This window comes from Scyliorhinus torazame, chromosome 5 (assembly GCF_047496885.1).
Source record: "Scyliorhinus torazame isolate Kashiwa2021f chromosome 5, sScyTor2.1, whole genome shotgun sequence".
NCBI lineage: Eukaryota > Metazoa > Chordata > Chondrichthyes > Carcharhiniformes > Scyliorhinidae > Scyliorhinus > Scyliorhinus torazame.
The window spans coordinates 141771288-142015080 of record NC_092711.1 but is presented as its reverse complement, the minus strand read 5'-3'; the positions used below and the strand labels follow the sequence as shown (position 1 = coordinate 142015080).

General features: G+C 46.1%; 6 protein-coding genes, 1 long non-coding RNA gene, 39 other non-coding genes and 1 pseudogene across 48 annotated transcripts in view; 40 read left to right on the top strand and 7 right to left on the bottom strand.

Moving 5' to 3' along the window:
* Positions 1 to 427: 427 nt before the first annotated feature.
* Positions 428 to 74237, top strand: LOC140417946 (uncharacterized; the record flags this gene model as incomplete). Its single annotated transcript, XM_072501379.1, has 5 exons — positions 428 to 1291; positions 20579 to 21178; positions 49126 to 50094; positions 51812 to 51898; positions 72390 to 74237. Coding segments are annotated over 5 exons (3603 nt in total), but the record flags the coding sequence as incomplete, so codon positions are not given.
* On the bottom strand, positions 29709 to 32411 carry LOC140419884 (uncharacterized). 2 transcript variants are annotated; one of them, XM_072503928.1, is made up of 2 exons: positions 32317 to 32411; positions 29709 to 31719 (listed from the first exon to the last, which is right to left on the bottom strand). In XM_072503928.1, the coding sequence occupies exon 2, from the start codon at positions 31362 to 31364 to the stop codon at positions 30447 to 30449; it is 918 nt and encodes a 305-aa protein (XP_072360029.1). In that variant the 5' UTR covers positions 31365 to 31719; positions 32317 to 32411; the 3' UTR covers positions 29709 to 30446. The 2 variants fall into 2 exon arrangements, with proteins under 2 accessions (XP_072360029.1, XP_072360030.1); XM_072503929.1 differs by lacking the exon at positions 32317 to 32411 and adding an exon at positions 31870 to 32236.
* A 2608-nt stretch (positions 74238 to 76845) lies between the features above and the next one.
* Positions 76846 to 76917, top strand: trnae-uuc (transfer RNA glutamic acid (anticodon UUC)). The gene has a single exon. It is a non-coding gene; the product is annotated as a tRNA-Glu (tRNA).
* A 1192-nt stretch (positions 76918 to 78109) lies between these two features.
* trnae-cuc (transfer RNA glutamic acid (anticodon CUC)) lies at positions 78110 to 78181 on the top strand. Its single transcript has one exon. It is a non-coding gene; the product is annotated as a tRNA-Glu (tRNA).
* Positions 78182 to 80646: 2465 nt separating this feature from the next.
* trnae-cuc (transfer RNA glutamic acid (anticodon CUC)) lies at positions 80647 to 80718 on the top strand. Its single transcript has one exon. It is a non-coding gene; the product is annotated as a tRNA-Glu (tRNA).
* Positions 80719 to 81675: 957 nt separating this feature from the next.
* trnae-uuc (transfer RNA glutamic acid (anticodon UUC)) lies at positions 81676 to 81747 on the top strand. The gene has a single exon. It is a non-coding gene; the product is annotated as a tRNA-Glu (tRNA).
* Positions 81748 to 83978: 2231 nt separating this feature from the next.
* trnae-uuc (transfer RNA glutamic acid (anticodon UUC)) lies at positions 83979 to 84050 on the top strand. Its single transcript has one exon. It is a non-coding gene; the product is annotated as a tRNA-Glu (tRNA).
* Positions 84051 to 85255: 1205 nt separating this feature from the next.
* On the top strand, positions 85256 to 85327 carry trnae-cuc (transfer RNA glutamic acid (anticodon CUC)). The gene has a single exon. It is a non-coding gene; the product is annotated as a tRNA-Glu (tRNA).
* A 967-nt stretch (positions 85328 to 86294) lies between these two features.
* trnae-uuc (transfer RNA glutamic acid (anticodon UUC)) lies at positions 86295 to 86366 on the top strand. Its single transcript has one exon. It is a non-coding gene; the product is annotated as a tRNA-Glu (tRNA).
* Positions 86367 to 87556: 1190 nt separating this feature from the next.
* On the top strand, positions 87557 to 87628 carry trnae-cuc (transfer RNA glutamic acid (anticodon CUC)). Its single transcript has one exon. It is a non-coding gene; the product is annotated as a tRNA-Glu (tRNA).
* Positions 87629 to 88595: 967 nt separating this feature from the next.
* Positions 88596 to 88667, top strand: trnae-uuc (transfer RNA glutamic acid (anticodon UUC)). Its single transcript has one exon. It is a non-coding gene; the product is annotated as a tRNA-Glu (tRNA).
* A 1195-nt stretch (positions 88668 to 89862) lies between these two features.
* On the top strand, positions 89863 to 89934 carry trnae-cuc (transfer RNA glutamic acid (anticodon CUC)). The gene has a single exon. It is a non-coding gene; the product is annotated as a tRNA-Glu (tRNA).
* A 967-nt stretch (positions 89935 to 90901) lies between these two features.
* On the top strand, positions 90902 to 90973 carry trnae-uuc (transfer RNA glutamic acid (anticodon UUC)). Its single transcript has one exon. It is a non-coding gene; the product is annotated as a tRNA-Glu (tRNA).
* Positions 90974 to 92171: 1198 nt separating this feature from the next.
* On the top strand, positions 92172 to 92243 carry trnae-cuc (transfer RNA glutamic acid (anticodon CUC)). Its single transcript has one exon. It is a non-coding gene; the product is annotated as a tRNA-Glu (tRNA).
* Positions 92244 to 93210: 967 nt separating this feature from the next.
* Positions 93211 to 93282, top strand: trnae-uuc (transfer RNA glutamic acid (anticodon UUC)). The gene has a single exon. It is a non-coding gene; the product is annotated as a tRNA-Glu (tRNA).
* A 1197-nt stretch (positions 93283 to 94479) lies between these two features.
* Positions 94480 to 94551, top strand: trnae-cuc (transfer RNA glutamic acid (anticodon CUC)). Its single transcript has one exon. It is a non-coding gene; the product is annotated as a tRNA-Glu (tRNA).
* A 967-nt stretch (positions 94552 to 95518) lies between these two features.
* On the top strand, positions 95519 to 95590 carry trnae-uuc (transfer RNA glutamic acid (anticodon UUC)). The gene has a single exon. It is a non-coding gene; the product is annotated as a tRNA-Glu (tRNA).
* A 1190-nt stretch (positions 95591 to 96780) lies between these two features.
* On the top strand, positions 96781 to 96852 carry trnae-cuc (transfer RNA glutamic acid (anticodon CUC)). The gene has a single exon. It is a non-coding gene; the product is annotated as a tRNA-Glu (tRNA).
* A 967-nt stretch (positions 96853 to 97819) lies between these two features.
* On the top strand, positions 97820 to 97891 carry trnae-uuc (transfer RNA glutamic acid (anticodon UUC)). Its single transcript has one exon. It is a non-coding gene; the product is annotated as a tRNA-Glu (tRNA).
* Positions 97892 to 99094: 1203 nt separating this feature from the next.
* On the top strand, positions 99095 to 99166 carry trnae-cuc (transfer RNA glutamic acid (anticodon CUC)). Its single transcript has one exon. It is a non-coding gene; the product is annotated as a tRNA-Glu (tRNA).
* A 967-nt stretch (positions 99167 to 100133) lies between these two features.
* trnae-uuc (transfer RNA glutamic acid (anticodon UUC)) lies at positions 100134 to 100205 on the top strand. Its single transcript has one exon. It is a non-coding gene; the product is annotated as a tRNA-Glu (tRNA).
* Positions 100206 to 101412: 1207 nt separating this feature from the next.
* Positions 101413 to 101484, top strand: trnae-cuc (transfer RNA glutamic acid (anticodon CUC)). The gene has a single exon. It is a non-coding gene; the product is annotated as a tRNA-Glu (tRNA).
* A 967-nt stretch (positions 101485 to 102451) lies between these two features.
* trnae-uuc (transfer RNA glutamic acid (anticodon UUC)) lies at positions 102452 to 102523 on the top strand. The gene has a single exon. It is a non-coding gene; the product is annotated as a tRNA-Glu (tRNA).
* Positions 102524 to 103728: 1205 nt separating this feature from the next.
* Positions 103729 to 103800, top strand: trnae-cuc (transfer RNA glutamic acid (anticodon CUC)). Its single transcript has one exon. It is a non-coding gene; the product is annotated as a tRNA-Glu (tRNA).
* Positions 103801 to 104767: 967 nt separating this feature from the next.
* trnae-uuc (transfer RNA glutamic acid (anticodon UUC)) lies at positions 104768 to 104839 on the top strand. The gene has a single exon. It is a non-coding gene; the product is annotated as a tRNA-Glu (tRNA).
* Positions 104840 to 106040: 1201 nt separating this feature from the next.
* On the top strand, positions 106041 to 106112 carry trnae-cuc (transfer RNA glutamic acid (anticodon CUC)). The gene has a single exon. It is a non-coding gene; the product is annotated as a tRNA-Glu (tRNA).
* Positions 106113 to 107079: 967 nt separating this feature from the next.
* Positions 107080 to 107151, top strand: trnae-uuc (transfer RNA glutamic acid (anticodon UUC)). The gene has a single exon. It is a non-coding gene; the product is annotated as a tRNA-Glu (tRNA).
* A 1197-nt stretch (positions 107152 to 108348) lies between these two features.
* Positions 108349 to 108420, top strand: trnae-cuc (transfer RNA glutamic acid (anticodon CUC)). Its single transcript has one exon. It is a non-coding gene; the product is annotated as a tRNA-Glu (tRNA).
* Positions 108421 to 109387: 967 nt separating this feature from the next.
* On the top strand, positions 109388 to 109459 carry trnae-uuc (transfer RNA glutamic acid (anticodon UUC)). The gene has a single exon. It is a non-coding gene; the product is annotated as a tRNA-Glu (tRNA).
* Positions 109460 to 110663: 1204 nt separating this feature from the next.
* trnae-cuc (transfer RNA glutamic acid (anticodon CUC)) lies at positions 110664 to 110735 on the top strand. Its single transcript has one exon. It is a non-coding gene; the product is annotated as a tRNA-Glu (tRNA).
* A 967-nt stretch (positions 110736 to 111702) lies between these two features.
* On the top strand, positions 111703 to 111774 carry trnae-uuc (transfer RNA glutamic acid (anticodon UUC)). Its single transcript has one exon. It is a non-coding gene; the product is annotated as a tRNA-Glu (tRNA).
* A 1202-nt stretch (positions 111775 to 112976) lies between these two features.
* On the top strand, positions 112977 to 113048 carry trnae-cuc (transfer RNA glutamic acid (anticodon CUC)). Its single transcript has one exon. It is a non-coding gene; the product is annotated as a tRNA-Glu (tRNA).
* Positions 113049 to 114014: 966 nt separating this feature from the next.
* On the top strand, positions 114015 to 114086 carry trnae-uuc (transfer RNA glutamic acid (anticodon UUC)). Its single transcript has one exon. It is a non-coding gene; the product is annotated as a tRNA-Glu (tRNA).
* Positions 114087 to 115274: 1188 nt separating this feature from the next.
* trnae-cuc (transfer RNA glutamic acid (anticodon CUC)) lies at positions 115275 to 115346 on the top strand. Its single transcript has one exon. It is a non-coding gene; the product is annotated as a tRNA-Glu (tRNA).
* A 1202-nt stretch (positions 115347 to 116548) lies between these two features.
* trnae-cuc (transfer RNA glutamic acid (anticodon CUC)) lies at positions 116549 to 116620 on the top strand. The gene has a single exon. It is a non-coding gene; the product is annotated as a tRNA-Glu (tRNA).
* A 37096-nt stretch (positions 116621 to 153716) lies between these two features.
* On the bottom strand, positions 153717 to 154437 carry LOC140422701 (josephin-2 pseudogene; annotated as a pseudogene).
* A 10148-nt stretch (positions 154438 to 164585) lies between these two features.
* On the top strand, positions 164586 to 169116 carry LOC140419876 (uncharacterized). The gene is made up of 2 exons (XM_072503918.1): positions 164586 to 164832; positions 167486 to 169116. The coding sequence occupies exon 2, from the start codon at positions 167844 to 167846 to the stop codon at positions 168864 to 168866; it is 1023 nt and encodes a 340-aa protein (XP_072360019.1). The 5' UTR covers positions 164586 to 164832; positions 167486 to 167843; the 3' UTR covers positions 168867 to 169116.
* Positions 169117 to 173255: 4139 nt separating this feature from the next.
* On the top strand, positions 173256 to 176343 carry LOC140419875 (uncharacterized). The gene has a single exon (XM_072503917.1). It carries the CDS (start codon positions 173412 to 173414, stop codon positions 175245 to 175247), a length of 1836 nt encoding a protein of 611 aa, XP_072360018.1. The 5' UTR covers positions 173256 to 173411; the 3' UTR covers positions 175248 to 176343.
* A 12059-nt stretch (positions 176344 to 188402) lies between these two features.
* trnae-uuc (transfer RNA glutamic acid (anticodon UUC)) lies at positions 188403 to 188474 on the bottom strand. The gene has a single exon. It is a non-coding gene; the product is annotated as a tRNA-Glu (tRNA).
* A 152-nt stretch (positions 188475 to 188626) lies between these two features.
* On the bottom strand, positions 188627 to 188698 carry trnae-uuc (transfer RNA glutamic acid (anticodon UUC)). The gene has a single exon. It is a non-coding gene; the product is annotated as a tRNA-Glu (tRNA).
* Positions 188699 to 190349: 1651 nt separating this feature from the next.
* trnae-cuc (transfer RNA glutamic acid (anticodon CUC)) lies at positions 190350 to 190421 on the top strand. Its single transcript has one exon. It is a non-coding gene; the product is annotated as a tRNA-Glu (tRNA).
* Positions 190422 to 191681: 1260 nt separating this feature from the next.
* Positions 191682 to 191753, top strand: trnae-uuc (transfer RNA glutamic acid (anticodon UUC)). Its single transcript has one exon. It is a non-coding gene; the product is annotated as a tRNA-Glu (tRNA).
* A 1228-nt stretch (positions 191754 to 192981) lies between these two features.
* trnae-cuc (transfer RNA glutamic acid (anticodon CUC)) lies at positions 192982 to 193053 on the top strand. The gene has a single exon. It is a non-coding gene; the product is annotated as a tRNA-Glu (tRNA).
* A 1188-nt stretch (positions 193054 to 194241) lies between these two features.
* Positions 194242 to 194313, top strand: trnae-uuc (transfer RNA glutamic acid (anticodon UUC)). Its single transcript has one exon. It is a non-coding gene; the product is annotated as a tRNA-Glu (tRNA).
* Positions 194314 to 199129: 4816 nt separating this feature from the next.
* On the bottom strand, positions 199130 to 204532 carry LOC140419877 (uncharacterized). Its single transcript, XM_072503919.1, has 2 exons — positions 200978 to 204532; positions 199130 to 199521 (listed from the first exon to the last, which is right to left on the bottom strand). Exon 1 carries the CDS (start codon positions 203697 to 203699, stop codon positions 202776 to 202778), a length of 924 nt encoding a protein of 307 aa, XP_072360020.1. The 5' UTR covers positions 203700 to 204532; the 3' UTR covers positions 199130 to 199521; positions 200978 to 202775.
* Positions 204533 to 211429: 6897 nt separating this feature from the next.
* LOC140419874 (uncharacterized) lies at positions 211430 to 220671 on the bottom strand. The gene is made up of 2 exons (XM_072503915.1): positions 220490 to 220671; positions 211430 to 218664 (listed from the first exon to the last, which is right to left on the bottom strand). Exon 2 carries the CDS (start codon positions 218309 to 218311, stop codon positions 216548 to 216550), a length of 1764 nt encoding a protein of 587 aa, XP_072360016.1. The 5' UTR covers positions 218312 to 218664; positions 220490 to 220671; the 3' UTR covers positions 211430 to 216547.
* A 15677-nt stretch (positions 220672 to 236348) lies between these two features.
* LOC140419873 (uncharacterized) overlaps positions 236349 to 243793 on the bottom strand; it is a 25558-nt gene continuing 18113 nt past the window's right edge. The window contains exon 4 of one of the 2 annotated variants that reach the window (XR_011946061.1): positions 236349 to 242338. This is a non-coding gene — a long non-coding RNA (uncharacterized lncRNA). The remainder of the gene's footprint in view (positions 242339 to 243793) is intronic. The other variant, XR_011946060.1, reaches the window with a different exon arrangement.

Genomic DNA, 243793 nt, shown 5'->3' with positions numbered 1-243793 from the left:
ATAAGACTGAGGACCCGAAGGATTAACCCCACGGCCAGACTGTCGTTACCCTCAGGATACCTTCTCCAAAATGAGGAGAAGAAAAGTAACTTTTGTAAATTGTTTTTACAGGATATTAGAAGAGGAGGAATTGCAGACCGAAATCTCAAACGTCACGTCTCAATCTGACTGAGTCTCTCAATTCCTTGTAACTGAATATCACCGGACGTTGAATCTAGAAGGAGAAATGTTTGTCTTTTCTGTCTGCTTCAAAAGATCAGTGTGACTGGAAAAGCCCCGAGACACACACACATACCCGAGTGAGAGTGTTCCAAAGCACTGACTGTGGAAAGAGTTTGAACCAGTTACACTGACTGAAACGAAATCACACCATTCACAGCGGGGAAAGACCGTACACGTGTTCTGTGGACGAGGCTTCAATTGATTGTCCGACCGGGAGAGACACGAGGACACCCCCACCCTGGAGAAACGGTGGAAATGTGGGGACTGTGGGAAGGGATTTTGGGCTCCATCTCAGCTGGAAGCCCATCGACGCAGTCACACTGGGGAGAGGCCGTTCACCTGCTCTGTGTGTGGAAAGGGATTCATTCAGTTATCCGCCCTGCAGAGACATCAGCGAGTTCACACTGGAGAGAGGCCGTTCACCTGCTCTCAGTGTGAGAAGGGATTCACTCAATCATCCAACCTGCGGACACATCAGCGAGTTCACACTGGGGAGAGGCCGTTCATCTGCTCTCAGTGTGGGAAGGGATTCATTCAATCATCCGAGCTGCGGACACACCAGCGAGTTCACACTGGGGAGAGACCGTTCATCTGCTCTCAGTGTGGGAAGGGATTCATTCAATCATCCGACCTGCGGACACACCAGAAAGTTCACACTGGGGAGAGGCCGTTCATCTGCTCCGAGTGTGAGAAGGGATTCCCTACTTTAAGGAGACTGCGGAGACACCAGCGACTTCATACTGGGGAGAGGCCGTTCATCTGCTCTCAGTGTGAGAAGGGATTCATAGAATCATCTGATCTGTTGAAACACCAGCGAGTTCACAGTGCGGAGAAGCCATTCACCTGCTCTCAATGTGAGAAAGGATTCACTACTTCATCGAGCCTGCGGACACACCAGCGAGTTCACACTGGGGAGAGGCCGTTCATCTGCTCTCAGTGTGAGAAGGGATTCACTCAGTTATTCAACCTGCAGAGACACCAGCGAGTTCACACTGGGGAGAGGCCGTTCACCTGCTTTCAGTGTGGGAAGGGATTCACTCAATTATCCCACCTGCAGACACACCAGCGAGTTCACACTGGGGAGAGGCCGTTAACCTGCTCTTAGTGAGAGAAGGGATTCAGATATCCATACACCCTGCGGGAACACTAGCGAGTTCACACCTGGAAGAGGCCATTCACCTGCTCTGAGCAGAAGAGACATTCAGTGATCCGTCCCAACTACGGAGACACTAGCGAGTTAATTCTGGGGAGAGACCATTCATCTGCTCTCAATGTGGGGAGGGGTTTTGTGATTCATCACACCTGTTGTTACTCCAACAAGTTCACAAATTACAGATGTTGGCTCCGTTGTTATTGTTTCTGCTCTCACTGACATCCAGGACTGCATTTTGTTCATTCTGACATCTGGTGAATGGTGATGATTGGAGGGTTTCTTTCTGCTGGACTGGCCGGTCTAACACCTCTGCCTCCGGTGGGCTGACCGTTTTTGAGCCTCGTTGCGATTACCTGGTTCCAAGTTTGACGAGGGGCACAGAATGAAAAGGTGTTTGCACGTTGGAAGATATTTCGTTCCCAAAGCAGCCATGTTGCCATGAAGATGGGCTATGGTGGTTACAGGGTTCTTTTGTCTAATTTATCTGGGTGTTTCTCGCATCTTTGTACCATTGGAACATAGGAGCAGGAGTTGGCCATTCAGCCCGTTGAGCCTGCTCCACCATTCAATACGATCATGGCTGATCATCCACTTCAATGGCTTTTTCCACACACTATCCCCATATCCCTTTGTGTTATTGGTATTTAGAAATCTGTCAGTCTCTGCTTTAAACACACTCAATGAAGGAGCTCCCACAGCCCTCTGGGGTAGAGAATTCCAAAGATTCACAACTTGTAGATTTCTATTGATCAAATGATTACCCCGTTCTATTCCCGTACGTACCCCTGTCGGTTTATTTCCCTCAAAAGCCCAACCAATTTCCTTTGGAAATATTCCATCATCTCCGCTTCTTCCCCCCTCGTAGGAAGTGGATTTCAGATATTTCCCAAATACTGCCAAACTCTGGTTCAATGCTAAGATTTTCTTCAAATGTAAACGAGAATCAAAGGGATAAGAAGGAGGCCATTAGGCCCACCATTCCCATGCTAGCTCTTTGAATGAACAATCTAATTGGTCCCATCACCCTGCAAGTTTATTTTCCTGCACCCTGCACAATCTATCCAGTTCTCTTTTGAAAGTTACAGGAGAATTTACTTCCTGCACCATAATGGGGCTGGTTTAGCACACTGGGTTAAATAGTTGGCTTTTAAAGCAGACCAAGGCAGGCCAGCAGCACGGTTCAATTCCTGTACCAGCCTCCCTGAAAAGGCGCCGGAATGTGGCGACTTGGGGCTTTTCACAGTAACTTTATTTGAAGCCTACTTGTGACAATAAGCGATTTTTATTTCATTTTAATTTCATTGTCAGGCAGTGAATCTCAAATCACAACAAGTCATTCTGTTTTAAATCAAATACCTTCATGAGATACTGTGTTTGGATTTTCACAGGGTATTTGAAATGAAGTGAAAGACATGGTTGTTACATAAAATCAAGTCTCAGTCTTTATGAGTGATCTTCATGAGTGGACCGAGTGTGATATATCCAAGTTTGGGAACTAGTTCTAAAAATAAATTACATTTATTATAGTGGCACAATGGCATAGTAGTTAGCACTGTTGCCTCACGCCACCAGGGGCCCATGTTCCATTCTGACCTTGGTCACTGTCTGCGTGTGGATTGTACATTCTCCCCGTGTCTGTGTGGGTTTCCTCCCACAGTCCTAAGATATATGGGTTAGGGGGATTGGCCCTGATAAATTGCCCCCCCCCCCCCCCCCAGTGTCCAGGGGTATGCAGCTTAGGTTATGGGTGAGTGGATATGGGGTGAGTTGAAGGGTTGGTGCCGACTCGATGGGCTGAACGACCTCCTTCTGCACGCAAGGGATTCTATATCTATTTCTATAACATCTTTCGTGACCACACAATCTCCTAAAACTTTTTACAGCCTTTGAAATACTTTTGAAGTGCACCCACTGTTGTAATGTCGGTAATTCTGCGTATGCCTCATTAATAATATTTCTTTTTAAAAATCAATCACTCGTCCAACTTCACTGTTATAAGTAACAAGGTTAAGGAAGCCATGTTAAACTCTGAAACGTGACTGGACCTTTATTTTAAAAATTCATTCTATATAAACCAAACTGTTTCTCGAAACTGATGAATGAGGCAAAATTGTTTAAAACAACAAATTGTTCCAGAATTTTGTAAAGCTACAGGGTATCATATCCTGCCAAAGTTTGGCTCAAGTCTAAGACTCATTGTTCAATCCAATCAAAGTTAGTAAGAAAGAAAGTGATTGTCTTCCATAAAACAGTCTTTTTCAACCACTGGATATTGTATTAACCAAATGTATTAATTAACGATTACTGTATTAATTAGCTACCAGTTAGTATCAGATGACTGATTAAGTAATGAGCCTTAATTGAGTGACAATTAAATAATCAAAAATGAATCAGTAGTTACAGTAAGAGACTGAGGTTTATTTGCTGTAAAAATGCAAAAGCTTAATTGCTGTGTATGTAAGATATGTGCAATCATGATAAATGTTCGGGCAAGAGAGACCTTCAAACTCTGATTAGCTTCAACATTTGAAACTGTCTGAATAAGGGATTGTATCGAATCAGATAAAGCGACAGTATGAAACAGTTCTATTGTATTCCTGTCTGAGATAATGAGAGAAGGTGGAGTCAGTAATTGGGGATCCAATTAAATTAATCCAGTGACCAAATTGACCAATGGCCATGTTACAACAGGCCCAACTCTGACAAGAGGTAATGGTCACTTTGGGGATAAAAGTAGAGATTCTGAAGGTCTTCCTTGCTGGCCAAGTACTGAAGATTTCCAAGGCCGAGTTCCAAAGAAATTACTGTCAAAAGAAGGAGCCAGACTCCCGAGGCTGAATTCCACAAGAATTACTGTCAAAGAAGGAGCTAGAGAGCGTTACGCTTCTACAGACCGATCACCCACATTGAGTTGTAAAAGTCAATGTCTTAAAGTTTCTTTGAATAAACTTTTAAATTTAATATCAAGCAATTTCTATCTTTGTCTTAATTGCCTTGTCTGAACCAAAGTGAATTTATTAAATGGTAGGTTGGGTGTGGCTGAAATCAATAAAGTTCCAAATAACAAGATCAGACAACAGAAATCTTAAATTTAACAACTTGCATTTCTATAGCATCTTTCACAACCACAGGACGTCACAAAGTGCTTTCCAGCCAATGAAGTACCTTTGAAGTGAAGTCACTGTTGCAATGTAGGAAACACAGCAGCCAATTTACACACAGCAAGATCCCACACACAGCAATGTGATAATGAGCAGATTATCTGTTTTTAGTGATGTTGATTGAGGGATAAATATTGACCAAGACACCGGGGATAACTCCCCTGCTCTTCTTCCAAATAGTGGCTGTGGGAACTTTTACACCCACCTGAGAGGGGCAGACAGGGCCTCAGTTTAACATCTTATTTGAAAGAAGGCTGTGCAGACTCCTTCAGTGCTGGGACCAGGAATGTTGGATGTGATTCTTGCCCTCGGGTCCCTGGACTGGGATTTGAACCAACAACCTTCTGACTCAGAGGTGAGAGAGCTGCCCACTGAGCCACGGCTGACATTATCGACATTGCAAAGTTAGAAAGGGAAAGTTACCTGTTAAAACTCCCACCCTTTGTCTCCCCTCTCACCCACTTTCCCTAAAGTACATCAATGTGACATGAAAAGGGGTGGCACGGTAATAATAGAAACCCCAGTATAAATAACAGGGATTTGATTGACAAATGTTGAAGTCTTGGTTCAGAGCCACAAATTTTGACTTCCCATTTGAGCCTCGGGCACCTTTCTGTGTCTATTGCTCGTGTCAATGACAGGCAGGAGACAGAGCTGGGGGCTGAATTTAGCTGAGAATAACAGGGCCTGTGCCCCAGTTGGGAAACTGCCATGGACGTCGCACTAATAGAGAGACAGGAAGGTGCTGGAGGACTGACTGGGAAATGGGCCTCCAACCAATTGGTATATCGGTCACTCGGAGCTAAAGATAAACCCATCTCTTTAAATACATATACGGGGAAGAGGATGCAATGAAATCTGTCCCTTTTAACCTGCACAAAAGCAGGAGGCTCAGATTCACAGGCTGCAGGAGGAGACCATTTGGCCCATCATGCCCCTGCTATCTCTTTGGAAGGACTGACTGATTCATCCAACTGCTCTGCTCTTTCCCCACAGCCCTGCAAATTCTTATCTTTCAAGTATTTAGCCTTTGGAAAGATACTACTGAATCAGCGTTCAGGCAGATCAGAACAGCTCGCTGTGTCAAAAAATAAAATCTCATCTACCCACTGGCTCCTTTGTCAATTACCTTGGAGCAGTCACTTTCAAATCGAGCGGCACGACTTGAGGGTGGGTCCTGGGCGGGTATTGGGAAGGTCGTGCCGCGGGCGTCCCAGATCACGGAAATTGGTGCTAAACGGCGCAACCGCTTTTAGAATGCCGGCTCTTCCCCGCATGCGTGCCCCTAAGCAGTGTGCAGGCCTGGAGCCCAGCGGGGTAGAACACGGCCTCCTGATGTCAGTGCGCTGACCCAGGGGCAGAATTTTTAAAAAATAGCTGGAGTCTTCTGCCTGGAGTAGTGGCAGACAGCAGGCCACACTGACATCACGTGCTCTGGGCACGCGAGAGTGATTCCTCCATTTTGAGTTCCAGGGCCTCTGGTGAACAACCCATGAAGAAGAAGCTGTGAACAGGAACAAAGCAGCATAAAGACGATTACTTGGGGGATGCGTTATTCATTGTACCACTGGAAATCAGGATTCAAAGTGTGTAAAATGCAGGGAAGCACTGGGAAATGAAAGTTTAAAACCCTCAAAACTTCAAAGACATTTGACGACGAAACATGGCGAGTTTGAGGATAAATGTCTTTATTTTTTTCAATGGATGCAGTGAGATCTTAAATCATCAGCTGAAGTCATTGTCAGGAACGTAACATTGAATAACAAAGCAAGTGAGATTGTGAGGAGCAAGCAGACTCACCTGTCACATTAAAGGTCAGTGAAAATGGTGGGTCACGAAGGTTGGCCAGTGAGGGTCACATAGGTCAGCCGATGTGGCTCGCAAAGATTGGCTGACGTGGGTCGCGAAGGTCGACCGGTTGGCAAAAATGGGTACTCAGTAAAAACGTTTGAAAAACACTGCCTTAGAGTGGCTCACTTTCTGTTAAAGAGTCTGTCACTCCCTCTTACCCGCTATCCTTAATGTGCATCAGTCTAATCAAGAAAAGTCAACAAAAATCAAATATGTTTTCTGATAAAAGTTTATTAATGAAACTGAACATGGTTATAAAAAGCAGAAAATGAGTTGAGGCTCAAAGACAGCCAGAGTAAAAGGATATTTACAATGTTCTGGACCCAAATGGTTTCTCTTTGGCTCCCCAAATGGGTTCTCTCTGGCTCCTCTGTTAGCTGTTCCTGTGACTCCCCACTTTTGGCACCAGGGCACATTCAGCCTGTTTGGGGGTCGATGAGTCTGGAAGCTCTACGTGTTTAGGTTTGGTGATGTCAGTACATTGTAGTCACTAAAAAGAGTGGTGATTCCATGGAGAATAGTTGGAGTCAGCCACTTTATCATAATTGGCTGTTAGACTTCACCTCATTATAACACATTTTTGTAATTAATAATTTGTACTGTACATATGCTCAGTGATTAAATATATTCAATAGCATCTCCCTTTAAGTGTCAGATACTCTAATGTAGCTTTAGACTTGTATAACAGCTTTCAGGGCCACTGGATTTCTCAATGCACTTTCCAGCTAATGATGTACTTTCTGAGGTGTAGTCACTATTGTGTAGGAAACGTGGCAGCAAATTTAGGCAAAACAAGATAAGAACACAGGAACAGGAGAATGCCCTTCAGCTCTTTGAACCTGCTGCCCAATTCTATAAGATTATTGCTACTCTGGCTGAGACTTTCCTGTCTCACCCCCATAACCCTTGTCTCCTCTGTCAATAATCTGTCAAACTCTGCCTTGACTATATTCAATGACCCAGCCCCACTGCTCTCTGATGAAGAGAATTCCAGACTAAACACCCTCTGTGAGAAAAACATTTTCCTCAATCTCCATCTGAATGGTGGATCTCATATTGATAAACTGTATCCCCTAGTTCTAGTCTCTCTCATATTTGGAAACATCTTCCTAATTTCCACCCTATTAAATCACCTCAGGATTGTAAAAGTTTCTATAAGTGACTAAGGACCTAACATGTTCCACCTTTCTGCATAAGAGAAGCCCTTCATCCTGAGAATGAGTCGAGTGAGCCTTCTCTGAACTGCTGCGAACACAATTATATCTTTGTGTTTCAAACAAAGTGAAGAATTAGTGCACAATATTCCAGATGTGGTCTCACCAAGGCCCTGCACAGCTGTAACTTTCATTCCCCTTGTGGGAAACATTAATATTCCAGTTGTTTTCCTAATCACTTAATGTACCTTCATGTTAACATTTTGTGATTCCTGTACCAGGACACCCAGATCCCTCTGTAACACTGAGTATTGAAATCGCTCTCCATTTAAATAGAATTGTGTTTCTCTATTCTTCTTGCCAAAGTGAACACAGTCAAGCTTCCCCACATTATATTCCATCCTGCAAATTGTTGCCCACTCACTTAACCTGTTTGTATCTGTTTGTAGTCTCCCTACAACCTATTGACAGTTAACAAACAGCAATAGGATAATAATGATCTGTTTTAGTGATGTTTATTGAGGGATATATATTGACCAGGACACCTGGGATAACTCCCCTGCTCTTCTTCAAAAAGAATGATGTGGGATATTTTATATTCACCAAAGGAGGAAAATGGGACCACAGTTTCACACATCATTTGAAAGATGGCACCTCCAAAAGAGCAGCACTCCCTCAGCACTGCACTAGAGGACAGCCGTGGTTTTGTTCTCCAGTCCTGATTGAGAAATGAACCCAGAACCTTTGGAACTGAGAGGCAGGAGTGTTATCCGCTGAGCCCTGACTGACGGTGAAGGTGAAGAAGACTGGGAGGAAACATATGTGGAGCATCAAAACCATCACAGACCAGGTGGACCTTATGGCATGTTTATTTGATGTCCATTCTATGTCATTTCAATCAGATTGGAATTGTTGATTTCACACCAATGGATTTGTTTGGGGGCGATGCTGAAAGTGAACTGTTTTATTGTAAAATAATTTCAGCTGAGAGTCCCTGAATGAATGTGGAGAGATCACAAACAGCAGTTCTTAAAAAGACACTGATCACCCAGCAATCAGCAGACCCAACTGAACTACAGGAAGGACATGACACAGGGTGTGCAATTCAAATTTGGTTCATTTGTCCTAAATCCAGAATTTTAAACTCCATCTCAGTTACAGGCGTCTCTAACATCAGCAAAAATAAGCCCCAACCTTCAGCATCAATAAGATTTGGTACAGCAACAACAGCAGAATCACTCTTTGTCTCAAACAATAAATCTGTGTCCCCAATCTCTACCTCCTCCCTACTGGTTGTAACACTACTTCATCCCACTATCCTCCTCCTGCTTTTCCCCCAATTCTCCTCCCCTGAAGGTGCTGACTCTCGGGTTCAGTTTCATTCACACCTATTCCCTCCCCAATATGTCACCCAGGTGACTAAATCTTTACACCTGAAGTTAACAAACTGTTCTGCAAAGGGAGACGTCACAAACAAATCCAGTGACTGTGTGTCAGGGTTGGGTCACTGCTCCCTCCCGCTGCCCCACTCTTGAACCCAGTCCCAGGAGTTTGGAGACTGGGCTCCACATGAGTAATTGCGGCCGCGGCTCCCACAATTCCCCGCACTGGAGAAAGGCTCTATCCGCCGCGTGGGTAGACGGCCCGGGACTGCGCATGTGCAAGAGTGAGGGGCAGCTGCGCATGTGCGGAGAAGAGTCAACACCCTGATCTTCCTGCTGAGGTGTTGACCAATGGGAAAAATTGGAGGACCGGAAGGACTCTGGTTCTCCAGTCAATCAGTGCGCCGGATTTGTATGAATGAAAATTGAGCTTCACAGACGGAAACTGTCTCCTGTCTCCAAACATCTGTGAGTAACACACTTTATTTTCTCTCCCTTTTCATTTCTTTTCTCATTCTGACCTTTACTTGGTAACTTGCAGCAACTGAAGGGAAAGGAAGTGAATCCAGGGAGGGTGCAGACTCTGGAAAGCTTGGCCCAGGTCTCTCTCTCTCTCTCTCTCTCTTAAAGACATTGACATCCTTTGCTCCCTCAGCTTGATACATTTATTTGTCTGGTTAAAAGGATGGTCTCTTTCCCAATGTTCACAATTAAAGGGCTGGTTTCCCCAGGAGATGGCTGACATTTAAAGGGTCAGTAAATTAATATCGGACAGAGATATGCCTAGTGTGAAATAATACAGATTCGATATATTGATGGTTCTGTAATAAAGTCAGAATCCAGTCGATTTCGGTGGCGTGAGAGCAGCTGGTTAGTCAGTTTCAGCGGGAGCATTGCGGAAGGAGGGTGCTGGGAGGTAAGTCAACCTTTAAAAGCACTTCTCTTTGCAGGGGCAGGCCAGTCGATTTCGGCGGCGTGAGAGCAGCTGGTTAGTCAGTTTCAGCGGGAGCATTGCGGAAGGAGGGTGCTGGGAGGTAAGTCAACCTTTAAAAGCACTTCTCTTTGCAGGGGCAGGCCAGTCGATTTCGGTGGCGTGAGAGCAGCTGGTTAGTCAGTTTCAGCGGGAGCATTGCGGAAGGAGGGTGCTGGGAGGTAAGTCAACCTTTAAAAGCACTTCTCTTTGCAGGGGCAGGCCAGTCGATTTCGGCGGCGTGAGAGCAGCTGGTTAGTCAGTTTCAGCGGGAGCATTGCGGAAGGAGGGTGCTGGGAGGTAAGTCAACCTTTAAAAGCACTTCTCTTTGCAGGGGCAGGCCAGTCGATTTCGGTGGCGTGAGAGCAGCTGGTTAGTCAGTTTCAGCGGGAGCATTGCGGAAGGAGGGTGCTGGGAGGTAAGTCAACCTTTAAAAGCACTTCTCTTTGCAGGGGCAGGCCAGTCGATTTCGGCGGCGTGAGAGCAGCTGGTTAGTCAGTTTCAGCGGGAGCATTGCGGAAGGAGGGTGCTGGGAGGTAAGTCAACCTTTAAAAGCACTTCTCTTTGCAGGGGCAGGCCAGTCGATTTCGGCGGCGTGAGAGCAGCTGGTTAGTCAGTTTCAGCGGGAGCATTGCGGAAGGAGGGTGCTGGGAGGTAAGTCAACCTTTAAAAGCACTTCTCTTTGCAGGGGCAGGCCAGTCGATTTCGGTGGCGTGAGAGCAGCTGGTTAGTCAGTTTCAGCGGGAGCATTGCGGAAGGAGGGTGCTGGGAGGTAAGTCAACCTTTAAAAGCACTTCTCTTTGCAGGGGCAGGCCAGTCGATTTCGGTGGCGTGAGAGCAGCTGGTTAGTCAGTTTCAGCGGGAGCATTGCGGAAGGAGGGTGCTGGGAGGTAAGTCAACCTTTAAAAGCACTTCTCTTTGCAGGGGCAGGCCAGTCGATTTCGGCGGCGTGAGAGCAGCTGGTTAGTCAGTTTCAGCGGGAGCATTGCGGAAGGAGGGTGCTGGGAGGTAAGTCAACCTTTAAAAGCACTTCTCTTTGCAGGGGCAGGCCAGTCGATTTCGGTGGCGTGAGAGCAGCTGGTTAGTCAGTTTCAGCGGGAGCATTGCGGAAGGAGGGTGCTGGGAGGTAAGTCAACCTTTAAAAGCACTTCTCTTTGCAGGGGCAGGCCAGTCGATTTCGGCGGCGTGAGAGCAGCTGGTTAGTCAGTTTCAGCGGGAGCATTGCGGAAGGAGGGTGCTGGGAGGTAAGTCAACCTTTAAAAGCACTTCTCTTTGCAGGGGCAGGCCAGTCGATTTCGGTGGCGTGAGAGCAGCTGGTTAGTCAGTTTCAGCGGGAGCATTGCGGAAGGAGGGTGCTGGGAGGTAAGTCAACCTTTAAAAGCACTTCTCTTTGCAGGGGCAGGCCAGTCGATTTCGGCGGCGTGAGAGCAGCTGGTTAGTCAGTTTCAGCGGGAGCATTGCGGAAGGAGGGTGCTGGGAGGTAAGTCAACCTTTAAAAGCACTTCTCTTTGCAGGGGCAGGCCAGTCGATTTCGGTGGCGTGAGAGCAGCTGGTTAGTCAGTTTCAGCGGGAGCATTGCGGAAGGAGGGTGCTGGGAGGTAAGTCAACCTTTAAAAGCACTTCTCTTTGCAGGGGCAGGCCAGTCGATTTCGGTGGGTGAGAGCAGCTGGTTAGTCAGTTTCAGCGGGAGCATTGCGGAAGGAGGGTGCTGGGAGGTAAGTCAACCTTTAAAAGCACTTCTCTTTGCAGGGGCAGGCCAGTCGATTTCGGTGGCGTGAGAGCAGCTGGTTAGTCAGTTTCAGCGGGAGCATTGCGGAAGGAGGGTGCTGGGAGGTAAGTCAACCTTTAAAAGCACTTCTCTTTGCAGGGGCAGGCCAGTCGATTTCGGCGGCGTGAGAGCAGCTGGTTAGTCAGTTTCAGCGGGAGCATTGCGGAAGGAGGGTGCTGGGAGGTAAGTCAACCTTTAAAAGCACTTCTCTTTGCAGGGGCAGGCCAGTCGATTTCGGTGGCGTGAGAGCAGCTGGTTAGTCAGTTTCAGCGGGAGCATTGCGGAAGGAGGGTGCTGGGAGGTAAGTCAACCTTTAAAAGCACTTCTCTTTGCAGGGGCAGGCCAGTCGATTTCGGCGGCGTGAGAGCAGCTGGTTAGTCAGTTTCAGCGGGAGCATTGCGGAAGGAGGGTGCTGGGAGGTAAGTCAACCTTTAAAAGCACTTCTCTTTGCAGGGGCAGGCCAGTCGATTTCGGTGGCGTGAGAGCAGCTGGTTAGTCAGTTTCAGCGGGAGCATTGCGGAAGGAGGGTGCTGGGAGGTAAGTCAACCTTTAAAAGCACTTCTCTTTGCAGGGGCAGGCCAGTCGATTTCGGTGGGTGAGAGCAGCTGGTTAGTCAGTTTCAGCGGGAGCATTGCGGAAGGAGGGTGCTGGGAGGTAAGTCAACCTTTAAAAGCACTTCTCTTTGCAGGGGCAGGCCAGTCGATTTCGGCGGCGTGAGAGCAGCTGGTTAGTCAGTTTCAGCGGGAGCATTGCGGAAGGAGGGTGCTGGGAGGTAAGTCAACCTTTAAAAGCACTTCTCTTTGCAGGGGCAGGCCAGTCGATTTCGGTGGCGTGAGAGCAGCTGGTTAGTCAGTTTCAGCGGGAGCATTGCGGAAGGAGGGTGCTGGGAGGTAAGTCAACCTTTAAAAGCACTTCTCTTTGCAGGGGCAGGCCAGTCGATTTCGGTGGCGTGAGAGCAGCTGGTTAGTCAGTTTCAGCGGGAGCATTGCGGAAGGAGGGTGCTGGGAGGTAAGTCAACCTTTAAAAGCACTTCTCTTTGCAGGGGCAGGCCAGTCGATTTCGGCGGCGTGAGAGCAGCTGGTTAGTCAGTTTCAGCGGGAGCATTGCGGAAGGAGGGTGCTGGGAGGTAAGTCAACCTTTAAAAGCACTTCTCTTTGCAGGGGCAGGCCAGTCGATTTCGGTGGGTGAGAGCAGCTGGTTAGTCAGTTTCAGCGGGAGCATTGCGGAAGGAGGGTGCTGGGAGGTAAGTCAACCTTTAAAAGCACTTCTCTTTGCAGGGGCAGGCCAGTCGATTTCGGTGGCGTGAGAGCAGCTGGTTAGTCAGTTTCAGCGGGAGCATTGCGGAAGGAGGGTGCTGGGAGGTAAGTCAACCTTTAAAAGCACTTCTCTTTGCAGGGGCAGGCCAGTCGATTTCGGTGGCGTGAGAGCAGCTGGTTAGTCAGTTTCAGCGGGAGCATTGCGGAAGGAGGGTGCTGGGAGGTAAGTCAACCTTTAAAAGCACTTCTCTTTGCAGGGGCAGGCCAGTCGATTTCGGCGGCGTGAGAGCAGCTGGTTAGTCAGTTTCAGCGGGAGCATTGCGGAAGGAGGGTGCTGGGAGGTAAGTCAACCTTTAAAAGCACTTCTCTTTGCAGGGGCAGGCCAGTCGATTTCGGTGGGTGAGAGCAGCTGGTTAGTCAGTTTCAGCGGGAGCATTGCGGAAGGAGGGTGCTGGGAGGTAAGTCAACCTTTAAAAGCACTTCTCTTTGCAGGGGCAGGCCAGTCGATTTCGGCGGCGTGAGAGCAGCTGGTTAGTCAGTTTCAGCGGGAGCATTGCGGAAGGAGGGTGCTGGGAGGTAAGTCAACCTTTAAAAGCACTTCTCTTTGCAGGGGCAGGCCAGTCGATTTCGGTGGCGTGAGAGCAGCTGGTTAGTCAGTTTCAGCGGGAGCATTGCGGAAGGAGGGTGCTGGGAGGTAAGTCAACCTTTAAAAGCACTTCTCTTTGCAGGGGCAGGCCAGTCGATTTCGGTGGCGTGAGAGCAGCTGGTTAGTCAGTTTCAGCGGGAGCATTGCGGAAGGAGGGTGCTGGGAGGTAAGTCAACCTTTAAAAGCACTTCTCTTTGCAGGGGCAGGCCAGTCGATTTCGGTGGGTGAGAGCAGCTGGTTAGTCAGTTTCAGCGGGAGCATTGCGGAAGGAGGGTGCTGGGAGGTAAGTCAACCTTTAAAAGCACTTCTCTTTGCAGGGGCAGGCCAGTCGATTTCGGCGGCGTGAGAGCAGCTGGTGAGTCAGTTTCAGCAGGAGCTGAGACTTTTTCTCTTTTCTTTAAATTAGTTTTTTAGGCGGGATCAGGAAGTCGACCCGCGGACGTCTGGGAAGACCCTCACCAATAAATTCTGGTGGAGAGGAAACCCGAGACACTACACGTGTAGTGTCTCCCACCCGCCCTCCTCCTCTAACCTAATAATAAAACCCATTGGTCTGAGGTAAGTACCATATTTTTATTATATTATTATTATTTTTTATAAAAATTTAATTTAGTTGTTAGCTAGATCTTGGTAGAAAGTTAGAGGAATGGCAGGGAAGGGAGTACAATGTTCCTCCTGCAGGATGTTTGAGGTGAGGGATGCAGTTAGTGTCCCTGCTGATTTTACCTGCAGGAAGTGCTGCCATCTCCAGCTCCTCCAAGACCGAGTTAGGGAACTGGAGCTGGAGTTGGAAGAACTTCGGATCATTCGGGAGGCAGAAGGGGTCATAGATAGCAGCTTCAGGGAATTAGTTACACCAAAGATTGGAGATAGGTGGGTAACTGTAAGAGGGACTGGGAAAAAACAGTCAGTGCAGGGATCCCCTGCGGTCGTTCCCCTGAGAAACAAGTATACCGCTTTGGATACTTGTGGGGGGGACGACTTACCAGGGGTAAGCCATGGGGTACGGGCCTCTGGCACGGAGTCTGTCCCTGTTGCTCAGAAGGGAAGGGGGGAGAGGAGCAGAGCATTAGTAATTGGGGACTCTATAGTCAGGGGCACAGATAGGAGATTTTGTGGGAGCGTGAGAGACTCACGTTTGGTATGTTGCCTCCCAGGTGCAAGGGTACGTGATGTCTCGGATCGTGTTTTCCGGGTCCTTAGGGGGGAGGGGGAGCAGCCCCAAGTCGTGGTCCACATTGGCACCAACGACATAGGTAGGAAAGGGGACAAGGATGTCAGGCAGGCTTTCAGGGAGCTAGGATGGAAGCTCAGAACTAGAACAAACAGAGTTGTTATCTCTGGGTTGTTGCCCGTGCCACGTGATAGTGAGATGAGGAATAGGGAGAGAGAGCATTTAAACACGTGGCTACAGGGATGGTGCAGGCGGGAGGGTTTCAGATTTTTGGATAACTGGGGCTCTTTCTGGGGAAGGTGGGACCTCTACAGACAGGATGGTCTACATCTGAACCTGAGGGGCACAAATATCCTGGGGGGGAGATTTGTTAGTGCTCTTTGGGGGGGTTTAAACTAATGCAGCAGGGGCATGGGAACCTGGATTGTAGTTTTAGGGTAAGGGAGAATGAGAGTATAGAGGTCAGGAGCACAGATTTGACGTCGCAGGAGGGGGCCAGCGTTCAGGTAGGTGGTTTGAAGTGTGTCTACTTCAATGCCAGGAGTATACGAAACAAGGTAGGGGAACTGGCAGCGTGGGTTGGTACCTGGGACTTCGATGTTGTGGCCATTTCGGAGACATGGATAGAGCAGGGACAGGAATGGATGTTGCAGGTTCCGGGGTTTAGGTGTTTTAGTAAGCTCAGAGAAGGAGGCAAAAGAGGGGGAGGTGTGGCGCTGCTAGTCAAGAGCAGTATTACGGTGGCGGAGAGGATGCTAGATGGGGACTCTTCTTCCGAGGTAGTATTGGCTGAAGTTAGAAACAGGAAAGGAGAGGTCACCCTGTTGGGAGTTTTTTATAGGCCTCCTAATAGTTCTAGGGATGTAGAGGAAAGGATGGCGAAGATGATTCTGGATATGAGCGAAAGTAACAGGGTAGTTATTATGGGAGACTTTAACTTTCCAAATATTGACTGGAAAAGATATAGTTCGAGTACAATAGATGGGTCGTTTTTTGTACAGTGTGTGCAGGAGGGTTTCCTGAAACAATATGTTGACAGGCCAACAAGAGGCGAGGCCACGTTGGATTTGGTTTTGGGTAATGAACCAGGCCAGGTGTTGGATTTGGAGGTAGGAGAGCACTTTGGGGACAGTGACCACAATTCGGTGACGTTTACGTTAATGATGGAAAGGGATAAGTATACACCGCAGGGCAAGATTTATAGCTGGGGGAAGGGCAATTATGATGCCATTAGACGTGACTTGGGGGGCATAAGGTGGAGAAGTAGGCTGCAAGTGTTGGGCACACTGGATAAGTGGGGCTTGTTCAAGGATCAGCTACTGCGTGTTCTTGATAAGTATGTACCGGTCAGACAGGGAGGAAGGCGTCGAGTGAGGGAACCGTGGTTTACCAGGGAAGTGGAATCTCTTGTTAAGAGGAAGAAGGAGGCCTATGTGAAGATGAAGTGTGAAGTTTCGGTTGGGGCGATGGATAGTTACAAGGTAGCGAGGAAGGATCTAAAGAGAGAGCTAAGACGAGCAAGGAGGGGACATGAGAAGTATTTGGCAGGAAGGATCAAGGAAAACCCAAAAGCTTTCTATAGGTATGTCAGGAATAAGCGAATGACTAGGGAAAGAGTAGGACCAGTCAAGGACAGGGATGGGAAATTGTGTGTGGAGTCTGAAGAGATAGGCGAGATACTAAATGAATATTTTTCGTCAGTATTCACTCAGGAAAAAGATAATGTTGTGGAGGAGAATGCTGAGCCCCAGGCTAATAGAATAGATGGCATTGAGGTACGTAGGGAAGAGGTGTTGGCAATTCTGGACAGGCTGAAAATAGATAAGTCCCCGGGACCTGATGGGATTTATCCTAGGATTCTATGGGAGGCCAGGGAAGAGATTGCTGGACCTTTGGCTTTGATTTTTATGTCATCATTGGCTACAGGAATAGTACCAGAGGACTGGAGGACAGCAAATGTGGTCCCTTTGTTCAAAAAGGGGAGCAGAGACAACCCCGGCAACTATAGACCGGTGAGCCTCACGTCTGTAGTGGGTAAAGTCTTGGAGGGGATTATAAGGGACAAGATTTATAATCATCTAGATAGGAATGATATGATCAGGGATAGTCAGCATGGCTTTGTGAAGGGTAGGTCATGCCTCACAAACCTTATTGAGTTCTTTGAGAAGGTGACTGAACAGGTAGACGAGGGTAGAGCAGTTGATGTGGTGTATATGGATTTCAGCAAAGCGTTTGATAAGGTTCCCCACGGTAGGCTATTGCAAAAAATACGGAGGCTGGGGATTAAGGGTGATTTAGAGATGTGGATCAGAAATTGGCTAGCTGAAAGAAGACAGAGGGTGGTGGTTGATGGGAAATGTTCAGAATGGAGTACAGTCACAAGTGGAGTACCACAAGGATCTGTTCTGGGGCCGTTGCTGTTTGTCATTTTTATCAATGACCTAGAGGAAGGCACAGAAGGGTGGGTGAGTAAATTTGCAGATGATACTAAAGTCGGTGGTGTTGTCGATAGTGTGGAAGGATGTAGCAGGTTACAGAGGGATATAGATAAGCTGCAGAGCTGGGCTGAGAGGTGGCAAATGGAGTTTAATGTAGAGAAGTGTGAGGTGATTCACTTTGGAAGGAATAACAGGAATGCGGAATATTTGGCTAATGGTAAAGTTCTTGAAAGTGTGGCTGAGCAGAGGGATCTAGGTGTCCATGTACATAGATCCCTGAAAGTTGCCACCCAGGTTGATAGGGTTGTGAAGAAGGCCTATGGAGTGTTGGCCTTTATTGGTAGAGGGATTGAGTTCCGGAGTCGGGAGGTCATGTTGCAGCTGTACAGAACTCTGGTCCGGCCGCATTTGGAGTATTGCGTACAGTTCTGGTCACCGCATTATAGGAAGGACGTGGAGGCTTTGGAGCGGGTGCAGAGGAGATTTACCAGGATGTTGCCTGGTATGGAGGGAAAATCTTATGAGGAAAGGCTGATGGACTTGAGGTTGTTTTCGTTGGAGAGAAGAAGGTTAAGAGGAGACTTAATAGAGGCATACAAAATGATCAGGGGGTTGGATAGGGTGGACAGTGAGAGCCTTCTCCCGCGGATGGATATGGCTGGCACGAGGGGACATAACTTTAAACTGAGGGGTAATAGATATAGGACAGAGGTCAGAGGTAGGTTCTTTACACAAAGAGTAGTGAGGCCGTGGAATGCCCTACCTGCTACAGTAGTGAACTCGCCAACATTGAGGGCATTTAAAAGTTTATTGGATAAACATATGGATGATAATGGCATAGTGTAGGTTAGATGGCTTTTGTTTCGGTGCAACATCGTGGGCCGAAGGGCCTGTACTGCGCTGTATTGTTCTATGTTCTATGTTCTATGTTCTAAAGTACATTTAATATTATTTCTAGTTGTGTAATATTGTACTGTAGAGGGCAGCATGGTGGTGCAGTGGTTAGCATTGGGGACCCTGGTTCGGTCCCAGCCCCGGGTCACTTTCCATGTGGAGTTTGCACATTCTCCCGCATCTGCGTGGGTCTCACCCCCATAAACCCAGAAAGATGTGCAGGATAGGTGAATTGACCATGCTAAATTAGCCCTTGATTGGAAAAAAATTAATCGGGTACTCTGAATTTAATTTTTTTTAAATACATATATTGTACTGTAGCTACATTATATATTTCCAGTCATCTCTTTCCTCGGAGGGTTGTTTGTCTCTGGATTTCTCTTCCACTGGGATCAGTGGAATTGAATATTTTCAAGGATGAGTTCTACCAATTTCTGATTGACAAGGGAGTCAAGGGTTTTGGGGAATAGGCAGGAAAATTAAGAATTCTCTCCCCCAGAAGAGTGTGGAACCTCAGTCATTAAGGATTTGCAAGATAGAGATTGATGGGTTTCTAGATATTACAGATATCAAGGGATATAGGGCATTGTGGGGAAATGGTGCTTATGTAGATCAGCCAATGATCTCATTGAATGGCTGAGCTGGTCTGAAGGGATGAATAGCCGATTGCAGCTCCTATTTCTTTTTTTTTTTTAAATATATTTATTAAAGTTTTTTAACACAATTTTTCTCCCTTACAAACAAACCCCCCCCCTCCCTTGTAACAAAAAAACCCCGAGAAATCGCGCAGAGCAAGATATATACATGGCAAGATGATATATTTACACAGCTTTGTACACTGGCCCTCATTCGTACGTGCCAGTTTCCCCAACCCTTCATGTTATCTCTTGCTCATCCACCCACCCTGGCAGTCCCCCTTCTCCCCCCCCCCCCACCCCCCCTCCCAAGACGTCCCCTCCCCTCCTCCCCCCTCCACCCCCCCACCCCAAGGTTGCTGCTGCTGCTGACCGACCTTCCTCTAACGCTCCGCGAGATAGTCTAGGAACGGTTGCCACCGCCTGTAGAATCCCTGCGCAGACCCTCTCAAGGCAAACTTAATCCTCTCCAACTTTATGAACCCAGCCATATCATTTATCCGGGCCTCCGGGCTGGGGGGGCTTCGCCTCCTTCCACATTAGCAAGATCCTTCGCCGGGCTACTAGGGACGCAAAGGCCAGAATGCCGGCCTCTTTCGCCTCCTGCACTCCCGGTTCGTCCACTACTCCAAATATTGCTAGCCCCCAGCTTGGCTTGACCTGGACTTTCACCACCTGAGATATTGCTCCCGCCACTCCTCTCCAGAACCCCTCCAGTGCCGGGCATGACCAAAACATATGGACATGGTTCGCCGGGCTCCCTGAGCACCTTCCACATCTGTCCTCTACCCCAAAGAATCTACTCAACCTCACCCCCATCAAGTGCGCTCTGTGGACCACCTTAAATTGTATCAGGCTGAGCCTGGCACATGAGGAGGAGGAATTAACCCTACCTAGGGCATCAGCCCACAGACCTTCCTCGATCTCCTCCCCGAGCTCCTCCTCCCATTTACCCTTCAACTCTTCTGCCAGCGCTTCCCCCTCTTCTTTCAACTCCTGGTGTATTTCCGACACCTTGCCCTCCCCGACCCATACACCCGAGATCACCCTATCTTGAACTTCTTGTGCCGGGAGCAATGGGAATTCCTTCACCTGTCACCTCACAAAAGCCCTCACCTGCTGCAGCTCCTATTTCTTATGAACCTCTCAGTCCGAGAGATGAAGTGGTCAGCGTGGATGTATTGATCAGCCTGAATCAGCACCTTAAGAAGAATTGGGAGGGTAAATATTAGATACAGCAGAATGAGAATGGAGGGAGAGTGTGTGGGATGGAGATTTACAGCTTTTGGGGAATGAGAGAGGAAAGAATGTTTCATAGAAATTAAATTGTCTGTTCTGAATTTCTGCCCTGTACTAAATGTGATGTCTGTTGTGAATTCTACTTGCAGGATATTAGAAAAGGAGGGATTACAGACAGACATCTCAAACCAAAAGTCCAGATCTCACTCGAGTCACTCGATTATTAGGTTTGTGACGATCAACAGCCTCATAATCTGGAAGGAGAAATGTTTGTCCGCTTCAAAATATTTCAGACATCAGTGTGACTGGAAAGCACTGCGACACACAGGCAGCTGAGTGAGAGTGTGGAAAGAGCTTTAACCGGTTTCACAGCCTGAATAGTCATCGTACCATTCACAGCGGGGAGAAATCATCCACATGTGAGTGGTAAAGGCTTCAACTGCTTGTCCAATCTGGAGAGACACTCGGGCAAGCGCACCATGGAGAAACCGTGGAAATGTGGGGATTGTGAGAAGAGATACAATGCACCATCAGTGCTGGAAGCTCATCGACGCAGTCACACCGGGGAGAGGCCATTCACCTGCTTTCAATGTGGGACGGGATTCATTCTGCAATCCCACCTGCACAGACATCAGCGAATTCACACTGGGGAAAAGCCGTTCACCTGCTCTCAGTGTGGGAAGGGGTTCAGTGATTCATCCACTCTGCAGAGACACCAGCGAGTTCACACTGGGGAAAAGCCATTCACCTGCTCCCAGTGTGGGAAGCGATTCACTCAGTTATCCCATCTGCAGAAACACCAGCGAGTTCACACTGGGGAGAAGCCATTCACCTGCTCTCAATGTAGGAAGAGATTTGCTCAGTTATCCAGCCTGTGGACACACCAACGGGTTCACGCTGGGGAGAATCCATTAACCTGCTCTCAGTGTGGGACCGGATTCACTCTGCAATCCCACCTGCACAGACATCAGCGAATTCACACTGGGGAAAAGCCGTTCACCTGCTCTCAGTGTGGGAAGGGGTTCAGTGATTCATCCACTCTGCAGAGACACCAGCGAGTTCACACTGGGGAAAAGCCATTCACCTGCTCTCAGTGTGGGAAGGGATTTACTCAGTTATCCCACCTGCAGAAACACCAACGAGTTCACACTGGGGAGAAACCATTCACCTGCTCTCAGTGTGGGAGGGGATTTTGTGATTCATCGCACCTGCGGAGACACCAACAAGTTCACAAGTGATTACAGGGGTTGGATTCTGCTGATTTTGTTTCTGCTCTCATTTACATCCAGGACTGCATTTCGTTCATCTAACAGTTGGACAATGGGGATGGTCGGAACTTTTCTTTCTGCTGGACTGACCGGTCTGACTAATTTGCCTCCAGTGGGCTGATGCTTTTTGGGCCTTGTTGCGATTTTGGCTTCAAATTGCACATGGATCACAGAGTGAAAGGGGTCTGGAAGTTCGAAGATAATTATTTCTCATTTCTGTTTGGAAACCCCCAAAGCATGCCATGTTGCCATGAAGATGGCTTTGGTGTTTACAGGGTTCTTTTGTCTAATTTATCTGGGTGTTTCTCACAGAAGGAAACTATCGGTATGAGAGGCATGTTGTCTGAGGTGCACTGAGAAACTACATTAAATGGTACATTCAGAGATAGGCAGTAGCTAATATTTAAGGAATTATTACATATTTACCAAGGGGTCAGTAAGCACAGCTAGCTGGACGGCCGGTTCGTGATGCAGCACAATGCCAACAGCGTGGCTTCAACCACCCCTAGCGGCTTCGGTTATCCATGAAGGCCCAGCCTTGTCAACATTGCCCCTCAACTGAGGTGTGGTGACCCTCAGTTTAAATCACCACCAGTCATCTCTCTCTCTCAAAGGGGAGAGCAGCCGATGATCTTTTGGGAATTTTAGCGACTTTAAATTCAAATATTTAGATCAAATATAGATTCCTTTCAGAAACAAATATCAAACAGGAAAAGTGATGCAAACGTGGCTACAAGAAAGTTAAAGATTCCTTTTGATCAAAGGAAGGGACCCATAAACTGGACAAAATAGTAGTAAGTCTGAAGTTTCAGGGGCAGCACGGCGGCACAGTGGTTAGCACTGCTGCCTCACGGCGCCGAGGTCCCAGGTTCGATACCGGCTCTGGGTCACTATCTGTGTGGAGTTTGCACATTCTCCCGTGTTTCCGTGGGATTCGTCCCCACAACCCAAAGATGTGCAGGGTAGGAGGATTGGCCAAGCTAAATTGCCCCTTAATTGGAAAAGTGAATTGGGGACTCTAACTTTAAAAATAAAAAGTCTGAGATTTCGGAACTTGTTTAGAATTCAGCAAAGGAGGACCAAGAAACTGATAAAGAGAAAATAGAATATGAGAGCAAACTGGTGATAAACATAAAAACCGACTGGAAAAGCTCCTCTAGGACTGTGAAAAGAAAAAGATTAGGAAAGAGCAATGTGGGTTCATTCCAGACAGAGAGAGGAGAGTTTATAATGGGGAATAAGGAAATGGCAGAGAAACTAAACAATGTGTCTGCCGTCATGGAGGAAGACACATTAATTGTCCCAAAAACACTAGGGAACCAAGGGACTAGTGAGCACAAGGGACTGAAAGAGGTTAGAATTGGTGAAAAAATAGTAATGGAGACATTAATGTGGCTGAAAGTTAATAAATCCCCAAAAGCTGCTGCTCTACATCCCAGAGTGTTGAAAGAGGTCGCTGGAGAGACCGTGGATACATTGGTGATCATCACAAATGGGGCTGATTTAGCACAGGGCTAAAGAGCTGGCTTTTAAAGCAGACCAAGGCAGGTCAGCAGCACGGTTCAATTCCCGTACCAGCCTCCCTGAACAGGTGCCGGAATGTGGCGACTAGGAGCTTTTCACAGTAATTTCATTTGAAGCCTACTTGTGACAATAAGTGATTTTCTTTTCATTTCATTCATTCAAAATTCTATAGATTCTGGAATGGTTCCTGCAGATTGGAAGGTGGTAAATGTAACCCCAATATTAAAGGAGGGAGAGAGAAAACGGGGAACCACAGACCCATTAGCCTGACATCAGTAGGAGGGAAAATGCTACAATCTATTCTAAAGGATGTGATAAGACACGAATTATGAGCAGCAGTAGGCCACCCGGCCCCTCGAATGGCCTACTGCTGCCCCATTTCATCTGATCGTAGTATTTTTGTGAATCTTTGTTGCACCTTCTCAAAGGGCTCGATTTCCTTTTTCTAAATGGCGATCACAAATGTTTACTGCCTGTGTAATCTAACCCTGGTTCTAAACAAGTTTAATGTATTGAACAATTCTAACCCTCAAAAATTGAATCTTATTTTGGGGCCCCACACTTTAGGACAGATGTGAAGTTCTCAGAGAGGGTGCAGAGGAGATTTACGAGAATGGCACCTGGGATGAGCAACGTCAGTTAATTGGAGAGACTGGAGCAGATGAAATTTCTCTCTATAGATCTGTCCCTTTTCATTTGTATCCCTCAGGTGCCCCTCCAACATCCTTTGGGAAACATTCCAATGTCTCTGCTTCAAATCCACTCGTAGGAAGTGGATTCCTGGTATTTACCACTTTTCTTTAAGTGCAAATGCGGCTCAGAAAGCACAGAAGGAGCCCAATCCACCCCTTATGCCTATGCTGACTCTGAACATTATACATAACAAGGTCAAGGAAGCCATTTTAAACTCGACTATGTGACAGGAACTTTATTTCAAAAGGTAACACTGTATCAACCTAAATGCTTGAATAAGCTGCATAGCAACAGAAATTGTTTAAACTAAGAATTTATTTTATCATTTTGATCAGCTACACAATATTATGTTTTGTCCAATCTGGCATCAAGTAAAAGTATAAGGCTGATACTTCAATCCGATCACGATGAGTAAGAAAGAAAGCTATTGCCGTCCAAACTTGTCTTTTTGAATCAGTGGATCTTGTAGTAACCAAATGTATTAATTAAAGATTACTGTACTAATTAGCTAATTAGCTACCTGTCAGTAACTGATGATTAAGTACTGACCTTAATTGAGCTACAATTAATGAATCAGTAATTATAGTAAAAGACTGAGTTTTATTTGCTGTAAACAAAGAAAACCTTATTTGCTGTGTATGTGCTGTGTATGTAAAGAATGTGCAATGAAGTGAGTGGCATGGTGGTGCAGTGGTTAGCACTACTGCCTCACGGTGCCGAGGACCCGGGTTCAATCCCCGCTCCGGGTCACTGTCTGCATGGGTCTCACCCCCACAACCCAAAAGATGTGCAGGGTAGGAGGATTTGCCACGCTAAATTGTCTCTTCATTGGAAAAAATGAATTGGATATTCTAAATTTATTATAAAAAAGGATGTGCAATGAGGATAAATGTTTGGGCAAGAGAGACCTCCAAGCTCTGATTAGTGTCAACATTTGAAACTGTCTGAATAAGGGATTGTATAGAATCAGATAAAGGGATAATAAGAAACAGTTCTATTGTATTCTTGTCTGAGATAATGAGAGAAGGTGGTGTCTGTAATTGGGGATCCAATTAAAATAATCCAGTTACCAAATTATTATTATTTTTAAAATGTTTTTTATTGTATTTTTGAACAGAGTATATTTTGCCGTTACGTACACAGGATATGATATATCTATATATATGTAAGTAGGCACCCGTTGGTGCCGGCGAGGCACTTCCGGAGGGCAATCCTCGAGTGGGTCTGGTGCCGGTGTTGCCTCTCCCGGTCGGATTTTGCCGCCGTTGTCTTCATGTGCACGCTGCTGCTTCAGCCGGCCCTCCCGTCCTCCACCTGTGTTCTCCTTTTTCTCTGTTCCTGTGGATGTCAAGTTGGTTAATGTTTCCCAGCCTCCCCCCCCCCACCTCCACCTCCCTGGCTCTCCTCTATTCCCTATCTCTCTCTTTTCCCCCCCCCCCCCCCATGGTTTGCCTTTCCTTCCTCTTAGAATGTGTTGCCCCCCCTCCCGTTCTATCTCCCCCTCTCATGCTTTGGCTATCCAGTGACCAAATTGACTAATTGTCATGTTACAACAGGCCCAACTCTGACGTGAGGAGATGGTCACTTTGGGGATAAAAGTAGAGGTTACGAAGGTCTTCCTTGCAGGCCAAGTACTGAAGATTCCCGAGGCCGAGTTCCAAGGAAATTACTGTCATAGAAAGAGCCAGACTCCGGAGGCTGAATTCCACAAGAATTACTGTCAAAGATGGAGCCAGAGAGGGTTACGCTTCTACAGACTGATCACCCACATGAAGTTGTAAAAGTCAATGTCTTAAAGTTGTTCAGTAAACCTTTTTCATTTAATAAACTTCTTTTAAAATTTACCATCCAGAGAATTCTGCCTTTGCCTTAATTGGTTAAAGTCTTGTCTGACCCAAAGTGAATTTATTAAATGGTAAGTTGGGGGTGGCTGAAATCAATTAAGTTCCAGATAACAAGATCAGATGACAGAAGTCTTCAATTTAAAAACTTTCATTTCTATAGCACCTTCTACAACCACAGGACGTCCCAAAGCCCTTTGCAACCAATGGAGTGCTTTTTGAAAAACTCTTTTATTTTTATTTTCTCACGGCACACAGAAACAAAAGGTTAAAATGGTTTGAATTGTCCACATCAATCATTGGCATTGTTGACAGAAATATAAAAGACACAGTATAACAAAGACACTTTTAGTTTTGAGAATCAAGTTACACGTACAGACAGGTGTTGATACAGCAGATAAACAAGAGTTTGATGATAATAACTGGTCCGTATAAAAGTTGTTTCCTTACATAGAGCACCAGTGAAAAATGACCACGGAAATATATGGGAAAACACGGTTTTAAAAAAAGGCAAATAAAATGTATATAATGAGTGGGGCTTGGTTGGTTGCGGGAGTGCTCTCTGTGGTTTAGTTCATGTGAATAATATTCCCGTTACTGGCAGCCACCTTTGAAATAATGTTTGGCTCTGGGAGTGGAATGCATGTGGGATTCTGTCCATCTCAAATCGCTCTCTGACTTCGGATCACCAAGTTTCACAGGTTGGTAGAATGGGTTTCAGCTATTTGAGGACAACACCCTTCATGACAGCAAAACCTGTAAAAGATTGTGTTGTTTTCTTCGTTCCATCTCTTCTGGAATTGTACCTCACAGAGCAGCTGGAGGAGGGTCTGTGGGATGTCCATGTGCAATACCTCAGCCAATGTTTTGAATATCTTATCCCAATCTCTCTCAAATTTGGCCACAATCAGAATGTGTGGAAGTAATGATTTCCTGCAGTCTTTTCAGTAACTACTTGTAGAGGAGGAACCAATTCTTACAGTAATATGTGGTCTTCTGAAGTAGCACGGAATGAGCTTCCATTTATATTCCCTCCGGATATTTGGGTCGGTGACTAGATTGGTCTCAGGACAAGTTTGATCCCAGTCTTCCACTGCTATCTCCTGTTGCAGTTCAACCGCTGCAAGCGCTGGAAGCCATCCTGTTAAACATGCCCAAAATGAAATCCATGAAATTGCCCCCTTCATGTTTGCAAAGAAAATGTTGTATCAGTACGTATGCTAATAATGTTAGTATTTGGACGGCCAAATTCCCCTCTGATCTGCTCAAAAGATTTTGGAGTATCTGCTGAAATATCTGGTGAAGGTGAGGCAATATTCAGACCATTTCTTAAAAAGTCCTTATCGTGCGTGGAGAGTATTAAATGTTTTATAGACCCAATGGTGGTCAGAGCCGAGATTGAACCAGTTAAATGGAATGATTTCTGAATTTCTTTCCAAATATTGTTAGTCAATCTGGCATTCACTCCTTCTGCAATCCCTTAAGCTGTTACCCAGAAATGGCAGTGCTGTTAATGGAAGTTGGGACGCAGGTTTCTCCAGGTTCAGCCACCGTGTGTCTACGCTGTCTGTTAACCAAGCTGTCACAGATTATAGTTGAGCTGCCCAAAAACAGGAGATCAGACAATGTAACAAATTGAATGCAGATTCAGGAATCTGAACAGGTAACATCTGGAACAGGGACAACAATCTGGGGAGGACATTCATCCAAATACCTTCAATCTGTCCTGACAGAGAGAGTGGTCGGCTCAGCCACTCATCCAGCCCACTCTTCATACAGTTAACGATGCGAGTGTAATTTGCTCCATATATTCTATCGATTGTTGGTGGGACAAGAATACTGAGGTATTTAGTGTCCGACTGTGCCATTTAAAGGCACGTTGTTTCTCCATATGGTTGGGATTTGTCCACCATTGCTTCAATCTTTTTAACATTAACTTTATAACCCGAGTCACAGCCTACCTTTTAAATACTCTCTTTCATAGAAAATATGGATGTTGCAGGATCTGATAAGTAAAGCAGGACGTTATCAGCATAGAATGACAACTTGTGCTTTTCCTCTCCAGCTAGAACCCCTTTCTGTCTGTCTTGTCTCTCACCATTTGGGCTAAGGGTTCTATACATAAGTGAACAGAAGAGGGGGACAGATACCAACCCGGTCTTGTTCCCCTCTCTAGCCCAAAGACTTCAGCAATATGACTGTTCACACGAACAGAAGCCCGTGGATTTGAATAGAGGATCTTGAGTCCAAACTCCAGGCTGGTGTAAAGTCTGAAATAGGTACACCCATGATATTCGATCAAATGCCTTTTCAGCATCTAAAGATAAGATCATGGCCTCAACTCCATTCCCTTGGACATGAGTCATGATGTTAAGGAGCCTGTGGAGATTGTCTCCAGTGTAACACCCAGTTTGGTCTGGGCGTTAACACCTCAGTTATTATCCTGTTTACTCTATGGGCCAGTATTGATGTTAGAACCTTCAGGATACAATTAAGTTATGATATGGGGCGATGTGACCCACACTCTGTTGGGTCTCTCCCCTCCTTATGAATGACCGTTATAATTGCATCTCTCCATGAAGGAGCCAATGATCCAGTTTCTAATGAGTGACGATAGGCCTGCTGAAGTAAAGGTGGATGCATGTCTTTAACGGTCTTATAAAATTTGTTTATGTCGCCACCAAGGCCAGGGCTTGCTTTTTAAAATATAAATTTAGAGGACATAATTATTTTTTCCAATTAAGGTGCAATTTAGCCTGATGCACGAGAGGATAAGAATCCCTGGTTTGCCCAGGATCTGCCCAGCTTACTGTGGTCTATGTCTGACAAATGTGTTTCTTGTAAAAATGCAGTTTTGCAGCTCAGATGTTTCAACTGACAGAGCATCTTTTTTCTCTCAATGGGTTTATGTCACCCTTTCACATTAAAAAAAAAAAAAATTTAGAGTATGCAATTAATTTAACATTTTCATCTGGAGCTGAGAAATTTCACCACAAATAATCTTGGGGTGAATTAGCATCTGACGGCTTTTGTTGCAGTGATCTGTGAGCCCACTCTTGTTGCAGTGGGAAATCGATCGGGAGTTTAAGCAGGTTCTTGAGAAAGCTTTCGACCCAGCGGATAATGTCCCACCTACTGAGTTTTCTGGCACCTCATAAATTCACAGGTTGTTCCATCTCATGAAATGTTCGAGGTTCTGACATCTGTCCTCTAACCGTCTGTCTCTCTGGTGTAAATAAGAAAGGAGCCTGTATCTGTGAATGTTACTATCGTAAACCATACTAATTCTGTTCTCAGGCTCCACTATCCTCTTTCCCAAACCGCTGACAGCTTGTTCCAGTTCTGAGACTGAATTTTTCATTGTCCCAAGGGTGTCACTAATGTCTTTTCTGAATTTTCTCAGCTCAGTCAGGATAGTCTCAACTCAGACGTTTCCAGACCTGAATGTGGTGTTGGGACGGGCCCGTTCCTGCCATATGAAGAGGGGCTGAGGCTTCTTACTGAGTGAATCCCTTCCCACACTCCGAGCAGATGAATGGCCTCTCCGCAGTGTGTACTCGCTGGTGCTTCCGCAGGTGAGATGAATTAATGAATGCTTTCCCACACTCAGTGCAGGTGAACAGCCTCTCCCCAGTGTGAACCCGTCGGTGTATCAGTAAATTTGATGAATGACTGAATCCCTTCCCACACTCAGAACAAGTGAACGGCCTCTCCCCAGTGTGAACTCTTCGGTGTGTCAGCAAGCCGGATGTATTAATGGATCCCTTATCACACTCAGGACAGGTGACTGGCCTCTCCCCAGTGTGAACATGTTGGTGTATCAGTAAATTTGATGAATGCCTGAATCCCTTCCCACACTCAGGACAGGTGAACGGCCTTCTCCTAGTGTGAAGCTGCAAGTGCTTCAGGAAGCTGAATGAATTAATGAAACCCTTCTCACACTCGGAGCAGGTGAACGGTCTCTCCCCAGTGTGACTGCTTTGATGAATTTCCAGCACAGAAGGGGATCTGAATCCCTTTCCATAGTCACCACATTTCCACGGTTTCTCCATGGTGTGGCTCTGACTGTGTCTCTCCAGGTTGGACAACCAAGCCTCATGCACACAGAACACGTGTACGGTCTGTCCCTGCTGTGATTGGGATGCTGTTTTTTCTGGCGGTGTAACTGGTAAAATCTCGTTCTACAGTCAGTGCACTGGGACACTCTCATGTCGGGTATGTGCATCTTGGTGTTTTTCCAGTTATACTGATGTTTCAAATATTTTGAAACGCTTAGAATGCACAAACATTTTCTCGATTCAAAGGCCAATGATATTCAGGTCCTGATGCAACGATGACTGGCAGATCTTGACTCAACATCCAATCTAATGTCCTGTAAAAGGAGATGACAAAAGTCATCACTGTCAGTCAAGGATAGAAATTCAAACACACAATTCTAGTTTATAATAATAATAATCTTTATTGTCACAAGTAGGCTTACATTAACACTGCAATAAAGTTACTGTGAAAAGCCCCTAGTCGCCACATTCTGGCTTGTTTGGGTACACGGAGGGAGAATTCAGAATGTCCAAATTACCGAACAGCACGTCTTTTGGGACTTGTGGGTGGATACCGGGGCACCCGAAGGAAACCCACGCAGTCACGGGGAGAACGTGCAGATTCTGTACAGAAAGTAACCAAAGCCAGGAATCCACATTATAGAAAGGATGGGATAGCACTGGAAAGGGTGCAGAGGAGATTTACCAGGATGTTTCCTGGTTGGAGAGTTTTAGTTACGAAGAGATAGACTTGGATTGTTTTCCTTGGAGCAGCGGAGACTGAGGGGGACATGATGAGCACAATTATGAGGGGCATAGATAGAGTAGACAGGAAAAAACTTCTCCCTTTGGTATAGGGATCAGTGACCAGGGGGCATAGATTTAAGGTAAGAGGCAGGAGGTTTAGAGGGGATGTGAGGAAAACCTTTCTCACCCAGAAGGTGGTGGGAGTTTGGAACACGCTGTCTGAAAGGGTGGTGGAGGCAGAGACCCTCATGACATTTAAGAAGTATTTAGATAGGCACTTGTGAAGTCCAGGCTATGGGCCAAGCACTGGAAAATGGGATTAGAATAGGCAAGTGGTTGTTTTGGACTGGCGCAGCCTCGAGGGGCCGAAAGGCCTTTACTGTGCTGTATGACCTATGTGAAGTTGGTTACAATCGGATCAGCTGGTGTCTCTGATGGATAATAGAGTGATTCACTTCTCACATTGAGAGCAGGTGAACGGCTTCGTCCCAGTGTGAATCCGCTGGTGTCTCTGCAGGGTGGATGAATGTCTGAATCCCTCCCCACACTGAGAGCAGGTGAACGGCTTCTCCCCAGTGTGAATCCGCTGGTGTTTCCGCAGGGTGGATGAATGTCTGAATCCCTTCTCACATTGAGAGCAGGTGAACGGCTTCTCCCCTGTGTGAACTCGCTGGTGTGACAGTAGATTGTATAACCGAGTGAATCCCTTCCCACACTGAGAGCAGATGAATGGCCTCTCCCCAATGCAAATTTGCTGATGTTTCTGCAGGCTGAATAACTCAGTGAATCCCTTCCCACACTGAGAGCAGGTGAATGGCCTCTTCCCAGTGTGAACTCGCTGATGTTTCTGCAGGTTGGATAACTGAGTGAATCCCTTCTCACACTGAGAACAGGTGAATGGCCTCTCCCCAGTGTGAACTCGCTGATGTAACTGCAGGTTGCATAATTGAATGAATCCCTTCCCACACTGAGAGCAGGTGAACGGCCTCTCCCCAGTGTGAACACGCTGGTGTCTCTGTAGATGGAATAACTGAGTGAATCTTTTCTCACACTGAGAGCAGGTGAATGACTTCTCCCCAGTGTGAATTTGCTGGTGTCTCTGCAGATGGGGTAACTGAGTGAATCCCTTCTCACACTGAGAGCAGGTGAATGGCTTCTCCCCTGTGTGAATGCGTCGATGAGCTTCCAGCAAACATGGGGCTCTGTATCCCTTCCCACAGTCCAAACATTGCCAAGGCTTCTCCATGTTTTCGGTCTCCTTGTATCTCTACAGAATGCACAATTGAAGCCTTGACCACACACAGAACACATGTACGGTCTCTCCCCGCTGTGAATGGTGTGATGTTTTTTCAGGCTGTGTAACTGGTTAAAGCTCTCTCCACAGTCAGTGCTCTGACACACTCTCACTCAGGTGTGTATGTGTGTCTCGGTGCTTTTCCAACTGATGTTTAAAATCTTTTGAAGCTGAGAGATGAGAGAAACCTTTCTCCTTCTAGATTCAAAGGCTGATGATATTCAGGTCCCAAGGAATTGAGTAAAATTTTGTTGGATTTTTGTTTCTTAAGGAGTCTAAATTTTGTATAGATTTAGACTGTCAGATCTAAATCTCTCAGATCGAGATGTGTCGTTTGAAATTTCTGTCTGTAATTCCTCCTCTTCTAACATCCTGTAAAAACAATTTACAAGAATTATCTGTCAGTACAGAATAGAAATCTAGTTTCTCTGGAACATTCTTGTTCTCTCATTCTGCAAAAACTGTAAATTTCCATCCCACACACTCTCCCTCCATTCTCACTCTGCTGTATCTAATATTCACCCTCCCAATTCTCCTGAAGGTGCTGATCCATGCTCACTGCTTCCTGTCCTGGATACAGACTGAAAATCTTCATGAGTTACTACACAAAAAATGTGTAATATACAGATTGGATTCAGTTCCTTTCCCTTCAGTTGTTGCAAGTCGCCAATGTCGTCCCCGCCCCCGAATGAGGAAAGAAGGAAACATTGATTTCCTCGCACAGAAGAGGAAGCTCAATGTCCAACTTCCGGGCTGTGACGCCACAATATAGCCCAGCCTACATCAACCAATAGGAATCATTCTGTTCCACGGTGACGTCATAGGGTTCCAGTGCGCAGGGGCGTCACGGGGTCACGGGTGCCCGCCTCCACCCATTGTTCTCCCTCCGCTGGCACCTCCTCGAGACAAGGTTACCGGGCAACCATCTGACGGCTCCGGCCAGAGCGAGAAGCCGCTCGGTGACCTTACCCTCTCGCCTCGTCCGGGACTGCGCATGTCCAAGGGAGAGGTGAAGCTGAGCATGTGCGGGGTAGCTCCCACCTCCTGACTGTCAGGATGACGCGTTGGCCAATGGAACGCCTGGGCGACCGGATGGACTCTCGTCCTCCAGCCAATCTTCGCGGATTTTGTGAGAACGAAAACTGGGCTTCACACAGACTGAAGCTTCTTCCTGTCTCCAACATCTGTGAGTAAAATGCATTTTCTCCCCCTTTCCATTTCTTTTCTCATAATAAATGCACTTTATTACAGAACCAATAATAATATGTAATCTGTACCATATAACAACACGATACATATCTCTGTCCGATATTCCTTTATTGTCGCCTTAAATGTCAGCTATCAACTGGGAAACCAGTCCTTTAATTTTGAACATTGGGAAAGAGACCATCCTTTAGCCAGACAAATAAATGTGTCAAGCTGAGGGAGCAAAGGATGTCAATGTCTTTAAGAGAGAGACCTGGGCCAAGCTTTCCAGAGTCTGCACCCTCCCGGGATTCACTTCCTTTCCCTTCAGTTGCTGCTAGTCACCAATTGAAGGTCAGAATGATAAATGAAATGGAAAGGGGGAGAAAATAAAGTTTTTTATTCCCAGATGTTGGAGCGAGGACGAGGTTTCAGTCTGTGTGAAGCTCAATCTTCATTCACACAAAGCCCGCGTGCTGATTGGCTGAGGGACGGGTCCTTCCGGTCCTCCAATTCTTCCCATTGGTCAGCACCTCAGCAGGAAGGTCAGGTTGTTGACTCTTCTCGCACATGCGCAGCTTCCCCTCTTCCTTGGACATGCGCAATTCCGGGCCGACCGCGCTGCGGATCGAGAGGTTTGCCCAGCGCGGGGGACTGTGGGAACCGCGGCTGCCATTACACATCTGGAGCTGTCACCAAACTCTTGGGACTGGGATGGAAAGTGGGGAGGGCGGACATCAGCCTGGTACAAAGCACATCTAGGTGGTCACTGGATTGGATTGTGACGTCCCCCTCAGCAAAACAGTTTGTTAACTTCAGGTGTAAAGATTTAGACACCTGGGTGGCACATTGGGGAGGGCAATAGGTGAGAGTGAAACTGAACCCGAGAGTCAGCACCTTCAGGGGAGGAGAATTGGTGGATATTGGGATGAATTAGTGTTACAATTAGAGTGTGTTGGGGGGGGGGGGGGGGCAGAGATTTATTGTTTGAGGGAGATGAATGTTTTATGACAACTTGAACTGACAGCTTTAGGTTTCTATCCTATACTTGGTGATTTAATACAGACAGAAACCACAAACCAAACATCAAGTCACGATTCAAAGGAGTCACTCGATATTATTGGCTTTTGTGGACAGTGAAATGTTTTGTCTGTTGTGTCTGCGGTAAAGGCTTCAGTTGTCAGTCTGAGGCTTCCACTAATCATCCAGCCTCGTTGATAGACAACTGTAATCAGAGTGGGAATGAACAATGGGCGAGATTCACCGGTCGCCGAAACTGGTCGGACAGTCCCTGTTTCCAATGAAATCGGAGGCGGCGCTGCTTTCGCGATGCGCTGCCCCCTCCAAAGCAGCGTACTCTAGGAGTTCGGCACTCACCATATCGACACCCTCCGGATGTTGCCGGAGGCCAGCCCCAATGCTCCAGCCTCGACCGGCCAAGTTCCCGACGGCGTGGGTCTCTCATGGTCTTACCTGTCGGGAACTCGGCGTGGCGGCTGCGGACTCAGTCCAGCGTCGCCACAGTCGGCGGAGGGCCGATCCGCGGGCAGGGGGGACTTTGTCAGGGGCTGGGGGCACTATTAGAACATAGAACAGTACAGCACAGAACAGGCCCTTCGGCCCTCGATGTTGTACCGAACATTGTCCGAAACCAAGATCAAGCTATCCCACACCCTGTCATTCTGGTGTGCCGTTTTGCCCCAAATATTCGGTTGGAAAAGAACACCGTTACCACGCTGGCAACAGGACATAGCCTGAGAATCGGAGAATCCAGCCCAACCTTTGTAATCTCCTTTCCCAGGTGATGAGTAGAGAGGTTTTTGCAGACAGGAAACACAAACCAAACATCCCTATTCTGAGATGTGTCCTTTTAGATTGGACTCTAGACTTGGGACTTGGTTCTTAGGCTATGGACTTACTCCGGTGTCTGCTTAACACTTGTTTATTAGTTCTACATCTAAACAAGTTACAGAGTAGGCATGTTACTCCTCGGCGCGATTTCAACCCTCCGTGAGTCTAACACATGTTAATAAATCAGCATCCACGTCTTACAGTAGCATGTGCCATCTCTTAACCTGTTACACTACATCTCTTCCCACCCCCCTCCCCACTCCCAAATATACTATCCAGGGGTTCTGTAGCCGTCTAAAATACATGTCAACAGTTTTGAGAAGCTACACAAAGTCTGCAGTGCCGCCTGCACACCTGCCTTTGAGAACGTTGCTGCAGTCGGTCCAGTAACAGACAAGAAAGGTACTGACGAAGCTTTTGCTTCATTTCATGAAGACCTGATGCAGCCGGTACCAGAGAAAATGGTATTTCCACAACTTGCACTGCTGGCCTCTCTGTGGGTGGGGCAAGGGCAGGGACTGCTCAGCAGGGAGGGTCATCATTACCTCTCCCTCCAGTGAACCTCCTCCTTCAGGACAAGGACAGGGACTGCTCAGCAGGGAGGGGCATCATTACCTCTCCCTCCAGTGAACCTCCTCCTCCAGGACAAGGACAGGGACTGCTCAGCAGGGAGGGCCATCATTACCTCTCCCTCCAGTGAACCTCCTCCTCCAGGACAAGGACAGGGACTGCTCAGCAGGGAGGGCCATCATTACCTCTCCCTCCAGTGAACCTCCTCCTTCGATATGGCCAAAATGTTTTTTTACATCAACATCATCAGTGCTGCCACCCTGTTCTTTGATGTGTCCTTCTATATTGGACTATAGGCAAGGGCCTCGGCTCTGAGACAAACTGCAGACGTATTCTGATATCTGCTTAAAAATAGATTATTAGTACTATATTGGAACAGTTACAGAACAGGCATGCTGCTCAGAGACAGGATTCCAATTTCTCGGAGTCTAATACACGACTGGCTGATGCCACTGGTACATCATCATCAGTGTCATACATTAGCGCATTCCAGCTGTTAATCCTTTATGTTTGGAGTGGCACTATGGCACAGGGACGGCACGGCGGCACAGTGGTTCGCACTCCTGCCTCACAGCACCAGGGACCGGGGTTCAATTCCGTTCACAGTGACTGTCTGTGTGGAGTTTGCACTTTCTCCCCATATCTGCATGGGTTTCCTCCGGGTGCTCCGGTTTCCTCCCACACTCCAAAGATGTGCAGGTTAGGTCGATTGGCCGTGCAAAATTGTCTCCAAGTGTCCAAGAGAGTTAAGTGAGGTTACTGGGTTACAGGGATAGGGGTCAGGGAGTGGGCCTAAGTGGGATACTCTTTCCAAGGGTCGGGGCAGACTTGATGGGCCGAATGGCCTCCTTCTGCACTGCAGAGATTCTATGTTACAATTCAATCATGGATGTGATTAACAGCAGCAATAACAACAGAATTCAACCCCTTTAATCACTCGTGAACACACTGGTGCCTCAGCAGGTTGGACACCTGAGTGAATCCCCTCCCACACTCAGAGCAGGTGAACGGTCTCGCCCCAGTGTGAACTCGCCGGTGCTTCTGCAGTGCGGATGAGTCACTGAATCCCTTCTCACATTCGGAGCAGATGAATGGTCTCTCCATTGAGTGAACTCGCTGGTGTGCCTGCAGTTGGGATAACCGACTGAATCCGTTCCCCACACTCAGAGCAAGTGAATGGCCTTTCATCAGTGTGAACTCGCTGGTGTGTCACAAGGTGGGATAACTGACTCAATTCCTGGCTACACACAGAGCCGATCAATGGCCTCTCCCCAGTGTGAACTCGCTGCTGTGTTTGCAGGCTGGATAACTGAGTAAATTCTTTCCCACAGTGAGAACAGGTGAACGGCCTCTCCCCAGTGTGAACTTGCTGTTGTTACAGCAGAGAGAATGAACGAGTGAATGCCTTCCCACACAGAGCAGTTGAATAGCCTTTCCCTGGTGTGAACTCGCTGGTGCAACAGCAGGTTGGATGAATCACTGAATCTCTTCCGACACTCAGAGCAGGTGAACGCCTCTCCCCAGTATGATTGTGTCAATGGGTTTCAAGTGCAGATGGGGACTGGAACCCTTGCCCACATTCACCACATTTCCATGGTTTCTTCATGGTGCAGGTGTACTTGTTACCATCGAAGATCGATGATGAGTTGAAGACTCGTTGACACTCCGAACACGTGTACGGTCTCTCCCCGCTGTGAATGGTGCAATGTTTTATCAGGCTGTTAAACTGGTTAAAGCTCTTTCCACAGACAGTATCTTGAACACTCTCACTCAGATGTGTGTCTCGGTCCTTTTCCAGTCACACAGTTATTTAAAATATTTTGAAGCAGACAGATCGGGCAAACATTTCTCCTTCTAAATTCAAAGGCCGATAATATTCAGGTCCCAAGAAATCAAGTGAGTTCAAGGCATGCCGTTTGAGATTCCTGTCTGTAATTCCTCCTCTTCTAATATCCTGTAAAATGAGTTTACAAAAGTCATCACTGTCAGTACAGGATAGAAATTCAGAACAGTCAATTTTAGATACAATGGAACATTCTTTCCTCTCTCATTCCCCAAAAGCTGTAAATCTCCATCCCACACACTCTCCCTCCATTCTCACTCTGCTGTATCTAATATTCACCCTCCCAATTCTCCTGAAGGTGCTGATTCAGACTGATTGACAGATCACTGCTTATCCCTTTCTTTTCAAACCTGAAAATCTACTGTTACCGGGAATGATTCCGAAAGAATCACTCAGCATTCAGGTCTTCTCCAAATTTAGAGTACCCAATTAATTTTTTCCATTTAAGGGGCAATTTAGCATAGCCAATCCACCTAACCTGTACATCTTTGAGTTGTGGGGGTGAACCCCACGCAAGCATGATGATAATGTGCAAACTCCACATGGACAGTGACCCAGAGCCGGGATCGAACCTGGAACCTCGGTGCCGTGAGGCACCAGTTCTAACAACTGCACCACTGTGCTGCCCTTTAAGGAAATAAACTTGCAGTGGATTGGGGATATCAAGGGGGAATGGAACTGACTGGATTGTCCACAGAGAGTCGGCATGGGCTCCAGTTGCTGACCGCACTCGTTCTGTGCCATAATGACTGGAACTATATAACACAGTCAGTATATGATTGTGCACAGACAGGCAGTGATTGACACACAGGATGACCAGTGAACACACAGAACACAGCAGCCAATCACCAGACAGGACACGACCACTATAAGGCACTAGTTTTCCCACTCTTTTGGGATCCAGTCTCTGAGACAGTCAGAGCCCATGAGCAGCAACTAGAACATACACCATGTGGTAGTAAGATAGTCTGGTCAGGTTAGCCTCAGGTCTCCAGTCAAGTCAGCATAGTGTCAACCCACAGTTAAAGTATGTATGATAGTTAAGAGTTCAATAAAATCAAGTTGCATTTCTTCAAGTGTTGGAAGCCTGTCTCTCTCTCACTGCTGCAGCAAACGCAGTGGTCGCAGACCCGGCATACCCAACACATCATGATACCAGTGAGTCATGCTCGAGTTTGACGGACCTACCTTGAGATAGTCATCCTTTGACCAGCGATCAGCCATCCGGTAACATGGACCGCGTCCGCCCACCCCTGCAGCTCCGCATCGGCGGCAACCTCATTGCTAACTGGAAGATTCTCAAGCAGAAGTTCCAGCTGTATCTTGACGCCACCGACTTGGAAACCGCATCAGATGCCAGGAAGATCAATCTCTTCCTCTCTACAGCCGCGGACCACACTATCCACATCTTCAACTCCCTCACCTTTGCTGAAGGCGAGGACATGACAAAGTTTAAAACAGTCCTGCTGAAGTTCGACAGCCACTGTGACATCGAAGTCAACGAGAGCTTTGAACGCTATGTGTTCCAGCAGAGGCTGCAGGGTAAGGAGGAACCTTTCCAGTCCTTCTTAACCCACCTCTGTATCCTCGCGCAGTCCTGCAACTACGGCTCCACTACCGACTCCATGGTCCGCGACCAGATCGTTTTCGGGGTCCACTCCGATCCCCTTCGCCAGCAGCTCCTTAAAGTTAAGCAGTTCACCCTTACCATCGCCATCAAAACCTGCGTCCTCCACGAGCACGCTAACAACCAGTACTCCCATATCAAGGCGGCAGAGATGGCACGGCAAGGCCCCCACGATGCGGAGCGGGTGCAGGCTATATACCCAACACATCACATATTACACTGGAGCTAATAATAAATGTACTTTATTACAGAGCCATAAATAATATATCTAATCTGTACCATATAACAACACGGGACATCCTATATTAATTTACTGTCCCTTAACCAAGGACACGGACATGGGAAAACTGGATAGACTCTGTGACTTGGGAAAGAAGATCTCTTGGGAAGGTTCAACCAATAGTAAAATGGACTCTTGTTGACAAGAGCACTGGGACTCTCGAGCAAGCTGAACTTTAAAACCTCATTGTCACATTGGGTTAGTTTTGTTCAGGTTTAAGCTTATAGTTTTGCCAAGGTGATATGTTTCATTGTAAAATGGGAAAAAGAGAAACCATTATCTGTACAATGTGTAATAAGGTCGTTGTTACAGTGTTTATAATGTTCAAATGTGTTGTAGCATGAAAGGATTCTGAAAACATGCTTACTTCAGAAGCTTTATTCCTTGGGGATGGGCAGGCATGTGATGACCCAGGTACTTTGGGAACATTTGTGCAATGACCCCTTTAAGACCCAAAGTGAAACTGGAGATTCTTCTGGAGGAAATGAATTGATTTCCTGGTTCTGAGGTCATCAGTTCCAAGAAATGACCATGTGACCTGAGGTTGTTCTGGGAATGAAAAGCTGGAGAAGCTAAGCGTAAATAGACAGATAATTGTATATTCAGTTACACGTTCCATCCTACTAAAGCAGGTTCAGTTGCTGGGGGGTAAGAAGAGTTAAGAAGATAACCTGCAGTTCAAAACAGAGCATGGAGCTTCCAACAAGTCCGGGTGTTGAAGCAGTTCACTGAGAATACAGCAGGGACTGTGTTACATCGTGTGTTACACAGTTGGAAAGGACAGCTAGCTGAAGTCTAGGAGAGCACGGGGTTGTGGATCGGAAGACACCACTTGCTTCTATTTCAGTTATGCAAAATCCAACCATACTGTTTAAAGAGGTCATAAAATGGAGTCTCTGGAGACATCGGAGCCTCACAACCCGAAAGAGAGAGTATTTGCAAGCGTGCACTTTGTTGATGTTCATCCTATTCATGGATCTTGGATAGAATTCGGCTGTTGGTGGAAGTGACTCGAAGGCCAAGTCCATTGGACGGGAAGTGAGGGATCCGACATTGCAGAGGGAGATTGGGAAGAGTGTGAGATTGTCCATGGTACAACATTTCGACAGGAAGTAATGTGAGAGCTCAGAACAACGTGAGATGGATCTTTGTTGTACTGACTAGTAAAGTAAAATTTCTCTTGTTCTGTGAAATATCCAGTCCCTGTTAATTAAAGTTTGTGTCGATTTTAGTTGGTTTGTTACAGTGAAAGTTTGAAAATGTGAAATTTTGTCCATTGGTTTTCTTTCCAGTGGAGATTCCTTTCATTTAATAAGTTATCAATCTCTACAGAGATGGTAACAAGAGACAGAGTCATTAGGGCAGTGGAGGAGGTCATTCTACCCATGCTAACCCTGTGTAGATCATCCATTCAGTCCCATTCGCGCCTTCTTCCCCGTACCCCTGTATGTTTATTGCCTTCAAGTCCCCATCCAATTTCGTTTTGATATCTGGGAAAGGTGGGAGGAACCAAAGGAAATCCAGTTTAATCTGGCACATCCGCTGTTTATTATTAAGACCTGGAAGATAATACGGTGTTTAGTTAATAAAGAAGTCGAACCTGGATCAGGTCAATAAAATGGGGACATTCAATGGGTTTGGTGTATAGCTGAGATGATGAAGCTTTATGTAAACACGTTAAAATCTTTGAGAGAGAGAGAGACAAACATGAGAACGGGTCCCAGTCCCCATTAAACACAAATAAACGGGAAGATTAGTTAGGGAATCTCCACTCAGTCAGTTCCTGGCTGATCTACACCTCGACTCCGTGCTCCTGTCTTTGCTGCTCTTTGCACAGGGTTGGGGTGATGAGGGGCAGAAGCTGGTGAGGTGAGACTGGGGGAGGGGAACCACAGCCAGATGAGAACACACGTGAACTCTGCAGGAGGCAGGTCCTCCCCGAAAACTGACCCACCCAGAAGGACGAGAGCATCCTGAAATGTAACAATAATTCTGTCAGTTAGTGGCTAACTAGACAATATGTTGTGATGAGGTTTTAGAAATAGACCCTGGGTAGACGAGTTCACTAAAGCTCCCACAGTGAATCTGTCTAACAGCCACAGCGACCTCTAACGTTGGAAAATGGGTGTAACCCTGTTTGGATGCTGCCGTCAAAGGATGCTTGATAAGTCGATGCAGAGCTTCTTTATAATAATAATCTTTATTAATGTCACAAGGAGGCTCACATTAACACTTCAATTAAGTTACAGCGAAAATCCCCTAGTCGCCACACTCCAGCACCTGTTCGGGTATACTGAGGGAGAATCCAGAATGTCCAATTCACCTAACAGCACATCTTTCAGGAACCGTGGGAGGAAACCAGCGCACCCGGAGGAAACCCACGCAGACACTGGGAGAACGTGCAGACGCCTCACAGACAGTGACCCAAGCCGGGAATCAAACCCGGGTCCCTGGCACTGTGAAGCAATGGTGCTAACCACTGTGCTACCGTGCCACTTGTAGATGGCAAATGGGGTGCTGATCCCAGTGTTTGCTTTGTCTTGTATAAAACAAACTCTCCGATTTGAGTAAGACTGATAATTAAGCACTTTTAAGAATTGATTGTAACATATTAAATTTAACTGATTCAGCCCATTTGAAAAAAAAATCTGCTCTTCAAAGATATATTGGTACAAATTACAGGAGATCTTTGTAGTTGAATTGAATCCTTGACTCTTCACACGGACACCTGACTGACAAGAGGCACTGATTGGACAATAGCTGGAAATAATAAGCTGACATGTTTTTCTGGGAGACTCTCTGTTTCTTGTTAACCCGGAATCGACTATGTGAGAGTTAAAGGCAATACCAGGCTAATTTACATTGTATATACAACATAGAAACAGCCCAACCAATCCATGCCAGTGTTTATACTTCATTTGAGCTTCCTCTCATGCTTTCCCATCTGACTCTATCAATATATCCATCTGTTTCATTTCTCCCTCATGTTCATCCAGCAACCCATAAATATATCGATGATATTTACCTCCACCAATCCCTGTGGTAGCGAGTTCCACAATCCCACCACTCACTGGGGAAGAAATTTCTCCTGAATTCCTGATTAGATTGTCTCACATTGATAGCCTCTCATTTTGCTCTTACCCTTACAAGTGAAAACATTCTCCCTGTGTATCAAAATCTTTCACAACTTACAGGCCTCCATTAGTCCCTCAGCCTTGTATTTTGAAGAGAGGAGTGACCCAGCCTATTCATCGTCTCCTGATAGGTTTAACCTCTCACACTAAAAATCTGAAGACAAAAATGCTTTGTTCGCACTTGAGCTCAGTGCAGTGAGAGCGGGGATAGAGTTGCAAGGGAGCCTGAGAACAGCAGATTCACTGAGAATGGGTGGGCTGGGCTGATCTGTGTAAATAAGATGGTTAAATAGACTGTTCATGACCGTCTAGCAGGTGTTCAGGATCGTGGAGGAGCTCAAGTGTCAGTCTTCAACAACACAGTAATTTGCATTTATACAGCACATTTAATGTAATTCAATTTTCCAAGGTGTTTCACAGGGACGTTGTAAATCCAAGTTTCACAAATGATTTGAAAAAAATTGTCCAAGCTCATGATCATGTGACAGAAAATGCTACTTCTCTCTGTCTCCACACACTCCCTCCCTATTGATTGCAACACTAATTCATCTCAATATCTTCCTCCTGCTTTTCCCCCAATTCTCCTCCCCTGAAGGTGCTGACTCTCGGGTTCAGTTTCACACTCATCTATTGCTCTCCCCAATATGTCTAAATCTTTACTCCTGAAGTTAACAAAAAAATGTGCTAAGGGGCGTCACAATAAAATCCAGTGACTACACACATGTACTTTGTGTCCGGAATGGGGGCACTGCTACTCCACCCCCACTTTTCATCCCAGTCCCAGGGGTTTGGAGACTGCTTTGGAGATGGTTGATGGCGGCTGAATCTCCCATAGGCCCCCTCGCCGGAGACACCGCTCCGGTGGCGGCCAGGGACTGCGCATGTTCAAAGGAGAGAAGATGCGCGTGCGCAGTAACGGTTCTTCCCATTGAGGTCAAACGGGCATCCATGACACGTGCCATCCGTTGCCCATTGTCTTCAGGCGGCCAGCAACCAATGGAAAGATTGGAGGACCGGAAGGACTCTGGTCCTCCCGCTTTGTGTGAATGAAATTTGAGCTTCAGACAGTGTGCCCAACATCTGTGAGTAAAACACTTTCTTTTCTTCCCCTTTCCATTTTTTTTCTCATTCTCTGCTTCAATTGGTCACTTGCAGCAACTGAAGGGAAAGGAAGTGAATCCAGGGAGGGTGCAGACTCTGGAAAGCTTGGCCCAGGTCTCTCTCTCTCTCTCTTAAAGACATTGACATCCTTTGCTCCCTCAGCTTGATACATATATTCGTCTGGCTAAAAGGATGGTCTCTTTCCCAATGTTCACAATTAAAGGGCTGGTTTCCCCAGGAGATGGTTGACATTTAAGGGGACAGTAAATGAATGTAGGATAGAGATATGTCTGTATATGGTGCAGATTAGATGTATTGTTAATGGTTCTGTAATAAAGCACATTTATTATTATTTCTAGTTGTGTAATATAGGACTGTAGCTACGTTGTATATTTCCAGAAGAGAAATGCTGGAAAATCTCAGGTCTGGCAGCATCTGTAAGGAGAGAAAAGAGCTGACATTTCGAGTCCAGATGACCCTTTGTCAATGATAAAGGGCATAGAAAGTGGGAAATATTTATACTGTAGGGTGAGGGAATGAAAGATGAGTCATAGCCACAGAAACAAAGGAAAAAGAGTGCAAATAGCAGTCCCCAGGGAGAATAAAAGCTGTGAAAGGTCAAACAGCAGAGAAACTAAAATCTGAGGGACAGATACAGATGTGGGGAGAAGGGGATCATGGGTGGTAAATAGGTAAAATGAGGGGAAGGGGGAAGCAAAGGGGAGAAATGGTAAGGAAAGTGGGGATAAGGTTGGGGAGGAAAATATATATCAAGAAAGAAAGAAAAATTAAAAGACAGGTAAAATGAAATGTAATGAAAACATAGTAGAGCTAATCATCTGAAGTTGCTGAATTTGATGTTGAGACTGGAAGGCTGTAGCATCCCTTACCGGAAGATGAGACTCTGTTCCTCCAGGATGTGATGAGCTTCTCTGGAACATTGCAGCAGGCCAAGGACAGAAATGTGGGCATGGGAGCAGGGTCTTGTGTTAAAATGGCAAGCTACGGGAAGGTCAGGGTCCTGAATGCACACAGATCAAAGGTGCTCAGCAAAGCGATCACCCAGTCTACGTTTGGTCTCTCCGATATAGAGGAGACCACATTGGGAACTGTAAATGCAATCGACCAAATTGAAAGAGGTGCAAGTGAAACACTGCTTAACCTGGAATGAGTGCTTTATGCCTGGGATGTTAAGAATGGAAGAGGTAAAGGGGCAGATGTCACATCTTCTGCAATTGCTGTGGGTGATGGGAGAGGTGGTGGGTATGGTGGGGGAGTGGACTAGATTATCCCGAAGGGAACGGTCTCTACAGAATGCTGACAGCGGGAGTGAAGGAAAGATATGTTTAGTGGTGGCATCGTGCTGGAGTTGGCGAAAATGGCAGAGGATTATGCTTTACATACGGAGGCTGGTGGGGTGAAATGTGTAAATGAGGTAACTCTATCCTTGTTCTGGGAGAGAGGGCAGGGGGCGAGGGAAGTGGCACGTAAGATGGGCCGCACACTGTTGAGGTCCCTGTCAAAAACTGTAGGTGGGAAATCACGGTTGAGGAAGAAGGAACACATTTTCGAAGCACCACTTTGGAAAGTGGCATCGTCGGAACAAATGCGACGGAGGCGAAGGAGTTGAGAGAAAGGGATGGAGTGTGAAGAGCTGTAGTCCAGGTAGCTATGGGAGTCAGTGGGCTTGTAATGGATGTTAGTCTATTGCCGGAAATGGAGACAGAAAGGTCAAGGGAAGTGAAGTGTCTAAGATGGATGGGGTGAAAGTGATAAGAGGGGTGGAAACTGGAAGCGAAGTTGATGAATTTTTCCAGGTCCAGACGAGAGCATGAAATGGCACCAAAATAGTCATCGATGTACCAATAAAAGAGTTGTGGGAGGGGACCTGGGTTGGCCTGGAACAATGAATGTCCACATACCCCATAAAAAGGCAAGCGTAGCTAGGACCCATTGCAACACTTTTGATTTGGAGAAAGTGGGATGAGTTGAAGGAGAAGTTATTGAGAGATAAAACAAGTTCAGCCTGGCGGAGAAGAGTGGTGATGGATGGGAATTGTTAAGGCCTCTTTTTGAGAAAGAAGTGAAGAGCTCTCTACACCTCCATTCATCACCAGGATGGGCTGAGATCTCTTTGGGAATCGCCCGAAAGTCGGCCATTTTCTTTTTCAAACGGGCTAAGTATTTGCTCGGCTTTTCCCAAACTCGTACAACTTCTGCCTCACAAACTCTTAACTTTACTCGACCTGCTGAGTCAACAGGGAGTCCAAAGCTCCTCTTGCCATGTTAACCTCCTTCAGCAATAGCTTACTCAGGCCCTCCATATGATTCTCTTCCACCTTCGCCAAACAAACCTCCAGAAGCCGCTGGTTCTCCAGCATTCTGCACCTTTTATTAGCAGTGTGAGAAATGATTAGCCCCGAGCATAAACTTTACACGTCTCCCACAAAATGGAGGGGGGAATTCGGGGGTCGAGTTAACCAAAAGGAAGAACTCAAAATGCGCAGTGAATGAAGCGTCTCTTATCCGGGAAGCATCAAACCTCCACATTCTCGACCTGGGGTGAGCCCTCGAGCAAAAAGTGCAGACAAGCGGGGGGGAGCTCTGCGAGTACGATGCTCCCGGCACAAGAAAGTCGTTGATTCTGGTGTGACGTTGATGTAGGTCTGGAAAGAAGGTAAAATCTCCGCCCCTTGGATGCAAAGTTCTTTCAAACATCCACATAACCCACCCCCTCACAAGCCGATGCCAAGCCCTCGCTTGCAGTGTTGGGGGGTTCTGGTAACCGGTAGCTGATCAGCCAGAGGATAGAAGTGGCCGTTAAAGTCGCCAACCACAAAAGAGTTAGTCGAAGCTAACTTTGCAAAATATACAAAAGCCTTTGCAATGAACCCCGGGGAGTAATTCGGGGATCCATAAACATTCATTATTGAAACAACATCTCCATGCACCAAACCTCTAATGATCACATATCTACCTCCTTTTTCCTTGGTGCAGGTTTCAACCTTAAAAGGGATATTTTTATTAATAAGGATTGCCACACCCCTGCTACTTGATGAAGGAGTTGAAAAAACCTGCCCCACCCAATCCCACCTCAATTTAAAGTGTTCCTCATAATCCAGATGAGTTTCCTGTACTAAACCTATGTCGACTTTCTCCTTAAGAAAGGAGAGGATCTTTTTCCTTCTGATTGGGTGATAGATGCCCCGTACATTCCCTGAGAAAATTTGCAGATTAACTGCCGCCATTAGTTAGGCGACAGAGAGACAGGAACAGATTTTCACACCACAATCGGGCGTGCATCATTACCCCCTCCTCCAACTCACTTTACACCAGAGGCACCAAGGTTTCCCCAAACTGCTCCTTTCACGGTTAAAAGCCCCGTCTGTACCAGAGTTGGATAAAGTCAACAACACATAAACCCTCCCATAATAACAAAAATACAAAAGAATCACGACCACAATAGAACCAAGGGGACATTCCTCAATAAGACTGAGGACCCGGAGGATTAACCCCACGGCCAGACTGTCGTTATCTTCAGGATACCTTCTCCAAAATGAGGAGAAGAAAAGAAGGGCCAACAAGGGAATGGGGATCGAATGTCCCTCCCGCATTTTAGACCCACCCGTTAAGACCTGCATCCACCACCACCCACCCTTCGGCAATGGCACCACTCGGTTCTGCCATGATTAACGCTCGGATAATAGAAGACAACGGATAATAAGCACACAACACATCTACCATAACTGGGATGAGATAATCTGAGTCCCTGGAACACTCGAGGAGGAGAAGAAGACATTCAATCAGCGCTCACAGAATAACAACTCCCTTCAACAGGATAAAAGATAACAAATTCAGACAACACCATGATAGGGAAAGAGTCCAGATTAGAGCCTGAGTTAGTCCGAGCTGCAAACCATCCCTCCAAATCCTTGCACTTCATGGATTTAATGAAGGCCAAGGCAGTAGTCGGATTATCGAAAGTCTTGACGGAGTTGTCGGATACAATTTTCAGAGTTGCTGGGTAAAGCGACAGAATTCACTACCGCAGCCTTCAGTTCCCTTCGAACTTCATCGAAGCCTCGATGCTTCGTTTGCATAGCTGTTGAAAAATCCTGGAAGAAGGAAAATCCTCATTCCTTATGGAGCCAGGCCCCACCTCACCTTACCCGTCTCCAGGACCTACTGCTGTCTTTCAAGTTGTGGAAGTGAATGATCACAGGCCTGGGATGAAAACTATCCCTTGGCCTCAAAGACAGGATCCGATGCCCTTTCTAATTTGAAACGCCCAGGCTTCACATCCAGCTTGAGAAAACGTGGCAGCTGGTCCTCGAAGGACCTGACGAGAGCCTCACCCTCCACACCTTCTGGCAGGCCAATGACTCGGATGTTCTTTCTCTGACCCTCGGTTCTCCAAGTTCTCCAGGCTTCTCCCACGCCACTCAGCTGGTTCTCAAGGATTTAATTCTTGCCTCCGCCGAGGAGGCATCTCGCTCAACGTTCAGGATTCTCTCCTCCGGATCATCGAGCCTCTTCATGGTGTTGTTCAGCTCAGCCTCCTGAGCTCACAGATATTGAGTCAGTACACCCAGACTTGTTGCTCTTATTAGCCTTAGTTTTATTAGCTCTAATTCTGTCACCTTTGCTCACGAGTCGCCAGGTATCTTTCTGATACCGCCACGTGGTTCAAGCTCTAGTTATGATTAATAAGCCAGCACACCGCTTAGTAAGAGTAAAATCAACGGTCATTTATTATATATACAATATATACTATATTATATATATAGCAATAAATACTTATACAATAATCCTACTTTCTAGACTACTACCTACCACTACTGGCCAATACTTAACTTTGGGAATGGCCCACCAGGTCAGGGAAACGAATGGCTTATCGAATTGGGTCTGGCCTGCGGGATTCAAAGGCTGATACAGGTCGATGGCTAGGAGTCTCTATCGGGTAGCGATCGCTGGAGTCAAACTTACGGTTTCTGGTCGATGGTTCTTGCGAAGGTTGCGAGCAGGAGAAGAAGGGAGAGAACGGTCGATCTGAACTTGGCCCCTATCTTTATAGTTCCCAGGGGCCTCCCGCCTCTCGGGGCGGACCTTGACCCTGGTCCCAAGTGATTGGACTTGGTCCTAATCACTGGGTTCGATATGCTCCAATAATGGGGCGATTCCTTGATCGGGGGGTGGTCGTTCACCTTTCTTTGTCTCGGCCACTGCTGGCGCCGAGAGGTCTAGATCGGCTTTCAATTGCTAATTTGTTGCAATTATTCCCGGGGATAGCCGATTAAACTGCAGATGGCTGGGTTGATGTGCTGTTAATGGTTGCAGGTATCGATCTGGGCCGACTTCCCCAGAGCCGAATACACTGTTCTGTCTGCAGCTGTCCGTTTGTGCCCTGTTGGCTGCTTTTCCCATCAGCCTTTTCGGTTAGCCATTTTACATCGGGTTTTGGCCAAATTAATCTGGAATCAGCCATTTTAGGTGGCTACAGCCTCTGGTCAATAACACGGAGAATGTTGCTGACATAGATCGACCAATGATCCCACAGAATAAATGAGCAGGTTCGATGGGCCGAGTGGCCAACTGCAGCTCCTATTTGTTATGATCTCTGTGCCCAGGACAGGAAGCAGTGAGCAGGGATCTGTCAATCAGCCTGAATCAGCACCTTCAGGAGAATTGGGAGGGTGAATATTAGATACAGCAGAGTGAGAATGGAGGGAGAGTGTGTGGGATGGAGGTTTACAGCTTTTGGGGAATGAGCGAGGAAAGAATGTTCTCTAGGAACTAGAATTGTCTGTTCTGAATTTCTATCCTGTACTGACAGTGATGTCTTTTGTAAATTGTTTTTAACAGGATATTAGAAGAGGAGGAATTACAGACAGAAATCTCAAACGTCACGTCTCAATCTGGCTGAGTCTCTCAACTCCTTGGAACTGGATATCACCGGACTTTGAATCGAGAAGGAGAAATGTTTGCCCAATCTGTCGGCTTCAAAAGATTTTAACTATCAGTGTGACTGGAAAAGCACCGAGACACACACACCCGAGTGAGAGTGTTCCAGAGCACTGACTGTGGAAAGAGCTTTAACCAGTTACACAGCCTGAAAAGACATCACACCATTCACAGTGGGGAGAGACTGTACACGTGTTCTTTGTGTGGACGAGGCTTCAACTGATTGTCAAACCTGGAGCGACACAAGGACACCCAAAACATGGGGAAACCGTGGAAATGTGGGGACTGTGGGAAGGGATTTAGTGCTCCATCTCAGCTGGAAGCTCATCGACACAGTCACACTGGGGAGAGGCCGTTCACCTGCTCTGTGTGTGAGAAGGGATTCACTCAGTTATCTGCCCTGAAGTCACACCAGCGAGTTCACACCGGGGAGAAGCCGTTCACCTGCTCTCAATGTGGGAAGGGATTCACTACTTCATCGAACCTGCGGAAACATCAGCGAGTTCACACTAGGGAGAGGCCGTTCATCTGCTCTCAGTGTGGGAAGGGATTCGGTCAGTTATCCCACCTGCATATACACCAGCGAATTCACACTGGGGAGAGGCCGTTCACCTGCTCTCAGTGTGAGAAGGGATTCACTACTTCATCCAACCTGCTGACACACCAGGGAGTGCACACTAGGGAGAGGCCGTTCACCTGCTCTCAGTGTGAGAAGGGATTCACTCAGTTATCCCACCTGCAGAGACACCAGCGAGTTCACACTAGAGAGAGGCCGTTCACCTGCTCTCAGTGTGAGAAGGGATTCACTACTTCATCGAACCTGCTGACACACCAGCGAGTGCACACTGGGGAGAGGCCGTTCACCTGCTCTCAGTGTGAGAAGGGATTCACTACTTCATCCAACCTGCTGACACACCAGCGAGTGCACACTAGGGAGAGGCCGTTCACCTGCTCTCAGTGTGAGAAGGGATTCACTCAGTTATCCCACCTGCATAGACACCAGCGAGTTCACACTAGAGAGAGGCCGTTCACCTGCTCTCAGTGTGAGAAGGGATTCACTACTTCATCGAACCTGCTGACACACCAGCGAGTGCACACTGGGGAGAGGCCGTTCACCTGCTCTCAGTGTGAGAAGGGATTCACTCGGTTATTCAACCTGCAGAGGCACCAGCGAGTTCACACAGGGGAGAAGGTGTTAACCTGCTCTTAGTGACAGAAGGGATTCAGATATCCATACACCCTGCAGGAACACGAGCGAGTTCACACCTGGAAGAAGCCATTCACCTGCTCTGAGCAGGGGAGACATTCAATGATCCGTCCTGAGTACGGCGACACTAGCGAGTTAATTCTGGGGAGAGACCATTCATCTGCTCTCAATGTGGGGAGGGGTTTTGTGATTCATCACACCTGTTGTGACTCCAACAAGTTCACAATAAATTACAGATGTTGGCTCCGTTGTTATTGTTTCTGCTCTCACTGACATCCAGGACTGCATTTTGTTCATTCTGACATCTGGTGAATGGTGATGATTGGAGGGTTTCTTTCTGCTGGACTGGCCGGTCTAACACCTCTGCCTCCGGTGGGCTGACCATTTTTGAGGCCAGTTGCGATTACCTGGTTCCAAGTTTGACGAGGGGCACAGAATGAAAAGGTGTTTGCACGTTGGAAGATATTTAGTTCCCAAAGCAGCCATGTTGCCATGAAGATGGGCTATGGTGGTTACAAAGTCCTTTTGTCTAATTTATCTGGGTGTTTCTAGCAGAAGGAAACTGTCACGGTATGAGGGACAAGTTGTCTGTGGTAGATTGGGAAATTACAATAAACATATCACTGAAAGTGGCAACGCAGGTGGATAAGGAGCTAAGAAGGCAGACGGCATGCTTGTCTTCATTGGTCGGGGCATTGAGTATAAAAATTGGCAAGTCATGCTGCAGCTGTACAGAACCTTAGTTAGGCCACACGTGGAATATTGCCTACAATTCTGGTCACCACATTACCAAAAGGATGTGGAGACTTTGGAGAGAGTACAGAGGAGGTTTACCAGGATGTTGCCTTGCCTGGAGGGTATTAACTGTGAGGAGAGGTTCGATAAAGTCAGATTGTTTTCACTAGAGCGACGGAGTTGAGGGACGACCTGATAAAAGTTTACAAAACTTTGAGTGGCACGGACAGAGTGGATAGTCAGAAGCTTTTTCCCAGTTTGTAAAAGTCAATTACCTGGTGACATAGGTTTAAGGTGCGAGGGGCAAAGTTTAGAGGAGACGTGTGAGGGACGTTTTTGACACAGAAGGTGGTGAGTGCCTGGAACTCACTGCCGGAGGAGGTGGCGGAAGCAGGTACGATAGTGACGTTTAAGAGGCATCTTGACGAATACATGAATAGGATGGGAATAGACGGATACAGACCCTGGAAGCACAGAAGGTTTTAGTTTAGTCAGACATCATGATCCGAGCAGGCTTGGTGGGCCGAAGGGCCTGTTCCTGTGCTGTACTGTCCTTTATTCTTTGTTGTTCTTTGAATGCCGATAGACAATAGACAGGGAACCGCAAGCATTTTATTTACATAAAATATAGATTCCTTTAAGAAGCAAAAATTAAACAGCAAAAACGAAGCTTTCGTGGCTAACAAGAAATGTTAAAGATTCCATTAGATCAATGGAGGAGACAGTTTTGTAGTGAGCCTGAGGATTGGGAACTTGTTTTAGAATTCAGCAAAGGACCAAGAAACTGATGAAGAGAAAATAGAATATGAGAGCAAACTGGGGATAACTGGAAAAGCTCCTATAGGAATGTGAAAAGGAAAAGATTAGCAAAGACCAATGAGGGCCCATTCCAGGCATAGACAGGAGAGTTTATAATGGGGAATAAGGAAATGGCAGAGAAACTAAACAATGTGTGTCTGTCTTCACCTAGGAAGAGACAAAAATAATCCCAAAAATACTAGAGAACCAAGGGACTAGAGAGCAGGAGGAACTGAACGAGATTAGTATTAGTGAAAAAGTAGTACTGGAGAAATTAATGTGGTTGAAAGTTAATAAATCCCCAAAAACTGATGCTCTCCATCCCAGAGTGTTGAAAGAGGTGACTGTAGAGATAGTGGATACATTGGTGATCATCTTTCAAAATTCTGTAGATTCTGGAATGGTTCCTGCAGATTGGAAGGTGGTAAATGTAATCCCACTATTTAAGGAGATAGAGAGAAAATGGGGAACCACAGACCCATTAGCCTGACATCAGTAGGAGGGAAAATACTACAATCTATTATAAAGGATGTGATAAGATACAAATTAGGAGCAGGAGTAGGCCACTCGGCCCCTCGAGCCTGCTCCACCATTCAATAAGTTCCTGGCTGATCTGATTGTAACCTCAACTCCACAGAGGCCCCTTAGAAAATACATCTGAGATGGATTTCAGAGCTGGTACCAGTTGGGAATTAGGAGGGGGGGAGATTTATTTATAGATGGGACTTTTGCGAGCTTGGGAGCATTGGAGGAAAAGTATAAGTTGCCCCGGGGAAATTTCTTGAGATATATGCAGGTGAGGGCGTTTACTAGACAACAGGTGAGGGAATTTCCGTTGCTTCCAACACAGGGGATACAGGACAGAGTGCTTTCAGGGGTGTGGGTCGGAGAGGGCAAGGTGTCAGAGATTTACCGAGAGATGAGGGAAGAAGGGGAGGAGTCAGTGGGCGAACTAAAAGGAAAGTGGGAAGACGAACTAGGGGAGGAGATAGAGGAGGGTATGTGGGCTGATGCCCTAAGCAGGGTAAATTCCTCTTCCTCATGTGCCAGGCTTAGCCTGATTCAATTTAAGGTGCTACATAGAGCACACATAACGGGAGCAAGATTGAGCAGGTTCTTTGGAGCGGAGGACAAATGTGGGAGGTGTGGCGGGAGCCCGGCAAACCACGCACATATGTTTTGGGCGTGCCCGGCACTGGAAGGGTATTGGAAGGGAGTGACGGGAGTGATTTCGCGGGTGGTGAAGGCCCGGGTCAAACCAGGCTGGGGGTTAGCTCTATTTGGAGTTGCGGAAGAGCCGGGAGTGCATGAGGCGAAAGAGGCCGATGTCGTGGCCTTTGCGTCCCTAGTAGCTCGGCGCAGGATCCTACTCGTGTGGAAGGAGGCGAAACCCCCCGGACTGGAGGCCTGGGTAAACGATATGGTGGGGTTCATTAAACTGGAGCAGATAAAGTTTGCCCTGAGAGGATCGGCTCAAGGGTTCACCAGGCGGTGGCAGCCATTCCTCGACTACCTAGGGGAACGTTAGAGGGAAGACAGATGACCAGCAGCAGCAACCCAGGGGGGAGGGGGGGGGGTTAGTTTAGTTTAGGTCAAAGATAAAGGGGTTTTGTTACTTGTGTATTGTTAAAAATTTCTGTATTGTTATTGTTGCGTTTGCTTTGTAAGAGGGGAAAAATTGTTGTTTGGGAAAAAAATTTCAATAAAACATATTTAAAAAAAAAAAAGAAAATACATCTGAGGAGATAGTAATAATATTCTTTATTATTATAATCTTCATTATTGTCACAAGTAAGCTTACAATATCATGCAATGAAGTTACTGTGAAAATCCGCTAGTCGCCACACTCCGGCACCTGTTTGGGTACACAGAGGGCGAATTCAGAATGTCCAATTCACCTAACAAGCACGTCTTTTGGGACTTGTGGGAGGAAATCCACGCAGTTTTGGGGAGAATGTGCAGACTCCGCACAGACAGTGACCCAAGCCGGGAATTGAACCCGGGTCCCTGGAGCTGTGAAGCAACAGTGCTAACCACCATGTGCCTCCATGCCGCTGTGTCAGTTGTGGGGAACAAGGAAATAGCAGAGGCGTTAAACAGATATTATGCATCAAGATACTTCGAATATCCCATTAATACTAAAGAATACGGAGGGAGCAATTAAATACCATCACTGGAGAAGTCGTATTGGACAAACCGATGGGGATAAGATAAGTCCCCTGGATGGCTGCATCCTAGGATCCTAAAAGAAATGGCTGCAGAGAGAGTGGATGCATTGATTGTAATTTTCCAAAAATCCTTGGATTCTGGAGAAGTACCAGAGGATTGGAAAACTGCCAATGTGACAACCCCCTGATTCAGAATGGGAGGGAAGCAAAAAATGAGACACTATAGGACGATTAGCCGAACATTTATTATTTATTTGGGTTTTTTTTAGCCTAACATTTATTATTGAAAAAAATGTTGGAATGAATGAGGAAGTAATAGCAGCACATTCAGAAAATCTGAAGATATTTAGGCTGAGATATATATTTTTTTATGTATATTTAGAGTTCCCAATTCATTTTTTCCAATTAAGGGGCAATTTAGCGTGGCCAATCCACCTACCCTGCACATCTTTTGGGTTGTGGGGGCGAAACCCACGCAAACACGGGGAGAATGTGCAAACTCCACACGGACAGTGACCCAGAGCCGGGATCGAACCTGGGACCTCGGTGGCGTGAGGCAGCAGTGCTAAACACTGTGTCACCGTGTTGCCCAGCTGAGAAAGATTCTTGATCAGTCAGGGAACCGAGGATTACGGGGAAAGGGCAGGAAAGTGAATGTGAGGAATGTTGGTTTCAGCCATGATCCGATTGAAATGTGCAGCAGGCTGGAAGGGCCGAATGGCCTACTCCTATTCCTTATGGTCTTAGTGTGGTCTTATTCCCACCTACCCCTGATAAATTTTCACCCCCTTGCTTTTCAAGAATCTATCCAACTCTGCCTTCAAAATATTCACAGACTCTGTTTCCACTGCCCTTTGAGGAAGAGAGTTCTAAAGATTCACAATCCTCTGAGAGAAAAAAGTTCTCCTCTGCCTTAAATGGGCAAGTTATTACTTTTAAAGCGACTCCACTTTCTTGTTCTCCCACAAGAGGAAACATCCTTTCCACATCCACCCTGTTGAGGCCCCTCAGGATCTTAAACGGTTCAATCAAGTCACCGAAACTCCATCGGACTCAAGCCCAGCCTGTCCAATCATTCCTCATAAGACCAGCCTCCAATTACAGGTATGAGTCCAGTAAACCTTCTCTGAACTGCTTCCAACACATTTACATCATTCCTTAAATGAGAGCAATACTGTACACAGTGCTCCAGATGTGGTCTCACTGATGTCCTGTATAACTGAAGCATAACCTCCCTACTTTTGTATTCAATTCCCCTCACAATAAACAATAACATTCTATTAGCTTTCCTAATTACTTGCTGTACCTGTATACTCGCCTTTTGTGATTCATGCTCCCAGATCCCTCTGAGTCTCAGAGCTCTGCAATCTCTCACCATTTAGATAATAAGCTTTTATATTCTTCTGGCCAACATGGACAATCACACATTTTCCCACATTATTCTCCATTTGGCAGATCTTATTCCACTCATTTAACATCTACCTTTTTAACCTCCTTATGTCCTCTTCACAATTTACTTTCCAACCTATCTTTGTATCATTGGAACATAGGAGCAGGAGTTGGCCATTCAGCCCGTCGAGCCTGTTCCATCATTCAATACGATCATAGCTGATCATCCACTTCAATGTCTTTTCCCCACACTGTCCCCATATCCATTTGTGTTATTGGTATTTAGAAATCTGTCAGTCTCTGCTTTAAACACACTCAATGACTGAGCTCCCACAGCCCTCTGGGGTGGAGAATTCCAAAGATTTACAACTTGTAGATCTCTGTAGATCAAACCATTGCCTCGTTCTATCCCCGTATCCCTGTCAGTTTATTTCCCTCAAAAGCCCATCCAATTTCCCTTTGGAAACATTCCAACATCTCTACTTATACCCGCATTGTAGGAAGTGGCTTCCAGGTATTTCCCACTTTCTTCAAATGCAAATGAGTCTCAGAGAGCACAGAAAGAGGCCATTCTGTCCATTGTTCCCATGCTAGCTCTTTGAATGAGTTATCTAATTAGTCCCATCGCCCGGCGAGTTTCTTTTTCTACAGAATCTGTCCAGTTCCCTTGTTAAAGTTACAGTTGAATTTACTTCCTGCACCTTTGTCAGGCAGTGAATCCCAACAACTCGTTCTGTTTTAAATCAAATAATTTTACAATATGCTGTTTGGATTTTCACAGGGGATTTGAAATGGAGAGAAAGACATGGTTATTACACAAAATCAAGACTCAGTCTTTATGAGTGATCTTCATGAATGGGCAGAGTGTGAAATACCCAGGTTTGCGGTGCCAAGGTGCACACGTTCCAGGGGCTGGGCTGGGGAGCCACCCTGCCCTATCCCTGACCACTCGGGGGCCTCCAATGGCCCGGGAACCCCTCGGGTACCGTGACGCCTGGCCCATGTCTGTGTGGGCCAATACTAATCGGCGTCCATGTGACCGATGGGGACTCGGACTCTCCTGTGATCTAACTGGCGCACTTGGATTCGCGCCATGCGCATCGTGGCCATGAGATCGTGCCCTGATTCTCATTTGCTGTAAAAATGTAAAAGCTTAATTGCTGTGTATGTAAAGAATGTGCAATGAGGATAAATGTACTGGCAAGAGAGACCTTCAAGTTCTGATTAGCCGCAACATTTGAAACTGTATGAATAAGGGATTGTATAGAATCAGATAAAGGGATAGTATGAAACAGTTCTATTGTATTCCTGTCTAAGATAATGAGAGAATGTGGAGTCAGTAATTAGGAACCAATTAAATTTATCCAGTGACCAAATTGACCAATTGTCCTGTTACAACAGGCCCAACTCTAACATGAGGTAATGGTCACTTTGGGGATAAAAGTGGAGGTTCTGAAGGTCTTCCGTGCTGGCCAAGTACTGAAGATTCCCGAGGCTGAGTTCCAAGGAAATTACTGTCAAAGAAGGAGCCAGACTCCCGAGGCTGAATTCCACAAGAATTCCTGTCAAAGAAGGAGCCAGAGAGGGTTACGCTTCTACAGACTGATCACCCGCATGAAGTTGTAAAAGTCAATGTCTTTTGTTCAGTAAACCTTATTTATTTAATAAACCTATTTTTAAATTTACTATCCAGCGAATTCTGCCTTTGTCTTAATTGGTTAATTTATTAAATGGTAAGTTGGGTGTGGCTGAAAACAATTAATTTCCAGATAACAAGATCAGATAACAGAAAACTTCAATTTAAAAACTTGCATTTCTATAGCGCCTTTCACAGCCACAGGACGTCCCAACATGCTTTCCAGCCAATTAAATATTTTTGAAGTGTCACTGCTGTAATGTAGGAAAAGCAGCAGCCAATTTACACACAGCAAGATCCCACACACAGCAATGTGATAATGAGCAGATGATGTGTTTTTAGTGATATTGACTGAGGGATAAATATTGACCAGGACACTGGGGTAACTCCCCTGCTCTTCTTCAAAATAGTGGCTGTGAGAACTTTTACACCCACCTGAGAGGGGCAGACCGGGTCTCAGTTTAACATCTTATTTGAAAGAAGGCTGTTCTGACAGTGCAGCACTCCCTCAGTGCTGGGGTGAGAAATGTTGGATGTGATTTTTGTCTTCAGGTGCCTGGACTGGGATTTGATCCCACAACCTTCTGACCCAGACTTAGAGCTGCCCACTGAGCCATGGCTGACACTATCGACAATTCAAAGTAAGAAAGGGAAAGTTACCCTTTAAACCCCCACCCTTTGCCTCCAGTGCCCAAATATAATAATAAAAACCCCAGGATAAATAACATATTTGACTGACAAATGTTGAAGTGTTGATTTAGAGACACAAGTTTTAACTTCTCATTTGAGCCTCGGGCACCTTTCTGTCTCTATTGCTCGTGTCAATGACAGGCAGGAGCTGAGGACTGAATTTAGCTGAGAATAACGAGACCTGCACCCCAGTTGAGAAACTGCCAAGGATGTCGCACTAATGGAGGACTGACTGGGAAATGGGCCTCTAAACATTTGTTATATTGATCACTCAGAGCTAAAGAGAAACCCGTCCCTTTAAATACATATACAGGGAAGAGGCTGCAATGAAATCTGTCCCTTTTAACCTGCACAAAAGCAGGAGGCTCAGATTCACAGACTGCAGGAGGAGTCCATTCAGCCCATTGTGTTCCTGCTATCTCTTTGAAAGGACTCTCTGATTTATTCAACTGCTCTGCCCTTTCCCCACATCCCTGTAAATTCTTCCCTTTCAAGTATTTACTCTTTGGAAATATACAATTGAATCTGATTTCAGACAGATCAGAACAACTCACTGTGTCAAAAAATAAAATAAAATCTCATCTCCCCTCTGGCTCCTTTGCCAATTACCTCAGAGAGACTCACTTTCTGTTAAAGAGCCTGTCAACCCCTCACCCACTTTCCCTAAAGTGCGCATCAAACTAATAATGAAAAATCCAGAAAAATCTAATATTTTTACTGATAAAAGTTTATTCATGAAACAAAACATGGTTAAAAGACAACCAGAGTAAAAGATATTCACAATATTCTGGACCCAAATAGTTTCTCTTTAATTCATCTGGAGCTTGTTCCCTGCCCTCTTTGTGGAACACCACCGCTCAGTCCACAAGCATGACCCTGACCTTCCGCTTGCTGCCATTAGAATTCGCCACCTTGCTCTCAGGCTCACATTTCTGTCCTCGGCCTGCTGCAATGTTCTGGAGAAGCCCAACACAAGCTGGACGAACAGCTCCTCATCTTCTGATGAGGCACTTTACAGCCTTCTGGACTCAACATTGAGTTCAACAACTTCAGACCGGAACTCGCTCCTCCATTTTGATTTGTTTTTTTTACCGGGTGCCAGTCTGCATCACTTCCGGAAGGAGCTGTCCTTTATTCTGCCATTAACATTTACTCTGGACCAATGCTTTGATTCTTTACGACAACCATTACCTCTCCCTTTATCTTTTGTTCCAGGACATTTTTGTCATTTAATCTCAGCCACCCTCGAACCAGTCCCTGACTTTCTCTTTTGTTCTGCCTGACCCTCCCCCAATGAACATTCACCTGAAGAAGGAGCAGTGCTCCGAAAGCTAGTGTTTGAAACAAACCTGTTGGACTTTAACCTGGTGTTGTAAGACTTAAACTCATTCGTGGAAATACACAGGATTCCCCAGGTTCATTGTTCTTTGGGACATTCCTGTCAAACCAACTGTTCACCCACGACAGAGTCTGATGGCCTCTGTCCGTCAATGAGAGGTCAGTTGCACATCAATATCATAGCTCTGTTCTTCTGCATAAGGAGCTTGGCAGCGGTTAGAGAGAGAGAGAGAAAGAATGCGGTTCTGAATAGTTACATACAAGAAGGCTTTGGAAATTGACCAAGAGAGGTCATGAAAGTTGCCACCGAGGCAGGCTTTCGAAAACGGTTATGAACGAATATCCCCAACAGAAGAAAAATTGCTTTGTTAAATGGAAGTATTGCCTTTGCCTGTTTGTGTCAGGGGAAAGAGAGCTGCATGTTCACGTAAAGTGTTGCTTAATGAGAACTGACACCTTACATTTAAGAAACTATATGTAATGGGGGGGGGGGGGGATGGAAGGTTAAAACTACAAGAAGTATAACCAAAGCAGGTCAGCATGTGAGGAGAGGATAGAGGTTAATAAGATGAGCATACAGGACCAGTCTGACGACGATGGCGGGGAAAGGAAACATGAAAAATCAAATTGTAAGGTGACTGTTGGAGTGAAAGTTGGGCATGAGGTTAAGTGTTATCAGAGATTGGACTTCCGGTGATGGTAGGCGGGGATATAAAGAGGAGGAGACTAGGTAAAGTAAATATTGGCCCTTTGGAGGATGAAACTGGTGAGGTAATAATGGGGAACACAGATGGCAGAGGCAGTGAACCAATATTTTGCCTCTGTCTTCACAGTAGAAGATAATAAACATTTTCCAAAAACTACAGTAAATGCAGGGGAACTTGGTGTAATAAACATCACTAGGGAGACGGTATTGAATAAACTGATGGAATTAAAGGCAGATAAGTCTCTGGGACCTGATGGCTGCATCCTAGGGAATTAAAGAGATCATGGATGCATTGGTTATGATATTAAAGAATTCCCTGGATGCTGGAAGAGTCCTGTAGATTGGAAATACGCTAATGTAACTCCCCAACTCAAAAAGGGAGAGAGGCAAAAAGTAGGAAACTATTACCAATTAGCTTGACCTCTGTGGTGGGGAAGTTGCTGGAATCAATCATTAAGGATAGATGACTGAACATTTGGAAAGACAAAGCTCAATTGTCGGCATGGTTTTATGAAGGGAAGTCATGGCTGACAAACTTGCATGAGTTCTTTGAGGACGTAACCAGCGAGGTGGATGATGGGGATGTGGTATGTTATGGCTGGCATGGTAGCACAGTGGTTAGCACTGTCGCGTCACGGCGCCAGGGACCGGGGTTCGATTCCTGGCTTGGGTCACTGTCTGTGAGGAGTCTGAGTGAGTTTACCCCGGGTGCTCCGGTTTCCTCCCACAAGTCCCGGAAGACGTGCTTGTTAGGTAAATTGGACATTCTGAATTCTCCCTCAGTGTACCCGAACATGCGTGGAGTGTGACGACTCGGGGATTTTCACAGTAACTTCATTGCAGTGTTAATGTAAGCCTACTTGTGACACTAATAAAGATTATTATTATATCTAGACTTCCAGAAGGTGTTAGAAAAGGTGCTGCATAAAAGATTGATCCAGAAAGTTAGATCGCAGGGGGTTGGGGGTAGAAAACTAGATTGGATTGAGGATTGACTGACTGACAGAAAGCAGAGGGTTGGGATAAATGGGTCCTCCTCTGACCGGAGAACTGTAACTGGTGGGGTGCCGCAGGGGTCAGTCCTCAACTGTTTACAATCTATATAAATGATCTGCAAGCAGGGACAGAGTGCAACATTGCAACATTTGTGGATGATACTAAAGCAGGTGGGAAAGCAGGCAGTGAAGAGGAGATAACAATGTTACAGACGGATATGGATAGGCTAGGAGATTGGGCCAAATATTGGCAGATGGGGTTTAATATAGATAAATGTGAGGTTATCCATTTTGGCCGAAAAAAATAGAATGACAATTTATTACCTAAATGGAAAGCAGATTCAAAATGCTTCTGGGCAGAGAGATCTGTGTGTCTTTGTTCATGAATCGCAGAAAATCAGTATATAGGTACAGCATGCAATTAAACAGGCAAATGGAATTTTAGCATTTACTACAAAAGGACTGTTGTATAAAAGTAGAGAAGTGTTGTTGTAATTGTCTTGGGTGAGACTTCCGGGTGCGGCGATGACCAGCTGAGTCGCACGTTTCGGCAGCTCCCTGTGAAACGGATTTTTGGGCTCTTGATAGGAGCCCCAACGGCAATTTTGACGGCTAAAAACACTGTGCGGTAAACCAGAAGGGAATCCCCCCTGGATACGGATGGAAAAAGGAGGAGAAAGTGGCCAGATTGCAGTGGATCCTTTAGAACAGCGGCAAGGAAGGCAAGCAAAAACCAAGATGGCGTCGGAAGGTGGCAGTTTAACATGGGGCCCTGAACAACAAGAGTTCTTGAAATGCTGTGTGGAAGAGATCAAAAAGGAAATGAAGAAAGAGCTGTTGGCCCCGATACTACAGGCGATCGAAGGGCTAAAGGAGGAACAAAAGACCCAGGAGCGGGAGCTTCGGGTCGTGAAGGCAAAGGCAGCCGAGAATGAGGACGACATACAGGGCCTGGTGGTGAAGACGGAGACGCAGGAGGCACATCAGAAACGATGTGTGGAAAGGTTGGAGGCACTGGAAAACAACGCAAGGAGGAACAACCTGAGGATTCTTGGTCTTCCTGAAGGTATAGAGGGAGCGGACGTCGGGGCATATGTGGTTTAGAGTAGATGTACGAGGCAAGTTTTTTACGCAGAGGGTAGTGGGTACCTGGAACTCGCTACCGGAGGAGGTAGTGGAAGCAGGGACGATAGGGACATTTAAGGGGCATCTTGACAAATATATGAATAGGATGGGAATAGAAGGATACGGACCCAGGAAGTGTAGAAGATTGTAGTTTAGTCGGGCAGTATGGTCGGCACGGGCTTGGAGGGCCGAAGGGCCTGTTCCTGTGCTGTACATTTCTTTTTTCTTTGTTCTTTGTTTGTTGAGCACGATGCTGCACTCGTTAATGGGAGCGGAGGCCCCGGCGGGTCTGTTGGAGGTGGAGGGAGCATACTGAGTGATGGCGCGAGGACCGAGAGCAGGAGAAATTCCCAGAGCCATAGTGGTGAGATTCCTCCGTTTTAAGCATAGAGAAATGGTCCTTAGATGGGCGAAGAAAACTCGGAGCAGTAAATGGGAGAACGCGGTGATCCGCGTTTATCAAGACTGGAGTGCGGAGGTGGCGAGAAGGAGGGCGAGCTTTAATCGGGCCAAGGCGGTGCTTCATAAAAAGAAGATAAAATTTGGAATGCTGCAACCGGCAAGACTGTGGGTCACATATCGAGGGAGGCACCACTACTTTGAGACGGCGGATGAAGCGTGGACTTTTATTGTGGAAGAAAAACTGGAATGAGCGGGTTATTAAAAAGAACGTTCGAACAAAGTGGTGGGGCGAATGTGGGGGGCAAAGAGGGGTTTTATGTACTAATCCTGCGATGTGGTAACTTTTCTCTCTCCCACAGGCGGTGATGGGGGGAGGAGGGGAGGTGGAGGAGATGGGGTGTTGGCCATTGGGGGCGGGGCCAAGGGAGAAGCGCGGGATTGGTTCCCGCGCTATGATAATCATGGCGGGAATAGAGAAGCAGGAAGGAGGGGGCGTCGCACGTTGCGAGCCGAGGTCACGGGGGGAAGCCGAGGTCAGCCAGAGTTTGCTGACTTCTGGGAGCAACATGGGGGGAGTAATTACGCTAGCGGGGGATCTAGCGGGGGGTGGGGGGTGGGAGGGGGGAATTACTGGGTTGCTGCTGCTGGGGAGAGGGGGGAGCTGGTATGGGAGAGGATGGGCGGGGGGGCACCGCCTGGGGGAGATACAGCTGCGTGGGAACCGGGTGAGGAGCTGGAAAAAGGTGATGGCTAATCGACAAGGGAGGGGGGGGGGGTAGGAAGCCCCCCAACTCGGCTGATCACGTGGAACGTGAGAGGGCTGAACGGGCCGATAAAGAGGGCACGGGTACTCGCACACCTTAAGAAACTTAAGGCAGATGTGGTTATGTTACAGGAAACGCACCTGAAACTGATAGACCAGGTTAGGCTACGCAAAGGATGGGTGGGGCAGGTGTTCCATTCGGGGCTAGATGCGAAAAACAGGGGGGTGGCTATATTAGTGGGGAAGCGGGTAATGTTCGAGGCAAAGACTATAGTGGCGGATAACGGGGGCAGATACGTGATGGTGAGTGGCAAACTACATGGGGAGACGGTGGTTTTGGTAAACGTGTATGCCCCGAACTGGGATGATGCCAATTTTATGAGGCGGATGCTAGGACGCATTCCGGACCTAGAGATGGGAAAGCTGATAATGGGGGGAGATTTTAATACGGTGTTGGAACCAGGGCTGGATAGGTCAAAGTCCAGGACTGGAAGGAGGCCGGCAGCAGCCAAGGTACTTAAAGATTTTATGGAGCAGATGGGAGGTGTAGACCCGTGGAGATTTAGCAGACCTAGGAGTAAGGAGTTCTCGTTTTTCTCCTATGTCCATAAAGTCTACTCGCGAATAGACTTTTTTGTGCTAGGTAGGGCATTGATCCCGAAGGTGAGGGGAACGGAGTATACGGCTATAGCCATTTCGGATCACGCTCCACACTGGGTGGACTTGGAGATAGGGGAGGAAACAGGAGGGCGCCCACCCTGGAGAATGGACATGGGACTAATGGCAGATGAGGGGGGGTGTCTAAGGGTGAGGGGGTGCATTGAAAAGTACTTGGAACTCAATGATAATGGGGAGGTCCAGGTGGGAGTGGTCTGGGAGGCGTTGAAGGCGGTGGTTAGAGGGGAGCTGATATCAATAAGGGCACATAAAGGGAAGCAGGAGAGTAAGGAACGGGAGCGGTTGCTGCAAGAACTTTTGAGGGTGGACAGACAATATGCGGAAGCACCGGAGGAGGGACGGTACAGGGAAAGGCAAAGGCTACATGTAGAATTTGACTTGCTGACTACAGGCACTGCAGAGGCACAATGGAGGAAGGCACAGGGTGTACAGTGCGAATATGGGGAGAAGGCGAGCAGGTTGCTGGCACACCAATTGAGGAAAAGGGGAGCAGCGAGGGAAATAGGGGGAGTGAGGGATGAGGAAGGAGAGATGGAGCGGGGAGCGGAGAGAGTGAATGGAGTGTTCAAGACATTTTATAAAAAATTATATGAAGCTCAACCCCCGGATGGGAGGGAGAGAATGATGGGCTTCTTGGATCGGCTGGAATTTCCCAAGGTGGAAGAGCAGGAAAGGGTGGGACTGGGAGCACAGATCGAGGTAGAAGAAGTGGTGAAATGAATTAGGAGCATGCAGGCGGGAAAGGCCCCGGGACCGGATGGATTCCCAGTCGAATTCTATAGAAAATATGTGGACTTGCTCGCCCCGGTACTGACAAGGACCTTTAATGAGGCAAAGGAAAGGGGACAACTGCCCCCGACTATGTCTGAAGCAACGATATCGCTTCTCTTAAAGAAGGAAAAGGACCCGCTACAATGCGGGTCCTATAGACCTATTTCCCTCCTAAATGTAGATGCCAAGGTCCTGGCCAAGGTAATGGCAATGAGAATAGAGGAATGTGTCCTGGGGGTGGTCCACGAGGACCAAACTGGGTTTGTGAAGGGGAGACAGCTGAACACGAATATACGGAGGTTGTTAGGGGTAATGATGATGGCCCCACCAGAGGGAGAAACGGAGATAGTAGTGGCGATGGATGCCAAGAAAGCATTTGATAAAGTGGAGTGGGATTATTTGTGGGAGGTGTTGAGGAGATTTGGTTTTGGAGAGGGGTATGTTAGATGGGTGCAGCTGTTGTATAGGGCCCCAGTGGCGAGCGTGGTCACGAATGGACGGGGATCTGCATATTTTCGGCTCCATAGAGGGACAAGGCAGGGATGCCCTCTGTCCCCATTATTGTTTGCACTGGCGATTGAGCCCCTGGCGATAGCGTTGAGGGGTTCCAAGAAGTGGAGGGGAGTACTTAGGGGAGGAGAAGAGCACCGGGTATCTTTGTATGCGGACGATTTGCTACTATACGTGGCGGACCCGGCGGAGGGGATGCCAGAAATAATGCGGATACTTGGGGAGTTTGGGGATTTTTCAGGGTATAAATTGAACATGGGGAAAAGTGAGTTGTTTGTGGTGCATCCAGGGGAGCAGAGTAGAGAAATAGAGGACCTACCGTTGAGGAAGGTAACAAGGGACTTTCGTTACCTGGGGATCCAGATAGCTAAGAATTGGGGCACATTGCATAGGTTAAATTTAACGCGGTTGGTGGAACAGATGGAGGAGGATTTCAAGAGATGGGATATGGTATCCCTGTCAATGGCAGGGAGGGTGCAGGCGGTTAAGATGGTGGTCCTCCCGAGATTCCTCTTTGTGTTTCAGTGCCTCCCGGTGGTGATCACGAAGGCTTTTTTTAAAAGGATTGAAAAGAGCATCACGGGTTTTGTGTGGGCCGGGTAGACCCCGAGAGTGAGGAAGGGATTCTTACAGCGTAGCAGGGATAGGGGGGGGCTGGCACTACCGAGCCTAAGTGAGCATTATTGGGCCGCTAATATTTCAATGGTGAGTAAGTGGATGGGAGAGGAGGAGGGAGCGGCGTGGAAGAGATTAGAGAGGGCGTCCTGTAGGGGGACTAGCCTACAGGCTATGGTGACAGCCCCATTGCCGTTCTCACCGAGGAACTACACCACAAGCCCGGTGGTGGTGGCTACACTGAAGATTTGGGGACAGTGGAGACGGCATAGGGGAAAGACTGGAGCCTTGGGGGGGGGGGTCCCCGATAAGAAACAACCATAGGTTTGCCCCGGGGGGAATGGATGGGGGATATGGAATGTGGCAAAGAGCAGGAATAACGCAACTGAAAGATCTGTTTGTGGATGGGAAGTTCGCGAGTCTGGGAGCGCTGACCGAGAAATATGGGTTGCCCCAAGGGAATGCATTCAGGTATATGCAACTGAGGGCTTTTGCGAGGCAACAGGTGAGGGAATTCCCGCAGCTCCCGACACAAGAGGTGCAGGACAGAGTGATCTCAAAGACATGGGTGGGGGATGGTAAGGTGTCAGATATATATAGGGAAATGAGGGACGAAGGGGAGACTATGGTAGATGAACTAAAAGGGAAATGGGAAGAAGAGCTGGGGGAGGAGATCAAGGAGGGGCTGTGGGCAGATGCCCTAAGCAGGGTAAACTCGTCGTCCTCGTGTGCCAGGCTAAGCCTGATTCAGTTTAAGGTATTACACAGGGCACATATGACTGGAGCACGGCTCAGTAAATTTTTTGGGGTGGAGGATAGGTGTGCGAGGTGCTCGAGAAGCCCAGCGAATCATACCCATATGTTTTGGTCATGCCCGGCACTACAGGGGTTTTGGATGGGGGTGACAAAGGTGCTTTCAAAAGTAGTAGGGGTTCGGGTCGAACCAAGCTGGGGGTTGGCTATATTTGGGGTTGCACAAGAGCCGGGAGTGCAGGAGGCGAGAGAGGCCGATGTTTTGGCCTTTGCGTCCCTAGTAGCCCGGCGCAGGATATTGCTAATGTGGAAAGAAGCCAAGCCCCCGGGGGTGGAGACCTGGATAAATGACATGGCGGGGTTTATAAAGCTAGAGCGGATTAAGTTCGTCCTAAGGGGGTCGGCTCAAGGGTTCACCAGGCGGTGGCAACCGTTCGTCGAATACCTTGCGGATAGATAGACGGAATGGGAAAAAGAAGGCAGCAGCAGCAGCCCAGGATCGGGGGGGGGGGGGGGGGGGGGAGGAACCAGAAGGACTCTCAGGGTTGTTAATATATACTGTATAGTATGTATAGGTCGTTGCTACAGATAATTATATATTGGACTGTTAAATTATATTTTTGGAGAGTGTTACTTGTAACAAGGCATTTGCCAATTAGGGCTAGTTTTCATTTTTGTTATTTATTATTTATTCATTTTTTGTTTATAAAATAGGTCATTGTTATTTGTGTTGTTATAATATTGTGTAAAGGATGCACAATGTACTGTGTTGGTTGACCAAAAATTTTCAATAAAATATTTAATTTAAAAAAAAGTAATTGTCTTGGGTGTTGGTGAGACCACATCTGGAGTATGTTGTGCAGTTTTGGTTTCCTTATTTGAGGAAGGATGTGGTGGCATTGGAGGCAGTTCAGAGGAGGTTCATCAGATTGTTTCCGAGGAGAGATTAAACAGTTTGGTCTTTTACTCGCTGGAGTTTAGAAGAATGAGAGGGGATCTGATTGAGGTATTTAAAATACTAAAAGGGATTGATAAAGTAAATGTAGACCAAATGTTCCCCCTTGTGGGGCAATCTAGAACGAGAGGTCATGGATATAGGTTGAGGCGCAATAGATTTAGAACTGAGATGAGGAGGAACTAACTCTCGCAGAGGGTGGCAAATTTGTGGAACTCACTGCTTCATAGTGCGGTGGAATCTGAGTCATTAAATGGTTCCAAGGAGATAGATATATTTCTGATCAAAAATGGGTGAAAGGGATATGGGGAGCAAGTAGAGAGGTGGATTTGAGACCAGGAAGAGATCAGCCATGATCTGGTTGAATGGCGGAGCAGGCTCGAAGGGCTGATTTGCCCTCTTCTGCTCCTAATTCCTGTGTTCTATGTAAATCAGTTAACCTTAGAGTTAAAGTTTAAATATTGTTTTTGTTTGTTTTAACAAAGTTTGTTTATAAAATAACCAAGCCCTATTTCTTACATCATCACTACTGGAACAAATCGATCTTTCCACACAATCTTAAAACTTTAAAATGTTATGGTTCTGGTTCAGTCTCTTAGCTACCAGGTGTCCAGAACAATTGGACGTGAAACATTCACTTTGTTTCTCACTCCACAGATGGTGTCCGACTTGCTGCGTTTTTTCAGTTCTTTCTGTATTTATTTTAGATCTACCTGTAGTGGGGGAAAAACAGTAACTTCATTTGAAGCCTACTTGTGACAATAAGCGATTTTCATTTCATTTACTGTCCAGGATAAAATAAAAGTCCTTCCTCAGCCTTTGTGGGTCATTTCGGTGGAAATCTGCTCTCCCAGGCTCAAAGAACACCAGCCCACTGGAAGCAAACTTTAAAAAATTTTTTAGAGTACCCAACTCTTTTTTCCAATTAAGCGGCAATTTAATGTGGCCAATCCACCTATGCGGCACATGTTTTTGAGTTGTGGGGGTGAGCCCATGCAGACAAGGAGAATATGCAAACTCCACACAGACAGCGACCTGCGGCTGGCATCGAACCCGGATCCTCGGCGCTGTGAGGCAGCAGTGCTAACCACTGCATCACGTGCTGCCTCTTACTGGAAGCAAACTGTGAGAGTCCAGCAGAAAGAAACCCTCTGACCCTCCCACTTCATCGACTGTCAGAATGAACATAGTGCAGTCCTGGATGTGATTAACAGCAGCAATAACAGCAGAATCCAGCTCCTGTAATCACTTGTGAACTCTCTGATGTGTCAGCAGATGGGATAACTGAGTGAATCTCTTCCCACACACGGAGCAGGTGAACGGTCTCTCCCCAGTGTGAACCCGCTGATGTGTCAGCAGGTGGGACAACTGAGTGAATCCCTTTCCACACACTGAGCAGGTGAATGGCCTCTCCCCAGTGTTAACTCGCTGATGTGTCAGCAGGTTGTCTAACCGAGTAAATCCCTTCCCACACTCAGAGCACGTGAACGGCCTCTCCCCAGTGTGAACTCGCTGGTGTCCCTGCAGGTCAGATGATTGAGTAAATCCCTTCCCACACACTGTGCAGGTAAACGGCCTCTCCCCGGTGTGAACTCGCTTGTGTCTCAGCAGGTTGGATGAATCACTGAATCCCTTCCCACAGTCAGAGCAGGTGAATGGCCTCTCCCCAGTGTGAACTCGCTGGTGTATCTGCAGGGTGGATGAATCACTGAATCCCTTCCCACACACAGAGCAGGTGAATGGTCTCTCCCCGGTGTGAACCTGCTGGTGTCTCTGCAGTGTGGATGACCGTCCAAACCTTTTGGTGCAATGAGAGCAGCTGAATGGTCTCTCTTCAGTGTGAATGCACTGGTGGACCATCAGTTCCTGAGACCTTTTGAAACAACTCCCACAGTCGGGGCATTTAAAGGGTCTCTCATTGGTGTGAGTGACATTATGTCTCAATAGGCTGGATAACTGAGCGAATCCCTTAGCACACACAGTGCAGGTGAATGGCTGCTCCCCAGTGTGAACTCGCTGGTGTGTCTGCAGGTTGGAAGAATCACTGAATTTCTGCCAACACTCAGTGCAGGTGAACAGCCTCTCTTCAGTGTGACTGTGTCCATGGGTTTCCAGCTCTGATGGGGATCCGAATCCCTGTCCACAGTCCCCACATTTCCATGGTTTATCCATGGTGAGGGTTTCCTCGTATCTCTCCAGGTTGGACAATCAGTTGAAGCCTTGTTCACACACAGAATACATGTACGGTCTCTCCCCGCTGTGAATGGTGCAATGGTTTTTCAGCCTGTGCAACTGGTCAAAGCTCGTTCCAGTCAGTGAACTGGAACACTCTCAATCAGCTGTGTCTTTGCGCTTTTCTAGTCACACTGATGTTTAAAACCTTCTGCAGCCAGAACGGACAAAATGTTCCTTCTCGATTCAAAGGCCGAGGAATCGAGTGACACTGTCAGAGTTTGATGTGACGTTTGGTTTGAGATTTCTGCCAGTAATTTCTCACCTTCTAATATCCTTTAAAAGTTCACAAAAATCATCACCATCAGTACTGGATTGAAATTCAGGACAGACAATTCTCATTTCCATGGAACATACTCTCATTTTGCAAAAGCAGTAACTCTCACTGCATTCTCACTCTGCTGTATCTAATATTGACCCTCCCAATTCTCCTGAAAGTGCTGATTCAGGCTGATTGACAGATCCCTGCTCACTGCTTCCTGTCATGCAGGCTGCCAGACAGATATATGTTTACATTACTGGACTGAAAACATGTGTAATCTGCAGATTGGATTCAGTTCTATCCCCTTCAGTTACTGAAAGTCATAATGCCCTCCCCGAATGAGGAAAGAAATGGAAAGGGGTAAACATTGATTTGCTCCCAGATATTACACAGAGGAGTTTTACTCTGAAGTCCAACTTCCGCTGACGTCACAATGGTTTCACTCTGCTCCGCGGTGACGTCTCAGGCTTATAGGGCGCAGGCCCGGAGATGGCGGCCCCGTCCCCACCCCTTGATCGCTTCTCCCCCCTCACCACCTAGAGACAAGCCAGGCAAATAGACGACGGCTCCGGCCAGAGCGTGAAGTCGCTCGGTGACCTCCCCCCCCCCCCCCCCCGCCCGGGACTGCAGAGGTGCCTTTCTTGACCTTCCTGCTGAACAGTACAAAGTCTTACTGTTCAGGTGAAGGAGCAGCGCTCCAAAAGCTAGTGACATCGAAACAAACCTGTTGGACTTTAACCTGGTGTTGTAAGACTTCGTACTGTGATCACCCCAGTCCAACGCCGGCATCTCCACATCATGGCTTCCTGCTGAAGGTATTGACCAATGGGAACTGTTGGATAACCGGAAGGACTCTGGCCCTCTAGTCAATCAGAGCGCGGCCTTTGTGTTAATGAAGAGCGAGCTTCACACAGACTGAAGCTTCCTCATGTCTCCAACATCTGGAAGTAAAAAACTTATTTTCTCCCCCTTTCCATTTATTTTCTCATTCTCACCTTCAATTGGTGACTTGCAGCAACTGAAGGCAAAGGAAGTGAATCCAGGGAGGGTGCAGACTCTGGAAAGTTTGGCCCAGGTTTCTCTCTCTCTTAAAGACATTGTGTGGAGATGCCGGTGTTGGACTGGAGTGGGCACAGTAAGAAGTCTTACAACATCAGGTTAAAATGCAACAGGTTTGTTTAGAATCAATAGCTTTTGAAACGCAGCTCCTTCCTCGGGTGGCATTAAAGACAGTGACATCCTTTGCTCCCTCAGCTTGACATATTTATTTGTCTGGCTAAAATGATGCTCTTTCCCAATGTGTCCAATTAAAGGCCTGGTTTCTCCAGGACATAAGAACATAACAAAATAAGAACTTGGAGCAGGAGTAGGCCATCTAGCCCTTCGGGCCTGCTCCGTGATTCAATGAGATCATGGCTGATCATTTGTGGACTCAGCTCCACTTTCCTGCCCGAACACCATAACCCTTTATTCCTTTACTCTTCAAAAACTATCTATCTTTATCTTGGAATCATTTAATGAAGGAGCCTCAACTGCTTCACTGGGCAGGGAATTCCATAGATTCACAACCTTTTCGGTGAAGAAGTTCCTCCTAAGCTCAGTCCTAAATCTACTTTCCCTTATTTTGAGGCTATGCCCCCTAGTTCTGCTTTCACCCGCCAGTGGAAACAACCTGCCCGCACTCATCCTATCTATTCCCTTCATAATTTTGTATGAGATGGCTGACATTTAAGGAGACAGTAAATTAATATTGGACACAGATATGTCTAGTGTTGTTATATGGTACAGATTAGACATATTTGTGATAGTTCTGTAATAAATTATGTTTATTATTATTTCTAGTTTTTTTGTAGTACTGGATCTAGTTTATATATTTCCAGTCATAGAGTCATTGCAGTCCAGAAGTAGTCCATTCGGCAACTCGAGTCATTGCCGACTCTCTGTCGACCAATTCTGTCCGTCTCGAGTGCGTCCCATTCTGTAACCCTACAGTGCCCTTCCAATTTCAGTTAGAAATCATTGATCATCTCTGCTTGACTCTTCTCATAAGCAGCAAGTTCAAGATCATGATCAATCACAATTCCCTGAATCTCAACCAACTGAAACAATCCTATCCATTAAACATATCTTTAGTCCAATGATATAGACGTCTTTCCATTAGGCTGGCAGTCTGAATTAAGATTTTTGGACTTCTGTATCCAGGACAGGAAGCAGTGAGCATGGATCTGTCACTCAGCCTGAGTCAGTACCTTCAGGAGAATTGGGAGGGGGAATATTAGACACAACAAAGTGAGAATGGAGGGAGAGTGTGTGGGACGGAGATGTACAACTTTTGGGAAATGAGAGAGAAAAGAATGTTCCATAGAAACTAGAATCAACTTTTCTGAATTTCTATCTTGTACTGACAGTGTTCAATTTTGTAAACTCCTTTCACAGGGTCCCACAAGGTGAGGATTTGCAGACAGAAATCTCAAACCAAACTTCACATCAAAATCTGACAAAGGCACTCAATTCATCGGGACCTGAATATTATCAGCCTTTAAATCTAGAAGGAGAAATGTTTGTTGTGTCTGCTACAGAAGGTTTTAAACAGCAATGTGACTGGAAAAGCACCAACACAAACACCCGAGTGAGAGTGTTCCAGTGCACTGACTGTGGAAAGAGCTTCAACCAACTACACGGCTTGAAAAAACATTGCACCATTCTCAGCGAGGAGAGATCGACACGTGTTGTGTGTGTGGACGCGGCTTCAACTTTGATTGTCCAACCTGGAGAGACACAAGGGCACCAGCACCATGGAGAAACGGTGGAAATGTGGGGACTGTGGGAAAGGATTCAGGTACACATCTGAGCTGAAAATTCATCGCCGCAGCCACACCGGAAAGAAGCCATTCACCTGCACTGAATGTGGGAAGGGATTCTCTCAGTTATTCAATCTGCGGACACACCAGCGAGTTCACACTGGGGAGAGACCATTCACCTGCACGGAATGTGGGAAGGGATTCTCTCAGTTATTCAATCTGCGGACACACCAGCGAGTTCACACTGGGGAGAGACCATTCACGTGCTCTGTGTGTGGTAAAAGATTTAGTCATTCCTCCCAACTGCTGATGCACCAGCGAATTCACACTGGGGATACGCCATTCAACTGCACTGTGTGTGGGAAGGGATTCACTCAGTCATCCAGCCTGCAGACACACCAGCAGGTTCACACCAGGGAGAGGCCGTTCACCTGCTCTCAGTGTGAGAAGGGATTCACTCAGTCATGCAACCTGCTGAGACACAAAGTCACTCACACTACTGAGAGGCCCTTTAAATGTTCTGACTGTGGGAGCGGCTTCAAAAGCTCTCGGGAACTAATACACCACCAGGGCATTCACAGCGAGGAGAGACCGTTCAGCTGCTCTCATTGCATAAAGAGGTTTAGAACGTCATCCAGTCTGTGGACACACCAGCGAGTTCACACTGGGGAGAGGCCATTCACCTGCTCTGTGTGTGGGCAGGGATTCACTCAGTCATGCAACCTTCTGAGACACAATGTTATTCACACCAATGAGAGACCTTTTAATTGCTCTGACTGTGGGAGCGGCTTCAAAAGTGCTGCTGATCTGATGACCCACCAGCGAATTCATACTGAGGAGAGACCGTTCAGCTGCTCTCACTGCACAAAGAGGTTCACAAAGTCGTCCAACCTGCGGGCACACCAGCGAGTTCACACTGGGGAGAGGCCATTTATCTGCTCTGTTTATTGGGAAGGGATTCACTCGATCAAAACCTCTGCTGACCCACCAGCGAGTTCACAAGTGATGATGGGGGTTGGATTTTGCTGTTATTGCTGCTCTTAATCACATCCAGGACTGAACCATGTTCATTCTGACAGCTGGAGTTTGATTCAGTTGATGTTAATAGTCCCTGCAACCGGGCTGGAGTTCAATATTCTGGATATAGTTTAATTAAATCAGTTTGCATCAAACACATTTTTAAGTCCTTGACTTCTCTAAAGTAAGACAAGACTGATTGATGTCCTGTTACCGACTGTTATGGAAGTGTCCCTTTCAGAAAAGTTTTTGTCTTATCACACGGCTTCAGTGATGTCATTGTATGGGTGGAGCTGGGCGGTGGCTCTGTGAGCTGTTTTTACTTTCCCTTTCAGTTTTGGCTGCTGTGGACTCAGACAGAACAATGAAGTGTTTTGGCTTGTCTCTCTCTATTTTCATTTTAAATATCTGTTCCAGTAAGAAGAAAAAACAGATAGCTACCTGCTTTGGGAACTTAAAATCTATAATTTGCTTTCCTGAAGAGTTTAAACCTGCTGGTGAGACGGGTCAGAATCTCAGGAAAAGCCAGTCTTATTCAAGTGAGAATGCAGAGTGCTGGACCATGCCCTTGAAAAGGGGTTTTTGGTTAATGGGATTTTGTTTATGAATAGTAACAGTTAAGAGGGAATTCATTCAGTGTTATACATAGATAAGTGTCGCTGTGGGGTGTCTTTATGTTTGTAATTGATAAAAATTCTTGCTGTGTGTGTATATATTTGTTAACTATGTTCTTAGAATAAAGCTTGTTTTGATTAAAATTGCCCCAATTAAGGGGCAATTTAGCATGGCCAATCCACCTATCCTGCACATCTTTTTGGTTTGTGGGGGTGAAACGCATGGGGAGAATGTGCAAACTCCTCATGTGCAGTGACCTGGGGCCGGGATCGAACCCGGATCCTTGGCGGCGTGAGGCAGCAGTGCCACTGCACCACCGTGCCATCCAACACTTGGTATTTCAGTGGGAGACTATTTAATGTTAACTAGAACTGGGTGAAAGTCAATATTCCCTTCCCATACAGCCCTCCTGAAGTCAGGTTCTATTTCACCGAGTGAGTGTCCCTCTCCAGTTCTCAGCTTCACTCTGGGAACATACAGCTGGGTGAAGCTGTTTCAGGTCCTCCTTCTCTAAATCAGCATGGGACGTTTAAAATGTTTTTAATATTGTGGTGAGGATGAGGGGGGCTGGTGTCCATATTCACTGTCACCCCGATTCCTGTTTCAGAGACATGAAAAGGGAGAAAGGGGTCTGTTACTGGTCGGGTGGTGACCTTTTCCCTGAGCCTAGTGGATGAGGATAGTTCTCCACCGATTTACCCCCCCCCCCCCCCCCCCCCCCACCTCCTCCCCTTTCTGCCTGGGTCTCAGCCTATCCTGTATCCCTGGCCTGGTGACCACACACACACAAACCAGCATTTCCTCATTGCATAGAAGAGGCAGAGCAGAGGGGGAAGTGCTTTCAACTTGACTGACCCAGCAAGAGCCAGAGGTCACCTCCTCTGGTTTCGGAGACAGCAGCTACGAGGGTCACGGTTTCAGAGACAGCAGCCATGAGGGTCACCTCCTCTGGTTTAGAATACAGCAGATATGAGGGTCACCTCTGGTTTCGGAGACAGCAGCTACGAGGGTCACCTCCTCTGGTTTCGGAGATAGCAGCTACGAGGGTCACCTCCTCTGGTTTCGGAGACAGCAGCTACGAGGGTCACCTCCTCTGGTTTCGGAGACAGCAGCTACGAGGGTCACCTCCTCTGGTTTCGGAGACAGCAGCCATGAGGGTCACCTCCTCTGGTTTCGGAGACAGCAGCTATGAGGGTCACCTCCTCTGGTTTCGGAGACAGCAGCTATGAGGGTCACCTCCTCTGGTTTCGGAGACAGCAGCCATGAGGGTCACCTCCTCTGGTTTCGGAGACAGCAGCTACGAGGGTCACTGCCTCTGGTTTCGGAGACAGCAGCTACGAGGGTCACCTCCTCTGGTTTCAGAGACAGAATGAGCAGGTTTACCTTAACAGCTCTCTCTCTCTCTAACCTGTAGCCATCTGCATGCAGACTTTGGTCAATAAAGACGAAGTTAGTTTTATCGAAACCAAGGTGTAAAGTTGTTTTTTTCACAGTCTTGAAGGAGGAAAAATTTTAAAAGACGACAGTCAGCATGGATTTATGAAAGGGAAAATCATGCTTGACAAATCGACTGGAATTCAGCAAAATGAGGGAGATGTTGACGCGGAGCTGGGTTCGATTCCCGGGCAGGGCATGATGCTTTATTGTTGTCCAGCAAACCGTTCAACGAAGCTGAATCGCAGTTTCACAGAAAAGAGCTCTGCCAGAATCAGTTAAGTGAGATTTGTTGTTTCACATCAGAGCTTAAAAAGTCCAAGTGCAGCAGGTCGAGAACAAGTACAGATGCTGGAAGAGACGGAGAGATGTTGACGTCAGCCAAAATGTGGGTGGTAATGGGCCAGATGTTATTGCTCACCAGACACAAGTATCTCCCAGAATTGGGTGCAAATCTCGGGTGTGGCATCAGGAAAATTTCTCACTCAAATTATTCAGTGCATTGAGGTCTCAGGAGCTGAATACAACGAAAGAAGCATAAGTCATTTAGGGATTATGTAAATGCTGCGCGGAGGTTAAGTGAGCGGGGTATAATCTACCTGCATGTTTCTGAGCCTGTGCTCGGTGTATTGGGAGGTTTGCTCCTGGTTGGAGTGTCCACGGGATGGGCAGTAACCCGCTAATTGAAGCTGCAGTCCCCGCGTTCTGCTGGCAGCGGGTGAATGGAGAGTTTGGGTAAAATCCTGCTGCTTGTCCCTCTCTCACCCACTGTGGAGCCGGGGAAGAAAGAATCTCGTTCAAAACTTGTGGAAGTATAAATGTCACAAGGCTGTGAGATGACGTGTGTTAATGTTTAACAACAAATCGGAACGTGGAAGCTTTGCCTCATAGTTACAGATGAGTAAGTTTCTTGCTTATGCGCAGTATGAAACAGGGGAGTTTGTGGATGTTAAGCAAACGTGAGTTTCACGTCAGAAAAAGATCAACAAAAATTATAATATTGATCAAAACTTAATTGCGGAAAGGATTAACTGTCAATGTTTTGAAAAATTGAAATGAGTTATTTGGAATTACTAATGAATGTCCGCCGGATAAGTTTCACAGCAGCCACAGTGATAAGGTTGGTGGGTTTAGGAAATTGGAATTTACACATGAGCAGCTTTTGGGACTATTTCACCTCACTGTCGATTTCATGTTACAGCGAACAACAATCGGTGTTGTGATTGGCTGAAGATGTCACTTGTGTTCATTTAAAACATGTAATTTTGTATACTTCGAATGAAAACTCGGAAATCAAAATAAAAGGTGAGTGATATACTGTCAACCCAGGTTACATTTTTTGTCGTTAGTTTCCCTGGTGGTCTAGTGGTTAGGATTCGGCGCTTTCACCGCCGCGGCCCGGGTTCGATTCCCGGTCAGAGAATCATCAATTGTTGTTGTCCAGCAGAATGTTCAATGAAACTGAATCGCAGTTTCACAGAAAAGAGCTCTGCCAGAATCAGTTCAGTGACATTTGTTGTTTCAGAGCTGAAAAAGTCACAAGTGCAGCAGGTCGAGAACAAAGACAGGGGCAGGAAGAAACGGACAGTGATTGGCTGCAAAGCGAGAGAGATTATGAAGCAAGCGAAAATTAGAGTGGTATTGGGCCAGATTTTGATGCTCACACAGACACAATAATCCCCCCCACGCCCGATCAGGGTCCGAATCTCGGGCGTGACAAGAAAACTTCGAACTCAAATTATTCAGTCCATTGAGGTCACAGGAGCTGAATACAACAGAAGAAGCTCAAAGGAAATGATACTCACTGAGGGATTGTGTAAATGCTGCTCGGAGGTTAAGTGAGCGGGGTATAATCTACCTGCATGTTTCTGAGCCTGTGCTCGGTGTATTGGGAGCTTTGCTCCTGGTTACAGTGTCCCCGGGATGGGCAGTTAGCCGCTGATTGAAGCTGCAGTCCCCGCGTTCTGCTGGCAGCGGGTGAATGGAGAATTAGGGTAAAATCCTGCTGCTTGTCCCTCTCTCACCCACTGTGGAGCCGGGGAAGAGAGAAACACATTCCAAAAGTGTAAATGTCACAAGGCTGTGAGATGACGTGTTGTGTTAATGTTTAACAACAAATCGAAACGAGGAAGCTTTGCCTCATAATTACAGATGAGTAAGTTTTAATGTTCCTGCCCTGTCTGAAACAGGGGAGTTTGTTTATGTTCAGCAAACGTGATAGTTTCACTTCAGAAAAAGATCAACATAAACTGGAAACTTCAAATTTTGATCAAAACTTAATTGCGACAAAAAATGTTTTTAACAATTGAAATGAGTTATTCCTATTTACTGATGAATGTCTGCCGGATGTTGCGTTGTAAGTTTCACAGGAGCCACAGTGATCAAGTTGGTGGGTTTTGGAAATTGGAAGTTACACATGAGCAGCTTGCTGGGCTATTTCACCTCACTGTCGATTTCGTGGTCCAGCGAACAACAATTGCTGTTGTGATTGTCTGAAGATGTCACTTCTGTTCATTCTAAACATGCAATTTTGTATATTTCTAATTAAACCTGGGAAATAAGAATGAAAGGCGAATGCTATACTGTCAGACGGGTTAAAACCTTGTTTGTCAGTTTCCCTGGTTGTCTGGTGGTTAGGATTCGGCGCTCTCACCGCCGCGGCCCGGGTTCAATTCCCGGTCAGGGAATGATGCTTTATTGTTGTCCACCAAACTGTTCAACGAAGCTGAATCGCAGTTTCACAGAAAAGAGCTCTGCCAGAATCAGTTCAGTGACATTTGTCGTTTCACATCAGAGCTGAAAAAGTCACAAGTGCATCAGGTCGAGAACAAATACAGAGGCAGGAAGAAACGGTCAGTGATTGGCTGCAATGCAAGTGAGAGAGATGTTGACGCATCGCAAATCTGCGTGGTATTGGGCCAGATGTTATTGCTCTCACAGACAGAAATATCTCCCCGATCTCGGTGCAAATCACCAACGTGATGACAAGAAAACTTCTCACTGAAATTATTCAGTCCATTGAGGTCACAGGATCTGAATACACCGAAAGAAGCTCAGAGGATGTTCCACTGAGGAGGAATTGTGTAAATGCTGCTCGGAGGTTCAGTGAGCGGGGTATAATCTACCTGCATGTTTCTGAGCCTGTGCTCGGTGTATTGGGAGCTTTGCTCCTGGTTGGTGTGTCGCCGGGATGGGCAGTAACCCGCTGATTGAAGCTGCAGTCCCCGCGTTCGGGTAAAATCCTGCTGCTTGTCCCTCTCTCACCCACTGTAGAGCCAGGCAAGAAATAATCTCATTCAAAACTTGTGGAAGTGTAAATGTCACAGGGCTGTGAGATGACGTGTTGTGTTAACGTTTAACAACATATCGGAACCAGGAAGCTTTCCTCATAGTTACAGATGAGTACTTTTTAATATTCCTGCCCAGTGTGAAACAGGAGAGTTTGTGTTTGTTCCGCAAACGTGATAGTTTCAGTTCAGAAAAAGATCAACAAAAATTGGAAACTATTCTAATTTTGATCAAAACTTAATTGCGAAAAGGATTAATTATGTTTTCAAAAATTAAAATGAGTTATTTGAAATTACGAATGAATGTACGCCGGGTGACGTGTTGTCAGTTTCACAGGGGCCACAGTGATAAGGTTGGTGGGTTTAGGAAATTGGAATTTACACATGAGCAGCTTTTGGGACTATTTTCCTCACTGTCGATTTCATGTTACAGCGAACAACAATCGGTGTTGTGATTGGCTGAAGATGTCACTTGTGTTCATTTTAAACATGTAATTTTGTATACTTCTAATGAAAACTCGGAAATCAAAATAAAAGGTGAGTGATATACTGTCAACCCAGGTTACATTTTTTGTCGTTAGTTTCCCTGGTGGTCTAGTGGTTAGGATTCGGCACTTTCACCGCCGCGGCTCGGGTTCGATTCCCGGTCAGAGAATCATCAATTGTTGTTGTCCAGCAGAATGTTCAATGAAACTGAATCGCAGTTTCACAGAAAAGAGCTCTGCCAGAATCAGTTCAGTGACATTTGTTGTTTCACATCAGAGCTGAAAAAGTCACAAGTGCAGCAGGTCGAGAACAAAGACAGGGGCAGGAAGAAACGGACAGTGATTGGCTGCAAAGTGAGAGAGATTATGAAGCAAGCGAAAATTTGAGTGGTATTGGGCCAGATTTTGATGCTCACACGGGCACAATAATCCCCCCCCCCCCCCCCCACGCCCGATCAGGGTCCGAATCTCGGGCGTGATGACAAGAAAACTTCGAACTCAAATTATTCAGTCCATTGAGGTCACAGGAGCTGAATACAACTGAAGAAGCTCAAAGGAAATGATACTCACTGAGGGATTGTGTAAATGCTGCTCGGAGGTTAAGTGAGCGGGGTATAGTCTACCTGCATGTTTCTGAGCCTGTGCTCGGTGTATTGGGAGCTTTGCTCCTGGTTACAGTGTCCCCGGGATGGGCAGTTAGCCGCTGATTGAAGCTGCAGTCCCCGCGTTCTGCTGGCAGCGGGTGAATGGAGAATTAGGGTAAAATCCTGCTGCTTGTCCCTCTCTCACCCACTGTGGAGCCGGGGAAGAGAGAAACACATTCCAAAAGTGTAAATGTCACAAGGCTGTGAGATGACGTGTTGTGTTAATGTTTAACAACAAATCGGAACGAGGAAGCTTTACCTCATAATTACAGATGAGTAAGTTTTAATGTTCGTGCCCTGTCTGAAACAGGGGAGTTTGTGTCTGTTCAGCAAACGTGATAGTTTCACTTCAGAAAAAGATCAACATAAACTGGAAACTTCAAATTTTGATCAAAACTTAATTGCGACAAAAAATGTTTTTAACAATTGAAATGAGTTATTTCTATTTACTGATGAATGTCTGCCGGATGTTGCGTTGTGAGTTTCACAGGAGCCACAGTGATCAAGTTGGTGGGTTTTGGAAATTGGAAGTTACACATGAGCAGCTTGTTGGGCTATTTCACCTCACTGTCGATTTCATGTTCCAGCGAACAACAATTGCTGTTGTGATTAGCTAAAGATGTCACTTCTGTTCATTCTAAACATGCAATTTTGGATATTTCTAATTAAACCTGGGAAGTAAGAATGAAAGGCGAATGATATACTGTCAGACGGGTTAAAACCCTGTTTGTCAGTTTCCCTGGTGGTCTAGTGGTTAGGATTTGGCGCTCTCACCGCCGCGGCCCGGGTTCAATTCCCGGTCAGGGAATGATGCTTTATTGTTGTCCACCAAACCGTTCAACGAAGCTGAATCGCAGTTTCACAGGAAAGAGCTCTGCCAGAATCAGAAAAGTGATATTTGTCGTTTCACATCAGAGCTGAAAAAGTCATCAGTGCATCAGGTCGAGAACAAATACAGAGGCAGGAAGAAACGGTCAGTGATTGGCTGCAGTGCAAGTGAGAGAGATGTTGACGCAAGCGCAAATCTGCGTGGTATTGGGCCAGATGTTATTGCTCTCACAGACAGAAATATCTCCCCGATTTGGGTGCAAATCTCCAACGTGATGACAAGAAAACTTCTCACTGAAATTATTCAGTCCATTGAGGTCACAGGATCTGAATACACCTAAAGAAGCTCAAAGGATGTTCCACTGACTGAGGAATTGTTTAAATGCTGCTCGGAGGTTAAGTGAGCGGGGTATAATCTACCTGCATGTTTCTGAGCCTGTGCTCGGTGTATTGGGAGCTTTGCTCCTGGTTGGAGTGTCCCCGGGATGGGCAGTAACCCGCTGAGTTTGTGTTTGTTACGCAAACGTGTGATAGTTTCAGTTCAGAAAAAGATCAACAAAAATTGGAAACTATTCTAATTTTGATCAAAACTTAATTGCGAAAAGGATTAACTATGTTTTCAAAAATTAAAATGAGTTATTTGAAATTACGAATGAATGTCCGCCGGATGACGAGTTGTCAGTTTCACAGGGGCCACAGTGATAAGGTTGGTGGGTTTAGGAAATTGGAAGTTACACATGAGCAGCTTTTGGGACTATTTCACCTCACTGTCGATTTCATGTTCCAGCGAACAACAATCGGTGTTGTGATTGGCTGAAGATGTCACTTGTGTTCATTTTAAACATGTAATTTTGTATACTTCTAATGAAAACTCGGAAATCAAAATAAAAGGTGAGTGATATACTGTCAACCCAGGTTACCTTTGTTATCGTTAGTTTCCCTGGTGGTCTAGTGGTTAGGATTCGGCGCTTTCACCGCCGCGGCTCGGGTTCGATTCCCGGTCAGGGAATGATCAATTATTGTTGTCCAGCAGAATGTTCAATGAACATGAATCGCAGTTTCACAGAAAAGAGCTCTGCCAGAATCAGTGCAGTGACATTTGTTTCACATCAGAGCTGAAAAAGTCACAAGTGGAGAACAAAGACAGGGGCAGGAAGAAACGGACAGTGATTGGCTGCAAAGTGAGAGAGATTATGAAGCAAGCGAAAATTTGAGTGGTATTGGGCCAGATTTTGATGCTCACACAGACACAGTAATCCCCCCCCCCCCCCCCCGATCAGGGTCCGAATCTCGGGCGTGATAACAAGAAAACTTCGAACACAAATTATTCAGTCCATTGAGGTCACAGGAGCTGAATACAACAGAAGAAGCTCAAAGGAAATGATACACACTGAGGGATTGTGTAAATGCTGCTCGGAGGTTAAGTGAGCGGGGTATAATCTACCTGCATGTTTCTGAGCCTGTGCTCGGTGTATTGGGAGCTTTGCTCCTGGTTACAGTGTCCCCGTGATGGGCAGTTAGCCGCTGATTGAAGCTGCAGTCCCTGCGTTCTGCTGGCAGCGGGTGAATGGAGAATTAGGGTAAAATCCTGCTGCTTGTCCCTCTCTCACCCACTGTGGAGCCGGGGAAGAGAGAAACACATTCCAAAAGTGTAAATGTCACAAGGCTGTGAGATGACGTGTTGTGTTAATGTTTAACAACAAATCGAAACGAGGAAGCTTTGCCTCATAATTACAGATGAGTAAGTTTTAATGTTCGTGCCCTGTCTGAAACAGGGGAGTTTGTTTATGTTCAGCAAACGTGATAGTTTCACTTCAGAAAAAGATCAACATAAACTGGAAACTTCAAATTTTGATCAAAACTTAATTGCGACAAAAAATGTTTTTAACAATTGAAATGAGTTATTCCTATTTACTGATGAATGTCTGCCGGATGTTGCGTTGTAAGTTTCACAGGAGCCACAGTGATCAAGTTGGTGGGTTTTGGAAATTGGAAGCTACACATGAGCAGCTTGTTGGGCTATTTCACCTCACTGTCGATTTCGTGGTCCAGCGAACAACAATTGCTGTTGTGATTAGCTTAAGATGTGACTTCTGTTCATTCTAAACATGTAATTTTGTATATTTCTAATTAAAACTGGGAAATAAGAATGAAAGGCGAATGATATACTGTCAGACGGGTTAAAACCCTGTTTGTCAGTTTCCCTGGTGGTCTAGTGGTTAGGATTTGGCGCTCTCACCGCCGCGGCCCTGGTTCTATTCCCGGTCAGGGAATGATGCTTTATTGTTGTCCACCAAACCGTTCAACGAAGCTGAATCGCAGTTTCACAGGAAAGAGCTCTGCCAGAATCAGAAAAGTGATATTTGTCGTTTCACATCAGAGCTGAAAAAGTCATCAGTGCATCAGGTCGAGAACAAATACAGAGGCAGGAAGAAACGGTCAGTGATTGGCTGCAGTGCAAGTGAGAGAGATGTTGACGCAAGCGCAAATCTGCGTGGTATTGGGCCAGATGTTATTGCTCTCACAGACAGAAATATCTCCCCGATTTGGGTGCAAATCTCCAACGTGATGACAAGAAAACTTCTCACTGAAATTATTCAGTCCATTGAGGTCACAGGATCTGAATACACCTAAAGAAGCTCAAAGGATGTTCCACTGACTGAGGAATTGTTTAAATGCTGCTCGGAGGTTAAGTGAGCGGGGTATAATCTACCTGCATGTTTCTGAGCCTGTGCTCGGTGTATTGGGAGCTTTGCTCCTGGTTGGAGTGTCCCCGGGATGGGCAGTAACCCGCTGATTGAAGCTGAGTTTGTGTTTGTTACGCAAACGTGTGATAGTTTCAGTTCAGAAAAAGATCAACAAAAATTGGAAACTATTCTAATTTTGATCACAACTTAATTGCGAAAAGGATTAACTATGTTTTCAAAAATTAAAATGAGTTATTTGAAATTACGAATGAATGTCCGCCGGATGACGAGTTGTCAGTTTCACAGGGGCCACAGTGATAAGGTTGGTGGGTTTAGGAAATTGGAAGTTACACATGAGCAGCTTTTGGGACTATTTCACCTCACTGTCGATTTCATGTTCCAGCGAACAACAATCGGTGTTGTGATTGGCTGAAGATGTCACTTGTGTTCATTTTAAACATGTAATTTTGTATACTTCTAATGAAAACTCGGAAATCAAAATAAAAGGTGAGTGATATACTGTCAACCCAGGTTACCTTTGTTATCGTTAGTTTCCCTGGTGGTCTAGTGGTTAGGATTCGGCGCTTTCACCGCCGCGGCTCGGGTTCGATTCCCGGTCAGGGAATGATCAATTATTGTTGTCCAGCAGAATGTTCAATGAAACTGAATCGCAGTTTCACAGAAAAGAGCTCTGCCAGAATCAGTGCAGTGACATTTGTTTCACATCAGAGCTGAAAAAGTCACAAGTGCAGCAGGTGGAGAACAAAGACAGGGGCAGGAAGAAACGGACAGTGATTGGCTGCAAAGTGAGAGAGATTATGAAGCAAGCGAAAATTTGAGTGGTATTGGGCCAGATTTTGATGCTCACACAGACACAGTAATCCCCCCCCCCCCCCGCCCCCCGATCAGGGTCCGAATCTCGGGCGTGATAACAAGAAAACTTCGAACACAAATTATTCAGTCCATTGAGGTCACAGGAGCTGAATACAACAGAAGAAGCTCAAAGGAAATGATACACACTGAGGGATTGTGTAAATGCTGCTCGGAGGTTAAGTGAGCGGGGTATAATCTACCTGCATGTTTCTGAGCCTGTGCTCGGTGTATTGGGAGCTTTGCTCCTGGTTACAGTGTCCCCGTGATGGGCAGTTAGCCGCTGATTGAAGCTGCAGTCCCTGCGTTCTGCTGGCAGCGGGTGAATGGAGAATTAGGGTAAAATCCTGCTGCTTGTCCCTCTCTCACCCACTGTGGAGCCGGGGAAGAGAGAAACACATTCCAAAAGTGTAAATGTCACAAGGCTGTGAGATGACGTGTTGTGTTAATGTTTAACAACAAATCGAAACGAGGAAGCTTTGCCTCATAATTACAGATGAGTAAGTTTTAATGTTCGTGCCCTGTCTGAAACAGGGGAGTTTGTTTATGTTCAGCAAACGTGATAGTTTCACTTCAGAAAAAGATCAACATAAACTGGAAACTTCAAATTTTGATCAAAACTTAATTGCGACAAAAAATGTTTTTAACAATTGAAATGAGTTATTCCTATTTACTGATGAATGTCTGCCGGATGTTGCGTTGTAAGTTTCACAGGAGCTACAGTGATCAAGTTGGTGGGTTTTGGAAATTGGAAGTTACACATGAGCAGCTTGTTGGGCTATTTCACCTCACTGTCGATTTCGTGGTCCAGCGAACAACAATTGCTGTTGTGATTAGCTTAAGATGTCACTTCTGTTCATTCTAAACATGTAATTTTGTATATTTCTAATTAAAACTGGGAAATAAGAATGAAAGGCGAATGATATACTGTCAGACGGGTTAAAACCCTGTTTGTCCGTTTCCCTGGTGGTCTAGTGGTTAGGATTTGGCGCTCTCACCGCCGCGGCCCGGGTTCAATTCCCGGTCAGGGAATGAGGCTTTATTGTTGTCCACCAAACCGTTCAACGAAGCTGAATCGCAGTTTCACAGGAAAGAGCTCTGCCAGAATCAGAAAAGTGATATTTGTCGTTTCACATCAGAGCTGAAAAAGTCATCAGTGCATCAGGTCGAGAACAAATACAGAGGCAGGAAGAAACGGTCAGTGATTGGCTGCAGTGCAAGTGAGAGAGATGTTGACGCAAGCGCAAATCTGCGTGGTATTGGGCCAGATGTTATTGCTCTCACAGACAGAAATATCTCCCCGATTTGGGTGCAAATCTCCAACGTGATGACAAGAAAACTTCTCACTGAAATTATTCAGTCCATTGAGGTCACAGGATCTGAATACACCTAAAGAAGCTCAAAGGATGTTCCACTGACTGAGGAATTGTTTAAATGCTGCTCGGAGGTTAAGTGAGCGGGGTATAATCTACCTGCATGTTTCTGAGCCTGTGCTCGGTGTATTGGGAGCTTTGCTCCTGGTTGGAGTGTCCCCGGGATGGGCAGTAACCCGCTGATTGAAGCTGAGTTTGTGTTTGTTACGCAAACGTGTGATAGTTTCAGTTCAGAAAAAGATCAACAAAAATTGGAAACTATTCTAATTTTGATCAAAACTTAATTGCGAAAAGGATTAACTATGTTTTCAAAAATTAAAATGAGTTATTTGAAATTACGAATGAATGTCCGCCGGATGACGAGTTGTCAGTTTCACAGGGGCCACAGTGATAAGGTTGGTGGGTTTAGGAAATTGGAAGTTACACATGAGCAGCTTTTGGGACTATTTCACCTCACTGTCGATTTCATGTTCCAGCGAACAACAATCGGTGTTGTGATTGGCTGAAGATGTCACTTGTGTTCATTTTAAACATGTAATTTTGTATACTTCTAATGAAAACTCGGAAATCAAAATAAAAGGTGAGTGATATACTGTCAACCCAGGTTACCTTTGTTATCGTTAGTTTCCCTGGTGGTCTAGTGGTTAGGATTCGGCGCTTTCACCGCCGCGGCTCGGGTTCGATTCCCGGTCAGGGAATGATCAATTATTGTTGTCCAGCAGAATGTTCAATGAACATGAATCGCAGTTTCACAGAAAAGAGCTCTGCCAGAATCAGTGCAGTGACATTTGTTTCACATCAGAGCTGAAAAAGTCACAAGTGGAGAACAAAGACAGGGGCAGGAAGAAACGGACAGTGATTGGCTGCAAAGTGAGAGAGATTATGAAGCAAGCGAAAATTTGAGTGGTATTGGGCCAGATTTTGATGCTCACACAGACACAGTAATCCCCCCCCCCCCCCCGATCAGGGTCCGAATCTCGGGCGTGATAACAAGAAAACTTCGAACACAAATTATTCAGTCCATTGAGGTCACAGGAGCTGAATACAACAGAAGAAGCTCAAAGGAAATGATACACACTGAGGGATTGTGTAAATGCTGCTCGGAGGTTAAGTGAGCGGGGTATAATCTACCTGCATGTTTCTGAGCCTGTGCTCGGTGTATTGGGAGCTTTGCTCCTGGTTACAGTGTCCCCGTGATGGGCAGTTAGCCGCTGATTGAAGCTGCAGTCCCTGCGTTCTGCTGGCAGCGGGTGAATGGAGAATTAGGGTAAAATCCTGCTGCTTGTCCCTCTCTCACCCACTGTGGAGCCGGGGAAGAGAGAAACACATTCCAAAAGTGTAAATGTCACAAGGCTGTGAGATGACGTGTTGTGTTAATGTTTAACAACAAATCGAAACGAGGAAGCTTTGCCTCATAATTACAGATGAGTAAGTTTTAATGTTCGTGCCCTGTCTGAAACAGGGGAGTTTGTTTATGTTCAGCAAACGTGATAGTTTCACTTCAGAAAAAGATCAACATAAACTGGAAACTTCAAATTTTGATCAAAACTTAATTGCGACAAAAAATGTTTTTAACAATTGAAATGAGTTATTCCTATTTACTGATGAATGTCTGCCGGATGTTGCGTTGTAAGTTTCACAGGAGCCACAGTGATCAAGTTGGTGGGTTTTGGAAATTGGAAGCTACACATGAGCAGCTTGTTGGGCTATTTCACCTCACTGTCGATTTCGTGGTCCAGCGAACAACAATTGCTGTTGTGATTAGCTTAAGATGTGACTTCTGTTCATTCTAAACATGTAATTTTGTATATTTCTAATTAAAACTGGGAAATAAGAATGAAAGGCGAATGATATACTGTCAGACGGGTTAAAACCCTGTTTGTCAGTTTCCCTGGTGGTCTAGTGGTTAGGATTTGGCGCTCTCACCGCCGCGGCCCGGGTTCAATTCCCGGTCAGGGAATGATGCTTTATTGTTGTCCACCAAACCGTTCAACGAAGCTGAATCGCAGTTTCACAGGAAAGAGCTCTGCCAGAATCAGAAAAGTGATATTTGTCGTTTCACATCAGAGCTGAAAAAGTCATCAGTGCATCAGGTCGAGAACAAATACAGAGGCAGGAAGAAACGGTCAGTGATTGGCTGCAGTGCAAGTGAGAGAGATGTTGACGCAAGCGCAAATCTGCGTGGTATTGGGCCAGATGTTATTGCTCTCACAGACAGAAATATCTCCCCGATTTGGGTGCAAATCTCCAACGTGATGACAAGAAAACTTCTCACTGAAATTATTCAGTCCATTGAGGTCACAGGATCTGAATACACCTAAAGAAGCTCAAAGGATGTTCCACTGACTGAGGAATTGTTTAAATGCTGCTCGGAGGTTAAGTGAGCGGGGTATAATCTACCTGCATGTTTCTGAGCCTGTGCTCGGTGTATTGGGAGCTTTGCTCCTGGTTGGAGTGTCCCCGGGATGGGCAGTAACCCGCTGATTGAAGCTGAGTTTGTGTTTGTTACGCAAACGTGTGATAGTTTCAGTTCAGAAAAAGATCAACAAAAATTGGAAACTATTCTAATTTTGATCAAAACTTAATTGCGAAAAGGATTAACTATGTTTTCAAAAATTAAAATGAGTTATTTGAAATTACGAATGAATGTCCGCCGGATGACGAGTTGTCAGTTTCACAGGGGCCACAGTGATAAGGTTGGTGGGTTTAGGAAATTGGAAGTTACACATGAGCAGCTTTTGGGACTATTTCACCTCACTGTCGATTTCATGTTCCAGCGAACAACAATCGGTGTTGTGATTGGCTGAAGATGTCACTTGTGTTCATTTTAAACATGTAATTTTGTATACTTCTAATGAAAACTCGGAAATCAAAATAAAAGGTGAGTGATATACTGTCAACCCAGGTTACCTTTGTTATCGTTAGTTTCCCTGGTGGTCTAGTGGCTAGGATTCGGCGCTTTCACCGCTGTGGCTCGGGTTCGATTCCCGGTCAGGGAATGATCAATTATTGTTGTCCAGCAGAATGTTCAATGAAACTGAATCGCAGTTTCACAGAAAAGAGCTCTGCCAGAATCAGTACATTTGTTTCACATCAGAGCTGAAAAAGTCACAAGTGCAGCAGGTGGAGAACAAAGACAGGGGCAGGAAGAAACGGACAGTGATTGGCTGCAAAGTGAGAGAGATTATGAAGCAAGCGAAAATTTGAGTGGTATTGGGCCAGATTTTGATGCTCACACAGACACAGTAATCCCCCCCCCCCCCCCCCGATCAGGGTCCGAATCTCGGGCGTGATAACAAGAAAACTTCGAACACAAATTATTCAGTCCATTGAGGTCACAGGAGCTGAATACAACAGAAGAAGCTCAAAGGAAATGATACACACTGAGGGATTGTGTAAATGCTGCTCGGAGGTTAAGTGAGCGGGGTATAATCTACCTGCATGTTTCTGAGCCTGTGCTCGGTGTATTGGGAGCTTTGCTCCTGGTTACAGTGTCCCCGTGATGGGCAGTTAGCCGCTGATTGAAGCTGCAGTCCCTGCGTTCTGCTGGCAGCGGGTGAATGGAGAATTAGGGTAAAATCCTGCTGCTTGTCCCTCTCTCACCCACTGTGGAGCCGGGGAAGAGAGAAACACATTCCAAAAGTGTAAATGTCACAAGGCTGTGAGATGACGTGTTGTGTTAATGTTTAACAACAAATCGAAACGAGGAAGCTTTGCCTCATAATTACAGATGAGTAAGTTTTAATGTTCGTGCCCTGTCTGAAACAGGGGAGTTTGTTTATGTTCAGCAAACGTGATAGTTTCACTTCAGAAAAAGATCAACATAAACTGGAAACTTCAAATTTTGATCAAAACTTAATTGCGACAAAAAATGTTTTTAACAATTGAAATGAGTTATTCGTATTTACTGATGAATGTCTGCCGGATGTTGCGTTGTAAGTTTCACAGGAGCTACAGTGATCAAGTTGGTGGGTTTTGGAAATTGGAAGTTACACATGAGCAGCTTGTTGGGCTATTTCACCTCACTGTCGATTTCGTGGTCCAGCGAACAACAATTGCTGTTGTGATTAGCTTAAGATGTCACTTCTGTTCATTCTAAACATGTAATTTTGTATATTTCTAATTAAAACTGGGAAATAAGAATGAAAGGCGAATGATATACTGTCAGACGGGTTAAAACCCTGTTTGTCCGTTTCCCTGGTGGTCTAGTGGTTAGGATTTGGCGCTCTCACCGCCGCGGCCCGGGTTCAATTCCCGGTCAGGGAATGATGCTTTATTGTTGTCCACCAAACCGTTCAACGAAGCTGAATCGCAGTTTCACAGGAAAGAGCTCTGCCAGAATCAGAAAAGTGATATTTGTCGTTTCACATCAGAGCTGAAAAAGTCATCAGTGCATCAGGTCGAGAACAAATACAGAGGCAGGAAGAAACGGTCAGTGATTGGCTGCAGTGCAAGTGAGAGAGATGTTGACGCAAGCGCAAATCTGCGTGGTATTGGGCCAGATGTTATTGCTCTCACAGACAGAAATATCTCCCCGATTTGGGTGCAAATCTCCAACGTGATGACAAGAAAACTTCTCACTGAAATTATTCAGTCCATTGAGGTCACAGGATCTGAATACACCTAAAGAAGCTCAAAGGATGTTCCACTGACTGAGGAATTGTTTAAATGCTGCTCGGAGGTTAAGTGAGCGGGGTATAATCTACCTGCATGTTTCTGAGCCTGTGCTCGGTGTATTGGGAGCTTTGCTCCTGGTTGGAGTGTCCCCGGGATGGGCAGTAACCCGCTGATTGAAGCTGAGTTTGTGTTTGTTACGCAAACGTGTGATAGTTTCAGTTCAGAAAAAGATCAACAAAAATTGGAAACTATTCTAATTTTGATCAAAACTTAATTGCGAAAAGGATTAACTATGTTTTCAAAAATTAAAATGAGTTATTTGAAATTACGAATGAATGTCCGCCGGATGACGAGTTGTCAGTTTCACAGGGGCCACAGTGATAAGGTTGGTGGGTTTAGGAAATTGGAAGTTACACATGAGCAGCTTTTGGGACTATTTCACCTCACTGTCGATTTCATGTTCCAGCGAACAACAATCGGTGTTGTGATTGGCTGAAGATGTCACTTGTGTTCATTTTAAACATGTAATTTTGTATACTTCTAATGAAAACTCGGAAATCAAAATAAAAGGTGAGTGATATACTGTCAACCCAGGTTACCTTTGTTATCGTTAGTTTCCCTGGTGGTCTAGTGGTTAGGATTCGGCGCTTTCACCGCCGCGGCTCGGGTTCGATTCCCGGTCAGGGAATGATCAATTATTGTTGTCCAGCAGAATGTTCAATGAAACTGAATCGCAGTTTCACAGAAAAGAGCTTTGCCAGAATCAGTACATTTGTTTCACATCAGAGCTGAAACAGTCACAAGTGCAGCAGGTGGAGAACAAAGACAGGGGCAGGAAGAAACGGACAGTGATTGGCTGCAAAGTGAGAGAGATTATGAAGCAAGCGAAAATTTGAGTGGTATTGGGCCAGATTTTGATGCTCACACAGACACAGTAATCCCCCCCCCCCCCCCCCCCCGATCAGGGTCCGAATCTCGGGCGTGATAACAAGAAAACTTCGAACACAAATTATTCAGTCCATTGAGGTCACAGGAGCTGAATACAACAGAAGAAGCTCAAAGGAAATGATACACACTGAGGGATTGTGTAAATGCTGCTCGGAGGTTAAGTGAGCGGGGTATAATCTACCTGCATGTTTCTGAGCCTGTGCTCGGTGTATTGGGAGCTTTGCTCCTGGTTACAGTGTCCCCGTGATGGGCAGTTAGCCGCTGATTGAAGCTGCAGTCCCTGCGTTCTGCTGGCAGCGGGTGAATGGAGAATTAGGGTAAAATCCTGCTGCTTGTCCCTCTCTCACCCACTGTGGAGCCGGGGAAGAGAGAAACACATTCCAAAAGTGTAAATGTCACAAGGCTGTGAGATGACGTGTTGTGTTAATGTTTAACAACAAATCGAAACGAGGAAGCTTTGCCTCATAATTACAGATGAGTAAGTTTTAATGTTCGTGCCCTGTCTGAAACAGGGGAGTTTGTTTATGTTCAGCAAACGTGATAGTTTCACTTCAGAAAAAGATCAACATAAACTGGAAACTTCAAATTTTGATCAAAACTTAATTGCGACAAAAAATGTTTTTAACAATTGAAATGAGTTATTCGTATTTACTGATGAATGTCTGCCGGATGTTGCGTTGTAAGTTTCACAGGAGCTACAGTGATCAAGTTGGTGGGTTTTGGAAATTGGAAGTTACACATGAGCAGCTTGTTGGGCTATTTCACCTCACTGTCGATTTCGTGGTCCAGCGAACAACAATTGCTGTTGTGATTAGCTTAAGATGTCACTTCTGTTCATTCTAAACATGTAATTTTGTATATTTCTAATTAAAACTGGGAAATAAGAATGAAAGGCGAATGATATACTGTCAGACGGGTTAAAACCCTGTTTGTCCGTTTCCCTGGTGGTCTAGTGGTTAGGATTTGGCGCTCTCACCGCCGCGGCCCGGGTTCAATTCCCGGTCAGGGAATGATGCTTTATTGTTGTCCACCAAACCGTTCAACGAAGCTGAATCGCAGTTTCACAGGAAAGAGCTCTGCCAGAATCAGAAAAGTGATATTTGTCGTTTCACATCAGAGCTGAAAAAGTCATCAGTGCATCAGGTCGAGAACAAATACAGAGGCAGGAAGAAACGGTCAGTGATTGGCTGCAGTGCAAGTGAGAGAGATGTTGACGCAAGCGCAAATCTGCGTGGTATTGGGCCAGATGTTATTGCTCTCACAGACAGAAATATCTCCCCGATTTGGGTGCAAATCTCCAACGTGATGACAAGAAAACTTCTCACTGAAATTATTCAGTCCATTGAGGTCACAGGATCTGAATACACCTAAAGAAGCTCAAAGGATGTTCCACTGACTGAGGAATTGTTTAAATGCTGCTCGGAGGTTAAGTGAGCGGGGTATAATCTACCTGCATGTTTCTGAGCCTGTGCTCGGTGTATTGGGAGCTTTGCTCCTGGTTGGAGTGTCCCCGGGATGGGCAGTAACCCGCTGATTGAAGCTGAGTTTGTGTTTGTTACGCAAACGTGTGATAGTTTCAGTTCAGAAAAAGATCAACAAAAATTGGAAACTATTCTAATTTTGATCAAAACTTAATTGCGAAAAGGATTAACTATGTTTTCAAAAATTAAAATGAGTTATTTGAAATTACGAATGAATGTCCGCCGGATGACGAGTTGTCAGTTTCACAGGGGCCACAGTGATAAGGTTGGTGGGTTTAGGAAATTGGAAGTTACACATGAGCAGCTTTTGGGACTATTTCACCTCACTGTCGATTTCATGTTCCAGCGAACAACAATCGGTGTTGTGATTGGCTGAAGATGTCACTTGTGTTCATTTTAAACATGTAATTTTGTATACTTCTAATGAAAACTCGGAAATCAAAATAAAAGGTGAGTGATATACTGTCAACCCAGGTTACCTTTGTTATCGTTAGTTTCCCTGGTGGTCTAGTGGTTAGGATTCGGCGCTTTCACCGCCGCGGCTCGGGTTCGATTCCCGGTCAGGGAATGATCAATTATTGTTGTCCAGCAGAATGTTCAATGAAACTGAATCGCAGTTTCACAGAAAAGAGCTCTGCCAGAATCAGTACATTTGTTTCACATCAGAGCTGAAAAAGTCACAAGTGCAGCAGGTGGAGAACAAAGACAGGGGCAGGAAGAAACGGACAGTGATTGGCTGCAAAGTGAGAGAGATTATGAAGCAAGCGAAAATTTGAGTGGTATTGGGCCAGATTTTGATGCTCACACAGACACAGTAATCCCCCCCCCCCCCCCCCCCAATCAGGGTCCGAATCTCGGGCGTGATAACAAGAAAACTTCGAACACAAATTATTCAGTCCATTGAGGTCACAGGAGCTGAATACAACAGAAGAAGCTCAAAGGAAATGATACTCACTGAGGGATTGTGTAAATGCTGCTCGGAGGTTAAGTGAGCGGGGTATAATCTACCTGCATGTTTCTGAGCCTGTGCTCGGTGTATTGGGAGCTTTGCTCCTGGTTACAGTGTCCCCGGGATGGGCAGTTAGCCGCTGATTGAAGCTGCAGTCCCTGCGTTCTGCTGGCAGCGGGTGAATGGAGAATTAGGGTAAAATCCTGCTGCTTGTCCCTCTCTCACCCACTGTGGAGCCGGGGAAGAGAGAAACACATTCGAAAAGTGTAAATGTCACAAGGCTGTGAGATGACGTGTTGTGTTAATGTTTAACAACAAATCGAAACGAGGAAGCTTTGCCTCATAATTACAGATGAGTAAGTTTTAATGTTCGTGCCCTGTCTGAAACAGGGGAGTTTGTTTATGTTCAGCAAACGTGATAGTTTCACTTCAGAAAAAGATCAACATAAACTGGAAACTTCAAATTTTGATCAAAACTTAATTGCGACAAAAAATGTTTTTAACAATTGAAATGAGTTATTCGTATTTACTGATGAATGTCTGCCGGATGTTGCGTTGTAAGTTTCACAGGAGCTACAGTGATCAAGTTGGTGGGTTTTGGAAATTGGAAGTTACACATGAGCAGCTTGTTGGGCTATTTCACCTCACTGTCGATTTCGTGGTCCAGCGAACAACAATTGCTGTTGTGATTAGCTTAAGATGTCACTTCTGTTCATTCTAAACATGTAATTTTGTATATTTCTAATTAAAACTGGGAAATAAGAATGAAAGGCGAATGATATACTGTCAGACGGGTTAAAACCCTGTTTGTCCGTTTCCCTGGTGGTCTAGTGGTTAGGATTTGGCGCTCTCACCGCCGCGGCCCGGGTTCAATTCCCGGTCAGGGAATGATGCTTTATTGTTGTCCACCAAACCGTTCAACGAAGCTGAATCGCAGTTTCACAGGAAAGAGCTCTGCCAGAATCAGAAAAGTGATATTTGTCGTTTCACATCAGAGCTGAAAAAGTCATCAGTGCATCAGGTCGAGAACAAATACAGAGGCAGGAAGAAACGGTCAGTGATTGGCTGCAGTGCAAGTGAGAGAGATGTTGACGCAAGCGCAAATCTGCGTGGTATTGGGCCAGATGTTATTGCTCTCACAGACAGAAATATCTCCCCGATTTGGGTGCAAATCTCCAACGTGATGACAAGAAAACTTCTCACTGAAATTATTCAGTCCATTGAGGTCACAGGATCTGAATACACCTAAAGAAGCTCAAAGGATGTTCCACTGACTGAGGAATTGTTTAAATGCTGCTCGGAGGTTAAGTGAGCGGGGTATAATCTACCTGCATGTTTCTGAGCCTGTGCTCGGTGTATTGGGAGCTTTGCTCCTGGTTGGAGTGTCCCCGGGATGGGCAGTAACCCGCTGATTGAAGCTGAGTTTGTGTTTGTTACGCAAACGTGTGATAGTTTCAGTTCAGAAAAAGATCAACAAAAATTGGAAACTATTCTAATTTTGATCAAAACTTAATTGCGAAAAGGATTAACTATGTTTTCAAAAATTAAAATGAGTTATTTGAAATTACGAATGAATGTCCGCCGGATGACGAGTTGTCAGTTTCACAGGGGCCACAGTGATAAGGTTGGTGGGTTTAGGAAATTGGAAGTTACACATGAGCAGCTTTTGGGACTATTTCACCTCACTGTCGATTTCATGTTCCAGCGAACAACAATCGGTGTTGTGATTGGCTGAAGATGTCACTTGTGTTCATTTTAAACATGTAATTTTGTATACTTCTAATGAAAACTCGGAAATCAAAATAAAAGGTGAGTGATATACTGTCAACCCAGGTTACCTTTGTTATCGTTAGTTTCCCTGGTGGTCTAGTGGCTAGGATTCGGCGCTTTCACCGCTGTGGCTCGGGTTCGATTCCCGGTCAGGGAATGATCAATTATTGTTGTCCAGCAGAATGTTCAATGAAACTGAATCGCAGTTTCACAGAAAAGAGCTCTGCCAGAATCAGTACATTTGTTTCACATCAGAGCTGAAAAAGTCACAAGTGCAGCAGGTGGAGAACAAAGACAGGGGCAGGAAGAAACGGACAGTGATTGGCTGCAAAGTGAGAGAGATTATGAAGCAAGCGAAAATTTGAGTGGTATTGGGCCAGATTTTGATGCTCACACAGACACAGTAATCCCCCCCCCCCCGATCAGGGTCCGAATCTCGGGCGTGATAACAAGAAAACTTCGAACACAAATTATTCAGTCCATTGAGGTCACAGGAGCTGAATACAACAGAAGAAGCTCAAAGGAAATGATACACACTGAGGGATTGTGTAAATGCTGCTCGGAGGTTAAGTGAGCGGGGTATAATCTACCTGCATGTTTCTGAGCCTGTGCTCGGTGTATTGGGAGCTTTGCTCCTGGTTACAGTGTCCCCGTGATGGGCAGTTAGCCGCTGATTGAAGCTGCAGTCCCTGCGTTCTGCTGGCAGCGGGTGAATGGAGAATTAGGGTAAAATCCTGCTGCTTGTCCCTCTCTCACCCACTGTGGAGCCGGGGAAGAGAGAAACACATTCCAAAAGTGTAAATGTCACAAGGCTGTGAGATGACGTGTTGTGTTAATGTTTAACAACAAATCGAAACGAGGAAGCTTTGCCTCATAATTACAGATGAGTAAGTTTTAATGTTCGTGCCCTGTCTGAAACAGGGGAGTTTGTTTATGTTCAGCAAACGTGATAGTTTCACTTCAGAAAAAGATCAACATAAACTGGAAACTTCAAATTTTGATCAAAACTTAATTGCGACAAAAAATGTTTTTAACAATTGAAATGAGTTATTCCTATTTACTGATGAATGTCTGCCGGATGTTGCGTTGTAAGTTTCACAGGAGCCACAGTGATCAAGTTGGTGGGTTTTGGAAATTGGAAGCTACACATGAGCAGCTTGTTGGGCTATTTCACCTCACTGTCGATTTCGTGGTCCAGCGAACAACAATTGCTGTTGTGATTAGCTTAAGATGTGACTTCTGTTCATTCTAAACATGTAATTTTGTATATTTCTAATTAAAACTGGGAAATAAGAATGAAAGGCGAATGATATACTGTCAGACGGGTTAAAACCCTGTTTGTCCGTTTCCCTGGTGGTCTAGTGGTTAGGATTTGGCGCTCTCACCGCCGCGGCCCGGGTTCAATTCCCGGTCAGGGAATGATGCTTTATTGTTGTCCACCAAACCGTTCAACGAAGCTGAATCGCAGTTTCACAGGAAAGAGCTCTGCCAGAATCAGAAAAGTGATATTTGTCGTTTCACATCAGAGCTGAAAAAGTCATCAGTGCATCAGGTCGAGAACAAATACAGAGGCAGGAAGAAACGGTCAGTGATTGGCTGCAGTGCAAGTGAGAGAGATGTTGACGCAAGCGCAAATCTGCGTGGTATTGGGCCAGATGTTATTGCTCTCACAGACAGAAATATCTCCCCGATTTGGGTGCAAATCTCCAACGTGATGACAAGAAAACTTCTCACTGAAATTATTCAGTCCATTGAGGTCACAGGATCTGAATACACCTAAAGAAGCTCAAAGGATGTTCCACTGACTGAGGAATTGTTTAAATGCTGCTCGGAGGTTAAGTGAGCGGGGTATAATCTACCTGCATGTTTCTGAGCCTGTGCTCGGTGTATTGGGAGCTTTGCTCCTGGTTGGAGTGTCCCCGGGATGGGCAGTAACCCGCTGATTGAAGCTGAGTTTGTGTTTGTTACGCAAACGTGTGATAGTTTCAGTTCAGAAAAAGATCAACAAAAATTGGAAACTATTCTAATTTTGATCAAAACTTAATTGCGAAAAGGATTAACTATGTTTTCAAAAATTAAAATGAGTTATTTGAAATTACGAATGAATGTCCGCCGGATGACGAGTTGTCAGTTTCACAGGGGCCACAGTGATAAGGTTGGTGGGTTTAGGAAATTGGAAGTTACACATGAGCAGCTTTTGGGACTATTTCACCTCACTGTCGATTTCATGTTCCAGCGAACAACAATCGGTGTTGTGATTGGCTGAAGATGTCACTTGTGTTCATTTTAAACATGTAATTTTGTATACTTCTAATGAAAACTCGGAAATCAAAATAAAAGGTGAGTGATATACTGTCAACCCAGGTTACCTTTGTTATCGTTAGTTTCCCTGGTGGTCTAGTGGTTAGGATTCGGCGCTTTCACCGCCGCGGCTCGGGTTCGATTCCCGGTCAGGGAATGATCAATTATTGTTGTCCAGCAGAATGTTCAATGAAACTGAATCGCAGTTTCACAGAAAAGAGCTCTGCCAGAATCAGTACATTTGTTTCACATCAGAGCTGAAAAAGTCACAAGTGCAGCAGGTGGAGAACAAAGACAGGGGCAGGAAGAAACGGACAGTGATTGGCTGCAAAGTGAGAGAGATTATGAAGCAAGCGAAAATTTGAGTGGTATTGGGCCAGATTTTGATGCTCACACAGACACAGTAATCCCCCCCCCCCCCCCCCCCCCCCCCGATCAGGGTCCGAATCTCGGGCGTGATAACAAGAAAACTTCGAACACAAATTATTCAGTCCATTGAGGTCACAGGAGCTGAATACAACAGAAGAAGCTCAAAGGAAATGATACACACTGAGGGATTGTGTAAATGCTGCTCGGAGGTTAAGTGAGCGGGGTATAATCTACCTGCATGTTTCTGAGCCTGTGCTCGGTGTATTGGGAGCTTTGCTCCTGGTTACAGTGTCCCCGTGATGGGCAGTTAGCCGCTGATTGAAGCTGCAGTCCCTGCGTTCTGCTGGCAGCGGGTGAATGGAGAATTAGGGTAAAATCCTGCTGCTTGTCCCTCTCTCACCCACTGTGGAGCCGGGGAAGAGAGAAACACATTCGAAAAGTGTAAATGTCACAAGGCTGTGAGATGACGTGTTGTGTTAATGTTTAACAACAAATCGAAACGAGGAAGCTTTGCCTCATAATTACAGATGAGTAAGTTTTAATGTTCGTGCCCTGTCTGAAACAGGGGAGTTTGTTTATGTTCAGCAAACGTGATAGTTTCACTTCAGAAAAAGATCAACATAAACTGGAAACTTCAAATTTTGATCAAAACTTAATTGCGACAAAAAATGTTTTTAACAATTGAAATGAGTTATTCGTATTTACTGATGAATGTCTGCCGGATGTTGCGTTGTAAGTTTCACAGGAGCCACAGTGATCAAGTTGGTGGGTTTTGGAAATTGGAAGTTACACATGAGCAGCTTGTTGGGCTATTTCACCTCACTGTCGATTTCGTGGTCCAGCGAACAACAATTGCTGTTGTGATTAGCTTAAGATGTCACTTCTGTTCATTCTAAACATGTAATTTTGTATATTTCTAATTAAAACTGGGAAATAAGAATGAAAGGCGAATGATATACTGTCAGACGGGTTAAAACCCTGTTTGTCCGTTTCCCTGGTGGTCTAGTGGTTAGGATTTGGCGCTCTCACCGCCGCGGCCCGGGTTCAATTCCCGGTCAGGGAATGATGCTTTATTGTTGTCCACCAAACCGTTCAACGAAGCTGAATCGCAGTTTCACAGGAAAGAGCTCTGCCAGAATCAGAAAAGTGATATTTGTCGTTTCACATCAGAGCTGAAAAAGTCATCAGTGCATCAGGTCGAGAACAAATACAGAGGCAGGAAGAAACGGTCAGTGATTGGCTGCAGTGCAAGTGAGAGAGATGTTGACGCAAGCGCAAATCTGCGTGGTATTGGGCCAGATGTTATTGCTCTCACAGACAGAAATATCTCCCCGATTTGGGTGCAAATCTCCAACGTGATGACAAGAAAACTTCTCACTGAAATTATTCAGTCCATTGAGGTCACAGGATCTGAATACACCTAAAGAAGCTCAGAGGATGTTCCACTGACTGAGGAATTGTTTAAATGCTGCTCGGAGGTTAAGTGAGCGGGGTATAATCTACCTGCATGTTTCTGAGCCTGTGCTCGGTGTATTGGGAGCTTTGCTCCTGGTTGGAGTGTCCCCGGGATGGGCAGTAACCCGCTGATTGAAGCTGAGTTTGTGTTTGTTACGCAAACGTGTGATAGTTTCAGTTCAGAAAAAGATCAACAAAAATTGGAAACTATTCTAATTTTGATCAAAACTTAATTGCGAAAAGGATTAACTATGTTTTCAAAAATTAAAATGAGTTATTTGAAATTACGAATGAATGTCCGCCGGATGACGAGTTGTCAGTTTCACAGGGGCCACAGTGATAAGGTTGGTGGGTTTAGGAAATTGGAAGTTACACATGAGCAGCTTTTGGGACTATTTCACCTCACTGTCGATTTCATGTTCCAGCGAACAACAATCGGTGTTGTGATTGGCTGAAGATGTCACTTGTGTTCATTTTAAACATGTAATTTTGTATACTTCTAATGAAAACTCGGAAATCAAAATAAAAGGTGAGTGATATACTGTCAACCCAGGTTACCTTTGTTATCGTTAGTTTCCCTGGTGGTCTAGTGGTTAGGATTCGGCGCTTTCACCGCCGCGGCTCGGGTTCGATTCCCGGTCAGGGAATGATCAATTATTGTTGTCCAGCAGAATGTTCAATGAAACTGAATCGCAGTTTCACAGAAAAGAGCTCTGCCAGAATCAGTGCAGTGACATTTGTTTCACATCAGAGCTGAAAAAGTCACAAGTGCAGCAGGTGGAGAACAAAGACAGGGGCAGGAAGAAACGGACAGTGATTGGCTGCAAAGTGAGAGAGATTATGAAGCAAGCGAAAATTTGAGTGGTATTGGGCCAGATTTTGATGCTCACACAGACACAATAATCCCCCCCTTCCCCCCCCCCCCCCGATCAGGGTCCGAATCTCGGGCGTGATAACAAGAAAACTTCGAACACAAATTATTCAGTCCATTGAGGTCACAGGAGCTGAATACAACAGAAGAAGCTCAAAGGAAATGATACACACTGAGGGATTGTGTAAATGCTGCTCGGAGGTTAAGTGAGCGGGGTATAATCTACCTGCATGTTTCTGAGCCTGTGCTCGGTGTATTGGGAGCTTTGCTCCTGGTTACAGTGTCCCCGTGATGGGCAGTTAGCCGCTGATTGAAGCTGCAGTCCCTGCGTTCTGCTGGCAGCGGGTGAATGGAGAATTAGGGTAAAATCCTGCTGCTTGTCCCTCTCTCACCCACTGTGGAGCCGGGGAAGAGAGAAACACATTCGAAAAGTGTAAATGTCACAAGGCTGTGAGATGACGTGTTGTGTTAATGTTTAACAACAAATCGAAACGAGGAAGCTTTGCCTCATAATTACAGATGAGTAAGTTTTAATGTTCGTGCCCTGTCTGAAACAGGGGAGTTTGTTTATGTTCAGCAAACGTGATAGTTTCACTTCAGAAAAAGATCAACATAAACTGGAAACTTCAAATTTTGATCAAAACTTAATTGCGACAAAAAATGTTTTTAACAATTGAAATGAGTTATTCGTATTTACTGATGAATGTCTGCCGGATGTTGCGTTGTAAGTTTCACAGGAGCTACAGTGATCAAGTTGGTGGGTTTTGGAAATTGGAAGTTACACATGAGCAGCTTGTTGGGCTATTTCACCTCACTGTCGATTTCGTGGTCCAGCGAACAACAATTGCTGTTGTGATTAGCTTAAGATGTCACTTCTGTTCATTCTAAACATGTAATTTTGTATATTTCTAATTAAAACTGGGAAATAAGAATGAAAGGCGAATGATATACTGTCAGACGGGTTAAAACCCTGTTTGTCCGTTTCCCTGGTGGTCTAGTGGTTAGGATTTGGCGCTCTCACCGCCGCGGCCCGGGTTCAATTCCCGGTCAGGGAATGATGCTTTATTGTTGTCCACCAAACCGTTCAACGAAGCTGAATCGCAGTTTCACAGGAAAGAGCTCTGCCAGAATCAGAAAAGTGATATTTGTCGTTTCACATCAGAGCTGAAAAAGTCATCAGTGCATCAGGTCGAGAACAAATACAGAGGCAGGAAGAAACGGTCAGTGATTGGCTGCAGTGCAAGTGAGAGAGATGTTGACGCAAGCGCAAATCTGCGTGGTATTGGGCCAGATGTTATTGCTCTCACAGACAGAAATATCTCCCCGATTTGGGTGCAAATCTCCAACGTGATGACAAGAAAACTTCTCACTGAAATTATTCAGTCCATTGAGGTCACAGGATCTGAATACACCTAAAGAAGCTCAAAGGATGTTCCACTGACTGAGGAATTGTTTAAATGCTGCTCGGAGGTTAAGTGAGCGGGGTATAATCTACCTGCATGTTTCTGAGCCTGTGCTCGGTGTATTGGGAGCTTTGCTCCTGGTTGGAGTGTCCCCGGGATGGGCAGTAACCCGCTGATTGAAGCTGAGTTTGTGTTTGTTACGCAAACGTGTGATAGTTTCAGTTCAGAAAAAGATCAACAAAAATTGGAAACTATTCTAATTTTGATCAAAACTTAATTGCGAAAAGGATTAACTATGTTTTCAAAAATTAAAATGAGTTATTTGAAATTACGAATGAATGTCCGCCGGATGACGAGTTGTCAGTTTCACAGGGGCCACAGTGATAAGGTTGGTGGGTTTAGGAAATTGGAAGTTACACATGAGCAGCTTTTGGGACTATTTCACCTCACTGTCGATTTCATGTTCCAGCGAACAACAATCGGTGTTGTGATTGGCTGAAGATGTCACTTGTGTTCATTTTAAACATGTAATTTTGTATACTTCTAATGAAAACTCGGAAATCAAAATAAAAGGTGAGTGATATACTGTCAACCCAGGTTACCTTTGTTATCGTTAGTTTCCCTGGTGGTCTAGTGGTTAGGATTCGGCGCTTTCACCGCCGCGGCTCGGGTTCGATTCCCGGTCAAGGAATGATCAATTATTGTTGTCCAGCAGAATGTTCAATGAAACTGAATCGCAGTTTCACAGAAAAGAGCTCTGCCAGAATCAGTGCAGTGACATTTGTTTCACATCAGAGCTGAAAAAGTCACAAGTGCAGCAGGTGGAGAACAAAGACAGGGGCAGGAAGAAACGGACAGTGATTGGCTGCAAAGTGAGAGAGATTATGAAGCAAGCGAAAATTTGAGTGGTATTGGGCCAGATTTTGATGCTCACACAGACACAATAATCCCCCCCTTCCCCCCCCCCCCGATCAGGGTCCGAATCTCGGGCGTGATAACAAGAAAACTTCGAACACAAATTATTCAGTCCATTGAGGTCACAGGAGCTGAATACAACAGAAGAAGCTCAAAGGAAATGATACTCACTGAGGGATTGTGTAAATGCTGCTCGGAGGTTAAGTGAGCGGGGTATAATCTACCTGCATGTTTCTGAGCCTGTGCTCGGTGTATTGGGAGCTTTGCTCCTGGTTACAGTGTCCCCGGGATGGGCAGTTAGCCGCTGGTTGAAGCTGCAGTCCCTGCGTTCTGCTGGCAGCGGGTGAATGGAGAATTAGGGTAAAATCCTGCTGCTTGTCCCTCTCTCACCCACTGTGGAGCCGGGGAAGAGAGAAACACATTCCAAAAGTGTAAATGTCACAAGGCTGTGAGATGACGTGTTGTGTTAATGTTTAACAACAAATCGAAACGAGGAAGCTTTGCCTCATAATTACAGATGAGTAAGTTTTAATGTTCGTGCCCTGTCTGAAACAGGGGAGTTTGTTTATGTTCAGCAAACGTGATAGTTTCACTTCAGAAAAAGATCAACATAAACTGGAAACTTCAAATTTTGATCAAAACTTAATTGCGACAAAAAATGTTTTTAACAATTGAAATGAGTTATTCCTATTTACTGATGAATGTCTGCCGGATGTTGCGTTGTAAGTTTCACAGGAGCCACAGTGATCAAGTTGGTGGGTTTTGGAAATTGGAAGCTACACATGAGCAGCTTGTTGGGCTATTTCACCTCACTGTCGATTTCGTGGTCCAGCGAACAACAATTGCTGTTGTGATTAGCTTAAGATGTGACTTCTGTTCATTCTAAACATGTAATTTTGTATATTTCTAATTAAAACTGGGAAATAAGAATGAAAGGCGAATGATATACTGTCAGACGGGTTAAAACCCTGTTTGTCAGTTTCCCTGGTGGTCTAGTGGTTAGGATTTGGCGCTCTCACCGCCGCGGCCCGGGTTCAATTCCCGGTCAGGGAATGATGCTTTATTGTTGTCCACCAAACCGTTCAACGAAGCTGAATCGCAGTTTCACAGGAAAGAGCTCTGCCAGAATCAGAAAAGTGATATTTGTCGTTTCACATCAGAGCTGAAAAAGTCATCAGTGCATCAGGTCGAGAACAAATACAGAGGCAGGAAGAAACGGTCAGTGATTGGCTGCAGTGCAAGTGAGAGAGATGTTGACGCAAGCGCAAATCTGCGTGGTATTGGGCCAGATGTTATTGCTCTCACAGACAGAAATATCTCCCCGATTTGGGTGCAAATCTCCAACGTGATGACAAGAAAACTTCTCACTGAAATTATTCAGTCCATTGAGGTCACAGGATCTGAATACACCTAAAGAAGCTCAAAGGATGTTCCACTGACTGAGGAATTGTTTAAATGCTGCTCGGAGGTTAAGTGAGCGGGGTATAATCTACCTGCATGTTTCTGAGCCTGTGCTCGGTGTATTGGGAGCTTTGCTCCTGGTTGGAGTGTCCCCGGGATGGGCAGTAACCCGCTGATTGAAGCTGAGTTTGTGTTTGTTACGCAAACGTGTGATAGTTTCAGTTCAGAAAAAGATCAACAAAAATTGGAAACTATTCTAATTTTGATCAAAACTTAATTGCGAAAAGGATTAACTATGTTTTCAAAAATTAAAATGAGTTATTTGAAATTACGAATGAATGTCCGCCGGATGACGAGTTGTCAGTTTCACAGGGGCCACAGTGATAAGGTTGGTGGGTTTAGGAAATTGGAAGTTACACATGAGCAGCTTTTGGGACTATTTCACCTCACTGTCGATTTCATGTTCCAGCGAACAACAATCGGTGTTGTGATTGGCTGAAGATGTCACTTGTGTTCATTTTAAACATGTAATTTTGTATACTTCTAATGAAAACTCGGAAATCAAAATAAAAGGTGAGTGATATACTGTCAACCCAGGTTACCTTTGTTATCGTTAGTTTCCCTGGTGGTCTAGTGGTTAGGATTCGGCGCTTTCACCGCCGCGGCTCGGGTTCGATTCCCGGTCAGGGAATGATCAATTATTGTTGTCCAGCAGAATGTTCAATGAAACCGAATCGCAGTTTCACAGAAAAGAGCTCTGCCAGAATCAGTACATTTGTTTCACATCAGAGCTGAAAAAGTCACAAGTGCAGCAGGTGGAGAACAAAGACAGGGGCAGGAAGAAACGGACAGTGATTGGCTGCAAAGTGAGAGAGATTATGAAGCAAGCGAAAATTTGAGTGGTATTGGGCCAGATTTTGATGCTCACACAGACACAGTAATCCCCACCCCCCCCCCCCCCCCCCGATCAGGGTCCGAATCTCGGGCGTGATAACAAGAAAACTTCGAACACAAATTATTCAGTCCATTGAGGTCACAGGAGCTGAATACAACAGAAGAAGCTCAAAGGAAATGATACACACTGAGGGATTGTGTAAATGCTGCTCGGAGGTTAAGTGAGCGGGGTATAATCTACCTGCATGTTTCTGAGCCTGTGCTCGGTGTATTGGGAGCTTTGCTCCTGGTTACAGTGTCCCCGGGATGGGCAGTTAGCCGCTGATTGAAGCTGCAGTCCCTGCGTTCTGCTGGCAGCGGGTGAATGGAGAATTAGGGTAAAATCCTGCTGCTTGTCCCTCTCTCACCCACTGTGGAGCCGGGGAAGAGAGAAACACATTCCAAAAGTGTAAATGTCACAAGGCTGTGAGATGACGTGTTGTGTTAATGTTTAACAACAAATCGAAACGAGGAAGCTTTGCCTCATAATTACAGATGAGTAAGTTTTAATGTTCGTGCCCTGTCTGAAACAGGGGAGTTTGTTTATGTTCAGCAAACGTGATAGTTTCACTTCAGAAAAAGATCAACATAAACTGGAAACTTCAAATTTTGATCAAAACTTAATTGCGACAAAAAATGTTTTTAACAATTGAAATTAGTTATTCGTATTTACTGATGAATGTCTGCCGGATGTTGCGTTGTAAGTTTCACAGGAGCTACAGTGATCAAGTTGGTGGGTTTTGGAAATTGGAAGTTACACATGAGCAGCTTGTTGGGCTATTTCACCTCACTGTCGATTTCGTGGTCCAGCGAACAACAATTGCTGTTGTGATTAGCTTAAGATGTCACTTCTGTTCATTCTAAACATGTAATTTTGTATATTTCTAATTAAAACTGGGAAATAAGAATGAAAGGCGAATGATATACTGTCAGACGGGTTAAAACCCTGTTTGTCCGTTTCCCTGGTGGTCTAGTGGTTAGGATTTGGCGCTCTCACCGCCGCGGCCCGGGTTCAATTCCCGGTCAGGGAATGATGCTTTATTGTTGTCCACCAAACCGTTCAACGAAGCTGAATCGCAGTTTCACAGGAAAGAGCTCTGCCAGAATCAGAAAAGTGATATTTGTCGTTTCACATCAGAGCTGAAAAAGTCATCAGTGCATCAGGTCGAGAACAAATACAGAGGCAGGAAGAAACGGTCAGTGATTGGCTGCAGTGCAAGTGAGAGAGATGTTGACGCAAGCGCAAATCTGCGTGGTATTGGGCCAGATGTTATTGCTCTCACAGACAGAAATATCTCCCCGATTTGGGTGCAAATCTCCAACGTGATGACAAGAAAACTTCTCACTGAAATTATTCAGTCCATTGAGGTCACAGGATCTGAATACACCTAAAGAAGCTCAAAGGATGTTCCACTGACTGAGGAATTGTTTAAATGCTGCTCGGAGGTTAAGTGAGCGGGGTATAATCTACCTGCATGTTTCTGAGCCTGTGCTCGGTGTATTGGGAGCTTTGCTCCTGGTTGGAGTGTCCCCGGGATGGGCAGTAACCCGCTGATTGAAGCTGAGTTTGTGTTTGTTACGCAAACGTGTGATAGTTTCAGTTCAGAAAAAGATCAACAAAAATTGGAAACTATTCTAATTTTGATCAAAACTTAATTGCGAAAAGGATTAACTATGTTTTCAAAAATTAAAATGAGTTATTTGAAATTACGAATGAATGTCCGCCGGATGACGAGTTGTCAGTTTCACAGGGGCCACAGTGATAAGGTTGGTGGGTTTAGGAAATTGGAAGTTACACATGAGCAGCTTTTGGGACTATTTCACCTCACTGTCGATTTCATGTTCCAGCGAACAACAATCGGTGTTGTGATTGGCTGAAGATGTCACTTGTGTTCATTTTAAACATGTAATTTTGTATACTTCTAATGAAAACTCGGAAATCAAAATAAAAGGTGAGTGATATACTGTCAACCCAGGTTACCTTTGTTATCGTTAGTTTCCCTGGTGGTCTAGTGGTTAGGATTCGGCGCTTTCACCGCCGCGGCTCGGGTTCGATTCCCGGTCAGGGAATGATCAATTATTGTTGTCCAGCAGAATGTTCAATGAAACCGAATCGCAGTTTCACAGAAAAGAGCTCTGCCAGAATCAGTACATTTGTTTCACATCAGAGCTGAAACAGTCACAAGTGCAGCAGGTGGAGAACAAAGACAGGGGCAGGAAGAAACGGACAGTGATTGGCTGCAAAGTGAGAGAGATTATGAAGCAAGCGAAAATTTGAGTGGTATTGGGCCAGATTTTGATGCTCACACAGACACAGTAATCCCCCCCCCCCCCCCCCCCGATCAGGGTCCGAATCTCGGGCGTGATAACAAGAAAACTTCGAACACAAATTATTCAGTCCATTGAGGTCACAGGAGCTGAATACAACAGAAGAAGCTCAAAGGAAATGATACACACTGAGGGATTGTGTAAATGCTGCTCGGAGGTTAAGTGAGCGGGGTATAATCTACCTGCATGTTTCTGAGCCTGTGCTCGGTGTATTGGGAGCTTTGCTCCTGGTTACAGTGTCCCCGTGATGGGCAGTTAGCCGCTGATTGAAGCTGCAGTCCCTGCGTTCTGCTGGCAGCGGGTGAATGGAGAATTAGGGTAAAATCCTGCTGCTTGTCCCTCTCTCACCCACTGTGGAGCCGGGGAAGAGAGAAACACATTCCAAAAGTGTAAATGTCACAAGGCTGTGAGATGACGTGTTGTGTTAATGTTTAACAACAAATCGAAACGAGGAAGCTTTGCCTCATAATTACAGATGAGTAAGTTTTAATGTTCGTGCCCTGTCTGAAACAGGGGAGTTTGTTTATGTTCAGCAAACGTGATAGTTTCACTTCAGAAAAAGATCAACATAAACTGGAAACTTCAAATTTTGATCAAAACTTAATTGCGACAAAAAATGTTTTTAACAATTGAAATGAGTTATTCCTATTTACTGATGAATGTCTGCCGGATGTTGCGTTGTAAGTTTCACAGGAGCCACAGTGATCAAGTTGGTGGGTTTTGGAAATTGGAAGCTACACATGAGCAGCTTGTTGGGCTATTTCACCTCACTGTCGATTTCGTGGTCCAGCGAACAACAATTGCTGTTGTGATTAGCTTAAGATGTGACTTCTGTTCATTCTAAACATGTAATTTTGTATATTTCTAATTAAAACTGGGAAATAAGAATGAAAGGCGAATGATATACTGTCAGACGGGTTAAAACCCTGTTTGTCCGTTTCCCTGGTGGTCTAGTGGTTAGGATTTGGCGCTCTCACCGCCGCGGCCCGGGTTCAATTCCCGGTCAGGGAATGATGCTTTATTGTTGTCCACCAAACCGTTCAACGAAGCTGAATCGCAGTTTCACAGGAAAGAGCTCTGCCAGAATCAGAAAAGTGATATTTGTCGTTTCACATCAGAGCTGAAAAAGTCATCAGTGCATCAGGTCGAGAACAAATACAGAGGCAGGAAGAAACGGTCAGTGATTGGCTGCAGTGCAAGTGAGAGAGATGTTGACGCAAGCGCAAATCTGCGTGGTATTGGGCCAGATGTTATTGCTCTCACAGACAGAAATATCTCCCCGATTTGGGTGCAAATCTCCAACGTGATGACAAGAAAACTTCTCACTGAAATTATTCAATCCATTGAGGTCACAGGATCTGAATACACCTAAAGAAGCTCAAAGAATGTTCCACTGACTGAGGAATTGTTTAAATGCTGCTCGGAGGTTAAGTGAGCGGGGTATAATCTACCTGCATGTTTCTGAGCCTGTGCTCGGTGTATTGGGAGCTTTGCTCCTGGTTGGAGTGTCCCCGGGATGGGCAGTAACCCGCTGATTGAAGCTGAGTTTGTGTTTGTTACGCAAACGTGTGATAGTTTCAGTTCAGAAAAAGATCAACAAAAATTGGAAACTATTCTAATTTTGATCAAAACTTAATTGCGAAAAGGATTAACTATGTTTTCAAAAATTAAAATGAGTTATTTGAAATTACGAATGAATGTCCGCCGGATGACGAGTTGTCAGTTTCACAGGGGCCACAGTGATAAGGTTGGTGGGTTTAGGAAATTGGAAGTTACACATGAGCAGCTTTTGGGACTATTTCACCTCACTGTCGATTTCATGTTCCAGCGAACAACAATCGGTGTTGTGATTGGCTGAAGATGTCACTTGTGTTCATTTTAAACATGTAATTTTGTATACTTCTAATGAAAACTCGGAAATCAAAATAAAAGGTGAGTGATATACTGTCAACCCAGGTTACCTTTGTTATCGTTAGTTTCCCTGGTGGTCTAGTGGTTAGGATTCGGCGCTTTCACCGCCGCGGCTCGGGTTCGATTCCCGGTCAGGGAATGATCACTTATTGTTGTCCAGCAGAATGTTCAATGAAACTGAATCGCAGTTTCACAGAAAAGAGCTCTGCCAGAATCAGTACATTTGTTTCACATCAGAGCTGAAAAAGTCACAAGTGCAGCAGGTGGAGAACAAAGACAGGGGCAGGAAGAAACGGACAGTGATTGGCTGCAAAGTGAGAGAGATTATGAAGCAAGCGAAAATTTGAGTGGTATTGGGCCAGATTTTGATGCTCACACAGACACAGTAATCCCCCCCCCCCCCCCCCCCCCCCCCCGATCAGGGTCCGAATCTCGGGCGTGATAACAAGAAAACTTCGAACACAAATTATTCAGTCCATTGAGGTCACAGGAGCTGAATACAACAGAAGAAGCTCAAAGGAAATGATACTCACTGAGGGATTGTGTAAATGCTGCTCGGAGGTTAAGTGAGCGGGGTATAATCTACCTGCATGTTTCTGAGCCTGTGCTCGGTGTATTGGGAGCTTTGCTCCTGGTTACAGTGTCCCCGGGATGGGCAGTTAGCCGCTGGTTGAAGCTGCAGTCCCTGCGTTCTGCTGGCAGCGGGTGAATGGAGAATTAGGGTAAAATCCTGCTGCTTGTCCCTCTCTCACCCACTGTGGAGCCGGGGAAGAGAGAAACACATTCGAAAAGTGTAAATGTCACAAGGCTGTGAGATGACGTGTTGTGTTAATGTTTAACAACAAATCGAAACGAGGAAGCTTTGCCTCATAATTACAGATGAGTAAGTTTTAATGTTCGTGCCCTGTCTGAAACAGGGGAGTTTGTTTATGTTCAGCAAACGTGATAGTTTCACTTCAGAAAAAGATCAACATAAACTGGAAACTTCAAATTTTGATCAAAACTTAATTGCGACAAAAAATGTTTTTAACAATTGAAATGAGTTATTCCTATTTACTGATGAATGTCTGCCGGATGTTGCGTTGTAAGTTTCACAGGAGCCACAGTGATCAAGTTGGTGGGTTTTGGAAATTGGAAGTTACACATGAGCAGCTTGTTGGGCTATTTCACCTCACTGTCGATTTCGTGGTCCAGCGAACAACAATTGCTGTTGTGATTAGCTTAAGATGTCACTTCTGTTCATTCTAAACATGTAATTTTGTATATTTCTAATTAAAACTGGGAAATAAGAATGAAAGGCGAATGATATACTGTCAGACGGGTTAAAACCCTGTTTGTCCGTTTCCCTGGTGGTCTAGTGGTTAGGATTTGGCGCTCTCACCGCCGCGGCCCGGGTTCAATTCCCGGTCAGGGAATGATGCTTTATTGTTGTCCACCAAACCGTTCAACGAAGCTGAATCGCAGTTTCACAGGAAAGAGCTCTGCCAGAATCAGAAAAGTGATATTTGTCGTTTCACATCAGAGCTGAAAAAGTCATCAGTGCATCAGGTCGAGAACAAATACAGAGGCAGGAAGAAACGGTCAGTGATTGGCTGCAGTGCAAGTGAGAGAGATGTTGACGCAAGCGCAAATCTGCGTGGTATTGGGCCAGATGTTATTGCTCTCACAGACAGAAATATCTCCCCGATTTGGGTGCAAATCTCCAACGTGATGACAAGAAAACTTCTCACTGAAATTATTCAGTCCATTGAGGTCACAGGATCTGAATACACCTAAAGAAGCTCAAAGAATGTTCCACTGACTGAGGAATTGTTTAAATGCTGCTCGGAGGTTAAGTGAGCGGGGTATAATCTACCTGCATGTTTCTGAGCCTGTGCTCGGTGTATTGGGAGCTTTGCTCCTGGTTGGAGTGTCCCCGGGATGGGCAGTAACCCGCTGATTGAAGCTGAGTTTGTGTTTGTTACGCAAACGTGTGATAGTTTCAGTTCAGAAAAAGATCAACAAAAATTGGAAACTATTCTAATTTTGATCAAAACTTAATTGCGAAAAGGATTAACTATGTTTTCAAAAATTAAAATGAGTTATTTGAAATTACGAATGAATGTCCGCCGGATGACGAGTTGTCAGTTTCACAGGGGCCACAGTGATAAGGTTGGTGGGTTTAGGAAATTGGAAGTTACACATGAGCAGCTTTTGGGACTATTTCACCTCACTGTCGATTTCATGTTCCAGCGAACAACAATCGGTGTTGTGATTGGCTGAAGATGTCACTTGTGTTCATTTTAAACATGTAATTTTGTATACTTCTAATGAAAACTCGGAAATCAAAATAAAAGGTGAGTGATATACTGTCAACCCAGGTTACCTTTGTTATCGTTAGTTTCCCTGGTGGTCTAGTGGTTAGGATTCGGCGCTTTCACCGCCGCGGCTCGGGTTCGATTCCCGGTCAGGGAATGATCACTTATTGTTGTCCAGCAGAATGTTCAATGAAACTGAATCGCAGTTTCACAGAAAAGAGCTCTGCCAGAATCAGTACATTTGTTTCACATCAGAGCTGAAAAAGTCACAAGTGCAGCAGGTGGAGAACAAAGACAGGGGCAGGAAGAAACGGACAGTGATTGGCTGCAAAGTGAGAGAGATTATGAAGCAAGCGAAAATTTGAGTGGTATTGGGCCAGATTTTGATGCTCACACAGACACAGTAATCCCCCCCCCCCCCCCCCCCCCCCCGATCAGGGTCCGAATCTCGGGCGTGATAACAAGAAAACTTCGAACACAAATTATTCAGTCCATTGAGGTCACAGGAGCTGAATACAACAGAAGAAGCTCAAAGGAAATGATACTCACTGAGGGATTGTGTAAATGCTGCTCGGAGGTTAAGTGAGCGGGGTATAATCTACCTGCATGTTTCTGAGCCTGTGCTCGGTGTATTGGGAGCTTTGCTCCTGGTTACAGTGTCCCCGGGATGGGCAGTTAGCCGCTGGTTGAAGCTGCAGTCCCTGCGTTCTGCTGGCAGCGGGTGAATGGAGAATTAGGGTAAAATCCTGCTGCTTGTCCCTCTCTCACCCACTGTGGAGCCGGGGAAGAGAGAAACACATTCGAAAAGTGTAAATGTCACAAGGCTGTGAGATGACGTGTTGTGTTAATGTTTAACAACAAATCGAAACGAGGAAGCTTTGCCTCATAATTACAGATGAGTAAGTTTTAATGTTCGTGCCCTGTCTGAAACAGGGGAGTTTGTTTATGTTCAGCAAACGTGATAGTTTCACTTCAGAAAAAGATCAACATAAACTGGAAACTTCAAATTTTGATCAAAACTTAATTGCGACAAAAAATGTTTTTAACAATTGAAATGAGTTATTCCTATTTACTGATGAATGTCTGCCGGATGTTGCGTTGTAAGTTTCACAGGAGCCACAGTGATCAAGTTGGTGGGTTTTGGAAATTGGAAGTTACACATGAGCAGCTTGTTGGGCTATTTCACCTCACTGTCGATTTCGTGGTCCAGCGAACAACAATTGCTGTTGTGATTAGCTTAAGATGTCACTTCTGTTCATTCTAAACATGTAATTTTGTATATTTCTAATTAAAACTGGGAAATAAGAATGAAAGGCGAATGATATACTGTCAGACGGGTTAAAACCCTGTTTGTCAGTTTACCTGGTGGTCTAGTGGTTAGGATTTGGCGCTCTCACCGCCGCGGCCCGGGTTCAATTCCCGGTCAGGGAATGATGCTTTATTGTTGTCCACCAAACCGTTCAACGAAGCTGAATCGCAGTTTCACAGGAAAGAGCTCTGCCAGAATCAGAAAAGTGATATTTGTCGTTTCACATCAGAGCTGAAAAAGTCACAAGTGCATCAGGTCGAGAACAAATACAGAGGCAGGAAGAAACGGTCAGTGATTGGCTGCAGTGCAAGTGAGAGAGATGTTGACGCAAGCGCAAATCTGCGTGGTATTGGGCCAGATGTTATTGCTCTCACAGGCAGAAATATCTCCCCGATTTGGGTGCAAATCTCCAACGTGATGACAAGAAAACTTCTCACTGAAATTATTCAGTCCATTGAGGTCACAGGATCTGAATACACCTAAAGAAGCTCAAAGGATGTTCCACTGACTGAGGAATTGTTTAAATGCTGCTCGGAGGTTAAGTGAGCGGGGTATAATCTACCTGCATGTTTCTGAGCCTGTGCTCGGTGTATTGGGAGCTTTGCTCCTGGTTGGAGTGTCCCCGGGATGGGCAGTAACCCGCTGATTGAAGCTGAGTTTGTGTTTGTTACGCAAACGTGTGATAGTTTCAGTTCAGAAAAAGATCAACAAAAATTGGAAACTATTCTAATTTTGATCAAAACTTAATTGCGAAAAGGATTAACTATGTTTTCAAAAATTAAAATGAGTTATTTGAAATTACGAATGAATGTCCGCCGGATGACGAGTTGTCAGTTTCACAGGGGCCACAGTGATAAGGTTGGTGGGTTTAGGAAATTGGAAGTTACACATGAGCAGCTTTTGGGACTGTTTCACCTCACTGTCGATTTCATGTTCCAGCGAACAACAATCGGTGTTGTGATTGGCTGAAGATGTCACTTGTGTTCATTTTAAACATGTAATTTTGTATACTTCTAATGAAAACTCGGAAATCAAAATAAAAGGTGAGTGATATACTGTCAACCCAGGTTACTTTGTTATCGTTAGTTTCCCTGGTGGTCTAGTGGTTAGGATTCGGCGCTTTCACCGCCGCGGCTCGGGTTCGATTCCCGGTCAGGGAATGATCAATTATTGTTGTCCAGCAGAATGTTCAATGAAACTGAATCGCAGTTTCACAGAAAAGAGCTCTGCCAGAATCAGTACATTTGTTTCACATCAGAGCTGAAAAAGTCACAAGCGCAGCAGGTGGAGAACAAAGACAGGGGCAGGAAGAAACGGACAGTGATTGGCTGCAAAGTGAGAGAGATTATGAAGCAAGCGAAAATTTGAGTGGTATTGGGCCAGATTTTGATGCTCACACAGACACAGTAATCCCCCCCCCCGATCAGGGTCCGAATCTCGGGCGTGATAACAAGAAAACTTCGAACACAAATTATTCAGTCCATTGAGGTCACAGGAGCTGAATACAACAGAAGAAGCTCAAAGGAAATGATACACACTGAGGGATTGTGTAAATGCTGCTCGGAGGTTAAGTGAGCGGGGTATAATCTACCTGCATGTTTCTGAGCCTGTGCTCGGTGTATTGGGAGCTTTGCTCCTGGTTACAGTGTCCCCGTGATGGGCAGTTAGCCGCTGATTGAAGCTGCAGTCCCTGCGTTCTGCTGGCAGCGGGTGAATGGAGAATTAGGGTAAAATCCTGCTGCTTGTCCCTCTCTCACCCACTGTGGAGCCGGGGAAGAGAGAAACACATTCCAAAAGTGTAAATGTCACAAGGCTGTGAGATGACGTGTTGTGTTAATGTTTAACAACAAATCGGAATGAGGAAGCTTTGCCTCCTAATTACAGATGAGTAAGTTTTAATGTTCCTGCCCTGTCTGAAACAGGGGAGTTTGTTTATGTTCAGCAAACGTGATAGTTTCACTTCAGAAAAAGATCAACATAAACTGGAAACTTCAAATTTTGATCAAAACTTAATTGCGACAAAAAATGTTTTTAACAATTGAAATGAGTTATTCCTATTTACTGATGAATGTCTGCCGGATGTTGCGTTGTAAGTTTCACAGGAGCCACAGTGATCAAGTTGGTGGGTTTTGGAAATTGGAAGTTACACATGAGCAGCTTGTTGGGCTATTTCACCTCACTGTCGATTTCATGTTCCAGCGAACAACAATTGCTGTTGTGATTAGCTAAAGATGTCACTTCTGTTCATTCTAAATATGTAATTTTGTATATTTCTAATTAAAACTGGGAAATAAGAATGAAAGGCGAATGCTATACTGTCAGACGGGTTAAAACCCTGTTTGTCTGTTACCCTGGTGGTCTAGTGGTTAGGATTCGGCGCTCTCACCGCCGCGGCCCGGGTTCAATTCCCGGTCAGGGAATGATGAATTATTGTTGTCCACCAAACCGTTCAACGAAGCTGAATCGTAGTTTCACAGAAAAGAGCTGTGCCAGAATCAGTTCAGTGACATTTGTCGTTTCACATCAGAGCTGAAAAAGTCACAAGTGCAGCAGGTGGAGAACAAATACAGAGGCAGGAAGAAACTGACAGTGATTGGCTGCAAAGTGAGAGAGATTATGAAGCAAGCGAAAATTTGAGTGGTGTTGGGCCAGATTTTGATGATCACACAGACACAATAATCTTCCCCCCCCCCCCGATCAGGGTCCGAATCTCGGGCGTGATGACAAGAAAACTTCGAACTCAAATTATTCAGTCCATTGAGGTCACAGGAGCTGAATACAACAGAAGAAGCTCAAAGGAAATGATACTCACTGAGGGATTGTGTAAATGCTGCTCGGAGGTTAAGTGAGCGGGGTATAATCTACCTGCATGTTTCTGAGCCTGTGCTCGGTGTATTGGGAGCTTTGCTCCTGGTTACAGTGTCCCCGGGATGGGCAGTTAGCCGCTGATTGAAGCTGCAATTCCCCACGTTCTGCTGGCAGCGGGTGAATGGAGAATTAGGGTAAAATCCTGCTGCCTGTCCCTCTCTCACCCACTGTGGACCCGGGGAAGAGAGAAACACATTCCAAAAGTGTAAATGTCACAAGGCTGTGAGATGACGTGTTGTGTTAATGTTTAACAACAAATCGGAATGAGGAAGCTTTGCCTCCTAATTACAGATGAGTAAGTTTTAATGTTCCTGCCCTGTCTGAAACAGGGGAGTTTGTTTATGTTCAGCAAACGTGACAGTTTCACTTCAGAAAAAGATCAACATAAACTGGAAACTTCAAATTTTGATCAAAACTTAATTGCGACAAAAATGTTTTTAACAACTGAAATGAGTTATTTCTATTTACTGATGAATGTCCGCCGGATGTTGCGTTGTAAGTTTCACAGGAGCCACAGTGATCAAGTTGGTGGGTTTTGGAAATTGGAAGTTACACATGAGCAGCTTGTTGGGCTATCTCACCTCACTGTCGATTTCGTGTACCAGCGAACAACAATTGCTGTTGTGATTGTCTGACGATTTCACTTCTGTTCATTCTAAACATGTAATTTTGTATATTTCTAATTAAAACTGGGAAATAAGAATGAAAGGCGAATGATATGCTGTCAGACGGGTTAAAACCCTGTTTGTCAGTTTCCCTGGTGGTCTAGTGGTTAGGATTTGGCGCTCTCACCGCCGCGGCCCGGGTTCAATTCCCGGTCAGGGAATGATGCTTTATTGTTGTCCACCAAACCGTTCAACGAAGCTGAATCGCAGTTTCAAAAGAGCTCTGCCAGAATCAGTTAAGTGATATTTGTCGTTTCACATAAGAGCTGAAAAAGTCAGGTCGAGAACAAATACAGAGACAGGAAGAAACGGACAGTGATTGGCTGCAATTGAGAGAAATGTTGACGCAAGCGCAAATCTGCGTGTTATTGGGCCAGATTTTGTTGCTCACACCGACACAATTATCCTCCAGATCAGGGTCCGAATCTCGGGCGTGATGACAAGAAAACTTCGAACTGAAATAATTCAGTCCATTGAGGCCACAGGAGCTGAATACAACAGAAGAAGCTCAAAGGAAGGGCCACTCACTGAGGGATTGTGTAAATGCTGCTCGGAGGTTAAGTGAGCGGGGTATAATGTACCTGCATGTTTCTGAGCCTGTGCTCGGTGTATTGGGAGCTTTGCTCCTGGTTGGAGTGTCCCCGGGATGGGCAGTTAGCCGCTGATTGAAGCTGCAGTCCCCGCGTTCTGCTGGCAGCAAGTGAATGGAGAGTTCGGGTAAAATCCTGCTGCTTGTCCCTCTCTCACCCACTGTGGAGCCAGGTGGAGAACAAATACAGAGGCAGGAAGAAACGGACAGTGATTGGCTGCAAGGTGAGAGAGATGCTGACGCAAGCGAAAATCTGGCTGGTATTCGGCCAGATTTTGTTTGAATTTGGTAAATGCCATTGTTTGGTGGAAGTTGGTTCCTAGGTCACACCAGAGGTTGAACTGTGTAAATTCAGGATCACTTCAATACAGAGCATCCCACACACACAGTGAGTCTCCGGGAAAGAGAATTGGCAACTAACTGAAAAGAGGTTAAAATCTGAATTGTGCGGTGATCAGGCTTGTATATTTCTAAAATCGTTCAGAGGATAAACGACACAAAATATGACAATGTAACTGGGATTGGATAATATTTATACGTGGACGATAACGGTGAATTATTACAGCATTGGACTGTTGGCATTATTTAAATATTTTCCGGATCAGAATGAATGGATATTTCACCCCATTCCTTAACTCGTCTCGGAATTTACTCTGTGTCCCAGCATAAATAAACGGGTTGCTGCAGTAACTGAGCACCTGCAAGATAATTCCGCTTTCCTCCAGAATATAATTTGATTCCTCGAAGTTGGAGCCAGAGAAATAAGTAGTTCCCGCAATCCTAACGTAGAGGAAGGCAATCACAGTTAACACATAGGACAGGATGAAGCTGCCCGAGATGGCGACCAGTAAAACAATGGACTTTCTCCGCTTCTCCATCTCCGGGTCACTCTCATTCTCTCCATTGTTCTGGCTCCTGAGTCTCCTGCGGGCTCTGTTGGCCACTCGGATGTTTCTGATGGTCAGAGCATTGAGCAATATAATCAGAATGAATGAGAGCCAAGTGGAAATGCGGATTATCCAGTCATATGCGATCCATACTGGTGATGTGTAAAACATGACCTTTACACTGCAGAACCAGGGCACGTCATTAATTATGTACAACGGTTTATAAATCAAATACAGGAAAGAAGATGCAAAACAGCAACATATACAAATTGCCACGATGGCAACTGCCGCTGGCTTCGCTCTGCAATATTTTGTTTTCAGATTTTGGCAACAAATTGCCACGTATCTGTCAAAGGTGAAAGCCACTGTTAGCCATACAGAAACTCCAAACACTGTGCAGTTTAGGACAGCACGGCAACGACATACGTGTGTGATGGACAGGAAAGTGAATGGGAAATAAATGCCAGCAATCCGGTTTAGTATTACAGAGCTAACAATGACTGTGAAGTCTGACACTGCCATAGACACCAAGTAGCAGGTGATACATCGGGAGTAGCCACATCTTCCTCGGGACAGGATCACGATCGCTGCCAAGTTTGCTGCAACAATTAGGAAATAAAGAGAGAGATGGATGCGTAGAATGTGTGCCGGTGAGATTACGACAGCAGCTAAATTACACATACATTCAAAGAAAAATCATAATTCTAGTGGCTTATGTGTGAAATCTCCACCTTTTCTCTTGGTACTTTCTTGTCAATGCTCAACCCCGACATAGAAACATAGAAAATAGGTGCAGGAGTAGGCCATTCGGCCCTTCGAGCCTGTACCACCATTCAATACGATCATGGCTGATCATGCAAATTCAGTATCCCACTCCCACTCTCTCTCCATACCCTTGATCCCTTTAGCTGCAAGGGCCAATCCCAGCTCCCTCTTGAATATATCCGATGAACTGGACCCAACAGCTTTCTGTGGCAGAGAATTCCACAAGCTCACAACTCTCCGAGAGAAGACATTCTTCCTCACCTCAGTCCTGAGTGGCTTACCCCTTATTCTTAGGCTGGGACCCCCTAGTTCTGGAAGTTCCGAACATCGGGAACATTCTTCCCGCATTTAGCCTGTCCAGTCCCATCAGGATTTTCTATGTTTCTATGAGATCCCCTCTCGTTCTTCTAAACTCCAGTGAGTACAAGCCCAGTCGATCCTGTCTTTCAAATGTCAGTCCTGCCATCCTGTGAATTAGTAAGATGAACATTCGCTGGAAACCCTCAATGGTAAGGATGTCCTTCCTCAAACTCGGACACCAAAACTGCACACAATACTCAAGGTGTGGCCTCACTAAGGCCCTGTATAACTGCAGCAAGACATCCCTATTCCTATACTCAAATCCTCTCGCTATGAAGGCCAGCACGCCATTAGCTTTCCTCACCACCTGCTGTACCTGTATGCCAACCTTCAGCGACTGTTCCACCATGTCACCCAGGCCTCGTTACACTTCCCCTGTTCCTAAACTGCCACCATTCAGATAATAATCTGCCTTCCTGCGTTTGCCACCAAAGTGGATAACCTCACATTTACCCATTTTATATTGCATTTGCCAAGTATATGCCCACTCAGCCAGCCTGTCGAAGTCACCCTGCAGCCTCTTTGCATCCTTCTCACTGCACACTCTGCCACCCAGCTTAGTGTCATTTGCACATTTGGAGATATTGCATGCAATTCCTTCGTCCAAATCATTAGTGTATTTTGGGAACAGTTGGGATCTCAGCACTGAACCCTGCAGTACCCCACTAGTCACTTCCTGCCACTCTGAAAATGACCCATTTATTCCCACTCTCTGATTCCTGTCTGCCAACCAGTTCTCTATCCACGTCAATACATTACCACCGACCCCCCCCCCATCCCCCCCCCCAACACCCCCCCCCCCCCACACCCCCCCCCCCCCCACCCCCAACCTGCCGCCCCATAGCATGAGTTTTAATTTTGCTCACTAATCTCGTATGTGGGAGCTTGTCAAAAACCTTTTGAAAGTCCGGATACACAACATCCACTGCTTCACCATTGTCCACTCTGGTCACATCCTCAAAAATTCCAGAAGGTCTGTCAAGCATGATTTCCCTTTAGTGAATCCATCTTGACTTGGACCGATCCTGTCCCACTTTCCAAATGGTTCAGCTATTTCATCCATAGTAATTGACTCCAGTATTCTCTCCACCACTGATGTCAGGCTAGCCGGTCTATGATTCCCCGTTTTCTCCCTCCCTCCCTTTTTTTAAATTGGGCTTACATGACCAACTCCTTTTCTGTGCTAAAAATCGCCGCAAATGTATTTTATTATCACTGAACTGTGTGAATGATACAACAATGTACAATAATCTAGTAGACCATGCCGGAGAACATAACGGTTACCAGAAATAACATGAACCAAACTCATGGGCACCACATCAAGTAGAAAAAATAAAATCAATAACGTATTACACAACATCTCTAAATACTTTATACTTTACAGAATAGAATCCCTACAGTACAGAAGAAGACCATTCGGCTCATTGAGTCCGCACCAACCCTCTGAAAGAGCACCCAGGCCCACTCCCCCAGCCTATCTCCATAATCCTGTAACCCCATCTAAACCTTTCAGATTCAGGGACAATTTAGCATGGCCAATCCACCTAACCATCACATCTTTGGACTGTGGGAGAAAACCGGAGCACCCACAGGAAACCCATGCACTATGGGGAGAACAACCTCCACACAGGGCGGAACTGAACCTGGGGCCATGGCGCTGTGAGGCAGCAGTGCTAACCACTGTGCCGCACGAATAATATATGCAATAACAGAGCCCAAAAATAAATTAATAACAACACTTGTATTTAAAATGTGTTATATCCGGCTCGGACTTTAAGCGATCTCTTCATGTGAATGAATTGAAAACTATCATTAGAGCGGAGCTGCTGATTGGCTGATTGCTGATTGGCTGTTGCGGGGGAAATTTGCATACGCCGTTGTGCTCACCCTAACTTGAAGGTGTACCTGAGAAAGAGACCCTAGCTGTTCAAGTGAAGACAAGCATCCAGCAGAGGTCAGTAGAGCGGAGCTGCTGATTGGCTGTTGCCGGGAAAATTTGCATACGCCGTTGTGCTCACCCTAACTTGAAGGTGGTTTGTGGAGGAGTTGTTGTCAAGTGACACTTAAACCCAAAACACTTCTTCACTCATCTAACCCCAAAAAAACAACCGCTTTAAAGATCAAGAGGAAGGCTCGACAGCAGGCAGAAGGAGAAAGAAGTTGAACTGTGATGTCACGGCCTGCAGGTAAGGGATTGGCTGGTGACTGGTAAGTAGTTTTTATTTTATTTTCACTCAGGTATTATTGTGCGGGGCGCAGTGGTTGCTGAGTGAGTGCTTGCTGAGAAGGGGAGTGAATAACAGGTAAGCTCTTTCTTTCTTTTTCTTTTTTTATCTAAAGGGGATGGCAGGGAAGGTAGTGCAATGTTCCTCCTGCAGAATGTTTGAGGTGAGGGACTCCGTCAGTGTCCCTCCTGATTTCATCTGTGGGAAGTGCACCCATCTCCAGCTCCTCAGAAACCGCGTTAGGGAACTGGAGCTGGAGCTGGATGAACTTCGGATCATTCGGGAGGCAGAGGTGGTCATAGATAGAAGCTTCAGGGATGCAGTTACTCCGAAGAATAAAGATAAATGGGTGACGGTGAGAGGGGCTGGGAGGAAGCAGTCAGTACAGGGATCCCCTGTGGTCGTTCCCCTTAGTAACAAGTATACCGCATTGGACACTGTTGGGGGGAGGGGGCATACCAGGGGTAAGCCATGGGGTACAGGTCTCTGGCACAGAGTCTGCCCCTGTTGCTCAGAAGGGAAGTGGGGAGAGGAGTAGAGCATTAGTCATTGGAGACTCCATAGTTAGGGGGATAGATAGGAGATTCTGTGGGAACGAGAGAGACTCGCGGTTGGCATGTTGCCTCCCAGGTGCCAGGGTGCGTGATGTCTCGGATCATGTTTTCGGGATCCTTAAGTGGGAGCAGCCCCAAGTCATGGTCCACATAGGTACCAACGACATAGGTAGGAAAAGGGATAGGGATGTAAGACAGGAATTCAGGGAGCTAGGGTGGAAACTTAGATCTAGGACAAACAGAGTTATTATCTCTGGGTTGTTACCCGTGCCACGTGATAGCGAGACTAGGAATAGGGAGAGAGAGGAGTTGAACACGTGGCTACAGGGATAGTGCAGGAGGGAGGGTTTCAGAATTCTGGATAATTGGGGCTCATTCTGGGGTTGGTGGGACCTCTACAAACGGGATGGTCTACACCTGGACCAGAGGGGTTCCAATATCCTGGGGGGGGAATTTGCTAATGCTCTTCGGGAGGGTTTAAACTAGTTCAGAAGGGGCTTGGGAACTTGAATTGTAGCTCCAGTATACAGGAGGTTGAGAGTAGTGAGGTCATGAGTAAGGTTTCAAAGTTGCAGGAGTGTACCAGCAGGCAGGAAGGTGGTTTAAAGTGTGTCTTCTTCAATGCCAGGAGCATCCAGAATAAAGTGGGTGAACTTGCGGAATGGGTTGGTACCTGTGACTTCGATGTTGTGGCCATTTCGGAGACATGGACAGAGCAGGGCCAGGAATGGTTTGTTGTTAACTTTGCCTTAATTCAATTGCTCTGTTTTATTACCTTTGCTCCTGAGTCACCAGGTATCTTTATGATACCGCCACGTGGTTCAAGTCCGAGTAATGATCAATAATCCAACACACCGATTAGTAAGGTTTAAATCATAGCACATTTATTATACACAGTAATCGCTACTAATTATCATAGAATTTTTTTTTAATTATCATAGAATTTGCAGTGCAGAAGGAGGCCATTCGGCCCATCGAGTCTGCACCGGCTCTTGGAAAGAGCATCCTACCCAAGGTCAACACCTCCACCCTATCCCCATAACCCAGTAACCCCACCCAACACTAAGGGCAATTTTGGACACTAAGGGCAATTTATCATGGCCAATCCACCTGACCTGCACATCTTTGGACTGTGGGAGGAAACCGGAGCACCCGGAGGAAACCCACGCACACACGGGGAGGATGTGCAGACTCCGCACAGACAGTGACCCAAGCCGGAATCGAACCTGGGACCCTGGAGCTGTGAAGCAATTGTGCTATCCACAATGCTACCGTGCTGCCATGCACAAATTCTATGTCTAAGCTACTTCTACAACTAACAGGCCTATACTTAACTTGAAACTGGCCCACCAGGTCAGGGAAACAAATGGCCTTTCATTCGGGTTCTGAGCCTGCGGGATTCGAAGTTGGTACAGATTGGTAGCTAGGAGCGCCTATCTCATAGAGCGCATTGAAGTAAGACTTACAGGTTCGATCTTCACTGCGCCAGTCATGGTCACTGTTGGTTCGTTGTTGCTGGGTGACCTGGGCAGGACGCAGAGCTGAAGAGGAGCTGATGAAGCGTGAAGCTGGAGAGGACGTGGAGAAGACAGCGACTTGAACTTGGGTCTCAATTCTTATAGTTCCCAGGGGCTTCCCGCCTTTCGGGGCGGACCCTGTACCTGGTCCCAAGTGATTGGACTTTGTCCCAATCGCTTGGTTCGATTTTCTCCAACGCTGGAGCGGTTCCCTGATCGATGGGCGGTCTTGAGGTGCTCGTTCACCTCCTTTTGTGTAGGCTTCTGCTGGCGCCGAAGAGTCTGGTTTTGCTTTGTGTTGCTTATTGTTCCCGGGGATTGCTCATTAGTATGCAGGTGGCTGTTGTTTTGTTATGCTGATGGTTGCAGGTATCGATAGTGTCTGGCCTTTCCAGAGGTAAATACACAGCCAACCTGCAGCTGCTCGTTTTAGTCTTGTTGCCTGATTTTCCCATCGGCCTTTGCCGTTCGCCATTTTGAATCGGGAGTTGGCCATTTTAAGTGGCTACAGGTTGTTGCAGGTGCCGGCGTTTAGATATTCCAGTAAGCGCAGGGAAGGTGGTAAAAGAGGGGGAGGAGTGGCATTGTTAGTCAAGGACAGTATTACGGTGGCAGAAAGGACGTTTGATGAGGACTCGGCTACTGAGGTAGTATGGGCTGAGGTTAGAAACAGGAAAGGAGAGGTCACCCTGTTAGGGGTTTTCTGTAGCCTCCGAAAAGTTCCAGAGATGTAGAGGAAAGGATTGCAAAGATGATTCTGGATAGGAGCGAAAGCAACAGGGTAGTTGTTATGGGGGACTTTAAGTTTCCAAATATTGACTGGAAACTCTATAGTTCGAGTACTTTAGATGGGTCCGTTTTTGTCCAATGTGTGCAGGAGGGTTTCCTGACACAGTATGTAGATAGGCCAATGAGAGGCGAGGCCATATTGGATTTGGTACTGGGTAATGAACCAGGACAGGTGTTAGATTTGGAGGTAGGTGAGCGCTTTGGTGATAATGACCACAATTCGATTACGTTTACTTTAGTGATGGAAAGGGAAAGGTATATACCGCAGGGCAAGAGTTATATCTGGGGGAAAGGCAATTATGATGCGATGAGGCAAGACTTAGGATGCATTGGATGGAGAGGAAAACTGCAGGGCATCGGCACAATGGAAATGTGGAGCTTGTTCAAGGAACAGCTACTGCGTGTCCTTGATAAGTATGTACCTGTCAGGCAGGGAGGAAGTGGTCGAGCAAGGGAACCGTGGTTTACTAAAGCAGTCGAAACATTTGTCAAGAGGAAGAAGGAGGCTTATGTAAAGATGAGACATGAAGGTTCAGTTAGGGCGCTCGAGAGTTACAAGTTAGCTAGGAAGGACCTAAAGAGAGAGCTAAGAAGAGCCAGGAGGGGACATGAGAAGTCTTTGGCAGGTAGGATCAAGGATAATCCTAAAGCTTTCTATAGATATGTCAGGAATAAACGAATGACTAGGGTAAGAGTAGGGCCAGTCAAGGACAGTAGTGGGAAGTTGTGCTTGGAGTCCGAGGCGATAGGAGAGGTGCTAAATGAATATTTTTTGTCAGTCTTCACACAGGAAAAAGACAATGTTGTCGAGGAGAATACTGAGATTCAGGCTTCTAGACTAGAAGGGCTTGAGGTTCATAAGGAGGAGGTGTTAGTAATTCTGGAAAGTGTGAAAATAGATAAGTCCCCTGGGCCGGATGGGAGTTATCCTAGGATTCTCTAGGAAGCTAGGTAGGAGATTGCTGAGCCTTTGGCTTTGATCTTTAAGTCATCTTTGTCTACATGAATAGTGCCAGAAGACTGGAGGATAGCAAATGTTGTTCCCTTGTTCAAGAAGGGGAGTAGAGACAACTCCGGTAACTATAGAGCCTTACTTCTGTTGTGGGCAAAATCTTGGAAAGGTTTATAAGAGATAGGATGTATAATCACCTGGAAAGGAATAATTTGATTAGAGGTAGTCAACACGGTTTTGTGAAGGGTAGGTCTTGCTTCACAAACTTTATTGAGTTCTTTGAGAAGGTGACCAAACATGTGGATGAGGGTAAAGCAGTTGATGTGGTGTATATGGATTTCAGGAAAGCGTTTGATAAGGTTCCCCACGGTAGGCTACTGCAGAAACCACGGAGGCATGGGATTCAGGGTGATTTAGCAGTTTGGATCAGAAATTGGCTAGCTGGAAGAAGACAAAGGATGGTGGTTGATGGGAAATGTTCGGACTGGAGTCCAGTTACTAGTGGTGGCCACAAGGATCTGTTTTGGGGCCACTGCTGTTTGTCATTTTTATAAATGACCTGGAGGAGGGTGTAGAAGGATGGGTGAGTAAATTTGCAGATGATACTAAAGTCGGTGGAGTTGTGGACGGTGCGGACAGATGTTACAAGTTACAGAGGGACATAGATAAGCTGCAGCACTGGGCTGAGAGGTGGCAAATGGAGTTTAATGCAGAAAAGTGTGAGGTGATTCATTTTGGAAGGAATAACAGGAAGACAGAGTACTGGGCTAATGGTAAGATTCTTGGCAGTGTGGATGAGCAGAGAGATCTCGGTGTCCATGTACATAGATCCCTGAAAGTTGCCACCCAGGCTGAGAGGGTTGTTAATAAGGCGTACGGTGTGTTAGCTTTTATTGGTAGAGGGATTGAGGTTCGGAGCCATGAGGTCATGTTGCAGCTGTACAAAACTGGTGCGGCCCCATTTGGAGTATTGCGTGCAATTCTGGTCGCCGCATTATAGGAAGGATGTGGAAGCATTGGAAAGGGTGCAGAGGAGATTTACTAGAATGTTGCCTGGTATGGAGGGAAGATCTTATGAGGAAAGGCTGAGGGACTTGAGGCTGTTTTCGTTAGAGAGAAGAAGGTTAAGAGGTGACTTAATTGAGGCATACAAGATTATCAGAGGATTGGATAGGGTGGACAGTGAGAGCCTTCTTCCTCGGATGTTGATGTCTAGCACGAGGGGACAGAGCTTTAAATTGAGGGGAGATAGATGTAAGACAGATGTCAGAGGTAGGTTCTTTACTCAGAGAGTAGTAAGGGCGTGGAATGCCCTGCCGCCAACACTAAGGGCTTTCAAATGGTCATTGGATAGACATATGGACGATAAGGGATTAGTGTAGATGGGCTTTAGAGTGGTTTCACAGGTCGGTGCAACATCGAGGGCCGAAGGGCCTGTACTTCGCTGTAATGTTCTATGTTCTATCACCCCGTTCGTAAACTCGTCAATCACATTGTTTGATAAAATTCTCAAGCTGAGAGCAGCGAAGGGACAATTATTGATTTAAGAATTTGAGTAGTGATGTTGGCTGAACCCACTGTTAACTCTGAGACCTTCTCCTCATAGCTGCCTGAGCCTTTTGGTGTCAACCTGAGCCAGAAGAACTGACAGATGATAAAAGGCCATTTGGAGCAAGATGCCCGCAATGACCATAAGACCATAAGACATAGGAGCAGAATTGGGCCACTCGGCCCATCGAGTCTGCTCCGCCATTCAAGCATGGCTGATATTTTTCTCATCCCCATTCTCCTGCCTTCGCCCCATAACTCCTGAACCCCCTATTGATCAAAAATCTATCTGTCTCTGTCTTAAAGACCAGAGGACACCATCTCAGGCTAAATGGATGATCCTTTAAAACAGAGATGAGGAAGAATTTCTTCAGCCAGAGGGTGGTGAATCTGTGGAACTCTTTGTCGCAGAAGGCTGTGGAGGCCAAATCACTGAGTGCCTTTAAGACAGAGATAGATAGGTTCTTGATTAATTTTAAAAAAAAAATAGAGTAGTCAATTCATTGTTTACAATTAAGCGGCAATTTAGCTTGTCCAATCCACCTACCCTGCACATCTTTGGGTTGTGGAGGTGAAACCCGCACAAACACGGGGAGAATGTGCAAACTCCACATGGACAGTGACCCAGAGCTGGGATCGAATCTGGGACCTCGGCGCTATGAGGCCTAACCACTGCGCCACCGTGCTGCCCAGGATCCTGATTAATAAGGGTATCAAGGGTTATGGGGAGAAGGCAGGAGAATGGGGATGAGAAAAATATTAGCCATGATTGAATGGCGGAGTAGACTCGATGGGCCGAATGGCCTATTTCAGCTCCTATATCTTATGGTCTTATTTGTGCAGCTGCTGCCAGACTTTACAGATGTTCTGACACAGCTGCAACTTAAAATAGACAGAGAGACAGAATGCTCCCAATTACATCCCTTCATTAACTATAATCGAATAATAACGTTGGGTTGGAATGAAGGAAACGGGACGTGTGCGCGGCTTCAAGCCGATAATGCCGAGTTAGTGGTTTAATGGATGATTGACCAGAGCCCTAATGGGAAACACAGTCAGGTTCTCCCCCGTGATTATTTACTCAGTGCCAGTGATGAGATGGCATCACAGCCCCTTTTACAAATAACTCTGAAACTGTGCACCCAGCTTCATTCAAACATCTGTATATTAATTAGGAGCATTTCCAGCTACGTCCAGTTGGTTTCAATGTGGGAAGTTCGAGTTCAGCACCGTTACATTCATAGAAACATAGAAAAAATGGGAGCAGGAGGAGGAGGCCTTTCTTCCCTTCAAGCCCACTCCGCCATTCAGTGTGATCATGGTTCAACACCCAACTCAGGAGCCAAATCCCTCCTTCCCCCATATCTCCTTTGGTCCCTTCGCCCAAAGTGTTATATATAACTGCTCCTCGAAGCCATACAATATTTTGGACTCAGTTGCGGTAACAAATTCCACAGGCTTACCATCTTTGTGTGAAGAAATTTCTCCTCATCTCTGTCCTAAATCGTCAACCTCGTAGCCTCATACCCCTGGTTCTGGACAACCACCATTAGGAACATCTTTCCTGCATCTACCCTGTCCAGTCCTGTTAGAATGTTATAGGTTTCTATGCAATCCCCCCTTATTCTTCTGAACTCCAATGAATACAATCCTAACCGATTCAATCTCTCCTCATACTTCAGTCCTGCCATCCCAGGAATTAGCCTGGTAAACCTTCGCTGCACTTCCTCTATAACAAGAACATCCTTCCTCAGATAAGGAGATCAAAGCTGCAGACAATATTCTAGGTGTTGCCTACCAAGGCCCTGTATAATTGCAGCAATACATCCCTGCTCCAGTACTCGATTCCTCTCGCTCTGAAGACCAGCATGCCATTTGGCTTCTTTAATGCCTGCTGTACCTGCATGCTTACCTTCAGTGACTGGTGTATGAGGACACCCAGGTCTCATTGCACATTCCCCTCTTCTAATTTATGGCCATTCAGATAATAATCTGCCATCTTGTTTTACAACCAAAGTGGATAATCTCGCAGATATCCCAATTATACTGCATCTGCCATTCATTTACCCACTCACTCAACTTGTGCAATTCACACTAAAGGATCTCTGCATTCTCCTCACAGCTCACCCTCTCACCCAACTTGGTGTCATCTGCAAATTTGGAAATATTACATTTTGTTCCTTCATCTAAATCATCAATATATATTGTGAATACTCGCCCAGACCAGAAAGGTTACACTGAGCCCAGTTCTACACGACAGCTTTCATAATAGACAGTCCCAAGTCATTGCCATTACATTCAGTGTTGAGAGGTTCAGTTACAGACGGACACATTGAGGAAGGTCACGTATAAATAACCGACATAGGCGGTCCAGTTCACCATGGTTACTTTCACTTTAGTGCCCATCGCAGATTCAATGAAGTGTTACTGCACAGAAGGAGGTCATTTGCTCCATGGTGTCTGAACCGGCTCTCCAAATGAGAATCATGGTTTAGGGCCATTCCCCTGCCTTTTAACCGCCCCCTACACATTGTTGTCCATTCCCGCAGAAACGTGGCAGCCTCCACTGTGTCTGAGCTAATTCCACATCAGAAAGAAAGTCCTGAACATGTCCAGTTAATTGTGGTTAACTTGAGCTTGGGAGGAAAGTTCAGCAAGTCTCCGATCCATGTTCAGAAATCAGGTTAGTCCAGAGCCCCGGGGGGTGGGCTCATTACAGCAACAGGTAACGGAGAAGAGGAAGCTTTTTTCCTCGATAATTTACAGTTTGGCAATCTGCGGAGTGGGGGAGATTACATCCCCAAATATTAAATTGCTGTTTGGAATAACCTCTGGTTGCCTTCCTTAAGGTCTGAGCACATAATTTCCCTGAAGAAAAGCCGCTTTTTATGGGGTTTACTAGTCATTGCCATCGGCCAGGTTAAATTACTTTGCTGAAGCCGGGTAGAGACACAGAGTTCTGCTGGCAGCGGGTAAATGGAGAGTTCGGGTAAAATCCTGCTGCTTGTCCCTCTCTCACCCACTGTGGAGCCAGGCAAGAAATAATCTCATTCAAAACTTGTGGAAGTGTCACAAGGCTGTGAGATGACTTGTTGTGTTAATGTTGCCTCATAATTACAGATGAGTACGTTTTATTGTTCATGCCCAGTGTGAAGCAGGGGAGTCGTATATGTTCAGCAAACGTGATAGTTTTACTTCAGAAAAAGATCAACAAAAAATGGAAACTATTCTAATTTTGATCAAAACTTAATTGCGAAAAAGATTAACTATCAATGTTTTCAAAAATTGAAGTGTATTATTTCCAATTACTGATGAATGTCCGCCGGATGTTGTGTTGTAGGTTTCACAGCAGCCACAGTGATAAGGTTGGTGGGTTTTGGAAATTGGAAGTTACACATGAGCAGCTTTTGGGACTATTTCACCTCACTGTCGATTTCATGTTACAGCGAACAACAATCGGTGTTGTGATGGATTGCAGATGTCACTTGTGTTCATTTTAAACATGTAATTTTGTATACTTCTAATGAAAACTCGGAAATCAAAATAAAAGGTGAGTGATGTACTGTCAACCCGGGTTGAAACTTTCCTTGTCAGTTTTCCTGGTGGTCTAGTGGTTAGGATTCGGCCCTTTCACCGCCGCAGCCCGGGTTCCATTCCCGGTCAGGGAATGATGAATTATTGTTGTCCACCAAAACCTTCAATGAAGCTGAATCGCAGTTTCACAGAAAAGGGGCGAAATTCTCCGGAAACGGCGCGATGTCCGCCGACTGGTGCCCAAAACGGCGCAAATCAGACGGGCATCTTGGGGGGCCGAGCCCCAATACTGAGGGGCTAGGCCCGCGCCGGAGGAATTTCCGCCCCGCCAGCTGGCGGAAAAGGCCTTTGGTGCCCCGCCAGCTGGCGCGAAATGACATCTCCGGGCGGCGCATGCTTGGGAGCGTCAGCTGACAGTTTCCCACACATGCGCAGTGGAGGGAGTCTCTTCCACCTCCGCCATGGTGGAGACCGTGGCGGAGGCGGAAGGGAAAGAGTGCCCCCACGGCACAGGCCCGCAGTTTCACAGAAAAGAGCTATGCCAGAATCAGTTCAGTGGCATTTGTCGCTTCACATCAGGGCTGAAAAAGTCACAAGTGCAGCAGGTCGAGAACAAATACAGAGGCAGGAAGAAACGGACAGTGATTGGCTACAAATGGGAGAGATGTTGATGCAAGTGAAAATTTGGGTGGTATTGGGCCAGATTTTATTGCTCACAGACACAAATATCTCCAAAATCTGGGTGTAAATCTCCAACGTGATGACAACAAGACTTCTAACTGAAAGTGTTCAGTCCATTGGGGTCACAGGATCTGAATACAGCTAAAGAATCTCAAAGGAAGCGCCACTCACTGAGGGATTGTGTCAATGTTGCTCGGAGGTTAAGTGAGCGGGGTATAATCTACCTGCATGTTTCTGAGCCTGTGCTCGGTGTATGGGAGGTTTGCTCCTGGTTACAGTGTCCCTGAGATGGGCAGTAACCCGCTGATTGAAGCTGCAGTCCCCGCGTTCTGCTGGCAGCGGGTGAATGGGGAGTTGGGGTAAAATCCTGCTGCTTGTCCCTCTCCCACCCACTGTGGAGCCAGGGAAGAAAGGATCTCATTCAAAACTTGTGGAAGTGTAAATATCCCATGGCTGTGAGATGACGTGTGTTAATGTTTAACAACAAATCTGAACCAGGAAACTTTGCCTCATAATTACAGATGAGTACGTTTTAATGTTTCTGCCCGGTATGACTCAGGGGAGTTTGTGCATGTTCAGCAAACGTGATAGTTTTACTTGAGAAAAAGATCAACAAAATTTTGGAAACTATTCAAATTTTGATCAAAACCTAATTGCGAAAAAGATTAACTATCAATGTTTTGGAATTTGAAATGTGATATTTTGAATTACTGATGAATGTCCGCCGGATGTTGTGTTGCAAGTTTCACAGGAACCACAGTCAGTGGCGGACCAACATTTTTGGGGCCCTGAAGCTTGAACTGTTATGGAGGCAACCAGCAACGAGGTCTGGGTAACCACTGTTATCTCCTTCAATGGGGTTGTTCCTCGACAGATCACCACAATTTCTTAAAACTTTAACCACTATATCTCAGATTTTGATTAAAATTGCTATACTGGATTATCTCACATGTCAAAGTCACTGGTGTGAATAAAAAATTCCTATGCTTATAGTTTTCGAGTTATGGTGGGATGAAAATTAGGGAAATGTTATATACATGCATGATGCATCATAGAATGATGAAATAAAACATAGAAAAGACCACGGTCAATATAATCTTTTATTTTAGACACCTATGAGAATACATACTACATGAAGCACATTTTACAAAATATTCTTTTTTCTGTTTTTTCTAGCAACATATTTACGTACAGCTTTGTCATATGAGAGCTTCCTTGCAAAGTTATTTTCTAGAGACAATATGCATAAAGAATTTAAGCGCTCTTCAGTCATGGTAGACCAAAATTTGTTCTTTATAAATGATAGCTTTGAAAAATTCCTTTCTGCTTCATAGCTCGTGATCTGCTTCATAGCTCGTGATAGGCATTGTAAAGTACAGCTTAAGCACAGTAGTAATATTGAGGAACACTTCAATGAGGTGTTGCTCACAAATAAGCTGAAGAACTTGTGCGCATTGCATTTTAGATGGCGTGTTTGCTTCTGTGTGCTGGGATTTCCTAAGGTGAACTGATAACACTTGTTTACTAATTTGTGGTCAATATCATCTTTGTAATACGATATTATAAGTTTAATACTGTCCTCATCAATTTCAGAATCGTTCACCATTCTGAGAGAAACTCGAACCTTTTCGCAATCTGCTCATATGGGTCAATCCTCTTGCGTAACTGGATTATCAAGCAGCCATAGAGTTGATATAGAACTTCTATCCTAAATTTGTAAGCTCCTCTCAAAGAAGCAATACCACTTGTTCCATCTCAAAATTTCCTTGTAACAATGCGTTTGGAAGCATCAGAATAACTTGTGTGATATCTTCACACTAACCTTTTGCTTCTGATTCATAGTGTGCAATCCTATCGGCTGAATTTTCTCTGAGTTCTTTAACAAACGAAAGTAAAGATGATAGCAGAAGATAACCTTCAAATACATGTCTATAATGAACATTGGTGCTGTGAGACCTGTACCACTGACTCTACAATAAACACTGGTACAGTGAGACCTGTATCTCTGACTCTATAATGAACATTGGTACAGTGACACCTGTCTGTATAATGTTTCACCGGATACATTGTGGTTTGCTCTCACGCACAGGACTGCAAAGGGGGGGTTTTCTTTTGTCTGTTTATCATTGATTGTCAAGTGCAGCAATCATAACATGTTACGGCAAACCTGAAAACTCATGAAACAAAAGCAGAGGCTGCATGGGCTACCGTACACACTCACAACATCCCAAGTGTCGGAGAGCAAAATGAAATATGTGCATTCAAAAACATATCTCGGCATATTGGAGCTGACAGCACAGGACCAGGGTGTCAGCACAGCACATCGCACTTGTGTACGAATTAGACAGCAACAGAGAGTTCTGCTGGTAAAAACTGAGATGAAGGCTGGGAGAATGAAATAGCAAACCGGCAAAGGGGGGCATCTGAATTCACACCGTGAGTTCCCAGGCTGAGTGAGCTTTGCGTTTCAAAGAAGGCAGAGAAAGGGCCCTGGGACAGAATGTATCAACACTATGGCTGAAGACAAAACTAGCAAAGCAGGGCGCCAGTGTTTGTGCTGAGGTTTGGAGCCAGCTCTTTCTCATTCCTCCGATACACAGCTGCAAAATATGTGACCCGAGTGAAACTGACCAAGTGAAGAGTGCATGAGGGGAGAGCAGTCCCGTGAGCCAGGCCACATCAGCATTCTTTGAATACCCAATCACACACACACTGGCATTAACCCAAACACTTACGCGGGGTGACACTCTTCATCGAGACACAGCTACATTAGGAAGAGGAGGCAAATTTTGATCCTCAGCATTTCCTGATCGCATTTTTGCAGCAGAATAATCACTTTCCTTTTAACCTGGGACCCAGCACTGACTTATCTGCTTTAGTGAAGTCCTGCCAATTAATTTATGACTGCCTTGTAAAGTCGCTTCTGGGGCCCCTCTGGGATTAGGGGCCCTGAATCTGAAGCTTCATTAGTCTCATAGTAGATCCGCCCCTGCCCTGAGAGGATCAACGTTAGGGTTCGTTCGGAGGTGGCAGCCGTTTATCGACTTCTTCGGAGAAAACTAAACTGTCAGCCGAGGCAATAAAGGGGAGGGTGGGGGTGATGGGATAGGGGGGGGGGGGGAGAGTTAGGCTATTTTATAGGCGGGAGCAGTGGGAGATGGAGGCATGTTTACACACTGAACTATGTTTACATTTGTATTGCTTGTTGTTATAAAAGCATAAATGCCTTAATAAAATATATTTTTAAAACTTTGCCCCTCGCACCTTAAACCGATGTCATCTGGTAATTGACTTTTCCAACCTGGGAAAAAGCTTCGGACTATCCACTCTGTCCGTGCCACTCAGAATTTTGTAAACTTTTATCAGGTCGTCCCTCATCCTCCATCACTCGAATGAAAACAATCCGAGTTTATCCAACCTCTCCTGACAGCTAATACCCTCCAGGCCAGGCAACATCCTGGTAAACCTCCTCTGTACTCTCTCCAAAGCCTCCGCATCCTTTTGGTAATGTGGTGACCAGAATTGTAGGCAATATTCCACGTGTGGCCTAACTAAGGCTCTGTACAGCTGCAGCATGACTTGCTCAATTTTCATACTCAATGCCCCGACCAATGAAGACAAGCATGCCCTCTGCCTTCTTAGCTCCTTATCCACCTGCGTTGCCACTTTCAGTGGTATGTTTATTATAATTTCCCAATCTACCAGACAACTTGCCCCTCATACCATGACAGTTTCCTTCTGCGAGAAACACCCAGATAAATTAGACAGAAGAACCATGTAACCACCATAGCCCATCTTCATGGCAATGTGGCTGCTTTGGGAACTAAATATCTTCCAACGTGCAAACACCTTTTCATTCTGTGCTCCTCGTCAAACTTGGAACCAGGTAATCGCAACTAGCCTCAAAAATGGTCAGCCCACCGGAGGCAGGGGTGTTCGACCGGCCAGTCCAGCAGAAAGAAACCCTCCAATCATCACCATTCACCAGATGTCAGGAAGAACAAAATGCAGTCCTGGATGTCAGTGAGAGCAGGAACAATAACAACGGCGTCAACATCTGTAATTTATTGTGAACTTGTTGGAGTCACAACACGTGTGATGAATCACAAAACCCTTCCCCACATTGAGAGCAGATGAATGGTCTCTCCCCAGAATTAACTCGCTAGTGTCTCCGTAGTTGGGACGGATCATTGAATGTCTCCCCTGCTCAGAGCAGGTGAATGGCCTCTTCCAGGTGTGAATTCACTAGTGTTCCTGCAGGGTGTATGGATATCTGAATCCCTTCTCTCACTAAGAGCAGGTTAACGCCTTCTCCCTGTGTGAACTCGCTGGTGCCTCTGCAGGTTGGATAACCGAGTGAATCCCTTCCCACACTGAGAACAGGTGAACGGCCTCTCCCCTGTGTGAACGCGCTGATGTGTCCGCAGGATCGATGAAGTAATAAATCCCTTCTCACACTGAGAGCAGGTGAACGGCCTCTCCCCAGAGTGAACACGCTGGTGTTTCCGCAGGTGGGATAACCGAGTGAATCCCTTCTCACAATGAGAGCAGATGAACAGCCTCTCCCTAGTGTGAACTCGCTGGTGTCTCTGCAGGGCGGATAACTGAGTGAAGCCCTTCGCACACTGAGAGCAGGTGAACGGCCTCTCCCCAGTGTGAACTCGCTGGTGTGTCTGCAGGGTGTATGGCTATCTGAATCCCTTCTCTCACTAAGAGCAGGTTAACGCCGTCTCCCTGTGTGAACACGCTGGTGCCTCTGCAGGTTGGATAACCAAATTAATCCCTTCCCACACTAAGAGCAGGTGAACGGCTTCTCCCCAGTGTGAACTCGCTGATGTATCCGCAGTTTCGATGAAGTAATGAATCCCTTCTCACACTGAGAGCAGGTGAACGGCCTCTCCCCAGTGTGAATTCGCTGATGTATCCGCAGGACGGATGATTGAGTGAATCCCTTCCCACACTGAGAGCAGGTGAACGGCCTCTCCCCAGTGTGAACTCGCTGGTGTGTCTGCAGATTGGATGATTGAGTGAATCCCTTCCCACACTGAGAGCAGGTGAACGGCTTCTCCCCAGTGTGAACTCGCTGGTGTGTCTGCAGGATGTATAACCGAGTGAATCCCTTCTCACACTGAGAGCAGATGAACGGCCTCTCCCCAGTGTGAACCTGCTGGTGTGTCTGCAGGCTGGATAACTGAGTGAAGCCCTTCGCACACTGAGAGCAGGTGAACGGCCTCTCCCCAGTGTGAACTCGCTGGTGTTTCCACAGGACGGATAATTCAGTGAATCCCTTCATACACACAGAGCAGGTGAACGGCCTCTCCCCAGTGTGAATGCGCCGATGAACTTTCAGCTGAGATGGGACCCTGAATCCCTTCCCACAGTCCCCACATTTCCACGGTTTCTCCATGTTTTGGGTGTCCTCGTGTCTCTCCAGGTTTGACTATCAGTTGAAGCCTTTTATTTCTCACAAATATTTCTCCTTCTAGATACAAAGTCCGGTGATATTCAGTTCCAAGGATTTGAGAGACTCAGCCAGATTGAGACGTGAAGTATGAGATTTCTGTCTGTAATTCCTCCTCTTCTAATATCCTGTAAAAACAATTTACAAAAGACATCACTGTCAGTACAGGACAGAAATTCAGAACAGACAATTCCAGTTTCTAGAGAACATTCTTTCCTCTCTCATTCCCCCAAAACTGTAAATCTCCATCCCACACACTCTCCCTCCATTCTCACTCTGCTGTATCTAATATTCATCCTCCCAATTCTCCTGACGGTGCTGATTCAGGCTGATTGACAGATCCATGCTCACTGCTTCCTGTCCTGGACACAGAGATCATAACAAATACGAGCTGCAGTTGGCCATTCGGCCCATCGAGCCTGCTCATCTATTCTGTGGGATCATTGGCCGATCTATGTCAGCGACATTCTCCGTGTTATTGACCAGAGGCTGAGTGAGCTGACTCAATATCTGTGAGCTCATGAAGCCGAGCTGTAAAACACCATGAAGAGGCTCGATGATCCGGAGGAGAGAATCCTGAACGTTGAGCAAGATGCCTCCTCGGCGGAGGCACAAATTCAATCCTTGGAAACCGGCCAAGTGATGTGGGGGACTCCTGGAGAACTTGGAGAACCGAGGGTCAGAGAAAGAACATTCGAGTCGTCGGCCTGCCAGAAGGTGTGGAGGGTGAGGCTCCCGTTCGGTTCTTCGAGGTCCGGCTGCCACGTTTTCTCAAGCTGGATGTGAAGCCTGGGTGTTTCCAATTAGAAAGGGCATCAGATCCTGTCTTTGAGGCCGAGGGATAGTTTTCATCCCAGGCCTGTAATCATTCACTTCCACAACTTGAAAGATTACCAGAGGGTCCTGGAGACGGGTAAGGTGAGGTGAGACCTGGCTCCCACCTCACCTTATAGTGAATTATGTCGCTTTATCCTGTGACCCTGAAAATTGTATCCGACAACTCCGTCAAGTCCTTCGATAATCCGACTACTGCATTGGCCTTCGCTAAATCCATGAAACGCATGAATTTGGAGGAATGGTTTGCAGCTCGGACTAACACAGGCTCTAATCCGGACTCTTTCCTATCATGGTGTTGTTGTCTGAATTTGTTATATTTTATCCTGTTGAAGGGAGTTGTTATTCTGTGAGCGCCGACTGAATGTCTTCTTCTCCTCAAGTGTTGCAGGGACTCGGATTATCTTATCTAGGGTCGTGTCTTTCTATTATTACCCAAGCGTTAACCATGGCAGAACCGGGCTTCCGGGTGCGGCTATGCAGAGCTAGGTCGCATATTCGGCAGCTCCTGCTTGGAACGGACTTTTGGGCTCTTTTACAGGGCCCCCACGGCATTTGTTTGACATTTCCCGGTGTGGGAAGAAGGCGGCAATATTCCCCCGACAGTGTCCCCCAGGAAGGGTATGTCTCTTGGTTGCCAGACACACGCAGAAACAGTGAAAGATTTGGCTGCAACTACAGGATAAACAGGGCCTCTTCCAGCATGCAGGCGGGGGAAGGGCAAGCTTAAAGCTGCAAGCTGACCTGAGGGCCTGTATCAAAGGTGAATTCTAGCAGCAGAGGGAACAACTGTGAAAAGACCTCATCAAGGCCACTGAAGGGACTTCAGGTTGCGGTGATGCCTAGCTAGCCGCACGCTTCGGCGGCTCCAGCTCCGACGGACCGTCGGGCTCTTTTAAGAGCCTCAACGGGGAATTTTTCGACGACGCAACCCGGTGTGGGGCGTGTGAGAAGGGAGTCCCCCCCAAACGAAGGAGGAAAAAACCGGCGGCGGCGGCTGCAGCGCGAGGAATCGTCGACCAAAGGGTCAGAAAGAGAGAAGTACAAGATGGCGGCGGAGAAAGCGCAGGCGACATGGGGGCCTGAGCATGAAATTGTGAGACGGTGCGTGGAGCTGCTGAAGAGGGAGGTGCTGACCCCGTTGCTACAGGCAATTGAGGGGCTCAAGGAGACATTAAAGACCCAGGAGACAGAGCTCCGTGTGGTGGAGCAGAAGGTGACAGATATTGAGGACGAGATCCTGGGCCTGGCGGTTAAGACACAGACGCACGAGGCACTTCATAAAAAGTGTACTGAAAGGATCGAAGCCCTAGAAAATGGAGCGCGAAGGAAGAACCTTCGGATACTGGGTCTCCCTGAGGGTGTGGAAGGAGTGGACTGTGGAGCGTACGCAAGTACGATGCTGAGCTCACTGATGGGTGCTGAGGCCCCTACGGGCCCCTTGGAGGTGGAGTGGGCAAATCGGATTCCGGCGAGAAGACCAAAAGCGGGAGAACCACCCAGGGCGATAATCGTGCGATTTTACCGCCTTAAGGATAGAGAAGAGGTCCTGAGATGGGCTAAAAAGGTGCGGAGTAGCAGATGGGAGAATGCAGTGGTACGGGTATACCAGGATTGGAGTGCGGAGGTGGCGAGAAGGAGGGCGAGCTTCAACCGAGCCAAAGAGGTGTTGCATAAAAGGAAGGTGAAGTTCGGGATGCTGCAGCCGGCAAGACTATGGGTCACGTATCAGGAGAGACACCATTATTTCGAGACGGCGGAGGAAGCATGGACCTTCATCAAAGAAGAGAAATTGGATCGGAACTGAGGGACTGATGCTGCAGGAAATGTTATTGTTAATGTTACGGTGGAAGTTAATTGAGAAGTAAACAGGGAAGGGGGGAGACATTGGGGAAATGTGGGCGCCGGTGAGGGGGGAAAGACGGGACATAGTTGGAGAATGGGGAAGGGGAGGGGGAGGGGAAAGGGAGCTGCGCCATAAGAGGCGGGTCAGGTAAAGGGATGTTCCCGCACCAGAAAGAATAAGGCGGGAAGACAGGCGCAAGGCGGATGGGAGTTCCCCACATGGGGAGGTCGAGGAGTGAGCAGGAGTAGCCGGGGTCAGTTGAAGTCAGCTGACTTACGGAAGTAATATGGGGGGAGCAATCAAGCTAGAAAGAGATCTAGCGGGGAGGGGAGGAGGGAGGGAGAAGGGGGGGTGGACAACTGGGTTGCTGCTGCGGAAATCCAAAAGGAAATGGCTAAAGAGTGGGTGGGCGGGGATGGTGTGCGACGCTGGGGGAGCGAGCGGGAGCGCGGAGGCGGGATATGGGACTGGCCTAGAGAAGGTAATGGCTAGTCGACACGGGAGGGGGGCAGGTAGCCCCCTAGTGAGGCTGATCACGTGGAACGTGAGAGGCCTGAACGGACCGATAAAAAGGGCCCGAGTGCTCGCGCATTTGAAAGGACTAAGGGCAGACGTGGTTATGCTCCAAGAGACGCACCTAAAGGTGGCGGACCAAGTTAGGCTAAGGAAAGGATGGGTGGGACAGGTGTTCCACTCAGGACTGGACGCAAAGAATAGAGGGGTGGCCATTTTGGTGGGGAAACAGGTCGCATTTGAAGCAAAGAACATCGTAGCAGATAGCGGAGGTAGATATGTAATGGTGAGTGGCAGGCTGGAGGGAATGGAGGTCGTGTTGGTTAACGTGTATGCCCCAAACTGGGACGATGCGGGATTTATGAGACGGATGCTGGGGCGTATACCGGACCTGGAGGTAGGAAACTTGATTTTAGGAGGGGACTTTAATACGGTGCTGGACCCGGGGCTAGATAGATCCAGCTCAAGGACCGGAAGAAGGCCGGCAGCGGCCAAGGTACTTAAGGGGTTTATGGACCAAATGGGGGGAGTGGATCCATGGCGATTTCTTAGACCTAGGGCTAGGGAGTATTCCTTCTTCTCCCATGTCCATAAAGTGTACTCCCGGATAGATTTTTTTGTTTTGGGAAGGTCGTTGATCTCTAGGGTGGAAGAAGCAGAGTACTCAGCCATAGCGGTTTCGGATCATGCCCCACATTGGGTGGACCTGGAATTAGGAGAGGAAAGGGAGCAGAGAACACTCTGGCGATTAGATGTGGGACTGATGGCGGATGAGGGAGTGTGTGCAAGAGTGCGGGGGTGTATTGAGAGATACCTGGAGGTCAATGACGACGGCGAGGTCCCTGTGGGAGTGGTATGGGAAGCACTAAAAGCGGTGGTCAGAGGAGAGCTGATCTCCATTGGGGCCCACAAAAGGAAAACAGAGGCCAAGGAAAGGGAAAGATTACTGGGGGAGATTTTAAGGGTGGATAGGGAATTTGCAGAGACCCCGGAGGAGGAATTGTACAGGGAGAGGAGACGACTCCAGACGGAATTTGACCTTCTGACCACCAGAAAGGCGGAGGTACTGTGGAGGAAGGCACAGGGGAGGAGGTATGAATATGGGGAAAAGGCGAGTCGCCTGTTGGCTCATCAATTGCGAAAGAGGGCAGCAGCGAGGGAAATAGGAGGAATTAGAGACGAAAGGGGAGACACGGTGCGAAGGGCAGGAAAGATAAATGAGGTGTTCAAGACCTTCTATGAGGAACTGTATAGGTCTCAACCCCCAGAGGGAGAGGAGGGGATGCGGCAGTTCCTGGACCAATTGAGGTTCCCGAAAGTGGAGGAGCGGGGGGTGGTAGGCCTGGGGGCACCGATTGGGGTGGACGAGGTTATTAAGGGACTGGGAAGCATGCAAGCAGGGAAGGCCCCAGGACCAGACGGGTTCCCGGTGGAGTATTACAGAAAATATGTGGACTTGTTGGCCCCGTTGATGGTGAGGACGTTCAATGAGGCCAGGAAAGGGGGGACTCTACCCCCGACGATGTCGGAGGCGACGATATCGTTAATTTTGAAGAGGGATAAAGATCCGTTGCAGTGCGGGTCCTATAGACCCATTTCATTGTTGAACGTGGACGCCAAATTGTTGGCAAAGGTGCTGGCATCGAGGATAGAGGACTGTGTCCCGGGGGTGGTGCACGAAGATCAGACAGGGTTCGTAAAAGGGAGACAACTGAATGTTAACGTGCGACGACTATTAGGGGTGATAATGATGCCCCCAGTGGAGGGGGAGGCAGAGATAGTGGCGGCAATGGACGCAGAGAAGGCATTTGATAGGGTGGAGTGGGAGTATTTATGGGAAGTGTTAAGGAGGTTTGGGTTTGGGAACGGGTTTATTAGCTGGGTTAGACTTCTTTATGGGGCTCCAACGGCAAGCGTAGTTACAGGTCGACATAGATCGGAGTATTTCCGACTATATAGGGGAACAAGACAGGGATGCCCGCTGTCTCCATTGTTGTTCGCGTTGGCAATTGAACCTCTGGCCATGGCGTTGAGAGACTCCAGGAAATGGAGAGGGGTGATTAGAGGGGGAGAAGAACACCGAGTCTCGTTATATGCGGATGACCTATTGTTATACGTGTCGGACCCAGCGGGGGGAATGATAGAGGTTATGCGAATTTTGAGGGGGTTCGGGGATTTCTCGGGGTATAGGCTAAACATGGGAAAGAGTGAATTATTTGTGATACATCCAGGGGACCAGAGTAGAGAGATAGAAGGCTTGCCTCTAAGGAAAGTGGAAAGAAACTTCCGATACCTGGGGATTCAGATCGCTAGGAGCTGGGGAACCTTGCACAGACTTAATCTGACACGGTTGGTAGAACAAATGGAGGAGGACTTCAAGAGGTGGGACATGCAGCCTCTATCGCTGGCGGGCAGGGTGCAAGCAATTAAGATGATGGTCCTCCCGAGGTTCTTATTTGTATTTCAATGTCTCCCTATACTAATTACTAAGACCTTTTTTAATAAAATAGACAGGAGCATCACGAGCTTCGTGTGGGCAGGGAAAGTTCCGAGAGTAAGGAGGGGGTTCCTTCAGCGTAGTAGGGACAGAGGAGGATTGGCACTACCGAACTTGGGCGATTACTATTGGGCCGCCAATGTGGCAGTGATACGTAAATGGATGATGGAGGGTGAGGGAGCGGCGTGGGAAAGACTGGAGAGAAAGTCCTGTAAAGGGACGAGTTTAGAGGCGCTGGTGACGGCGCCGCTACCGATCTCACCTAAAAAGTTTACCACGAACCCGGTGGTGGCGGCAACATTGAATATCTGGGGACAGTGGAGGCGACAGAGAGGGGTGCGGGGAGCCCTGGTGGGGTCCCCAATCAGGAACAACCATAGGTTCGCCCCAGGAAGAATGGATGGAGGATTTCAGAGCTGGTTCCAGTTGGGAATTAGGAGGGTGGGAGATTTATTTATAGATGGGACTTTTGCGAGCTTGGGAGCATTGGAGGAAAAGTATAAGTTGCCCCGGGGAAATTTCTTGAGATATATGCAGGTGAGGGCATTTACTAGACAACAGGTGAGGGAATTTCCATTGCTCCCGACACAGGGGATACAGGACAGGGTGCTTTCAGGGGTGTGGGTCGGAGAGGGCAAGGTGTCAGAGATTTACCGAGAGATGAGGGAAGAGGGGGAGGAGTCGGTGGGCGAACTAAAAGGAAAGTGGGAAGAAGAACTAGGGGAGGAGATAGAGGAGGGTATGTGGGCTGATGCCCTAAGCAGGGTAAATTCCTCTTCCTCATGCGCCAGGCTGAGCCTGATTCAATTTAAGGTGCTACATAGAGCACACATAACGGGAGCAAGATTGAGCAGGTTCTTTGGAGTGGAGGACAAATGTGGGAGGTGTGGCGGGAGCCCGGCAAACCACGCACATATGTTTTGGGCATGCCCGGCACTGGAAGGGTATTGGAAGGGAGTGACGGGAGTGATTTCGCGGGTGGTGAAGGCCCGGGTCAAACCAGGCTGGGGGTTAGCTCTATTTGGAGTTGTGGAAGAGCCGGGAGTGCAGGAGGCGAAAGAGGCCGACGTTGTGGCCTTTGCGTCCCTAGTAGCCCGGCGCAGGATCCTACTCATGTGGAAGGAGGCGAAACCCCCCGGACTGGAGGCCTGGGTAAATGATATGGCGGGGTTCATTAAACTGGAGCAGATAAAGTTTGCCCTGAGAGGATCGGCTCAAGGGTTCACCAGGCGGTGGCAGCCATTTCTCGACTACCTAGGGGAACGTTAGAGGGAAGACAGATGACCAGCAGCAGCAACCCAGGGGGAGGGGGGGGGGGGGGGGGGGGAGGGGGGGTTTAGTTTAGGTCAAAGATAAAGGGGTTTTGTTACTTGTGTATTGTTTAAAATTTCTGTATTGTTATTGTTGCGTTTGCTTTGTAAGAGGGGAAAAATTGTTGTTTGGGAAAAAATTTTCAATAAAACATTTATAAAAAAAAAAAAAAAAAAAAAAAAAAAAAAAAACCATGGCAGAACCGAGTGGTGCCATTGCCAAAGGGTGGGTGGTGGTGGATGCAGGTCTTCACGGGTGGGTCTAAAATGCGGGATGGACATTCGATCCCCATTCCCTTGTTGGCCCTTTTCTTCTCCTCATTTTGGAGAAGGTATCCTGAGGGTAACGACAGTCTGGCCGTGGGGTTAATCCTCCGGGTCCTCAGTCTTGTTGAGAAATGTCCCCTTGGATCTATTGTGGTGGTGATTCTTTTGTATTTTTGTTATTATGGGAGGGTTTATGTGTTGTTGACTTTATCCTACTCTGGTACAGATGGGGTTATCATCAGTGAAAGGAGCAGTTTGGGGAGACTTTGGTGCCTCCGATGTAAAGTGAGTTGGAGGAGGGGGTAATGGGGGCACGCTCGATTATAGGTGAAAATCTGTTCCTGTTCTCTCTGTCGCCTAACTAATGGCGGACGTAAATCTGCAAATTTTCTCAGGAAATTTACGGGGCATCCATCACCCTATCAGAAGGAAAAAGATCTTCTCTTTTCTTAAGGAGAAAGTCGACATAGCTTTATTATAGGAAACTCATCTGGATGATGAGGAATACTTTAAATTGAGGCAGGATTGGGTGGGCCACGTTTTTTGCCTCCGTTTCGTCAAGTAGCAAGGGTGTGGCGATGCTTATTAATAAAAATATCACTTTTAAGGTTGAAACCTGCACCAAGGACAAAGGAGGTAGATATGTGATCATGAGAGGTTCGGTGAATGGAGGTGTTGTTTCAATAATGAATGTTTATGGATCCCCGAATTGCTCCCCCGAGTTCATTATAAAGGATTTTGCAGTTAGCTTCAATTAACTCTTTTGTGGTTGGTGACTTCAATTGCCACTTAAATCCTCTGGTAGATAAGCTCCCGGTTACCACCAACATCCCCACGCTGCAGGCTTGGGCGTTGGCCTCGGCTTGTAATTTGATGACTGTAGGAATTTCAGAGATTTTGTATTCTGGGTATTTGGCGCAGTGAGGGCTAAAAGCCTGAGTTAGTGTGTGTCACTGCGGCAGTCAAGTTTCTAAACGAAATCCTAGTTTGAAAGACAACTGGGTTCTGGAGCCAGAGGTGCAATTAAAGCATCGTACAAAGCGTGGGCTCATGGTAAGTTGTTTGGATGAAGGGGATTCCCTGTGGAGTTAATTAGATTTCAGCTTGGTAAGATGATGTCAGTTCTGGGAGGAGCCACGGTATCAGGCGTTTTGCATGCAAGAAGTGTTTTAGTTGAGAATTAGTTCAAGATATGAGCAGTGGTCAAGCATCTCAGTTCAGTCTGGAGCTAGATTCGCAGTTTCTTTCCAAGCAGTTCAGAAGGTGAGCTGAAACAAGCTCACATAGGCAGTAGGTAGCATAGTGGTTAGCATAATTGCTTCACAACTCCAGGGTCCCATGTTCGATTTCCGGCTGGGTCACTGTCTGTGTGGAGTCTGCACATTCTCCCTGTGGCTGCATGGATTTCCTCCGGGTGCTCTGGTTTCCTCCCACCATCCAAAGATGTGCGGGTTAGGTGGATTGGCCATGCTAAATTGCTCTTCGTGCCCAAAAAGGTTAAGTGGGGGTTATGCTGATAGTGTAGATACGTAGGCTGGAGTAGGGTGCTCTTTGTAAGGGCCGGTGCAGACTCGATGGGGTGAATGGCCTCCTTCTGCACTGTAAATTCTATGGTCCATGGTCTAAGCTGAAACAACTTCCCAAGTTTCTTCATGGTTCTGATAGGATTGAGACCTTGTCTTTAAAGTGGTGACACAATATCTCTCTCAAAGAACATCTGTGTAAAGCAGGTATTGCTGAGGGCTAACTGTGTTTAACGGTGGATTGAGAGCTGAGATGTGTTTTTGTTGTTTGAGTGGGAATAAAGGTAGCAGTTAAGGGTATTGATTAGCATTGTTTAAGGACTAATTGTCAGCGGTTTCCTGGTGTGGTGTTAAATTTATTTTAATATTGTGTCAGTAATAAAGTTTGTTTTCATACAGCATGGCCCTATTTTTTGTAAAATCACTCCTGGAGTGAGGTATCCTTTCCTCACAGTCTTACAAAACACAAATAAAATATTGGGGTTTGTGTCCAGTATCCGAGCCACTGTTGGGGTCTGGTCCGGGATCATAACAGTGAGGAGGTGGGTTATGTGGATGTTTAGAGAACTTTGTACCCGAGAAGCAGAGATTTTACGTTCTTTCCAGCCCCACAGCAATGTCAGACTAGAATCGCCGACTTCTTTGTGCCGAGGACGATCCTACACCTGGTGTCCACTTGCACCACAGGGAGCATCGTAATCGCAGACCTTCCCCCGTTTGTCTGGAGTTTTAGCTCGAGGGCTCACCCCCAGGTCGAGAATGTGGAGGTTTGGAGCCTCCCCGAGTTCATTTATTATGCACTTTCAGGAAGAGTTTGAGTTCTTCCTTTTGGTTAACTCGACCCCTGGGATTTCCCCCTCCATTTTGTGGGAGACGTGTAAAGTTTATGCTCGGGGGCTGATCATTTCTCACACTGCTAATAAAAGGTGCAGGATGCTGGAGAACCAGCGGCATCTGGAGGTTTGTTTGGCGAAGGTGGAGGAGAATCATCGACGCAGTCACACTGGGGAGAGGCCGTTCACCTGCTCTCAGTGTGAGAAGGGATTCACTCAGTTCACCCACCTGCAGAGTCACCAGCGAGTTCACACTGGGGAGAGGCCGTTCACCTGCTCTCAGTGTGAGAAGGGATTCACTCAGTTATCCAGCCTGAAGAAACACCAGCGAGTTCACACTGGGGAGAAGCCGATCACCCCTCGGTGAGGGAAGGGAACGCTTGATTCATCGCACCTGCTGAGACACCAACAAGTTCACAAGTGATTACAGGGGTTGGATTCTCTGTTATTGTATCTGCTTCAATTACATCTAGGACTGAATTTTGTTCATTCTGACAGTTGGTCAATGGGGAGGGTCGGAGGGTTTCTTTCTGCTGGACTTGGCAGTCTCATGGCTTTGCCTCCGGTGGGTGGACGCTCTTTGAGCCTTGTTGCAAATTCCTTGTTTCAAATTTCACAAGGATCAGAGTGAAGGGGTGTTTGGAAGTGAGCCGAAAATTAGTTTGCATTTCTGTTTGGATCCTCCCAAATTATACCACATTGCCATGACAATGGGCCCTGGTGGTTACATGTTTTTGTTTAATTTATCTGAGTTTTCTTCTGTGAGAAACACCATCAGGGTATGAGGGGCAAGTTGTCGGAGGGGGACTGGGAAACCACATTAAATGGTATAATGAGAGACAGGCAATAGCTAATATTTAAGGAATTATTATATATCTGCCGGGGGTGGGGGGGGAGGGGAGGGGGGTCAGTTAGTTCAGTTGTCTGGATGGCTGGTTCACGATGTGGAGTGACTCCAATAGCAGGGGTTCAACTGTCGTACTGGCTGAGGTTATCCATGAAGGGTCCACCTTCTCAACATTGTCCCTCACACGAGGCCCTCTCTCCCTCTATTTCACTTTCTCCCTCCCCCTTGCCGGAACTTTGGCACCTCTCATTTCTCATATATACACCAACTATCGATTCCTTTTGGGAACTGAAATCCAACAGGAAAAGTGATACAACCGTTGCGAACAAGGAAAGTTAAATAGTAGTAAGCCTGAGGATTGGGAACTTGTTTTAGAGTTCAGCAAAGGAGGATCAAGAAACTGATAAAGAGAAAATAGAATTTGAGAGCAAACTGGTGAGAAACATAAAAACTGACTGGAAAAGCTCCTATAGGAATGTGAAGAGGAAAAGAGAGGGTGCAGAGGAGATTTACAAGAATGGTACCAGGGATGAGGGACTTCAGTGAGTTGGAGAGATTGGAGCAACTGAATTTTCTCTTTTTAGATCAAACAGGAATTAGGGTTGGGAATGGGGCCAATGGGCCCATTGAGTCCATGCTGGCTCTCTGTAGATCGAACCATCGCCTTGTTCTATACCTGTCATTTTATTTCCCTCAGGTCCCCATCCAATTTCCTTTTGGAAACATTCCATCATCGCTGCTTCTACCCCCATCGTAGGGAATGGGCTCCAGATGTTTACCAATTTCTTTAAATGCAAACGGGTTTCAGAGAGCACAGAAGAAGGCCATTCTACCCATCATTCCCATTAACCCCAGTACCCTGAAAGTTTATACTTCTTTCCAGAGTGTGTCCAGTTCAATTTTGAAAGCTCTCGTTGAATTTACTTCCTGCACAATTGTCAGGCTGTGAATCTCAAATCACAATAACTCGTTCTGTTTTAAATTAAATCATTTCACAATATCCTACGTTTGGTTTCTCACAAGGTATTTGAAATGGAGTGAAAGGCATGGTTGTTACACAAAACTACGACTCAATCTTTATTAATGATCATTGTGAGTGAGCCGAGTATGATATGTCCAAGTCTGGGGACTATTTCTAAAATGAAATTACATTTCTATAGCACCTTTCATGACCACAGGATCTCCTCACACATTTTACATCCAGTGAAGTGCTTTTGAAGTGTAGTCACTGCTGTCATGTGGGGAACGATTAGGTATGCCTTAGTAATAAAATTTAATTTTAAAATAATCTTCATCCATAAGTAACAAGGTCAAGGAAGCCATGTTAAACTCTAGCACATGAGTGGACTTCTAATTAAAAATGAATACTGTATAAACCAAAATGTTTCCAGAAACTGCTGAAGTAGTGGAAATTGTTTAAACTACTCATTCCAAAATTTTGAAAAGCTACTGGGTCATCATATACTGCCAAAATCTGGCTCAAGAATAAGATTCATTGGTCCATCCGATCAAAATTAGTAAGAAAGTAAGCTATTGTATTCTACAAAACTGTCTTTTTGAACTACTGTATCCTGTATTAACCAAATGTATCAATTGAAGATTACTGAATTAATTAGCTACTGATCAGAAACAGATGATTGAATAAGTAGTGAGCTTTAATTGAGTTACAGTTAATGAATCAATTGTTACGTTAAAAGACAGTTTTAATTGCTGTAAAAATGTAATGCTCACTTTCTGAGTATGTAAAGAATGTGCAATGAGGATAAATGTACTGGCAAGAGAGACCTTCAAGCTCTGATTAGCCTCAACATTTGAAACCATAAATAAGGGATTATATAGAATCAGATAAAGGGATAGTAAGAAACAGTTCTGTTGTATTCATGTCTAAAGTAATGAGAGATGTGTGGAGTTTGTATGTTCTCCCCGTGTCTGCTTGAGTTTCCTCTGGGTGCTCTGGCTTCCTCGCATAGTCCAAAGATGCGCAAAGTTTAGGTGGATTGGCCACGCTAAATTGCCCCTTAGTATCCAAAGTTTCCACAAACAGCAAATGATAATGAGCAGATGATGTGTTTTTAGTTATGTTGATTGAGGGATAAATATTGACCAGGACACCGGGGATAACTCCCCTGCTCTTCTTCAAAATAGTGGCTGGAGGAACTTTTACACCCACCTGGGGGGGGGGGGGGGGGGGGAGACAGGGCCTCAGTTTAACATCTTATTTGAAAAAATGCTGTTCTGACAGTGCAGCACTCCCTCAGTGCTGGGACCAGGAATGTTGGATTGGATTTTTGTCCTCAGGTCTCTGGACTGGGATGTGATCCCACACCCTTCTGACTCAGAGATGAGAGAGCTGCCCACTGAGCCACGGCTGACACTATAGACTATGGGCGCGATTCTCCGGCCTCGTTGCGCTCTCGATTAAGAGGAACGAGGACGCTGAACAGCGGGAAATGCCCATAACGAGATCCGCGGCAGGCGCCAAAAAGTTTGCGATGCAACCAGCCCACTCCCCTTGGTGAAATCAGGATCTCGCCGTAGCGAGGTGAGAAGCCAATTATCACCACTTCAGCCCCATTTCTATAAAATTAACAAGAGCTACCCCAGATCCAATGGCCTCCCGTCATTCAGCGGCCTCTTCAGCAAGTGCTCACACTGGCGCCGAATAGTATTTCTTTTGAAAAGCTGAAACCAATGTCATGTGAGATTACCTTTAAGAAATGAACCTTTAACAGATTAAGCTGATCATATTACTGAAGTGATGTGACAGGGAGGAGCTGAGCTCACTTCTGCTTTTGGTTTCAGTTTGAGAAAGCAGCTTGGACGTGTCTGTGTGTTTCCAGAGAGCTGCAGGAAGAAAAGCAAGGTGCTGGAGCTCAAGTCAACCAAGCTGATATATCTCTCCCACCCAACAGAAAATATATATATTCTGTGACCTGGTGTGTTACTGTTTTGAAGGTTTGAAGTCTTTTGGATGTTTGAAGGAACATTTTGAGGGATTATTTCGTGTTGTATTATTTTCGGGGTTATCTTTGAAATAAGGAGTGTTAAGGGATCCAATGTTTATTTAAAAGGTTAAGTTGAGTTCATAGAATAAACATTGTTTTCTGTTAAAAACCACATGTCCATAATTGTAATATCACACCTGGGGAATAAGCCACGTGCTTCAAAAGCAGCAATCCATTAAAGGGGGAGGTTGGTTGAACTCCATGATACATTTTGAGGTTCTGAAAACACTTCTCCCATAACACCAGGCAGAAGGACTCCTGTGGTGAGCCGAGGTGAGTAGCCATCTTTGCTCACAGGCAAAGAGCCCGGGGGCGCTGGGCATGCTGCCCCAGTACTCGGGGGGTGGGGGACCTTCTGCAGGGGTGGGTCGCCAAGGGGTGAGGATGGCTCTGGGGGTGGCAACTACATGGGCACCACCATGCCAACCCCTGGATCATGTGTTCCCATTCCAGAGCCAACCCTTGTCCCTGCCCATCTGCCCCAACGACCACCGATAACCCCACCGACTGCTGAGGCCTCTGGCTGTGTGGCTGAAGGCTATTGCTGATAGGGAACTGGCAATCGTGAGCCCTTCACAGATGCCAAGAGGATTCCCGTGGGTGGGCAGGCCTTGTAGCATGTGGGAGTCATTGCCTAGCATTGCAATCAAACCTTGATGCCTGGACACTGTGCCTGAACACTTCGGGAGACAAGAGCATACACGCAGCATCCGCAAACCCAGGGGATGGGACAGAGCCTCAGGGACGTCCACGGCCAGAGGGTGGGTGGGTGCCACGTCAGGTGGGGGGAGGTGGGATGCCTGGAGAGATGGGCAAAGGGACCAGGGGTCAGCCTGCATTGCAGAAGAAAGTGACAGAGGCATCATAATGTCATAATGTTTGTGCAAAGAGGTATTTATTGTGCTGTACATTATCCCACTCCTGGTGGCGTGGTGCCCCCCCCCCCCCCCCCCCCACCCCTGCGCCCAGTACCCTCGGTGATCCTCGCCGTGCCTGGCCCTCCTAACTCTAACACTATGTCTGGCCGTGACCAACGTTGACGAAGCTGCACAGGCGTGACTGACACTCATTCACGTGTCTATCTGAAACCGCGCACCAGGGAATGAACGCAGGCGGACCATTTTGGTTGAAGCCACGCTAACGTGACTGACGGATTCGAAGCCGCGGAGGTGGGCCAACGCTCACTCGAGCATCTGGTTGAAGCTGCACAGGTTGTTGAAGCCATGCAAGTGGGCCAATGCTCACTCGAGTGTCTAGTTGAAGCCGCATAGTTCACTGCATTTTCTTTCCCTTTGTCTATTTGTTAGATTTCTTTCTCCATCGCATCAGAAAATAAATAAATAAATATTGCCGAATACAAAAAGAAAGAGAATGTTCCGGGTTCTGATTGAGGAGCCGTGAGCTCCATCACAGGGTTCACAGCGGAACATCAATCTCAGTTAATGCAGAAAGATGGTTGGGACCCACACCTTACGGCTGGGGGACAGGAAAGCTGGCGGATGGGTCAGAAGAAGTTTAGAGAACAAAAGGGGTAATAATTCTGAGCAGCCTATATTTAGTGAATAATTAGACAAAGGAATGAGACAATCCAGTCCAGCCGGTGGCTGCAGTTTGCAGCAACACAGTTGGGCAGATAGGGTGGGGCCGCCCCAGTGGATAAAACACAATCACCAATCGCCCTTGGGCCGAGGATACTGAGCCTCATCTCCCTGTGGCCAGAACCAATAGATACTGAGAACTGAAGGAAAAGGAGAGAAATTTAGTAAACCCACAGGGTAAGACTAATCCTGAAGGAACACAAATTTGCTGAGGAATGGCAATGGTGTCACTTTACCTGCCTGAAGACACAGGAAACTGAGCGATAAAATGAAACAATTCAGCTGGACAGCTGGAAACGAAATACAGGCTTGTGTCTCAAAGGAAAACTCCGTCTGTGAAAAAGCATTTTTGCAAACTTTAAACCAAGGCCTTTCAGAGCAAGTAGATAAGGACAAGTACAGCTCCTCCTGCGATTACCAAGGGGGAGGCTGCCCTAAACATTACAGTCATATATTCTCCCCTCCCTTGTTCTGGCGAGTTAGCCACAGTTATAGTTAAAAATGTAACAAATGAATTTACTGTTCCATTTGAGATGCTAATAAGAGGTTTTTTATTGTGTTTAGTTCTAAAAAAATGTTTACAATTAGTTTGGATAGGAAACTAAACTTCATCTAATGTGAAACTCTGATTTAAATAAAATTCCAACCGCTTGGATTTAAGAGATAGGTTTGAAAGTAAGTAACCCATGTTTAGGTCAGTCTGTTCCAAAACAAATATAATACGCGTTTGGCAGCAATCCAATTTTAACTCCCCAGTACATTTGGGTGATAAAAAATGTTGAGAGTGAGTTTTAAAAAAGATATTTTTTTATTCTCCTCTTTTCTCCCAGATTTACACCCAACAATAATCAGTAACAAATATGTCAATCCCCATATCAATAACAATGATCCCATCCTCCCACCAAACCCCAAACATTAGCCCGCATGTTTACATAAACAAATGACAAAAAGGAATCAGGAATCACCCATAGTCGCCATTAACACACACAGCCCCCCTCCCCCCTCCCCCAACCCTCCCCCACCCCCAACTAATGTTCAATGTTATCCAGTTCTTGAAAGTGCATAATGAATAATGCCCATGAATTGTAGAACCCCTCCATCCTTCCCCTCAGTTCAAACTTAACCTTCTCAAGAGTCAAGAATTCCAACTGGTCCCCCCGCCACGCCAGGGCACAGGGTGGAGAGGCTGCTCTTCAACCCATCAGGATTTGCCTTCGGGCGATCAACGAGGCGAAGGTTACAACATCTGCCTCCGCACCCGTTTCCAACATTGGCTGGTCGGACACCCGAATATGGTTGGAGTTCTGTAAACATCTTCCATGACCAAAAGGGGGAAGTGTTGGAGGTCATTTTGTGATACTGGACTATGATATAAATTATAGGTGGCACTGTAACTACATCTGTGCTCCCATATTACTTTTAAATAGTTCTGATGAAACAAAAGGTACTCATTGGCTTAGATGCATGTTTAGAAGAGGCAATTTGTAGAAATAGATAGTGTATACACAATGCTGTTAACATCAGAAAAGACACAAAATGGCTGTTAGCTATTTTGTGATATAAAATGGCTGAACAAGCCACATTCCCTGTAAACTGTCTCATGAGACCCAAGCGTGGGTATGTATAGAGAGTGTCCCAACAGCCGCTGATAACAGCTTCACAGAACAAGACTTGCAATGTATCCTTGATAAGCTCAAGGTCTAAGGCTGTAGACAGGGCACATTAGTTAGTTTTGAATGACTTCTGTATGAAGTTAGGGGCGGGTAAGACAACAGCCACTTTAACCATATATGTGATAATTGGGTATGCCAGGAAAATTGATTGACTGCATGTAAAAAGTGTGACGTGAATATAGTTGATTGATTGTATGTAAATGAGAAAACAACTAATTCCGCCCCTTGAATCTGTATATTATCCCATGTGAGCTTTAGCTCAAGTGAGAGAAGGTGCTGTCACAGGCTGTGGAGTCTGAGACCTTCCCTCCCAGAATTCTGACATAATAAACTGCTTTTTTTACTTATACTCAGGTCATTGTGTGAATATTTTCACCCCTAACATTATAATTCTTTTATTTCATGATGTGATATTCCCAATGAGAGAGTGACCTCGAGGAATTGAGCTGAGTTCTAACTGTACCATCAAGCAACATTGCATAATATTATGTATTAAAACCCCATTCCTGTTTGTTTCAGTCTGGTCAAGGAACTTAAACTATGTGACGATGGAGCAATATAGGAAATGATAGAGGCAATGATTCAATAACAGTCCTGCTGATATTGTCTCTTTAAACATTTCAAGTTCTTTTATAAATACATTTAGAGTTTCCAATTATTTTTTCCACCTCCCCAGCACGCTGGCTTAATCCATCTCAGCTGGAGGTCTGAGTCAGCCCGCCATCGGCGGCGAGACCTTCCCCCCCCCCCTCACCGCTCCCGCTGTCCGATCTCCCGCGTCTCACGTTCAGGGAGCGAGCAGCCAGCTTCCGTCCTCCTCCACCTCCCTCGGCACCACCAGCAGCAGCTCAGAGGGATCCTGGGTGATCTGGTCCTGCAGGAACTTCCTCAGTTCCTCCTCATTCCCGATTGGAACCGGGGCCTTTAGCTTGGAGTCCAGGTTGTAGTAGGCCCCGTTGATTTGCCTGACTGCCACCCAGTGCTTGTGCTGGATGGGGAGTGAGACAAAGCCCAGCGTCATGTTGGAGGGAATGTTGAGGATGAAGCCATGGACCCGGCACAGCACCAAGCTGCTGAGCGACTTGCGTTTATCCCACCAAATCGCAGCGAGACCTTGAGTTAGCAAGGCGGCCATGAGGACGTTGACATCATAGTTCCCGGTTCCTAACAAACTGCGATGTGGATTCACCAGAGAGTCGGGAGCCAGCTCAGCCCGTCCAGCTGCTGCTGGGTGAAGAGCGGCTGCTGCAGGAGGTTGTTGAGGGTGTGGAGGGCGCAGAGCTCTAGGCGTTGCCGCTCGTGGTACAGCGGAGGGGGAGGGGCTCCGACATCCCCACACCCGGGGGGGGGGGGCTCCGACATCCCCACACCCGGGGGGGGGCTCCGACATCCCCACACCCGGAGAGTGAGGACAGGCCGCCGGGTGAGTCACTGCCAACCCCGAGGAGGCGCCATTCCCGCCCAGGCCCAGACAGAGAGCCCTTTTTGCATCTTTTAATGACTTATTATTTTTCTTTTTCTTTCTTCAATCTAAAAACAAAAATTTCTTTAAAAAAAAGTTTTTTTGAATATTCCTCAAAACGTCCCCTGGGACCGGACTTCCGACTTCTTTAAAAAAAACACTCTTGGCGGGAGCCACCCGGTGTGGAACATCTCCACTACATTGCGCCCTGGCTTCGGGCCTGCCGCCTCATCCTCAGTTTGGCTCCACCCCCGTTGCTCCAAATGCGTGTGTCCCGGGCCCGACACCTCAGCTCCGGCCGCCAGACACTCGCGTGGGGTTCCTCGCCGGTTCTGAAACCGGCCCGGCTGGACGCCCGGGACAGCCCCAAAGGCCGCCGAAAATCGGGGGGGGGGGGGAGGAGGGGTGCAAAAAAACACGGTAAACCCCCGAAAGCGGCGTAGACAGTGGCCATCGGCGGGAGCTCCTCGAGGACAGAGACTTGAACTCTTTCCACAGTCAGTCCCCTGGAACACTCTCACTCGGGTGTGTGTGTCTCGGTGCTTTTCCAGTCACACTGATGGTTAAAATCTTTTGATGCCGACAGATCGGGCAAACATTTCTCCTTCTAGATTCAAAGGCCGATGATACTCAGATTCCAAGGTATCGAGTGACTCTGTAAGACCGAGACGTGACAATTGAGATTTGTCTGTAATTCCTCCTCTTGTAATATCTGTAAAAGGAGTTTACAAAAGTCAACACTCAGTACAGGATAGAAATTCAGAACAGAGAATTCTAGTTTCTGTGAAAATTCCTTCCTCTCATTCCCCAATACCTCGTCTCCAATACCTATTCCCCAGACCTAGTCTCCAGGGAGGGGACTCGGATGGATGGAGCCGAGTTTCCAGGGAGCGGACTCGGAGGGGCAGGGTATCGGAGGAGTGACTGTAGGAAGGATGAGTTATCTGACCACTGCACCCTGGTGCAGGAGGCCATTTAAGCGGGGGGAGGAAGTGGTAGTTGTCGGGGATTCTATAACTAGGGGAACTGCTAACATCCTTTGGAAGCAGGACCGAGAGTCCCACATGGTATGTTGCCTGCCCGGTGCCAGGGTGAGGGGCATCTCCAACCAGCTTCAAAGGATATTGGAGAGGGAGGGGGAGGATCCAGTTGCTGTGGTCCACGTTGGGACAAACAACATCAGCAAGACTCGGAAAGAGGATCTGTTTGGGGAAAATCAGGAACTAGGAACAAAATTAAAGAACAGGCCCTAAAAGGATATAATCTCTGGATTATTACACGAGCCACGTGCAAATTTGGCACAGGGATGAGAAAATTAGGGAAGTAAACACGTGGCTAAAGGTGTGGTGCAGGAAAGAGGGCTTCCATTTCATGGGGCACTGGCATCAATGTTGGGACAGGAGGGATCTGTACCGTTGGGACGGTCTCCACCTGAACCGATCTGGGACTAGTATCCTCACGGAAAGGATAGATAGGGAGGTCACTGTGGTGATACACCACTGTACTTCCCTAGCATTGTATATAGTTATATAATAGTTGTGTGTAACGTGGCCGTGTAATCCTGTGTATGGTACTGTGTATTGTACTGTAGCTCTGTAGAGGTTCGGTCACCTGTATGTAACCTGACCTGGCCACAGAGAGCTCCGCCTTAGCCACTCCCCCGGGAGTTCAGTATAAGACCAACTTCTGTGACCAGGTCCCATTTTGTCTGGGGTCGTCTGTGTCAGGTTAGCTTCCGATGTAGTGTATTAAAGCCTTAGTTAAAGTCTCACATGTCTTTGTGGTTCTTGACGCTTAGTGCATCAAGCATTTCATGGGGCACTGGCATCAATATTGGGACAGGAGGGATCTGTACCGTTGGGACGGTCTCCACCTGAACCGATCTGGGACCAGTGTCCTCACGGAAAGGATAGATAGGGAGGTCACAAAGACTTTAAACTAACAAATGGAGGGGGAGGGGAAGGCCTCAGGGGAACTCAATACAGTTCCAAAAACAAGTAGCAGGATGGTCTGGACTGGGTACCAAATACACCGGTTATAAAGTTTACAGGAGGGACAGAGAATATGGCAGAGAGGGTGGAGTAGCCTTACTGATTAGAAATACTATCACCTCAATGGTGAGGATTGGATTTGTTTATTGTCACGTGTATCGAGATACAGTGAAAAGTATTGTTCTGTGTACAGTTCAGACTGATCATTCCATACATGAGAACAATACATAGGGCAAACATCAATACACAAGGCGCCTTTTCCTCCTCCAAAATAGCCCCGTAAACCACCAATACTACCCCTTCCCCAGTCCCCCTGTCGTCAGCACCTCATCCAGCAATGTGGAAGCTGGCTCTACTGGGAAGCTCTGTATCTCCTTTCTGGCAACGTCTCGAACCTGCATATATCTAAATATTTCCCCCTGCTCCAGCCCATACTTCGCTCTCAGCTCCTTCAATCCTGCAAAACGACCCCCAAGAAATAAATCTTTTAGTGTCCTAATTCCTTTCCAATCCCATCTCCTAAAATTTCCAATCCCATTTCCCTGGCTCAAATCTATGGTTATCCTCTCCTTTCTTAAGGAGAAAGTCGACATAGCTTTATTACAGGAAACTCATCTGGATGATAAGGAACACTTTAAATTGAGGCGGGATTGGGTGGGGCAGGTTTTTTCATCTCCTTTTCATCAAGTAGCAGGGATGTGGCAATCCTTATTAATCAAAATACCCCTTTGAAGGTTGAAACCTGCACCAAGGACAAAGGAGATAGATAGGTGATCATTAGAGGTTCGGTGCATGGAGATTTTGCTTCAATAATGAATGTTTATGGATCCCCGAATTACTCCCCGGAGTTCATTACTAAGGCCTTTGTGGATTTTGCAGAGTTAGCTTCAACTAACTCTTTTGTGGTTGGTGACTTCAACTGTCCCTTAAATCCGCTGGTAGATAAGCTCCTGGTTACCAGGACCCCCCAACCCCCTTCCACCCCCACCCCCCCTCCACCCCCACCCCGCAAGCCAGGGCATTGGCCTTTACTTGTGAGGAGGTGGGTTATGTGGATGTTTGGAGAACTTTGCACCAGAGGGGCAGAGATTTTACCTTCTTTCCAGCCCCACATCAATGTCATACTAGAATCAACAACATTTTTATGTCAAGGACGATCCTACACCTGGTGTCCTCTTGCACCGTTGTGACCATCGATTGTGGACCATCCCACTGTTTCTCTGGAATTCTACTCGAAAGTTCACCCCCAGGTCGAGAATGTGGAGGTTTGCTGCCTCTCTGATAAGAGATACTTAATTTACGAGTTTGAGTTTTTCCTTTGGATTAACACGACCCCTGGTATTCCCCCTCCATTTTATGGGAGACATGTAAAGTTTATGCTCGGATGCTGAAGAACCAGCAATGTCTGGGGGTTTGTTTCACGAAGGCCGAGCAGAATTATAAGGAGATCTCGAATAAGCTATTGCTGAAGGAGGTTAATGTGGCAAGAGTGGCTTTGGACTCCCTATTGATGCAGCAGGTCGAGAAAGGTTTGCGAGGCAGACGTTGTACCAGTTTGGGAATAAACCGAACAAATACTTGACCTGTTTGACAAAGAAAAAGGCCGACATTGGAACAATTCCCTCTGTGCGGCTTGGGGGAGAGAAAAGGGTTGTGAGGACAGAGGAGATAAACAGGGATTTGGGGAATTCTATGCAGGATTATAAAGTCTCTGAAGTCTGGTGAAGTGTTGCTGGATATGGAGCATTTATTCTCTTCCCTGAAGCTTACGGAGGCCTCAGAAAGCCAGTGTGAGCCTCTTAATGCTCCCCTTTCCAGGGAAGAGGTCTCAAAGGCCATGAATGAGCTGCAGCTGGGTAAAGCACCAGGAGCGGATGGCTGTGGGTGTGATTTTTATAGGGGGCTTGAGGACTTGTTGTTGGACCCATTGATGGGTATGTATTGTCACTCTTTTGACTCAGGGATGCTGCCATCGACTCTTCGGGAGGCTAATATCTCTTTGATTCTGAATGACCCAGAAAGTGTGCCTCTTATTGGCCAATATCTCTTTTGAATCTTGACTTCAAATTACGATCTAAAGTTTTAGCGAGAAGGCTGGAGGACATCCTTCCAACAATCGTACGGGGGAGGGGGGGAACCTGGGTTTATAAGGGTTTTCCAGTAACAATGTTGGACGGTTGCTGAATGTGATTCAGGCTTTTCAGAAATACACAGTGGATGGGCTGGTGATCTCCTTCAATGCAGAGAAAGCTTTTGCTCGAGTCGAATTGTCTGGTGCATACGGTTCGAGGCTTCGGAATCGGTGAGGATTATGTCGAGTGGATTCAATTGTTCGATTAAAGATAAAGTCGCCAAGGTCCCAGATGACCATCGGCTGCTTTCCCCTTTTAAGGGGTAGAGCTGACTGGTGGTGATTTAACCTGAGGATCAACACACCTCAAGCAAGAGACAAGGTTGAGAAGGTGGTGCCTTCATGAATAACCTCAGCCGGGAATTGAAGCCTCGCTCTGCATCACGAACCAGCTGTCCAAACAACTGAGCTAAACCGGCCCCTGTTATATTACAGGCTGGTCAGGGGCAGGGCTCATGGATGGTTTATAGTTGTCGTATTTGAGCTTCAGAGAGGGTCTCGACAAATAAATGTGTCAAGCTGAGGGAGCAAAGGATGTCAATGTCTTTAAGAGAGAGAGAGAGCTGGCCAAGCTTTCCAGAGTCTCCACCCTCCCTGGATTCACTTCCCTTCAGTTGCTGCAAGTCACAAATTGAAGGTCAGAATGAGAAAAGAAATGGAAAGGGGGAGAAAAGAAAGTGTTTTACTCACAGATGTTGGAGACAGGGAGAGGTTTCTAGTCTAATTTTGCTGTTTTTCAGTTAAAAGTGCAGTGTGTAGATTAGTGTATGATTGGCTGAAGCTGCCCCACCCTAATTGCTGAGAGGCAGTTATCTGGCAGTCACCTGAGGCCAGTTTAGGGGCACAAAGGTACACATTGTATTCTTCTCTTTGAAGTTTAAGTAGTGTGAGTCATCCTGAAGTCTGTATAAAAGACAGACAGAAAGCGCACTCAGTAAGCGCTGCGCAAGTCAAGGAGACACAGTCTGAGTGAGTGAGACACATCCAGAGTGGGAATTTGGAACTTGGTAATTTGGTGCAGTGAGGTAATTCGGTGCAGAGTGGGAGAAGGTGCTTTTTCCCTCCTGTTTTGTTCTCTCTCTTTCTTCTGGCCTGTAACTTTTAATCAGCAGGGAGAGAACCTGAGAGCATCTGAGACCCTCAGAAGGTAAGTTAGTGATTTTTCCTCATTTTTACTTTTATTACCTTTTCAAATTGTGTGTGGGGGGATGGGGACGGGAGGACGGGGGGATGGGGACGGGACACGGGGGGTGGGGGGGTGGGGGGAGACTGAAGTGACATCATAGAAAAGCTGTGACCCGATTGGCTGGTTGGGAATCTACACTAAATTAAAAAGATTAACCATTGGTAAACTAATTAAACATAATTACTTAATTATAATTTAGAGGGGTATCTAAGCCAGAGATCGGAGAGTACTGTATTTAGCTTTCACATTTATAGTAGAAATCTAGTGCTAGGAAACATATAGTTAACAGTAACTTTTAAAAAAACTTTTAAATTTAATTTACTAATTAATTGATGCAATGTCAATTAGAGGGGTGCAGTGCTCTGACTGTGAGATGTGGCAGGTTCCGGAGGCTTCCAGCGTCCCGGATAGCTTCATCTGCAGAAAGTGCACCCAACTGGAGCTCCTCACAGACTGCATGGTTCGGTTGGAGCAGCAGTTGGATGCATTTAGGAGCATGCAGGTGGCGGAAAGTGTCATAGATAGCATTTATATAAATGTGGTCACACCCAAGGTGCAGGCAGAGAAATGGGTGACCACCAGAAAGGGCAGGCAGTCACTGCAGGAATCCCTTGTGGTTGTCCCCCTCTTGAACAGGTATACCCCTTTGGATACTGTCGGGGGGGATAGCCTATCAGGGGAAAACAGCAGCAGCCAGAGCAGTGGCACCACGACTGGCTCTGATGTTCAGGAGCGAGGGTCAAAGCGCAGAAGAGCAATAGTCATAGGGGACTCTATAGTCAGGGGCACAGATAGGCGCTTCTGTGGACGTGAAAGAGACTCCAGGATGGTATGTTGCCTCCCTGATTCCAGGGTCCAGGATGTCTCCGAACGGGTAGAGGGCATCCTGAAGGGGGAGGGCAAACAGGCAGATGTCGTTGTACATATTGATACTAACGACATAGGCAGGAAGGGGCATGAGGTCCTGCAGCAGGAGTTCAGGGAGCTAGGCAGAAAGTTAAGACAGGACCTCTAGTGTTGTTATCTCGGGATTACTCCCTGTGCCACGTGCCAGTGAGGTTAGAAATAGGACGATAGAGCAGCTAAACATGTGGCTAAACAGCTGGTGTAGGAGGGAGGGTTTCTATTATCTGGACCACTGGGAGCTCTTCCGGGGCAGGTGTGACCTATATAAGAAGGACGGGTTGCATCTAAACTGGAGAGGCATAAATATCCTGGCCGCAAGGTTTGCTAGTGTCACACGGGAGGGTTTAAACTAGTATGGCAGGGGGGTGGGCACGGGAGCAATATGTCAGAAGCTGAGAGCATTGAGGGAGAACTAGGGAATAGGGATAGTATGGCTCTGAGGCAGAGCAGACAGGGTGAAGTTGCTGAACACAGCGGGTCTGGTGGCCTGAAGTGCATATGTTTTAATGCAAGAAGTATTACGGGTAAGGCAGATGAACTTAGAGCTTGGATTAGTTATTGGAACTATGATGTTGTTGCCATTACAGAGACCTGGTTGAGGGGAGGGCAGGATTGGCAGCTAAACGTTCCAGGATTTAGATGTTTCAGGTGGGATAGAGGGGGATGTAAAAGGGTGGCGGAGTTGCGCTACTGGTTAGGGAGAATATCACAGCTGTACTGCGGGAGGACTACGGGCAGTGAGGCTATATGGGTAGAGATCAGAAATAAGAAGGGTGCAGTCACAATGTTGGGGGTTTACTACAGGCCTCCCAACAGCCAGCGGGAGATAGAGGAGCAGATAGGTAGACAGATTTTGGAAAAGAGTATAAACAACAGGGTTGTTGTGATGGGAGACTTCAACTTCCCCAATATTGACTGGGACTCACTTAGTGCCAGGGGCTTAGACAGGGCAGAGTTTGTAAGGAGTATCCAGGAGGGCTGCTTAAAACAATATGTAAACAGTCCAACTAGGGAAGGGGCAGTACTGGACCTGGTATTGGGGAATGCGCCCGAATGAGTTTCAGTAGGGGAGCATTTCGGGAACAGCGACCACAATTCAGTAAGTTTTAAAGTGCTGGTGGACAAGGATAAGAGTGGTCCTCGGGTGAATGTGCTAAATTGGGAGAAGGCTAATTATAACAATATTAGGCGGGAAATGAAGAACCTAGATTGGGTTCTTTTGGAGGCTTTCAAGTGTCAGTTGAAAGGAATTCAGGACCGGCATTTTCCTGTGAGGAAGAAGGATAAATACTCCAATTTTCGGGAACCTTGGATAACGAGATATAGTAGGCCTCGTCAAAAAGAAAAAGGAGGCATTTGTCAGGGCTAAAAGGCTAGGAATAGACAAAGCCTGTGTGGAATATAAGGAAAGTAGGAAGGAACTTAAGCAAGGAGTCAGGAGGGCTAGAAGGGGTCATGAAAAGTCATTGGGAAATAGTGTTCAGGAAAATCCCAAGGCTTTTTACAAGTACAAAAAAAGCAAGAGGGTAGCCAGGGAAAGGGTTGGCCCACTGAAGGATAGGCAAGGGAATCTATGTGTGGAGCCAGAGGAAATGGGCGAGGTACTAAATGAATACTTTGCATCAGTATTCACCAAAGAGAAGGAATTGGTAGATGTTGAGTCTGGAGAAGGGTGTGTAGATAGCCTGGGTCACATTGAGATCCAAAAAGACGAGGTGTTGGGCGTCTTAAAAAATGTTAAGGTAGATAAGTCCCCAGGGCCTGATGGGATCTACCCCAGAATACTGAAGGAGGCTAGAGAGGAAATTGCTGAGGCCTTGACAGAAATCTTTGGATCTTCACTGTCTTCAGGTGATGTCCCGGAGGACTGGAGAATAGCCAATGTTGTTCCTCTGTTTAAGAAGGGTAGCAAGGATAATCCAGGGAACTACAGGCCGGTGAGCCTTGCGTCAGTGGTAGGGAAATTACTGGAGAGAATTCTTCGAGACAGGATCTATTCCCATTTGGAAGCAAATGGACGTATTAGTGAGAGGCAGCATGGTTTTGTGAAAGGGAGGTCGTGTCTCACTAACTTGATAGAGTTTTTCAAGGAGGCCACAAAGATGATTGATGCAGGTAGGACAGTGGATATTGTCTATATGGACGTCAGTAAGGCCTTTGACAAGGTCCCTCATGGTAGACTAGTACAAAAGGTGAAGTCACACGGGATCAGGGGTGAGCTGGCAAGGTGGATACAGAACTGGCTAGGTCATAGAAGGCAGAGAGTAGCAATGGAAGGACGCTTTTCTAATTGGAGGGCTGTGACTAGTGGTGTTCCGCAGGGATCAGTGCTGGGACCTTTGCTGTTTGTAGTATATATAAATGATTTGGCGGAAAATGTAACTGGTCTGATTAGTAAGTTTGCAGACGACACAAAGGTTGGTGGAATTGCGGATAGCGATGAGGACTGTCAGAGGATACAGCAGGATTTAGATTGTTTGGAGACTTGGGCGGAGAGATGGCAGATGGAGTTTAATCCGGACAAATGTGAGGTAATGCATTTTGGAAGGTCTAATGCAGGTAGGGAATATACAGTGAATGGTAGAACCCTCAAGAGTATTGAAAGTCAGAGAGGTCCCAGGGCAACACGGTAGCATTGTGGATAGCACAATTGCTTCACAGCTCCAGGGTCCCAGGTTCAATTCCGGCTTGGGTCACTGTCTGTGCGGAGTCTGCACATCCTCCCCGTGTGTGCGTGGGTTTCATCCGGGTGCTCCGGTTTCCTCCCACAGTCCAAAGATGTGCAGGTTAGGTGGATTGGCCATGATGAATTGCCCTTAGTGTCCAAAATTGCCCTTAGTGTTGGGTGGGGTTACTGGGTTATGGGAATAGGGTGGAGGTGTTGACCTTGGGTGGGGTGCTCTTTCCAAGAGCCGGTGCAGACCCGATGGGCCGAATGGCCTCCTTCACTGTAAATTTGATGAAAGGATCTCGGTGTACAGGTCCACAGGTCACTGAAAGGGGCAACACGGGTGGAGAAGGTAGTCAAGAAGGCATACGGCATGCTTGCCTTCATTGGCCGGGGCATTGAGTATAAGAATTGGCAAGTCATGTTGCAGCTGTATAGAACCTTAGTTTGGCCACATTTTGAGTAATGTGTTCAATTCTGGTCGCCACACTACCAGAAGGATGTGGAGGCTTTAGAGAGGGTGCAGAAGAGATTTACCTGGTATGGAGGGCATTATCTATGAGGAGCGGTTGAATAAACTCGGTTTGTTCTCACTGGTACGACGGAGGTTGAGGGGCGACCTGATGGAGGTCTACAAAATTATGAGGAGCATAGACAGAGTGGATAGTCAGAGGATTTTCCCCAGGGTAGAGGGGTCAATTACTAAGGGGCATAGGTTTAAGGTGCGAGGGGCAAGGATTAGAGTAGATGTACGAGGCAAGTTTTTTACACAGAAGGTAGTGGGTGCCTGGAACTCGCTACCGGAGGAGGTGGTGGAAGCAGGGACGATAGTGACATTTAAGGGGCATCTTTACAAATACATGAATAGGATGGGAATGGAGGGATACGGACCCAGGAAGTGTAGAAGATTGTAGTTTAGTCGGGCAGCATGGTCGGAACGGGCTTGGAGGGCCGAAGGGCCTGTTCACGTGCTGTACTTTGTTTCAGTCTGTGTGAAGATCAATTGCCATTTCCACAAAACCCGCGGTGATTGGCTGGAGGACCAGAGTTCTTCCGGTCCTCCACCTCTTCCCATTGGTCAATGCCTCAGCAGACAGGTCAGGGGTGAACCTTCCCTCGCACATGCGCATTCTCTCCTCACCCTCGGACATGCTCAAGTTCCGGTCCGGGGGGGGAATCACCGAGAGGCTTCTTGTTCTGGCCGGAGCAGTCAGCCGGTTGCCTGGAAACCTTGTCTCGAGGAGGGGGAAAACAATGAGTGAGGCGGAGGAAGGTTGTTGACCAATGGGAAGAGTTGATAAACCGCAAGGACTCTCTTCCACCATCCAATCAGCTCCCCCGTTGTCTGAACACGGAAGCTGGACACTGAGGAAACCTGGGGCTTTACACAGACTGAAAACCTCCTCCTGTCTCCAACATCTGTGAGTAAAACACTTACTTTTCTCCCCCTTTCCATTTATTTTCTCATTCGGACCTTCAATTGGTCACTTGCAGCAACTGAAGGGAAAGGTAGTGAATCCAGGGAGGGTGTAGACTCTGCAAAGCTTGGCCCAGGTCTCTCTCTCTCTTAAAGACATTGACAGCGTTTGCTCCCTCAGCATGACACATTTTTTGTCTGTGTAAAAGGATGGTCTCTTTCCTAATGTTCACAATTAAAGGGCTGGTTTATCAAGGAGCTGGCTAACATTCAAGGAGATAGTAAATTAATACCAGACAGAGACATGTCTCGTGCTGTTATATGGTACACATTAGATATATTATTTATGGTTCTGCAATAAAGTACAATCCAGTCATCTCTTCCCTTGGAGGGTTATTCATCTCTGGATTTCTCTTCCACATGGACCAGTGGGGTGTGGGGTCATTGAATATATTCACGGATGAGTTGGACAGATTTTTAATAAATTGTTATGTTTTACATCATTTTTAAAGAATGAATGCAACAGAGTAACAGGAAAAAATGGTGGCAAATGGGCACAGAATGGAACAAGAGATATTGCCAACATAAATCCAAGCAACACATTGCAGAATTAATTTGGAACAGGATATTTGAGGGACCAGAGCCTCGAGATGAAATGCCAGATCAATTGAAGAACCAGTTAACAGGTTAAAGTAGTGAGTGGGGAAAGAGGGTAAGATTATATAACAATTCAGTTTGTAAATCCAAAAATATCACAAACGGACTAACAGCATAATCAAATTAAAATGAACAACAGAACATAGATGACATAGAACTCCTGTAGTGCAGAAGGCCATTCGCCCCTTCACATCTGCACTGAGCCTCAGAAAGAGCATTTCACTGAAGCCCACTCCCCATCCTATCCTCATAACCCGGTGCATTGATCATGGTCAACCCACCTAACCTACACATCTTGGACACTAAGGGGCAAATTAGTGTGACCAATTCACTTTCGCTGCACAACTTTGGACAATGGGAGGAAAGTGGTGCAACCGGAGGAAACTCACAAAGACACAAGGAGAATGTGCAAACTCCACACAGACAGCCACCCAAGGCTGGAATTTAACCTGGGTCCCTGGCACTGAGGTAGCAGCATTAACCGCTATGCCCTACTCCCAGCTTAAGTTAAATTTAATTCACTCATGGAATGCCCAGGAGGAGCAAGTCAGTCAAATTGCAGCCTATGTATTTGAGATAGGAGTCCCATACTTTACCCAATGCATCAGACTCGGAATGAATTACAGACATTAAAAATTGCATGGAGATGCTTTCCATAATCAGCCTATGCCAGTTTTGGATCGAGGGAGACCTGACTGGTCTGCTTCTGTATTGAGCCAGATGAATGTTGGGCCCATCCTACCCCAATCCCTTATGAACCTAAGACGAGAGGCCAGTTGATGAAGCCTGATTTTCAGGAGACCATACCCTCCCTTAGCTCCTGGTGATTGGAGCTTAACAGACTTCAGGCGAGGTTTATTTTTGTTCCAGGTAGAGTCATAGATGTTTACAGCTTGTCCATGCCGCCCAGTTTCTATCACTAAGTTAGTCCCACTTGCCAGCATTTGGCCCATATCCCTCTAAACCCACCCTGCCCATGTAACTCTCTAACTGCTTTTTAAAGGACAAAATTGTACCCGCCTCTACCACTGACTCTGGAAGCCATTCCAGATGCTCACCACCCTCTGTGTGAAGAAACTTCTCCTCTGGTCTCATTTGTATCTCTCTTCTCCTATACCCTCTAGACTCCTCTACCTTGGAGAAAAGATGTTGACTATATAACTTATCTATGCTCCTCATTATTTTATAGACTTCTACAAGGTCACAACTAACCTTACCCGTCTCCAGGACCCTCTGGTAATCTATAAAGTTGTGGAAGTGAATGAGCACAGGCCTGGGATGAAAACTCCCTCAGTCTCAAAGACCGGATCCGATGCCCTTTCTAATTTAAAACACCCAGTCTTCACATCCAGCTTGAGAAAACGTGGCAGCAGGTCCTCGAAGAACCTAACCAGAACCTCACCCTCCACACCTTCTGGCAGGCCAACGACTCGGATGTTCTTTTTCTGACCCGGAGTCCTGCAAGTTCTCCATGACTCCACCACACCACTCAGCCGGTTTTCCAAGGATTGAATTCTTGCCTCCGCTGAGGAGTATCTTGCTCAACATTCAGAATTCTCTCCTCCGGATCATCGAGCCTCCTCATGGTGTTTTGCAGCTCAGCCTCATGAGCTCACAGATATTGAGTCAGCACACTCAGCCTCTGGTCAATAACACGGATAATGTCGCTGACAGAGATCGGCCAATGACCGCACAGAATAGATGAGCAGGCTCGATGGGCCAAATGGCCAACTGCAGCTCTTATTTGTTATGATCTCTATGCCTAGGACAGGAAGCAGTGAGCATGGATCTATCAATCAGCCTGAATCAGCACCTTCAGGAGAATTGGGAGGATGAATATTAGATACAGCAGAGTGAGAATGGAGGGAGAGTGTGTGGGATGGAGATTTACAGCTTTTGGGGAATGAGAGAGGAAAGAATGTTCTCTCGGAACTAGAATTGTCTGTTCTGAATTTCTATCCTGTACTGACCGTGATGTCTTTTGTAAATTGTTTTTACAGGATATTAGAAGAGGAGGAATTACAGACAGAAATCTCAAACTTCACATCTCGATCTGACTGAGTCTCTCAATTCCTTGGAACTGGATATCACCGGACTTTGAATCTGGAAGGAGAAATGTTTGCCTTTTCTGTCGGCTTCAAAAGATTTTAACCATCAATGTGACTGGGAAAGCACCGAGACACACACACCCGAGTGAGAGTGTTCCAGAGCACTGACTGTGGGAAGAGCTTTCACCAGTTACACAACCTGAAAATACAAAACACCATTTACAGCGGGGAGCGACCGTACACGTGTTCTGTGTGTGGACGAGGCTTCAACTGATTGCCCAACCTGAAGAGACACGAGGAGACCTAAAACATGGAGAAACCGTGGAAATGTGGGGACTGTGGGAAGGGATTCAGGGCTCCATCTGAGCTGGAAGCTCATCGGCGCAGTCACACTGGGGAGAGGCCGTTCACCTGCTCTGTGTGTGAGAAGGGATTCACTGTGTTATGCGCCCTGCGGACACACCAGCGAGTTCACACTGGGGAGAGGCCATTCAGCTGCTCTCAGTGTGAGAAGGGCTTCACTCAGATATCCAGCCTGCAGAGACACCAGCAAGTTCACACTGGGGAGAGGCCGTTCACCTGCTCTCAGTGTGGGAAGGTATTCACTCAATCATTCGACCTGCGGACACACCAGCGAGTTCACACTGGGGAGAGGCCGTTCACCTGCTCTGTGTGTGGGATGGGATTCACTGTGTTATGCGCCCTGCGGACACACCAGCGAGTTCACACTGGGGAGAGGCCTTTCACCTGCTCTCAGTGTGAGAAGGGCTTCACTCAGTTATCCCACCTGCAGAGACACCAGCGAGTTCACACTGGGGAGAGGCCATTCAGCTGCTCTCAGTGTGAGAAGGGCTTCACTCAGATATCCAGCCTGCAGAGACACCAGCGAGTTCACACTGGGGAGAGGCCGTTCACCTGCTCTCAGTGTGAGAAAGGCTTCACTGAGTTATCGAAACTGCGGATTCACCAGTGGGTTCACACTGGGGAGAGGCCATTCACCTGCTCTCAGTGTGGGAAGGGCTTCACTCAATCATCCGACCTGCGGACACACCAGCGAGTTCACACTGGGGAGAGGCCGTTCACCTGCTCTCAGTGTGAGAAGGGATTCACTCGGTTATCCAACCTGCAGTCACACCAGCGAGTTCACACTGGGGAGAGGCCGTTCACCTGCTCTCAGTGTGAGAAGGGCTTCACTCAATCATCCAGCCTGCAGTCACACCAGCGAGTTCACACTGGGGAGAGGCCGTTCACCTGCTCTCAGTGTGAGAAGGGATTCACTCGGTTATCCAACCTGCAGAGACACCAGCAAGTTCACACTGGGGAGAAGCGTTAACCTGCTCTTAGTGAGGGATGGGTTTCAGATATCCATACACCCTGCAGGAACACTAGCGAGTCCACACCTGGAAGAAGTCATTCACCTGCTCTGAGCAGGGGAGACATTCAATGATCCGTCCCAACTACGGAGACACTAGAGAGTTAATTCTGGGGAGAGACCATTCATCTGCTCTCAATGTGGGGAGGGGTTTTGTGATTCATCACACCTGTTGTGACTCCAACAAGTTCACAATAAATTACAGATGTTGGCTCCGTTGTTATTGTTTCTGCTCTCACTGACATCCAGGACTGCATTTTGTTCATTCTGACATCTGGTGAATGGTGATGATTGGAGGGTTTCTTTCTGCTGGACCGGCCGGTCTAACACCTCTGCCTCCGGTGGGCTGACCATTTTTGAGCCTCGTTGCGATTACCTGGTTCCAAGTTTGACGAGGAGCACAGAATGAAAAGGTCTTTGCACGTTGGAAGATATTTAGTTCCCAAAGCAGCCACGTTGCCATGAAGATGGGCTATGGTGGTTACAGGGTTCTTTTGCCTAATTTATCTGGGTGTTTCTCGCAGAAGGAGACTGTCATGGTATGAGGGGCAAGTTGTCTGTGGTAGATTGGGAAATTACAATAACCATATCACTGAAAGTGGCAACGCAGGTGGATAAGGAGCTAAGAAGGCAGACGGCATGCTTGTCTTCATTGGTCGGGGCATTGAGTATAAAAATTGGCAAGTCATGCTGCAGCTGGATAGAACCTTAGTTAGGCCACACGTGGAATATTGCCTACAATTCTGGTCACCACATTACCAAAAGGATGTGGAGGCTTTGGAGAGAGTACATAGGAGGTTTACCAGAATGTTGCCTGGCCTGCAGTGTATCAGCTGTCAGGAGAGGTTGGATAAATTTGGATTGTTTTCACTAGAGCGTCGGAGGTCGAGGTTGATAAAAGATTACAAAATTATGAGTGGCACGGACAGAGTGGATAGTCAGAAACTTATTGCCAGGTTGTAAAAGTCAATTACCAGGTGACATGGGTTTAAAGTGCAAGGGGCAAAGATTAGCCGTGATGTGCAAGGGACGTTTTTTACACAGAGGGTGGTGAGTGCCTGGAACTCACTGCCGGAGGAGGTGGTGGAAGCAGGTACGATAGTGACGTTTAAGAGGCATCTTGACGAATACATGAATAGGATGGGAATAGACGGATACAGACCCTGGAAGCACAGAAGGTTTTAGTTTAGTCAGACATCCTGATCCAAGCAGGCTTGGTGGGCCGAAGGGCCTGTTCCTGTGCTATCCTGTCCTTTGTTCTTTGTATGACGATAGACAATAGACAGGCAACCACTCGCATTTTATTTACATAAAATATAGATTCCTTTCAGAAGCAAAAGTGAAGCTATTGTGGCTAACAAGAAAAGTTAAAGATTCTATTAGATCAATGGAGGACACAATATAGTCGTGAGCCTGAGGATTGGGAACTTGTTTTAGAATTCAGCAAAGGAGGACCAAGAAACTGATAAAGAGAAAATAGAATATGAGAGCAAACTGCGGAGAACTGGAAAAGCTCCTATAGGAATGTGAAAAGGAAAAGATTCGCAAAGACCAATGTGGGTCCATTCCAGACAGAGACAGGAGAGTTTATAATGGGGAATAAGGAAATGACCGAGAAACTAAACAATTTGTGTCTGTCTTCATGGAGGAAGATACAGAAATTGTCCCAAAAACACGAGAGAACCAAGGGGACTAGTGAGCACGAGGAACTGCAAGAGATTAGTGTGAGTGAAAAAGTAGTACTGGAGTAAATAATGGGAGTGAAAGTTAATAAATCTCCAAAAGCTGCTGCTCTACATCCCAGAGTGTTGAAAGAGGCGGCTGTAGAGATAGTGGATACATTGGTGATCACCTTTCACTATTATATAGATTCTGGAATGGTTGCTGCAGATTGGAAGGTGGTAAATGTAACCCCAATATTTAAGGAGGGAGAGAGAAAACGGGGAACCACAGACCCATTAGCCTGACATCAGTAGGAGGGAAAATGCTACAATCTATTATAAAGGATGTGATAACAGACGGATTAGGAGCAGGAGTAGGCCACTCGGCCCCTCGAGCCTGCTCCACCATTCAATAAGTTCCCGGCTGATCTGATTGAAACCTCAACTCCACAGAGGCTCCTTCGAAAATACATCTTGGGAGATCGTAATAATATTCTTTATTATAATCATCTTTATTATTGTCACAAGTAGGCTTACATTAACACTGCAATGAAGTTACTGTGAAAATCCCTGAGTCGCCACACTCCGGCACCTGTTCGGGTACACCGAGGGAGAATTCAAAATGTCCAATTCACCAAACAAGCACGTCTTGTGGGAGGAAACCAGAGCACCCGGAGGAAACCCACACAGTTTTCGGGAGAATGTGCAGACTCCGCACAGACAGTGACCCAAGCCGGGAATTGAACCCAGGTCCCTGGAGCTGTGAAGCAACAGTGCTAACCACTGTGCCTCCATGCCGCTGTGTCAGTTATGGGGAACAAGGAAATGGCAGAGGAGTTAAACAGATATTTTGAATATCCCATTAATACTAAAGAATACGGAAGGAGCAATTAAATACCATCACTGGAGAAGTTGTATTGGACAAACTAATGGGGATAAGATAAGTCCCCTGGATGGCTACATCCTAGGATCCTAAAAGAAATGGCTACAGAGATAGTGGATGCATTGATTGTAATTTTCCAAAAATCCTTGGATTCTGGAGAAGTACCAGAGGATTGGAAAACTGCCAATGTGACAACCCCCGATTCAAAATGGGAGGGAGGCAAAAAATGAGACACTATAGGACAATTAGACTAACATTTATTGTTGAAAAAAATGTTGGAATCAATTATTAGGAAGTAATAGGAGCACATTGAGAAAATCATAATCTAAACAAGCAGAGTCAGCATGGCTTTGTGAAAGGGAAACCGTGTCTGACTAATTTATCAGAGTGTTTCGAGGAAGTTTCAACCAGAGTGGATAGAGGGGGACCAGTAGATGTGTTGTATTTAAACTTCCAGAAGACCTTTGACAAGGTACCTGTAGAAGCCAAGTATTTCAAATACAACTCGTATAGGTAAAAGATAGCTGTTTAAGCATAAATGTTGAGCCCCAGTTTTTAATACCCATTTATACAGCATAATTCACTTTTACTGAAGTCCGTTGTTCTGGCAAATGCATATTTTCAAAGACAGTGTGACATTAAAACAGCAAGATAATTTGACACTGCTTGTGCTAATTGTCAAGGACAGGGACTGAATACACAGCAACATTGTTCACAATGCAGATAACAGCTGGGCCAAAAAAGCTGATGTTGCACATTGAAGATGGACGGCTTGCCATCAAATCAAATGTGTTTGAGTCTAACCCAAACCAATTAGGATTATATTGGGGTGTAATTAGACGACTTAAGACAGATATGAAAGTGTATAACTAAAAAGTTTCTCCCGGCCATTTTAGCTTAGGTTGGGTTTTGTTGTCTTTGTGAGTATTGTCTTTGTAGGTTAGGTTTAGTTTTTAGTGTGTTGTCTGTGGTGTATTGTCTTTGGGGGTGTGTTGTGCTGTGTTGTCTTTCTGTTAGTTTAGTGTTTTTTTTGCCTTTGATTCTAGTCTCCATTTTAGTTTATGTCTTTTGGGGGTTGTCAGTTTAACAGTCTGTGTCAGTGATGTTAGTCCACTTTTGACTTTGAGTTTGAGTTTAGCTGAAGATTAGCTTTCTCTCTCTCTTCATGTTTCATTGCCAGACTTTGACCTTTTAAAAGTTACTTTCGAGCTGTCTGCCTCAGCAAAGAAAGATAATGTCTGTAATTCTCTGAAAGCTTCGAATTGTCTACGAATTGCCTTTTAAATGACTTTCAAATTGTAATCAAGCGACTACAAATAAAACAATTCTTTTTGGCACCTGAGGAGTTTATACTGCAAATTTCTGCTGAGTTCCAGTATTCGCAAAGTGCTACTGATAACCGAATAGCAGAGATGATATAAATTCCTTCAACTTTACACAGTCGAATAATACAAGGAATCGAACAACTTAACACAGTCTACAAATATTACAAATCTTACAACTTGTCGTATTGCGCCAGGACTTGATTCATCAACTAAACTTCCCCCAAACTTGGCGTAGTTCAACAGGTTAAGATTCCTATAAATTAAAGATTTCTTTTAATTGGCGTAGTCAGGCAGTCGGGGGGGAGTACTGAGGACGACCTTCGGAGGCCCAGGTGATGACGGAAAGCTTCGAAGATAATCGGAGGAGGTCGGGAACCTTCGGGAAGCTTCGGAGATAATCGGAGGAGGCCCAGAAGACAGCCGGAACCCACGGCTAGACTGGGGTAAGAAATATCTTTTTCACCCATTAAAAGTCTTAAAGCCGCATCAATCAGTACTTCGACCCTTGAAAAGAACATTTTTTATAGACTGTTAAATAAATCAAGTGCCAGTCGGTCGGTCAGACTATCAGGCGTGACTGGAAGATTAGTCACTGCAGTAACTAAAATAAAACGGCAGTCAGCGATCAAGAAAAGTTATGGCTGATCCTAATCAAAGTGTAGATTCAGAGCCTTTAGCAGACAGAAAATTACTCCCCACTACATCCAAGGGGGGTGCTGGAATACCAGATGTTTCTGTTGAAGATATGTTGGGGGATTTTAGATCTTTCATTCGTAGACAATTTGGACTGTCTGAAGTTGCTACAAAAATTGAATCAAAATATGATATCCCCAAAGGACAGTGGTCCCTTGATAATATCAAGAAGGCATGGGGTAAGACCACACGGTTAAACGGTGGAAGACGTATGAAATGGTCTTTTGCAGTAATGGCACAGCTCCAAAAACATCAAGAGACAATTGCTAAAATTAAATTTGATCATGAGTATAGGTCCACTAAAGACCAACTAATTGCAGTTGTTGAAGAATTGCGAGATGCAAAATCCAAACTTGAGCATTATGATGAAATTAGAACAGATTTGCAAAATAAAACCTCTGAACTCCAGCAGTTATCTGTTCAAATCGGAGAATTTCAAAATCAAGTTTTTAAAGTGGAGTCAAAATACCAACAGTTGCAATTAAATACTGAACGAAGTGATGATGAGTATAGGTCGACTAAAAAACAACTAATTGCAGTTGTTGAAGAATTGCAAGATGCAAAATCCAAACTTGAATATTATGATGAAATTAAAACAGATTTGCAAGTTGCAAAATCCAAACTTGAGCATTATGATGAAATTAAAACAGAATTGCGAGATGCAAAATCCAAACTTGAGACAGATTTGCAAAACAAAACCTCTGAACTTCAGCAGTTATCTTTTCAAATAACAGAATTCCAAAATCAAGTTGTTAAAGTGGAGACAAAATACCGACAATTGCAATTAAAAACTGAGCAAATTGAACTTGAAAATTGCAAGTTAATCGAAGAAAGATGTGTTTTAGCTGAACACTGCAAAATTTCTGTGCAGAAATTTGAACAAACAGCACGAACTCAGAAAGCAGCCCAAGCGCCCCACCTAGTGGCACAATCGGCAATTGCACAGCCAAGAACAAATGTCACGAATAAATCAGTTCCTTTGTCAGATGAATCAGACGAAGATAGTGTTCAAATCCAGCCCATGTTACCTGCTGCTCCAGCGGCGGCTGTTGCAGCACCTGCAGGAATATCAGCAGTAACTACAATTTCACCACCAGCGCTAGAGCAAACATGTACCCTTGCTCCATTAAAATCACGTAAGGAAATACCACAATGTTTTTTCTGTGGTAGAGTAGGACACTGGATGGCAAAATGCTATCAAAAACAACGGATGGATTCGAGAGATGATAATGAAGTAGACAATGTTCACTACAATACATTTCCACCTCATGGTCAACCATGTAACACGTACCAACAAGACACACCCAGTTTGGCTTCTGGTCAGCAACACTGGCTAAGCAACTACAACCATGGTTTGCTTTTACAGTTAATCAACAACAGTATCATAATAGCCCAACTGTTTACCAGGGGTCTCTGTGTGGATGCGCTGATTGAGCTCTCTGATGAGAATGCTGACTGGAAACTCAGCTTCAATGAGTTCTTGAACTGCCTGAATCCTGGTTTTGTCCCTCCTGAGAAAAAATGTGCCTTGGAAGATGAAACCTATGAGGATGGAGCTGAGACTACAGTGGAGTGTAACCGATGTGTCTGTGCCTGCGGCAACTGGGTGTGTACTGCTATGACCTGCGATGGTAAAAATAAGGACCTCCCTGAACAGCAGCCACAAACGACTGCAGATGATGAGATGACTGAGGAGGATTGGACAAAATACGTTCATGAACTCAACAAGCATCAGGAGACTGCTGAGAAGGCTAAGAAAGTGAACGTAAAGGACATCTAAAAATATAGGGTTTGGAAGAGAAACAAAGTTGATTATTTTTTTGAACCTGTTTCTCTTCATTCAACCGATCAGTAAACAATTGGAACTTCAACAATCACTACTAAATATATATACACATTATAAACCGTATTTTTGGGCTGTGTGTTGGGGATGAAGGGAGTCCTTGGTTTTATTCGAACAGACTTCTTGTGATGTACTGTAATGTTAAACAAGAGTTTAGTATAAGAGCTAGCCATAAATGGTAAATTGTTGGTTTGAATTGCAACAGCTACATAGTCCTGTGATGAAAGATGGTGAAAAACATATCCCCTTGTCTTTTTTCGTTACCCACATTCCTCTGCATTACACACACAACCAGAAGAGTCTGAACTTCTGGACCAAAGGTCTAGATTCTAGATTAAAGTTTCCAGTGAGTCCTAAAATTCGCAGTGCAACTTAGTGATGGATAGATTTCTTATTCGATCACAAAGAATTGTGGATATAGAGAGACCTTCAGATGGCAGCGTTCATCGACATGGGGCCAAAGTTGTGGTGTCATTTCCTGATGCTCTTTGATAACCAAATCCTTCAATTAACCCAGAATTCTGCCACCAAAAGACCTTTGATGGAAGCAAGTTAACGAGAAAAATTATGTGATTCAAATAATATTTTGTATATCTAAAATTTACCTGCCCATTATAATGTCCTTGATACAAATTTATAAAGCAATTCAAAAAAACTTGCGAGGTCTGTTTGGCTGACTTTGGATCCCTTCAGTTTAGATGCTAGAGTTTGACTGGAATTTTCCAGCCCCTTCACACCAACGGGATCTTCCAGTCCCGCCCAAGTGAAAGCAGATTTCAATGACTCACTGGCAGGGGTTCTCCCGCGAGGGTGTGGGGAGCCTGGAAATTCCAGCCCATGTTTTGTTTGTTGATGCTTATAAACATAGTGAGATGGGAGTTCCATCTGCCTGACCATTGCACTGCTATCCCAAATAAATACTTCAGGCCTGCCTTACTTTTGGAGAGTTTCAGCCTGGCACAACGCACAGAAAGGGAGGCGAAGAAAAACTTGGTAGGCTACAAGTTCCTGGAATCTACAGTACCTCACAAAATGTTAAGGCATGAGATAAGAACCCATGGAGTTGGAGGTAGTATATTGACATGGATAGAGAATTGTCTAATGAGCAGGAAACAGCGAGTGGGGATAAGGGGTTCTTTTTCAGATTGGTGGCCTGTAACCAGTGGGGTTCCATGGGGCAGTGTTGGGACCACAACTGTGTACAATTTGTATTAATGACTTGGAGGAAGGAAGCGAACGTACTGTGCCCAAATTTGCAGACAATACAAAAATAGGTGGAAAGGCAAGTTGCGAGGGGGATACAAACGGTTTGCAAAGAGATATTGAGAGGTTAAGCAAGTGGACAAAAAGTTGCCACATGGAGCATAATGTGGGAAAATGTGAAGTTCATTTTAGAAGGGAGAACAAAAGAACAGTATTATTTAACTGGAGAAAAACTGCAGAAAGTTGCAACACAAAGGGACTTGGGGAACTTGTGCATGAAACACAGAAAGCTAGCAGACAGGTGCAGCAGGTAATCAGGAAGGCTAATGGAATGTTGGCCCTGATTCCAAGTATAAGAGTCGGGAAGTCTTGCTGCAGCTGTACAAGGTGCTGGTGAGACCACATCTGGAGAACTGAGAGCAGTTTTGATCCCCTTATTTAAGGAAATATATTATTTCATTGGAGGCTCTTAAGAAAAGGTTCACGAGGATGATCCCAGTTATGGAGGGATTGTCTTCGGGGCAAAGGTTAAACAGGTTGGGACTCATTGGAATTTAGAAGAATGAGAGGTGATCCCATTGAAACATACAGGATTCTGAAGGAGCTTCACAGGGTAAATGCTGAGAGGATGGTCTACACCTGGACCAAGGGGTACCAATATCCTGGGGGGTAACTTTGCTAATGCTCTTTGGGAGGGTTTAAACTAGTTCAGCAGGGGCTTGGGAACCTGAATTGTAGCTCCAGTATACAGGAGGTTGGGAGTAGTGAGGTCATGAGTAAGGTTTCAAAGTTGCAGGAGTGTACCAGCAGGTAGGAAGGTGGTTTAACGTGTGTCTTCTTCAATGCCAGGAGCATCCGGAATAAGGTGGGTAAACTTGCGGCATGGGTTGGTACCTGGGACTTCGATGTTGTGGCCATTTTGGAGACATGGATAGAGCAGGGCCAGGAATGGTTGTTGCAGGTGCCGGGGTTTAGATATTTCAGTAAGCTCAGGGAAGGTGGTAAAAGAGGGGGGGGGGGGTGTCATTGTTAGTCAAGGACAGTATTACCGTGGCAGAAAGGACGTTTGATGAGGACTCGTCTACTGAGGTAATATGGGCTGAGGTTAGAAACCGGAAAGGAGAGGTCACCCTGTTAGGGGTTTTCCATAGGCCTCCGAAAAGTTCCAGAGATGTGGAGGAAAGGATTGCAAAGATGATTCTGGATAGGAGCGAAAGCAACAGGGTAGTTGTTATGGGGGATTTTAACTTTCCAAATATTGACTGGAAACGCTATAGTTCAAGTACTTTAGAGGGGTTTGTTTTTGTCCAATGTGTGCAGGAGGGTTTCCTGACACAGTATATAGTGTAGCCACTTAAAATGGCTAACTCCCGATTAGAATGGCCAAACCCCGATTTAAAATGGCGAACGGAAGAGACTGATAGGAAAATCAGCCAACAGGACTCAAACAGACAGCTGCAGGTAAAACAGTGTATTCGCCTCTGGGGAAGCCAGGCCGAATCGATACCTGCAGCCATCAACATCACAACACCACAGCCATCTGCATATTAATCAGCCATCCCCGGGAACAATTGCTACAAAGTAGCAACACAAAGCCGACCCAGACCTTTCGGCGCCAGCAGGATCTGACACAAAGAGAGGTAAACGACCACCCCTCGATCAAGGAATTGCTCCAGTATTGGAGACATTGAACCAAGTGATTGGGACCAAGTCCAATCACTTGGAACCAGGTACAAGATCCGCCCCGAGAGGTGGGAAGCCCCTGGGGACTATAAGAATAGGGGCCAAGTTCAACTTGACCCTTCTCCTCCTGTCAGCACCCTTCGAAACCCTTCTGCAAGATAACGTAAGTTTTACTCCAGCGATCGCTACCAGATAGACACTCCTGACTATCGACCTGTACCAGCTTTTGATTCCTGCAGGCTCAGAACCCATTCGAAGGCCATTTGTTTCCCTGACCTGGTGGGCCATTTCCAAAGTTACGTATTGGCCTGTTAGTTGTAGGAAGTAGTTTAGCAGTAGATTTAATGTATAAGTATTAATTGCTGTATATAATAAATGAGCATTGATTTAACTCTTACTAAGCGGTGTGTTGGATTATTAATCATTACTCTGACTTGAACCACGTGGCGGTATCAGAAAGATACCTGGCGACTCATGAGCAAAGGTGACAGAATAAGAATAAGTAAACTAAGGCTAAAATTAGCAACATTTTTGGCGACATCCTGATGGGATCGATCTAGAAGTGGAAAACCACTCCGGGAGAACCCAAGAAATTTGAATTAGAAACCAATTGGAAACAGACAACCACAAGTGTTCAAGCGGTTCTGATTAATAGTCATAATTCGGAAGTGTGTGTATGCATGCGTAACTAACAGGGCTATAAGGTAAAACTGATCGATTTTTGTTGCGTCAAAACTGTTGGAAGTCTGTATTTTCGGAAATTAGCGAACGCCGTACCCGCATCCACAACACCGCCTTAGCCCCCTGTTCCAAATTTAAACGAAGCAGTCGGATAGGAAAGATGACCATGCAGGCAATGCAGCGCCTCATGAACCCTGAGGAATTTGCGACCAGCAGCAGTAGAGTGGGACAGTGTCCCATTTGGGAGGAGGAAATCCGGAAATACCTCAAAGGCAAAGGATGGCCCCTGTGGAATGATTTCTGCGATAATGAGGAATCAGGTCCCGGACGTATAGGGCATACTTGGTGGGAGAACCTGAGCGAGATACACAAAAAGACCTTGGGAAAAGTTCGCAAGCCGATGGCAATCGTGTCTTGTTTTGCACAATTGCGAGGCATATAGGAGGTTGTCAAGACGCTCCGCAAAGAAGTTGAGGGCATACATCGGATGAGTAAAGTCGATGTATGCAAAGTTGAAAAAGAGAAATTAGAATTAAGGAGGGAATTGGCAGCAAAGGATGAAGAGGTGGCTGAAGCCAAACGGGGTCACCAGTCTTGTCTGGCGCATTTAAGCAGTTTCCAGTCACAATATGAAAAGGCCTATCAGGACACGCAATGTGCAGTCCTGGTAAGAGAAGAGACAGAAAAACAGGTAGAGATGCTACAGAAACAGTGTAGTGATCTCACGGCAGCATTAAGAGCACTCCACGCTGCCACCACAGAACAAAGACAGAGCACCGTAGATCACGCAAAATGCCGGAAGCAGATTGCAGAGCTGCAATCACTGCTTTCTGTGCAAAAAGGTTTTCAGGACACCTTTGATGGAAAAGTTAGACCAGGAAGACGGCCCTGATTGGGAAGAGTTACATGAAACAGCGCAGAGATATGTTCAGGGAACATGTGCGCAGGGAAAGCCCCAGAGGAGAAAAGCACCCCGACAATCCACACAGAAGATAGTTCCGGCTCCAATGAACCCTGTAACCACCCACCGCACAGCCACATCGGACGATGCGGAATATTTATATTCCACCCCACTTAACAGTGACCCAATTACGGGACGCGTGAGAGAAGATCACACCGTTCCTCCCCAGCTCAGACTCCCACCATTTCTTTGCCACAGTTAGACGCCAGGCCCACATGTACGTCCTGGATGAGAGAGAGCATGTAAAGCTCATGGTTCTAAGTTTAGATCCGTCGGTAGCAGCAGCAGCCCTTCCCGACCCACAGAATGTAGGAGGAGGCACCCTTGCAGAAATGCATACCACGATCCTGGATGCGATCGGGTATAACCGGGGTGACCCCGTAGATGGCCTCAATAAATGCAGGCAGAAGAAATCTGAGCACCCCACAGCGTTCGCTGGACGCCTGTGGATTCACTTCGCAGCCGTTTTTGGAGACTTAGACCGTGCCCATTTGTCCCCAGACAACATGGCCAAATGGACCCGCACCCTTATCTCCCATGCCACAGATGCAGGACAGAAATCCTGTACTAGTTATGATCCCTCGGAGGAGGCCCATAATGAGAAATGGGTGGTGAAAAGATTGTTCCGTGTTTGGGAGCAATCTGTTCAGAGCAAACCCACCGTTAAAAACACCGAGGAAAAGCAAGCCGCCGCAGAGATACAGGCAGTGAAAATAACACACCAGAACCCCGCATGGGTAAATGAGGGAAAGAACAGCCCCCCACCCAAGTCACAAGAGTGTTACAATTGCGGACAGTTGGGACATTTCGTGAAAGAGTGCAATGCCCCTAAAAAGCCAGAGAGCCCAACAGACAGGCACTCTGATTAAGAAATGACAGAGCCCATCCATAGCTTTAGCACCCGTTCGGATCAGAAGGACTTGACCGGAACGAACTGACGGTGTACGGGCTCACTCAGTTGTGTCTGCGAGACACCCTTTGGGATAGGTCAGGACAACCCGTAGTTGCAGCAAAGATTCGGGGACAGCCTATCGAATTTCTTTGGGACACAGGAGGGTCCCGCACCACCATAAATTCCTCCACCCTATTTCAAAAGGACACATGGCCCACTACAGCCACTATCGCCCTCAGCGGCTTTACAGGCCACTCACAGCAGGAACACATCACAGCCCCTGTACCCATTCAAATCGGAACCATCACCACCAAACACCCCGTAGTTTTAGTTGACCTGCCCCACACAGCAGAACACATTCTGGGAATTGATTTCATGAATTCCCATAATCTTTCATTCGATCCAGTCAACCAGTGTGTCTGGAAGATGGCGAAATCCGCAAGAGCCCCCCCGCAACACTCATCATAGGAGAGTATATGAACAAAATTAGTGCCTTCGGCGAATTTTGGTTCAACCCGACCACACTTAGCACGGACAAGCAGGTTAGGGCAGTTCTGCAAAAGAACAGGGCAGCATTCGCGACCCACAAGCATGACTGTGGACGGATGACTGGCTCCGTACAAGTAACAGGACCTGACCCTCGACCCCAGAAACAGTACGGATTTCCCCAAGAGGCAGAGGGAGAAATCTCAAAAGTAATGGAGAGCTTATTAGAGCAGGGCGTACTTAGATCAGTATCCTCCACTAATAATGCCCCGATTTGGCCAGTGAGAAAGCCCGATGGATCATGGCGACTGACCATCGATTATCGGGAACTCAACAAAGTCGCCCCACCGTAGCAACAAGTCCTGAGACCATGCTTAAGCAGGGACTCAATTCCCGATAGTTTACGGTTTTGGACGTCAGTGATGGATTCTGGTCCATTCCATTGGCAAAGGCGTGCCAGTACAAATTTGCCTTCACCTTTAAAGCACAGCAGTACACGTGGACATGCCTGCCACAAGGATTCCACAACTCCCCCTCCATTTTCCACCGACAGCTGGCAAATGGTTTAGCCAAATTCTCTCGCCCCGAATGTCTCGTACAGTATGTAGATGACCTACTACTGTAGACAGACACCAAGGAAGAGCACATTGAGCTTCTGTCCGAACTCCTGGAACTATTACATTCAATTGGTTGTAAAGTCAACCCCAAAAAGGCCCAGATTTTGGAAGAAAAAGTGATATATTTGGGAACAATTATCACGCACGGTAAACGCGAGATCGAGCATAAAAGGATTGACTCGATTGCTAAATTGCCCCTTCCCCATATCGTTTCAGCCCTCCGGCCGTTTTCCGGACTGGTTGGCTACTGCCGAAACCACATTGACGGTGTCGCCAGAAAGGCAGCACCCCTCTCAGACCTCCTAAAGAAAGGAGACCCCTGGGAATGGCTTCCGCAGCATACAGATGCTGTGGACTCTTTAAAACAGGCACTCATAGCAGCCCCCGCACTACTAGTTCCGGACCCGCTTTCCCCTTACGCTATAGAGGTAGCGACCACAGACCGCACCCTTTCGGCCGTGTTCCTCCAGGAACGGCACGACCAGTTAAGGCCCGTAGCTTACGCCTCACGACTTTTAGATGCTGTGGAGCAGGGATTTTCAGCCTGTGAGAGGCACCTGCTCGCAGTTTTCTGGGCAGTCCAGTATTTTTCATACATTACCGGACTGAACCCCATCACAATTCTCACCGAACACACCCCCACCCAGCTTTTACTGGACGGACAACTCAAGGACGGTACCGTCAGTCAAATAAGAGCAGCTAGATGGACCCTTCTCTTGCAGGGATGGGACATCACTGTGAAAAGGACAAAGATACACACCTATTTAGCCGACAATTTACAATACCCCGGAACCTCCCATGACTGTGAGATTATCTCTCGACACCACAACACAGGCCCCTTTATCGCTAAAACACCCCCCAGAAAGATAGAGAATTCAACTCCGAGCCCCCCGCACACGGACACGTGTGAGCCCTTAAAGATTTATGTGGATGGATCTTCCACGGTCTTGGATGGGAAACGCATAACAGGTTGCGGTATCTATGTCGAGGACGTGCAGGAACGCGCCCTCGAGGAAATATCGTTAAAACTACCCGGACACTTAGGCGCGCAGGCAGCAGAGCTCGCGGCCATCGTATATATATAGTTGAACACCCAGATTCCTTCCCCAGCCCAGCAGACATATACTCCGACAGCCTCTATGTCTGTAACAGCCTTACGGAATTTCTGCCCCTGTGGGAAGCAAGAGGATTTGTTTCCGCAGACGGAAAACCCCTCCCCTCAGCCCCATTGCTCCGTAATATTTTAGAAAAAGCCCAGAACAGGACTTTTAGAATCATCAAAGTCCGCAGCCACCATCGTTCCTCCCTGCCTGGAAATGTAAAAGCCGACGCACTGGCTAACGCAGGTTCCAGACATGGGTATTTTTGGAAACCCCCTGAAAGCGCGCAGTGAGTGCAGTTCAGGTCTCACAGACAAAGATCGAGGATCTAGTGGAGGCCCAGAAGCAGGACACCAATCTCAAGGAGATTGTAAAGGGAAACTATCCAGCTCCCGATGAGAGATTTAGAAATACACTGACCACACATGACGGTGTGGTGTGAAAGGACACCCTTTATGTGGTTCCTGAACAGGACAGGAACCAATTGATTTACTTGTTCCATGACGGTCATGGACATCAGGGAATCGATCCCACTACAGCCCATCTCAAGCAGCTTTGTTGGTGGCCGAATATGAAGGAAGATGTAAACCATTACAGAGAAAATTGTCTTATCTGCGCCCAGAATAATCCGGACAGATATGCCAAAATGGCCCAACTCAGCCACACCCGACCTGTTAATGGTCCCTGGATTAACCTCCATATTGATTTTATAGGACCATTGCCCCCTTGCAGGAATGGCTATAAATATGTACATGTGGTCATAGACACATTTACAAAATGGGTGGAAGCATTCCCAGCCCACACAAACACTGCAAAAACCACATCCAAGATTTTGACCCACCACATGTTTACAAGATTGGGACTCACCCGCACATTGAATCCAACCAAGGTTCCCATTTTACGGGACGTGTCATGCAGAACGTCCTCACGATATTTGGCATCATCCAAAAATTCCACATAGCATACCACCCACAGTCGAGTGGTATCGTGGAGTGCATGAATCGGACCCTAAAAACCACCCTCAGAAAAATGGTCCAGCAGAACAACACCACTTGGGACTCAGTCCTCCCTTTTGCGCCGATGTTTTGCGTAACACTATTTCTACCTCCACAGGTTACACCCCACACACCCTCATGACCGGACGCCCCATGCAAGGCACAGAATATTTGTTAGGTTTGGACCTGACCAGCCCCGAAGTGACGGCCCTCACACACGAGAAAGCCGTGGAGCAATTGTTGCAAATGTTAAAACGGCTCAGCTAGCAGCCGCAGTAAAATTGGGCACCAAGAAGAAACAGAGCAAGGCTTATTTCGACAAGACAGTGCATGCGACTGAGTACAGTATCGGACAGCAAGTGATGCTTTCTGTATATAACCCCAGCACGTTCCTGTCACCAAAATACTCGGGTCCGTATTCCATTGCGGATAAAGTAAGCCCTTCCGTTTACAAAATAAAGTACCCCAATGGTAAGACTGCGTGGTTTCATATAAACCAGCTGAAGGCTTATGGAACACAGTCGAACCACGCACACCACGTCATGCTTGATGCAGCACACCACACCCCGCCCACAGCTAACATAACCCTACCAAACCCCACCACGTCCAGCCCAGCCACGGACTCGACCTCGACTCCATCCCCGAAATATACACTCCGCCCCGGAACGCCCACAGACTGTAGCAGCAGAGACAGCGACTGTGACTCGGACGATAGCCACAGCACACCTCCCTACTATCCTCATACACCAGGACCCACACCTAGCGACTCCTACTTCGATCCACGTGATCCCTTCCTGATCACTTTCCTGAACAAGCCCCACCACCAACCACCGAACCACACTGACGACCCCGATTTTGTCCCCAAACAACTAGACACCAATTACTGGCACCGAGACAACTCGTACCGACTCGTCCGCAACGACGAGAGTGACCCCCACCTCACACCATGCAGCCCTTTCAGACCTAATCCACGCCAGAGTTTGGCACCCGGGAGAAGGTGACGACCTCGGGTCTGACTCCCAAACCGCCAACCCCTTTGCGACCCTGTTTGCAACCGAGAACAGAGGTGTCCAGATGATGTTTTAAAGGAACCGCTTGGGAGAAGTGTTGTCCTTTCTGATGGCACCTGCAGAATTTTTTATGGTGTTTGTAAGTTTGTTAAATGTTGTATGTCCGACAGGAGAATTTTTCTCACTGCCACACGCCTATTCGGCCGAAACTTCTGAGAACTTGCCTTCAGAGACTAACCATTGCCAGACGCCAATTCACCTGAAACCTCTGAGCACTTGCCCACAGAGACCCACTGTTGCCAGACACTTGTTCAGCGGAACTAGCTTGTCTGCAGACACTTGTTCGGGTACCAGACGCCCGATCGTAACTGCCCTTCTGGTTCGAAGGATAGAACCACTACGGCAGCCCCACCACGATGACTACATTTTTGCCCGTTCTTGTGGTTGCTCAGGCAGTGGAGAAACAGTTTGAGACCCGCCCTGCCTGGAAACCCCCCGCTGGTCAACTACGCTCGGGTAGGAGAGATACGGCATTGGTAGCCATCCTACCCGGGGACTCCATCCAAATCGTACCCGTCGCGACCCATACGCACCTCATTTTGGCATTTTTCAGTTCAAAAGGTTTTGTTTGTTTAGGTAGCCTTTAGGTTGCCAGCCATCTGCTATTTACATTCTGGAACATTTGGATGCTAAATCAGCACTGGTTCATCATTGGGAAGTGTGTCTTCTCCTAAAATTTGTTTTTTTTTTAAATGAGGGAGTCCCACATAGTGACCAATTATAAAGGGAATAATTGGCACAAAAGGACAGACACACTAGCATACCAGATATTAAACAAAGATAGTTACAGACGATATGCTTGTTTCTACAGAACTCCAGAAGCTCCAGGATCGGAGAAAACAAAGAAAGAAAAGGAAAGAGAACAGCCATGAGGACTTCCTTCATATGGATCAACATAATGTTATTGGACATTTGGTTGCGCGTGACCGCGAACCCCATGACTTCAACCCCCCCCCCAGCCGTTAATGTTTCATTGCCCCGCAGTACCCAGAGCCCAGTCACCAGCGACACTACATCTTCTTGGTGTGCCAGGTTCATAACCTGGTACTCCCTGTCCTATGTGATCGAAACACTATTAGCATTGGTGATACTCTGCTGTGTAGTGCAGACTATGCGTCTACGAAAATAAAGAAGGATAACCTAGGATCAGATCCCTTATGTTCGGTTACGACCAGACCCCCGACCCCCGCGATCTATTATAAAATAATAAAGTGCATTCACTTGCGTTTATTGTTGTTGTAAATAAAGAGATGTGAAAAACTTTTTCATGAGCAAAAATTGTATGATCCTGAGCTTGACTGCCAAGCCAGGAAAGACTGTCTGAAATACTATGATTTTGTTGTATGATTGAGGAAGGTAGGATAATGGAATGTTTAAGCGAGTGTAGTATATTAAGGATAAGTTAGAGGTTCCAAGTTTGTTGTTTTGTAATGCATGTCCCTGTCTGACATAGCGCCCTTAGAATTGTTAGTTAAAAAATTTTGTGCATAGATATGGTCAGTGCAGAGGCCATGAAGGAAGTGCCCCCCGCCCCCCCGGGTCAGGGAATGGAAAGTAACATAATGATGTGATCCTTCAATCTTCGCGTTAGGATCACAAGGAGGAAATGTAGCCAGTTAAAATGGCTAACTCCTGATTAGAATGGCCAAACCCCGATTTAAAATGGCAAACGGAAGAGGCTGATGGGAAAATCAGCCAACAGGACTAAAACAAACAGCTGCAGGTAAAACTGTGTATTCGCCTCTGGGGAGGCCAGTCAGAATCGATACCTGCAGCCATCAGCAGAACAACACACCAGCCATCTGAATATTAATTAGCAATCCCCGGGAACAATGTGCAACAAATTAGACACAAAGCCAACCCAGACTTTTCGGTGCCAGCAGGAGCCTACACAAAGAGAGGTGAACGACCACCCCAAAACCGCCCATTGATCAAGGAATCGCTCCAGCATTGGAGAATATCGAACCAAGTGATTGGGACAAAGTCCAATCACTTGGAACCAGGTACAGGGTCCGCCCCGAAAGGCGGGAAGCCTCTGGGGACTATAAGAATAGAGTCCAAGTTCAAATCGATCTCTCTGCACCCTTCTTCTCCTCTCTCCATCCCTCGAGACCCTTCTGCTGACCTTCTGCAACAGCTGCTAAAATGGTAAGTCTTACTTCAACACTCGCTACGAGATAGGCGCTCCTGGCTATCGACCTGTACCAGCTTTGAATCCCACAGGCTCAGAACCCATACGAAAGGCCATTCGTTTCCCTGATCTGGTGGGCCATTCCCAAAGTTAAGTATTGGCCTGTTAGTTGTAGGAAGTAGCTTAGAAGTAGAATTAACGTATAAGTATTTACTGTATATAATAAATGTGCGTTGATTTAACTCTTACTAAGCGGTGTGTTGGATTATTGATCATTACTCGGACTTGAACCACGTGGCGGTATGAGAAAGATACCTGGTGACTCAAGAGCAAAGGTGATAGAACAAGAGCAATTAAACTAAGGCTAAAACGAGCAACATTTGTCCTCTGTTCGCTTTTAAAGGCTTCCCAATCCTCTGGCTTCCTACTAATCCTCGCCACTTTGTAAACTTTTTCTTTAGTTTTTATGCTGTCCTTGACATCCTTCATCAGCCATGGATGCCTCCCCTTAGCATATATTCTGCTCCTTGGGATTAATTTCTGTTGTGCCTGCCTAATAACCCCCCAAAGCCCCTGCCATTGCTGTTCCACTATCTTCCCTGCTAGGTTCCTTTTCCAATCAACTCCGGCTAGCTCCTCTCTCATGTCTTTGTAGTTACCTTTATTTCATTGTAATAAAATACGGTGAATGGCCTCCTGCACTGTAGGGATGTGAGAATCCCAAAATTATTGCACAGTACTTGGAAAACAGTGGCAGGATTGGGCAGAGTCAGCATGGATTTATGAAAGGGAAAATCATGCTTGACAAATCGACTGGAATTCAGCAAAATGAGGGAGATGTTGACGCGGAGCTGGGTTTGATTCCCGGGCAGAGCATGATGCTTTATTGTTGTCCAGCAAACCGTTCAACGAAGCTGAATCGCAGTTTCACAGAAAAGAGCTGTGCCAGAATCAGTTAAGTGAGATTTGTTGTTTCATATCAGAGCTTAAAAAGTCCAAGTGCAGCAGGTCGAGAACAAGTACAGATGCTGGAAGAGACGGAGAGATGCTGACGTCAACCAAAATTTGGGTGGTAATGGGCCAGATGTTATTGCTCACCAGATTCAAGTATCTCCCAGATCTGGGTGCAAATCTCGGGCGTGGCATCAGGAAAATTTCTCACTCAAATTATTGACTAAGTTTTAATGTAGTCCCCGCGTTCTGCTGGCACAGATTTCTGTGAAACTGCGATTCAGCTTCATTGAACATTTTGCTGGACAACAATAATTCATCATTCCCTGACCGGGAATAGAACCCGGGCTGCGGCGGTGAAAGCGCCGAATCCTAACCACTAGACCACCAGGGAAACTGTCTTTGTTCGCCACATGCTGCACTTGTGACTTTTTCAGCTCTGATGTGAAACAACAAATGTCACTGAACTGATTCTGGCAGAGCTCTTTTCTGTGAAACTGCGATTCAGCTTCGTTGAACATTTCGCTGGACAACAATAATTCATCATTCCCTGACCGGGGATCAAACCCGGGCCGCGGCGGTGAAAGCGCCGCATTCTAACCACTAGACCACCAGGGAAACTAACGATTAAATTTGTAACCCGGGTTGACAGTATATCACTCACCTTTTATTTTGATTTCTGAGTTTTCATTAGAAGTATACAAAATTACATGTTTAAAATGAACACAAGTGACATCTTCAGCCAATCACAACACCGATTGTTGTTCGCTGTAACATGAAATCGACAGTGAGGTGAAATAGTCCCAAAAGCTGCTCATGTGGAACTTCCAATTTCCTAAACCCACCAACCTTATCACTGTGGCTCCTGTGAAACTGACAACACGTCATCCGGCGGACATTCATTCGTCATTTCAAATAACTCATTTTAATTTTTGAAAACATCCTTTTCGCAATTAAGTTTTGAACAAAATTAGAATAGTTTCCAATTTTTGTTGATCTTTTTCTGAACTGAAACTATCACACGTTTGCGGAACAAACACAAACTCTCCTGTTTCAGACTGGGCAGGAATATTAAAAAGTACTCATCTGTAACTATGAGGCAAAGCTTCCTGGTTCCGATTTGTTGTTAAACATTAACACAACACGTCATCCCACAGCCTTGTGACATTTACACTTTCACAAGTTTGGAATGTGTTTCTTTGTTCCCCGGCTCACAGTGGGTGAGAGAGGAACAAGCAGCAGGATTTTACCCTAATTCTCCATTCACCCGCTGCCAGCAGAACGCGGGGACTGCAGCTTCAATCAGCGGCTAACTGCCCATCCCGGGGACACTGTAACCAGGAGCAAAGCTCCCAATACACCGAGCACAGGCTCAGAAACATACAGGTAGATTATACCCCGCTCACTTAACCTCCGAGCAGCATTTACACAATCCCTCAGTGAGTATAATTTCCTTTGAGCTTCTTCTGTTGTATTCAGCTCCTGTGACCTCAATGGACTGAATAATTTGAGTTCGAAGTTTTCTTGTCATCATGCCAGAGATTCGGACCCTGACCGGGAGAGAGGGGGGAGGGGCGGGGCGATTATTGTGTCTATGTGAGCATCAAAATCTGGCCCAATACCACTCAAATTTTCGCTTGTTTCATAATCTCTCTCACTTTGCAGCCAATCACTGTCCGTTTCTTCCTGCCTCTGTACTTGTTCTCCACCTGCTGCACTTGTGACTTTTTCAGCTCTGATGTGAAACGACAAATATCACTGAACTGATTCTGGCAGAGCTCTTTTCTGTGAAACTGCGATTCAGCTTCGTTGAACGGTTTGGTGGACAACAATAATTCATCATTCCCTGACCGGGAATGGCCGCGGCGGATCCTAGCCACTAGACCACCAGGGAAACCGACAAACAAGAAACTTCAAATTTTGATCAAAACTTAATTGCGACAAGAACTGTTTTTAACAATTGAAATGAGTTATTTCTATTTACTGATGAATGTCTGCCGGATGTTGCGTTGTAAGTTTCACAGGAGCCACAGTGATCAAGTTGGTGGGTTTTGGAAATTGGAAGTTACACATGAGCAGCTTGTTGGGCTATTTCACCTCACTGTCGATTTGATGTTTCAGCGACAGCAATTGCTGTTGTGATTAGCTTAAGATGTCACTTCTGTTCATTCTAAACATGTAATTTTGTATATTTCTAATTAAAACTGGGCAATAAGAATGAAAGGCGAATGATATACTGTCAGACGGGTTAAAACCCTGTTTGTCTGTTTCCCTGGTTGTCTAGTGGTTAGGATTCGGCGCTCTCACCGCCGCGGCCCGGGTTCAATTCCCAGTCAGGGAATGATGATTTATTGTTGTCCACCAAACCGTTCAACGAAGCTGAATCGCAGTTTCCCAGAAAAGAGTCAGAATCAGTTCAGTGATATTTGTCGTTTCACATCAGCGCTGAAAAAGTCACAAGTGCATCAGGTCGAGAACAAACACAGAAGCAGGAAGAAACGGTCAGTGATTGGCTGCAATGCAAGTGAGAGAGATGTTGACGCAAGCGCAAATGTGCGTGGTATTGGGCCAGATGTTATTGCTCTCACAGACAGAACTATCTCCCCGATCTCGGTGCAAATCTCCAACGTGATGACAAGAAACCTTTTAACTGAAATTATTCAGTCCATTGAGGTCACAGGATCTGAATACACCGAAAGAAGTTCAAAGGATATTCCACTGACTGAGGAATTGTGTAAATGCTGCTCGGGGGTTCAGTGAGCGGGGTATAATCTACCTGCATGTTCCTCGGTGTATTGGGAGCTTTGCTCCTGGTTGGAGTGTCCCCGGGATGGGCAGTAATCCGCTGATTGAAGCTGCAGTCCCCGAGTTCGGGTAAAATCCTGCTGCTTGTCCCTCTCTCACCCACTGTGGAGCCAGGCAAGAAATAATCTCATTCAAAACTTGTGCAAGTGTAAATGGCACAAGGCTGTGAGATGACGTGTTGTGTTAATGTTTAACAACATATCGGAACCAGGAAGCTTTCCTCATAATTACAGATGAGTAAGTTTTAATATTCCTGCCCAGTGTGAAACAGGAGAGTTTGTGTTTGTTCCGCAAACATGTGATAGTTTCAGTTCAGAATAAGAACATCAAAAATTGGAAGTTGTATTGTTTATGCCCAGTCTGAAACAGGGGAGTTTGTTTATGTTCAGCAAACGTGATAGTTTCACTTCAGAAAAAGATCAACATAAACTGGAAACTTCAAATTTTGATCAAAACTTAATTGCGACAAAAAATGTTTTTAACAATTGAAATGAGTTATTTCTATTTACTGATGAATGTCTGCCGGATGTTGTGTTGTAAGTTTCACAGGAGCCACAGTGATCAAGTTGGTGGGATTTGGAAATTGGAAGTTACACATGAGCAACTTGTTGTGCTATTTCACCTCACTGTCGATTTCATGTTACAGCGAACAACAATCGGTGTTGTGATTGGCTGAAGATGTCACTTGTGTTCATTTTAAACATGTAATTTTGTATACTTCTAATGAAAACTCGGAAATCAAAATAAAAGGTGAGTGATATACTGTCAACCCGGGTTACAACTTTTATCGTTAGTTTCCCTGGTGGTCTAGTGGTTAGGATTCGGCGTTTTCACCGCCGCGGCCCGGGTTTGATTCCCGGTCAGGGAATGGTGAATTATTGTTGCCCAGCAAAATGTTCAATGAAGCTGAATCGTAGTTTCACAGAAAAGAGCTGTGCCAGAATCAGTTCAGTGACATTTGTTGTTTGACATCAGAGCTGAAAAAGTCACAAGTGCAGCAGGTGGAGAACAAAGACAGGGGCAGGAAGAAACGGACAGTGATTGGCTACAAAGTGAGAGAGATTATGAAGCAAGCGAAAATTTGAGTGGTATTGGGCCAGATTTTGATGCTCACACAGACACAGTAATCGCCCCCTCCCCCCCCCCCTTTCCCCAACCCCAATCAGGGTCCGATTCTCGGGCGTGATGACAAGAAAACTTCGAACTCAAATTATTCAGTCCATTGAGGTCACAGGAGCTGAATACAACAGAAGAAGCTCAAAGGAAATGATACACACTGAGGGATTGTGTAAATGCTGCTCGGAGGTTAAGTGAGCGGGGTATAATCTACCTGCATGTTTCTGAGCCTGTGCTCGGTGTATTGGGAGCTTTGCTCCTGGTTACAGTGTCCCCGGGATGGGCAGTTAGCCGCTGATTGAAGCTGCAGTCCCTGCGTTCTGCTGGCAGCGGGTGAATGGAGAATTAGGGTAAAATCCTGCTGCTTGTCCCTCTCTCACCCACTGTGGAGCCGGGGAAGAGAGAAACACATTCCAAACTTGTGAAAGTGTAAATGTCACATGACTGTGAGATGACGTGTTGTGTTAATGTTTAACAATAGATCGGAACGAGGAAGCTTTGCCTCATAATTACAGATGAGTAAGTTGTATTGTTCCTGCCCTGTCTGAAACAGGGGAGTTAGTTTATGTTCAGCAAACGTGATAGTTTCACTTCAGAAAAAGATCAACATAAGCTGGAAACTTCAAATTTTGATCAAAACTTAATTGCGACAAAAAATGTTTTTAACAATTGAAATGAGTTATTTCTATTTACTGATGAATGTCTGCCGGATGTTGTGTTGTAAGTTTCACAGGAGCCACAGTGATCAAGTTGGTGGGTTTAGGAAATTGGAAGTTACACATGAGCAGCTTGTTGGGCTATTTCACCTCACTGTCGATTTCATGTTCCAGCGAACAACAATCGGTGTTGTGATTAGCTTAAGATGTCACTTCTGTTCATTCTAAACATGTAATTTTGTAAATTTTCTAATTAAAACTGGGAAATAAGAATGAAAGGCGAATGATATACTGTCAGACGGGTTAAAACCCTGTTTGTCAGTTTCTCTGGTGGTCTAGTGGTTAGGATTTGGCGCTCTCACCGCCGCGGCCCGGGTTCAATTCCCGGTCAGGGAATGATGCTTTATTGTTGTCCACCAAACCGTTCAACGAAGCTGAATCGCAGTTTCACAGGAAAGAGCTGTGCCAGGATCAGTTCAGTGACATTTGTCGTTTCACATCAGAGCTGAAAAAGTCACAAGTGCATCAGGTCGAGAACAAATACAGAGACAGGAAGAAACGGTCAGTGATTGGCTGCAATGCAAGTGAGAGAGACGTTGACGCAAGCGCAAATCTGCGTGGTATTGGGCCAGATAATATTGCTCTCACAGACAGAAATATCTCCCCGATCTCGGTGCAAATCTCCAACGTGATGACAAGAAAACTTCTAACTGAAATTATCCAGTCCATTGAGGTCACAGGATCTGAATACACCTAAAGAAGCTCAAAGGATGTTCCACTGACTGAGGAATTGTGTAAATGCTGCTCGGAGGTTCAGTGAGCGGGGTATAATCTACCTGCATGCTTCTGAGCCTGTGCTCGGTGTATTGGGAGCTTTGCTCCTGGTTGGAGTGTCCCCGGGATGGGCAGTAACCCGCTGATTGAAGCTGCAGTCCCCGCGTTCGGGTAAAATCCTGCTGCTTGTCCCTCTCTCACCCACTGTGGAGCCGGGGAAGAAATAATCTCATTCAAAACTTGTGAAAGTGTAAATGTCACATGGCTGTCAGATGACGTGTTGTGTTAATGTTTAACAACATATCGGAACCAGGAAACTTTCCTCATAGTTACAGATGAGTACTTTTTAATATTCCTGCCCAGTGTGAAACAGGAGAGTTTGTGTTTGTTCCGCAAACGTGTGATAGTTTCAGTTCAGAATAAGAACATCAAAAATTGGAAACTATTCTAATTTTGATCAAAACTTAATTGCGAAAAGGATTAACTATGTTTTCAAAAAGTAAAATGAGTTATTTGAAATGACGAATGAATGTCCGCCGGATGACGTGTTGTCAGTTTCACAGGAGCCACAGTGATAAGGTTGGTGGGTTTAGGAAATTGGAAGTTACACATGAGCAGCTTTTGGGACTATTTCACCTCACTGTCGATTTCATGTTACAGCGAACAACAATCGGTGTTGTGATTGGCTGAAGATGTCACTTGTGTTCATTTTAAACATGTAATTTTGTATACTTCTAATGAAAACTCAGAAATCAAAATAAAAGGTGAGTGATATACTGTCAACCCGGGTTACAACTTTTATCGTTAGTTTCCCTGGTGGTCTAGTGGTTAGAATGCGGCGCTTTCACTGCCGTGGCCCAGGTTCGATTCCCGGTCAGGGAATGATGAATTATTGTTGCCCAGCAAACCGTTCAACGAAGCTGAATCGCAGTTTCACAGAAAAGAGCTCTGCCAGAATCAGTTCAGTGATATTTGTCGTTTCACATCAGAGCTGAAAAAGTCACAAGTGCATCAGGTCGAGAACAAATACAGAGGCAGGAAGAAACGGTCAGTGATTGGCTGCAATGCAAGTGAGAGAGACGTTGACGCAAGCGCAAATCTGCGTGGTATTGGGCCAGATGTTATTGCTCTCACAGACAGAAATATCTCCCCGATCTCGGTGCAAATCTCCAACGTGATGACAAGAAAACATCTAACTGAAATTATTCAGTCCATTGAGGTCACAGGATCTGAATACACTTAAAGAAGCTCAAAGGAAATGGGGGGAGCAGATACGTGGAGATTTAGCCGGCCAGCAGCGAGGGAGTTCTCGTACTCCTCCCACGTCCACAAGGTGTACTCACGAATTGACTACTTGTCAACTACTTGACAGACTGGTGAGTCTGGACCTGCTGGCCGGAATGGTGGGGGCAGAATATTCGGCAATTGCCAGATCGGACCATGCTCCGCACTGGGTAGACCAGCAGTTTTGTAAGGACAGCTTTCAGCACCCACCATGGAGGCTGGAAGTTGGACTATTTGCGGACGAGGCGGTGTATGAGAAGCTGGTGAAATGCATGCAGAATTACCTGCAGGTGAACAATACTGGAGAAGTCTCAGCAGCGGGAGGCACTGAAGGTAGTGGTGAGAGGGGAACTGATTTCAACCCGGGTGTACAGGGACAGGACAGATAGGGCAGAGACGGACCGACTCATTAAGGAAATTCTACGGACGGACAGGAGTTACGCGGAATCCCCGAGGCCAGAGTTACTCAGGAAACGACAGAGGCTGCAGGCCGAATTTGGGGTGCTGACTACAGGCAAGGCTGTAGAGCAGCTTAGAAAGGTAACGGTGATTTATGAGCATGGGGAGAAGGCCAGTAGAATGCTTGCACAGCAACTGAGGAAGAGGGAAGCGGCTAGGGAAATAGGGAGGGTAGTGGATGGGGACGGTAATCTAGTGGGTGTTCCAGCAGGGCTGAACAAGGTCTTTAGGAACTTTTGTAGGAACCTGTACACTTCGGAACCACCCGGGGGAATGAGGCGATTCCTGGACTGACTGACCTTCCCAAGAGTGGGGAGACATTGGTGGACGGACTGGGGGCCCTGGTCAGGATCGAAGAGGTATTGGGGGCCAGAAGGTCATGCAATTGGGTAAAGCCCGGGGGCCGGGCGGGTATCCGGTGGAGTTTTACAAAAAATTTGCTGGGATAGTGGGGCCGGTGCTGGTCAGGGTCTTTAACAAGGCAACAGACAGAGGGAGTTTACCCCTGACGATGTCGCAGGCCACCATCTCGCTCATTCTGAAACGGGATAAGGACACGGAGGCCTGTGGGTCATACAGGCCGATCTCTTTGATTAACGTAGACGCCAAGCTACTGGCCAACATTTTGGTGACCAGAGTTGAGGACTGTGTACCGGATGTAACTGTGGAGGACCAAACCGGGTTTGTAAAGGGGAGGCAGCTGGTGGCCAACATAAGAAGGCTGCTCAACGTGATTATGATGCCCCCGGAGAGTAGGGAGGTAGAGATAGTGGTAGCCATGGATGCTGAAAAGGCTTTTGACCGGGTCGAGTGGGATTTTCTGTGGGAGGTACTAGGATGGTTCGGGTTCAGGGCGGGGTTCATCGACTGGGTTAGGCTATTGTATCAGGCCCCGGAGGCGAACAGGACAACATCGGACTACTTTAGACTGCACCGTGGGACAAGACAGGGCTACCCTCTCTCCCCACTACTGTTTGTGCTGGCCATAGAGATTGCACTGAGATTGCACCGTAGAATTGCACTGAGATCTTCTAGGGGCTGGAAAGGGCTAGTCCGGGGGGGGGGGGGGGGGGGGGGGGGGGGGGGCTGGGGAACATAGAGTCTTGTTATATGCAGATGATCTGCTGTTATATGTATCCTACCCAATGGTGGGGATAGACGGTATTATGGCAACTCTGAGAGAATTTAGCCGGTTCTTCGAATACAAATTGAACATGGCTAAGAGCGAGTTGTTTGTAATTCAGGCGAGGGGGCAGGAGAGTAGGCTGAAGGGGTTGCCGTTCAGGCTGGTGGGGGAGAGTTTCCAATATTTGGGGATTCAGATGGCACGGGACTGGGGCAAGTTGCACAAGCTCAACCTGTCCCAACTGATGGAACGAGTGAGGGAGGAGGTCCGGAGGTGGGATGCGCTCCCACTGTCATTGGCGGGGAGGGTGCAGACTGTTAAGATGATGATTCTCCCGCGGTTCTTGGCTGATCTTTTGTGGACTCAGCTCCACTTTCCGGCCCGAACACCATAACCCTTAATCCCTTTATTCTGCAAAAAACTATCTATCTTTATCTTAAAAACATTTACTGAAGGAACCTCTACTGCTTCACTGGGCAAGGAATTCCATAGATTTACAACCTTTTGGGTGAAGAAGTTCCTCCTAAACCCAGTCCTAAATCTACTTCCCCTTATTTTGAGGCTATGCCCCCTAGTTCTGCTTTCACCCGCCAGTGGAAACAACCTGCCTGCATCTATCCTATCTATTCCCTTCATAATTTTATATGTTTCTATAAGATTCCCCCCTCATCCTTCTAAATTCCAACGAGTACAGTCCCAATCTACTCAACCTCTCCTCGTAATCCAACCCCTTCAGCTCTGGGATTAATCGAGTGAATCTCCTCTGCACACCCTCCAGTGCCAGTACGTCCTTTCTCAAGTAAGGAGACCAAAACTGAACACAGGATACTACCGACCATGCGTAGAGGTAGGTACTAGAAAGGGTTAATGAGCTACAATTCTCTGGAGCTCGGTGCACAACACAACATGAAGAATGAGGATAGACTTCAGTCAACAGAACAAGAAACTGCTCCATAGTCACCTGGAAGCTGAGAGCTGGTGATCCAGAGTGAACGGACTGATCCACTGCCTTTGTTAATTATTGTGATTTTGTACTTATTACAATTAACTTAATAAATTCTGCGACAACATTCTTGTACCTGGAATGGTCTGTAACTAGTCAGGAGCTGCAGGTAACGTTCACAACACAGTCTGACGTGTAATTGATTTGAATATTACAATTGAGATTGAAGCCAAACCCGGATCTTACAATAGGGTCAAATTTCACATTCTGTTTGGGTAACCTGCACCAACAGTGATGGCTTTTGTAAACTCCTTTTACAGGTTATTAGAAGGGGAGGAGTTACAGAATGAAATTTCACTCCAAACACCACATCAAGATGTGACAGAGTCACTCGATTCATGGGAGCTGAATATCATCGACCTTTGAATCTAGAATGAGAAATGTTCGTCTGTTCTTCTGCTGAAAGAGATTCTTACACATCACTCAGTGTACAGGCACTGAGCCAGGCTCATCCGAGTGAGGCATCACTAAAAAAATCCATTTTATATCTTGCAGTTCACCCAAAGATGGAAATTTCAGCACACATTTCTCCATCTTGTATTTTTTAATGTTTTGTTTGCCCGTTAAATATCCTCGACCTCTGGATGGTTCATTACAGAACTCAGCTCGAAGACATCAAGACCTGTATCCGGCCTTGTCTGTGTGCCCCATTCGTCAATTCAACTTTGCAGCAGCTCAGTCCCAGCTTTGGAAACATCTTCATCTTTCTGTGAGGCCCCGGCCCCGGCCCCATTGACTGTGACAGGGGGATCCCACTGTCTCCGTGAGATTGTTGGTGTAAAGTCACGTCAGATCCACACTGCCCGATTTCCAATCCAATTTATTTAAAGGTCCCAGAAGTCTGACTCCAGCCTTAAATGTTGTTCTGATCCTGTCAGTAACATTATTTTGGAACTCACTAGTACCACCACATAGGCAGTCAACAACATGCATCATAAAGATGCCCGAGAGTTTCCTGCCATGGTACCAATAAAGCACGGCAGCTTCTGCCTTCTGGTGGAGACAACCCGACTTGAACAAAACTGATCTAACTGAGAAGTGCCATACACTCTGAAACATTGAACAAAACATCGTTCAAAACATAAGACAAACTTATTGAACTTCCAAAGTCTTCCATCTACATCTGTCACCGTAGAAGGTTGTAGAAACACTGCCCTCTGGAGGTGATCCCCCAGCGCAAATGCAGCTTTTATGTTTCTTGACTGAAAGTTCCGGGAAAATGTCACGAAAAGGGCCAAAGAAATTTCAGAATGACCTTTCCACTGTGGGTGAGTCCACTCTGACCTCTTTATCTCCCAAAGCTTCTTCAAATCCCTGAGCCATTAACCGCACCTTGGGCCTTATAAACGCCATCCGGTTGGACCTTTTCTGTGCAGATCCATTGATGTGATGATGCTGGCTGACCCCGATCTGGGACCTCTGAACACACGCCAAACTCTGTCCAACTGCCAAATCTTGCTGTTTAGCCTCCCGTACGGCTTTATCCCCTCATTTTTCGGCAGCTACAAAACCCTCTCGGTCACGGGGACTTCAGTATCGCCCCCAAACACATCCTTGGTGTAAAACCGACAATTCCCTGCCTGAAATGTTCCAGTTATTGAAATTACATTGAATGGATGTCAAAGAAACAGACCAGAAACAGCTCCCTGAGGTTCTGAGGTGTCCCCAGTGGTCAGTCTGACTGAACTAAACACGGGTGGTATAAAACAAACAATACTCACCCCGGTATCTGCTGTCCACGGGGACTTTCCTTTAATCAGAGCCGTCAGTGGATCCTGTTCCTGACACCAGACTGTTGTGGGACAAATGTCACTCGGAGTCTAGAGTTGGTTAAAGTTTGGGAATCTTTATTACAAACATGCAGGGAATGCTTCAGCGAACCGAAGCATCTCTGGGAGTAGTTACAATAACACACGTTTATACACAGTACAGTTGCAGCTGTTTTGTCTGCAGGTTAGTGGGAAAGTACAGGACGTCAAGGAAACAACTCGAAAACAGCTCACACTTATTGGCCATAGTGACTTCATCTCTCACAAAACACATCTCGGAAAACAATAGCCAGACCAGTAATCCAGAGACCCAGGATAATGCAATAGGGATCCAGGTTCGGCAGATGGTGAAATTTAAATTAATTAAAAATCTGGAATTAAAAGTCATTGATGATCATGAAAGCATTGTCGATAGTTGTAAAAACCCATCTGGTTTCTTTTAGATCCACCTGTAGTGGGGGAATAACACTGTTTACTATCCAGGATAAAATAAATGTACTTCAGCTTTTGTGGATCATTTCAGTGGAAATGTGCTCTCCCCCAGGCTCAAAGAGCATCAGCCCACTGGAAGCAAAGTTGTGAGACCGGCCAAGCCAGCAGAAAGAAACCCTCCGACCCTCCCACTTCACCAAGTGTCAGAATGAACAAAGTTTGATTTGATTAAATTTATTCACGTGCACCGAGGTCCAGTGAAACGTATTGTTCTGCGTACAATACAGACAGATCATTTTATACATGAAAAAACATAGGACATATGATCAATACACAATATAAATATGTAGACATCGGGTGAAGCATACGGAGTGTAGTGCTACTCAGTAGAGAAGATGTGTGGAGAGATCAGTTCAGTCCATAAGAGGGTCATTCAGGAGTCTGGTAACAGCGGAGAAGAAGCTGTTTTGAATCTGTTATTGCGTGTTCTCAGACTTTTGTATCTCCTGCCCAATGGAAGAGATTGGAAAAGAGAATAACTTCGGTGGGAGGGTCTTTGATTTTGCTGCCGGCTTTCCCAAAGCAGCGGGAGGTGTGGACAGAGTCAATGGATGGGAGGCGGGTTTGTGTGAGGGACTGGGCTGTGTTCACGACTCTCTGTAATTTTTTACAGTCTTGGGCTGAACAGTTGCCATACCGAGTGTCCCTTTAAGAAATGTTTTTGTCTTATCACATGGCTTCAGTGATGTCATTGTGCGGGTGGAGCTGGGCTGTGGCTCTGTGTGTTGGGTTTTACTTTCGCTTTGGTTTGGGGCTGTTTTGTGGCTGAGTTTTTTGCTTTCGTTTTCACATTTTTGGCTACTGTACTCAGAAAGAGGAGTATTTTGGCCTGTCTCTCGATCTTCATTTTAAAAGCAGTTTCCAGACTGCTTGATAACTTGAAAATAAATAATTGCTTTCTGGAAGGAATTCAAACCTGCTGTTTTGGAATGGAAACAAGAGCATCCATACCAGGTCTTGAGTGCTGTGTGCTGGGCCACACCTTTGAAAAGGAGGTACTGGTTTATGGGATCTTGTTCTTAAATTGGAACAGTTAAAGGGGGGAATTTATTCAGGGTTATACATAGATTACTGTAGCTGTATGGGGTATTTATGTTTGTAATTTATAAAAATGCTTACTGTGTGTGTTTGTAAAAATGTTAACTAAATTCGTAGAATAAAGCTTGTTTTGATTAAAAGTGCTTAAGGCCTCTGTTGAATAACACCTGAAAGGCAGGCCCTGTGCTCATCGGAACCAAAATCAATAAACAATTGTAGGTCAGGTGAACTCCATGATATACTTTGGAGTTTTCTGAACCCTGGCCCATAACACAAGCTGTGATGCAGCCAGATAAGATGTTTTCTATGGTGCTCCTGTAAAAATTGGTAAAAGTCAATGATAATAATCTTTATATTTGTCACAACTAGACTTACATTAACACTGCAATGAAGTTACTGTGAAAATCCACTAGTCGCCACACTCTGGCACCTGTCCGAAGTTTTGGAGTTTTGATATGAGCTTGGCTGGGATTATGGGGTTGAAGGCGGAGCTGTAGTCAATGAATAGGAGTCTGACGTAGGAGTGCTTGTTGTCGAGATGCTTCAGGGCGAGTATAGGGCCAGGGAGATGACATCTTATGTGGACCTGTTGTGGCGGTATGCAAATTGCAGTGGATCAAGGAATGCTGCGAGTATGGAGTTGATGTGTCCAAATCTCGAAGCAATTCATAATGATCGATGTCAAGGCCACCAGATGATAGTCATTGAGGCACGTTGCCTGGTTCTTCTTTTGCACTGGTATGATGGTGGTCTTCTTGAAGCAGATGGGAACCTTGGAACGGAGGAGGGAGAGGTTGAGGATGTCCGCAAACACACCTGCCAATTGGTCTGCGCAGGATCTGGGTGCACGACCTGGCACAACCAATGAGAGTCCCTGTCGTTAGTCTGTGACTCTAAATTAGTTTGGTATCGTCACTTGGGAGTCCCTGTTAGCTTTGAATCTCCCAATTAAACCATAGATTCTGGTTGGGTAACGTACAGACTACCTTCTTTGACACGCAATCTTCTACACATTTACTGATGAAGTCTGTGACGGTGCTGGCATACTCGTTTAGGCTGGCTGCTGAGTTAAAATAGAACACACAGTGCAGAAGGAGGCCATTCGGCCCATTGGGTCTACACAGACCCACTTAAGCCCTCACTTCCACCCTATCCTGTAACCCAATAACCCCTCCTAACCTTTTTTGGTCACGGAGGGCAATTTATCATGGCCAATCCACCTAACCTGCAAGTCTTTGGATTGTGGGAGGCAACCGGAGCACCCGAAGGAAACGCACGCAGAAACAGGGAGAACGTGTACACTCCACTTGTGCTACCGTGCTGCCCTTGTTCTTGAATATGGACCAGTCCACTGACTCCAAGCAGTCGCGTAGGAGCTCTTCCGTTGCATCGACTTTCTTAACCGGATTCTCCCGTTAAGATTCTGCTTGTATGCGGGGAGAAGGAGCACCGTATTGCGGTCCGATTTTCCGAAGTGCGGTCAGGGGATGGATCATCTGGGCCCTTGATGTTTGTGTGGCAGTGGTCAATGTTGGGCCCCCTGTCGGGACAGGAGATGTGTTGGTGGAATTTTGGCAGTACACACTTGAGGTTGGCCTGGTTAAAGTCCCCAGCCACTATGAACAAGGCCGCCAGGTATTCTGCTTCATTGTTATTTATAGCGGTTACAATTCATCAAGCGCCTTCTTCACTTCCGCCTGGGGTGGGATGTAGATCGCCGTGATGATGGCAGAAGTGAATTCCGTGGAAGGTAGTATGGACGGGACTTCACAGTCGGGTATTCCAGGCCCGGGGAGCAATAGTTCACCAGGGTCACCACGTCCGAGCACCAGGAGGAGTTGACGAGGAGGCAAATCCCTCCACCCACTCCAGGTTCAGTCCTGGATGTGATTAACAGCAGGAAAAACAGCAGAATCCAACCCAACCCTTGTGAACCCTTTGGTGTCTCAGCATGTTGGACGACTGAGTGAATCCCTTCCCACAGTGAGAGCAGGTGAATGGCTTCTTTCCAGTGTGAACTCGCTGGTGTTTCCGCAATGTGGATGATGTTTGAAACCTCTTTGTGCAATGAGAGCATCTGAACAGTTTCTCCTCAGTGTGAATGCGCCGGTGGGACATCAGTACCCGAGAGCTTTTAAACTCACTCCCACAGTCGGAGCATTTAAACGGTCTCTCATTGGTGTGAGTGACATTGTGGTTCAGCAAGTGATGACCGAGTGAATCTTTTCCCAGTCGGAGAGGTGAACGGGCTCTCCCCAGTGTGACCTCGCTTGTGTTTCATCAGGTTGGATGAGGATCTAAACCTCTTTGTGCAGTGAGAGCAGCTGAACGGTCTCTCCTCAGAGTGAACGCGCTGGTGGGACATCAGTAGCTGAGAGCTTTTGAAACCCATCCTGCAGTCAGAGCATTTAAAGGGCCTGCTCTTGGTGTGAGTGACATTGTGTTTCAGCAGGCTGGATAATTGAGCAAATCCCTTATCACACACAGTGCAGATGAACGGCTTCTCCCCGGTGTGAACACTCTGGTGTTTCTGCAGGCTGGGTAACCGAGTGAATCCCTTCCCACAGTCAGAGCAGGTGAATGGTCTCTCTCCAGTGTGAACTCGTTCGTGTCTCCGCAGGGTGCTAATGTCAGTGAATCCCTTTTCACACTGAGAGCAGGTGAAAGGCCTCTCTCCAGTGTGAACTCGTTCATGTATCCACAGGCTGCCAATGTCAATGAATCCCTTTTTACACTGAGAGCAGATGAACGGTCTCTCCCCAGTATGAACTTGTTCGTGTTTCCGCAAGTTGCCAATGTCAGTGAATCCCTTCTCACACTGAGAGCAGGTGAAAGGTCTCTCTCCAGTGTGAACTCGTTCGTGTCTCCGCAGGTGGCCAATGTCAGTGAATCCCTTTTCACACTGAGGGCAGGTGAAAGGCCTCTCTCCAGTGTGAACTCGTTCGTGCCTCCGCAGGCTGCCAATGTCAGTGAATCCCTTTTCACACTGAGAGCAGGTGAAAGGCCTCTCTCCAGTGTGACTGCTTTGATGCCTTTCCAGCCTGTACGGGCCTTTGAATCCCTTCCCACAATCCTCACATTTCCATGGTTTCTCCATGGTGCGGGTGATCTTGCGTCTCACCACGTTGGACGATCAGTTGAAGCCTTGTCTACACACAGAACACGTATACAGTCCCTCTCTACTATGAATGATGCAGTATTTTTTCAGGCTGTGTCACTGCTTAAAGCTCTTTCCACAGTCAGTACTCTGTAACAGCCTCACACGGGTATGTGTGTCTGTCTCAGTGCTTTTCCAGACACACTGATGTTTAAAATGAAAAATGAAACTCGCTTATTGTCACAAGTAGGCTTCAATGAAGTTACTGTGAAAAGCCCCTAGTCGTCACATTCCGGCGCCTATTCGGGGAGGCTGTTACGGGAGTCTCTTGAAGCAGACAGAATAGACAAACATTTCTCCTGCTAGACTCAAAGGCCGATGATCCCAAGAATTGAGTGACTCAGTCAGTTCTTGACGTTATATTTAGTTTGAGATATCAGCCTCGAACTCCTCTTCGAACTTCCTGTAACTAGATTTTACAATGGTAATCATCGTCAGTGCAGGATAGAAATTCAGAACAGACAATTTTAGTTTCTATCGAACATTCATTCCCCTCTCTCTCTTTTCCTGAAATGGTCTAAATCTCAATCCCACACACTCTCCCTCCATTCTCACTCTGCTGTATCTGATGTTCACCCTCCCAATGCTCCTGAAGGTGCTGATTCAGGCTGATTGACAAATCTAAGTCACTGCTTCCTGTCCTGGACACAGAAACCTGAAAATCTTCATGCAGGATGTTGGAGACAGGAGGAAGGTTCAGTCTGTGTGCAGCTCAAGCTCATTTAGGGTTGGAGGAACAATAGTTTTGCTCGGCAGAAACCTCCATGTCCAGCTTCCGCATTGAGACAATGGGGGAAGCTCTGATTGGCAGAGGAGCAGAGTCCTTCCGGTCCTCCAGTCTTCCTATTGGTCACCTCAGCAACAAGGTCAGCGGAAGTGAGCTCCCCTGTACATGCGCAGCTTCCCCTTCCCTTAGACATGCGCAATCCCGTATTAGTGGTGGGGAAGGGACACACTGACGGGCGGAACTGTCAGCCTGTTGCCTGGAAACTTTGTCTCGAGGATATGTGGGGGAAGGAAAACAATGAGTGCGGGCGGGGTTCCCGCATCTGCGCGCTGGGCAGTGACGTCACGGCGGAGCGGGCTTATTCCTATTGGTTGATTAAGAGGACGAGCTCCTTTGTGATGTCACAATGTGGAGGTTGGACAATGAGTTTCAGACTAAAACATCCTCCTCTGGACAACATTTGGGAGCAAATCAGTGTCTCCCCTTTCATAAGGTCATAAGATATAGGAGCAGAATTAGGCCAATTGGCCCATCGAGAAGAACCCTTCAACCCGATTAAAAATCTGTCTTACTCCTCCCTAAATTTACTCACTGTCCCAGGTCCACCGCACTCTGGGGTAGTGAATTCCACAGATTCACAGCCCTTTGGGAGAAGCAGTTTCTCTTCAGCTCTGTTTTGAATTTGCGACCTCTTTTTTTCAATAATCTTTATTGTCACAAGTAGGCTTACATTAACACTGCAATGAAGTTACTCTGAAAAGCCCCTACGCTCCACATTTTGGCGCCTGCTCTGTGTGGGAAGGGATTTATTTCCTCATCCAACCGGCAGAGACACCAGCGGGTTTACACAGGGGAGAGGCCGGTTACATGCTCCCAGCGTGAGAAGGGATTCACTCAGTTGATCAGCCTGCAGATACACCAGTGAACTCACACTGGGGGGGGGGGGGGGGGGGAGGTTGTTCACCTGCTCTCAGTGTGGGAAAGGATTCACTCGGTTCGATAACCTGCAGCCACACCAGCGAGTTCACTCTGGGGAGAGACCGTTCACCTGCTCCCAGTGTGGGAAGGGATTCACTCGCTTATCCCACCTGCAGACACACCAGTGCGTTCACACTGGGGAGAAGCCATTCACCTGCTCTCAGTGTGGGAAGACATTCACTCATATGTCCAGCCTGCAGACACACCAGCGAGTTCACACTGGGGAAAGACCATTCACCTGTTCTCAGTGTGGGAAAACATTCACTTTGTTATCCAACCTGCGGGCACACCGTCGCGTTCACACTGGGGAGAAGCCATTCGCCTGCTCTCATTGTAGGAAGGGATTTACTCGGTTATCCAGCCTACAGAGACACCAGCGAGTTTACACAGGGGAGAGGCCGTTCACCTGCTCTGAATGTGGGAAGGGATTCCGTGATTCATCGCAACTGCTGAGACACAAACAAGTTCACAAGTGATTACAGGGGTTGGATTCTGCTGTTAGTGTTGCTACTCTCAATTACATCCAGGACTGCATTTTGTTCATTCTGACAGTTGGTCAATGGGAATGGTTGGTGTGTTTCCTCTGCTGGACTGGCTTGTCTCACGACTTTGATTCCAGTGGGCTGACGCTCTTTGAGCCTTGTTGCGGATACCTGGTTTCAAATTTCATAAGGATCACAGATTGAAAGTTGGTTTGGAAGTTGGAAGCTGTTTCCTTCCCATTTCTGTTTGGATCCCCTTAAAACATGCCACCTTGCCATCGTGATGGGCAATGGAGGGTACATGGATCTTTTGTTTAATTTATCTCTGTGTTTCTCGCAGAAGAAAATTATCAAGGTATGGGGCAGGTTGTCTGACATGGACTGAGAAACAACATTAAATGGTGTGATGGGAGACAGGCAATAACTAATATTTCAGGGGATTAGTTAGCTCAGTTGGCTGGATGGCTGGTTTGTGATACTGAGCGACACCAACAGCGTGGGTTCTACTCCGTACCGGCTGAGGTCATCCATGAAGGCCCTGCCTCCTCAGCATTGCTCCTCATCTGAGGTGTGGTGACCCTCAGATTAAATCACCACCAGTCAGCTCTCTCTCTCTCTTTCTCACAAAGGGGGATGCTCTTATGGAATTCTGACAATGGTACCAGCCAGTAACAAGGTTAAGATAAGGGAGTTATGTATACTCAAGACCCAAGGACAGTCAATGAGGGGGTCTGGAAGGCATCATGAGTTCATGAGTAACCTCCTAGCTGTCCATGAGCTGATCACGCAGTTCCCTGCTGCCCAGTAACCACTTTCATTGGATCTACCAGTCAATGTGTGCAACCTACAATCATTGTGATTGGATCGTGTCCGGCTGAGTTGGGCTGACTAACTATTTGAAATTGTATAAATGATGATGATTCCCTTTGTTCAGTGGAGAGGTATCTGCCTTTGCCCAGAGGCTTACTCCCCGCCGGCGTTACAACAATAAACTGTGATGTTTGAAGCAGACCTGAATGTCGAGGGATTCTTTTGGATTCATTCATGCGAACAGAAGCATAACCTACTTTTGTATTCAATTCCCCCACAATAAACAATAACATTCTATTAGCTTTCCTAATTACTTGCTGTACCTGTATACTCTCCTTTTGTGATTCATGCTCTTGGACATCCAGATCCCTCTGAATCTCAGAGCTCTGCAATCTCTCACCATTTCGATAAAAAGCTTTTTTATTGTTTCTGCCAACATGGAAAATTTCACATTTTCCCACGTTGTTCTCCATTTCCCAGATCTTCTCCCACTCACGTAACCTATCTATATCCCTTCATAATCTCCTTATGTCCCCTTCACAATTTACTTACCTACCTACCTTTGCAACATTGGAACATGGGAGCAGGACTTGGCCATTCAGCCCATCGAGCCTGCTCCACCATTCAATACGATCATGGCTGATCAACCACTTCAATGCCTTTCCCCCCACACTATCCCCATATCCCTTTGTGTTATTGGTATTTAGAAATCTGTCAGTCTCTGCTTTAAACACATTCAATGACTGAGCTTGCACAGCCCTCTGGGGTACAGAATTCCAAAGATTCACAACCCTCTGAGTAAAGAAATGTCTCCTCCGAGACCAGTCCTAAGTGGCTTCCCCCTTATTTTGAAATTGTGTCCCCTGGTTCCAGACTCTCCAACCAGGGGAAACATCTCACCTGTACCCACCCTGTCTATTCCTTTATGGATTTTGTAGGTTTCATTGAGGTCACTTCTCATTTTTTGAAACTCTAGAGAACACAGGCCAGGTTTCCCCAATCTCTCCTCAAAGGGCAGTCCTGCCACCCCCGGAACAAGTCTGGTGAACCTTTGTTGCCCTTTCTCTCTGGCGACAAGGGCAGTAAAACTGCACACAGTCCTCCAGCTGCGGTCTGACCAAGGTTCTATACAACAGGTACATTCTGGACAGTCTCATGACTTTGCATTTATTTTATCCTGGATAGTATGGGGGAGCCAGTGGCCTAGTGGTATTGCCGCTGGACTAGTAATCCAGAGACCCAGGTATTATTCTGGGGTTCGAATCCCACCAGGACAGATGGTGAGATTTGAATTCAATCAAAAATTGGAATTAAAAGTCTAATGAAGACCATGAAATCGTTGTTGATTGTTGTAAAACCCATTTGTTTTACTAATGTCCTTTAGTGAAGGAAATCTGCCATCCTTACCCTGTCTGGCCCACACGTGACTCCAGAGCCACACAGATGTGGTTGACTCTTAACTGTCCCCCACTGTAATGACCGAGCAAGCCACTCAGTTCAAGGGCAATTATGAATGGGTAACAAATGCTGACCCAGCCAGTGATGCCTACATCCCAAGAAAATGTTTTATCAGGTGGATCTAAAATAAATACATTTGTCTCTGTTCCATTGAGTCTACAGCACAGGGCCAGGCCAGTCGGCTCAATTGGTCTCTGTCAGTATTTATGTTCCGCATGAGCCTCCACCCACCCCTCTTCATCTCCCCCATCAACATATCCTTCTATTGCTTTTTCTCGTCAAGATACAGCTGTTCAGGCAGTATTCATGCTGTTCACCTCAACCATTCACTGTGGTAGCGAGTTCCAGATTCTCACCACCCACTGGATGAAGAGGTTTCACTTGAAATCCCTATTGGATTACTGAACCCCTGAAAATGGATTGAAAATGCACGCAGCATTTGACAGAGATTGGATGAATTGTCAGCGCAGATGGGGCAGCGCGGTGGCGCAGTGGTTAGCAGTGCTGCCTCACGGCGCCGAGGTCCCAGGTTCAATCCTGGCTCTGGGTCACTGACATGTGGAGTTTGCACATTCTCTCCGTGTTTGCGTGGGTTTCACCCCCACAATTGAAAGATGTGCAGGCTAGGTGGATTGGCCACGCTAAATTGGCCTTTAATTGGAAAAAATGAATTGGGTACTCTAAATTTTAAAAAAAGAATTGTCAGCACGGATAGAGATAAATGTGTGTCCTGATAGACATTACAGAGACTTGTTTGAAAGGTGACCAAGGCTGGAATCTAAATGTTGAAGGGTATTTGACATATTGGAATGCATGAAGCTCGGAAAAGATGATGGGATTGCTCCTGTTCATTGAGGATTACATTAGTTCAGTACTGAGAGATCAACTTAGCCTGAAAGTTCAGGGTGTGGAATCAGCTTTGCTCAAGATAAGAACTAATAAGTTACAAGGTCTCTTGTGTGAGTAGTTAATGGGCCTCCTAACAGTAGTTACATTGTAGGTAGAGTATACAGGAAGTATTAAATAAGGCTTGTAATTAATGTACCACAATAATCATGGGTGACTTTAGGCATCAGTTAGGACGATGAGCCTGACGAATATTAATCATGAGGAAGTGACACCACATGAGAAACTGACATCACACATCAGCAAGGTGACCGATATCCTTCAGAGACCAATCAGACATCGATCGTGCCCCATTTAACCAATCAGGGACTGATCATGGGCTGCTTGGGCCAATCAGAAACACAGGAAACGACCAGCCATGCGTAGAGGTAGGTACTAGAAAGGGTTAATGAGCTACAATTCTCTGGAGCTCGGTGCACAACACAACATGAAGAAAGAGGATAGACTTCAGTCAACAGAACAAGAGACAGCTCCACAGTCACCTGGAAGCTGAGAGTTGGTGATCCAGAGTGAACGGACTGATCCACTGCCTTTGTTAATTATTGTGATTTTGTACTTATTACAATTAACTTAATAAATTCTGTGACAATATTCTTGTACCTGGAATGGTCTGCAACTAGTCAGGAGCTGCAGGTAACTTTCACAACATAGTCTGAGTGTTACAATTCAAATTGGAGCCAAACCCAGACCTTACAATAGGATTGAATTTCACATTCTGTTTGGGTATCCTGCACTAACAGTGATGGCTTTTGTAAACTCCTTTTACAGGACATTAGAAGGGGAGGAGTTACAGACAGAAATTTCACACCAAACATCACATCAAGATGTGACAGTGTCACTCGATTCATGGGAGCAGAATATCATCGACCTTTGAATTTAAAATGAGAAATGTTTGTCTGTTCTTCTGCTGAAAGAGATTCTTATACATCACTCAGTGTACAGACACTGAGCCAGGCTCATCCGAGTGAGGCATCACTAAAAAAATCCATTTTATATTTTGCAGCTCACCCAAAGATGGAAATTTCAGCACACATTTCTCCATCTTGTATTTTTTAATGTTTTGTTTGCCCGTTAAATATCCTCGACCTCTGGACGTTTCATTACAGAACTCAGCTCGAAGACATCAAAACTTGTATCCGGCCTTGCCTGTGTGCCCCATTCGTCAATTCAACTTTGCAGCAGCTCAGTCCCAGCTTTGGAAACATCTTCAACTTTCTGTGAGGCCCCGGCCCCATTGACTGTGACAGGGTTCATACTGTCTCCCTGAGATTGTTGATGTAAAGTCACATCAGACCCACACTGCCCGATTTCCAATCCAATTTATTTAAAGGTCCGAGAAGCCTGGCTTTAACCTTAAATGTTGTTCTGATCCTTTCAGTAACATTATTTTGGAACTCACTAGTACCACCACATAGGCAGTCATCAACATGCATCATAAAGATGCCCGAGAGTTTCCTGCCTTGTTACCAATAAAGCACGGCAGCTTCTGCCTTCAGGTAGGGACAACCCGACCTGGACAAAACTGATCTGAGAAGTACCATACACTCTGAAACATGGCTCAAACCATAGACAAACTTATTGAACTTTAAAGTCTTCCATCTACATCTGGCACCGTAGGAGGTTGTAGAAACACTGCCCTCTGGAGGTGATCCCCCAGCGCAAATGCAGCTTTTATGTTTCTTGACTTTAAGTTCCGAGAAAATGTCACGAAAAGGGCCAAAGAAATTTCAAAATTACCTTTCCCGCTGTGGGCGAGTCCACTCTGACCTCTTTCTCTCCTAAGACTTCTTCAAATTCCCGCGTCACTGACCTCACCTTGGCCTTATAAATTCCATCTGGTTGGACCTTTTCTGTGCAGATCCATCGATGTGATGATGCTGGCTGACCCCTATCTGGGACCTCTGAACACACGCCAAACTCTGTCCAACTGCCTAACTCTTTCTGTTTCACCTCCCGTACGGCTTTATCCCCTCATATTTTGGCAGCTACAAAACCCTCTCGGTCACGGGGACTTCAGCATCGCCCCCAAACATATCCTTGGTGTAAAACCGATAATTCCCTGCCTGAAATGTTCCAGTTATTGAAATTACATTGAATGGATGTCAAAGAAACAGACCAGAAACAGCTCCCTGAGGTTCTGAGGAGTCCCCAGTGGTCAGTCAGACTGAACTAAACACGAGTGGTATAAAACAAACAATACTCACCCCGGTATCTGCTGTCCACGGGGACTTTCCTTTAATCAGAGCCGTCAGTGGATCCTGTTCCTGACACCAGGTTGTTGTGGGACAAATGTCACTCGGAGTCTAGAGTTGGGTAAAGTTTAGGAATCTTTATTACAAACATGCAGGGAATGCTTCAGCGAACCGAAGCATCTCTGGGAGTAGTTACAATAACACACGTTTATACACAGTACAGTTGCAGCTGTTTTGTCTGTAAGTTAGTGGGAAAGTACAGGACGTAAAAGAAACAACTCGAAAACAGCTCACGTATTGGCTATAGTGACTTCATCTCTCACAAAACACATCTTGGAAAACAATAGCCAGACGAGTAATCCAGAGACCCAGGATAATGCAATAGGGATCCAGGTTCCACAGATAGTGGAATTTAAATTAATTAAAAATCTGGAATTAAAAGTCATTGATGACCATGAAAGCATTGTCGATAGTTGTAAATACCCAGTTGGTTTCTTTTACATCCACCTGTAGCGGGGGAATAACACTATTTACTCTCCAGGATAAAATAAATGTACTTCAGTCTTTGTGGATCATTCCAGTGGAAACGTGCTCTCTCAGGCTCAAAGAGCATCAGCCCACTGGAAGCAAAGTCGTGAGACCGGCCAATCCAGCAGAAAGAAACCCTCCGACCCTCCCACTTCACCAAGTGTCAGAATGAAGAAAGTTTGATCTGATTAAATTTATTCATGTGCACCGAGGTACAGTGAAACGTATTGTTCTGCGTACAATATAGACAGATAATTTTATACATGAAAAAACATAGGACATATGATAAATACACAATATAAACACATAGACATCGGGTGAAGCATACGGAGTGTAGTGCTACTCAGTAGAGAAAAGGTTTGGAGAGATCAGTTTAGTCCAAAAAAAGGGTCATTCAGGAGTCTGGTAACAGTGGGGAAGAAGCTGTTTAGAATCTGTTATTGCGAGATCTCAGACTTTGTAACCCCTGCCCAATGGAAGAGATTGGAAAAGAGAATAACCTTGGTGGGGGGGTCTTTGATTATGCTGCCCACTTTCCCAAAGCAGCGGGAGGTGTAGACAGAGTCAATGGATGGGAGGCGGGTTTGTGTGAGGGACTGGGCTGTGTTCACAACTCTCTGTAGTTTCTTAGTCTTGGGCTGAGCAGTTGCCATACCAAGTTTCATGGGAGTGTCCCTTTAAGAAATGTTTTTGTCTTATCACATGGCTTCAGTGATGTCATTGTGTGGGTGGAGCTGGGCTGTGGCTCTGGGAGTTGGATTTACTTTCACTTTGGTTTGGGGCTGTTTTGTGGCTCTGAGATTTTTGCTTTCGCTTTCACATTTTTGGCTGCTGTACGCAGAAACAGGAGTATTTTGGCCTGTCTCGCGATCTTCATTTTAAAAGCTGTTTCCAGACTTGATAACTTGAAAAGAAATAATTGCTTTCTGGAAGGAATTCCAACCTGCTGTTTTGGAAAGGAAACAAGAGTGAGTGCTGTGTGCTGGGACATACCTTTGAAAAGGAGGTACTGGTTTATGGGATCTTGTTATTAAATTGGAACAGTTAAAGGGGGGAATTTATTAAGGGTTATGCATAGATTACTGTAGCTGTGTGGGGTATTTATGTTTGTAAGTTATAAAAATGCTTACTGTGTGTGTTTATAAAAATGTTAACTAAATTCGTAGAATAAAGCTTGTTTTGATTAAAAGTGCTTAAGGCCTCTGTTGAATAACAGCTGAAAGGCAGGCTCTGTGCTCATCGGAACCAAAATCAATAAACAATTGTAGGTCAGGTGAACTCTATGATACACTTTGGAGTTTTCTGAACCCTGGCCCATAACACAAGCTGTGATGCAGCCAGATAAGATGTTTTCTATGGTGCACCTGTAAAAGTTGGTGCACCTGTAATAATTGGTAAAAGTCAATGATAATCTTCATAATTGTCACAAGTAGGTTTACATTAATGCTGCAATGAAGTTACTGTGAAAATCCCCTAGTCGTCACACTCTCGCGCCTGTTTGGGTTCGCTGAGGGAGAATTCAGAATGTCCAATTCACCAAACAAGCACGTCCTTCGGGACTTGTGGGAGGAAACCGGAGCACCCGGAGGAAACCCACGCAGACACGGGGAGAACATGCATACTCTGCACAGACAATGACCCAAGCGGGAATCAAACCTGGGACGCTGGCGCTGTGAAGCAACAATGCTAACCACAGTGTTACCGTGCCGCCCATGTGGCAATCGGTGTGGACATGCTGAATTTCCTTAGTTTCCTAAGTATATGTTTCTTGGTCATAGCGTCGATGTGGGTGGACCAGGACAGAATGCTGGTGATGTGCACACCTCGGAATTTGAAGCTGCGAACCATCTCCACCTCAGCCCCATTAATGCAGACAGGGGTGTGTACGATACTTCGCTTCCTGAAGTCAATGACCAGCTCCTTAGTTTTGCTGACATTGAGGAAGAGATTGTTGTCATTACACCATGCCACTAGGTTCTCTATCTCCCTCCTGGACTCTGTCTCATCGTTGTTTGATATCCGACCCATGACGTCGTGCCATCAGCAAACTTGTAGATGGAGCGGGAGCAGATTTTGCCACACAGTCGTGTGTATAACGAGTGTAGTAGGGGGCCAAGTACGCAGCCTTGTGGGGCCCCGGTATAGAGGACTATCGTGGAGATGTTCGTGATCCGAACCACTACAGTCGTGTCATCAGCAAACATGTGGATGGATTTGGAGCCAAACTTTGCCATGCAGTCGTGTGTGTGTATAGGCAGTGCAGCCTTGCGGGGCTCCTGAATTGAGAACCATTGTGGAGGAGGTGTTGTTTATCTTTACTGATTGTGGTCTATGGGTCAGAAAGTCGAGGATCCAGTTGCAGAGGGAGGAGCCTAGTCCGAAGTTTTGGAGTTCTTATATGAGCTTGGCTGGGATTATGGTTTTTCATAGAATTTACAGTGCAGAAGAAGGCGATTCGGCCCATCGAGTCTGCACCGGCTCTTGGAATGAGCACCCTACCCAAGGTCAACACCGCCACCCCATTCCCATAACCCAGTAACCACACCCAACACCAAGGGCAATTTTGGACACTAAGGGCAATTTATCATGGCCAATCCACCTAACCTGCACATCTTTGGACTGTGGGAGGAAACCGGAGCACCCGGAGGAAACCCACGCACACACGGGGAGGATGTGCAGACTCCGCACAGACAGTGACCCAATCCGGGAATCGAACCTGGGACCCTGGAGCTGTGAAGCAATTGTGCTATCCACAATGCTACCATGTTGCCCAACTTAATTAATGTATAGAAATGAAGGCTATTGTTTGTCTTTATAAAAAGCAATTGTGCTATCCACAAGGCTACCGTGCTGCCCCTGTTGAAGGCAGAGCTGTAGTCAATGAATAGGAGTCTGACGTAGGAGTCTGACGTAGGAGTCCTTGTTGTCGAGATGCTTCGGGGGTGAGTATAGGGCCAGGGAGATGGCATCTGCTGTGGACCGGTTGTGGCGGTATGCGAATTGCAGTGGATCAAGGAATGCTGCGAGTATGGAGTTGATGTGTCCAACATCTCGAAGCAATTCATAATGATCAATGTCAAGGCCACCGGATGATAGCCATTGAGGCACGTTGCCTGGTTCTTCTTCGGAACTGGTATGATGGTGGTCTTCTTGAAGCAGATGGGAACCTTGGAAAGGAGGAGGGAGAGATTGAGGATGTCCGCAAACACACCTGCCAGTGGGTCAGCGCAGGATCTGGGTGCACGACCTGGGACAACCAATGAGAGTCCCAGTCGTTAGTCTGCGACTCTAGATTAGTTTGGTATTGTCACTTGGGAGTCCCTGTTGGCTTTGCGGAGGTCATATATAGATTTCTTGAATAGGTCAGGGTTGCCTGCCTTGAACACCTTCAGTCGGGAGTGAATCTCCCAATTAAACCATGGATTCTGGTTGGGTAATGTACAGACTACCTTCTTTTGCACGCAATCTTCTACACATTTACTGATGAAGTCTGTGACGGTGCTGGCATACTCGTCTAGGTTGGCTGCGGAGTTAACATAGAACATACAGTGCAGAAGGAGGCCATTCGGCCCATCGAGTCTACATCGACCCACTTGAGCCCTCACTTCCACCCTATCCCTGTCACCCAATAACCCCTCCTAACCTTTTTTGGTCACAAAGGCAATTTATCATGGCCAATCCACCCAACCTGCAAGTCTTTAGACTGTGCGAGGAAACCGAAGCACCCGAGGAAACCCACGCAGAAACAGGGAGAATGTGCAGACTCTGCACAGACAGCGACCCAGCAGGGAACCAAACCTAGGACCCTGGCGCTGTGAAGTCATAGTGCTATCCACTTCTGCTACCGTGCTTCCCTTGTTCTTGAATATGGTCCAGTTCACTGACTCCAAGCAGTCGCGTAGGAGCTCTTCCGTTGCACCAACCTTCTTAAAAGGATTCTCCCGCTTAAATTTCTGCTTGTATGCCGGGAGAAGGAGCACCGTATTGTGGTCCGATTTTCCGAAGTGCAGTCAGGGGATGGATCATCAGACGCCCTCGATGTTTGTGTAGCAGTGGTCAAGGATGTTGGGGTCCCTGTCAGGACAGGAGGTGTGTTGGTGGAATTTTGGCAGTACACTTGAGGTTGACCTGCTTAAAGTACCGTCCACGATGAACATGGCCGCCAGGTATTCTGCTTTATTGTTATTTATAGCGGTTACAATTCATCAAGCGCCTTCTTCACTTCTGCCTGGGGTGGGATGTAGACCGCCGTGATGATGGCCGAAGTGAACTCCGTGGAAGGTAGTCTGGACGGTACTTCACAGTCGGGTATTCCTGGTCCGGGCAGCAGTAGTTCACCAGGATCACCACGTCCGAGCACCAGGAGGAGTTGACGAGGAGGCAAATCCCTACACCCATTCCAGGTTCAGTCCTGGATGTGATTAACAGCAGGAATAACAGCAGAATCTAACCTGTTATCATTTGTGAACCCTTTGGTGTCTCAGCCTGTTGAACGACTGAGTGAATCCCTCCTCACAGTGAGAGCAGGTGAATGGCTTCTTTCCAGTGTGAACTTGCTGGTGTCTCCGCAATGTGGATGATGTTTGAAATCTCTTTGTGCAGTGAGAGCAGCTGAACGGTCCCTCCTCAGTGTGAATGCGCTGGTGTTCCATCAGTACCTGAGAGCTTTTAAACCCACTCCCACAGTCGGAGCATTTAAAGGGTCTTTCATTGGTGTGAGTGACATTGTGGCTCAGCAAGTGATGACTGAGTGAAGCTTTTCCCAGTCGGAGAGGTGAACGGGCTCTCCCCAGTGTGACCTCGCTCGTGTTTCATCAGGTTGGATGAGGTTCTAAACCTCTTTGAGCAGTGAGAGCAGCTGAACGGTCTCTCCTCAGAGTGAACGCGCTGGTGGGACATCAGTAGCTGAGAGCTCTTGAAACCCCTCCTGCAGTCAGAGCATTTAAAGGGCCTGCTCTTGGTGTGAGTGACATTGTGTTTCCGCAGGGTGGATAATTGAGTGAATCCCATATCACACACAGAGCAGATGAACGGCTTCTCCCCTGTGTGAATTCGCTGGTGGTTCTGCAGGTGGGGTAACCGAGTGAATCCCATATCACACACAGTGCAGATGAATGGCCTCTCCCCGGTGTGAACTCTCTGGTGTCTCTGCAGGCTGGGTAACTGAGTGAATCCCTTCTCACACACAGTGCAGGTGAACGGCCTCTCCCTGGTGTGAACTCGATGGTGTGTCTCCAGGTGGGATAACCGAATGAATCCCTTTCCACAGTCAGAGCAGGTGAATGGCCTCTCCCCAGTGTGAACTCGTTCGTGTTTCCGCAGGTTGCCAATGTCAGTGAATCCCTTTTCACACTGAGTGCAGGTGAATGGTCTCTCCCCAGTGTGAACTCGTTTGTGTCTCCGCAGGTTGCCAATGTCAGTGAATCCCTTTTCACACTGAGTGCAGGTGAATGGTCTCTCCCCAGTGTGAACTCGTTTGTGTCTCCGCAGGTTGCCAATGTCAGTGAATCCCTTTTCACACTGAGAGCAGGTGAACGGTCTCTCTCCAGTGTGACCTCGCTCGTGTTTCATCAGGTTGGATGAGGTTCTAAACCTCTTTGAGCAGTGAGAGCAGCTGAACGGTCTCTTCTCAGAGTGAACGCGCTGGTGGGACATCAGTAGCTGAGAGCTCTTGAAACCCCTCCTGCAGTCAGAGCATTTAAAGGGCCTGCTCTTGGTGTGAGTGACATTGTGTTTCCGCAGGGTGGATAATTGAGTGAATCCCATATCACACACAGAGCAGATGAACGGCTTCTCCCCTGTGTGAATTCGCTGGTGGTTCTGCAGGTGGGGTAACCGAGTGAATCCCTTATCACACACAGTGCAGATGAATGGCCTCTCCCCGGTGTGAACTCTCTGGTGTCTCTGCAGGCTGGGTAACTGAGTGAATCCCTTCTCACACACAGTGCAGGTGAATGGCCTCTCCCTGGTGTGAACTCGATGGTGTGTCTCCAGGTGGGATAACCGAATGAATCCCTTTCCACAGTCAGAGCAGGTGAAAGGCCTCTCCCCAGTGTGAACTCGTTCGTGTTTCCGCAGGTTGCCAATGTCAGTGAATCCCTTTTCACACTGAGTGCAGGTGAATGGTCTCTCCCCAGTGTGAACTCGTTTGTGTCTCCGCAGGTTGCCAATGTCAGTGAATCCCTTTTCACACTGAGAGCAGGTGAACGGTCTCTCTCCAGTGTGAACTCGTTCGTGTTTCCGCAGGTTGCTAATGTCAGTGAATCCCTTTTCACATTGAGAGCAGGTGAATGGTCTCTGCCCAGTGTGAACTCGTTCGTGTTTCCACAGGCTGCCAATGTCAGTGAATCCCTTTTCACACCGAGAGCAGGTGAACGGCCACTCTCCAGTGTGACTGCGTTGATGCCTTTCCAGCCCGTATGGGCCTTTGAATCCCTTCCCACAATCCTCACATTTCCATGGTTTCTCCATGGTCCGGGTGATCTTGCGCCTCACCGCGTTGGATGATCAGTTGAAGCCTCATCCACACACAGAACACCGATACAGTCTCTCCCTGTTGTGAATGGTGTATTATTTTTTCAGGCTGGGTCACTGGTTAAAGCTCTTTCCACAGTCAGTGCTCTGTAACAGTCTCACACGGGTGTGTGTCTCAGTGCTTTTCCAGACACACTGATGATTAAAATCTCTTGAAGCAGACAGAATAGACAAACATTTCTCCTTCTAGAGTCAGAGGCTGATGATCCCACGAATTGAGTGACTCAGTCAGTTCTTGACGTGATATTTAGTTTGGGATATTGCCCTCGAACTCCTCTTGTTCGAACTTCCTGTAAACAGATTTTACAATAGTAATCATTGTCAGTACAGGATAGAAATTCAGAACAGACAATTCTAGTTTCTAGCGAACATTCTTTCCTCTCTCTTTCCCTGAAATGCTCTAATTCTCCATCCCACACACTCTCCCTCCATTCTCACTCTGCTGTATCTAATATTGCCCCTCCCAATTCTCCTGAAGGTGATCAACAACTCTAAACTCACTAAAACCTGTACAAGAGTAGAGAATCTCCATATAAGTACATTTACTGATTAGAGATAGGGAAATTCTGAGGAAGAATTGTATTTAGTCATGGAGTGGTCATGACAGGGAACTCACTGCCCACAAGGGTTGTGGAAGTCCAGATGATCAATAATTTAAAATAAAATAGGATAGTCACTTGAAGAAAATAAACTTGCAGGGGAACAGGGATATCGAGGGGGAATGGGACTCACTGGATTGCTGTACAGAGAGTCAGCATTGACTTGAGTTACCAAATGGATTCTGTCAGTGCTGCAATGACTGTATGACTGGAAATATATAATGTAGGTACAGTACTATATTACAAAACTAGAACTAATAATACATGTATTTTATTACAGCACCATCAATAATATCTATAATACATACTATATAACAACACTGGACATATCTCTGTCCGATATTAAATATTTTAAAATTAATTTATGGGATGTGGACAATGCTGGTCAGGCCAGCATTTATTGCCTATCCCCAGTTGCTCTTCCGAAGTAGTGGTGAGTTGCCTTCTTGAACTGCTGCAGTCCTTGAGGTGTAGGTACATCCCCTGTGCTGTTTTAAAAAAAAAAATGTTTTTTATAAATTTAAAGGACCCAATCCATTTTTTTCCAATTAAGGGGCAATTTAGCATGGCCAATCCACCTACCCTGCACATCTTTGGGTTGTGGGGGTGAAACCCACGCAAACACAGCGAGAGTGTGCAAACTACACATGGACAGTGACCCAGAGCCGGGATTGAGCCTGGGACCTCGGCGCCGTGAGGCAGCAGCGCTAACCACTGCTCCACCATGCTGTCCTACATCCCCTGTGCTGTTAGGGAGGAAATTCCAGGATGTTGGGCCCCAGGGACAGTGAAGGAACGGCAATATATTGCCAAGTCAGGGTGGTGTGCAACTTGGAAGCGAACCTCCAGGTGGTGGGGTTCCCAGGTATCTGCTGCTCTTGTCCTTCTAGATGGTAGTGGTTGTAGGTTTGGAAGGTGCTGTCTGAGGAACCTTTATGAGTTACTCCAGTTTAGCTAGGGCTCCTTGATGCCATACTCAGTCAAATGCTGCCTTGATGTCAAGGGCAGTCACTCTCACCTCACTTCTGGCATTCAGCTATTTCGTCCAAGTTTCAACTAAGGCTGTAATGAGGTCAGGAGCTGAGTGACCCTGGCGGAACCCAAACTGAGCATCCAGGAGCATGTTATTGCAGAATAAGTGCCACTTAATAGGATCTTTGATGACTCCTTCCATCACTTTGCTGATGATGGAGAGTATTCCGACAGGGAAGTAATTGGCTGAGTTGGATTTGGCCTGTTTACTGACCCCTTAAATGTCAGCCATCTCCTGGAGAAACCAGTCCTTTAATTATGAAAATTAGGAAAGAGACCATCCTTTTAGCCAAATAAATGTGTCAAGCTGAGGGAACAAAGGATGTCAATGTCTTTAAGAGAGAGAGAGACCTGGGCCAAGCTTTGCAGAGTCTGCACCCTCCCTGTATTTACTTCCTTTCCCTCCAGTTGCTGCAAGTGACCAATTAAAGATCAGAATGAGATAAGAAATGGAAAGGGGAAGAAAAGAAAGTGTTTTACTCACAGATGTTGCAGACAGGAGGAAGGTACAGTCTGTGTGAAGCTCAAGCTCACTCAGGGTTGGAGGAACAACAGCTTTGCTCGGCAGAAACTTCCATGTCCAACTTCCGGATTGAGACAATGGGGGAGCTCTGATTGGCGGAGGGGCAGAGTCTTTCCGGTCCTCCAAGTCTTACCATTGGTCAACTCCTGAGAGGTAAGGACAGCGGAAGTGAGCTCACTACGCATGCGTAGCTTCCCCTCTCCCTGAGAAATGCGCAGTCCCGGGTCTGGGGGTGGGGAGATCACCGACGGCCGGAACTGTCAGCCGGTTGCCTGGAAACCGTCTCGAGGAAGTGTTGGGGGAGAGGAAACAGAGGGTGGGGGCGAATGTGCTCTAAAGCAGTGACGTCACCGCGGAGCGGATGGATTCCTATTGGCTGATTTAGAGGATGAGTTCCTTTGTGATGTCACAATGTGGAGGTTGAACAATGGGTTTCAGACGAAAACTTCCTCCTCTGGGCAACATCTGGGGGCAAATCAATGTCTCCCCCTTTCAGAAGTTCATGAGATATAGGAGCAGAATTAGGCCATTTGGCCCATCGAGTTTGCTCTGCCATTCCATCATGGCTGATCTCATCCTGGCCTTATCTCCACCGTCCTGAAAATTCTTCAGAACCCTTCAACCCGATTAAAAATCTGTCTAACTCCTCCCTAAATTTACTCACTGTCCCAGCTCCACCACACTCTGGGGTAGTGAATTCCACATATTCACAGCCCTTGGGAGAAGCAGTTTTTCCTCAACTCTGTTTTGAATAGGGCAGCATTGTGGCCCAGTGGTTAGCACTGCTGTCTACGGCACTGAGAACCTGGGTTCGATTCCGGCCCGGGTCACTGTGTGGAATTTGCACATTCTCCCCGTGTCTGCGTAGGTTTCACCCCCACAACCCAAAGATGTACAGAGCAGGTGGATTGGTCACACTAAATTGCCCCTTAATTGGAATTTAAAAAAATTGTTTTAAATTGCAACTGTTTTGAATTTGCTACCGCTTTTCGTAAGACGATTGCCTCTCGTTCTGGAATGCCCCACAAGAGGCAGCAGCCGCTCCAAGCCTACTTTATCTTTCCATTTCTTTTCTCATTCTGAGGGGTCATTGGTAACTTGCAGCAACTGAAGAGAAAGGAAGTGAATCTGGTCAGTATGTTCCACACATTTTGAGTTCAGTAATATAGACATATTTATATCTGGCAGTCTGCATGGAGAATTTCAGGCCTCTCCAAGATGGGAAGCAGTGAGCAGGGATCTGTCAGTCAGCCTGAATCAGCACCTTCAGAGAATTAAGACCATAAGACATAGAAGCGGAAGTAAGGCCATTCGGCCCATCGAGTCCACTCCACCATTCAATCATGGCTGATTTCAACTCCATTTACCCGCTCTCTCTCCATAGCCCTTAATTCCTCGAGAAATCAAGAATTTATCATCTTCTGTCTTAAAGACACTCAACGTCCCGGCCTCCACCGCCCTCTGTGGCAATGAATTCCACAGACCCACCACTCTCTGGCTGAAGAAATTTCTCCTCATCTCTGTTCTAAAGTGACTCCCTTTTATTCTAAGGCTGTGCCCCCGGGTCCTAGTCTCCCCTGCTAATGGAAACAACTTCCCTACATCCACCCTATCTAAGCCATTCATTATCTTGTAAGTTTCTATTAGATCTCCCCTCAACCTCCTAAACTCCAATGAATATAATCCCAGGATCCTCAGACGTTCATCGTATGTTAGGCCTACCATTCCTGGGATCATCCGTGTGAATCTCCGCTGGACCCGCTCCAGTGCCAATATGTCCTTCCTGAGGTGTGGGGCCCAAAATTGCTCACAGTCTTCTAAATGGGGCCTAACTAATGCTTTATAAAGCTTCAGAAGTACATCCCTGCTATTATATTCCAAGCCTCTTGAGATGAATGACAACATTGCATTTGCTTTCTTAATTACGGACTCAACCTGCAAGTTTACCTTTAGAGAATCCTGGACTAGGACTCCCAAGTCCCTTTGCACTTCAGCATTATGAATTTTGTCACCGTTTAGAAAATAGTCCATGCCTCTATTCTTTTTTCCAAAGTGCAAGACCTCGCACTTGCCCACGTTGAATTTCATCAGCCATTTCTTGGACCACTCTCCTAAACTGTCTAAATCTTTCTGCAGCCTCCCCACCTCCTCCATACTACCTGCCCCCCCACCTATCTTTGTATCATCGGCAAACTTAGCCAGAATGCCCCCAGTCCCGTCATCTAGATCGTTAATATATAAAGAGAACAGCTGTGGCCCCAACACTGAACCCTGCGGGACACCACTCGTCACCGGTTGCCACTCCGAAAAAGAACCTTTTATCCCAACTCTCTGCCTTCTGCCTGACAGCCAATCGTCAATCCATGTTAGTACCTTGCCTCGAATACCATGGGCCCTTATTTTACTCAGCAGTCTCCCGTGAGGCACCTTATCAAAGGCCTTTTGGAAGTCAAGATAGATAACATCCATTGGCTCGCCTTGGTCTAACCTGTTTGTTATCTCTTCAAAGAACTCGAACAGGTTTGTCAGGCACGACCTCCCCTTACTAAATCCATGCTGACTTGTCCTAATCTGACCCTGCACTTCCAAGAATTTAGAAATCTCATCCTTAACAATGGATTCTAGAATCTTGCCAACAACCGAGGTTAGGCTAATTGGCCTATAATTTTCCATCTTTTTCCTTGTTCCCTTCTTGAACAAGGGGGTTACAACAGCGATTTTCCAATCCTCTGGGACTTTCCCTGACTCCAGTGACTTTTGAAAGATCATAACTAACGCCTCCACTATTTCTTCAGCTATCTCCTTTAGAACTCTAGGATGTAGTCCATCTGGGCCCGGAGATTTATCAATTTTTAGACCTCTTAGTTTCTCTAGCACTTTCTACCATATGGCTACCATATTCAACTCTACCCCCTGACTCTCCGGAATTGTTGGGATATTACTCATGTCTTCTACTGTGAAGACTGACGCAAAGTACTTATTTAGTTCCTCAGCTATTTCCTTGTCTCCCATCACAAAATTACCAGCGTCATTTTGGAGCGGCCCAATGTCAACTTTTGCCTCCCGTTTGTTTTTAACGTATTTAAAGAAACTTTTACTATCATTCCTAATGTTACTGGCTAGCCTACCTTCATATTTGATCCTCTCTTTCCTTATTTCTCTCTTTGTTATCCTCTGTTTGTTTTTGTAGCCTTCCCAATCTTCTGACTTCCCACTACTCTTTGCCACATTATAGGCTTTCTCTTTTGCTTTGATGCATTGCCTAACTTCATTTGTCAGCCATGGCTGCCTAATCCTCCCTCTGATAACCTTTCTTTTCTTTGGGATGAACCTCTGTACTGTGTCATCAATTACTCCCAGAAACTCCTGCCATTGCTGTTCTACTGTCTTTCCCACTAGGCTCTGCTCCCAGTCGATTTTCGTCAGTTCCTCCCTCATGCCCCTGGAGTTACCTTTATTTAACTGTAACACCTTTACATCTGATTCTACCTTCTTTCTTTTAAATTGGAGATTGAATTCTACCATATTATGATCACTGCCTCCTAAGTGCTCCCTTACTTTAAGATCTTTAATCAAGTCTGGCTCATTACATAACACTAAGTCCAGAATGGCCTGTTCCCTCGTGGGCTCCATCACAAGCTGTTCCAAAAAGCCCTCCTGTAAACATTCAATGAATTCCCTTTCCTTGGGTCCACTGGCAGCATTATTTACCCAGTCCACCTGCATATTGAAGTCCCCCATGATCACTGTGACCTTGCCTTTCTGACATGCACTTTCTATTTCGTGGTGCATTTTGTGCCCCCGGTCCTGGCCACTGTTAGGAGGCCTGTACATAACTCCCATTATGTTTTTTTTGCCTTTGTGGTTCCTCAACTCTACCCACACAGACTCCACATCATCTGACCCTATGTCGTTTAGTGCTATTGATTAATTTCATTCCTAATTAACAAGGCAACCCCGCCCCCTCTGCCCACCTCCCTGTCTTTTCGATAGGTTGTGAATCCCTGGATGTTGAAATGCCAGTCCTGAACCCCCTGCAACCACGTCTCTGTGATGCCTACCACATCACACCTGCCAGTCACAATCTGGGCCACAAGCTCATCTACCTTGTTCCGTACACTGCGCGCATTTAAATATAGCACCTTTCATTCTCTATTGACCGTCCCTTTTTGTTTTCTTAGTGTGGTGGACCTTGGTTTACTGAGCCTTTCCATACACTGTGTCATATTTTGTGGGATGGGGACTATCATAACCTCTCCTGAGTTTTGTCTTTTCGTGCTTTTTTGTATTCCTAAGCAGCTACGCTTCCCACTGATTACTTCACCTCTTGGTTCCCTGACTTTCCCTTCCCCCCCAATCTTTAGTTTAAAGTCCTATTAAGAGGATGAATATTACAGAGTGAGAATGGAGGGAGAGTGTGTTGGATGGAAACTAGAATTGCCTGTTCTCAATTTCCATTTGTAAATTCCTTTTACAGGATATTAGATGAAGACTTGCAGAAAAAAACCGAACGAGACTTCAGGATTTGGAAGAGTCACTTGGCTTATCGGGACCTGAATATCATCAGGAGAACCATCACTGCAAAAGACACTTCTGGGGTGAAGGTTTGCCTGTCAGGCAAAGGAACAGAATGGAAGTAAACACAGGAACGAAGAATCACATTGGGCTGGTTCCAGGAGAATTGAGTGACAACTTCAGCGATGTAACCATGGAGTGTGATTTTTGATTGTGTTAAAAGTAAAAGGGCATCATTCTGTTTATAGTTTAAGGGATACGTTCCCTATAAAAATAGTGTTTAGGCATTGTTGCTTCTAGTTTGTTGCAGTAAAAGTCATAAAACCTGAAGTTTTTGTCTTATGACTCATTAATTTGTTCACTGGGGTTAGAATTTATCTTTTAAAATTCCTGATCTTTTCAGAGATCTTACACAATTGGTTTTGAGTCACAAGTTTCAACTTCCCATTTAAGCCTCAGGCAACTTGCTGTCTCTCCCTTGCTCATGTCAATGACAGCCTAGTAACAGAGCTGAGGGCTGGAGATGCTGTGACCCCTTGTCGGAACTGGAATCAGTAGAAAGAAGAACCGTCGTTTCTGGTTGAGCTTTGTGTTAACTGTCTGACCATGATGACCATATATAAATAGCTAACCAGGTAATCTATTGTGATGAGAGTTTAGAAACAGACCCTGGGTCGACGAGTTCACTGAAGCTGTGGGTTGTCAGCTGTACAGTGAAACCAGGCATCCAACAGCCACAGAGACCTCTAATATTGGACACTGGGTTTAACCCTGTTCTGTATTAAACAGGCCTATCTGATACTGGGGTGATATAGTTAATCTGACCCTTAATTCATTCAATTCCAAAAGTGAATAACATTGATTCAAGTACAGTGACTACCTTGGCAATCTGTCAATAAAGTGGTGTCAGTTCATGCAGATCCGTGTCTGAACTCAATTCCATTACTTATTTTTGTTACTTACTGGACTATTTCGCTCTTTTCTCTCCTCTCGCTCCAGCCTCTCTCTGCCTCTGGTGTTCCTCTCTCTCTCTGGTGCCTCTCATTCCCTCTGCTACCTCCTCTCCCTCTGTCACTCTCACCTGCCTCTCACTCTCTGTTATTAGTGCTTAGGAAGGCAGGTGGGACAGTTTCCTTTGATAGCCGAGGGCCAAGAATATAAGAACAGGGAGAGTGTGCTGGAACTGCATTAAACACCAGTTAGACCACAGCCGGAGCACTGCAGACAGTTCTGGTCACCACATTACAGGAAGGATGCGATTACACTAGAGGCACAGTAAAGGAGATTTATTTGTTTATTTTTATTAATTTGGAGTGCCCAATTAATTTTTTCCAATTAAGGTTTTTTTTTTTAATAAACATTTTATTGAGATATTTCTTTCTCATTGTAACAGCAACAAAATCAACAATGTACATAACAAGGAAAATATTAACATAGTACAAATACTGCCTCCCACACCCACAGGTCCTACAATTACTTACCTCCCTAATCTACGCGAGCCTAATTCCCCTTCCCTTCTGCTGACGATTAATTCTCTGCGGGGAAGTCGACGAATGGTTGCCATCTCCGGGCGAACCCTAACAGAGACCCTCTCATGGCGACCTTAATTTTCTCCAGGCAGAGAAAGCCAGCCATGTCCGAAAGCCAGGTCTCCAATTTTGGGGGCTTTGAGTCCCTTCATGCTAGTAATAGGCGCCTCCGGGCTACCAGGGAAGCAAAGACCAGAACGTCCGCCTCTTTCTCCTCCTGGATTCCCGGATTCTGCGACACCCCAAGAATCGCCACCTCTGGACTCATTGCCACTCTCGTATTTAATACCGTGGATATGGCATCGGCAAACCCCTGCCAAAACCCCCTCAGTTTTGGGTATGCCCAGAACATATGGACATGGTTCATTGGAAAACAAATAGGAATCTCGGGAGGACCATCATTTTTACCAACTGCACCCTACCCGCCAGAGACAACGGGAGCGCATCCCATCTCCGGAAATCCTCCTTCATCTGTTCCACCAACCGGGCCTTGTTCAATTTATGAAGCCTGCCTCAATCCCTCACCACCTGAATACCCAAGTACCTAAAACTGCCCCCTACCACTCTAAACGGCAGTTCCCCCAGTCGCCTCACCTGACCCCTCGCCTGGACCACAAACATCTCGCTCTTCCCTATATTAAGCTTGTACCCCGAAAACCGGCCGAATTCCCCTAAAATTCCCATAATTTCTTCCATCCCCTCCTCTGGGTCAGAGACATACAACAGTCGAGCGTGGTGGCTACCACATAGGTCGTCCGCATACAGCGAGACTCGGTCCCCAACCCCTCCGGACCAACCTCTTCCAGCCCCTTGAGGCCCTCCGAGCAATTGCCAGCGGCTCTATCCCCCGCACAAACAGCAGTGGGGAGAGGAGACATCCCTGTCCCCCGGTGCAGTGTGAAATAGTCCTAAGTCGTCCTGTTTGTCCGTACACTTGCAACCAGAGCCCGGTACACCATCCTAACCCAGTCAACAAAGCCCCTTCCAACCCTGAACCACTCCAGCACCTCCCATAAGTAATCCCACTCGACTCGGTCAAAGGCTTTTTCCATCGCGACCACCACTTCAACTTCCCTACCTTCCGGGGGCACCATGATCACGTTTAGCAGCCTTCTTACATTGGCCCCTAGCTGCCTGCCCTTAACGAACCCAGTCTGATCCTCCACTATAACGTCCGGTACACAGACCTCAATCCTGGAGGACAAAATTCTGGCCAGAAGTTTGGCATCTACGTTCAGCAAGGAAATCGGCTTGTAAGACCCACATAGCCCCGGGTCCTTGTCCCTTTTCAGAATGAGCGAGATCATGGCCTGTGACATTGTCTAGGGCAGAGCCCCTCTTTCCTTGGCCTCGTTAAAGACCTTCATCAGCACCGGCCCCAATATTCCAGACAATTTTTTATAGAACTCGGCTTGGTGCCCGTCTGGTCCCGAGGCCTTGCCCGACTGCATGGCCTTCAAACCCTCCAGCCCGAGTGGGGCCCCCAGCCCTTCTACCAGTTCCCCATAATTAAGGGGCAATTTATTGTGGCCAATCTACCTACCCTGCACATCTTTGTGTTGTGGGGGGGCGAAACCCACGCAAACACGGGGCAAATGCGCAAACTCCACACGGACAGTGACCCAGAGCCGGGATTGAACCTGGGACCTCGGCGCCATGAGGCAATGTAACCACTGTGCCATGGTGCTGCCCGCTGCAGAGGAGATTTATGATGATGCTACCAGGGATGGAGAATTTTAACTATGAGGAAAGATTGGATCTCCCCAGTGTGAATTCGCTGGTGTACAGTGAGTTGCTCCGATCGCTTGAATCTAGTCCCATAGTGAGAGCACCTGAACGGTCTCTCATCAGTGTGAACAAGCTGATGGGACATCAGTTCACTGGACGTTTTATAGCATTTCCCACAGTTTAGACATTTGAAAGGTCTGTCTTTCATAATAATAATCTCTTGTCACAAGTAAGCTCACATTAACATTACAATGAAGTGAAAAGCTCCAAGTCGCCACATTCTGCTGCCTGATCGGGACACGGAGGGAGTGCGGTTGATGAGGTGAGACAGTAGCGCGCAGGTGCAATGCTATTGTTCGTCTGGAGGAGAGTCCTTTGTCCCGCGGAAGCAAAGTTAGCATCAGGCGGTGGGAGGGAGGATCCGTAAACCCTTCACAATCATTGTCAGCTCCCTGATTTGCAGCTGCGGGGCTTCTCCCTCCTAGGAACAGGCCCAGGTTAAAGGTCACCATCCTGCTTCAGCGACTGGAGGATGGTTCACATCAGAGGATGGGGGAGGGGGACAATAAATAAGAGCTGACACTTTGCACTCAAATCAATGAGGACTCTGATCTCTGGAAAGGAAGGGAGCCCTGGGAGGTGGGTGGGGAGGATTCACAAACACCCGCTGGAGGCCCCAAACCGCCAAGAAGAGCCCACAGATCCTGATTTTGCAGCTCCCGGGGCTTGTTTGCTTCAGCTGCGGCCATCTTGGTGAAACAACAGAGTGGGCGGGGCATCAGGATTCAAGTGACCAGGAGAGAAAATTACCGATTTATTCTCACTCTACACAGAGGGACTTGAGAACTGAACCCAGCCAGAGTGGAAGGAGCGGGTAAACTGTAAGGAAAGGAATTTTGAAGGTGGTTTGAAAGGTTTGGCAGACTGACAAACTCTCATGGTGAAAATTAAAGGTAAGCCTACACGGGTCTGCGTGAAGAGGTGGGCGGTGTTGGGTGGGCTGCTGACAGAAATGTGAGGCCAGGGAGGGGGTGGTTGGCTGCCAGAACGGTTGGAACAGAGTTCTACATAGGTCCAGTTGATGAGTCAGACACCCAAGCAGTAAATCTCAGTGGATTCAAATATGGCCCATAAAATGTGGGCTGGTTTGTCACCCTGGGGTTTGGATTCCAGCATAGGGAGGAGGGAGAACGTATGTGATGAGGATTTACTGTTTCGCAGAAACAAGTGCAGAAAACCTGTTCCATACAAACGAGAATTGTCTGTCCTTCATTTTTATTCGGTATTGACAATGATGCTGTTTATAAACTCTTTTTATGGGAAATTTGAAATCTACAGGTGGGAAATCGTCCAACCTGGAGAGACACAAGGACATCCACACCATAGACAAACCATGGAAATGCGGGGCCTGTGGGAAGGCATTCATATCTCCATCCCAACTGGAAACTCATCTGCGTAGTCACTCAGGGGAGAGACCTTTCACCTGCTCCATGTGTGGGAAACAATTTAATCGATTGTTCAACCTTCGCACACACCAGCGAATTCACACTGGAGAGCGGCCATTCATCTGCTCTGTGTGTATGAAGGGATTCAGCAGTTCATCACAAATGTGGTCACACTGGGGAAAGTCCGTTCATCTGCTTCAAGTGTGGGAAGAGATTTACTAATTCACCTGACCTTCTAACCCACCAGCGAGTTCACATCGGGGAGAGGCCTTTCAACTGCTCCATGTGTGGGAAGGGATTCATGCACAAAACCTAATGAGACACAGGCGAGTTCACAAATAACTTTTGGAAGTAGATTCAGCTGAACGGGTGATCTCAGTGTCAGTGACAAAGAAATCAATGAGCTCCTTGCACTTGTTCGAAGTCAGGAGAGAGATTTAAGAAGATGATCATGAAGAACAGAATCTGGGTTGTCCTTGCTTCCAGGGACAATCCAGAACCAGGGGCTGGTTCAACACACTGGGCTAAATCGCTGGCTTTTAAAGCAGACCAAGGCAGGCCAGCAGCACGGTTCGATTCCCGTATCAGCCTCCCCGAACAGGTGCCGGAATGTGGCGACTAGGGGCTTTTCACAGTAACTTAATTGAAGCCTATTCGTGACAATAAGTGATTTTCATTTTCAAATAGTGATCAGTTTAGGCAGAGGAGAGCAGGGCCAGGTAGAGCTGGATGTGTTGCTGCTGCCTCTGGTAATCAACAGTTCAACCAGTTGATAAGACTGCGCCAAGTGAAAAGGGAATTGGTCAGAGTGAGAAAATGGGCAGCAAATGATCTCACGTTTACAGATGATAAAAGTTGGGATGCTGGTCAGGAGTGTGTTGGAATCATCAAGTTTAAAGATAACAGTTGCATAGATGTTGGTTTCAGAGCAGACACACTGAGGTGAGGGCTCGGTCAGGTAATATTATTGAGCTGGATATAAACAGTCTTAGTGATGGTGCAAATATGTAGTCAAAAGCTCATCTTCAGGTCAAATATGACATTGAAATCTGCATTAGTCGCACACAGTGCGCGTATCACCTACAAGATGCACTGCAGCAACTCATCAAGGCTCTTTAGACAGTACTTTTCAACCCGTGACCACCTCATACGACAAGAACAGCAGACACATGAGAACATCATCACCTGCAAGTTCCCCTCCAAGCCACACAACATCCTGACTTGGAACTATGTCACTGTTCCTTCACTGTTGTTGGGTGAAAATCCTGGAACTTCCACCCTGGCTACGCTGTGGCTCAACCTACACATCATGTATTACATCGGTTTGAGAAGACAACTCACCACCATCTTCTCGAGGGCAATTAGGAGTGGGCAATGATTTCTCCCAGCAGTATCCACTCCCTGTGAAAGGATAAAATAAACACAGTTGCCAGGGAGGCGGATGGTGACGAGAGAATGGAGTTTGTAGCAGGGCCATAAGACAATGGCTTCACTATTTCTTTTTTAAAATAAATTTAGAGTACCCAATTATTATTTTCCAATTTAGCGTGGCCAATCCACCCACGCTGCACATCTTTGGGTTGTGGGGATGAAACCCACCAAGACACTCGGAGCCATGAGGTCATGTTGCAGCTGTACAAAACTCTGGTGCGGCCGCATTTGGAGTATTGCGTGCAATTCTGGTCGCCGCATTATAGGAAGGATGTGGAAGCATTGGAAAGGGTGCAGAGGAGATTTACCAGAATGTTGCCTTGTATGGAGGGAAGATCTTATGAGGGAAGGCTGAGGGACTTGAGGCTGTTTTCATTAGAGAGAAGAAGGTTAAGAGGTGACTTAATTGAGGCATACAAGATGATCAGAGGATTAGATAGAGTGGACAGTGAGAGCCTTTTTCCTCAGATGGTGATGTCTAGCACGAGGGGACATAGCTTTAAATTGAGGGGAGATAGATATAGGACAGATGTCAGAGGTAGTAAGGGTGTGGAATGCCCTGCCTGCAACAGTAGTGGACTCGCCAACATTAAGGGCATACAAATGGTCATTGGATAGACATATAGACGATAAGGGAATAGTGTAGATGGGCTTTCGAGTGGTTTCACAGGTCGGCGCAACATCGAGGGCCAAAGGGCCTGTGCTGCGCTGTAATGTTCTATGACACTGGGAGAATGTGCAAACTCAATGACTTCACTATTTCCAATGTTTAATTGGAGGAAATGTCTGATCACCCAATTCTGGATGTCAGACAAGTCAGGACGATGTGTGAATTGGAGGTGGTGGTTTTCATGTACACCTCTTACTTTGGGGAAGTTGGGGGTTTGAGATTCTGTCAAAGTTATTGTTCAAGTTGTAGTTGTATAACATTTGTCTCCTTCACCTCCTGTCTCTCCACTTCTATTTGTCCCCTTCTGCTTCCAAAGTGTCCAGAGTCTAGTGTCGGCCCACTGACCCAGGGTGACCAGCCGCCATCTTGGTAGAAACAAAGTAGAAACTTGGTAGAAGTGGCGCACGTGCAGCCATTTTGGTGAGGGAACAGGAAGTGGAGGCTTCAGGGTCCCAGTGACCAGGAGAAAAATCATTCTGAACCCTGGACCAGCTCTACCCTCCCATCCAATAATTTTAATATTCAAACATATTTTTCTGTTGATATTTTTGAAATACTCTCATACTGCCCACTGCAAAACCTTCATTGAACTACCTGTATCACAATGGCAGTTGAGCAAAACTCAGTGAGTTCCAGGATCTGCCTGAAAAGGCAGCGATACGATTCACTAATTAATTTTAAAAGAGAGGTGGATAGTTACCTGAGGATGAGAAGGTGCAAGGCGAGGGACATGAAACTGGACTGAGAGACTGAACAAGTCCGTTCTTTCTAAAAGTCAGCACAGGAAAGATGGGCTGAACAACCCCCATCGCCCCCTCTTGTGCAATGCATCTCTCCGATCCTCGGAACCTGAATGGAAGCAAAATAAAATCCGAAATCGTTATTGGTCATTTTACTAAATGTAAAGAGGACACTGTCCATCAGGGGCCACTTAAGAGCAGAATAAACAGGAGCAGTTGGAGGACATAGAGCCTGCTCCACTTTTTCTCCTTGTCGCCATTTTCCTTCTTTCCCTCTGTAACCAATAATCTCTTGAATTCAGTCTTGAATATACTCAGCGACTGAGCATCCACAGCCTTCAAGGGTGTAGAATTCCAATTTACAAACTTGAATGAAGAAACGCCGCATCTTATTCACATATCGCCATTAACATCTCAAGATGTTTTACCGGAGGATAGGCAGACAGGGATTCCTACAAATAGTTGTTTGTGGTTCATTGCAGTTCCTTGACAAGGTATCGGCTTTATTCTGAGTGTTGTGAAGGCTGAGCTGACTTTGCTGGTATGCCTGCTTTCCAGAGATGATCAGACAAGAGTATTTCTGCTGGGCTCAACGCTTTTTCATCAACAATGATTCAGCCTCTGCAGGAAATTGAGAAAAGAGGCAGCACTGCTCTGCGGCCACACAGGAGAGTACTGGTTAGATTCAATGTCTTTATCCAGAGGGTGTGGAACTTGCTGCCACAGGGACTGGTTGAGGAAAACAGCATGAATGCACTTAGCAAGTTGCAGACACAAGAGAGAAAGGAATAGAAAGACCTGCTGACAGAGAGAAGCGATAGGCTCATGGGGAATATATACACTGACACTGGGTACAATGACCTGTTTTTGTGCTGTCTATTGAGTTTCATTCTACTTCAATTCTTTTTAAAGGGTATTGGAATGGAAAGACTTACAGGCAGCAAACTCAAGGTTTTTGAGAGACTTTTGATTTGTCAGGATATGAAAATCATCGACCCCTGAATGTGGAAGGAGAAATGTTTGTCTTCTATCTGTGGGAAGGTCAGTGTGACTGGAAAAAGCACCGAGACACATACATATGCAAGTGAATGTGTTCCAGTGAGCTGACTGTGAAAAGAGCCTTAACCAGTTACACAGCCTGAAAACACATCCCATCATTCACAGCAGCGAGAAACTGTACACGATGTTCTGTGTGTGAATGAGGCTCCAATCTGGAGAGACACAAGGTCATCGGCACCATGGAGAAACGGTGGAAATGTGGAGACTGTGGGAAGGGGTTCAAATCTCCATCCCTGCCGGAAGCTCATCAACGCAGTCACACTGGGGAGAGACCATTCACCTGCTGCCTGTGTGGAAAGAGATTTACTCAGTCAGCAGTTTATGAAACATCAACTTGTGCACAGTAATAAGAAATCTTCTAAATGTTCTGACTGTGAGAAGAGCTTCAAAAGTGAAATGGATCTGCTGAGACACCAGCGAGTTCACACTGTTCCCTTGCTCCGTGTGAGGGGAAAGATTTAATCATTTATCTAGCCTGCAGAGACACCAGAGAGTTCACACTGGAGAGAGGTCGTTCACCTGCTCCGAGTGTGGGAAGAGATTCCTTCACTTCTGGAACCTTGCTGCACATCAACTTGTTCACAGTGATCAGAAACTGTTTAAATGTTCTGACTGTGAGAAGAGCTATAGAACTACATCTGATCTGCTGAAACACCAACACACTCACACTGGGGAGAGGCCGTTCATCTGCTGTGTGTGTGGAAGAGATTCACTTGGTCATCCCACATGCTGAGACACCAGAGACTTCACGAGTGACTGCAGGGGTTGGATTCTGCTGTTATTGCTGCTGTTAATCACATCCAGGTCTGAACCATGTTCATTCTGACAGCTGGAGTTTGTTGCTGCTGATAATAATCCCTGTAACTAGTTGGAGTTTAATATTTTGATATTTGTCAAATGAATTAATGTTTCAGACACACACTTTGTTGGGACCTTAATTTCTCCAGGATAAGAGGCAACTAATTTGTGTCCTGTCACGAATTGCTCCATTTTGGGGACTTTTCTCCTTTCTAACTCTAGATTATTTAAATTCTCATACCTTATTACTTCCTTGGGTTTGGGGGCGAGACCCACACAGACACAAAATACTGTGTTTTCTATATTGGACAATTACATTAAAATCTGGAACATGTGTAGATATGGATTGGTGTCTCCATATCATGTGTATAAAGTATTGATGTTCTCTAGTTATGCTCTTCCCCACATTCTCTCCATATCCTCTCTCACAAAACCTTCCATTATTTTTAAGATTCCTTTTAAGTTATCCTCTCCGCCTTCATTTATAAGGAGACCCAGCCTGTCAATCCTTTCCTGATATTTTCTATGTACCTACACATTTCTGGTTTCACCATTATAAATCTTCTTTGCACCCTCTTCAGTGCCTCGGTATCATTTTATAATATGGTGACCAGAACAGCATGCAGTGATCGGTGAGATACTTGATCCAGGAGTCACAGATAACCCAAAAAATGGGACCAAGATAATATGCGATTTTACACTGGTTTATTAAGAAACAACAGTTTAAAAATGATGCATAATGGACACAAAAAAATCATACAGCCTGAGAATGGTTTCTCAGTCCCAGAGGACAGACGGATGATGTAGAATGAGTACTGGTCTCCATTACTAGTGGCTGCAGTCTCCTCTGGATGGTTCACTGCTGTGAGCCAGTGTGGGTGTTGGGTGAAGCCAGTATGGATCTTTTTAGAAATCTCTTCCTGTTTTAGCCTTTCCACAGACAAATGGTTTGCGGATGGATCCTGACATCCAATCATATCAGGATTAGAAATGTCAATTTAAGAGCCTGTGTTGGAGACCAGTCCTGGGCAGAAAGAACAGGTCTGTCCTGTGTTTGTCACCCAGCAAGCTGCTGTGGAAGATTTCTTCACAGGCGAGAAAGGAAGTGAGCTATTCCTATAATATTCAATAAATGCTTCATATTTTATTATTTATTTCTTACAAATCATCTCGTCTTGAGAAGTGAATATCCTTATTGACTTCTCTCAACTGATTTCTGATCAACCCACCTATTTCTACATGACAAGCTTGTTTTCATAATTTCTTGATTACATCGATAACACAGTTAGATCACATACTAAAACTGCTAAAGTTATCAGAATCAGCAACACAAATGCTTGAGCTGCCACCAAGAATAAAAGTAAAAACCTTTCCAGTAAAATGTGATAACTGTTCACTTAGATTCATCTTTCCCAGCTGCAGAGCATCTCACACCATTCCAAATTATTGGCATGTTGAAAATACATCAGCTTCAAACAGAAGTTCATGCACGGACTTTAAAGATTCTCCAGCTCTCTGTTCACCTACCTCCACCTTGTGGATATTTTCTGAATCCAGATTCTAGATCCCTTTTCACTTTAATTTCACTCCCTCTGACAGATACAAGTGTGTATAATTTTATTCTGATTGTTTTAAAGTCAGTTTTCCAGTGGCGCATGTGTCAATGTCATAATGATTTAAAATGTTGTCTCATTCTACTGACCACATTAATCGCTCGATGTTGTTCTGTTATCGAATAGCTGAGTATGTCTGGGACCCGTTCTTCAGTGCAGCTTCACCATGCATTTCCACATCAGCACACCCGCACTGGTATCCCAGTATCAGGCTCCATGTGCCATACACGTCACTCTTGGACTTTCAGGTGATCTTACCAAAAAACCTAGCGCGCGCGCGCGGGGGGGGGGGGGGGGGGGGGGGAGGGGGGGGGGGGGGGGAGAAAGAGAGAGAGAGAAAGAGAGAGAGAGGAGTCATGGAGAAACTTTACTGTCCAATAGTAATTGCATTCACATAATATTGTCTTTGTATATCAGAGACACAAGTATTTGAAATCAGTTTGGAGATAACTCCCATATCTCCTGTTCTCAAACACCCTGTTTTGAAAGATAAGAAATGGGATAAAGCCAAATCTTTAAAAGGCAAATTGTCACCATGCTGTCAGTGGAAAGGGTTAACTTCTCTGTTGGTTTGCAAAGGGATTGGAGCAAACATTCCCAACTGTGCCCAATTGTGCTGACTTTAGGTGACTTTTCTTTTCAGATCAAAGATGAACCAAACACCATTTTAGACTTTGTTTTCCAATTCTTTTGGGAAGGGGGTTTCAGCTTTGCCCAATTGTAACTTTTTTTCCCCATTCTCCTTGAGGCACCTTTCCAAATCACAGGAATAAACCTGAAGAAAAATAAAGCAAGAACATTAGCTTTCACAGGTAAGCTTCAACCTTCTTAAAGAGGGCGGAGCTTCCCACAGTTTGTGAGTTCTGAAACATTACTTCAAGATCCAAGGAAGAAGCATACAAATTGGCCAGGAGAAACAACAAACCTGAGGATTGGGAGCAGGTTAGAATTCAGCAAAGGAGGACCAAGTGATTGATTAGGAAGGGGAAAATAGCGTACGAGAGTAAGCTTGTGTGGAACATAAAAAACTGACTGTAAAAGTTTCTGTAGATACGTGAAGAGCAAGAGATTGGTGGAGACAACTGTAGGTCATTAAGGGGCAGCACGGTAGCATTGTGGATAGCACAATTGCTTCATAGCTCCAGGGTCCCAAGTTTGATTCCTGGCTTGGGTCACTGTCTGTGCGGAGTCTGCACATCCTCCCCGTGTGTGCGTGGGTTTCCTCCGGGTGCTCCGGTTTCCTCCCACAGTCCAAAGATGTGCAGGTTAGGTGGATTGGCCATGATAAATTGCCCTTAGTGTCCAAAATTGCCCTTAGTGTTGGGTGGGGTTACTGGGTTATGGGGATCGGGTGGAGGTGTTAACCTTGGGTAGGGTGCTCTTTCCAAGAGCCGGTGCAGTCTCGATGGGCTGAATGGCCTCCTTCTGCACTGTAAATTCTATGTCTATGTCCCTTACAGTCAGAAACATCGGAATTTATAATGGGGAACAAAGTGGCTGAGCAACTCAATGCATACTTTGGGTCTGTCTTCTCAAATAACATACCAGAAATGTTGGGGAATGTAGGGTTTAGAGAGGGGAAGAACTGAAGGAAATCAGAGTGGAGAAATGGTGTTGGGGAAATTGATGAGATTGAAGGTTGATAAATCTCCGGGGCCTGATAATCTATATACCAGACTACTTAAGGAAGTGACTCAAGGAATATTGGATGCATTGGTGGTCATCTTCCAAGATTGAACAGACTCTGGAACGGTTCCTACAGATTAGAGGGTGGCTAATATAACCTCACTATTTAAAAAGGGAGGTAGAAAGACCAATCAACGTGATGGCAGTGGGGAAAATTCTAAAGTCCATGATCAAATATTTTATAGTGGAGTACTTAGAAAACAGAATGCAGTGACAGAATTAGTGGCAGAATTGGACAGAGTTAACATGGATTTATGAAAGAAGAACAAAGAAACGTACAGCACAGAAACAGGTCCATCGGCCCTCCAAGCCTGTGCCGACCATGCTGCCCGTCTAAACTAAAATCTTCTACACTTCTGGGATCCTCATAATTTTGTAGATCTCTATTAGGTCACCCCTCAACCTCCGTCACTCCAGTGAGAACAAACCACGTTTATTCAACCTCTCCTCATAGCTTATGCCCTCCATACCAGGCAACATCCTGGTAAATCTCTTCTGCACCCTCTCTAAAGCCTCCACATCCTTCTGGTAGTGTGGCGACATAGGCAAGTCTAGAAAAGAGGACGTGTTTAGAGATTATAAAGAGCTAGGATTCAAATTAAAAAACAGGTCCTCAAGGGTCATAATCTCCGGATTACTGCCCGAGCCACGTGCAAATTGGCATAGGGAGGCATGAATGAGGGAAGTTAACACGTGGCTGAAAGAGTGGTGTGGGAAAGAGGGGTTCCTTTTCATGGGACACTGGCATCAGTTTTGGGACAGGGGGGACCTATACCGTTGGGATGGTCTCCACCTGAACCGAGCTGGGACCAGTGTTCTGGCGAAAAGAGTAAATAGGGTGGTCAATAGGACTTTAAACTAGAGATTGGGGGGGGAAGGGAAAGTCAGGGAACCAAGAGGTGAAGTAATCAGTGGGAAGCGTAGCTGCTTAGGAATACAAAAAAGCACGAAAAGACAGAACTCAGGAGAGGTTACGATAGTCCCCATCCCACAAAATATGACACAGTGTATGGAAAGGCTCAGTAAACCAAGGTCTACCACACTAAGAAAACAAAAAGGGACGGTCAATAGAGAATTAAAGGTGCTATATTTAAATGCGCGCAGTGTACGGAACAAGGTAGATGAGCTTGTGACCCAGATGGATTGTGACTGACAGGTATGATGTGGTAGGCATCACAGAGACGTGGTTGCAGGGGGTTCAGGACTGGCATTTAAACATCCAGGGATTCACAACCTATCGAAAAGACAGGGAGGTGGGCAGAGGGGGCGGGGTTGTCTTGTTAATTAGGAATGAAATTTAAATTCAATAGCACTAAACGACATAGGGTCAGATGATGTGGAGTCTGTGTGGGTAGAGTTGAGGAACCACAAAGGCAACAAAAACATAATGGGAGTTATGTACAGGCCTCCTACCAGTGGTCAGGACCAGGGGCACAAAATAGAAAGTGCATGTCAGAAAGGCAAGGTCACAGCAGTCACTGAAGGTAAGCATGCAGGTACAGCAGGTGGTGAAGAAGTAAAATGGCACGTTGGCCTTATTAGCAGGATTTGAGTAGAGGAGCAGGGATGTCTTGTTGCAATTATACAGGGCCTTGGTGAGGCCACACCTGGGTATTGTCTGCAGCTTTGGTCTCCTTATCTGAGGAAGGATGTTCTTGCTGTAGAGGGAGTGCAGCGAAGGTTTACCAGACTGATTCCTGGGATGGTGGGACTGACGTATGAGGAGAGATTCAGCCAGTTAGGATTATGTTCGCTGGAGATCAGAAGAATGAGAGGGATCTTATGGAAACCTATAAAATTCTAACAGGACTAGACAGGGTAAATGCGGGAAGTCCAGCACCATGCATCATAGTTTAAGGATATGGGGTAGACTACTTAGGACAGAGATGAGGAGAAATGTCTTCACCCAGAGAGTGGTCAGCCTGTGGAATTCGCTACCACAGAAAGAGTTGAGGACAAAACATTGTCTCCTTTCAAGAAGCAGTTAGATACAGCTCTCCGGGCAAAAGGGATCAAAGGATGTGGAGGGAAAGCGGGGAACAGGTTACTGAGTTGGATGATCAGCCATGATCACAATGAATGATGGAGCAAGCTCGAAGGGCCGAATGGCCTCCTCCTGCTTCTATTTTCTATGTTTCTATGTGAGGCTGAAGTTTGTCTTGAGGGAATCAAACATTTTGGCGCCGTTTCCAATCGTACAATGAAATTGTGATTCACACTGAAAGGTTCACTTTCACTCAGTAATGATAACATTTCACTTTTCTCAGCATAGACATTTTAGATTAAATACCAATTGTTCACTTCTCTTGTAGCTGGTGTGTGGAGAAGATCATGTTCACTGCAGACCTGTCAGCAGAGAAACCGCACTGTGCTTCTGGATACATTCAATCTGCAAGTAGATGGATCTTTTAGACATGACCCTAGTGAAGGTCCTCCCAGTGATGCTAAGGAGTGAGATGTCTCTAGTTGTTGGAATCTCCCCTGTCACTGCTGATTTTATATATTGTGATGATTTTGCATCACACGTATGGAATGGTTCCTGTCACCCATCAGAGACGTCGGAGGTCATGAAGGTGCGACAGCCGATGGGACTGTCCGTGTGTAAGCAGATCAGCTGGAATCCCATCCTTGCCGGGTGCCTTTCTGCTTGCTCAGCAATCAATGGCCTCTTCCAGCTCAACTGGTGAGGGTTCCTTGTCCAACTCAACCATGGAAGCTGCAATAGAGACAATCAGAGTCTGGGAGATGTCCAGCTCACAGTCGTGATCAACCCAGCAGAACATCTGTTTACTTCTGTTGGTAAGAACTTCACCAGCTGCCAATTTCAGCCGGGCAACTTTGGTGATGGTCGGATAAAGATCCCCCTTCACCCCATCAGTCGTAGATTTCCATTGTCACAGGCAGCTTGGAATTATTGACAGAGGCTGGTCCAATGTTTATTTGCACAGGATCTCCCTGATATTTACACAACTGTCTTGGCTACTTTCAAGTAATGCAGTGTCCTAGCTGTTGGGTTTATGTTGCACATCAGGTCGACTTTGCTTTTTGCTTCAATGACAGACGTCATCTCGGCCGAGTGAGTCTGAACCAGTCTTTGTTGTGGGTTCCACCTTTACCAAATGTTGCTGTTGCTGTGTCAGAAATGATTCAACTCAGCGACTTCCAAACTTCATCAGTATTAATGTTGATGTTAAGGTTTTTAAGCGTTTTTTAAAGTACATGTATAATATTTCACAGTTTGTTTCGCTTACTTCACAATTTAATATCATAATGGACAGAACACTGAAGAAGTCAGTAAGAATTGTCAGCAAGGATTAATCTGCAGTTTGTAATTGGAGATGTCAATCAGTGGAACCTTTTAGACACTGATTTGCATCAAAGACCAAGTTAGGATTGAAGTGCAAGTTCAGAATTTTACTGTACATGTGTTCATGTTGAGAGTTCTTGAATTAAGGAGAAAAATCACAAATGGGGCTTTTAAAAAGGGACATTGCAGCCCCAAAAATCATTGACATCTTCAGGATATTAAACTGCAGCCAGTTATAGAGATTGTTAACATCAGCAGAATCAAACCAGATATTGTCAGACTATCAATCCTGGATGTGATTAGCAGCAGCAAAACAGCTGATTCCAATCCCTGGTCATTTGTGAACTCGCTGGTGTCTCAGCAGGTGTTGTGACTGAGTGAATCCCGCTCCACACAAGGAGCAGGAGAACCGTCTCCCCCCGGTGTGATCCCACTGATGTGTCAGCAATTCGGATGCCCAAGGAAATCCCATCCCACACACGGAGCAGGTGAACGGCTTCTCCCCAGTGTGAGTGTGTTGGTGCTCACTGAGGTCAGTTGACTGACTGAAACTCTCTCCACAGGTGATGCACCTGAATGGTTCCTCGTTTGTGTGCATTTGGTGGTGTGTCTGGAGGGTGAATACCTGAGTGAATCCCTTCCCACACACAAAGCAAATGAATGGTTTCTGACCCTTTTGAATTCGCTGGTGTTCAGTGAGGATGGATAAAGACTTGAATTTCTCTTCACAGGTTGTGCAGCTGAATGGTTTCTTCTCAGCGTGAACTCGCTGGTGTAAGCGAAGGGCAGATGATTGAGTGAACCTCCTCTCACACACAGAACAGTTGAACGGCCTTTCCCCAGTGTGAACGCGTCGATGGATTTCCAGCCGGGGTGAAGAATTGAATCCTTCACCACAGTCCTCACATTTCCACGGTTTCTCCATGGTGCCAGTTTCCTCATATCTCTCCAGTTTGGACAGTCAGTTGAAGCTTTGTCCACACACACAGAACACCTGTATGGTTTCTCCCTGCTGCGAATCGTGTGATTTTTTTTACAGGATGTTTCACTGGTTGAAGCTCTTTGTACAGTCAATGTACTGGAACACTCTCATTCCATTGTGTGTCCTGATACTTTTCCAGTCACAATGATGTTTGAAATGGTGTCACACAGGCAGAACACACAAACATTTCTCCTTCCAAATTCAATGACTAATGATATTCTGGCTGTGGCGACTCAGTGACTCTGTCAGATCATGCTGTGATGTTCAGTTTGAGCTTCCTGTCTGTAAATCCACCCATTCTAGTGCCCTGGAAAAGAAGTTTACAAAACGTTATAGAGAGAAATCCTGAACATACAACATATTTTCCTCATTTGTACCTGCAAAACAGTAAATCCCAGGGTGACTAATAGTCCCATATGTTACAGAAATGTATCTGAGTCCACTGTCCCAGTCTGCATGCTGCCTGGATGCTGGCTGTCCTACAAATTGGATCTTTGTCACTGCACAGAACCATGTTCCTTACCGCTTCTATGTTCCAACAGCTCTGGCAAACACCACCGTTAATTTTCACCATGAGAGTTGGTCAGTTGGCAAACCCAGCACAGCACCTTCACAATTATTTTCCTTACAGTTTACCTCCTGCCTCCACTCTGGCTGTGTTCAATTCTCAAGCCTCTCTTTGCAAAGTGAGAATATAATCAATTAATCACTCATTTTCTGTCGTGGTCACTGGGACCCTGATGTCCCGTCCACTTGGGCACACAAGAAGTAAACAAGCCCCGGGAACTGCAAACTCGGGACCTGCAGGTTCCTATTGGGGGTTTGGGGCCTCCAGCGGGTGTTTGTGAATCCTCGCCGCCCACCTCCCAGGGTTTCCTTCCTTCCCAGAGATCAGAATCCTCATTGATTTGAGTCCAAAGTGTCAGCTCTTATTCACTGTCCCCCTCCTCTGGTGTGAACCATCCTCCAGTCGCTGAAGTAGGAGGGTTAACCTGGGCCTGGTCCCGGCAGCTGCAAACCAGGGAGCTGACAATGATTCGGAAGGGTTTGCGATTCCTCCCACCCACCGCCTGACGCTGACTCCGCTTCTCCGGGACAAAGGAGTCCCTTCCCGAGGTCAACACTGAAATTGCGCATGCTCCAAACTCCGTTCCCGCACCTGCGCACTGATGTCGAACTCTAGCAGCCGCATTGCGCATGCTCTGCATCATAATGCCAGGTTGACTGACGGCAGCCCCAGAAAGAGGGGACGGACCTGGATGACTGAACGGGAGCAGCTGGTCCTCCAACCAGTCGGAGTGCATGAGGGGCGGGGATCAGCTGGAATCTCCCACATTGGCTGAAACTCTGCATCATTTTAAGCCGATTTGTCTCAAACGCCAGGAGAAAACTGCACCTTTCTGTTTGTGGCTTTAAACAGATGAAACCCTGTGGGTGTGGAGCAAATATTTCAACGTTTGTTCCTTAAATGTGGAAATCTGAAACTATGTCCACACAATTCAGGGGCTGACTTCAAAATAGAACTGGGCAGACAGGGAATGTCTACAGTAACAGAATATGCTGGACAATCTCAGCAGGTCCGACAGCATCTGTGGAGAGAAAAGGGAGCAAATATTTTGTGTCTGGATGACTGGATGTCAAAGCCATCCATACTCGAAACATTAGCTCCCTTTCTCTCCCCAGATGCTGTCAGACCTGCTGAAATATTTGAGTTTTTACTGCTTTTGTTTCAGATTCCAGCAGCTGCAGATCTCCCTACTTT

Bases quoted from the DNA above. Each gene is read 5' to 3' on its own strand.
- LOC140419875 (XM_072503917.1), top strand. From the start codon at position 173,412: ATGGCTGATCCTAATCAAAGTGTAGATTCAGAGCCTTTAGCAGACAGA.
- LOC140419874 (XM_072503915.1), bottom strand. From the start codon at position 218,311: ATGGAGAAACCATGGAAATGTGAGGATTGTGGGAAGGGATTCAAAGGC.
- LOC140419877 (XM_072503919.1), bottom strand. From the start codon at position 203,699: ATGGAGAAACCATGGAAATGTGAGGATTGTGGGAAGGGATTCAAAGGC.
- LOC140419876 (XM_072503918.1), top strand. From the start codon at position 167,844: ATGGAGAAACCGTGGAAATGTGGGGACTGTGGGAAGGGATTCAGGGCT.
- LOC140419884 (XM_072503928.1), bottom strand. From the start codon at position 31,364: ATGTGTTCTGTGTGTGGTCAAGGCTTCAATTGTGCATTCTGTAGAGAT.